The sequence below is a fragment of the Ptychodera flava genome, chromosome 5 (assembly GCF_041260155.1).
Source record: "Ptychodera flava strain L36383 chromosome 5, AS_Pfla_20210202, whole genome shotgun sequence".
NCBI lineage: Eukaryota > Metazoa > Hemichordata > Enteropneusta > Ptychoderidae > Ptychodera > Ptychodera flava.
Window position 1 is genome coordinate 40674750 of NC_091932.1, and position 217284 is coordinate 40892033.

General features: G+C 37.4%; 6 protein-coding genes and 2 long non-coding RNA genes across 13 annotated transcripts; 3 read left to right on the forward strand and 5 right to left on the reverse strand.

Moving 5' to 3' along the window:
• Positions 1 to 27586: 27586 nt before the first annotated feature.
• LOC139133947 (uncharacterized) lies at positions 27587 to 73470 on the reverse strand. Of its 2 annotated transcripts, XR_011552680.1 has the most exons (7): positions 73332 to 73460; positions 71851 to 72587; positions 70847 to 70917; positions 64107 to 65002; positions 31020 to 31958; positions 30113 to 30238; positions 27587 to 29011 (listed from the first exon to the last, which is right to left on the reverse strand). It is a non-coding gene; the product is annotated as an uncharacterized lncRNA (long non-coding RNA). The 2 variants fall into 2 exon arrangements; XR_011552681.1 differs by lacking the exon at positions 71851 to 72587 and having other exon boundaries at positions 73332 to 73470.
• Positions 40275 to 74841, forward strand: LOC139133946 (kinectin-like). Its single transcript, XM_070700766.1, has 9 exons — positions 40275 to 40424; positions 44786 to 46506; positions 46931 to 47404; positions 48859 to 48935; positions 50081 to 50372; positions 50851 to 51425; positions 58834 to 59198; positions 64134 to 64259; positions 73029 to 74841. Exons 2-7 carry the CDS (start codon positions 45912 to 45914, stop codon positions 58837 to 58839), a joined length of 2019 nt encoding a protein of 672 aa, XP_070556867.1. The 5' UTR covers positions 40275 to 40424; positions 44786 to 45911; the 3' UTR covers positions 58840 to 59198; positions 64134 to 64259; positions 73029 to 74841.
• A 4607-nt stretch (positions 74842 to 79448) lies between these two features.
• Positions 79449 to 84531, forward strand: LOC139133935 (uncharacterized). Its single transcript, XR_011552679.1, has 2 exons — positions 79449 to 80113; positions 82997 to 84531. It is a non-coding gene; the product is annotated as an uncharacterized lncRNA (long non-coding RNA).
• A 4159-nt stretch (positions 84532 to 88690) lies between these two features.
• LOC139133721 (uncharacterized) lies at positions 88691 to 92685 on the reverse strand. The gene is made up of 3 exons (XM_070700485.1): positions 91858 to 92685; positions 89549 to 91313; positions 88691 to 89049 (listed from the first exon to the last, which is right to left on the reverse strand). The coding sequence occupies exons 1-3, from the start codon at positions 92683 to 92685 to the stop codon at positions 88691 to 88693; spliced, it is 2952 nt and encodes a 983-aa protein (XP_070556586.1).
• Positions 92686 to 92888: 203 nt separating this feature from the next.
• LOC139133949 (interleukin 17-like protein) lies at positions 92889 to 161026 on the forward strand. 3 transcript variants are annotated; one of them, XM_070700771.1, is made up of 3 exons: positions 92889 to 94078; positions 158100 to 158252; positions 159632 to 161026. In XM_070700771.1, the coding sequence occupies exons 2-3, from the start codon at positions 158238 to 158240 to the stop codon at positions 160217 to 160219; spliced, it is 603 nt and encodes a 200-aa protein (XP_070556872.1). In that variant the 5' UTR covers positions 92889 to 94078; positions 158100 to 158237; the 3' UTR covers positions 160220 to 161026. The 3 variants fall into 3 exon arrangements, 1 of the variants encoding a protein (XP_070556872.1); XR_011552682.1 differs by lacking the exons at positions 158100 to 158252; positions 159632 to 161026 and adding an exon at positions 109247 to 109387; XR_011552683.1 differs by lacking the exons at positions 158100 to 158252; positions 159632 to 161026 and adding an exon at positions 103705 to 103843.
• Positions 98661 to 113561, reverse strand: LOC139133948 (PCNA-interacting partner-like). Of its 3 annotated transcripts, none has more exons than XM_070700770.1 (11): positions 113411 to 113561; positions 110382 to 110498; positions 109160 to 109353; positions 108255 to 108542; positions 107446 to 107640; positions 106707 to 106871; positions 106008 to 106162; positions 104993 to 105170; positions 103769 to 103941; positions 103072 to 103138; positions 98661 to 101675 (listed from the first exon to the last, which is right to left on the reverse strand). In XM_070700770.1, exons 2-11 carry the CDS (start codon positions 110491 to 110493, stop codon positions 101223 to 101225), a joined length of 1980 nt encoding a protein of 659 aa, XP_070556871.1. In that variant the 5' UTR covers positions 110494 to 110498; positions 113411 to 113561; the 3' UTR covers positions 98661 to 101222. The 3 variants fall into 3 exon arrangements, with proteins under 3 accessions (XP_070556871.1, XP_070556869.1, XP_070556870.1); XM_070700768.1 differs by having other exon boundaries at positions 103057 to 103138; XM_070700769.1 differs by lacking the exon at positions 113411 to 113561 and adding an exon at positions 112305 to 113179 and having other exon boundaries at positions 103057 to 103138.
• On the reverse strand, positions 114614 to 129030 carry LOC139133936 (apolipophorins-like). Its single transcript, XM_070700733.1, has 13 exons — positions 128859 to 129030; positions 126049 to 126076; positions 125291 to 125338; positions 124915 to 124950; positions 124523 to 124594; positions 123636 to 123719; positions 123027 to 123092; positions 121802 to 121882; positions 121322 to 121390; positions 119456 to 119512; positions 117780 to 118018; positions 116634 to 116911; positions 114614 to 114890 (listed from the first exon to the last, which is right to left on the reverse strand). Exons 1-13 carry the CDS (start codon positions 128919 to 128921, stop codon positions 114884 to 114886), a joined length of 1128 nt encoding a protein of 375 aa, XP_070556834.1. The 5' UTR covers positions 128922 to 129030; the 3' UTR covers positions 114614 to 114883.
• Positions 135731 to 139675, reverse strand: LOC139133937 (uncharacterized). The gene is made up of 2 exons (XM_070700734.1): positions 139569 to 139675; positions 135731 to 138640 (listed from the first exon to the last, which is right to left on the reverse strand). Exons 1-2 carry the CDS (start codon positions 139587 to 139589, stop codon positions 138050 to 138052), a joined length of 612 nt encoding a protein of 203 aa, XP_070556835.1. The 5' UTR covers positions 139590 to 139675; the 3' UTR covers positions 135731 to 138049.
• Positions 161027 to 217284: the final 56258 nt, after the last annotated feature.

Here is a 217284-nt window from a genome sequence, read left to right on the forward strand (position 1 = left end):
TGCTTGAATATAACCTAAATCTGCGATGCAAGTTTATTCATCTGAATTTCAAGGGAAACCCGGTAAATTGTGGCCAACTTGTGAACGTAATGCCCTACTAGTATTAAAGGCGAATAATTTTTTTAGGAGGGGTGCGAAAGAACGCCCTCATCAAAATATTACTAGTAGTCTTACCAAAACTACACGAGTGCAAAAATGTTGATAACCTTACTGGTCACCCAGGTCTCCAATCTTACGACTGCTCCAAACGTATGTTTCGCAAAGCGGAAGGTGCGCCCGATATAATTTCAATTATTTCAAAGTTTGGGAAACAAGTCAAATTATCCTTTCGTTTAAGAAACTTTTGCAACAAATCAGAACCCTGCATAACTTATAGCAAGGGTCATCTACATGTTTTTGCATATCGTCTATTGTATGCTTACAGACACCTTTCAAAACATTTCTCGGCTCTCCGCCAACGTAGCTTGAGCTATTTACTCGCGTCTAAAAGTGAGTAATTCGGCCCAAGATTTGATTAATAAAATGTTAATCGGAGCAATATACGTTGACAAAATCCGATCAAAAGTGCGCCCTCAAGTTGTAGAAATCCATCGACTTAGTTTTTTTTACTGCCTATACTTTAACATGAGGATGCTTCTTGTATATCAGACTAGTATTATTTGCAAAAAAACTCTGAGGCGAGGCGGTTTCTCTCATCAGACTCACTATCGTTGAAAGCAAGTCATGATTTTTCGTACTTGAACATGTGTGACCTTTGAGATTAAACGAGGCAAAAAGGTCGGCTGTCGGTCTCTGGCAGCACCACTTTTATTTGGCATTGTGATCATTGTCAGTGGCAAGTAATTTTCAGCTCAGAAAAGGTCCTATTTGTGATAAAAATGACAATGAAGCTGCTACCTGAAATTGCGCATATCGAGGTCAGATTACCTTTCGTCCGCTCTCGGGGATGTTATGGAAAGGTCGTAAGCCTTGAGTTTTTCACAGGGTTGGGTACCACACGACTTAAAGATATTTACCCATTTATATTATCAATTATTAGAGATTTCTGGTCAAAATATTACAGGTAGTCCCCGGTGGTAGTCTAATTATGAAACCAAATGAGTCCAAAAAGGTTGATGACCGTAAGTTACCCCGGATCATCAAACTTATGACTGCAAACCTGTACGGTTTCACATTATAACGAAAGGTGGACCCGACATCATTTTAATCATTTCAGAAACACTTCAATTATCTTTTTATTTACGAAAACTTTGATACAGATCAGAAGCCTGCATAAATATAGCAAGGGTCATCTACACATTTTTTGCATGTCGCCTTGGGTGAACCAAGCACTCCGCGTAACGGTGGACTAATATCCACAAAGGTTATAAGGATAGTGGAAAAGGTTTAGAAAGTCTAAGAAAATAAAACAACAAAACCAATTGTCTGCAATTTGGATTGACCTCGGGTCACTCAGGGTCATCAACCTCTCAAGTTCACCGAGTATAACTTTTTAAATATGTTGCAATTACTTTTCTTCTCTTAGAAAGAAGTACATCTTGAATTCAAGCAAATGCAAAGTGTCAATCCTGCATATAGAACCCATGTAAGCAATGATATTATCCAAAGGCGAAGTGTAACCCTGACATAAACCATTTTGGAATAGAAGTTATTGTATTATTTTAACGAAAAGAAAAAAAATTATGCACTATACACCAATCCTATGCTAATGTAATTTACGAATCTTTTTCCCGCCAAACTGTCATCGCTTTATTTACTGCCTTCATTCTCATCGACAAACACGTACACTTCCATCGTTGCTGTGTTACTCATCAGCATATTACACGTCGTCCTCTCATTCCAGCAACGAAGGTCGAAAAGAGTCTTCCTTTAATTGTTTACAGTGCATTTTACGAAAGAAATAAAATGCTTTTCAAATTATTTATCTATTCCGTAGATTAAAAAGAAAACCATGGCCACTGATGGTATCGTTACGCGCTACAATGCAAATGGAGAGGTGACTGCACGTGGTCTTGTTATAGAATATTTACTTTCCTTTGATGTCGTGATCTGTGAAAAGTAAAACGTACAGAATTAGTGCATTGTATACTACACTGACACATTTGAAATTGTCCGTTGAAGGTGTTAATTAATTCGGTGTTAGCTATGCAGTGTGTAAGTGTCTTAGCTAAATCTTGGACTAATTGGCCATGCAGATTTATGCAAAAGTCCAATGTTAATGTTGAACTTTGCAAAAGAAACTCGAGACCCAAACTTCCCGATTCTACATGACCACGAATATTTCTATGCGTTGTGCGTTCTTCCTGTCTACTTTCAATGCGTAGACAGAAGTTACATATCGCGAGAGACAATTTCTTCGGCGTACTATCGTCGGTTTAGTCCCTGATGCTAAAGAAACTGAAGATAGAGTTTAGCTATTCACATGGTGATTTTAATACAGATGAGTTACGTTGCTAGAAGTTGTGCGGTAGTCAGGCGTTTCCCAGGCGCGTCCTGACAGGTCTCGTGCTGGGGCTACCAGGCTTTGACCTGGAGATGGGGTTTGGCATTAGACTAGGAGCAGCCTTTCCCCTCCCTGCCGGCGGTAACACCCTCATGGGGTGCGAGATCTTCGGTATCCTATTCCGTTATCGCCGTTTTCTTATTCTTTACAAGAAAGGCACTAAGAAGATATATTTATTTTTAAACGTCTATAACGCTCTTAATTTATAGATTTTTCTGGACATAAAGGATCTCGAATAATTTATGCATTTTTTTCTTTCGAACGTCTATAAGGCACTTAATGTGTAGACTTCTATGGCCATAAAGATCTAAAATAATTTACAATTATTTATTCATATACATACGAAAGAGTATATAGATATCTAAAATTATTTTAATTCATAATACAGTTTAGATGCCCATCATTTTGCGTATTGTTGCTGATGCATTGTCACTAAAATGTCCAAAATTCCGGCATTACATTATCTGTTGAGATGACAACGAATGAAGTATAAACTGATGTGTACATGAATTCGACATTGCTAGACTTTTAGTAGTTATCTGAGCGTAAGCCATGGCATATTGATTAATCGATGTAATAACCTTACAGGGTAATGCCATCAGTTTATCTATTAAAATAAAGAAGAGAAGATGTTATTTTACTGCCGCTATGGGCAGAAAAATTCTACAAACTGATATGTAGATGTTTACAAACGTAAAATATTATATATCTTTAGTTTCTTCTTCTTTTACTATTTCAAATCAGTTTGTCTTTCCTTTGAAGGAAAAAAGTGTTTGACCACGGGCGATAAGGGAATTCATGTAACATGAAAGATATCGCACCCTATGAGGGTGTTACCACTGCCAGAGGGTGTTACCACTGCCAGAGGGTGTTACCACTGCCAGAGGGTGTTACCACTGCCAGAGGGTGTTACCAATGCCAGAGAAAGCGGTGGTATCACCCTTATAGGATGCGATATCTTCCATGTCATAATGGATTCCGTATGACGGCCCCTAAACCGTAATGTCAAATCCTATCTTCAGGGCAAAGTCTGGTAGCCTCGGTACAAGACTGTCAGAATGCGTCTGTAATACGCCTTATTATCACCAAGTTCATTCAAAGCCTCTCTGTGATTAATCACAGCAAAAACAGCAAATCTCTACCTGCAGTTTCGTTCAAGTTAATCACCTACGACAAAACACCAAAACAGACTGTATCTCGCGATTTAAGCAGTGTGGTCAGCCCGGGTCATCAAACTTACAAATGCGCCAAACGTATATATTGTTTCGCAAAGGGAAAGGCGGGCCTGACGTAATTCCAATTATTTCAAAGGTTGGGAGACAAATCAATTATCTTTTTATTTACGAAAATTTTGACACAAATCAGAGCGCTGCATAGGTTATAGCAAGGGTCATACACACTTTTTGCACATCGTCTATTTTATAGTTATAGAGACTTTCAGTACATTTCCCCACCTTCCGCTATCGTAGCCTTGAGCTATTTACTCGGCGCCTAAAAGTGAATACTTCGGCCCATAGACCACTGAGAAATGATTTTCTCGAGGGTCTTAGTTCGACCTACGATTTGATTGGTAAAATGTTAATCGTAGCGATTAGGATGGCCAATATACGTTGAGAAAATGAGATTAAAGTGCGCCCTCAAGTTGTAGAAATCCAGTTGACTAAGTTTTTGTTCTTGTATATTAGACGACTATAATTTGCAGAAAATCACTGAGGCGAAGCGGTTTCTCTCCTCAGACTCACTACTGATGAAAGCAAGTCATGATTTTTCCAGCTTGAACATGTTTGACCTTCGAGATTACGCAAACAGGGCGGCTGTTGGTCTCTGGCAGCACCACTTTTATTTCGCACTAACTATGCCAAGTTATTTTAAGCTTAGAAAGGTTACTAGTTGTGATATAAATGTGGATAAAGCCTCTACCTTAAATTGCGAATATTGAGGTCACATTGCCTGTCGGCGTTGGTGGTTCAGGGGGAAGGTTGGTAACCCCGAAGTTTTTCACAGGGTTGTGTACCACACGAGTTACAGACATTTGCCCATTTATATTACTATGATGATTTCTGATCAAAATATTACTGTATACAAAACCGAATCTGTCCAAAAACGGTTGATGACCTTAAATCAACCATGGTCATCAAACTTACGACTGCGCCAATTCGTTGTTTCGCAGAGCGAAAGGCGGGCCCTACGTAACTTCAAAAATTTGAATGGCTGTGAGACAAGTCAATTATGTTGCCACTCACACAAATTTTGATAAAATCGGAAGCCTGCACAAATTATAGCATTGTTCATCTACACTTTTTTCGGCATACCGTCTATAGTATGCGTATAACTATCTTCTTGGGTAAACAATGCACTCCGTTCCACAAAGGTTTCAAGGAAAGTGGAAAAAGTTTAGACAGGCTTCGAAAATAAGACAACGAAAAAATCACTGCAATTCGGATTGACCTCGGGTCACCCAGAGTAATCAACCTCTCAAGTTCAACGGAGTAAAATAGTTTTATGCTTGTCATACTTTGCTGTTTTTTGGTTTTGAATAATTTAGAGAAAAAAAAAATAGCCGATGCCCGATTGGGTCATAGTTTAATGTCGTCTAGAAGGAATACGCAAAGTTTTCTATTGCATTAAAGTTTGCTTAGGTGTGGAGGCTTTTCATCTAAAAAGTGACCTACTAGTCGTCTGTCTGATTGAAAAGGTCAATTATATGCTTGGATATAACCTAAATCTACAATGCAAGTTTTCTTCACTTAAATTCAAGGGAAATACCGGCAAAATGCGGTCAACTTGGGAACTTTATGCGCTCCGGCGGATTTGTGTTATGAGAGGTGACAAAGAACGCCCTCATACGACCGAGTACACGACCAGCTTCTTTGAGAGGGACCATATTTTCTGGCGCTAACTTCTCAACGATACATTGAGGACAACTATGAGGCGAGGTCGTCTCTCTTCTTAGACTCAATATCGATGAAAGCAGGCCATGATTTTTACAACTTGAACATGTTTGACCTTTCAGTTATTAAGTCATCAAGACTCATGACTCCGCCAAATCATGATGAATACTCTGAAAATCTTTTTAGCTAGCATCCTTTTTAGCTTATTTTGCAAAATCTTTAAATTCACTAATTTAAGATGCCACGAATTTATACTATTCCCCGTATTAATTGTGGTCAAAGAGATCTTTTCAGCTAAATTAACAAACCTAATGATTGCCATGAAAATTCAAAATTGCTAAAAAAAGCATGCAGCAAATTCAAAGAGTGGCATCTTTATTTACATTCATATCACAAATAGCACCTTTTCTAAGCTGAAAATATCTTGCCTTCGACGAAGATAGTGCGAAAGAAATTTAGTGCTGCCCGGCGCTGTTTGATTTGTTTAGGCGGTCTCTCTCCTCAGACTCAATATCAATGGAACCAGACCATGATTTTTCCAACTTAAAAATATTTACGTTTGATCTTAAACTCGTATCAGTCTTTTCGGCTATGGATAGTCAAGGAGTTAGCGCCAGAAAATATCGTCCCTCTCAAAGAAGCTGAGTCGAGTACTTGGCCGCGTGAGGGCGTTCTTGGTCAACCCTTACCCCAAAAAAGTCCGCCGGAGCGCACATAATTCCCAAATCATGGCATGTGGGCCGAATTCTCCCGTTTTCTTCTCCCGAAATTCAAATGAATAAACTTGCATTGCAGATTTTAAAATCGCTTATTCAACGTTTAATTTTCAACATACAACCGCCCACTAGGTAACTGTTTGGATGAGAAGCCTTACACCTAGGTAAACTTTAATCTAATGAAAAAACTGAGAGTATTACATTCTTTCTAGAAGACATTTAGCTTTGAAAACAATCGGGCATCGGCTCAATATTTTCCCCAGATCAATCGGAACCAACAACAACAACGCTTGCCATGCGTAACACTATTTACTCCGGTGAACTTGAGAGGTTTATGACCGTGAGTGACCCAAGGTCAATCCAAAGTACAGACAATTGTCTGTCTTGTTAGTTTAGTTATTGTACCTGCCTTTCTTAATTTTTTCAGATATCGATGGAACTTTGTGGAGATCAGTTCACTGTCACGCGGTGTGCTTTCAGGTTACCCATGAAAATAAGTTATAAGCATACTATTACAATAGACGATATGCGAAAAAGGTGAAGATGACCATTGCTATAGTTTATGCAGGCCTCGATTTGTATCCAAATTTTCGTAAATGAAAAAGTAATTGACTGTCTTCCAACCTTTGAAGTAATTGAAATTACATCGGGCCCGCCCGTCGCTCTGCGAAGCAATATACGTTTGGCGCAGTCGAACGTTTGATGAGCAGGGGTGACTCGAGGTCATCAACGTTTTTGGACTCATTTGGTTTCGTAAGACTACTTCTAATTTTTGATCAGAAATCCAGCTAATTATAATCGGCGAACTAGCGAAATGGCGAAATCAAGAAAATAGAGAAATTAATACATTGATAAATAAATAGAGAAACTGTAATAGATAGAAATAATTCTGACGAACAGCAAAACCGACGTTCGATTCGATGTATTACTCACGCCACTCACATTCTATACTTTGTCCAAAATATGGCGGGCGACAGGGGAAACTTTCCGATGGAAAACCTACGCGTCATGTACGAGTATAGTGCTGGAGGTTTGTGTGCTCTAAAGAAAACCCTATATGAGAAACAGAAATGTTAATCATGTGAAAGTATTACCGAAATACGTCCAGATAAAGCGCCGATCTCGGGCATGCATTTCATTTCCAGGGATTTCGTAAGTATGGTGACCTTGGATGACCCCTAGGTCATCAACCTTTTGATTTCATATCGTGTAGGTAGTTGAAGTGGTGAACAATGGATGCGTTTTGACGAGAATTTCCTGATGATTGGTGTTTCATTGTGGCATGCAAGGTAAGTTGCTTTTAATTTTTGCAGCAAAAATCCGGCCGCGATGGAAACATGTTGATTATCACCGCATCCAGCTTTTGTCTGAGCTTAAAACGCATAGAAAGTGATGACAAACCATTTCTACTCTTATCGATGTGCAGAGTGTGCTAATGAGAGAGCATCGTAGAATTTCGTTGCTCCTCCAGGGTTGAGAGCGAATCATTCAGCCGCGTGCGGGCGCTTTGCCCGGTTCATGACCGACAACGAATCTTCTTCTATCAGATGCAAAATAAATGAAGCAAATATACTTTCTCCTCGGCAGAAGCTTATATGAAGTCTCCACCTTTAGCCTTGATCCAAAATAAAGAGGCTTACGGGGTAAAATTATCGACAGAAAACTTCCACATATCGACTGACCTTTATTAATGAGGAGTTTAAGTGCTTTAAATAAAATATTCTGAAAAAAAAGAAACATATCAACTGAACTTTTCCCCCAAATCACCAAAACTAACCGACATTCCTTAGAATGCACGACACTCTTTATTTCTCCGAGTCAGAAACTTGTGTGGATGATGACTTAGAATGACCCCGGGGTCTCCGACCTTTCCGACTTTTGATTTGGTCAGGTGGAAACAGTCGGTATTGAATTATGGATGCGTTTTACGAGAAATTCCTGATAAGTGGTGATTTTTGTAGGATGCAATGGTAGTTTTCTTTCAACTTCAGCGACACAAAAGGCCATTGTAGAAATACTTTCAACCTAGCGTCGCACCTCGTATATTTTCTTCGATTCCACCTGGAAAACTGATGGTTCTGCTGTGTGGGCTGCATATGAAAGTCCGGCCCCATAGAATCAGAGCACACGTTTGGCAGTAAACCATTGTATCTTACGTCTCCACCTATGACCTGCAAATGGAAAAAGTCACAGTGACTTGCTTTTAGGGAGAACCTTATGTCAAATCATCTTCTCTACCTTATCCCAAATACAGAGGGCGACAAGCTTAAATTATAGTTTTAAACAAACAAAAAAAAACAAAAAAAAACCACACACACACACACACACACACACACACAAACGTACACACGTACGCCGAGCAACTTTTATCCGAGGGTTTTGTGTTCTTTAAAGAAAAGACTAGGAGCACTGAAAAGAATCATAAATCTCTTGGAAATTTTATGGACAAATGATCAAGACCAACTGCCAGCCGTGTTTATGCATAACACTATTGATTTCGCGGAAAGTAGTAAGGACGACAACCTGGGATGACCCTTTGGTCGCCTACCTATTCGACGTTTGGTTTCATAACGCGTACGTAGTTTGAAGAGGTGAACTATGGACGTGTTGTGACGAGGAATTCCTGATAATTTGTGGTTTTTACATGTAAGTATGCAATTCAACGTTATAGTTGTTTTCAACTTTAAGTATCACCCCTTCCAGTGTTTAAAATTGGCTTAGAGATCTGACAATATACATCAAATATTAAGATATGTTTTTTAGGCGTGTTTGTATTATTCCAATGTCGATTAGGCGTTTTTCGAGATTAATCGGTTATCGTTCGATTTGCTAGACTTGCTAAGAAGATGGTGAGTGTGGAAAGTATTATTTATGTTCAAGTTGTCAGACCTGCGGTTACTTTGCTTAGTTTGGGCTGAAAGCGTAAAAATTATCGATGTGCAAAGAGTGGTAATGAGAGAGTGTTGAAGATTGTATTCGCTTCTTCAGGCCGTCTGCGGGCGCTCTACACAGACCTGGTCCGATACCGCCGGAGCGCAAGTTCGACCGTAAACGGCTGTAAACTTTCAATTTTCTCCTGTGAGCTGCAATTAAATGAAGTGAATATGACTTTCTCCCTAGCAGAAGCCTATATTAAATTATCGTCTTTACCTTGTCGCAAAATAAAGTGGCCAACAGGGTAAAATTTTCGAAAGAAAACATCCAAACGTCGGCTGACCCAGGCGAATTGTGTGTTGGAAAGAAACACTAAGCTTATATATATCACAAAAACCACCTGGGATGTTTCCCGAAATTCGTCTAGACAACCCACTGAGCTTGGGAATGCACGGTGCTATTTGTTTCCAGAGAACTTGTTAGGTTGATGACATGAAAGTGGTGATGTATGGATGCGTTTTGACCAGAAATCCGTGATTAATCGTGATTATTTGTCGTGTGCAACTGTAGTTGTTTTCAAATTAAATTCTGTGACACAAAAGACCACTATGAAAATATTTTGCGTGTCAGTTTTTCAAGATAAGCGTTGTTTTTGACGATCTCGTACCTTTCCAATCTCGGATGAACGTTTCTTGGCATTTATTCACTGTCACCCCGTGTGCTTTTGAATATTTTTGTTATAAAAAGTAGTGACTGCAATTCGGATTGACCTCGGATAACCTAGAGTGATCAACCTCTCAAGTTCAACAGAGTAAAAGGCTTTTATACGTGTCATATTTGGTTTTTTTGGTTTTGAATAATTTAGAGAAAAAACTTAGCCGATGCTCTATCTATTATGTCATTGATTAATGTCGTCTAGAGGAATACTCAAAGTTTTTTATTGAATTAAAGTTTGCTTAGGTGTGGAGGCTTTTCATCTCAAAAGTGACCTACTACCCGTCTGTCTGATTGAAAAGGTCGATTATATGCTTGAATATAACCCAAATCTGCAATGCAAGTTTATTCATTTGAATTTCAAGGGAATCCCCGGACAAATTGTGGCCAACTTGTGAACGTAATGCCCTACTAGTATTAAAGGCGAATAATTTTTTTAGGAGGGGTGCGAAAGAACGCCCAAAACCAAGCGATTGCAAAAATGTTGATAACTTTACTGGTCACCCGGGTCTTCAATCTTACGACAACGCCAAACGATGTTTCGCAAAGCGGAAGGTGCGCCCGATATAATTTCAATTATTTCAAAGTTTGGGAAACAAGTCAAATTATCCTTTCGTTTAAGAAACTTTTGCAACAAATCAGAACCCTGCATAACTTATAGCAAGGGTCATCTACATGTTTTTGCATATCGTCTATTGTATGCTTACAGACACCTTTCAAACCATTTCTCGCTCTCCGCCAACGTAGCTTGAGCTATTTACTCGCGTCTAAAAGTGAGTAATTCGGCCCAAGATTTGATTAATAAAATGTTAATCGGAGCAATATACGTTGACAAAATCCGATTAAAAGTGCGCCCTCAAGTTGTAGAAATCCATCGACTTAGTTTTTTTTTACTGCCTATACTTTAACATGAGGGTGCTTCTTGTATATTAGACCAGTATTATTTGCAAAAACCTCTGAGGCGAGGCGGTTTCTCTCATCAGACTCACTATCGTTGAAAGCAAGTCATGATTTTTCCAACTTGAACATGTTTGACCTTTGAGATTAAACGAGGCAAAAAGGTCGGCTGTCGGTCTCTGGCAGCACCACTTTTATTTCGCATTGTGATCGTTGTCAGTGGCAAGTAATTTTCAGCTCAGAAAAGGTCCTATTTGTGATAAAAATGACAATGAAGCTGCTACCTTAAATTGCGCATATCGAGGTCATATTACCTTTCGTCCGCTCGCGGGGATGTTTTGGAAAGGTCGTAAGCCTTGAGTTTTTCACAGGGTTGGGTACCACACGACTTAAAGATATTTACCCATTTATATTATCAATTATTAGAGATTTCTGGTCAAAATATTACAGGTAGTCCCCGGTGGTAGTCTAATTATGAAACCAAATGAGTCCAAAAAGGTTGGTGACCTTTATTTACCCCGGATCATCAAACTTACGACTGCAAACCTGTACGGTTTCACATTATAACGAAAGGTGGACCCGACATCATTTTAATCATTTCAGAAACACTTCAATTATCTTTTTATTTACGAAAACTTTGATACAGATCAGAAGCCTGCATAAATATAGCAAGGGTCATCTACACTTTTTTTGCATGTCGTCAGAGTGTGCTTATAACTAGCTTCTTGGGTGAACCAAGCACTCCGCGTAACGGTGGACTAATATCCACAAAGGTTATAAGGATAGTGGAAAAGGTTTAGAAAGTCTGAGAAAATAAAACAATAAAACCAATTGTCTGCAATTTGGATTGACCTTGGATTGGGTCACTCAGGGTCATCAACCTTTCAAGTTCACTGAGTATAACTTTTTAAATATGTTGTAATTACTTTTCTTCTCTTAGAAAGAAGTACATCTTGAATTCAAGCAAATGCAAAGTGTCAATCCTGCATATAGAACCCATGTAACAATGATATTATCCAAAGGCGAAGTGTAACCCTGACATAAACCATTTTGGAATAGAAGTAATTGTATTATTTTAACGAAAAGAAAAAAACAATTATGCACTATACACCAATCCTATGCTAATGGAATTTACGAATCTTTTTCCCGCCAAACTGTCATCGCTTTATTTTCTGCCTTCATTCTCATCGACAAACACGTAAACTTCCATCGTTGCTGTGTTACTCATCAGCATATTACACGTCGTCCTCTCATCCCAGCAACGAAGATCGACAAGCATCTTCCTTCAATTGTTTACAGTGCATTTTACGAAAGAAATAAAATGCTTTTCAAATTATTTATCTATTTCGTAGATTAAAAATAAAACCATGGCCACTGATGGTATCATTTTGCGCTACAATGCAAATGGAGAGGTGACTGCACGTGGTCTTGTTATAGAATATTTACTTTCCTTTGATGTCGTGATAGTCGTGATCTGTGAAAAGAAAAACGTACAGAATTAGTGCACTGTGCACTACACTGACACATTTGAAATTGTCCGTTCAAGGTGTTAATTAATTCGGTGTTAGCTATGCAGTGTGTAAGTGTCTTAGCTAAATCTGGGACTAATTGGCCATGCAGATTTATGCAAAGGTCCAATGTTAATGTTGAACTTTGCAAAAGAAACTCGAGACCCAAACTTCCCGATTCTACATGACCACGAATATTTCTATGCGTTGTGCGTTCTTCCTGTCCACTTTCAATGCGTAGACAGAAGTTACATATCGCGAGAGACAATTTCTTCACCGAACTATCGTCGGTTTAGGCCCTGATACTGAAGAAACTGAAGATAGAGTTTAGCTATTCTCATGGTGATTTTAATACAGATGAGTTACGTTGCTAGAAGTTGTGCGGTAGTCAGGCGTTTCCCAGGCGCGTCCTGACAGGTCTCGTGCTGGGGCTACCAGGCTTTGACCTGGAGATGGGGTTTGGCATTAGACTAGGAGCAGCCTTTCCCCTCCCTGCCGGCGGTAACACCCTCATGGGGTGCGAGATCTTCGGTATCCTATTCCGTTATCGCCGTTTTCTTTTTCTTTACAAGAAAGGCACTAAGAAGATATATTTTTTTAAACGTCTATAACGCTCTTAATTTATAGATTTTTCTGGACATAAAGGATCTCGAATAATTTATGCATTTTTTTCATTCGAACGTCTATAAGGCACTTAATGTGTAGACTTCTATGGCCATAAAGATCTAAAATAATTTACAATTATTTATTCATATACATACGAAAGAGTATATAGATATCTAAAATTATTTTAATTCATAATACAGTTTAGATGCCCATCATTTTGCGTATTGTTGCTGATGCATTGTCACTAAAATGTCCAAAATTCCGGCATTACATTATCTGTTGAGATGACAACGAATGAAGTATAAACTGGTGTGTACATGAATTCGACATTGCTAGACTTTTAGTACTTATCTGAGCGTAAGCCATGGCATATTGATTAATCGATGTAATAACCTTACAGGGTAATGCCATCAGTTTATCTATTAAAATAAAGAAGAGAAGATGTTATTTTACTGCCGCTATGGGCAGAAAAATTCTACAAACTGATATGTAGATGTTTACAAACGTAAAATATTATATATCTTTAGTTTCTTCTTCTTTTACTATTTCAAATCAGTTTGTCTTTCCTTTGAAGGAACTTTCCTTTGAAGGAAAAAAGTGTTTGACCACGGGCGATAAGGGAATTCATGTAACATGAAAGATATCGCACCCTATGAGGGTGTTACCACTGCCAGAGGGTGTTATGCGCCAGTCAATGTAAACCCCCACCCCCCACCTCGGGGTTTAGTGGGGGATTTGGAAATTAGTCCTGTGAAATCTGCCAAATGCCCCACCCCCTGGGGCAAGACAATCCGGAAAATCCCCACCTAAACCAAGTAAATCCCCCACATACGGGGGTGGGGAATTTGTAAATTCCTACACACATGTCACTCTTTGGAATTTTCATGTCGTAAACAACCTGCATCAATATAAAAAGTTCATGTTCAACTTTAGAACAATTTTATCATTGAAAACAGAGTTTTGTGACATTTATGCTGTTCACAAATGTCTATCACAATCAACACAAATAGATCCAGGAAAATAACATACTTTTCGCATTTGTTTTTCAGCCACTTATACTGTGACCAGATAAAAGTGTTGAGGGTCACTGTCACGTCACCTATTTTGGAGCAAACATTTACAATATTTTTCAGTCTAGTTTGCTTGTATATTGTCAGGCATAAACATATTTCAGGCTAGAACAAATGATTTAATTAGATCAAAACACCAGATGTATCACACAAGACATGTCGCCTCAATAAACTAAATAAAGCTGATGAACAAGATACATGATGTCCAATCTCACAAGTGCAGCTTTTTTGTCTTCTCGCTCTCATGTTACAAGCACAATGACACATTCTACATCAGTCATGCACTGATTTAAAACAAGCAGAGGAATGAAAATTCACATGGTCCCTGTTTATTAATCACAAAACACGGCAGAAAGATACTGTGTAAAACTCAACAGAACAGATGATCAGAATGATCACACTGATGAAACAGAACTGTTTCCCTAGCTATATGGGTCATCATGAATAAATTTGATAATACATTTAGCGGACATAAAAAGGAATCCCGTCGTGACCGAACATGTTTTCCAAATACACAAGCAATTTAAAGGGACAAAGTCGGCCGTTTTTCATGAATTTTGTTTGATGTGAGATACTACTTATATTGTTTGACATGCCGAAAGATACCGAAAGAATGGCTGACCATGCTATATTCGACCCCGGTTTTAGACACGATACATGCAAACCATCGCGAAAATGAATTAATGGTCATGACCATCATCCGTTTTCGCGATGGTTTTACTAAATTTGTATAAACTGGTGTCGAATATATGTATGGTCACTCATTCATTCAGTATCTTTTAACATGTCAAACAAAATAAGTAGTATATCGCATCAAACAAAATTCATGAAAAATGGCTGACTTTGTCCCTTTAAGCTCTATCAAAATAGAGTTGACCCGGAGGTCTTTTTAGTGCTGGACCATGTCGATGACGCATCATGCATATGAACATCCGAAATGTCACGCTCACGTGGGAAAATGTGGGAAATTTTGCGTATGGTATGTTTAATTTTCCAAAAAATAAGAATACACGGCGGATGAAAATCATTTATTTAGTTATCGATATTTAAGCAATCAATCACAAATATACTGTCATACACACCTCTCAATATTGCTGCATCGCGTTCATCAATAGCCAGTTGAAAAGCTGCTTACCGGCCCAAATGGCCTTGACAGCCACCTTTCGCCATGCTACGGCTCTGAACAACAACATACCATTACCAGGACCTGAAAATTTCTGGTTTTCCCCACTGGTCCCAGGACCAGTGACCTGTTTTTTTTTCACTGGTCCAAAGGTAAAATCCACTGGTCCTCAAAAATTTGCATAACAATACAAGAATGATTCATTTCTCATACTCATGTTATATATGTATTTCTATCAGATTTGCTTGGGATTTACATACAGCATAAACTGCCAATCTTTTTAATACAGACACACTGCTTAAACATTTACTTGGTAGTTTTCTCAAGTTCTTGTACACACACTTGACATGTTTTTTACTATTGCGATAAAGTTCACTTCATTTTTGTAATTGCCAGCGGTTGATTCTTTTCCATTTAAATGGTAAAAAATAGGTTGAAAACACCAAATATCTGAGAGGGACTTCTTTTTCCTTTGATAGCAATAGCAAATTGCCATAACGCTGTTTTGACAAGCTAGGCGGTTCTTGTTAAGGTCAACTACAATCAAGCTAGGGGGTCTTGACTATATAAGGAATTCAGCATGGTGACCTTCTAAATTCAGAAGCTTGCTTGATACGGACGACCAGAAAGTTGTAATTAGACTCCTTCCAGAGAAATTTACTGCAAAATACTACTTTGATAGACAGAGATATAATATTTTCACACAATTTGGGGGTGCTCATATTTTTAGCTGAGGCTATGGTCTGGTTTTTACCACATTAAATTTTACATGTAAAATGAGTACGTGGCCCGTCATTTGATTTTTGCAGTGCAGTGGCTAGACGACGCACATCGCCTGGCTCATATCACGAATCGCAAACTGTAATAGAGTAACTGATTTTCCTTTAGAGTTTATGTTGTGATGAAAGAAATAGACTAAATTTTAAATGTTTGATTGACTTAAAGACGCGATAATTATTGTAATTTTTGTAGCTAAAAGACGTAGTCTCTCAATGGAATGGGTTTTGGTTTTAGTGTAACTGAACTGGCTTTAGTGCGTCTCTGCTACCTCCATGGTTCAGTAACTTCGGTATTTTGGGGACGAGTAGTTTCTAATTTTTCGTCAAAAGACACTAGAACACAATCTGGGAAAAGCACTAGACATTCCCTTGCAAAATAAATTGGCTCCTTTTTACCTCGCGTGCGCATGCGCGCAGCGAGGTTATGTCGCAGCGATGTCTGTCTGTCTGTCTGTCTGTCTGTCTGTCTGTTGGTCCATTTTTCTCAAAAACGGCTGAACGTATTTCAGTCAAATTTGGTAGACATCTTCAGAATTCAAATGGCTAGAACTGAAAAGGTTTTGGTGGGCGTGGCTTGGATATTAATGAAGTTATGAAAGTTTTAATTTTTCTGTTACGCCGCGTATGACAAGTGAAAACAATCGACTGTTTGAGGGCGCTGTGAAATGTGCTTGTCCAGGTTGGCTACAGCTGGATAGCTCTGGTTTCAACCACGGTCCCTCCGTGTTTCAACCTCGTATTGAACATTAAAAATATGATATTTTATTACTCATTCAACTCACTATTCAAGATAAAATATCGTTTAGCAAATTAGCTTCATCCTTGGTAATTGATTGTTTCCCTCGCTGCTCGATCGCCAGAAATGAGTACATACGTTCTTAGCCCTGCGTACGAAGCTGTGTGTTCCGCTACAGCTATTAATAGCCCCGCTCACCACAGCCCTGCAAAGACCCGTACGTAGAGTTGGTGACTTCAAATCCATTTTTGGACTTGACGTAAAAAAGCCAAATTACTGCCGAAATTCAGCGTTCTTGGGCCCAAGTCGTATCCCTGCCTACCGCAGCTACTCGATCGCTTCCAAAAATGCCAGTCTTTTATTCTTTTTTCGTAAATAACCGTCGATGTCGGCAACTCTCTCGCTAGCCCTGCGTACGTACGCAGTGTACGCTGTGCATTCCCTGTGTGCGTTCCTAACACACAGCGTACACTGCGTACGTAATACGTTCTCTACCTAGCCTCATGGCATGGAAGTGCTGATGAATAATAACTTTGGGTCAAAGGTATTGAAGTGTCCAATCAGGTTCGTGCACAGATCTCGTCCAAGGCCATGACCTACTTCATGTACTGCTGCACTGTTTTGATTTTGCTTCGCCAAGAAACGTATTCGTCATTGTCCATAGAAGTATGTTTGCTCTCCTTTGAGGTTGTTTGTGAAACAAATTCCGGGATAGGCCTTGGAATGCATACGATCGGCATCGCGGCAGTGCATGTAGCTAGCCGTACGAGTATGGCGAGAGTGTCCGGCTTTGGCTACGCCGCCTCCCACCTCCGGTAGGCGGCGTAGCCCCCGGCGTAGCCAAAGCCGGACACTGTCGCCATACTCGTAGGGCTATGCATGTAGCGTACCATGCTTGTGTAACTGCCGAGCTCAACGTGCATTCACGGTTGATACTCGTGTACAATCATGATGTGTTCAATTCTGATGAAGATTCATAAGTCTTAGTTTTGCAGTCTTTTTTCCGTACGATAATCCTGACAATACGTGTTACTGTTAGACGAGGTGGCCATTTTATGATAAGTTTCAATACTGCACAGCTACATAGCGTCACTATCGTGTGATCGAGGTACAGCGTTGTTGAACGGGATACAGAAACTCTGCAGAGGGAGAAACGATCGTTGACATGAACAGTCAATGTACTTCAGCACGTAGTCCGCAGATAGCGGATCGAGAAAATAAACGTGTCCCAGTAAATAACGGAATATTTATGTAAATAACGGAATATTTATGTACATTAACTCGATATTAATCAAATTTCCAGCTCATCGCAAAAAAATGTATTGCAAAGATTAATTTGTCACTGGCAAATACTGCACTGTATGGAAAAACAGTCTGTAGAATAGTTCAACTTCAACTGGTAGGCATAGTATTACCCGAGACAAACACTTGTGTTGTCAATTTTGATTTCATTTCATAAACTTCATACTTCATCGAGTATCGTGTATTTCAGCCTTTCCGGCGGTACGGTGGTAGGCCGACGCTTGTACCACACTGTCCACAGGACAGCACGTGGTAGAGGCCGTGTGCACAACCTGTACGCAGAGCTTCGAATACACTAGACAGAGTTCGTGTTTCCGTAAATTAGGCATTGAACTTGACAATATAGGCAATAACCAGAATCATCGACCATCGCCTGACAAGTGCACCATAGTCAGCTGTACATGAGTTGCGTGGCGTGGTGAGCAGGTTCCATGGGTATTTATTTTTTGAAACGCGTACTTCAAAGGTCACGAACTCATTTTGCTGCTACACGGCGCGGCACAGATGATTGTATCGTTTTTGGGCGCATTGAGATACTGTGAAGTAGGTCAACTCGTTCTACATGGCAATTATATGTGAAATATGCAGAATTTATACGCAAACGCGACCTCTGCCAGTTAAGAGCCTGCTCAGCCATTTGCACTTGCATCGACAGATATTGTTGGATCATAATTTTTCAAATGGTTTCTTTTCTTTTTTTTCATTGCGTAATACAGTGGGGATAATGTCAAATTTAGATAGATTGGATTAATTTCGGGAATAAAAACAATGTAATGTCATAAAAGCCAATACCTCAAGAAGTACTTTACAAAATGTGCACGCGAGGCAATTCAGTTCATATCTGGTTTGTATTGGTCTGCGGACTTTTTAGGGGTAATTAGTACTGGTTCGGGATAAAAAATCACTGGTCCGGGACCTCGGGTAATTTTCAGGCCCTGCATACGTGCGCATGCGTAGTTATTTACGAACATCTTCTGGGCCTGTCCGTCAAAGGAATAGGGGGATCAAAACGAGGCAATTGCCCCACCCCCTCGGGCACAGTTTCATGGCACACACGGTCTAATCCCCCACATTTTTCCCGTATCGCCCGAGGTGGGGGGGGGGGGTGGGGGTTTACATTGACTGGCGCATTAGGGGCCGTCATACGGAATCCATTATGACATGGAAGATATCGCATCCTACAAGGGTGATACCACCGCTTTCTCTGGCAGTGGTAACACCCTCTGGCGGTGGTAACACCCTCTGGCAGTGGTAACACCCTCTGGCAGTGGTAATGCGCCAGTCAATGTAAACCCCCACCCCCCCCCCACCTCGGGCGATACGGGAAAAATGTGGGGGATTAGACCGTGTGTGCCATGAAACTGTGCCCGAGGGGGTGGGGCAATTGCCTCGTTTTGATCCCCCTATTCCTTTGACGGACAGGCCCAGAAGATGTTCGTAAATAACTACGCATGCGCACGTATGCAGGGCCTGAAAATTACCCGAGGTCCCGGACCAGTGATTTTTTATCCCGAACCAGTACTAATTACCCCTAAAAAGTCCGCAGACCAATACAAAAAAGGAGCCAAGGGAATGTCTAGTGCTTTTCCCAGATTGTGTTCTAGAGTCTTTTGACGAAAAATCAGAAACTACGTCCCCCCAAAATACCGAAGTTACTGAAACCATGGAGGTAGCAGAGACGCACTAAAGCCAGTTCAGTTACACTAAAACCAAGACCCCATTCCATTGAGAGACTACGTCTTTTAGCTACAAAAATTACAATAATTATCGCGTCTTTAAGTCAATCAAACATTTAAAATTTAGTCTATTTCTTTCATCACAACATAAACTCTAAAGGAAAATCATTTACTCTATTACAGTTTGCGATTCATGATATGAGCCAGGCGATGTGCGTCGTCTAGCCACTGCACTGCAAAAATCAAATGACGGGCCACGTACTCATTTTACATGTAAAATTTAATGTGGTAAAAACCAGACCATAGCCTCAGCTAAAAATATGAGCAACCCCAAAATTGTGTGAAAATATTATATCTCTGTCTATCAAAGTAGTATTTTTCAGTAAAATTCTCTGGAAGGAGTCTCATTACAACTTTCCGATCGTCCGTATCAAGCAAGCTTCTGAATTTAGAAGGTCACCATGCTGAATTCCTTATATAGTCAAGACCCCCTAGCTTGATTGTAGTTGACCTTAACAATAACCGCCTAGCTTGTCAAAACAGCGTTATGGCAATTTGCTATTGCTATCAAAGGAAAAAGAAGTCCCTCTCAGATATTTGGTGTTTTCAACCTATTTTTTACAATTTAAATGGAAAAGAATCAACCGCTGGGCAATTACAAAAATGAAGTGAACTTTATCGCAATAGTAAAAAACATGTCAAGTGTGTGTACAAGAACTTGAGAAAACTACCAAGTAAATGTTTAAGTATTAAAAAGATTGGCAGTTTATGCTGTATGTAAATCCCAAGCAAATCTGATAGAAATACATATATAACATGAGTATGAGAAATGAATCATTCTTGTATTGTTATGCAAATTTTTGAGGACCAGTGGATTTTACCTTTGGACCAGTGAAAAAAAAACAGGTCACTGGTCCTGGGACCAGTGGGGAAAACCAGAAATTTTCAGGTCCTGGTAATGGTATGTTGTTGTTCAGAGCCGTAGCATGGCGAAAGGTGGCTGTCAAGGCCATGTGGGCCGGTAAGCAGCTTTTCAACTGGCTATTGATGAACGCGATGCAGCAATATTCAGAGGTGTGTATGACAGTATTTTGTGATTGATTGCTTAAATATCGATAACTAAATAAATGATTTTCATCCGCCGTGTATTCTTATTTTTTGGAAAATTAAACACACCATACGCAAAATTTCCCACATTTCCCACGTGAGCGTGACATTTCGGATGTTCATATGCATGATGCGTCATCGACATGGTCCAGCACTAAAAAGACCTCCGGGTCAACTCTATTTTGATAGAGCTTAAAGGGACAAAGTCAGCCATTTTTCATGAATTTTGTTTGATGCGATATACTACTTATTTTGTTTGACATGTTAAAAGATACTGAATGAATGAGTGACCATACATATATTCGACACCAGTTTTATACAAATTAAGTAAAACCATCGCGAAAACGGATGATGGTCATGACCATTAATTCATTTTCGCGATGGTTTGCATGTATCGTGTCTAAAACCGGGGTCGAATATAGCATGGTCAGCCATTCTTTCGGTATCTTTCGGCATGTCAAACAATATAAGTAGTATCTCACATCAAACAAAATTCATGAAAAACGGCCGACTTTGTCCCTTTAAATTGCTTGTGTATTTGGAAAACATGTTCGGTCACGACGGGATTCCTTTTTATGTCCGCTAAATGTATTATCAAATTTATTCATGATGACCCATATAGCTAGGGAAACAGTTCTGTTTTATCAGTGTGATCATTCTGATCATCTGTTCTGTTGAGTTTTACACAGTATCTTTCTGCCGTGTTTTGTGATTAATAAACAGGGACCATTGTGAATTTTCATTCCTCTGCTTGTTTTAAATCAGTGCATGACTGATGTAGAATGTGTCATTGTGCTTGTAACATGAGAGCGAGAAGACAAAAAAGCTGCACTTGTGAGATTGGACATCATGTATCTTGTTCATCAGCTTTAATTAGTTTATTGAGGCGACATGTCTTGTGTGATACATCTGGTGTTTTGATCTAATTAAATCATTTGTTCTAGCCTGAAATATGTTTATGCCTGACAATATACAAGCAAACTAGACTGAAAAATATTGTAAATGTTTGCTCCAAAATAGGTGACGTGACAGTGACACCTCAACACTTTTATCTGGTCACAGTATAAGTGGCTGAAAAACAAATGCGAAAAGTATGTTATTTTCCTGGATCTATTTGTGTTGATTGTGATAGACATTTGTGAACAGCATAAATGTCACAAAACTCTGTTTTCAATGATAAAATTGTTCTAAAGTTGAACATGAACTTTTTATATTGATGCAGGTTGTTTACGACATGAAAATTCCAAAGAGTGACATGTGTGTAGGAATTTACAAATTCCCCACCCCCGTATGTGGGGGATTTACTTGGTTTAGGTGGGGATTTTCCGGATTGTCTTGCCCCAGGGGGTGGGGCATTTGGCAGATTTCACAGGACTAATTTCCAAATCCCCCACTAAACCCCGAGGTGGGGGGGGGTGGGGGTTTACATTGACTGGCGCATAAACCGTAATGTCAAATCCTATCTTCAGGGCAAAGTCTGGTAGCCCCGGTACAAGACTGTCAGAACGTGTCTGTAATACGCCTTACTGTCGCCAAGTTCATTCAAAGCCTCTCTGTGATTAATCACAGCAAAAACCGCAAATCTCTACCTGCAGTTTCGTTCAAGTTAATCACCTACGACAAAACACCAAAACAGACTTATCTCGCGATTTAAGCAGTGTGGTCAGCCCGGGTCATCAAACTTACAAATAAGCCAAACGTATATATTGTTTCGCAAAGGGAAAGGCGGGCCTGACGTAATTCCAATTATTTCAAAGGTTGGGAGACAAATCAATTATCTTTTTATTTACGAAAATTTTGACACAAGTCAGAGCGCTGCATAAGTTATATCAAGGGTCATACACACTTTTTGCACATCGTCTATTTTATAGTTATAGAGACTTTTCAGTACATTTCTCCACCTTCCGCTATCGTAGCCTTGAGCTATTTACTCGGCGCCTAAAAGTGAATACTTCGGCCCATAGACCACTGAGAAAAGATTTTCTCGAGGGTCTATGTTCGACCTACGATTTGATTGGTAAAATGTTAATCGTAGCGATTAGGATGGCCAATATACGTTGAGAAAATGAGATTAAAAGTGCGCCCTCAAGTTGTAGAAATCCAGTTGACTAAGTTTTTGTTCTTGTATATTAGACGACTATAATTTGCAGAAATCACTGAGGCGAAGCGGTTTCTCTCCTCAGACTCACTACTGATGAAAGCAAGTCATGATTTTTCCAGCTTGAACATGTTTGACCTTCGAGATTACGCAAACAGGGCGGCTGTTGGTCTCTGGCAGCACCACTTTTATTTCGCACTAACTATGCCAAGTTATTTTAAGCTTAGAAAGGTTACTAGTTGTGATATAAATGTGGATAAAGCCTCTACCTTAAATTGCGAATATTGAGGTCACATTGCCTGTCGGCGTTGGTGGTTCAGGGGGAGGGTTGGGAACCCCGAAGGTTTTCACAGGGTTGTGAACCACACGAATTACAGACATTTGCCCATTTATATTACTATAGTGATTTCTGATCAAAATATTACAATACAAAACCGAATCTGTCCAAAAACGGTTGATGACCTTAAATAAACCATGGTCATCAAACTTACGACCGCGCCAATTCATTGTTTCGTAGAGCGAAAGGCGGGCCCTACGTAACTTCAATAATTTGAATGGCTGGGAGACAAGTCAATTATGTTGCCACTCACACAAATTTTGATAAAATCGGAAGCCTGCATAAATTATAGCATTGTTCATCTACACTTTTTTCGGCATACCGTCTATAGTATGCGTATAACTATCTTCTTGGGTAAACAATGCACTCCGCTCCACAAAGGTTTCAAGGATAGTGGAAAAAGTTTAGACAGGCTTCGAAAACAAGACAACGAAAAAAACCACTGCAATTCGGATTGACCTCGGGTCACCCAGAGTAATCAACCTCTCAAGTTCAACGGAGTAAAATAGTTTTATGCTTGTCATACTTTGCTGTTTTTTGGCTTTGAATAATTTAGAGAAAAAAAATAGCAGATGCCCTATTGTGTCATAGTTTAATGTCGTCTAGAAGGAATACGCGCAGTTTTCTATTGCATTAAAGTTAGCTTAGGTGTGGAGGCTTTTCATCTAAAAAGTGACCTACTAGTCGTCTGTCTGATTGAAAAGGTCAATTATATGCTTGGATATAACCTAAATCTACAATGCAAGTTTTCTTCACTTAAATTCAAGGGAAATACCGGCAAAATGCGGCCAACTTGGGAACTTTATGCGCTCCGGCGGATTTGTTTTATGAAGGGTGCCAAAGAACGCCCTCACACGACCGAGTACTCGACCAGCTTCTTTGAGAGGGACCATATTTTCTGGCGCTAACTTCTCAACCATACATTGAGGACAACTATGAGGCAAGGTCGTCTCTCTCCTTAGACTCAATATCGATGAAAGCAGGCCACGATTTTTACAACTTGAACATGTTTGACCTTTCAGTTATTAAGTCATCAAGACTCATGACTCCGCCAAATCATGATGAATACTCTGAAAATCTTTTTAGCTAGCATCCTTTTTAGCTTATTTTGCAAAATCTTTAAATTCACTAATTTAAGATGCCACGAATTTATACTATTCCCCGTATTAATTGTGGTCAAAGATATCTTTTCAGCTAAATTAAAAACCAAGTGATTGCAATGAAAATTCAAAATTGCTAAAAAAGCACGCAGCAAATTTGAAGTGTGTTCCTTTACATTGTTTCGCATAGCAATGGCAGCCCAACATAATTTCAATAATTTTAAAGATTGACAGATAAGTTAATTATCTCATCATTTACGAAAAATTTGATATAGATCAGAAGCCTGCATAAATTATAGCAAGGGCTATCTACACTTTTTTCTTATATCATCTATAATATGCTTATATTTATATTATTGGGTAAACAAAGTACACCGTGCGACAGTGGACTAATCTCCACAAAGGTTTGTTCGCATTCGTCTATATTGTATGCTTACAGAGCCCTTTCAGCATATTTCTCCGCTCTCCGTGATTTCGGCATCTAAAAGTGAGTAATTCGGCCCAAGATTTGATTAATAAAATGTTAATCGGAGCAACGCACGTTGAGAAAAATCAGATTAAACGTGCGCCCTCAAGTTGTATAAATCCATTGACTTAGTTTTTTTTTACTGTCTATACTTTAACATGAGGATGGCTCTTATGTAGACGACTATTATTTGTAGAAATCTCTGAGGTGAGGCGGTTTCTCTCCTCAGACTCACCATCGACGAACTTAAAGCAATTCATCATTTTTCCAACTTGAACATGTTTGACCTTTGAGCTTAAACTAGGCAAACAGGTTGGCTGTCGGTCTCTGGCAGCACTTCCCTTTTCGCACTCTAATCGTTTTCGCTCTGCAGTACAGTCGGTCGGGCCGCTGCCAAAATAATCAACCATAGAACCACGGTCGGCCGGCACCGTGTGAAGTTCTGTCTTGGATTGCGTTGCATTGCACAGCGCCGCCAACGAGCCAGCGCATGGTTGTTTACAAAAACAACTGCGCTAAACGCGCTTGTCACCCTACATAGGAGAGGTTGTGCAACCATTTTCAGGGGGCTACGAGTTCGCGTGGTGGAAGTACTTGAATTTGTGACTTTTCAAACAACAAACCCAAAGGGAATAACTTTCAAATGTGACCCATGGCGAAAAGACGAAGTAATCCTCGTTGGGGGCGTACTTTGGCGACTTTTACTCCCGGGACGATGGCTGTACCAGTGGTTCCCAAAGTAGCAGCCAATCAGCGGCGATTTATGAGATGACGCCCATCTCCCCACGTTGTTATTGGCTAAAAGTGATCGACCTCGCTTTGATCTGTGGTGAAAGAAGTGAACTTCCTCTTATACAATGGTTAGTATATCGGTCTTTTTAGGATAACCGTGGCCAACGGTTCATACAAATACACAAACTGCAATGCATTGTGTGTGCATCGTGAAAAGTTACAACATTCATATGAACAAGGCCCGTTGTTTACCTATTATTTTCTACGGACAATTACGACTGTGAACCCGATTTGACCTGAAAATCACCTGGGGTCTTCCCGATTTCTGTTAAAACCTGTCCCATCCAAAAACTGAGATTTTGCTTCAGACATTTCACTTTGGCTCGTCTCTTGCATGAATATTGTGAAAGTGATAAAGATTTTTGCTATTTCATGACATACTGGGATAAAAGACTTCGATACTAGAACATGAAAAGCATGATAAAAGTTACTGGTACTTGTATCACTTTCATAGCAGCGCATTTGAACTTATTTGAAAAATGATGGAAATTTATTTGATCTGGCTTGATCGCACCATCAAAATCTGATCTCAACAAAGAATTTCTATTGGAACAAAACACATTATTCATGTACCCTAAAGGCCCATGACCTGCATGCAACTTTTGACAATTTTTTCATGAAATTTATTGTCAATTATATTACCATGCCCTGTCCATTGTGTTTTAATTGGTCGAGCTGAACCACGTGACTGCCCACAAATACACAGTAATGGTTTGTTTTCATGACCGTGAATATGAATAATATCGTAAACATAGTAACTTAACGGCTAAAACGAAAATTGTGATTTGTACAAAGATCATAATCAACCACAAAATAAAATTGAGCATTTGTGGGCCAAGTTTAGATGCTTTTTTCCAAAAAATTTTTGCAGCGTGCGCACTACTCACTGACAGGTTCTGGGGCCCCGTTGTCGTTCGCAGGGGAAATTTTCGTAAATTTTGACGGTTTTCCGAGGTTCGTTGATAATATAATTGAAATAACAGACTCCGCGCTGACCATTAACGTTTATTTATGGGCGCGGGCGAGAGGAAAGCCAAATTAACGGGCTCGGCAAGCCTCGCCCGTTAATTTTTGGCTTTCCTCTCGCCCTTGCCCATAAATAAACGTTAATGGTCAGCGCGTCGTCCGTTATTTCTATAATGAACACAAGTCATCGTTGATGACACAGTCCCCACTTGTTAATGGGTACTTTGATTACAGGTCCTCAGAGAGGATAGAGTCCTCTTCATTAGGTCTGTGATAAAAATACTTTTGAATAAATTCGCTCGATACATGTGTGAGTTGTAGTTCAGGACATGGAAAAATCGTAATAAAATGGCCACACGGTGGCCATATCGGATCGTATCACAAAACAAATTAATGTGCATATGTATGACATTGGTCAATCTGCTTGTACCAACTTTGAATAAATTCACTTGATACATGTCTGAGTTATGGTTCTGGACATGAAAAAATGTAATAAAATGGCCACACGGCGGCCATATTGGATCGTATCACAAAACAAATCAATGTGCATGTGCATGACATAGGTCAATATCCTTGTACCAAGTTTGAATAGAATCTGTTGAAACATGCCTGAGTTATGGCTCTGTACATGAAAAAATCGTAACAAAATGGCCGCAGGGCGGCCATATTGGATCGTATCACAAAACAAATTGATGTGTGTAGCTATGACATTGGTCAATGTCCGTGTACCAACTTTGAATAAAATCTGTTGAAACATGCCTGAGTAATGGCTCTGTACATGAAAAAATCGTAACAAAATGGCTGCATGGCGGCCATATTGGATCGTATCACAAAAAAAATTGACGTGCATATCTATGACATTGGTCAATGTCCTTGTACCAACTTTGAATAAAATCAGTAGAAACATGCCTGAGTTATGGCTCTGTACATGAAAAAATCATAATAAAATGGCCGCCTGGCAGCCATATTGGATCGCATCACAAAACAAATCGACGTGCATCTGTATGACATATGAAGTAATCCTTGTACCAAGTTTGAATGAAATCGCTCCAGGCATCTCTGAGATATCTGCGTGAACGGACGGACGGACGGACGCACGCACGGACGGACGCACGCACGGACATGACCAAACCTATAAGTCCCCCGGACGGTGTCCGTGGGGACTAATAAGCCTTCGCAGATGACATCATTGTAGGGTATGTATACAAGTTTTACAAACCATTTACTATGATTTTATATGCAAGTTTTCACCAGATGAGTGATATAAAGTAGTATCGCACTCAAATATGGCCGCTGCATCCATGTGAATCAAAATGCAATGAAAATTGTGCATATACCTCACATTTATTAATCTTTATCGACAAAATATGATTACAGCCATTCAATTACATGGAACTGGATATACCCCACTGATACATTGCAGTTTCTATTTTCTTTGCAATAATTAATGTTTTCAAAAGTGATGGATAATTCAAATATAATATCTGATTAAAACCCACTAGCTGTATCTTTTCTGCAATTCGCTTGCCAATATATATCATCACTCTTTCGAAGATATGTATTGCATTCCTTGTCATAAAGTCAAATCACTTCTGAAATATTTTATCAGTCCATGGCAACAGATTGGATCTATCAAATTCAAGCACATACGTGTTCCCACTGCTGGCAGCCATATTTGGCTTGCAAGACAAAAATTATATTATTGTTAAAATCTACGTTGTATATTCTTCACCAATATTTGAAACTTTATGTGGCCATACTTTGGGGAGCAGTTTGGCTGGAGTAACCTTTGACTTGAAATCGTGACATAAAAATAATTCGAAGAGATACAGCTAATGCCTTTAATATATATGCTGTTTTTTTACAATCAAGTTTCCTCATAATATTCATTGAGGCAATCTCATTTAATGCACAGAATTAACAAAAACATCTGAGAATGTTAACGTCCTCTGAAACTTCATAAAATTTATTCATATTACAGCTCATCAGGCCTTAATATATTGTACGGTGATAGTCATACATTAATAATAAATTTAACCACTAACAATAAAACACACACACTGGAGTGAGTACGTTGGCTTCAAAGTATTTTCTTATTATTTCGGGTTACATCAAACATTTCCGACTGATGTAGGTTCCTCAATGTCGTTTATGATGCGTATGAAGCATATTGTCAATCAGTGTCATGCACAGCCAGGACATTTGGTAAAACTGTGTTGAAAGCATTTGAACCAACGATAGAGGTGCAGAAGATGATTAAAAGTTATAACATCTTTAATGTACAAAAATCTGTCAAAATGAGTTGGACCTCAAATTCCTTGTGACTTTGAGAATTTGAAGAGCGTCCTGTCTGCTAATCCGTATTATGCCATTCTTGTTAAATCAGAAAATTACATCAGATGTGCAACTGTCAGTGTAGTGTCTATAAACAGCAGTAGGCTCCTTAAAGAGGTAGAAATTTACAGTGACGGAAAAGTTAAACTTTTTGTAAGGATATTGAGATCAATCCAGGCAGTATAGGAGTTCAGTCCCAAATAAAGTTTAATGGTCAAGCTGTAAATGCTCCTTTTAGATGCATTTCGGCAGAGTACAGTGTGTATGGGCTTCAAAGTTGAGAAAGACTTCATGAATACCCTAGATGTCTGCAAGTGCCAGATGATAGGTGAATCCTGTCATTTCAGCTCAAGGTCTCCAACATGCCATGGCCTCCTGTAGTACACTGCTGTGATATCGACCGACTTCTGTCAAGCCTGCAAGAGACATAAAATATATTGTGAACGCAGTACCAATCAACATTCAGTTTGCTATTGCTGGTAACATTCCAAATGCGCGGTTGAATTTGCACGTGCAAAATCTTACCGTTCTGTTGTATTCTCTGGATTTTTGACTTCTGGCATTTTGAAAATGTTCAAAATCTTACAACTCTCTCAATTGTCAACCAATTGAGCCAATATTTGGAATATTTACTGAAGTCATAGATGAGAATATAGATAAGCATGCGTTTAAAGAAATTGCATACCATTTATGAGATATCGCCGTAAAACCCTTCAAAGTTTCACAAAATGACAAAGTGGATATTTGCCTGTTCAAAAATTGTGTGTACTGGAACAGATAACCGTATCCATGCTAGGGGCTCTGGGTGATTATATCATGTGTTAAAGTCTGAAATTTTGGAAAATTTGGTGCAAATTTGTTTGAGCTGAAATTTTTAAAAATAGAGCTGTGAACATTTACATATCATGTGTAACGTCACTGAAGAATCGCACAAAAACCTGTGTCTTTTGTAATTGTACGCTTAGAAACTGGCTTTCACCATGGCACTCCATTGGGAAAGACTGCTGCGGGTTTGATGTGAAGAAAAAGGCTTGAAAGACCAAGACTATGAAAACTCTCTGAGGAAACTCCATGAAAAAAGAGAATTATAAAAACATATGCTGTGTAATAAATTCACAATAAAGAGTTGATTTTGTTGAAATTTTTGGTTGAGTATTCTATAAGTGTTGGGCCCATTACAATTTACTAAGAAATGGCGGATTGAAATTCAAAATGGCCCATTCATTTTAGTTGGAATGGGGCATTTTCACATATTAGGTGGTTTCCGCCTTCTCAATCACTGTCCTTAGGTTGAAATTTCTTTACAAACCAATGCACTCACAGATTATTACGGTTCACGCACAGACAGAATGTCAAAATTCCAGTAAGTTTCCAATTTTTTTTTCAATTTTCCAGGAGTTGTTGATTTTTACTCAAAACTCAGATTTTTCGTCCTCAATATCAAAAGAAAGGAGAGGTGCACCAATTTCTTGAAATACGAAATGAAAGATGTTTAAGATGATTTGATTTGTACTTACGCTGTTCACAGCAATCACCAGTGAAACACTTTGCTCAAAGGCAGGTGTTTTCTGTGCAGGAGTTTGGAACTTTCACACATGTACCACAATTTAGACAGGCATCAGGAAGCTGGCAAGGATCCATCACTAAGAAAAGATACAGACTCTCAAAAATGAATTTCCAGACATATAATATTTTGGCAATGTTTCTATATTCCCAGAATAGTTTACATCAACAATCAGACTTGACAAAGTACAAAATTTGAAAGTTTGCAACTTTCAAAAAGTTCAAAGCTATTTTAGCAACAATTTTAAGTTTGTAAATCTCAAAAAGTTTAAAACCAAATCAGAGACAAAGCTGTAAAATGTGTGCCTTGAAGGGACAAAGTTGGCCATTTTTCATGAATTTTGTTTGACACGAGATACTACTTATTTTGTTTGACATGTTGAAAGATACTGAATGAATGGGTGACCATGCATATATTTGACCCCAGTTTTAGACACGATACATGAAACCATCGCGAAAATGAATTAATGGTCATGACCAATAATTCATTTTTGCGATCGTTTTATTTGTCTAAAACCGGGGTCGAATATATGTATGGTCACCCATTTATTCAGTATCTTTCAACATGTCAAACAATATAAGAAGTATCTTGCAACAAACAAAATTCATGAAAAATGGTGGACTTTGTCCCTTTAAAATTGTTTTTGTACATTTTCTCTTCAGAACAATGGTTTTTCATCATAGGAAAAATAATCAGTATGGTATTCAATGTAGATTTACATGTAACTGTCAAGTCTACTGAAACATAAAAGTAAACTGCTTTTCCGTCATGTGGTGCAATTTTGACTTCTATATTCCATATTCTAATGGTGTATGAGTTTTTACAAGATCTATGAAAATGTAGTTATTGTGAGCACAAACCTGTAGTATATGAGATTATATCCAAGGACAGATGGAACATGAAATGGCCAAGCAAACGGAGTACATCAATCTCTTCTAAGCAGCAAATGTCACTGAGAATTTCCTCCACACTAGCCTGACCCTCAGTGTCAGTCTGGATCTTTGCTGGTCAAATTTCCTCCACTCTAGCCTGACCCTCAGTGTCAGTCTAAATCTTTTGCCTGTGGTCCAATTTCCTCCATGCTATATGCTCTGAGTGTCAGTCTGGATCTTTGCTGGTCAAATTTCCTCCACACTAGATTGATCCTCTGAGTGTCAGTCTGGATCTTTTGCCTGTGGTCCAATTTCCTCCATGCTGAGTGTCAGTCTGGATCTTTGCTGGTCAAATTTCCTCCACTCTAGCCTGACCTTCAGTGTCAGTCTAAATCTTTTGCCTGTGGTCCAATTTCCTCCATTGCTATATGCTCTGAGTATCAGTCTGGATCTTTGCTGGTCAAATTTCCTCCACACTAGCTTGATCTCAGTGTCAGTCTAAATCTTTTGCCTGTGGTCCAATTTCCTCCATTGCTATATGCTCTGAGTATCAGTCTGGATCTTTGCTGGTCAAATTTCCTCCACACTAGCTTGATCCTCAGTGTCAGTCTAAATCTTTTGCCTGTGGTCCAATTTCCTCCATTGCTATATGCTCTGAGTGTCAGTCTGGATCTTTGCTGGTCAAATTTCCTCCACTCTAGCCTGACCCTCAGTGTCAGTCTAAATCTTTTGCCTGTGGTCCAATTTCCTCCATGCTATATGCTCTGAGTGTCAGTCTGGATCTTTGCTGGTCAAATTTCCTCCACACTAGATTGATCCTCTGAGTGTCAGTCTGGATCTTTTGCCTGTGACTAAATTTCCTCCAAGTTATATCCTCATTGTCAGTCTGGATCTTTGGCTTGTGGCTCTGAACCTGAGAATCCAGCTCTGCAAAGTGGACAGCAGCAAAGTTTTAGCACATCAGCTCTCAGTAGTGTACAATTGTGAACTATCAAAGCAAATGATGTTTTTACATTCTAAGCAAGACACCCAATCAAAAAAATTCTGTCAATGACATGGTGAGGCTCATAGTTTTTTACAGTACAGGTTGAATTACTATATCTGTACCTTGAAAACTTATTTTAGACAAAATCTTTGAAATCCAGATACTTCTCTATGACAAATGTACTTCAAAAGATGTAAACTATTTCTAAATTATGCTAAACTTTGTTTGATGTCAACTGACCTGTGCCAGCTAATGACTGCATATCAGCAAACATACAATTCAACTCTGTACTACTTTTCATGTAAAGCAATCAAATTTTTTCAAGATTTTCATCATTGGAGGCATTGTATGTATATTTACATTTAGTATATAAATGTAACATGAAGCAGACAAAGGTATCACCTTCACTGATAGCAAAGGATATCTACGCTACTGAGTCAAATGAAAATGAAAGCACTCTTCTCTGTGTGACCTTCAAGATTGAAGGGAAAAAAGTGACTATATTTTCATGAATTTTATTTTATATAAAGAGTTGTGCTGTTTGACAACTTGAAACATGCTGAAAAACTAATTATCTGTATTCAACCTCTATACTCTGCTTGCACTTGGATCTCTCCGCCAAGTTCAGTGTACAACTCTCACAATACTTGGCTGAATATACACTGTTACATAGTCTGTTTTCTGAAGGAGCATTACCTGAGCAAGATACATGCATACTGGTACCAATCTAAATAGGATCAATAAAGTTTTGAAACTGGAGTATTACCTGAGCGAGATATACTGGTACCAATCTAAATAGAATTAATAAAGTTTTGAAACTGGAGTATTACCTGAGCAAGATATACTGGTACCCATCTAAATAGAATTAATAAAGTTTTGAAACTGGAGTATTACCTGAGTAAGATATACTGGTACCAATCTAAATAGAATTAATAAAGTTTTGAAACTGGAGTATTACCTGAGCGAGATATACTGGTACCAATCTAAATAGAATTAATAAAGTTTTGAAACTGGAGTATTACCTGAGCAAGATATACTGGTACCCATCTAAATAGAATTAATAAAGTTTTGAAACTGGAGTATTACCTGAGTAAGATATACTGGTACCAATCTAAATAGAATTAATAAAGTTTTGAAACTGGAGTATTACCTGAGCGAGATATACTGGTACCAATCTAAATAGAATTAATAAAGTTTTGAAACTGGAGTATTACCTGAGCAAGATATACTGGTACCCATCTAAATAGAATTAATAAAGTTTTGAAACTGGAGTATTACCTGAGTAAGATATACTGGTACCAATCTAAATAGAATTAATAAAGTTTTGAAACTGGAGTATTACCTGAGCAAGATATACTGGTACCCATCTAAATAGGATTAATAAAGTTTTGAAACTGGAGTATTACCTGAGCAAGATATACTGGTACCCATCTAAATAGAATTAATAAAGTTTTGAAACTGGAGTATTACCTGAGTAAGATATACTGGTACCAATCTAAATAGAATTAATAAAGTTTTGAAACTGGAGTATTACCTGAGCGAGATATACTGGTACCAATCTAAATAGAATTAATAAAGTTTTGAAACTGGAGTATTACCTGAGCAAGATATACTGGTACCCATCTAAATAGAATTAATAAAGTTTTGAAACTGGAGTATTACCTGAGTAAGATATACTGGTACCAATCTAAATAGAATTAATAAAGTTTTGAAACTGGAGTATTACCTGAGCGAGATATACTGGTACCAATCTAAATAGAATTAATAAAGTTTTGAAACTGGAGTATTACCTGAGCAAGATATACTGGTACCCATCTAAATAGAATAATAAAGTTTTGAAACTGGAGTATTACCTGAGTAAGATATACTGGTACCAATCTAAATAGAATTAATAAAGTTTTGAAACTGGAGTATTACCTGAGCAAGATATACTGGTACCCATCTAAATAGGATTAATAAAGTTTTGAAACTGGAGTATTACCTGAGCAAGATATACTGGTACCCATCTAAATAGAATTAATAAAGTTTTGAAACTGGAGTATTACCTGAGTAAGATATACTGGTACCAATCTAAATAGAATTAATAAAGTTTTGAAACTGGAGTATTACCTGAGCGAGATATACTGGTACCAATCTAAATAGAATTAATAAAGTTTTGAAACTGGAGTATTACCTGAGCAAGATATACTGGTACCCATCTAAATAGAATTAATAAAGTTTTGAAACTGGAGTATTACCTGAGTAAGATATACTGGTACCAATCTAAATAGAATTAATAAAGTTTTGAAACTGGAGTATTTACCTGAGCAAGATATACTGGTACCCATCTAAATAGAATTAATAAAGTTTTGAAACTGGAGTATTACCTGAGCAAGACATACTGGTACCAATCTAAATAGAATTAATAAAGTTTTGAAACTGGAGTATTACCTGAGCAAGACATACTGGTACCAATCTAAATAGGATTAATAAAGTTTTGAAACTGGAGTATTACCTGAGCAAGATATACTGGTACCAATCTAAATAGAATTAATAAAGTTTTGAAACTGGAGTATTACCTGAGCAAGATATACTGGTACCAATCTAAATAGGATTAATAAAGTTTTGAAACTGGAGTATTACCTGAGCAAGATATACTGGTACCAATCTAAATAGGATCAATAAAGTTTTGAAACTGGAGTATTACCTGAGCAAGATATACTGGTACCAATCTAAATAGAATTAATAAAGTTTTGAAACTGGAGTATTACCTGAGTAAGATATACTGGTACCAATCTAAATAGGATTAATAAAGTTTTGAAACTGGAGCATTACCTGAGCAAGATATACTGGTACCAATCTAAATAGGATCAATAAAGTTTTGAAACTGGAGTATTACCTGAGCAAGATATACTGGTACCAATCTAAATAGGATCAATAAAGTTTTGAAACTGGAGTATTACCTGAGTAAGATATACTGGTACCAATCTAAATAGGATCAATAAAGTTTTGAAACTGGAGTATTACCTGAGCAAGATATACTGGTACCAATCTAAATAGGATCAATAAAGTTTTGAAACTGGAGTATTACCTGAGTAAGATATACTGGTACCAATCTAAATAGGATTAATAAAGTTTTGAAACTGGAGTATTACCTGAGTAAGATATACTGGTACCAATCTAAATAGGATTAATAAAGTTTTGAAACTGGAGCATTACCTGAGCAAGACATACTGGTACCAATCTAAATAGGATCAATAAAGTTTTGAAACTGGAGTATTACCTGAGCGAGACATACTGGTACCAATCTAAATAGGATTGATAAAGTTTTGAAACTGGAGTATTACCTGAGCGAGACATACTGGTACCAATCTAAATAGGATTAATAAAGTTTTGAAACTGGAGTATTACCTGAGCAAGATACTGGTACCAATCTAAATAGGATTAATAAAGTTTTGAAACTGGAGTATTACCTGAGCGAGATATTTACCCATATATGAAACAGACAAATGGTATCACCTTCACTGATAGCAAAGTATGGTACAGATTTAAATGAAAGTGATTATGCTCTTCTGTGTGTGACCTTCAGGATTGAAGGGAAAAAGTGATTCTTTTTTCATGAATTTGGTTTTATATGAAGAGTTGCGCTGTTCAACAACTTGAAAAATGCTGAAATACTGATGAACTGTATTCACCTTCTATACTCTGCTAGCACTCTGATCTTTCTGTAAAATCCAGTTCAGTGTACAATTCTCACCATGCTTGGCTGGAAATACACTATTCCATAAACTCTGGATCTCATTCAGGCTTTTCTGAGATCTTGGTTGGCAGCGCCTTTCACATAGATAAAGACAGCATTTTTCTCTCAAATTGTGGTAATTTTTACTTGTCATAGGAAAGTAATCGGAATGGGAGTACATGTAGTTCATTTTGTTCAGGGGTCACAAACACATGTCTGTCCACGTGTTCTCATAAAAAGGTAAAAAAGAGCGATTTGGTCCCTTAAGAATTGTTTGTGAGGGCTGTTTGTAAGAAATTTGATTATTTTAGGCAATAATGGACAGGCCTTTTTGAATTAGCTAAAATTTAAAATTAATTTAAAATTATTTAATCAACAGGATGTTGCCAAACATTTTTGCATCCTATCATAACACTGATAGATTATAGCCGGTACCATATTTTATAAAGTTTGATGCAGTGCTTCTGGACATTTACCCTTAAAACAAAAGTTCATCATGTAAACGCAAATTAGCAATTAATTTAAATTATTTACAACACTATGAGATCAACATCTGTACAAAGTTTCATCAAATTTGATGCAGTATTTCTTGACATATAAGCCTTACTTACGAAAATTCAATAATATTGACATGATACTGCTACATGTCGTGAAACAAATTGATGTGCATTTGTATGACATAGGTCAATGTCCTTGTACCAACTTTGAATGCCTATTAGTGGAAGTATGTCTGAGTTATGGCTCTGTACATGTAAAAAACATATTATACAAATTAGTCAGGTTTGCTGCAGTCATGCCATAAGTTGGAAATAGTGCATTATTTAACATGAAATCCCATATTCTTTCAGTCCACTCATATGTTATGATCTACGTCTATTGAAAATTATTAATTATATATGTGATTGTGAAATACATATTAGTGAAACACAGACATCTGAGATGTCATCGTTTACATATTTCTGTACCACAAAATAATTTCCTTTTTTTGTTTACAGGCAATCATGGTGAGAAAACTTAATATATTCATTTAATATGCAGTTACTGTGATAAAAACAATTCAAAATATTGTATATTTTTATTAAGTTATTATGATTTGAAAATTGAAGGCATATTTACATTGGCAATTACTACCATACATGAAACATTAGTAACCTTGTCTTACTGAAAGTTTTGTGTCCAGGCCATTTGCTTAAAATTTGTCCTGGAAGCTTACAACATTCCTAACTCAAATATATTACAAAACTAATAGTTTCATTTTGTACTGTTAATACAACCTTAGAAATCTATCAAGGCTATGTTGATTTGTGTTCATTTGATCTTCAAGGACAATTTCATAGATTTCTTGCATTTGAACACCATTTCATTGTCAGTTTCATATCTGATCAAAAATTACAGTTATTGGGTACATTTTGAAGTACATTTTAACATTTCAATGCTGGGGAAGCTCACAGGGTGTTAATTTACATGCCAATCAAAACCTGGCTACCAAACAAAATATCATAACATGAAACCAGTTTGCTATGATTGGTCCGCTCTTTCAAGCTAGCTTTCCTTACAATACAGGGGTGAAAAAATTTTGGTAGTCATGAGGAAAGGAGACTTAATTACAAAATATTTCGGGAGATTGGAAATTGAAATTATTAAAATTTGCAACTGTGGGTACTTGGGTGATAATACAAATGCTGTAACTTCACATCAGGCCCCCTCGTCAATATAAATGCACCATACATGTAAGTGTTACAGTACATGTACACAAATAATGTACCATAGTTGAATGAACATTTGTGGCGTATATATGCATAACCTGTCAAAAGGATTACATTTTTAGACAATATCAATTCCCCATGTTTGTCAAGTTCAATGTTTTCACGAACATCCCAAACAAACTGAAAAATGTTATGTGCTGCATTTCAGACTGAAAAACTATGGAATGAAAATTCTCCTGTTTCAGATAGCCAACAATTATGTTAGAAAAGTTAATGAGTTTAATCATGCTTGCAGACTGGTAATTTGTATAACACCTGTATTGGCAAGAGGAAAGGTCTGTATGAAAATAGAAAAAGAAATACACAAATTGACATTTTGAAACCATTAAGCTGTGTAACATGTTGAGAATACTTTCTCTGAAGGCTTTTACTAGGGGAAGTGAAGGTTGATAATTTTCATGTACTAGCATGTCTTTTATATTTCTACAGCTACAATAGGTCACAAAACCTTTGAGGCCATACAGGTTATTGTAAAAAGATTATTTTACCATTGTAAGATTTAATAGATCCATCCATATGTATATCAAAATGATACAAAGTATTTATATTTCAATTAAAATCAACTTTGTTACAACTTCAAAAATAGTGACAACATCACTATTCGCTCCAATATAGTTATCAAAACAAGTCAACAATTGTATGAAACATGGACATACATACAGACAGACTGACATACACAGACTGGCACAGAGTGATGACATTGACCCCAAGTGTGCCTCAATGGCCCATGGAGAGTGATAAAGATATAGCAAACAGCTGAATGTAATGATAAAATAATTAAGTATAGGCCTATACAGGCACTGAGAGTGAATATGTTACAGCATTTTGATTAGTTTCTTTTCCTTTTCTACTTCTGTGATAATATTTAAGACAATCAATCTGCAAGGCAGTTTATGTATTGACAAATATGTTATCTTTTACAAGCACACAGTAATCTGTTCTTGATTTTTTATGTACAATATTTGACATAGACTGAAATACATAACATGCAACAAATGTTTACACTTTGCCCATACACCAGATACATGGAGAAATTTCAACATACAATCATCAACTCAGAAACCCTACAGGAAAAAGTAAACATTGTTTTCTTCCAGAACAGCTGGTACATCCACATCTGGAACAACTTACAAACTTAACCAATTACACAAGGATGATGACACAAGAGATAAAGTTAAACTGTGGTGAACTTGACTATTCCTTTCAAATCCTTACCTAACTTGACATCTTAAACTAAAATACACTGCATGGTTAATTGTGCACAAAAATACATCGGGGTGGACCATTTGATAAGGGATGGTGTCTGGAAGATCGATGAGGTACATTATCTTTTTTATCCGATCCACTGTACATTCTTTTTTCCCCACTCTCCCACCTTTTCTTTTTGTCAAACCTTCTCTGGCTGAATTTTTTATTGGCATTTGTTTAGAATTTTTACAAAATCTGCCAAGATTTTTTTACCGCATTTCAACACCAAATACAGTTTACCATATCAAATGCTTACAAAGTCACCACATTATATACTCTTAGTTCCAGTAGGTATAAAATTACCAAAAAAAAATCTTAAAAATACAAAATGAAAGATATCCCAGTAAAACTGAAAGTTTCGCAAAGTTACCCCAAATATTCAAAATTCCGGATTTCAAGTTAATTTCAATATATCTTATTAACAAAAACCCTAAGGACCGGTCTACTAAATATCAAAGCAATTTGACTGGTAAATTTTGAGAAACAGATTTTTTGACCAAAAATGAGAAAAATTGCCTCCCAAAATACAAAGTTGCAGATTTCATCCTAATTTTAAATATATCTAATTAACATAAACCCTAGGAACCTGTACACTAGATATCAAAGCTACTAGATCAGAAGTTTTAGGAGAAAAACTTTTTGACCATAAAAGGCAAAAATTGCCCCAAAAATAAAAAACAAATTGCCAGTTTCAACATACCTTCAATTCAATATATTGAGATTAATCTTAGATACCTGTATACCAAATACATGTATCAAAGCTATCAAATCAGCAGTTTTTGGATTAAAAAATTTTTTATCAAAAATTGGGAAAATTGCCCTAAATTACAAATATGACAATATCAATACAATTTGTACAAGCATGACTGAGGTCATTCTGAGGAACATGAATATTAAGTTTCATAGCAATCAGACGAGCAATTTCTGAGAACAAGATTTTTTGACTAAAAACGGAAAAAATTCCCTAAAAATACACACATGCAAATTTCATCCCAATTTTTGCACACATAATTTACAATACCTAAAGAAATCTGCATACCAAGTTTCAACCAAATCTGACCAATGCTATACTGAGTTTTAGCCATTTGCAGGATTTTTCCTTTTTTCCCCCTCATTTGCATATTTTTGGCACTGACATGTTCATTTTAACAAATTCACATCTCCACCCCTAGTAATACTAAGACAGTAGGTGCTATGGTTTAGGAGTTTTTGATGTGGATGGACTAACAGACATACATACATACCTGCATACATACACACAGACGCCATTTTGCCACCTTATACGAATACCTCCCATTTGCATATATACATATGCATATATGGGAGCGTAAAAATTGAAACAAATTTAAAATAGTCGTCAAACAAACTTGATACAGGACAACACTTACAGGGACATTATTACTGTCAGTATACTTGGCTGAGTTATGCCGATTCGAAAAAGCCCATTTAAACACGTACACTCTAACAACTACCAGTATGGAAACTGAACTTTGACCTCATCATGTCAAGGGCTGCCAGTAGAATCACATGACATACAGTGTTGTGTTCATACAGGTACAACAATCAAGCACTACCAGTCTGACTTCCTTGTAGCTTTTACTAATTTTAGATCAATTTGTCAGCTGTGACTTTGAGGACCTGGTGGTAAAAGTACAGATAAGTATCCAGAGACTTAGGTATGTTACACTTGTTTGTTGTTGTTTCAAAATTTGTGCTCTAATTAACTATCATGATTGCTGGCTCAAAGCCAACAGGAATTGTGAATTCCTCTGGTCATTCAAACTTTCAATAGCAAACATTATGACTTTACTGGAACATTGTTGTCACTTACAATTATGATTTTGATTACACTGTCAGAGAACAGGATCAAAATTGAAATACGAAAGCAAATTATGATATGACAAATATCAGCAATTTTCTCTCAGAGTAATGGCAAAGCTTAGGTGCAAAGGTCAGTGTGACCTAAAATGACCTTTCTGAAACAACAAGAACAGAAGAGGGAAATGGAAGTTGAAGTGGAAACTGTCATAGATAATATTGTTGATCCTTTTTGTCAGATGATTGTATTTATCATAATTGAATTCATAATTATGTGATTGTCTTCTACACTCTGGTAGACATGTTTTGCAAAACTATGTGGATGGTCAATATGAAAGATATCTAGGATCATAAATCATTTACATTAAGTTACAAACTTTTCTTGCTTTGATTTTGATACAACATACCTTGCAAAAATATATATTTCAATGACACTTCCATTGAACAGAATACACCGCGCATGTTACTTGTAGTCTGGCCTGGTATTATGCTCAAAAAGATGTCTTTCAAAAAGCTTAAACTGACTAGACCCTACAAATTTGAATGTTCAATTTCATTATTCTTTAGAGAGGTTGGAATAGTGTAATCCCCAGGAATCTATCATCTAATCTCAAGTTGAAACCTACTGAATGAGTGGTTTTGTAAAAAATCAATGATTTGACCAGAAGGAAAATAAAAATCTCAGGGGTCATCCCCCAGGAACAAGCAAAATTTGAAGGCTACGCAGGCTTAATTTAAGTGCTTACAATGAAGCAGATTTTGAAAGAAAACTAGAGAACAAAAGAGAAAACGTTCTAAAAACTTACAGAAAGCAAATTTTATGTCCATTTGATTTCCTATGGATATGGTATACTAGCTATCTATTTGCCAAAATTAATATAGTTTAGCGATTTCATCAATAACAGCATCCCCATGAACACATCGCCATGATTTTAGGATGCTGTTTGTATATTTGAACTATAAATGTTAATAAATGCAGGAGTTGTGAAGTTTATAGTTGACAGATGCCAGGATCCATGGATGTTCCAATTAATTGCTGCTTTCTTAACAAATCAGACAGACTATAGAAGAAGTTTAATAAATGTACAACTCTTTGGGGCTGAAATAACATTAATCTACCCATATCATTCTAAACAATGTGGACTTAACTCAATTTAAGATCCCCATGAAATAAAAAATGCATGCTCTGTAGCAAAGCAAGTTTTTCCATGAAATTTTACATGTACCGGTAAGTAAAAGAACAAGAGCTATAAGGTGGATGATAGCAACCTGCAAGGCTCAGTTCACTTTTGTCAAATGTTAATATAAATTGACCAATGTTATATCATGAGATAATTCAATCATCTACTCCAGGGAAATGGGCAAGAAAACCTAAAAATTGCAGAGTTACCCATTTTCACTGGGCTAAAAAAATAGTTGTAACTTCCGAACTTCTGTAACTTATCCCATTGCCATACCTACCGTACTAGATATATTGTAGCTATCCAGCATACAGGTATCACTTATGAGTTGCATCAGGTGAATTTTTATTTGGTAAATTTTGTCAGTTTTAGATAGTTTCTTTTTAACCTATAAATTACTTCAATATACCACTGGAGAGCAGTGTCCTAAATTCAACAGAGCAAGTCATTGTTGATGACACAGTCCCCACTTGGCGCCTGATGCAGTGAGAACATACCTATGTATGGTGTAATACCTATGTATGGTGTGTATACCTGATGCAATAAAAAAATACCTATGTATGGTGTGCATATGGAATGGTGCAAGTCAAAGTGTTTGTTCTGTTAACTGAGCTGTGGCCCAGTGGTAGGATAGGCATTTTAGGTGGTTGAAATGGGACATGTTCAATAATATAACATTGTGGTAATAACGTCTTTGTAAACTTTTATCAAAAGCAATCTGAAATCAACATCTGTACCACACTTTGTTCATACAAAGTTTCATCAACTTTGCTTCAGTATTTCTTGCCACATTACCTTAATTACAAAAATTCATAAACTCTATGCAAATTAGCAATGAATTGGCACATGTATGTTTTGTGTACTATTAGACATCTGGTATATCAACATCTGCACCAAGTTTCATCACTTTTGACTCTGTATTTCTCGAGATATCACCTTAATTATGAAGGAGCAATAAATTGCTGTCAGATTGTCCCCATGCAATATCAACATCTGTACCCAGTTTCATCAACTTCCAGTCAGTACTTCTTGACATATTACCTTAATTATGAAAACTCATCTGCAAATGGGCCATATGCCTTTGTGCACCATTAGGCTTCTTTGTGACCAATATATGTACATCTCTCTGGAAACAGAACTCTTTTTTCAAAAATCATAAATTATGCAAATGAGCACTTATTATGCTCAAAATGATGCGTATGCATATATGTGTGTCATAGTGTATTATCCTTGTGCCATTAGTTTGAAAGGAATTGACTCAGGCATGTCTGAGATATCTGCGTGAATGGACGCACGCACACATTGACACATGGACATAAACCAAACCATAGACAGTAGAGAAACTACTGTCTGTGACATACCTATTAAAGTCCCCCTGGACAACATCCAAGGGGACTTAGAGAAGCAGAATAACTTTGTAGTGACTGAATAAAATGATTGGAATTTTATTCAGTAATACTTCTAAATTATGTCAGATGAAAAAAATTACCCAACATCTAATGTTGTCATAGTTGAATGTTGGGAATAAATTTCTTGAGTTCACTGTCAAGGAAACATCTTTTCCATACATTTGTTTTATGAGATTGCACGATTTATATGTCACAAGTTGCTTACACAAATCCAACTTGACTGACAAAATGATCTCTGATGAAATTGGCAATGATTAGCTTGAAATTAACACAGCATTCCACTACAGTTTCTGAATTGAGCTTTCCCATATAAAAGGATGACCTTGATGATCAGCAAACATAAAGAACACCATGAGTCTTTCATTTACAATGTCTGTTTGCAAGAGGAAGGCTTTGTAAATTATAGTAAATCATTATTGTGATTGTTGAAGTCAACTGATAACAAGATTGTGAGAAGTAATGCTAGCTGAATAACAATATTTTATGACAACACTATATTCTTTACACGGAATTTGACCTCAGCACTCAAAAGGTCACAGATAGTGCTATGTACCACATATATACATATCCTCAACATTTAAATACTGTCATGTTGTTTATACACGCCTTATCATACCAGAGGCTAAATGATTTGCTGAGCACTTGAAGTGAGCACAAAGTCCTCGCAGTGCAGGTTTCAGCCTAGCCTGGGGGTTCATGATCTGATCACAAGCTGTCTAATTAATTATTGACACATGACATGGTAATTACACTGTGAGAGATGCTTCTGGAAAACAATTTAAAATTAGCTGATGTCATCTGGTCTTCAATAATTTCATAGAACATTCTTAATGCTGGACATTGGAATTTATCACTCGGAGTAACATTTGTCATTTCAATTATGAAATAAACTGATCAGAGAAAAATAGACCAGAAAAACAAATGGCTTTCGTCTAGAAATGCAGGCATATTTGATCATCATATGCACTTCCTTGAAAGAAGTAATCTACACTTAACTAATATTTTATGAATGATTTTGTTATATCAGATAACCAATTTCAGATACGAATTTTTTGGAAAAAAATGAGAAATTATCCTCCAAAATATGTGCAAATAACCTAAGTAACATAAACCTAAGGTATCTGTAGTAAAGTCACATTTCAAACCTATCAGACAAGTATTACTCACTGTAGCCCACTGTGTTGACATGTTTCAGTTATTTTTTGTAAAATGTTGACCTTTTCTGTAAAGTGTTTACATTGTAAAATTTCAACCTTAGCAAAGTCAGGTGTGTAAAAATGCCTCCCTAGACCACCTATGCAATAATAACCGTATGACTTATGTCCTGTTGGTAATGTGTCAGCACATATAATATTAGTCTAAGATTGTATAATATTATGCTGAAATGTGTGATGTTTTACATTTGTTTACTATAAATTGAGGTGTAGAGAACAACTGGCTTTAAAATACAATCAAAACATTGTTCCTGAACTGTCAACTCTACAAAAAATGATGCCAACATATTTTCTAAAGATCTTTTACCTTGAACTTTGAAGCTTATTGGCCGACTGTTTAACAGAGAGTGACTTTGATGGAGATACTCAATACATTCTATTGTACAGCTCTTTGTCATTTTAAATATATTTTCAGGATTAGCTAACAACAGAATCTGGAATTTTACCAAGAGACAAAATGACAAGATCTGCAGCACTCTGTTTAACATCATGGAAGAACAATTCATATTGCCCAGCAAACTGGAAACTGATCACAGATATCTGTGAAAATACACTGAAGAAGAAGTCTAAGTTGTCAGCAATTTACTGTACTGTCCTTGATGTTGAACTGAGTGAAGAACAGAGGGAAGATGCAACACGATATGGAGTTACTTTGATTCCAGCTACACGGCCAAAATGGTCTAAGCCAGATGAAGATCTACCCACAATCACCTGGCTTCTCAATCACTACAATTACTATCCAGGACTAGCAAAGATAGAAAATATCACACATGTGGTTGGGTTGTATGCAAAGACACACAATGCTGCATCTGCAATACATGAAAGTCTCTTCCAACATAAAGCCAACCTTCATCTGGTGCCTTCTAAACCTGCAGCATTATTTGTTGGAGATTCCTGGAGTAAAGATGAGTTGGGTCTGACAGGATTTCACAGAACTCTTGTCCAGGATTTCTGTGAAGGAAGTCCAAGGCAGGAGAAGATCTGATAGCCTACTCTACTGTACTTGACGTCAAAATCAGTGATGACCAGAAGAAAGATGCTGAGAACTGTGGTGTTACCTTGATTCCAGCACAGAGGAAAGAGAAAGCTGATCACAGAGATGATCCTCCAAAGTTAGAATGGTTGCTGTATCATGAAATCTGCTATCCAGACCTGCAGAAATTAGAAAATGTCCAATATGTTGTTGGTTATGCTCCAAAGACAGGACGTGCTGCTGCTGATATCAGGAGAAAACTCTTTCCTGGCGCAAAGCTAGTTTTCATCAATCATGCTTGTCCAGAACGTAACTACCTGCAAGCTGAAGAGTACAGTCCGTCTGAATTTGAAGAAAAGATGCTGCAAATGGCAAGTGAGGCAGATATACTGTTCTCCATTGGATCTTACATCTTTGATTATTTTGAGAATGCATACCGGGCCGAATTTCAGGGAAGAGACTTGTCAAACATTCCACATGAGGAGATTCTTCCACGACAAGGTGTTTCTGGGTGAAAGATCCAAAGTTAAGGCCAGTCACACGACACCACATACTGACATATGGTCAGATGGATACACAGATGGCCATAGAAGGGTGCAAGTCTATTGCAGCTTCCATTGGTACTGTGGCCAATCATCGAAAAGCACATTATCGCAGCCAACCAGAGTGGAAGATACAAGGAGTCTCTGAAAAAGCTGGCAGGATTGAACAGAAGATTTTAGCTGATGCATCAGAAAGTCCGTATGTGTACCCAAATCTCCATCCAGGGCACTCAACAAAATCCCTACTAACTTCTCTACAACAGTCTCATCTCTGTCTGCCTTCAGCATACTATTGGGATTACAGCTTTCATGGTTTGGAAGCGATGGTATTTGGTTTGCCAACTTCAGTCGATGAGGATTCTCATCTAGGTCACTTTGTTATGAAATATTTAGATATGTGGGTTGATTACTGTGTTGTCAGAACAAGTGAGGGGAAACTGTCAGAGAAAATATCGCAACATCTAGAAGAGACACCTGTCGCTTTCAAGAAGGCAAAGGCTATGAAAACTGCTATGATGAAATGTGAAGCTGTTACTACAAGTTTTGCCACATTTGCATCATTATTAAAAGGGCGAGTTCATAAAGAAAATGAAAAAGACTTCAAAGACCTGGAGGGAAAAGGTAAATATGAGTTTGTATCCAACATAATATGTCATAAGAATTAGGAATTCTTTCTATAATATCTATTGTAATCGTTTGTTAATCAAAAAGTAAGTAGGGTATATGTAATTGATTAGCAGCCTGTTTGCAAAGATAAAATTATCAGACTTGACAAAATCATTTCACCTTTTGTGTCTGTAGTGTACAATGTCCTTTAGGACTGATCACAAATTAAATTAACTTCACTTGATATTTCTTTTACAACATTAACTCCACTCTATTTTTGTCTGTTAAGGAAAACAAGCTACTGCACTTTGAAAGTCAATAGTGCACATATGAGAATTTAAATTAAAGGAAAGAAAATATCAAACAAAGAAAGAACCTGTCATTAAGTGAATTTATATAATAGATATATTCACACCTTCTTTGTGATATCTTATTTCAGATTTCCAAGTTAAAGTAGCCTTGGATGAAGAGATGCTACAAAAACGTCTCAGGGAACTAGAAAAACAAACCCAAGCTGTTTCAGTAAAACTTCAAAGGCTGCAGCAAAGGAAAGAGAATGAGGTGAAGGCTGCATGGGGAGTATGTGAACAAGGACTGAAACGCAGAGTGCAAGATGTGCTTGCAGATGAAGACAGTTGCAATGACGTAAAGAAAGTCTGGGTGGAAAAAGTTGGTCTGGATCCAACAACTGTAACAGCAGAATCCCTGGGAATATTGCTGAAGATTTTAACACTTTATTATCTCTACAGAGTAAAGCAGACTTGTAGATCTAGAAGTCTGGCCAAAGCACTGGAACCACTGCTGATAACAGATGAAATGAGAAAGATTGCTGCAACAGTTGGAACAACACTGCAGTTGAAGGCTATGTATGACATGGCAAAGTTTGAAGAAATTGAACTTTTCTTCATTAATCGTAAGTTGAATTCTGCTCATAAAACATCACACACAGTGTTTGCTTGGCAACATGTGCCAGTTTATGTTATTGCTTTTTAGCCAAGTTATCACAGAAGTAAGGCGGTCTTGTCATTGATCACGGCTCACAACCCAGTGAAACTTTCAACCATTCTTTTGCCACAACAAGGATACAAATCAGGGCTTACCGTGCAAATTTTGGTACTTAAAAGTATCACAACTTACCTGACATTTATTGGTATTTGTAAATCAAAATGGGTAGCGCTGCTTTAAAAGTTTTAAGTCCATGGAGAATAATGCAATTTGTGATTTTGATAAACAAAGACTTTAAAAATTTCTTTCACCAAGAACTTAAAAGTGAGCCCCAAAAGTAGTAGGCCTGCAAAATATTAAAAAAACACAGAGAGGTCCTCAAGGTGTGTTCAACCTTCATGATAAAACATGTACTAGCATAGAAATAATGACACAGGATATATGGATATCTCAGAAAATGCAAGTATAAGACATTGATGAACATTATTGTTACTGTAACATTTATTGTAATGGGACACCTCGTACCTCATACCATAGAGCTGACACGACACATCAAACAGTGATTTGGCCATTTTTACAATAGATATGACATACTTCTGATTACTAAGAAATATACACAGGGTACAATGTATGTACAATAAAACTGCTAGCATTCCATAGGTTACTTTGATATTGCCATGGAACATCTGCAAGTGGTTCCTTGAATTTGGATTGCAACTATATGTGGGAAACAAAAAGTAAATAATGTTATTGTACACTCCATAAAGATTAATGCCCCACATGAAGCTCCTTATATGGTTTAACCAGATATGAAGAAGATATAAACAGATGTTTCAGTACATGCAGGGAGCAAAGTTGTCTGTGAATTAACTTTCATTTTCTTGGACAACATACCTAAATCTTTTTATGATCAGCACTGAAAAACCTAAAAATTTGGTGCAGCCATGCCTGGGACAAAAGCAAGATCTGAAAAGTGTTTCTCAAATATGCTCAGTGCCAGTCATTTCCCATGGAACTGCAGCATTTTGCTCGATCAAAACATAGTACTTTGATTACTAGAACAAATATATGTATCAAGTTTCATAAAATTTTGTGTGGTCACTATAACTTCACTTAAAGTGATAGCATGAAATATAGAAATTAGCCAAAGCTCACCAAAAATGCTGAATGTCACTTAATTGCTAGTGTTGTGTCTTTGCTTAGTTAATGTTTCATTAACTTTCTTAAAGTACTTTTCTTATTGAAGACTTTGTTAAATATGCAAATAAGCATAAAACTGCTATGACTTTGAAAACTGTCAAATGATTTAAAGTAATGAACAGGTAAGATCACATCCCCTTAGCACATGTAAAATGTTTTTGACAAAAAAACAAAACTTTTGCTCTTTCAATGCTAAAACAAATCATTTTTGTTTCCTTTCAGGAGATGGTGGGGGAGTACAGCCAGTTACATTTTACGGTGAGATAGAAGACGATGGTCATTGTAACTTGGATTTAAAGGTACAAGAAAATACACTATGAGTCTCAGAACTAAACAGGAACACAAAAATTAGCAAATACTTAAAGGTTTAACAATAGCAGTTGGTAAACTATGCCAAAGTCACTTGTTGGCTGAGAGAGTTTATTGGCAGTGCTTATTCTGGTCCCCTGACCCATTTCTACCACTCACTGTACTGCTAACGGAAATAGGGTCAGGTATGGGCTATTGTAAGCATGGCTTTCAATTGTCAATAGTACAAATGCAGTGATTGCATTGAATTTATTCCAACGTGGAGTTGTACCTTCAAATTTAGATTTTGTTTGTCCATACCTGCCTATATTTTGGACATAGCTTATGGAATACAGTGAGATTTTTATTGAAGCCAACCCATCAGTAATATCAGAATGAAATACAACAAGATTTGATTGAAGCCAACCCATCAGTAATATCAGAATGAAATACAACAAACTTCTGTTTCTTACATGCCTCGATGTGAGTGCAAATCAGTGAATTGATTTGAATAGGAACATCCGGGGAGTTAGCAGGCTGTGTCAATGATGTACAGACCAGTTTCTATAGTTACCCTGTCTGGTGAACCCCTTTGACATTTTTGACATCAAGGTAGATGCATGGATGTTAAATTTCCATGCATGCACTATTGTTTTGACTTTCATTAAAATCTGTTTCATGCTGGTCTATAATGGTAAAATGTTTGAGAATGCCCTGCATGTACGTAACTAAATGTCATAAACCATTAACTCTGTGAAGAGGCATGTAATATACATATATTCACCAGGTAAAAATATACAATACTGTATTTATGTAAATATACCGGTGTGTACATTATGATTCAGTAGAATGTAGACCTGGAAATGTTGTTAATGAATTGTGCTGTGCTGCATTATATCTTGACCCAAAGTGCTACTTACTATCACAGGATTTTAAGGTGTACATGTACTTTTGAATATTTTAAGACACCTCATTGTAGTACAGCAGTATATCATGGTCACTATACATTTCAATATGCTATCTGACAGACATGGCAAAAATTGTTAAGTACTTGATTCAAAGGAAATACAAAAGCCATGGCAAACTGCTGTTACATCAGTGTGGGAAAGATTTTTTGCATCAATATCTTTTCTGATACATGTGATTTGTGTGTTAGGGTGAAGAGCCTCCCTTGTCACAGCAAGCAAGTGATCAAGTTGTTGTCACAGCAAGTGATCAAGTTGTTGTCACAGCAAGTGATCAAGTTGTTGTCACGGCAAGTGATCAAGTTGTTGTCACAGCAAGTGATCAAGTTGTTGTCACAGCAAGTGATCAAGTTGTTGTCACAGCAAGTGATCAAGTTGTTGTCACAGCAAGTGATCAAGTTGTTGTCACAGCAAGTGATCAAGCCGTTGTCACAGCAAGTGAGCAAGGTGTTGAACAAATATCCCAGACCAAACTGGAACAAAGTGAGTATTCATTAGCTGCAGATAAAACCTTGACCTGGCTGAAAACTCAAATAGTCTTTACCAAATAATCTAAGCAGCTTATGTGACAAGTAGAGTATTTTGGGGTACCCATAGGAAACCTGGGGTTAGGTCTTTACTAATATTTAATCAAACATAATTCACGACAAAGTATAGCACGAAATATACCATGAATATTTCATCAATGGTAGGTTCTTAAGAAATACAGTAGGCATTTGCAAAACTTTAAATTAATGTTAAGTTTATTGCATTATAAAATTACCCTTAAAAACACTTAATTGTCATCATATAGCATGCTGTCTTTCTCACACAGGTTACATGTACATGTACCCTATATTGTTATGAACTTGAAACAAAACATTACAATTTACATCTAGGTTTTCTAAAATTGTTAGCAAATTAACCAAACACATATTTTACACTGCGCAACGGCAATTATTATGCAATTTTTTTGTTACAGAATTGGAGGAGGAACTCATCATTCAACATGATCAACCAACTCAGCCAATCACAGCAGCCCAAGAGTCACAGGCTAGAAGTTTACTGCCAATCAAACCAAGTAAACAACTCACAGATTCTGACATCAGATACTCGGCATTAGCTGAGTCTAAAGTTCAGTCTTTGCAAACTCAGCTTGACATATCAGAATCCAAAGTGGAGTCTTTACAAAGTCAACTTGAAAAAGCTTGCACAGAAAAGCAAATTCTGGAAACCCAATTGACTGAAGCACTAAAGGAAAAATCACAATTTGAAAAGCAGTGCCAGGAATACATGCAGCGCTGTCATAGCGCTGAAAAAGTAGTTTCTACACAACTAAGTGATATTCATGCACTTACAGATAAATTGGAAAAGTTAGATTCCAAAAATATTGAAAAATTACAAATTAAGCTCAAAGAACAAAACAAAGTTATAACTGAACTGAAGACAAAACTATCTCAGTTATCTGATGCACAATCTGATATTGAACTGCAGAAGATACTTGCAGAGAGTCCTCAGCTGGAGAACAAACTATCACTTCTGAAACCGTACACAAAGGTAAGTATTTATTTGTTTGTTTGTCTGTTTGTTTGTAAGAAATGCATTCATAAACATAACTTGGATGACCATTCAGGCTTATACTGTTTTCTTAAAACTAACTTGTACAGTACATCATCATACCATGTGTAATATGACAAGTGACCTAGCTGCAGATAGATGTCTGCTGCACAGGGCTTGAAAGCTCGAAAGCGAATGATCGAAAGCTAAATAAGGTCATCCCCAGGGACCTGTATACATGGACCAAATATTGAAGTAGTCTGACCAGCTAATGGGGCGAAGACGATTTTTGCCTAAAAATAACAAACTTAGCCTAAAAATACACATTTGCATATTTCACATTTTGAACAAATCTGATAAAGGTCATCTCTGGGGACCTGCACCACCAAATAATAATGGAATCAGACTGGCTGTATAGAAGAATCTTGGAATGTAAAAAGTTGATGGACGCTGTACGCTGGACACCACCATTTATCCACCTAATAAGCATACCTGTATAAGCTCCATGTTGCTGACAGCGGAGCTAAAAAGGGTCTACGTGGGCTTTGGTGACCAAACGTGCAAAACACCTAAGTATGCAAAGTCAGTCCCCAACAACAAACTACACAATAAGCGAAATGAAAAGCTGACGTAAAATATACAAAACTTTAAAGTAAAAAAAGCTATGGAAAAAATAAAAAAACATGTTTATGTACTGGTAGGTCTATGAAAGCAGCGGATTGTCGATATACAAGACTTAGTGTCTTGAGGATAAAATGAACTATGAAATTTTTTCAAATACAATTTTTTTATTACTCAGTTAAAAGCAGACATTGAATTGAAGGTTCATGATGCCCTGTGTAGATTATTCTATAAATTGTCTACGAGATTAAAAAGAGATGGTTACAGCGACCAGCAATAATTGGTTAGCTAAGAATCCAAGTGTTGCAGCCACCATAAAGCTTAATAGACATCCAATTCAAACATATAAAAACAGCCATTATGATTTTTTTCCTTTAAGTTACTGATGAAATCAAACTTGATGTTTTCAGTGAATTTTTCACATAACATTCTTGTAGTTTGTGAACTTTTACTTCATGTTGTAATTAATGCAAACACAATAGGAAACCCACATAACACTGTTGACAAAGAAGAAAATTATTACCTGCTGTCAAGACTGATCAAGCACAAAAACAATCATACCTTAAATTATGTACCCATGCTGCTCAGGGATTGAAATTAAAATTTTAGAGTTGTTGTCCGTGCAGACCATCAGCAGGTATGTAAGGGTGCCGGAAATCGACAAGTGCGGGGCCAAAGTGAGGGCCAGCACAATCAAAGTGCGAGCGAATGTGAGGGCTTGAAGTGAGGGCTCTCACAATCGAAGTGCGAGCAAATGTGAGGGCTTGAAGTGAGGGCTCTCACAATCAAAGTGAGAGCGTATTTGAGGGTTGAGACTTGCGAAAATCAGTACTAAATTCACCTTGATCGAATGAAGACTTGTGATCAAAGTCACTGCTAAAAGCGCGATACGATCTCCACTTGAGTGTAAACGGCGCAGCCCTGTGTATGAGCATGCATGGAGCTACAGCATCGATCGAAGCTTCACGATATGAGCGAACCGCTAATAGAGTACATGACGTCCCTGACGGAAAAAACTGTCAAACACCGTAAAAATATGAATGAGGCATTTTGTAATCTTTACATCGTTGAGTTTCTTTAAGAATATAATGTCTGGCTGATTTTTAAAATCGGCGACTGACTGATCGAGCAGGGATCGCACATTCAAAGTGCTTGTCAAAGTGAAATCAAACGCTATATGTGCGACAGGCAGAAATATTAAAACATCAGTCATCGCCATGATTAGGTTATACACTGTCAGGACTGATAAACACTTTCTTGTAAAGCTTTTAAACTTGAGATAAGCCCATCGGGGGATTATCGTTATTGAAATTAATGCCATGACAATAATGACACACGACTGATCACGTCGTTCAAAATCTCAAGTGTCTCTCGACACTCATGAAGGCGCGACTTTGCACAATTTTTAAATAACGGGTATTTATAATCTAGTATCGAAGTTTGACATATCGACAATTTTGGGACTATAGAATCGATACTAGAATCGAATGAACTGCGGTTGTCCCATGGGAAGCCGCGTCTGTGTAACCGCGATGTTCACCGGCGTTTTAGGGACTGTAATATCGATACTACACGATACCAGAATAAATTGCTTGGAGCCATGGCACGCCCGGTCTGTTAAATCGACGAATATGTACCCGATATTTATCGGCGATTTGGGGATTCTAATATCGATATTAGACGATACTTGAATGACTTGCCCTGTGCCTCGGCACGCCGGATCTGTGAAATCTCCGATATTTACCCTATATTTTTCGGCGATTTGGGGACTCTAATATTGTCGGGAATGGAAATCCGACAGAAATAATGCAAAACAGATAATATATTTCCCTTTTTATTATCCAGGGTTCTGTACACATACTAATGACGATTTCACAGCGTCAGTTTATGTATTAGTTTATTTGTTAGTTAAATGAAGCCATAACATGCAAATCTGACCTTTCCGTTGTTTTTTATTTTATGTCGACTTTAACATTTAACTTTGGTCGTAGACCCTCGAGAAAAACTGTGATCTTCATCGTTACCAGAACATTCACCATGACTGGTATCAAAAAACCCTCAAAATTCTGTGTGTCATTACTCGGAACGTGCCTTGCAAGAGCAAAGTGTACATATTCAGAACGTCAGTTTGATCGTTAATGAGATTCAGTGTTAAGTACGAAGTATTGTTGTCGGGGACCGCTTGGCAAATAAACGTAATATATTCCAAGATAGATCGCACAAAAAAAAAACAGCAGTTGCCTGTCCCGTTTTTCTCGAGGGTCTATGGTTTGGTGTATATAAGCTTAGAAGTTGAACCACGGATTAAAATGTGTGTTGTAGCAGAATTACAGAACACATCGTGTCTGCTTGTCTGTCCATCAGTCACACCAAGACGAATTTCCCTTCGCCACAAATATCGATACTAAACGATACTAGAATGACTTGCCCTGTGCCTTACAGTTCTGGCCAAACCCGACTTCAAAGGACTGACTCTAGCTTCGATACTAGACGATACTGGATTCTGTCAAATCACAAGTAAATATCCGAATGTATCAGAGATTTCACCACCTCACACTTCTTGCCAAACCCGACTTCCAAGGACTGACTCTAGCTTCGATACTAGATGATACTAGATTTTGTCAAATCGCAAGTAAATAGATATCGGAGATTTCATCACCTTACAGTTCTGGTCAAACCCGACTTCCAAGGACTGACTCTAGCTTCGATACTAGACGATACTAGACTTTGTCAAATCGCAAGTTAATATCCGATATATATCGGAGATTTCACCACCTTACAGGTTTGCGTCAGGGTAGCGTCAGGGTTCAGGTGTCCGAATTTAACGTGTTCATCGGGTCGATGGCATGTTCAAACCGAAAATACCGTGATGTAATATTTTTAGACTCATACTCTCGCCATTGCTGCATTGGTAAGGTTGAAAAAATACGCGGAGTCTTTGAGGTCGGCAGTAATGCTCTGTCTTATTTATTGTTGACAGTACAACCGAATGTCTGAAAATTTTCAACGGTGAGTTTTAGTTACACGTTCAGTATTTTACGCGTGCGCCCCTTTGGAAGCAAAAAACTTCCGACTTTTATACAAGCTGATAACTTGCTCCAGACCATGACAATAATTAATTAAGTGTCTAGTTATGACGTTTGACCAATTCAAGATTAAACTGCAATGATCATTTCGACCACACCCGATATTGACACAAGAGAGAGAGAGAGAGAGAGAGAGAGAGAGAGAGAGAGAGAGAGAGAGAGAGAGAGAGCGAATGTTGCGTATTTTACTGGGAAATAGCCACTGCGTTCAGTTGAAATATGTTTCAACACCACCTTTCTTACGATCGACTAAGTCTAGGTTGTTGTAAACGTAAATGCACAAAATGTCTTTGGCATCCTACATGTACATGCCTGTCACAGAGTTTATGTTTATCTCAAGGCTGATTCACGATGCATGCATAGGACGGTGATGCATATTCGTTTTACAGCAAGTGATTCGGTCGCGATGTGTTGCTCGCCGATAGATTGCTTGTTCTAATCATCAAGTCGTTGGCTTAAAAGTTTCAGAGCCAGACGGCACAATCATTTCCGCTACAGACAATCAACGTATGAATGTGATGCAATTCAGGTCGCAGAGCTTTCTGATTATATAGTATGAAACAAAGGAGACAGTCAAATTTCTATCTAATGACTGGTCAATCGCTGACTACACAGAGATAGCTATGATTTCTGTGACAATATAATTGACCATGGGATTGATTCAGTGAACAACATTCAAGGGCTCGTTGACCAAAATGGCATTCTTTATTGAGGTAAAATATCCATCATTGTTAACAAAATGTAAAGGTTACAAGCATTCATGACCCCTGATATTCTGATGAAATTGATCTTTTGAAATGATTATCAAACTTTGTGTACAGAGAAAATAAAAAGCATACTGTCAGTACAAACGTAAAAAAGAATTTGTCATTTGCTGTTGTCTGATTTCTCAGTTTTAGTAGCTATTGATCATAATTTTTTTTAGCTCCGCTGTCAGCGACGCGGAGCTTATCAAATAGGTTGATTTTCCGTCGTCGTCCGTCGTCGTCCGTCGTCGTCGTCGTCGTCCGTCAACAATTGCCTTCTCCTCTGAAACGCAAGTCCAATTGCTTTGAAATTTTAAATGTGGTTCACTTGGGGTGACCTCACTTAAGTTTGTTCAAATCGTGGTGAAATTTGCATATTTGTATTTTTGGGGCATTTTTTGGTGTTTTTGGTAAAAATATCTTCTTCTCTGAAACCGCTTGTCCGATTGCTTTGAAATTTAATATGCAGTTTACTTATGGTGACTTCAGTCAGATTTGTTCAAATCGTGGTGAAATTTGCATATTTGTATTTTTAGGCAATTTTTGTCATTTTTGGTAAAAAAATCTTTAAAAATCTTCTTCTTCGAAACTACCGGTCAGATAGCTTTGAAATTTGGTACATATGTCCCAAGGGATGATCTATTTCAGATTTGTTCAAATTGTGAAGAAATATGCAAATTTGCATTTTTAAGGCAATTTTTGCCATTTTTGGTCAAAAAATGTATTTCTCAAAAAGTACTGGTCTGATAGTTTTGAAATTTGGTATACAGGTTTCTATAGATGCACTGAGTAATATATATAGAATTTCTGGTGAAATCTGTAATTTTGTATTTTTGGGGCAATTTTTGCCATTTTTGGTCAAAAAATGTGTATTGCCAAAACTACTCATCTGATAGCTTTGCAATTTAGTATACAGGTTCCTACAGATCACCTTAATGATATTTGTAGAAATTATGATGAAATCTGCGATTTTGTAATTTTGGGGCAATTTTTGCCATTTTTGGTCAAAAATGTGTATTTCCAAAAGTACTCATCTGATAGCTTTGCAATTTAGTATACAGGTTCCTACAGATCACCTTAATGATATTTGTAGAAATTATGATGAAATCTGCGATTTGTAATTTTGGGGCAATTTTTGCAATTTTAGGTCAAAAAATGTGTATTTCAAAAACTGCTCATCTGATAGCTTTGAAATTTGGTATACAGGTTTCCATAGATGAACTAAATGATATGTATTGAAATAATGATGAAATCTGAAATTTTGAATTTTGGGGCAATTTTTCCCATTTTTGGTCAAAATATGTGTTTCTCAAAAAGTACTGGTCTAACAGCTTTGAAATTTGGTATACAGGTGTCTATAGATGAACTCAATTTGATCTTTTGAAATTATGATGAAATCTGCAATTTTTATTTTGGGGGGGCAATTGTTGCCATTTTTGGTCAGAAAATTTTATTCTCAAACACTACTCATCAGATAGCTTTGGTTGACATGTTCCTAGGGATGATCCGATGTGATATATTCAAAGTATGATGAAATCTTCAATTGTGTATTTTTGCAGCTTATTTTAGCCACTTTTTCTGGCCACTGCATTGAGCTATCAAAGATTTCCACCTTCTTCATCAACATGTGTCAAAAATAGTTATTCTCTACATAAACACAGCGGAGCTATATCGGCCGCTAGGTCGCTTGTTATACTCAAAAAATCAATCATAGAAAACCAGACAAGTCTCCAAAAATACATTTTCCCATGATCTTACTTTATCTGGTGAACAACAAGCCACTCTAAAATTTCTTCAAAAAAGTTTCCTCTTTCTTCGAAAATTCTCCGGCAAAAAACTCCGCATACGACGTCATGTCGGATCAGTATCAGAGTTCACGTGCCCAGGTCGTGAACTGGTTTAACTGAAGTCACATTTATCAGTCACGCTATAGTCGTGAGCTTACAATGGTACCAGAAGAAGTATCGCTCGCTTGAGTTGCATGTATTTATAATAAAAAGGATATCTGTGATATTTGAAATGCAATGACTAACAAACACGAAAAGGTTAACGAAAAAGACGGAAGTGATGTAATGGGTCATGATCTGTACGCAGGTCATTGTGTACTCGTTCTGTGCTCAGCCGTTCAACTGTTCACAGAGCTTGCCGCGCCGCGACCTTGTTCTGGAGATAGTAAGTTTTTATTCAACGTTGAAAACGACTTTGACTCTCATTTTTCGTATGTCTGAGCCCGAATTTGATCGGTTCAAGGCGCCCCTCACTTCAAGCCCTCACATTCGCTCGCACTTCGATTGTGAGAGCCCTCACTTCAAGCCCTCACATTTGCTCGCACTTCGATTGTGAGAGCCCTCACTTCAAGCCCTCACATTCGCTCGCACTTTGATTGTGCTGGCCCTCACTTTGGCCCCGCACTTGTCGATTTCCGGCACCCTTACATACCTCCCATGAGAAAATATTTTGGTGGCTGAAGTGAAAATGATGGTCACTACTAAATGAATGTTAGTGTCACAATTTGGTTAAAAGCCTTCCCTTCAAAACTTGTGAACATTGTAGTGTTTTTGAATTATTAGACACATTTGATAATATTGTTGTATTATGCTTTTTAAGCTTTCACTGTGAGGTTAATGTTTAACCAAAATGGCTTGAACAGATCATTAACTGGAAAAAAATTGCTTTCTGAGACCTCAAAATTAACATTTCTCTTGGTGACAAAAAGACTTTACTTCAAACAATTTGTAACAGTGTAACATTTTTTTCATGGTTTTAAAATTTCACAATTAGGGTAAACAATGGTGGTCCATAAGGGCATTGCATTTTCATTTGTTTGTCAAAAAATAAATTCAAAAGCTGGTGGTTTCTGGACTCATAAAGTCTATACATTTTGAACCCTGTACTCCTGTGTCATTAGTGTTGTTTCATTGAAAAGCTTACTGTAAATTTATCGTTCATATTTAGAAGTGATTGAGACTTCAGCAGATGATGGATATATTGAAACTAAAATTGCTGAGATGGAGGAAGACGAAAGACCACAACCTGAGATGACTGGCAGGGATGGAAGTGAGATGGAGACAGCCACACCAACACAACCTGAGATGACTGGCAGGGATAGAAGTGAGATAGAGACAGCCACATCAACACAACCTGAGATGACTGACAGGGAGGGAAGTGAGATGGAGACAGCCACACCATCACAACCTGAGATGTCTGTTAAGGAGGGAAGTGAGATGGAGACAGCCGCATCAACACAACCTGAGATGACTGGCATGGAGGGACATATATAAAGACAAAAATGGTCACCACAGCAACAAAGCATCTGACAGGTAACAAAAGTTTACCACTAATTTATATGATGTTTGCAATGTATAGATTGGCATATCAATGAGGATAACATACTAACTGACAGAGAAAATAATGTAGTCAACCTCCCATGATTATAAATAATGTTACAACCTGCAAGTTCAGTTTGACCATGATTTAGCAAATCACAAGGCAAACACTTGAATTTCCGGACTGATATATTTAGTCCTGTAGACTGTCTTTATGGCACATGGGAGGAAACAAGATTTCTGAGCATTTCAAAAGAATTCATTTTAACAGTAATTTTTGTATAGCATAATTGGAAGAAAGTAGATAAATTCATCATTCAGCCATATCATGGGAGTAGAAGGGACAAGGGTTTTTCATGGCAGAACACCAGAGAAAGCACAACAGTATATTGGATGGATGAATATTATGGGCATACTTTCACACAATGAGAGCTCAACGGTCATTACCTGTCCTAAGCCTGGGGACTGTTCACTTTCTTTGACTTCGGCTGGGTCGGATGGGGGGTGGGGATGGGGGGTTGGATATTTTGCTGATGTCATAAAGTGGCTAACGTTCCCCCCCCCCCCCCCAATATTCCAACTTTTGAAGACATGGTGACCCCTATTCTGTATTTTGGGCGACGAAAGTAAAACAAGAGGTGGAAATTAATCATTCAGTCACCTGTGTTTTTAATGAAATTTTTTCATGTCAGTTGTACCGGTAATATAGGAATTTCAAAGTGTTAATTTTAATTTTGAATACAGTATTTTGAATGAGCTGTGAATGTATTTCACACTTTCTATGTATAACCAGATGTCCTGAAGTGTTGAACATAATAGCAAAGAAGCAAAAACACCCTATATCGTGCATATATGTATTGGAATCTTCACAGAACCAACAGAGTAGTCCAATATAATGCATAGTGCTAAATGTTTTCCACTGGGACATCATATGCTTTGTTTTCTTTGTAATATTACCAGTTTTTAAAAATGGCGGGAAATCAAAATAACGGTTAAAATTTAAATTTACTTGTCCAATTTTTCAGTAGTAGAAGACTATATCCTTTAAATTTATAGAATTTAAAGAAAACCAGAGAAAATAGAAAGCCTTTTTCACATCAACAAATTTCAAGAGTTACAGCTACAGGGGCTTTAAAGTCACGGTCCAAAGGATGTAGTTATAACATGTCTGATCATTAAAGTTGCACTTCCAAGCATCAAAAATGCAACTGAATAATGAAATTTGTGGCTGGCACGATGCATTTTTGGCAATTATGATAATGAGCCCGTGTCGAAATTCAAAAACACACTAACCCCACCTATTGGGCATTTCAAAAATATGATGATCCCCTCCCCAATCACAAAAGTCAAAAACAGGGTGAAACCTCCCACCCTCAGACTGAAGAAACTGACCAGTCCATATATATGTCTTTGGCATGCATATTAACTGATGAGTAGGATGTCACAAACTTGTACCATATCAGAAACGGATGACTCACTTCAAAGTGAGCTGGTTTTGTTTATATTTCTTCACAAATGAAAAATATGTTGAAGTAGACCAACACACTAATGGTATTATGTTCTTAATTTGACTTATACTGTGTCATAAAAATAATTATTAGGCTGTGTTCACAAAGAAATGGAGAGGGGGCTGGAGGGGGCTGGAAAAATTTCAGTGGGGATTTGAAAATTCTGGGGGACACTAGTCTGCCTATAGGCGAGGGACCTGAAAATATTTTGGTTCCCAACATTTTGATGTCATCCAATGGTTTAATGTTAGTAATAATTAAGCAAAATATTGAACTGTTTTATAGCATTTAATGACTTTAATTTTGAACATACCGGTATCTACAGCATAAAATTTTCATCAAAACAACAAGTTGGCCTAGTAACGGTGTAAAGGCTGCAATTGTTGATAGCTTTTTCAATATTTCTATGCAATATATCAAATACAGTTTCTTAGTGTCTCTCTACAGCATGCTGAAACACACAATATTCAGTAACGTCAACAAAGCCTGTGGGTATATCTAAATATTGATGATAATTGAATTACTGGTAGAGTTCAGACTGAAAGTTATATCCGTCAATGATACGGTACAAACGCATGCTACACGTACACAGGCTGCAGTATGTATGTGTTAATTGGCAAGCTGAATACTGGACAGCTCAACATGCTATAGAGAGTAGAACAAGAACACACTACAGTCGTTCCAACTTAACAAAAATAATGTCAAAATACAATGTTAATACAGCTACTGCCCTGCTATTGCCTATGGGCAGTGTCAGTGTCACTGCATACCGGCAGTGACAGAAGTAGCTCTGAATGTAGCTGAAGAAGAGTTCAGGTCATATGACATTCATGACAGTGAAACATACTTGTACACAAGATCAAGCCAGAAAGCAACACATAATAATTAAATATTAGAGAAAAAAGATGCGCTTGATTTTCTACAAATGCACGTAAAAAAATCACAGTTTTTCTCAAAAATCATTTTTTTTACCGAATTTGCCATTATTACACCGAAAATTTCTGAGATTAAAATGTTTATTTGAATGGAATATTTTAAGCTTCAAGTACTGTCAATTTTGAAAAACATTTAAAAATGGCATCTAAGTCATATACCAGTATGTCTTGTACTTTTGAAAAAAAAATATTGTTTTCGGTATGGCACTGTGCCCAATTTTTAACAATTTGGCAAAATGTAGCCAGGAATTCACAATCTCTCATGATTGTCATTTTGTGTGCTCTTTGGCTGGTGTGTGTCACTGACCTGGCTAGAGTTGGATAAACTCAAGTCAGCCTAGACTGATAAATCCAACAAGTCATTGACAATGACATAGTCCCCACTTGTAATAGGAGTATTAGTCTTGATTGGGCAGGGAAATGTGGTCATTAAGAAGTATCACTGGAGTGTATATGTTGAGATCTATGGGCACATAGGTCTATGTCGTTGTTCCCAATTTGAAACACATGAGGCATGTCTAAGTTATGGTTCTAAATTGGGAAAAAAGATCAGACCTCTAGCTGTATTGGCCAGCCAAGAAATACATATGCGCATAATAATGAGGTACAAGATGTGACATCTTAAGGTCTAATATCCTATCAGAATTGGAGGGTATAGAACTTGTGGTTACTGAGTTATGCATATATATGTATAATCAAGGTCAAAGGTCATAAGGTCACGTGACATTTTGAAAAAAAAATTGTATTGCTAATTAATCCCTATATGCCAAAAATCAGACCTCTAGCTCTATTCCCTTGCCCAGAATTAGATGTGTGCATAATTAATGAGGTAAAGCGTGTGTTGTCATAAGGTCTCCCATCCTACTAAATAAAAAGGACATAGCACTTGTGGTTACGTATTTATCGACATAAACGTATATTTCAGGTCAAAGGTCATCGAGGTCACATGACATTTGGCAAAAAACTTTTTTCCTATAGTTATCCCTATATACCAAAAATCAGAAACCCAGCTCTATGGGTTTGCTCAGAATTAGAGATGCACATAATTAATGAGGTACAGTATGAAGCATCATAAGGTCTCCCATCATACCATACATTACCGGAAGGCTCCATTAACTAGGAATACCCTACTTCCCTAGAGGATCAATTTCACAGACCTGCCTTTCCTACAATGGCAGTACAATGGCACCAGCTGGATTAGATAAACATAACAATGGAACATTCACACCTTGAGGATTAAAAGTCTTCTGTTTGTCACCCGATTTGCTCAGGCAAGGACTCGGGTTTCAGGTACCATGCAAGTAAATGCAGTTTTCCCCTAATGATATGAAGGGTGTACCACTTGTGGTTACTGAGTTATGAACAAATATGTATATTGAGGTCAAAGGTCATCGAGGTCATGTGACATTTTGTCAAAATAATTGTATTGCTAAGTTATTGCTATATACCAAAAATCAGACCTCTACCTCTATTGACTCGCTCAAATTAGATATGCACATAATTAATGAGGTACAATATGTGGCGTCATAAGCTGTCCCATCATACCATATATGAAGGGTGTAGCACTTGTGGTTACTGAATTATGGACATATATATGAGGTCAAAGGTCACCAAGGTCACGTAACATTTTGTCAAAATATCTGAGATATCTGCGTGAACGGATGGACTCACGGATGGACATGACCCAATCTATAAGCCCTCTCGACTTCATCCGTGGGGACTAAAAACTGTGTCACTGCATCCTTTTTGCAATATGAATATGATGAGAAACTAAATTTTTTATTTTTTTGGCCTTATACTGGGAGTCTATGGAGACTGCCTTATACATGGGAGTCTATGGAGACTGCCTTATACAGGGAGTCTATGGAGGTGAAAACTAAAAGTCCTCAAAACAGGGCCAAATTTGATCGCATTCTGAAACAAATCGACGTGCATCTGTATGGGGTAGGGTACTATCCTTGTGCAAAGTTTGAAAGAAATTGACCTGGGCATGTCTGAGATATTTGCGTGAACGGACAGACGGACGCATGCACGCACGCACACACGGACGGACATGACCAAACCTATAAGTCACCGCACGGTGTCCGTGGGGACTAAAAAGTCAACTGATGCATTTAAAAATGAACCAATTTGAGAACTTGCCTTATGAATATTATGAACCTGCTGATAAAAGGTAGTGTTTAACATCTGCAAGCAGAAGTATGGTACACAATGTTACTTTGCACACATTCCTAATAAGTATTTGGCTATATGATAATTTTGGAGGGGGACTTGAAAAATTTTGATCATATAGACAGGAGTTGGGACTTGAAAATGAGAAATCTGATCCCAGGTGCTTGATGGGGGTGTGAGATTCTATTAATCTCAGCCCAGTGGGGTGTGGGATTCAAGCAGTCAAAGAACAATACAGCTGCATCAGTTCTGTATGTGTTAAAGTCAAACCAAAATAATTTACTCACCTCAGACATTTTTTTGTCCATCCATAGAGAAAAAAGATTCCAGTGGTATGTTGGGAAAGTTCTTCAAACGTCTTGTTGGTCGTAAGGAGAAAACTGATGGTAGTAAAGTGATGTCGAGTGGTAAAAAGGAACTGAGTGGTTCAGCTACTCCTGGTAAGTAAAAAGTTGGCTAGTGGTCCATGTGTCCTCTGTGATATCTAGTGGTATGGCACTGCCTGGTGGTAAAGAGTTTTCTAGTGGTCCAGTGTCCTCTTGGTGTCTGGTGGTAGCACTACTGGTAGTAAAGAGTTGTCTATTGATCCAGAGTCCTCTGTGATGTCTAGTGGTATGGCACCGCCTGGTGGTACAGAGTTTTCTAGTGGTCCAGTGTCCTCTGTGATGTCTGGTGGTAGCACTGCCTGGTAGTAAAGAGTTGTCTAGTGGTCCAGTGTCCTCTGTGATGTCTGGTGGTATAGCACTGCCTGGTAGTAAAGAGTTGTCTGGTGGTCCAGTGTCCTCTGTGATGTCTGGTGGTATAGCACTGCCTGGTAGTAAAGAGTTGTCTAGTGGTTCAGTGTCCTCTGTGATGTAGCACTGCCTGGTAGTAAAGAGTTGTCTAGTGGTCCAGTGTCCTCTGTGATGTCTGGTGGTATAGCACTGCCTGGTAGTAAAGAGTTGTCTAGTGGTCCAGTGTCATCTGTGTTGTCTGGTGGTATTGCACTGCCTGGTATTAAAGAGTTGTCTAGTAGTCCAGTGTCCTCAGTGGTGTCTGGTGGTAGAGCACTACCTACCTGGTAGTAAAGAGTTGTCTGGTGGTCCAGTGCCATCTGTGATGTCTGGTGGTATAGCACTGTCTGATAGTAAAGAGTTGTCTACTAGTCCAGAGTCCTCAGTGGTGTCTGGAGGTATAGTACTACCTGGTAGTAAAGAGGAACAAAGTGGAAGTGATTCAGAGTTCATAGAGGAGATTTTTGGTTATCGTCTAGAGCAATATTAGCTCCTAAAGACCTAGTTCAGTATACACCAAACAGTGTTACAATTATTATATGTCCACCATTGGCTTAAAAGGCAATACCTTGATCAGACCTGAAACAATATTTTTTCAGACCCTGAGATACAGATATCTTGTACACAGGATTTCCTGTACTTGCATAGATATTTCACTGATGTCTTGACACATGAGTCTCACAAAAAGGTTTCGGACATACACATCCTCAAACCAAGCCATAAATAAATACTTCAAGACAGCATGTCTTAGTTTTTCATCGATACCATGAAGCAAGTGGCATGATAGTGTGTTTTATAGGTTGTTTTAGTACATTACAAGTCAAAATTGCCTAGCAGTTTCTTGAATTCTACCAGACTGACACAGTACATGTACTGGTATAATCTTTAAATATTTACCTGTTTTATAAATTAATCATAAGCAGAGGTTGCTATATGATTTTTTAAAATCTCTTCATGATGCTTCTGAGAAAAAGTGTGTCAAACTCCTTTATCAAGGCATCCATTTTGATTTTGTCAAAAATGTAACAAAATACCATGGATTTAAAATAATATACCAGTCCCACCTCTGACAGCTGCCAGTATTCCTCATCAGGCACTGTGACTTCACTTCAGGTATGTAGGAGTATCTCAAACCATACACTCCGAGTTCAAAAACTTAGTCGGACTTATAAGTCCAAGTACTCGGACTTGCATACTCTGAGTAAAACTGCTTACTCGGACTTGTATACTCCGAGTACCGGTACATGGCCTACTCGGCCTTGACTTCGCCGAGTAAAACGTGTTCCTATAAATGCATATTTTGCCATGCTGGACAAGAAACGATCTGTCGAAAAAGGTATTTTATTATCACAGAGTTTCCAGCTGGCGCAGATCGATATGTCGAAAATCTGCTCTTTGAAAAAGAATTTCATTTTCACGATATTGTCCTGTAATCTGTTGCGCAATGTATATTTAACCACGGTCCCTCCACAAGGAGGGACTGTGATACCATGGTCCCTCTACAAGGAGGGACCGTGATTTTACCCTCAGAAGAAAGCTGCTGCCACAGCCAGCAGCGAAGTTTTTTGAAAGATGACTTAGAAGTAAGATTTCCAGTGAAACAAATAAACTTCAGGCAAGTCCAGTTATTCAGTTCGACATCACACAATCATTCCATTAATTAGCGAAATCAATACATGATATCACAGGTCAAGTCAGGTCATTATTTACGACCAAGTGGTCACTCGCACTCGGTTCATACCATACACGAGCGCACTGTGCTTATTTTATTTTGAAAAATTATTAGTTTAATTATTTTATCAAGACATAAATATGCCTAAAATGCTTGGGCAAGTCTATCATGGCCTCGCCACGCTAGCAAACCAAGGCCATGACGTCACAGGTCGACAGGTCATTCGATAATGGCGTCCGTAATCTAATAACTCGCCGTGTTCATCCCGGTGATCATGAAACGTTGTTTTGCCCAATTCAAATCAGGATCTGATCCGGTAATGAAACGAAAAGACAAGAAAAACTCATAATTTGCGTGACGGTAGCTACACTCGACAACTACAATGACGAGAACTGGCAGAGGGAGTGTACACAGATCAGAGATCAGACAGATAGCTCTTTTCTCTGAGCGACTGAAAGTACATGTACTGTATACGCTATTTGCAAATTTTTATCACAAGATCGAATATTTCCTGTGTTTTTCCAGCATTGTTTTTTCTATAAGCAAGTGTAACTCGGCGTATTCAACTCCGAGTAGGTCATGTACTCGGAGTATACAAGTCCGAGTAAGCAGTGTTACTCGGAGTATGCAAGTCCGAGTACTCGGACTTGTAAGTCCGACTCGGTTTTGGAACTCGGAGTATGCTTTTGAAGGCACTCTTACATACCTCTTCACTTTGACAATTTAAGTTATTCAGTGTATGGTGTAATGTAATAGTATTTGCTATTGTACTGAATCCTTTAAATAGCAAAGGTTGCCTTGCCATAACTTTGCAGAACTATCTGATAATTCCATATTTTTCTGAACATCTTGTCATCAAGGCCAGCAGCTTTGGGAATCCTACAACTAAAATTTACAAAGGAATCAAATTTGAGATCTTTAATTGTGCCAAGAATTCACTTACAGACACAGAAAGCTGGTCTTTCGAGTGACCTGACTAACCTTAGTTATAAAGTCTCTGATCCTAAACATTTTTCTCTCTTTGAAAGAGAATCCTATGAATTTCTAACGGTAAAATATTTGAAATTCAAACATAATTTGAATTGTGCGTTGTCCCACAATTCATGATGATTAAGGTGGCTGGAAAGGCTATTTTTGCACCAATTCTTTTCTCAGAGTTAATGTCAAGTTCCAAGTGTTAGAATCAAGATATTTAGTTCAAATTTTCAGGATAACTCCCTTAGTTAATACTTTCTCCAAAGTATATAAAAATTGTATATTTGCAGCCATGATTTTGAAATATGACACCAGTAAGTATTAAAGTTTAATTTTTCATATTTTTTTTACATATTTGAATTTAATAATAATTGGATAGTATTAATATTACCAAATTAGTTATAAATATGTTGACACTATTTATTGTAAGATTTGTACAGCAGGATTTGTAATTATTAAAAATTCTTTCAAATCTAAAAATGTGATATTTCTAAAAGTACTTCAAATACAGGAAAATTGTGCCATACAAATCTTATCTGTAACCTTGTTAATAGGCTGTAAAAATTCCATGTCCATATCTCATTTCAAAGGTTGGATTAAATTGGTATACAATTATGTAGGAAAACTGTTATTCTGTCAAAAATGTTGAAAACAAGCCATATTTGCACCCCTCTTTTGAAGTCACAGAGCAGTTTTTTTGGTTAATCTCACTTTTGACACCTCTTTGACACTCAAAGAATCTAAAAATGCATTTACAATGGCAGTCACTCACTCTGAATGCCAGCACCGCCTTGTCAAACTTTCCTGAAAAACAGCAAATAATGACTTTCTCTTTTCAAACATTTTATTAAAAGCTAGGGGACCTCTACCATAGTTAATACACTGAAGACTCCCCAACTTCTTCTTATTTGGTCAGTTTTTCAGAAGTTTCAACAGGCTATAACTCTGCAATGCCTTTGTGCCCAAATGTCTAGTTTTTTTATTCCACAGAGAATGTTGACTACTTTTATATTTTAAAAGTTTTATTGAAGTTTATAACTGACGCTCTAGCCTTTCAACCACCTAAATGCCACTTGCTGTACCACACTTGTGTTCTCTGTAACATGTCAAGAATGAATCATAATCCATGAAAACTACAAGTGTATGCATCAATACTGCATAGGCATGCATGGGAAGATGTGGAGAACTGTAAAGGTGTCAAGACAACTGAACTGTTCTCTCACATTATCGTTTGTCTTCTTGAATTCATGTAGTCCTGTATATGAGTTAATATGTAATGTGTAGGCTAGCATTGTTCAGGATATACGTGTAGCTGGGCATTCAGGAAAAGCATTTCTACTGTCTAGCAAAACACAACATTAGATTTTCAACCTAATATAAATGCAACCCCAGGAGGAATATGACCCCCTTCAAGGCACTCACTAACAGTGACATTCAAATGGTTGGGCAAAGATATGTAAGTAGCCCTTCTTGGCTGCTATAACTATCTGTAGTTGACTTCAAGGAATGCCACCAGGTTATGTTTCTCCATGTTCTGTCTTTACTTTCCAGTTTGAAAATCTATTGTATGGTACTGAACAGAAAGATATACCTGTACCATGTGGACATCATCCATCACTTGGCTTCTGAAACTTACATGGATCATGAAATTTTAAAATATTTTTTGTCTAAAAACAAAGGCATTCTCTTCACACAAATCTTACTTGTTTTTGCTAAGCAAAATTTCATTTGACAGGGTGTATGATGATAGAAAAACACTAAAAACTTAAATTTGTAACATAATTTGGTTTTGTCAAAAAAATTCACACAAGTGTGTTAACAACTTGACTGATGTCATGTAGAAAATAACACGTGATCCTTGCCCATTGCATCCTGAACAGTTAAAGGCAGCAGAATACAAAATATATATATATATATATATATATATATATATATATACCAGTATATATATATACCAGTATATATATCAGTATATATCAGTATATATATATATATATATATATATATATATATATATAAGAGCAGGACGTAGATTGATGTCTTCATCGGACTGGCAGAGTGCTCAATAGTTGAACTAGAGCCATAGGTAGATGAAAGTCCGGAGCTGGATTATTAGATTAAAACATTTATTCGCTACTCAGAGTTTCGTGCATCTTGCGATGTAGTCATCAGGCAACTGCCAAATACAAACCAATACATTCTAGAGTAATGAGAAAATAGAACAAAGGCATTCTGAATGGAACATATCGTGATGCGCGTATTTACGCGCGCGTATAAGTGTTTAATTTGTGTGGGATAGCAGAAATCTTTTAGAGTGCCTGCAGGCACTCTAAAAGATTTCTGCTATCCCACATAAATTAAATACGCGCATCACGATATGTTCCATTCAGAATGCCTTAAGCCTATTTTCTCATTACTCTAGAATGTATTGGTTAGTATTTGGCAGTTGCCTGATGACTGCATCACAAGATGCACGAAACTCTGAGTAGCGAATAAATGTTTTAATCTAATAATCCAGCTCCGGACTTTCATCTCTCTCTCTCTCTCTCTCTCTCTCTCTCTATATATATATATATATATATGTATATCCCCCTTATTCGAATGAGTGTGGCTGCGTGGCAGACGAGTGATTCCCAGTGTAGCGGCCATATCCCTCCGAGCCATTGGCAAGGGGGGATACGGCCGCTACACGGGGAATCACGAGTAAATCTTTGTACGAGGTAGACAACACAACATGCCGGTAACATTATAGCGTATTAAAATGTCAGTGGTGCCCTTACGTAGAAATCAAACATTTCAATAACAATTGCAAATCAATGACGAAGAAACAGAAATTTATAAAAATTCTAGTATCGACGGTATTTTGTGTTTTACACATATATTTTAATACTCCATATTTCCTTATGCTTCATTACCATCCCACTTTTGCATTTCAGGGATTTGAAAATAAGTTCTGAACAGCTGATTTTTTGTTTAGTTTTAAAAGTAGTCCGGGTCCAATATCCACCACATGTGGAATATGGATTCATCATAGTCATATGCCTATAGTGTGATGTCATACTATAGGGATAACTGGGTCAATGTATGTGATAAATATCTATAGGGGGATGGGGGCATATTGGAGCTAACAAGAACAGAATATCCATTGACTCAAATTATGGTTATAGTTATGAAGAGTGACAAGTAAAACATTGGTGAACCATAACTGTGATGACTGCCTATCTCAAATCAGAGAACACTGGAGTATGGTACAACATGATGACAACTATCGTTTACCTTATGAAACATACCGTATCACTTTCTTTTGAAACACTTGAGGATAATGTATCAATTATCAAAACAAAGATCAGAGTAAGTCTAAACTCTGACATACAGTTTCCCATATTGGCGTAACAATGATGAAAAAATCAGGTTTAAAAGAATATTAAGAAAATGATACCAATATTTGAAAACAGTAGGAAATATTGAAAAGAAATAAGTTCGCTGTGATCAATTCTGGTTTGAGAAGACACATATTTTAAGTGAATCACTAAACAAAATGGAAAACTCTTCTCCTGCATGCTATATATTCTTAATCTGTTGAAAATAAAATTTGCATTTTACTTACATAAAATGACAGCTATTCCACACAATACCCAGCTTCAAATACGCAGTCTGACACCATCATATTACTTGAAACTGTTGTGTAACAGGGAAAAAAGGAATCATTGGTGATAAAAAAGCTAATATTGAAATTGTGACAAAACAGTTATCTGTTGAAATAAATCATTTGAAGTGAATAATAATAAAAAAAGTTTATCAGTTTAAAGAATCGGAAACGACCAACTGTGAAATGAGTACACGATATATTGATATTGAAACAATGTTACTACTTTTAGGAGTAGTCTAAGGGGTTTTTGGATACTTGCATTACATAATCGCAAAAATGTATTTTTAATAACAGTTAACTGTATTTTGTTATTAAATGTAACCATTAATCAATTTGCTGAGTCACTCAGACTGAACCAATTCATAATATGAGAGTAAATGAGAATTTTTGAACCAATGTCGATAAAAGCACTCAAAATGGCAACCTAAAATTTTTCACCAGTTTAATCATGCAGATAAAAAAGTGCAGCGAATTGAAAACGTTATTTAAGAAAAACTGGTATCTACCTGTTGAATTACTTGTAAATTTAAAATTACGACATGATGTGACTTAAAGCTTAATAAAAGCAGAAATATTGTTTTTTCACCAAAATGGTATTTTACCATCATCTATCATTGGTAGAGTCAAGCAATGTGGCATGTTGAACAATAGCTTGGTATTATCCTAAAATTATTTTGAAAGTACTTTTGATGTAGCTGAGCAAATAGAGCAGATATACACAGATGAGAATTTTTGAACCAAAGTCTATAAATGTGTTGCTATGGCAACATGGCATTTACTAAATTCACCATATTATCTAAGGATTATACAGCGATACAACAATAGCAAGTGAAATCAATGACACACATTTACAAGCTGAGTTGTTTAAAACATTTGGAGAGCTATTTTCAACAAAAACTTGTATTTATTGTGTTGCCATGGTGAAAAAGGCATTAAAACTAAAAAACTATGATAATACTTACATCAAAAAGCTTGGCTGTGTAATTATCGTGACACTACAATTTAATCTGTGTCAATATTTGTTCAAAGTTCCAAGGTATTTGAATTACTGTACTGTCAGATTGTCAACACAGATCTGCTGGTTGTTCTGTTTATCTTGCTTTGACCTTTGACCTTTCTGGGCAAAACACAGAAGATCATTCAGGTGACATTTTTGAACCAAAATCTATCAAAAGTGTTGCTATGGCAGCATGCTGGTCATCAAATTAAGTACAATCATGACAAAGACCCCTTCATCACTATATGTTAATCAAAGACAATTATTTAAACTACATATTTACAGCTGTGTTGTTGGTTAAATTGGAAATGGCTACATTTGGCAGAACATTCACATATTGTGTTGCTATGGTAACATGGCTTTCATTAAATTAACCATATTGGGAAAGTAGTGTACCGCAACACAACAATAGTAAGTGTAATCAATAACACACTTAAAAGCTTGGATGTCTAAAACATTTGAAAGGTTAACTTATGACAAAAATGTGTATTCATCGTGTTGCCATGGTAAAGAGGCATTATAACTAAAAAACTATGATAATAGATACATCAAAAAGGATGGCTGTATATTCACCATAACATTGCAATTTAATTTGTGTCAATATTTGTTCAAAGATCCAAGGTATTTGAATTACTGTACAGTCAGATTGTCAACACAGATCTGTTGCTTGTTCTGTTTATCTTGCTTTGACCTTTGACCTTTCTGGGCAAAACACAGAAGATCAAGTGACATTTTTTGAACCAAAATCTATAAAAAGTGTTGCTATGGTAGCATGATGGTCATCAAATCAAGTACACCAGACAAAGTCCCCTTCATTACAATAATATGCTAATAATCAAATATGATCAATAAACTACACATTAAACGCTGCAAATTAGATTGTCATTGGAAATGACTTACAGTATCTTTGACAGAACATTTACTTGTTGTGTTGCCATGGTAAAATAATATAAACACTAATAAAATGGCGATAATAAATAAACTAAAAAGTGAGGGTGAATGATTGACTTGGTAATATAGTTTAATGTGAATCCATATCTGCTTTCAGCTTCAAGATATATCTATCAACTCTAGTGCAGCCTTGTTGTCACTGCATTTCTATTTCAGTTCCAACTTATCCTGTTTTGACCTTTGACCTTTCAGGACGTTGGTCAAGAAGAATTCTAAAGGGTCATCAAGGACAGAAGTTCAAAGGTGTGAAAGGTCTGGCATTCCACAATGATAAACTTTTGGTGTGTGACAGAGACAACAATATTGTACACATACTGAATCAAGATTACACATGTGAAAAGGAGTTGGGCAGTTTCAGTGGTCAGTTTGCCAAGCCATTCAAGCCACAGTCCATAGCTGTCTCTCAGGACAACCTCTACTTCATCCTTGATGTCAGTAATGTGCAAATAGTTATTTGTGATCAAAATAATAAAGTTATCAGAATAATTACCCTACCTACAGACTCAGATCCCTGGTGCATAGCTCTTGTGAAGGGGTTTATTATTGTTACAGATGTCAAAGGTCACCGCGTCCTGAAGTACAGCCAGACTGGACAGTACATTTCTGAGTTTGGTCGTCGAGGTAATCATGAGACACAATTTGACTGGCCTGGCTTTGTCACTGTCAACAGTAAGGATGTCATCATGGTGTCTGACAGTAACAATCACTGCATCAAGTGTTTTGACACTGACTTGAATTACTTGTACAAATACGGTCAGTTCGGTACCGGCGATAGTCAGCTGTACTACCCACACAGCATTGCCGTTGATGGCGCTGATCATGTTTATGTTTGTGATTCACTCAATGATAGGATTTCGATTTGGAGTCGAGATAGGACTTGGATTGGTCATCTTTTCCATGGTCAAGTGATCGACCCCTGGTACATGGCAGTGACCGCCGACGGTGATAGAATTGCTGTTGGAGGAGATCCCAGCGATGAAATCTATGTATTTTCTAAGTAGACAGAAACACCTAGATGATGTGTAAATGTCTAAATTTCATCAAAATATTGAAATTTGTTCAAAAGTTTTGACGCGCTAATTTTAATCGTCACTCAAGCGTGACGAAACGATCGGCCTGCACTGTTTACATCACTCTCCAAACTAATAATCGGTCATTTCTCGCATTTAGAACCGATATTTCGGGGGCAAAATATTCAAAGTTGTTGTCGCTACTTCTCTAGAGTTTGAACATGATGGAATTTAATAATTTCAGAAGCATTTTCAGTGAAAAAATCGAGGAACTTTGACAAGAAGTGTGTTACAATCGACGGTGATTTGTCAACATCACAACACATGAGTCATGTCAACAAATCAATATGGGGGTTATTTTCAGCATTTCCAAACAGAATTTTGAACTGAAATATTCAACATAGCTGTCACTTCATGTCTTCGATACAAATATGCCAAAAGTGAGTTGTTTACGATAATTTGTAATGAAATATTTGAGTCATTTTGTCAAGAGGTGTGTTCTGCAATGCAAGCTTACTGATTACAGAACCGATCCCATCACATCTCAACTCGTAGAGAATGGCGAATCAACAGTTGTGTGTGTGAAACAATATTTTAAAAAATTACCTGCATATCCTCTGTTATCTATGGTTTCAAGTTTTCCTATCGATGAACTAAAATTACGCCGACATAAGTCATTATATCCAATGCCCCTACAGACACGATGTTGACCCGACGCCATTGCGATGAACTGTGACAGTGGTTCTGGAGAGGGCGCTATCACACAGCTACATGCACCTGAGACATGACGAGTGTGTACGTACATGGAGAATGACCGGTTAGCTCTTCTACAGATACTGGGGGCAGTATTAGGACGTCAGCTTTCCATTGTTGTTTAATTATTCATATGTTGACATTTGTATCGTAACAAGGACATTTTTTTAGTATCATTTATCGTTTGGATGTTTCTAAATGTATCATGATAATAAACTCTGGTAGAGGGACCGTAAGTCAAATCAACTTTACTGTTCTCTGTGGCATGACGCCGAGAGGATCTGTCAAGATCTGCACTTCATATTTTTCCCCGACTGTTTTTTTGTGATTTCAAGAGGATGGTAAAATTTGGTAAATGTACACGGTAGTTCTAAAAGTTAACCCGTGACGAAATGTTCAGGGGTTAGGGTAGTTCAGAGTGCACCGGTGTTCAGAGTACACACATTTTACTATATTTAGCATTAAATTTAATTTTCCCCGTAGAATGTATAATTACTTTTGAGATAAAGAATTCAGTATCGAAGGCGTATAGTTTTCATTCGTGACGATTTATCAAAATCATTCTAATTTTATCTTAATCTCAAGTCTTTGTGTAACAGGCTTCGTGCACTGGAGTTAGGAGCATCATGAGAGTCCGCGTACAGAACGCTTTGCGTTTTCAGTTCTACAGTGATTAGAAGGAAATGCCCCGCAGCAGGGAACTCATTGCCCGAAGTTAAATCAATGTATGGATATTTTGTTTTACTAGTGGTTGTGTACTTCTGACCCAAAAAACCCCCGACGATTGAATAAATTAGCATCGAAATCGGCCACATCTTAGGGGCGACGTCAAAAGTTCAATGTAGGATAAAAAACTTAATTCCCTTAGTTTCCCCCCAAACCCCCCCACCCCCCCTAGAAACCTAATTGACTTATATTGAACCTGTTGCCAGGCTCTTTCTATATAAAGCAAAGCTAAGGATCAGTCAATTTAGAGGTGAAATAAAGTAATGCATTGCTAAAGCCCCACTAGCTGTACTCTTGAATTTGTTGACCTCAAATTATCTACCTATTCTCTCCTCTCTGAAATCTATCCTGTGAAGAGATGTGAGCTTCTACTGCATTAGGAAACCATTCCTTTCAGAAACATTTGACATGTTAATTAAAATTTTAACAGTCATTTTGATTTCCTGACATTTTAAAAAATTGGTAATATTACAAAGGAATCAGAACACACAGTGTCACGGCTGAAAACATTCAACCTTATGCATTACATTGGACTACTCTGTGCAGTTTAAATGAAGATTTCAGTGCAGGTATGCATAGTATCAAGGGTTTTAGCTTTTCTGCATTGGGCTGTGATTTAATGTTTGGGCAAACATTAAATCGCAGTGTAATCTTTATCTGGTTCAAAATTGCATATAGCCCCGGCAGGTAGTTAATAATAAGTGTGTACACAGACCTAAATGACTACATTGTCACCAACTTATTTTAGTTTGAAAGTAAAATCATAAAAATAATGCTAAAAGATACAGTTAGTGGGGCTTAAGATTGGGAACACACTTTGAGTTTCATCCAATGTAAGTAACATACTAGCAACAAACTTGAAGTTTATCAATGAATGAACAAGAACAACAACAATAAAGTCCAGGTTTCTCCTTCCAGAGGCATAAAAACTATCTCAACTGTCCTGGTGGTTGTAACAACTCAGTTCACACTGCTCCATTCAGGCGGACTACACGTGCACCAGAAATGTAGCAAAATAATTAAATTCCGAGTGCAACCATATAGACAGTAGAGAAACTACCGTCTATGGTGCAACAGAAGTCAACAGCCTGCATTGTTTACACTAACTAGGCCAGGTGCAGCTCTGCACCGTGTTAAAACAACTCCCTCCGCTGGCTTCAACACGAAAGTGTGGATTTCTGCTCTATTTTTTCAAAATATTCATTCCCCTGGCAATTTTTACCTTAAATTGATTTGTAGGATAGAAACTTTTTTAGGTCAAAACCCCCACCCCAAACTAAAAGAATTAAGTTTTTTATCCTTCATTGAACTTTTGACGTCGCCCCTTATATGCCAAAAGCTTCTATATTGTTGACGGACATATGCAGAACTTAATTCCTCAGTCTGGTGTTCAAACATTTCTTTGGTTCTTACATTGTTGTATTAAACTTTAGTAAATTGTCATAAGTGGCAGAAACACAGCTGCGATAGTTTTTACGTATTAAATTCAGTTCGAAGGGCGAAATATAGAGATACTTCGTTGATAGTCGACATGACCATGATGACTGGAGATGGAGCTGCCGGGCTCAGGTGTATAGCGCCACCAGCGTCGGATTCTTTCAACTACTTTCGTTCATACATTAAATTCGATATAAACTTCAGAGCTTGAGTTTCTGATTTAGTTTAAAGCTATGACACTAAGATAGGAGGACATTTTTTTCAGCATAAACCACAAACAAAGTGATAAAGAATGTAAAATTACATAAATAGGAAATTGTAATAATGATTTAACAACTGTATCTTGAAAATTTGACCATATGCATTGTATTTTTAAGCCATTTCTCTCATTCAGGTCTAGATTGATTTAACCCTTTGAGTGCTGTAATTTTTCACACCCAAATTTAACTGCAATATTTTACCAGTTTTTATGAATTTTTAAAATAATTTTGGACCAAATGGATATCACATTTCATTGGCTACAACTTTTTATCAAAATTTTGGCAAAAATCTGAAAAAAATTGACTGGGGTACATTTTATAAAGACAACAAAAATTGACTTTTGCAGTCAAAGAGTTAAATGTTCTGAACACTCACCAACAGGTATAGGGCTGTATCAGTGTACGGGCCCTCGCACGCTCGGGCCCTTCCGCCGTACGACCTCGGGCCGCAAAAGCCGTGTCAGGGCCGTAAAGGTTAAAATCACACCTATCGCTCGTGCATATATGAAGTGAACTTGTCAAAATCTCGTGGTATACCGTCGCTGGGTGTGCTTTATTGCTTAAACATTTTTATGCTGTAATTTCTTCGATTTTCGGCATAATTTGTACTTTTCTGTATTTTATACTCGATCGGACAAGCGCGTCAGTGACGCTCTTCCGTTTATTACCTGACACCATTTTCGAACGCATTTGTTACGTGACCCCCGGCGGTTACCCTATTAGTCTATATGCACTTCTGTGGTTTTACGATGACGAAGGAAAACAAAGAAAATGGTTTAAATTTCCAGATTTAAGTAGATTTAACTTCATAAATGTCCATAAATCGACTAATATTATCTGCATTTCGTATTTTATTCAGAATTAACGTCGGTTATACGATGAATCAACTAGAACACAGTCATACAATTTACGTGGTGGAGTGTACCCCCCTGGTTACTAGTGACAAAAATGACACATTTTAATGCACATTAAACACCTTGAACACTGTTAAAACTGATGGAAGACAAGCGACAAAAGCATGGGACAGATTGTAAAGTGTATATCAATTATCAACTGTCTATAAGTGCACAGATGTTTTGGGTTTTATGTTTTATATTGCCAAAATTTATCACAGTTCTCTCATAGACGACCATGTATAAGTGACTTCTCTCATAGACGACCGTGTATAGTGAATCAGCATTTTAGTGAAATTCCAAAATCAAATTTCTTGCACACAATCCTTTAATAAACAAATGGTAGATTCAAAGGTAATTTTCATAATCTTAAATTGAAGGCAATGAAAGCTCTTTTCAGCCTTCGTAAGGGCCTTCAGAATGGTTCACTTTCTGTAAAAGTTGCATTATCACTCTTTGATAGTTTAATTGTTCCTATTATGACATATGGCTGTGAAATATGGGGATATGAAATTAATGATGAAAATTGTTGACAGCTTTGAAAATTGCACTCACTGATCCACTTTTAGGCAATCCATGAAATCATACTTCCACTCGCATTTCAGGTTTTCACAAATGGTATAAATAACCAGATTTTCTTCGAGTCAAACTAAATTTGATCCAAATATTGCGGAAATGTCAGTTTTATATTAAGTTTTGGTGCTTCCTGAATTGATGAGTGGTTGTTCATCTAATTTGCATCTACAAGGCGAAATTACGAGATAACGTTACCTGAGGGAATTGGTGGCAGAATTGCATATATAGAGAGTATGGTAACTTGTTCATCAAGATACATTACACATGTTACTGCAGTAAAGCACCAAAATTTTCCAACAAAGCTAATTTACTATGAACGGGCATTGTTACAGTTGACATCTGAATTTTAGTCGAGACCTAACTTCAATTTTTGATACGAATGATGCTTGCACACAAGTAGCATTTCTATGGGGTATGTCATGCGGAGAGGAGTTCAATAGACTGCTGCAGTTAATACACACAAAACACAATACTGGAAGAATGGCCAAACATTAGAGATAGAGCTTTAATTATCATATTTTACACTTTATATTGATCTATTTCTACCTATTAGAATTATTTATTTAATTTATTCATTTTAATTGTTTATCGTAAATCACTTACCAGAAAATAGTTAACGCTTGCCCCCTCCCCAAATAAAGAATTGCTTCTTACGCCCCTGAGTTTAGAAGGCTACGAAAAGAAGACAACGAAACAAAACAATTGTCTGCAATTTGGATTGACCTCAGGTCACCCAGGTTAACCAACCTCCCAAGTTCAACCGAGTAATAGAGTTTTATGCATGTCATACTTTGCTGTTTTTCGGGTTTGAATAATTTAGGGAAAAAAGTTAGCCGATGCTCGATTGTGTCATAGCTTAATGTCTTCTGGCAGAAATAGTCAAAGTTTTTTGTTAGAGTAAAGTTTGCTTAGGTGTGGAGGCTTTTAATCTAAAAAGTGGCCTAGAAGTCATCTGTCTGATGAAAAAGGTCAATTATACGCTTGAATATAACCTAAATCTGCAAGTCAAGTTTATGCATTTGAATTTCAAGGGGAAAATGGGGAAATTCGGCCAATTTAGGAACTTTGTGCGCTCCTACGGACTTTTTTGTTGGGCACCAAAGAACGCCCTCACACGGCCGACTACTAGACTCAGCTTCATTGAAAGAGTGAATAATTATATGCGTTTCGAAGATTAGCATATAATTACTATCTATTCGTTACATAAGAGAATTCCTTTGATTGACGCTTGTGTCACCAGGTGTTGAATGCGTATATATTGGTGTAAAGGTCTTTTGTCTTCAGTCTCGGTCGAAACTCCACGATGTCCACACAACAGTCAACACTGCAGAGATACTAAGGAGCTAACTTCAACGCCACCTGGCGTAGCATCATTACTTGCAATTATTGCCCCATCTCGACAGTTGAAGCTACCTCGCACAATTCAAGAGGACGACCAGTTAGAACAATTCAGAAACCATTTTACGCTGCCAAGAAGGGTGTACTGACAGTTACGAAGTTCCTTAAACCATGCAACAGACAGCAGTTTGAGCACGAAGGGAGAGTATTTGATCACCTGGAAGTCTCTTTGTATGCAGTCTCCAAAGGGGCACACAAAAAAGCAAAGAAGTCCCTGAAGTAAGGTATTTGTCTCGTTACTTATCGCATGACATTATCTAAATTAGCAGACGAGCGAATTCGGCTTGGGGACCGTCTACGAATAGATTTCTGGCGAATTAGCGTATGAAACCGATGTCGAGAAATGAATGCAACGCTCCGGAGGAGAGGAGAACAGAAAATTAAGAAGATGAAACTAAGTCCCATTCCAATAGATTTTTCTCATGAGCAGCTTGTTTCAAAAACGTCAGATTCTGTGACTGTCAAAAAGTTTCTGGCAACCTTTACCGGGCAACCTGCGACCATATTTCGTCTAGTACTTCAGCTTCCACCTTTGGATCGACTCACGGTTTCGTTGCGGACGGTGGTATTTGCAGAACAGATAGACTTTTCCAATCTCTTCTAAGCAGGCAACGACCAGTGCATCAAACTTTCTGCCCAATCAACTCGCTACTCATCCATCTAATCCTGTGTAGTATCAAAACTTTTATCTTTGACTCTCGTCATTGTCCTAGTAGACCTGAGTGAAGCAGTTTTAAGGCATGTCTGTAGTGGGCACTTTGCGTTGGTCATTGAAATTTTAAAAAGCCAAAATTGTCTGCCATATGTTAAAGGTATTTGTCATTTAGCTTCAGCTTGCCTTTCATTCATTCTCCCATGCCATCTCCATTCTCCTCCACCTATTTCTTGAAGTAATTGCTTTTCATGCAGGAAGCATATGTTTTGTGAACAGGGGTATTTTGCAATATTGCTTGAAAACCGTTGCATATCCCAGCATTCGTCTCCTCCTTTCTGTATGGGCTCTATTGCAGAGGGGAAAAAAAAAAGGTAAGATTGGTTTAGCGGACCTCGGGGCATATCAATAAATATTCAGAAAAGAAAGATTTCCGTTGTGAAGATCACAGGACTAACTCAAATGTTGAGCGATAACTCTTCTTTGTTACATGTGATTGGGAGTTCCATTATCACCACGTTGACGTTTTTACAAGCATTGTAACTTTATGAGATTTTTACTGTAAATATTTGAGGGAATTTCTTGGGATTTGCATTGTAAAATTGTGGGATTTGCTCGGGATTTGTTGTGTATGAATTTGTAGGATTTGCTTGGGTTTTTGATGAATAAGCTTAGTACAATTATTTTATATTTAATTTATTCAGTTTGCTTTACTGTCAGCACAGCTTGTTATTGTTTCTCCGAAGTTGTAAGCATTGGTCAAACATTACGTTTGCGTCCACTGTCATGTTGTATGCTTAAATCGTCTGTTGAGACAGTCCACAATCTGTGTCTTAGATGATGGTTTTTCTGACCATGAATCCTTGGTTTCCGCTAACGTTGGCGTCTGATTCAACGGAATGATTTACTCCAAGCAGGTTGGTTGGTGAATGTTTATTAAGTTTCATTATGTTACGCCAAGCATGGTATTTTCTATTCCTCAAAGGAAATCGGCGTCATCAATTTCGTTTTCGCAGATCTTTTAACACTTGGTAGATGTTCGGTACGTGAACTTGCGCACAAATGTTGATTTTCTTTTTCATTGCCAGTTGCTCTGGGTAGAGTCACCAGTTTTGTTTTGTTTTGCTTTGCTTTTTCTCTGTATTTTTTTGCGTGTTCTCAGTTTTATGGGGTGTCAAGCAAAGTTCGACTTTTCGTAAATTATAAGCGCTGCCCTTTTTTAGGCTCCCTGCTCTCATTTCTGCATCACATTCTGGTACGTTGGTTTTTCGATAATCAGTTAAAATTGCTTCTCTGGAGCGTTGCTGTTAATATTTTCGTTATTTACTGTCGTACTTTATTTTTCGCTTGGTTTCGGCGTGTGGGAATCCTGGCGCAGAAGCCGTAGATGCTTAATGTCAAAATTGCACGAACGAAAACAACTTGTCATGTCCTCCGTTCAAGCCTGTATTGTCAGCTATCCATCATCTTAATTATCTCCGATAAGACCATGTTGTTTGTTCTGGAATGTCCGTTTGCAATTTTAAGCGGTTTGCAGATTTTGTGAAAGGTCTCTTTGCTACCCTAAGTGTCTTGTACATCACACAAAGAAGCACACAGCCAGTGCCCGACGATTTTTACGAACCATCACCTTCCATTTTAGATTGTCTTACTTTCAATATGCTGGTGACAGTGTCAACCTTTCGGTCGCTCCATGGTTAGAGGCTAGTTTTCTACAATGGTAATTTGGCTTTATAGTGTTGTAGAGTTGTAATTATCTTCCAGGCCACATCTTCTAGTCTGTTTTTTGATTGCTGACTTTCATGTTTTGATGTTTGCCATTTGTGCAGTGCTGTTGGAATATAATTTGATATTGCATTTACATTAATGTTATCTAGACTCTTTCGAGAGTGAATGACTTTTCTGTCATGCCCATTTTCATGGCCAGTTGTTTATGGTTTTCGCCAATTATGTCTTTCATTGAGACTATTCTGGAGTGAATGACTTTTCGTCGGTCATACCCATTTCCTGGGCCTGTCAATAATTGCTTTCGTCGATTATTTCAGATTTCAGATTTTATTTATTTCAATACAAGGCCTCGGCCCATCGTACATTTCAATTGAAAGTAATATGAGAAAGAGACTGTCAATATTACTTTCGCCGATTATGTCATCCATTGAGGCTATTCGTGATGAGTGAATGAATTTTCGGTCATGTTCTTTTTTCAGGGCTTGTTAATATCATATGTTATTATGGCTTTCGCCAGCGATCTCCTCCATTGAGGCAATTCATGACTTAATGATGCGAGGCAGCATACCTTGGTGACAGATTTCGGGATATTAGCTTGCAAACCTGGTGTGGTTTATTTGCAAAAATAGTTTTGTTCTTGCATGTAGTCTATTGACATCACATTCGTGACTTTTGCTGATGGATCTTCTAGTTTGCCGTTTTTTGCGTTATTATTTTTTTTTTCCAGATGGAGCAATGAAGAACAGAGTTCGATGGCCCAGCCTTATGTAATCTACATAAACCCTTCCAGATGTGATGTCAATATGGAAAGCAGGTTCACAGTATCAAAGTACAGAAATGGAGGGCTCCACTTGATAAATTGGTATTCAACGAGCATGACTAAGGATGCTGTATTCCCTGCCGAACCGATCTCCACATTGCAGTCCATCGCCAAGACTGGCAGTATCATTGAAAATGGTGGTCTATAACGACATCAGAGGGTTCCATACTTTATCCGGAACAGTCTATTGTACGGTACATCGTTTGGTTCATCCTCTTGAATCTACATTTGAGGGCTGCAGACGCATCTTGGCCAAGCCGACGTTTCTAAAAGACGCTTTCCAGGGCAAGGTGCAGCTGATAACAGTGTGAGAGACAGGTGCTTAGCCATATACGGCGGATGGATATCCACTAGCTCCAAGGACAGTTGCATGATATCGTCGACTTGCTCAACATGGAATTAATGAGAGTAAATGTCAGAATACAATAATTAATTTTTCTGCAGTTTATAGAAATGTCGAAAATTGTCTAGGTATGAGTCGTTGTCAGCCAATAGCTGCAAGATTAACAGATTTTCGGCGGTTCACATTTGTTTATAAATATTAATTTGTAGTTTTGCCATAAGTCCAGCAGTGCCACTAACTCTGTGCAATTCTGTTTATTTGAACCAGTTGTTTTTCACTTCGTTTCTGTATTTATTTTCAATCAGTTCTTGTTTGTTTCGATAATAAGAAATCCCGACCCATTGGCACATCTAGCATGCAATCGGGTTCAGGTTTCCAGAGGTTTTTTCCTATTTTCCATGTAGGTTTTATCTGTGGTTTTTCCTGAGCGGCTATGTGCATTTAGGCTTTTTCATACTTCCTGTTTTGAGTATGTTGCTTTGTATTTCACTCTCAGTATTTTTTCAACCTGTTTACAAGTCTTTAGCTGTTACAGTCTCCTCGTCTTCGGCCTCTATTTATTGCGTCATATTTTTTATTCATTGAGTCCAGATAGACGATTAGTAGTTCATCGATGGAGATATTTCGTACCCGTGCAATGCAGCATAACTACTAGCCTAGCTTTTTCACTCTCGTGGGGTGTGACGACCACCGCATACCGCATATTATCGCTTTTGTGTATCATTTAATTATCAATTCTCGAAGTTCAGTATAGATTGAATAATTATATGCGTTTCGAAGATTAGCATATAATTACTATCTATTCGTTACATAAGAGAATTCCTTTGATTGACGCTTGTGTCACCAGGTGTTGAATGCGTATATATTGGTGTAAAGGTCTTTTGTCTTCAGTCTCGGTCGAAACTCCACGATGTCCACACAAGTATGTTTTATGTGTACATGTATATTCTCTAAATCTTGTAAATGCAGTTTTACAGATCCTGTTTAGTCTGTTGCCTTTAGACAATGCGTTGTAAGGGGGAATTGTGTAAATAAAAGTGGTGAGTCTTTAGAGGGTACACAGTACGCTCGTGGGGTGTGACGACCACCGCATACCGCATATTATCGCTTTTGTGTATCATTTAATTATCAATTCTCGAAGTTCAGTATAGATACGACATTTTCTGGCGGTAAATCCTCAATTGTCCATTGCGGAAAACTTTGAGGCCAGCCTGAGGCGGTCACTCTTCTCACTCAATATCGACGAAAGCAGGCCATGATTTTCCCAACTTGAAAATGTTTGACCTTAGAGATTAAACTCCGCAAACAGGGTGACCGGTGGCTGTAGGTCTCTGGCAGCACTTTTCTTTCGCATTATCGTCGTCAATGAAAACTTGTTTTTCAGCTGAGAAAAGCTATTTGTGATACAAATGTGAATAAATTAAAGCCTCTACCTTAAATTGCGAATATCGAGGTCATATTGCCTTTCGTCGGTGGGAGGGGAGGGGGGTTGAGGGGGAGGGTCGGAAATCCCGAAGGTTTTACAGGGTAAGGTACCACAAGGAAGACACTTACGATTTATATTACCAATAATTAGGAATTTCTCATCAAAATATCACTAGTAGTCTTACCAAAAGCATGTGAGTGTAAAAATGTTGATAATCTTAGGTGACCCCGGGTCATCAAACTTACGACTGCGCCAAACGTACATTATTTCGCAGAGCGAAAGGCGCGCCAAACGTTGTTTCAGTTATTTCAAAGGTTGGGAGGCAAGTCAATTAATTATCCTTTTGTTTAAGAAAATTTTGAAACAAATCAGAACCGTGCAGAACTTATACCAAGGGACATCTACACGTTTTTTGCATATCGTCTATTGTATGCTGACAAAGACCTTTCAGCACATTTCTCCGCTCTCTGCGATAGTAGCGATGAACTATTTACTTGGCGCCTATAAGTGAGTAATTCAGCCTAAGATTTGCCTAATGTTAATCGGAGGAATATACGTCGATAAAATCTGATTAAAAGTGCGCCCTCAAGTTGTAGCAATCCAGTCGGCTTAGTTTTTTACTGTCTATGCTTATAATGAGGGTGGTTCTTGTATATTAACCAGTATTATTTGCAGAAATCTCTGACGCGAGGCCGTCTCAAAACCTGTTTATAAAACCTGTTTTCCACGAATGTTTCGTATCTTAAGGATGTACGATCGGTAAAATTAAAAGTAATGTCATTTCTCTAAATTGTCGATTCTTGGATTCTCCTTTGTAAGTATTATCAAAATGTGTGATAAAATATAGGGGTCTCCGCGCTCGTTTTTGAGATACATGACCATGAATTTTGCCATTCTGAGTCAGCATTTTTTCACCAATGCATTTTCTATGGACGAAATAATTCAATGCTGTTTATCTCAAAAGTTAGTGCGGTGACCATATCATTTTATTTGATCACTATTATTTGTTTCTCTAGACTGAGCTTTGTGCAAATTTTCATGAAAATGACAATAGTAGACATTGATTTTCCAGCAAATTTCAATTGTAATCCTATGGGAAGTGACAAATTCCACGCGCGCGTACCGCTCGTACATCCTTATTTTTGCTAAAGCTAAACAAGCAGTGCTGAAGATTGGGGTACTCCAACTGAAATACTGTTTTCCCCACGTACGGACTATCTTCGTGGTTAACGAAAGCACCTGGCATGACGGTAGACGAATCTCAAGAAAGGTTCCACTGACATTGGAATAAGTACGAAAAGGACAGACTGCAGTTGACTTCACATTGGGCTGACGTTTGGTCCACTCTGGCCATCAGCTTTACAATTTTGCTTGAACACTTTCAAGCATATCATGGCATGCTGGTTTTGCTCTCGACTGATTTCGGGAAAAGATGAGCTGATGTCCGGTTCATAAAAAGTGTAGCCCTGTTAGTTTTTCACCAAGATTAAATTCTACCAAAGTTCTAGACATTTTGCACGAACACGATTGGAACTAATTCAGGATAACTCGATGGTGAAGTAGTGTCGATTTAACCTGCAAATGTAACCTCATCCACTATTTTTTACACACTTGCTTTTATGAGTGAATTTTAATATTGCAACATTCAGCTATAGAGAACCATAGACTCTCGAGTTTCTCGAGAGTCTATGAGGGAACCTAACACTTTTGACAAATTTAAAAAATATGAAGATCCAATTATCCCAAATTCGTTATATACGCTCGCCCGTCGTCACCTCGCTTTACACTCCCTCCGGAGTATAAAACCTGTTTTCTCACAAATCTTTCACATCTCAAATTTAAAGTCAAGCTACACAAGCATGGTGCAGGTTGGAAAACTCGAACTGAAGTATTGCTATCTTCGTTGTTAACTGAAACACTCGGCAGGACAGGGAACAAATCTCCAGAAAGGTTCCCGATATCATTAATCACTTTAATCACTTTAATCACTTTATTGCATAACAATACACTTCGGAAAGTGCAGTATAGCAAGAACAAAACTAAACATTGCATAAAACATTGTTGTCTATGTCTTTACCTGCAGCTGCTGGGGGAAACATAGTGTTTGTAATATATTTCATGAGAGACAGCGTATCATCTGAAGTTAAAATGTACAAAAACTTATCTCTTTCATTTAAACTATCAAATATAGGATAATACAACTTCATTGCAGAAAAGAGAACTTCTCTATCACTATTATATTTTTGACACTTCATTAAATAGTGAAATTCATCCTCGACGGAAGACTTACAAAACTTACAAAATCTGGATTCAGGCGGAATTCTTGGTTTTGACCTTCTGCCCAACTCGATTTGTAAACAGTGATCAGAAATATAAAGTTTTGTGACCAATTTTCTACAGCGTAAGTTCTTAATATCCAGTAAGTAATTCTCTAAACCAAACTTAGTTTTAAATTCTCTGTACGTTCTGAGCTTATTATTTCCCTTCCCAAGAGACTTATTATCATTGAGTAAATCACTGTACCAAGAAACTTGATAATGCTTGCGTAAGTTATTCTGGACAATTTTAATAGTGGCGTTAATGTTACAAACAGCTGACCAAATATTACCCTCGCTATAAGTATCTAGTATGTTTTGAATGAACTCAAACCACTTTGAATGATATCTTGCAGAAAGATACGCTGAACGTAACAGAATGTCATCACTGAAAACTAACTTGTGCCAATATTTTAACATGCGTTTGACTATGGCAATTTTGATACGATATCAACCAAGTTCACCTATAATACCTGCCTGGGGAGCACGTTTTGAAAGTCCCAGTAAATATCTGTAGAAAGAAAAGCTAACATCATTTAAGAAATTACTCTTATCATTAATTTCATTCCCCCAAATTTCACAACCATAAGTAAGAATGGGAACAATCAAATGATCAAAAAAAAAAGATCTAAAGCAACTTTCACAGAAAAATTCCCATTATAAGAAATACCTTTACGAAGACTAAAAAGAGCTTTAGTAGCTTTCATCTTAAGATTGTGAAAATTTGCTTTAAATTTGCCATTGGGAGTTATAACAAAACCGAGATAACAATACTCTTTCACAACATCAAGGGCAAGTCCATTATAGGTAAGTAATGTACCTTTCAGTAAGTGATTACTTTTGTTAAATACCATGACTTTTGACTTCTTTGTACTAATAGAAAGCTTCCACTTCAAACAATAAGAGTGTAATTTATCAAGACAACTTTGCAAACCTACTTGAGTTTCTGAAATCAACAGCAGATCATCAGCATATGAAAGACAGTTGATGCGCAATGAATCTAATGTAATGGGGCTGTCCTCACTGGAGCCAAAAGTACCTGGAAGGTCATTTATGTAAATGTTAAATAACGTAGGGCTCAGATTACACCCCTGTTTAAGTCTTACTTTAGATTCAAACATATCAGTGAGGCTATTGTTAGATTTAACACAATAGTTAACATTTTCATACATAGACTTAATCACAGAAAAGAAATTATCGGAAAAAGTAGGAAAAGGACAAAAAGAACCAACTGAATCCACTTTGGGTTGACATTTGGTCAGCTCGGGTCATCAGCTTTACAATTTCGTTTATATAAAACAGTTTCACGCATGTTATGGCATGCTGGTTTTGGTCTCGACTAATTTCTGGGAAAGACTCACTTGATGCCCGATTTCTTCATGGCTAAGTGTTTTCTTCAAAGAGTGTAGCCCTATATCGGATTAAAAACTACCAACGTGTGGAGATTTTTCATTGATATTTTGACACGCAATGCCTCTGTATTGCGGTAAAAGTCAATAACATGATTGTGCGTAAGCTTAGTCAAGTTTATTTATTTGAATTATCGTGGAGAAGACGGGAAAATGCAACCGTTTAGGATCGCCCGTGCCCTCGAGCTCCGCCGGTAGTTTGAGGTCGATGGCTGAAGAGCGCCCGCACAGATCTAGGTCTTTGTTATTGCGTCTCAGGAACTTGGCTTCGCTGTACATCAGAAAACTCCGACCGAAGTACTGCTTTCCGATGGTGGACATCCCCCCAAGGTTCCACCTACACTGGACAAATACAGAAAGGCCCCTCCCTCGAACCCCAATCGCTTCCATGAAGGCTGACATGGGGTCAACCCACGTTATCAGCCGAAGTCTACCAACGTGTGGAGGTTCTTCATCGAAAAGTTGACCTGTAGGTGGCGGTATTGAAGGAATGTTCGATGAAATGATTTGCAGTGAGCTAGTCCTTGCGCAAGGCAAGTTGTTTATTTGAATTTCCTGGGATAACAGGAGGAAATTAATAATAATAATAATAATAATTTAATTCTTAGAAGAAATGCACTACACATACGTCTCAGTGCCTTTAACACAACAAACAAAACAAAAGACAAAAACAAAAATCCATTACAAGAGTCACAAGTGGAAAAAGTCCAAAAATCAAAAGTAAATGAAAAAAGTAAAAATTCAATAAAACGCATTAAAAAGCAGGCAAGCAAGCAAAATGAGCCGTACAAGACTCGTACGGCATTAAAAATTCACCATGTGGAAAAGGTCAGCACAAAATTTGTAAAAAATGCAAAAATGTTTAAAAAAAGTCGCAGAAACGAATAAAAAACAGTTCCAGATAAAAAATGACTGATCATCCCTAGCATGAATAATACTGGCTAAAAAGGTAAGCCTTTAAACTACGTTTAAAACAGTCAACAGATGTAGCATTGCGGATCTCGGCCGGCAGAGAATTCCACAGAGACGGTGCAGAAACAGAGAAAGCCTTCTGACCATAAGACTTATTAAATTTCCCATAAGGTGGCACTAATCGCAGAGAATCGGCAGATCTAAGATCTCTAGCAGGGGTGTAGAGCTCAATCAGGTCAATCAAATATAGTGGTGCAACACGATGAATAACTTTATAAACAGTCAGCATGATTTTAAACTTGATGCGTGCCTCAACAGGTAGCCAGTGTAGATCGATTAGTACAGGTGTGATATGGTCGAATTTACGGGTTCGAGAAATAAGGCGGGCAGCAGCATTTTGAAGTGATTGAAGGCGTTGAAGTTGAATCTTGTTGATGCCGTATAAAAGACCGTTGCAGTAATCTAGACGAGAGGTGATAAACGCGTGAACCATTTTTTCCGTTGTGGACTTGTCCAACAGCTGACGGATCTTGCCAATCCTAGACAGAGCATAAAAACCATTTCTGCAGATATGACTAATTTGGTCGCACATAGAGCCAGACTGATCAAGGGTAACGCCAAGATTACGAACGGTAGCAGATGGAGCAATATCAAACTCGCCAATCCTTAGGCTTGGCAGTTTCACTACATCAGATCTCAGACCGGACGAAAATTGAACAACCTCCGTCTTGTCATCATTAAGAATTAACATATTTGATTTCATCCAGGCGCGAATGTCATCAACACATACTTCAATAGACCCTTGGACTTCATCTGGTTTATTGCAAACAACATAAATTTGTGTATCATCTGCGTATAACATGTGGTTGAGACCATGCTGTACAATGATATCTTCGAGTGGTGCCGTATAGAGGGTGAAAAGAATGGGACCCAAAACAGAGCCCTGAGGAACGCCACTTTTCATATGTGTACTGGATGATGTTGCAGATCCAACTTTGACACACTGAGTGCGATTGTTGAGGTATGATCTGAACCACGATAGTGCTGTGCCGGTGATACCAAAACGAAATTGAAGTCTATGTAGAAGGACTTCATGGTCAACTGTGTCGAACGCAGCCGATAAGTCCAGCATAACAAGGACGACGTCTTTCTTGTCGTTAAGGGCGAGCATGATGTCGTTGTGTACACGCATAAGGGCCGTCTCTGTACTGTGATGGGCGCGATACGCGCTTTGGAACTTGGTAAACAGACAGTACTTTCTGAGATGAGTATTCAGCTGGGCAGCAACAATCCGCTCAAGTACTTTCGATAAGAAAGACAAATTTGATACGGGTCGATAGTTCTTAAGGATATTTGGGTTGAGGTCTGTTTTTTTCAGCAATGGTCGGATGATAGCGGACTTGAAGTGACTAGGGACGGAACCCGATGACAGTGACGAATTGAAAAGATGTGTCATGAATGGCAATAGAGCATCTGCAAATTTCTTGATATATTTTACAGGCAGTACATCCAGATCACAGGATTTCGAAGATGCTTGTAATATGATGTTATTCACCTGGTCTGTAGTCACCTGGTTGAAACATGGTAGGGTGTGTGATGGTAAGACGTTGTCATTATCAATGTGGGGACTTGGTAGGCCTTCTCGAAGTCGCAAAATCTTAGAGTTAAAGTAATCCAGGAATTCAGATGGAAGTGTCGCTGGTTTGAATTGGCTTGGTAGAACTTTTCTGATGATTGTCTTCGCGTCGGATAACTCGGCAATGATGTTAAAGAGTCCCTTGTCGTCTGCTTCTTGGATACGAATGCGATGGTAGTCGGCCTTGAGTTCATCACACCGACGAAAATATTCTTTTCGCTTTGTGAGAAAAATCTGACGATCGATCTCAAGATTGGTAGAACAATATTTTGTCTCCAGCCGTCGTACAATTTTCCTCATCATCAACAGCTCTTCACAGAACCATGGTGCCCTTACCTTGTCGGTAACGATTCTCGGCTTAATAGGCGCAATAGTGTCCAATACGTCTATTACTGCGGCATGGTAGAATGTTGACAGGTGTTCAGTGTTGCTATCTCGTGAATAGTTCGAAAGCTTGGCGGTGATTTTTTCTTGCAATTCATCAGGGTTTATAGTCCGGAGATTGCGACACGAAATCGTAATCTTCTTGTTTGCTGGGCGTCGTACATCCAAACCAAACTTTATGAAACTGTGATCAGAGTTCATCGAATTTGTGACATTAACGGAATGAAGAAATTGATCTGTCGTTCGGGTTATAAGCAGATCTAGGATATGACCCTTGTTGTGTGTCGACGTGAGAATGTGTTTGGTACAATCCCATCGAGTGCAAAAGATTGGTAAATCTTACTGTATCTGGTGCATCAGTGTCATCTAGGTGAAGGTTGAAGTCACCAGCAATGACAAGGCGGCAAGCTGATGGTACGACGGACTCAAGTAGCGTAGAGAACTCGGTGAGAAATTCGTTGAATGTCGAACCATTTTTCTGTGACTTAGGCGGACGGTAGATTGTGATGACACGCAGAGACTGACTAGAAACTTTCAACAGAACATCTAATGATTCAAAAGATCTGAATGAACCCGGTTGTTTCTCTTCAGCACGCAAATTTGACCGAGCGATCACAGCAACACCACCACCTCTACGTCCGGAGCGGGACTGATGATATACGTTATAGCCAGTGATTGACGAATGAAATTCAGCGAGTGTTGGATCAGATTGACTCTTCAGCCAAGTTTCTGTGACGACAAGAATGTCTAAATTATCTTCGATCAAGGATGCAATAATGGCACCTATTTTCCCGGAAATTGAACGTGCATTCCAAAGAGCAGCATTCAGTTGTAGTTTTTGGAAACATGAAGACAACATCGGAATTTTCAATGGCGCTGGTACTCGTTTCTCAACAGGTGGTTGAATCGTACGATGCGTAACAAGAGTATCGATAGATGTAGGCTCACCGTATGCAATATTTTGTCCGGAAATCTGCCGAAGTACTCTTGGTCTAGAAGTTATCCTTGGAGATCGTGGAGTTCGATCACTTGTAAGAATAGTTGGGATACGGTATCGTGGTCTAGGATGTTTCAGCCCGGCTTTTCTTCCACGGGGTTTCACTAGAAGCGATGCAGTGTTACGCAATGACGAACAAAGGCTTTTACGTAAAGGGAGAACGGAGACAGCCATGCTGAACCGCGATGAGAGATAACCAAAATATTACAGTCGTGGGTGAAGAAGAGACCGTCTTTCAAAAATAGTTCGATGCTAGCCGTGTAGGGCCCTATTTGACAAATGCATAAAATTATATTGATGTTTCGACAATGACTGTGATTATCTATTGGATACGTTCGTTAGTACCTGATAATTATTGCACATTAGTTAGCGTTTTACTAGTCCTGTTTCATAAGTCAGGTCCATGACATATGTACCAACATCAGTGATTGGTTCATCTGGTAATTTAAGGTCCATTTGCGTTACGCTGATTGGTGGGACCTCATGCGTTAGGTCTCATTACTATGTATTATTCACTTTACAGCTCCCTGATTGGTTAATGTGTAGGTCCGGTCCTCCAGTGTTCACTGCCTCATTATGCAATGTCCCACGTGCTTCCTGGCTACCGCTGAAGTAATACGTTATTCGTGATGTTCACGGATCGGCCGAAAGTTACAACGAAAAATGCCCGACAAACCTTCATACGTTAAATATCCATGTTTTTACTTATCTCTGTCCCTTTATGCATTAAGTAGACTCGGTTCAAGTCTGCGATTTGTTAATGTTTGAGAGGAGTGAATGCAACGATATGTATTTTGCTTTCGTGTGAAACGCGCGCGTGAGTGGAGTGGACGCGATGAGTCGGGTGAACGCTATCCAGGGGAGCTTCACCCGGAATCCGGCAGAAACTAACTCACTATACTGCGCAGACTCAAAGGTAGCGCATTCAATCGCTGGGAAAAACATGGCCTGGGCTACCAAATTCCGAATAGTTTTGTACGAAATTGGACAGACACAAGAGAAACTATTATAAATGATTTTATTTTTTTAAATTCATCGACTTGAACCAAATATAGCATTACAGGCATGTTGGCTCTTTGTTTTCCAATTGTTGGTTACGTACAAAGTACACGCTTTTCATTTTCATTTTGATTTGACGGGGGCATTGGCCGCATCGACAACAGTGAGGCCTGTGAATGACGAGAGGAAACAATAGAGCTTCAAGGCATTACGTAACAAAAATTACGTAACAGTTTCAGGCGTCAGTAGCTCATTTCAACCAACTCCTGCAGGGAAAAGGACAAAATTTCTCCTGACAATATTTAATTCATGTATAATTCACAGTATCACATAAAATGCCGTGAATAGTGAAGGAACTCTCGAACAAGGTCAAATCTAACTAGATATTTTGACAAATACTCGGCATGAGTACCTTTCTTCACATACTGGGATCGAGCTGCGACCAAGTGCAGGCATCATCCAAAAGTACATGGGACATTGCATATTGAGGCAGTGAACACTGGAGGACCGGAACTACACATTAACCAATCAGGAAGCTGTAAATTGAATAATACATAATAAGGCCAAAGTAAGTAAATTCTTTGTTTTGCGTCCGCGCGCGCCTAGGTTTATGGAGATTTTTCGGAAAAAAAACACAAACTTTCCTTTCAAAATTTTGCCTTTGGTGACGCCATTTTGTCGCAAAAACAAGTCGTGGCTTTTAACTTTGCGATGAAATACTCCTTTACGGCAGTCAGATTTCACTGATAGACGGTGCGGTGACGTAAAACAGTACTCTATACACATTTACCCCTGTCGATCCTCTCTGCCTCACGCCGGGGCCTCACGTTCTCGCTGTCTGTTGTGGCTTTGCCTGTTGTGGCTTTGCCATCACGATAAAAAATGGATGAAAGCATGGAAATAATCGAAGTTAAAAACAGGAAACCTTTGCACGGTAACTTGAAGGCATGGCCATTGCGAGCATTCGGGACTTGAACAGTAATAGAGAGTTTCAGTCGGCCGATTGGACTTGGGTACCACGACTCAGAGAATATGGCAGACGGAAAAATCGGAAAGTGTTGAAGCCTATCCTAGTTTATCGGTCTTTCAGGTTTGCCAAAAATTTGGTTCATTCGTCCATTTTAACTTGAAACAAAAAACAAACAAGTGATCAGTCCTGTAAACGAAAGGCCTATACGTACTTTTTTGTTCAGTTTGGGTAAGGGAAAGTATATTAGAATCCCTCTGTGAAAGTTCAAACTTGTAGCAGGCGGTCGTAGCTGCTCTTGAAGGAGGTCACACTTTCTGCATTAATGACATCGGCTGGTAATTTATTTCAAATGTTCACAACTCTTGCTGAAAAAAGAACTTCCTTGTGTTAAGTCGAACGGTCAGTTTATGAAGTTTGGGACAGTGTCCTTGAGTTCTCGAGTCGGCTGCTAACTCAAGTGAAAGGTTACAGTGGTCATGGCCTTTGATAACTTTCTAGAGTTGAATCATGTCGCCGCGAATTCTTCTTTGTTCAAGTTCAATTAAATCAAGCTGTTTAAGTCTATTTTGATAATTGTAGTGTTGGAGTTTAGGTATTATTTGCCGTGCTAAGATTTTTATGTCCTTTTGTAGCCATGGTGACCGAACTTGTACTGCATATTCAAGTGTGGTCTCACAAGTTGCTTGTAAAGACGAAGAATGACATTTATTTGATTTGATCGACAATGATCATTTGATGAGATCAAGCATTCTGTTTGCTTTATTGCAAACTTATCACATTTGCTTGAAGGTTTTAAGGTAGAATGAAGTAGGACGCCCAAGTCATTTTCTTCAGTTGTACACCCCAGTGAAATGTTGTTCATTGAGAATATATTGAAGGGGTTGTTGTCGCCAATATGCGTCCGCCAATGTTCACTCATTTTTTGTAGCTTGTCCAAACCAGCTTGTAGAATTTCAGGATCAATACAATTTTGCAAGGGGTGATATGTCTTGGTATTGTCGGTAAATTTTTGAGTTCAGAACTACTTTCACCGCCAGTATGATTGATGTAGATTAGAAAGAGTACTGGTCAAAGAACCGAACCCTGTGGGACACCACTTGTGACGTATTCTCCATTCAGATGATGCTCCATTTATGATTACTCGCTCTTTTGTATTTGTCAATCAAGCTTTGACCCACTGTAGAATATTTCCATTTATGCCATGATGATACTCCATCTTTTCAATCAATCTGGAGTGTGGTACTTTGAAAGTGCAAGGAATATAGATGTGAAGCTAGCGGCCACCTAAATTTTTGTGAAGACTGACAATTGCGAAATGATTTCTTTTATTTGATGGAAAGGAAAGGTGCTGGTTTTACGGATGGTCCCGAGGAAGCTACAGGGAATACTTTAGTCATTATATCACCAATGTCTTGTTCTCTCTGATGCCCCATCTTTCTAAAATTGAATGCAGAGGCTACAAGTTACCCAATCTGTTTGGTGTTTTCTTTCAAAACAGACACCCATCAGCATAAACATTACGAGAAACTTGAAAGAAACGTACAAGAACTTGAGGACAAAAGACTGCTACTGTATACTGTTATAGTGTACCCATTCCTCATACTGTCCATATTTAAGTAATTTGATGAGGCTGTCAAATTGCTGTGCGATGGTATTGACATGTGGACACTTTGAATGCACAAGAAAGAAATCTAAAACTAATAAAAGAAAAGCAAAAGTCAAAGAATGACTATTAATTTTGATCCATTTGTCATGAAAATGCATACAGTGATCATACAGTGTGTCACACTGTGACAGGAGTATTCATGTTGTTTGAGAAAAATTGTCCAATAAAGGCAAACAGATTTTGTGTTAAATTTTCTGTGTGTGTTTTTTAACCGCTTACCCGCGTACCTTTTAGGATTTTGAGTGGACGCAAAACAAAGAATTTACTTACTTTGGCCTAATGAGACCTAACACATGAGGTCCCTCCAATGACTACTCCGAAAGTGGACCTTGGAGAAGCGGATTAACCAATCAGAGCATGGAGTACATGTGTGTAGGACGTGTAATGTAGGTCATTTTGAAACAGGACAAATGCGTGCCCTAAACGAACTCACTGCAAATCAAAGTCCTACATCTGCAAGTAAATTGCATAGAAACATCCCATTTGTTATAGCCTTCAAAGAATGGTAAACTCCACATTTATTTGACGCGAACCTTTTTCAAGACTTTCTCGAAATGAAATACCAAAATTTAAAGCATAATAAAAAATTTAAAAATGACGATATGCTACTGCACAGAAGATCCCACACCCTTTACGGGGTACATTACGGCCGGTAAGGGAGGGGAGAGACGGTCCTGGTCCGGAGTCTCATTTTAGCAGGTGCAGCCAATGGAGTTTAATATTCATCGATAAAGCTATTCCGGGAGCAATTTTCTGAGGGCAAGAGAAATTTTAGTTTTGCAGAAGTCTGAGAAGGGCTGCAAATAAATGGGTTATGTATGAATCGTGCATGTCATTGGCAGATGAAGAACTAATTTACATGTTTTTGAAGAACAAGATATTGAAAATGGCTTGTATGTTGATGAGACCTGTGTCAAGTAAAGGTCAAATTCATTGTGAAACAATGCTGTACCCGAGATATTTCTATGATAGAGATGTATTGAATAATGCATGGACGTGAACTCAATTTCAGTTGCAACAATTTATTTTAAATATCAGTCAGTAAAGCGATTCAATTTCATGACTTGGGGACACTATCTGATGTATCTTTTCCGTCTTCTATTTGTTGCATCTTTTTGTTGTTGTTTGGTATGACAAAACGTTACTGACATCAAATTTTTCGAATAATAAAAACAACAAACACATTTTTCGGATTCAACATTTTCGTCTTACCGCAAAAACCTTGAAAAATTGGCTATCCTATAAGTTCGGTCTTGCAGCTTTCGATCATGATTGCCCATGCAAGTTGAGTTTTCCTTTTGTATTTTTTGCTGATCTGTTATTGGAAAATACATGACGTAAAAAAAGTAAATTCTCACAAAAATACCACTGACAGGATCTCAAAATTGAAGTGAACGCCGAGATAATATATCCAGTAACGTGGCGTCCTATGATGTTTCCATTTTGAATTTTTTGTCTTTCTTGGCTGCTTTAGAATATATTTCTTTGAAATATATTAAAAGTTAAATGGTCAGCTTGTCATTAAAATTAATACAGCCCTTTTCTTTCTGTTTCGCGTCAATTAGTTTCAGAGTATGAAATAAGAAGTTATACTTAAAGAAAATATTGCAAGAAAACAGCAAGAAATGGTACTTTCTCGCTTTGTGCATGCTGCGAAATTTCATTTTTTTCTCGCACTCAATGGGTGAGAATTGATTTTCTCACTATGATTCTGCCAGTATTATCTGTAGTAACTCCATGATGAAATAAATAATTCTGCCTTTCCCATACTACAACACTGCGTTTGCTAAACTAGGCCACAGGAGTAATTTTTATTTCATACCTGTAATTTTTATTTTATACCTGTAATTTTTATTTCATACCTGTAATTTTTTAAATTTTTGTGACCTTTAAACCTACAAGTATAGATCGCTGTCAGCCTGGGTCAAAAGTCTACTTTTCACCCCAAATTTATCATTCTTGAAACCAACAAGTATATCTAATGTGCTACTCAAACACACTCAGAATCGATTCATTTCATGCCAGAAATCTGAAATTTGCTGAAAAAACCCACATAGGACCTGTGGCAGCCATCACCCATTTGTGTAGCAAATTGCCAAAATCAACAGTTTTTGACGTGAAGTGAATAAAATACTGTTGATTCTGAGGGCAGTTGAGTAGTGCACGTTGGATTCAAGAATGACAAATTTGGGGCGAAAAAATAGCCCTTTGGCAAAGGCTGACAGCGATCTGTACTTGTAGGTTCAAAGGTCACAAAACTTACAAAATTACAGGTATGAAATAAAAATTACGGGAATGAAATAAAAATACAGGTACGAAAATAAAACTTTAAGCATGAAATGAAAATTACAGATACAAAATGATAATTAAAGGTATAAAATGAAACAATTACAGGTATGAAATAAAAATTATTCCTGTGGCCTCTGTGAGCCTCTTTGAGACACAGTACAACCCCCATAAAAAAGAGTTGCCTAAGATGTTTGCCATTTTTTAAGAAAAGTTTATTAACAAAAATTCCAATATTTTGAATGGCTTTATTTATTTTATCAATGTTTACATGGTTACAATACAGTATTGGTACTTTTTACAATATGTACAAGATTTCAAAATAAAAAAATACCGTCAATGACGCTGTACCTTCTCTAATGTGTGGCCAGGTCAGGTAATTGGTTGTTGGCATGGAGTTGTTGGTAAATAGTTGATGATGTAGGGGCATGAGGTGGGATATGGACCCAAAGAACCCAAAAGATGATTAAATACATCAATCAAAAAAATTCTAAGCTACAGTATAAACTGCCTAAAGATAGTTTAATGTGGGAAAAAGTTAAATAATTCAGAAATAAGAATTCACAGTCCAAAATAGTAATGACGCACTTCCTTACTGACCTGAGTGCATGTGAAATACACAACCTGGCATCTGTAAATTAAATGTATACCAAGTGATCATTTTAAGTCACTTTTAACTGTTTTTAATGGATTTTCCAAAGAGTCCTGTGAAAATGATGAAAAACGCTTATCTGGTCTTGTGTTTGTATAACCTCATGGCTGATAATTGTCATAGTATTGAAAAAAAATTGAAAGTGAAGAAATTACTGTTTTTAATAGGCATATTTTCCTTGAAATACATGACCGTGTAAAGAATATGTGCTAAAAGTGTTTAAGAGTAAATTTCTTTTTAAAAAATAATTTAATCTGTGACCAAAGGATTTTTATTCTTTGAGTTTACAAATTCAAACATTGCAATTTGTTCAATCATCTTGTGCAGTGCAAAATTTATAAAATGACTGAAAAACAAAAAAAATTGGCAGAATTACAGTCTTTGTGATGTAAAATTATGGGTTGACATCACGATAACTGTTAACTGTTTGAAGTACTAATATACTATAATTTAAAAAGAAAAGTTCATGCAGAAACGGTAAAATATATTGTCAGCAATGTAGTGTTAATTTTGACTTTACATCAAAATATGCCTTTGCTGGATACCAAATATATAGGCGAAATATTAAAATCAGCCATGTTCAGCAAAATCCACACAACAGCATTGATCCTTTTCTAATTTGATTTGATTTGCTCATGTTATCCTTGTATGACAGTCAGTACAATATGGAACTTGAACACAACACAGTGAATAAGTATGCTGTAAATGAAATGGTGTGGCTGCATCCACATGCAGCAATAGGAGTGCCTTTGTCTCTCACCCCTCATTTCCAACCTGTCCCATCCCTGAAAAAATAGTTTGGTCTTATATTTATAATGTTAATAATTTCTGTATTTGTTAAAATGTGCGCATCTCAAAACCTTTTGATCATAAACATTTTCATTGTTTTTTTATGCTGACCAGTCAGTTAACCTGTTTATATTGAATATTTGCACATTTTTCCGCAGTATTTGACATTTTCTGAATACCTTCTTATTCAGTTTGTCATTTTCTAAAAGTTTAAATGCTCCATTGTGTGGTCAAGCTTTCTACAAGCATCAAATGTGGACTTCATATAGGAGGGTCTGCCTCTAGAGGGCGGGCATCATGAATAGTGTTTGTTGGTTAATTCCTCCACGTAAACTTCTGATTGTACTGTAAACATTGAACATGGCCGACGTCCGATTTTCCTGTCTAAAACTTTCACTCATTTTCGTTCATATGACTCTGAAACTCCAGGAAACGATTGGGAAGAAAGGGTTATCTTGAAATATTGAGGTACTCGCCGATATTTTGCAAAATTAAATGAGAAAAAATGCAAGGAAAATGCCAACAGGCTTACACGATGATAGTTTTCAGACTCGGAGGCATATGATCATCTCTGCAGTTTATGCAACAGGCCAAGATCACGTGAGGCCATGAGGGGATATCCACGCAACTCAGTACCAAACACTAGCGCTCACAGAGTGAGCAAACACAAAGTGAGTACCCCTAACGTCAGCTCAGTAGTCTGTAATAGATTGTAGTCAACTAAGAAACCTTGGAGAAAGGCTTAACACTGTGGCTATGCCGCTAAGTCCCTTTTGATATTTGTCATAGCTCAAAATCGTTCTCCCACACCTCAACCTGAGCCATGAACACCCCCACCAGTTTATGATATGACCCATCACAATGGCATGACGTCAACGGATCTTGACAGACGGAAGTCTTGACAGACGGAAGTACTTGACACCAGCATACTGGTTTTCAACTCTAATACCTTCTCTGTCTATAAATAGACACGAGAAGGTAAAAAACCATCATTACCTTATCTCAGGCAGAAACTTTGAGAATTGTAAAACATCATTACAGTCCTGGTCAAATCTACAAAACTTTTACAAATTCATCAGGGTTGCATGTTAAAATTTAAAATACACAAATTTTGACAAAAATTGCGTTTAATAATTTAAAAGAAGGTTTACACATAAATAGTTATGATATGGAGAACCATTACTGTCAAACATAACACAAAATACAACAGAAGATGCACATTTAAATTTTAAAAATAAAATGAACGAAATACAATGATAGTATTCATTTTAGCACCAGTAAGAAAATCAATGCACATACAAAATGAAAAATACCCAGAATGCAATGCTGTCCCTGACTAGTAACAAATTCTACATTCTGAAAAAATCTGTCAGTTGTTTCTGTCCTTTCTGTAATGATAAAACTTGCTTTTTTGTGCGACAAGCAGCTTGTTTTGGCACTGCTGTTTTTGTTTTATTTTCTTTTGCTTTTTTAACTTTTTTATCTTTGCTGTCATCTTTTTTCTTTCTCTTTGCCTTATTCTCATTTTTCTGTACATCATCTTTTTCATCACAGTCTGAGATTTCATCATCACCGATTTCTTCCAATATTCTCTTTTTCAATTCTTTTCTCTTCTCAGCCCTGTCAGTATTAGTTTGATTGACAGCTGTCATGCTGTGATTGACAGATGGGGTGATGTTATGACTGACAGGTGAAAAACTTTCTTGATAAACCTTGAAATCTCTCTTCTCTTTTAGCAGTTCTTCATCTGCCCATGACATGCACGATTTATAACTCACAAATTTACAGCTCTTCTCAGACTTCTGCAAAAGAGTAAAAAAAACCTTTGTGTCAGAAGATGAAATTTCCAGGTTGCATAAATACTTCTACATCATCATTTACAACAATTACAAACACTGTATGAATATATTGTTCTATTCTACCATCTATTACTCCATGTCGCCACTCCTCCGACCTAACATTTACGTTGGTGTCAGCAATCTAAACGCTTGGTGTTCTGATCTAGCATAGGACAAACTTTGTCCGGATCAGGAGGGAGTCTATAACACAAAATCCAAGTTGGCCCAGATTCCCTGTGTGGACACATACTTGATCATCAAGTTTACATTTACCAGAAGTTTTCAATCCAGTCCTTGTCATCCCATACAGTGGGAATAACATGATTTTCCCATCTGAACAAGTTTCACCCTTCAAATGAGACCATTTTGTCTGATTCACAGTGCTTGTAAAACTGAGAGGAGCACATCATGTCAACAATATCGTTAAAAACACCATGTACTGAATATTTCTCCACCACCAAGGTTTGCAATATCAGTCCGTACATTCGGTAAAGATATGCTGAAGTTGTCCCCAGTGGTTAAAATAGTCAGTGGCAGTAGCCCTTCTGTGTAAAATTCATACAAAAAGCATGAACAGTACAAATATTGTGCTGTTATCCAAACCCACAATTTTGAACTTTGAAAGGTCAGAGGTCACACAAAGCTCAAGTTAGGTCAGTGTATATTTTCTTCGTGATTGTGTCTGAAGGGACACTACATTTCATCCTCTGTCCGGTGCTATTGTCTGTGTGAACCAGGTTTATAGAATTCAGTTTATAGTATACATCAAAGAACCTGGTAATTCTGTTTTTATTCATGGGATTTGTGTCAGTGGGGCAATGTTTGTATTTGCAATAGATTTACACAATATTCGAATACCAGAGGTCAATATTTGACCTTGCCATTATGCATTCATCACGCAAAATTGATAAAAAAGTTGAAGTGTTGTCTTTGAAGATAACTTTGGCAGCCTAGTGAATTTTATAAAAGTTTGAAAACAAACTTTGGTCACTAGCAGTGGCCCTCTTGCAAATTGTGTTTGGGAGTTTGAACACAAGTCCAAAAGCATAAGACAATGTGGCAAGACAATTGTAGCAGTAACACAGAAAACAAAGGCAGTCAGTATACATTTAAAATTATCAATATTTAATTTTAAAACATGGAATTAGCTAATTTTTATAGGCATTATCAGTGACCATGTCAAACTGGTAAAACCCATCCATGGTTGGAAAAGTTTTGACATCAGTGATAAGGGTTTCACTTTTACCACCTCTTCATCTTTCAAAGTTCAACATTTCAAAACAAAAATGCGAACAAAATGTATTTGTTGTGACAGGTAACTCAACATAGTTTTACTTGTTCTTACCTTCTTTGCACTTACATTTTCTATAATTCTCTCTTTCAAAGATTTATTTTCTGGTTCATCACTAATGGTTACGTCAGGTGATCTACAAAATTGAACATAAAGTAGCTTGTAAGGCAAGAAAAATATAACCATATTCTATAATTATTCAATGGTTCTGGTATACATAGGCAGTCAGCTCACTGATATGCCTGAATTGGTAGCCATTTCATTCACGTTTCCCCAGGCGTACATGTATCCAGCATTACTATGTAGTTCAGAAAGGTGACTGGATATATTATCAATAGTTGCTTACTTATACAAGCACAATTTTTTAAAATTGTTCTGTAGCTGGCAAATGTAACAGCTACGGTATGTTTCCAAGTCATCTTATTTATCCAGGTTACAAGGTATGCATGGTTACAAGGTATGCACCATTTTACCCACATTCCCCTTGGTACATCAAAGCAGTGCAGACTATGAAATAACCAGACTGCAGCATCGTTTTTTTGAAGTTCACGCTTTGGCTTGTGCATTACAATCAGAATTAGGAGAGCTCAACTTCATCATTTTTTGGTAAATTTTGGCCATTTATTATTAAATTTTGAACATAATTTTTAAAGTTAGGTTACCCTAGTAGAAAAAATTGTAAATTTTTTTTTAATTTTACAGGATTCTGGAATATCATGGAATACATATGATTAAATGTTAACCAGTTACATTCAATGACATTTACCTGAATTGTGACAGCAGGGATGGAAACTTGAGTGGCGTCTTTTGACTGGAATAAGAATCAGTCAAAATGTCCACAGAACTGCAACTGATCCTTTGACAAGATTCTCTATCCAGCAGTGATCTCAGTGTCTTCACAGTCACACGTCCAGCAATGCTTCCTCCATTGGCAACAGACTACAAAACGTCAGAAATAATTCCAGTTTGTCACACTTTGAGAGAATTTACCTCAAGAACTCTTTTGTGCTGAGAGCCATTTTATATTAACCCTTTCAGGCCTAAACCCCTACATGTATATTTAGCGGTAGCTCTGGTAAGTAGCCAGAAATTCAGGCCTTAAAGGATTAAACTGCAGCTAAAAATATTATAAAAATGTTTTGATCTATTAAATGCAAAATTTTGACATTTTAGAACCAGATTTGAGCAACACTTTCGAAGTTTTTATTTACGAAAACAGGTATAGTGCATGTTCAAGTGGAAGATTGTTTCTATATTACTGCAGTAACAAAAGTTCAGACAGCCTAATACAACGAGTATATTCAGCACCCTGCAACAAAAATGGTTGCTACTAAAGGCTAGCAGCACGAGGATTGAAGTGTTTTTTTGGCTTTGGAAGACGATGACAAAGTACAAGCCAGGTTTTAACTATTTATTCTTCCTTTGGAATGGTTAATAGTCTCATTAGGAAAAGTTTGAGCAAAAGTCTGTCTTTCCATTTCATGGCGCTTGAAATCCAAACTTTTGCTCAATTTTTCCTTAAAGAAACTATAAACCATTTCAAAGGGAGAATAAAAAATTTGGAGTTAACGTGTAAAGGTCGGTAATAAGGAAATAAATTACCTAACATTAATACCAATATTAGAAATGCAAAATGGCCACTGTCCCTGTTATTTTTTTCATTTTCGCAATAAACTATGATAGTGAAAACTTTACTTACACCAAAAGCTTCAAAATGAGCACCCACAAGGGGAAGACCAAAAACAAAACGTAAACGTTTTTGAGTCAGAATATCTGTCCCCTAGGCACATTCTACTTTACATACTGGTATTTTAGGAGAAACAAGAAGAAGGAAATCAAATGTATTTATTTTCTACTACAAAATAATGGAAGTATTATAAAAAGTAACAGCTATTCTCCCTTCAATTGTTTGACAAGTAACATTCATCAGATATAAATCTTTGTAAAAATTAGAATTTCATCTAAACAGCTTTCCACAGGTTATACTTACAAGAGCAGGACTGTTACTTGTACTGATAGATGGTCCAGTGTTTGTACCGGTAAATAGCTCATCAACCTCTGGATGTAACTTTTCCATGACAGCATCTACACTTGATTTTCTCAACTTCTGATCATTGGATTTATACAACACAGCTTTAATTACTTTCAGTATTCTCCTCATTGCAGACCTGTTGAGAAAAATACATGTACAGGTCATGAAAGTGAGATTTTCAAAGAATTTCTTCACAGCACTTCATGACAAATATCAGTGAAATGTTTTGTATTCACAGAAACCTATCAAAATGTTAATGTAGCTTGACAGTGTAACATGAAATGTCAGTCATCTGATGTACAGAAGAATGGCAATTTTTGATGTACAAAATATTGAAAAGTGGAAAATAAAATTGTTTCATTTTGAAAAGAATTCCTGTCCTGATGTGTATCATCAACATGATATCACTCTAACATGTGTAAAATTCAAGACTGAAGCTCTGTTTGACTTATTATTTGCATGAACTTTAAAGGGACATACATGTAAGCTGTAACTTGTGGCAAGTTTTTCAGTATTCTGCTTCTGTATATCAACTACTGTTTCTGACCTAATCTGTTTGCCATACTGAAATTTCGAGTATTCTTTTTGTCAACACAGCTTGTATATTGTGTGTAGTGATCATTGTTTATTGTTTACAAATGAAATTCTAGTCCAGACTTGAATACAATTTTCCCCAATAACCGTGCAGATTACACTCATATCGGTTGTGTTAATATGCAAAATACTTGGCATTAAATTACAGAGTAGGGATTCAATGCAGAAAGTGTAGGGACACCACAAAACAAAAGTTCTGAAAAAATAGCCAAAAGATACAGCTTATGGAACTTTAACATTCTTATAACAGGAAGATTTGTAAATACCATAAGACACTTCATGTTTATTCATGAGATTACGCATTGTAAATTACCAATTTACAGTTTTAGAAATCAATGTAAGTAACAGTCGATGTTGTTCAGACCATATCACAGCTTACCTGGCATTGGGATCCTCTTCAATGATGGTCTGCAGTTTTTGAATCACATCAACAAATTCACCGAGTCCTTTGATGTACGGTGCTAGGGGGTTATCTTCATTTGGTTTATAACTGTGTCCGCCAAGACGTACTCTCATGACAAAGGACACTGCTGTCTGTGTTAAAAAGAAAGATTTGAAGTTCATTTCAATGGAATCAAAAAGGAAAAGATTTAAACCCATACATGGAACCTCAATGAAATATGTGTTTCTGGTAGCTAGCTTTATCTACCCAACTTAAAATCCTCAAATCCAACTTTCTTGGCATGTTCAAAAATCACGCATGATTTGCCAAATTTGCTGCTTTTTTGATGGGTCGCATCATTTTAAAATAAAAAATAAAAGTTCCTGACCGACCTAATCTGTTTCCTGAATGCTTGTTATTGGGCACAAACATATGTTTTTTTTGAAATTTAAGTGTAATGGTAGCTGATTACTGTCATATGATTGCTACAGATTAATGCTACAATTTGAATTGCATTTTTCCTTGTGAACCCCTAGAATACAAAATATAGATGACATAAACCCAGTATCTATGGCAACACACCAATCAACAGCAATGAATATCTCCATAGCAAACATCATCTTTTTGGATAAGCATTTTATTTCAAACGTCCAGTCAAATGTTAGTTTGTTGATTCATTCCTCCTCTAAATCTTACCTGACACACTGGCATATTTTTTTCCCTGGCCATTCTTTTCAACGCTGTGAATGCTTGATGATTCAATTCCCTGTCCGGTGTGTTCAAACACCTTGCCAATGCGATTTCATTCCGGGAATTGATCACTAGCCCCAAATATGCAAATACCACTCTTCTAATATGCAGCTGTAAGAGAACCATGAACATCAGATTTATATGTGGATAACATCAATCACATGACTGATCAAATCACACTGTCATTGACCTTTGACCTGCTGAACAAAGGTATGCAACTAGAAGGCTGAGTTGCTCATGCTTTTCCACATCAGTATTGCCATGCAAGACAATTTGATGAAAGGTTGCAATATGTGTGGTTTAAGCTATTTAAATTTGAGGGAAGATTGGAGAATGGTTCTAACTCAAACATTTCTGTCACAATGTGTAAACAATTGGAACACTGTTCAAATGAGTTGAAAACCCCTCCAAAACATCTACCATGTAGTGCCTCAACAAAAGCATACACTACAGTCCCCATCGTAAAGTTTTAGTCATATGCTTTCCTGACACTGATAAATTATGCAATGTACGATACTAGTATTGATCATGTAAGTTTTAATTTGTGTTGCCTATGCATTGATAATTAGGACAGAATTAATTATCATTTTATGAGCAATACTCAAGTAACTTTACCACCTCCATAGAGAATTGACCTTTCAATTTTGTAACAGCACACATTTTCAATCTAAGTCCTCTACCTTACCTCAGTAATTGATATATTTGTTGTTTCTTGTTGAGGTGAAAGGTCGCAGTGTTCCCTTTGATGTATTGCACTCCAGAGCTGCTCTTCAGTTGAAAATTCCACGTCAGTATCTTTGTCAAGACTCATATCAAGGGGTGATTCAAAAGTCACTACAGACAGCTTCTGATTTGAAAACAGTAATTTCAGAAGATTTTGCTGCAAAAACAATGAGAAATACTCAAATTTAATCCTACAATATGCGGCAAAAATCAGTCAAAATCCTCCATGAGATTACGTTTCACAACTGCCAGGTCAAATCTCCCCTGAAGTTGTGCTCATTTGACATTTTTGATGAACTCGTAGTATAATTACACATCTCTTACAAGTTTGATTTTGATATGTCGTCTATTCAATGCCAATCAACAGTCTGAAAATGAATGTTTGTTTTTGAAATATCAAAAATTACAGTTCCTTCTTTTCAACTTAAATTTGGCAATGTCATGGCTAGAGTAATGAAATTCACCATGGTAACAAGAAGATTTACCAAACCCTTCAGATAGGGTAATCACTTCCATTACTTTCAGAAATGTTTTCCATCGAAGGTCCAGTGTCCGTTACTGTTGATAAATTTTTCGATGTTTTTTATTGTAAGGTCAGCTATAGTTTTTTGTTCTATGCCCTAAATTAAAATTTGAAAGACAGCAACTGACTGAGTAGGTACAAAGTGTATGCCTTGCCAACTCCTGTACAATATCATACATTAATTACTATTCATTAAAAATATTTGAGAAATTGATTTTCAAGTAATTCACAATCACATAAACACTTACCTCATACTCCTTGATTTGGTCTCCGATTATTACAAATCTACAATTTTCTTCAAAACTTGTTGACTCATCATCAGCATTTTCAAGGTAGATCTTGATACGCTGGTATACATCTCCAAAATCAACACTGTTACACTTTTTCAGAAACTCGTTGTAATTTGTGAAAATTTGGTTCATCTTCTCAGCATCACAATCCATGTCAAAGGGCGGCGTCTGTCCTTGTTTCTTGCGCATCACAAACTTGGCTGTTTGTAAGACTTCACTTGTTTCCACATCAAAATCTCCACATTCCTGGTAAAAGACAAACATCTAAGGTGGTTAGTTTGTCATTACTCTTCTCCACATACCGGTAGCACCGGTATGTGAATAACTGTATTTAGGCAAAAGAGTTGCATGCTTGCTTCACATCCCACAAATGTAGGTATCATAAAATAAACTGATGCAGAAACACATTTTTTTGTATTATTGTGTTTTAATTGACCTGTAGCTGTAACATTTGATGAATTTTTCACCAATTTTGTCCTGGGTGTCAGTGACAAGTTCTTGTTCTACTCCCCAAAGCATTTAGAATTTAGCTTGCTAACACAGCATTTACATGTATACATCATAAAAAGCACTGTTATGCCTATATTTGAATTCTAGTCGAGATTAGAATTCACTAGTCAATAATAACAATGCAGTCTACACATGTACAGGCTGAGTTGACAAGCTGAATACTGTGTATATCAATATGCTTTGGGAAGTAGAACAAGAAACTGTGGTTGACATAAAAAAAAATAATGAAAACAAAATCAAAATCTTTAGTTGTTATCAATGGTGATTGTGGACCAGTTTACAGAGAATGGGGTGAACAGGTTTAAACTTATTGTTCCATTAAGAAGAACAACTATTGTAAGGGAACATCTTACTTGTTTGTAAAATTCTGCCAATGTAAGCTGTATTGTGATGAGATAATCTTCATAACTGAGTACTGTCTCTCTCTCATTATTGCCCAGCTTCCATCGTCGATACAATTCAATGATGTAGGAAAGAGAACAGAAGACCTTGAAACCATGGCAACTGTCAGAAATCACTGAAGAACTGGAATTGAGGATAATCACATCTAAAGGGATAGAGAGAGAGAATATAAAATTGAAAGAATTGAAAAAATAGAAAGAATGTAAAATTGAGAGAATATAAAATTGGTCATGGATGGACAAATCCCGTAGTCTGGGTTAGTTACATGTAGTGTACCTGTGTACAGACAACCAAAAACTGTTTGCCTACTAAGATCAGTGAATTTAATTTTAATTTCTTTCCTCTGATCCAAGAGATAAGTGTATACACTACACTGTGCATACTGCACGCACACTGAACACCAGGCTGGACTGGCCCAAAGTCTGTGGGAATGTAAATACATGTATCAAAACAGATTAAATTGAAAGCAAATTGAAGCAATATACACTCTCAGGCTGTTGCGTAGATCATGAGGTACATGAATGTGAAGGCCCAGCCCGTAACTGCTACCAAAAAAGTCAAGAAACTTTGGGCAAGTCTACACCAGGCCTGTGACAATGATAAACAATGTATGCTGGACTTAAAAACAAAAAGTAGGACAACTGACAGGACTTTTGGACCTCTGCTTTGGTGATCATCAAATACTGACTGCATTTGTACATATGCTTGGCATTTAATTCCAGTCAAAGTTTTTTAAGATTTAAATGTTCCAGTATCAGTAACCAAGTCTTTCTAGCATCATCCATTGAGTCTTTTGTATCCATACATGTATGTACTACAGGTATTTTTGTTGCTTGCCTAGCAGAATAGCAATTAAATCCTGCCAGGTTCATATGTCACCACAACATGTCCCGTATGATGCATTTCAATAAGAAATTGAACATTTGAAGGCCCTTGAAATCATAGATACCGTAAACATTTCTATGGGCTGAAGCTGCGATAACACACCAAGCCAAGTGGGTGAAAATACATACGGTTTTGGCTCAATACCACTTTTTACTGACTTGGCAGATGGGGAAGTGATACTGTCTGGCAGGAAAACAGTTAATAGGTTGATCTCAAGGGTCTTTCAATTCACCATAGGATTCATTCTAAAGTACAACAACAGTTATGAATACCATCAAAAAGCCTCACCATCACTATTAGTCTTGTTATTGTCAAGTTGGAGTACTCTGCACACAGTTTTAATAATGTCGCAGTCCTCTACATTTGGAATGTAATACACTGCAGATCCCAATGACTTCATTTGGTCTGTAAATGAAAAAGCCAGAAATATCAGAGAACATTCACAAATCAATGTATGCAACAACATCAAGAAACAGCTTGGTTTTCATAACTTTTAGTGTTTTCTCTCTGCTGTGCAATATTGCACAAATAGCATGTTTCAAGCCTGCCTTTGTAGAATGGGCCTAGGGGGACAGATATTTGGACCTTTAAACTTTTACAATTCTCTTCTGATCTACCACTTGTGGGGGCTTGGTGAGAGAAAAATTTTCACCATCTTAGTTTTTCGAAAATCGCAGGGATGGCCACCATTGTGAATTTCAAATATCTGTAAATCTTGGGTACTTTGTTTCTCTACTAACAAACTTTGCACAGTGACCACTGAGTTTTGTTCTTGATTTTGAAAGAGGATGTTGAAAGATTCACTGAGGAAAGTTTGAGCAAAAGTTCAAATCTCACTCTCAAGGCACATACCACCTTAATGGTGTTTAATTGTCCATGAAAAATTCTCAAGAGCTTTAGTTGGGGTTGACATTGACTGCCGCATAATGAAATCATGGTACAGTTAAAAATAACCCCAAAATCTTATTGATACAACTATGAAACCAAACACTACAGTTTTCACAGTAACTTTGTTATTCTAAGCATAGATCATGAAGTTATCCAGGGTCTATGCTTTGAACTATGTTAGTTGTTAGCCTGGCCAACTAGTTGGTATATTAATCAGCCAACACACTTGGGTCAAGTCCAGTCAGTTGTATGACATTGACTTTGGAATTTTCTGAGCAGAGGCCGGAAGGTGAAATCAGTTCATATCTTGTGAAGAAAAATTAAAATTTTTATAATTGCATTGTCTTGGACATTTAATTACATCGTTATATATCCTGAGCTCATTGTAGAGTAGTGGATAGAGGCAGTGGTGACCCAATTATACAGGATAGCATACAGGTATGTAACTATTACAGGTGTTGTATGCATGTGCACCACAATCAAGATTTCTGCCAGTCAAATTTCTTGAGGATGAGGTAAATCTCATGATCAGACAAAATTGTCTGGAACCTTTCTGCAGTTTTGGTATGATATTCTACTAAAAATTTAAGTTTTGAATGGAATTATTCCAAAGCTGTACAGAGGTTTTAGACAAATAACGACAATAATTCACGCTTCTATCTCAATGGTCAGTAACAGCAAGGAGGCCTTTTCTAGCACCTTGGTGACAGCATAGAGCCTTCATGGTGACAGACCCTTGACCGTGTACCAATATGTTATTGTGAAATTGGTATGGAGGAATATATCTTGACTGACGTGAAAAGTACACTGTGGACTCTGTACAAACTAGTAGTACTAGTGGGAAATGTCAAGGCAGTTGAATATGGAGGTAGTGGGAAGTTAAAAGTTGACTATGGCCGATGCTGACCTGAAGTGCAGGCACTGGGCCGGGATTGAGGTTCACATAACTTAATACTTAGCTGCTGTACAGTAGCTTGATGTTTTGCCTTGGTATTTAGGTCTGGTTTTGCTGTCCGACCCAAATACCTGGGCAAAAACTCAAGCTACTGTACTGCAGCAACACATAACTGTGCGTACATTGTACGTCCCTTTGCCTTTGGTTCCCTTGCTGCGGATCCGTAGCCCTACCACTCCCTTTGCTGGTTGTGTTGGGTTGTGTTATAGCATGGAGGTAGAAGGATCCTTCTACCTCCATGGTTATAGCGAGAGAGTCTTTCTCCCCCAACACAACCAGCAAAGGGACCCCATCACTGGAGTGACTCAAAGCAAGACCATTGTACTGGAGTGTACTACACTGTACTGTACATAAATTATATGTATTACATGTAGGGTTTCACTGGTACTCCATGCATCAGGCTGTGGTACATGTACAGTGTACAATACTGAGTGTCGCGATCTTTAGTCCTTGTCCTTCTTCTCCGTTGAGTGTGTTGTGTTCTACATTGAAACACAACAACGCGATCAAATTGTAAGGAGTAGAGCAAGTATACCCGGATCTATACCGTAGTCCGATTTGTCCACAGGTGTCCGGAGTTGCCGGTGTACATGCATAGAGAGAGATGGGAAGGTTTGACACGATTTTGCCCTCCGGAATGAAAATCCAATAAAATACGGGGTTTACAGTCAAATAAAAGGTCTACACCGATATCGAAATACCTCTTGCCTTTAACGCTCAAGTTTCAAGAGGGCAAACCAGCATTTAGTCTCAATATCGGCCCAAAACTCTCTGGTAACCCCGTACATCAGGCTGTTACGTACGGCAGCCATTTAGATAACTACTTTTTTCCCCATAGTGCAGTGCGGGTTCATTTGCATTCCACATGAACCCGTGACCCGCAACCGCTAAATTTAAATCTACTATCAAACAGGCTACTTGATTGGTGCACACAACGTCCAGCCTTGCGTTTTGCACAAACTCAAGTCATGGGAAAGTTTACCATTGTTACGTCTGTTTTGATCATGCAAAGGTCACGAGTTCATCACTTATGCGAGCTGAACCATGGGTAATTTGTCCCGTTCAAAATGGCTGACGTACGTAACACCCTGAGGATGTACGTAACCAGGAATTTTGGGCCAAAGGAGAGACTAAATAACGATTAACACGTCTCAGGGTTGGACATTAAACGTCAAAGGTATTTATCTGTCGGAGGAAGGTAGTTTTTTGACTGCATGCGTTGATATACGTGGATTTTTATTGTCTACAGGATTCCGGAGGGCAAAATCGTGTCAAACCTTCCCATCTCTCTCTATGTATACTCCACGGCAACTCCACGGACCTGTGGATTTGTCGTGATCCGTACATGGAATGATGGATAGTAACGCTGACGTTGTCAACATGGCTCATTGACTGCACACCTATCGGGGATCGCTTGTAGGCCTGGAGGATGGGATCAAACGTAAATATCGTACTGCCGGCGGAATTGACTTACCTTGGTTATTTCGTCACTTCAGTCTGCAAACTTAAGTGTCTTGGTAACAAACCCTGATTCCCGCAACAAAGAGGATGGAGAACACCAGTCAAATTTACCACTTTAAATTTTAAAACCAATCCACCAATGGGAGCGCGTCATAAAGTGCTGACCCTGCCGTTGGTGGCGCTCTTTCGATCGCTTTCTCTGTATCGTTATACCGCCGCATCGTTATGATGTCACTGAATGCCAAGCTGTGGGTCCCGTATACCCTTCCTTCCATTTGCTTTCATGTGGGGGCGGGGGATTCGAAAATTCTGGAGGTAGTAAAGGGAAAGGGACTTGAAAGTTTTCCTCTGCCTATAAAAGGGGGCCTGAAAATATTTTGGTTCCCAACATTTTAATGTCATCCAATGGTTCTAAGCTTAAGCTAATGCTTGTGATAATTAAACAAAACCTAGAACCAGTTTGTCGCATTTCATTACTTTTATCTCAAAAAAATCTAAAAATGTATGAATGCCAGTAAATTGAAAACCAAAGCCCTACAAACTGCTGATAACAGGTAGTGTCGAACATCTGCGAGCAGAACTGCGCAATACATGTTTATTCTTCCTGTGCGTACATCCCTGATAAATCTGGGACTATATGATAACATGGGGGAGGGGGACTTGAAAAATGCTGATCATATAGACGGGGGAGAGTTGAAAAGTTTTTGAGGGTATTGAGGGGGGGGGGTCTGAAAAAAATAAGACTTCAATTGCGATTCCTCAAGCCCTTTCACCATTTTTGTGAAGTCAACTCAGCCTTATAAATCACACTTTCAAAACTCTAAGACTTCCACTTCCAGTCAGGAAATCGGAGTATTTAACCCTTCACATTGCCTCAAGCGACGGATCTTCTAGGCAAGAATCTTCTCGAGATAAGTTCTATAACAACCTACGAAACAATCTCCACCAATTAAATTATGAATTTGCCTCCTGTTTCGCGTATTTGATTCCGCAAAAGTAGGTGCAAATGCATATACGGCTGTATATGTATTTCAATGTGTCAACAGTCACCGAATACATATCGAGTCGTTTCGCTCCTTGATGAACACTTGTATGAATACTAATTGTAAACAATAATTAGAAATAGTTCTGTCAAACGTTCTTTTAGTCACTTGTGGCCAGACATGGAACACCCCGTTCGCTGCCTGTGTTAATAATGAACAGACGACAACGATGATATGATTGAGAAGTTTTGCATGTTTTTATTTACAGTCCATCTACTGCTGCCACTTTGTAGATTTACATGCGTAGAGAGTCGTGAATACTTGACTCCCTCGCTATAAGAATTTCATAAGCTGCATCTCCATTGTTACTCGGGCCTAACTGAAGCCTCAGTCTAGACTATTCCGCGATATTGCACAGGATTTTCCGGAAGAAAGTCTGTTCATGTACGATAGCCTGTCAAGTGGTCACGTTGTATTGTGGGCCAACGTTGATGGTTCGGCGTTTAGCATCTGCAAATATGAAGAGAAAAGTGCGATTACTTAGAGATCGTTGAATCATCCAGGAAGGTCGATCTCTGAGCTTATCGAGATAAATGTATGATAAGACTCCAAAAGAAAGGAATCTTTATGCGACACTTCCCGATGAAACGATACGATCTATCTTATAGTCTGCGTATTTCCTCCTTGGTCCGTCAAATCAATTTAGTTACAAGCGTAAATGGTAAAATTTCCGTCTCTTTCTATTCAGTCACTGACCGACCGTTCACAAACCAAGTTCAGTCACCAACACAGCGTTCCATTTGTCATTAACCCTTTGAGTGCACTAATATTTCCCACCAAATTTTCAGCGCAACATTTTACCAATTTTTATGAATTTTTCTGTATTTTTGTTTGATAATTTTGGATCTAATGGACATCACATTTCATTGGCAACAGTATTTCACCAAAATTTTGGCAAAAATCTGAAAAAAATGCCTGGGGCACATTTAATAAAGGTGACAAAAATTGAGTTTGGCGCTCAAAGGGTTAAACAAATTCTTTATCGTAACGCATTCAATTTTAGGTCACGTGTTCACACACGTGGGCAAATGTCGAAGCGATGTCTGTCTCTCGAGCTGTATGTCTGTCTGTCTGTCTGTCTTTCTGTGTGTCTGAGTGTCTATCTGTCTGTGGGCCCGATATCTCAAAAACGGCTATTCAGATCAGAGTCAAATCTGGTACATAGATTTAGTTTGCAAATGGCAAGAACTGATTAGTTTTTGGTGGGTGTGGTTTGCTTACTTTTTGCTCATTTGCATAATTAATAATTTTAGAAAAAAACGGATATACATTGAGAACGACTGCACACAATTTGATGAGATTTACTACAAATATTGATCACACCAAGATATATCAGCCATGAAAGGTATCAAGGGGTGACATGAAAAATAATTGCTAATTTGCATATTTAATGAACTTTCCCAATTAAGGATATCTTGATTGACTTGACCAAAGTTGGTGAAACTTGCTATGTACATTGAAGATACTTCGATACAACATATTCAAAGTCATCAAGCATTTTTATTTAAGCCAATTCCTAATTTGCATATTTAATGAACTTTCCTATTTAGGGATAAATAGTTGGATTTACTTGATCACAGTTGGCAAAACATGCTATGTACATCGATAATACCAGGTTTATACAATATTGAAAGTCATTTCGCATTTCCATGTCAGATAATTGATAATTTGCAGATCTAATGAGCCTTCATAGTTTGACATATTTAGCTTGAAAGACCCGATCAGAGGCAATTACACTTGCTATATAAAGTGGTGATGCAATGACAGCAGTCAAAGAAATTATTTTTGTTTCAGCTAATTACATATTTGTATAAATACTGACCTTTATAATTTATCTGTGGTGAATATTGTTCATAGTGTTCGACATAACACTTTCATGAAGTTGTAAACATGTGGCAAAAGTTTAAATTTACACAAAACTGCAATATATAATGAAACACGTGAGCATTTTCAGTTCATATCTGGTATATTGTTGGAACCACTGCCGTTTGTGGTTACGCTAGGAAGGGCCGACAGCCCCTGTAACACATAAAAATGTGTCACAAGGTCTGTCCGCAGTGTACCGAACCACAAGAGACTGCGATCGTATTTTACGTCATTGAAGATACTTTCCCATTCTCATCAAAGTTTCTACATCATTGATCATATTGATAAGAATGAACACTCATTACCATCAGAAACTAACACACTTACGTCATCGAGGCTACTCTCCAACTCTCACCAAACTCATCGGCACTGTCAGTGATAGTTCCATCGGGTTTCTTGAAGTCGTTTTCAGGGATACCATCGGCGTTGCCAAGGAGACCGCATACTTGTCCTTCAAAACCGACCAAGCTGACCGTGAAGGTGTGATGTGGCCCAGACCATTTGGCAACCAAACCAGTGTCGAGGGTCACTGTAATGACGTCTCCATCTACACCAACATGCATATTCTTCAGGTTTTCTGAGCTGTTCATTAGTTGCTCGTTTATCTAAACAATTAATCACCAACAAAGAAGTTGATTTCGCGAGAATGTACAACTCTTTTCACTATAGTAGCGGTGATAGTAAAAATAATGATAATCATAATAATTTTTTAGCTCTACCACCCCTCTTGCAAAGATGGGAAATACATCACTTGAAAAAATACACAGTTTAAGGTGGTACGCGTCCTGGGGACAAATATTTGGACTCTCAAACTTTTACAATTCTTTTAAGACATACCACTTGTGGGATTCATTTCAAAGCTTTAGGTGTAAGAAATTTTAACAGGCTTAGTTTTCCGAAATTCGAAAATTTTATTTGTCTCCATAGAGTTAACATAGGGATAGCGGCCATTTTGAATTTTAAATATCGGTAAATCATGGGTTATTTGTTTCTCTAATACCAAAATTTGCCAAAACAGAGACTGATCAAACTTGGACATCATACGTTTGGCGGATTTGGAGAGATTTGAAATTTCGGGGAAATTCCCACTCTTTAATAGCTTCTCTAACTTTATAGTGTTTGGATATTTTTATAGTAATAACTCTTCACGTATTGGTTTCTCATCTTTCAGAGCTGAGCGTACCACAAAACATTTCGCAACGTATTTCGCAAGTGTAGGCCAAATTACAAGAGGTATCGTTTTAGTGACGATTGGAAATAGGAGGCTTATGGTTTCCACAGCGGAATTTGGTTAGACTAATTATATCATACAGAGATAGTTTTCAAGAATACATTCGTTATTTTATAAAAACAGTCGATTAATCATATTTGGATGGGGAATACATCGATTGAAATATTTCATGAATACTGTTAGAATATTTTAACATTAAAGAACAGATACGGCTTCGTAAATGTACGCTACTGTAAACTTACAAAGATGCTGTTGTCTTCCTTCAGTGTCAACGTCTCCTTGCCAGCGGTTACCATGACTTCGACAGTCCTAGTCTTGACTTCGGGATCGACGAACCGTTCATCAAAGCGAGCTTTTAGATCGAACTTAGGAAAGGCACTGATGCAGTCTTTGACCAAAGTGTGCCAGCAGAGACCTTGGTAGTTGTAGAAACGTCCATCGAAAGTTGTGATGTGTGGGTCTCCTCGTACGCCAGGTTTCTCTGAAAAAAAAATTGTAAAATGGTCACAGGAAAAATGACGAGGATTGTAACAAGTCTTACAGAAATATTGTTCTCGTATGGTGTTTTCCTAAGCCATAAAATAACTTCTCAATATCAACAATGAACTCAACGTTAACCATTCATGATAGTATCAAATCACTGATGTATTTTTTGTCCATAATCTATTCATCATTACAGTCTCCAAAACTTACGAAATGGCGCATTGATTCGAGACAGAGGCATTTTAGCTTGTCCGCATGTTGTTCTGGTAGATACAAAAATATGGCATCAATCATTTTTCATCTATTCTGTATGTACGGCAGGATTCACCACAGAGACAGATATTCGGACTCACAAAATAATGTTTATAAAACTTTTTGGTTCATTTTGAATTTGTGGAGTAAATAAAGTTTCGCCGTCTTCGTTCTTTTGAAAATCTAAAAAAAATTTGTCTTACAGGCATGGCGGCCATTTTGAATCAAAATGGCCGGTAAGTAATTTGTTTATCTAGTCCCAAAATTTGTAAGGTAACCTTTGTTTTTTATTCTTGGTTTTGAAGGAGAATGGTTTCAAATTTTAATGAGGAGAGTTTGAGCAAAACTTGAAGTCTCTCACTTTCGAGGCGCATGCTACCTTAGGCTATGTTGGAAAATATGTTTTGCCGATCTCTCTCCCAAGACGCTGTAAGGAAACTAATGCAATATATTTCGCAATAACTATAAAACCGATAAAATCAATGCCCATTGTACATTTACGCTTTTCCATCATTTGCCTTTGGAAACTTTCAGTCGTTCTCAAACACATTTAAAAGATTGCAAATATCCATATTCAAAATGGATGCTAAGAAATCTCCATTTTAATACCACAAAACACAGGACGGTGAATACAGCATTTTGTTCTTTTTCTACTTTTAAAGAATTATGCAGATGCATGCAGAAGCAAATAAAATGTCTCAAATAAAATGTTTTATTTCCGAAATATTGCCACCAGGTGTATTTAACTTGCTGCAACAAAGTCAAACTCCTTTGAAGTTAAAGATTCCATTTCGTCAGTTTTTTAAACATCGTGACATCAAACTTGTCATCTTGACGGTTGGTTTATGACCTTGTGTTCTTGTCTGCTTTTTTTGTTTCTTTCTTTGTCTTATTTCTGAATGTTTGAAAACTGACAATGATTCATATGCACTTTACATTTACAGATTGTAACTTTCTAGTAACGATGAAACAGCTTATTTTTACTGTAACAGAGTCATGTGATATCCTTCAGCCGCAGTCATTGACTTTCTATAGCTCTTATTTCGATCGAAAAAAAAGTGAAAAAATAAAACACGGGTTCAATGTTTAACACATTAAAGCCTTTAGATATATTGCTTACAGTCCATATTGCATAACGAATATTTCATAAGATTAATTTTGAATTTTTAGTATAAAGTCTTACTTTTGTCTGGATGAACTCTTCCTCGCATTTTTCCATACTCTCCCAGTTCATCCTTAACTGTTAAAATAGAGGAAGACAGTTAGTGATTATATGTTTGGTTCTCCAGTCAAAGTAACAAACGAGATTTCTTCTGATTCAACCCCAGGGAAAAAAACTATGACCAGGTACAATTCCTCGGTCAAAATGCAAAATTATGATTTATTTGACAAAACAAATGATAGAGAGACATCATCAGTGACATGCCATTTCTCAGGAGTTCTTGCAATATGAATATTGTCTATCTCTTATAACTACTTCATCCTCAATCTATATACTCTTGTGATAGTTAGTGATATCTTCGCTTAATCTACAACCATGGAGGTAGGACTCGGAAGAGATCTTCCTACCTCCATGGTATAACCATGCTAGCGCCGCCTGATCATTTGCCAATGCCCGCATGATCATTGCTTCATTTTGGCTTCTTTCTATGGGAACGCCTGTAGAACACCGGGCTGCATCCTCCATATTGTGGAAAACGGTCATTTTCTGAGGTAAACTGTACTTTTGAACAAAAGAAAACGCTGAGATCCACCAGTAAAGTCTGAGTATAAACCATTGGGGGTAGAAACATGCCTCGACGACAATATCAAATTGTATAAATTGTATTACAACTCTGGGTAGGCCCAGCATTCCTCAGTCGAATCATGTTTCATTGTGTCTATTTTCTTTCTAATATCCACAATATTTGCTGGGTTCAGAGCAGTGTTCGCGCGCTTTTTCTTTCCAGTGAACCAAAACTAAGGCACGAGGAAGAAAATTAACACTTCATGACGACGCTTATTAGCAGCTCTGAGCAAGGGCGCAGTCTATTGATGGACAACGGATTCACAATGTACAATCGATTCAATCTCAGACAATTACCACAAAGGTATTCTGTCATTCTGTCTGAGATTGAAAAATGCCAGGATATAGGGGCAAGTTCAATAGCCATGCATTTTGTCTGTCAGTAATTTTTGTCTTTCAGTAAATAGTATCTGTTGTCACCTTATTTGGAGTGAAAAGGTGACGCGATCGATATTGAGCAGTAAAATTATAAGGTGTATGATGTGGGGCACGACATCACAGCCAACGATAAAAGAACGCTATAAGACATACATTGTTCTCCTGATGATGTCAGTCGAACATTATCAGAAATGAAAGTCTATCGAAAAGAAAAACTAATGAAAGGAAAATGACTATGATCACACTACGTTTAGTTGCACCATTGACGACACAAAATAACAAAAACATTCTAACGGTCTGTCTTTCAAAAGGTGAAACACGCGTTAAACACTTTCAGTCTCACTGGAAAGCTTAAATTTAATGACCGTATAGGGGTAATGCAAATGGTCAGTCGTCTTCACTTCCACAACATACTGTAGACTATAGCCCCAGTCTCCTGGCTTTTCTCAGCAGTAGTTACAAGCTGGCCAAGGCGTTCACCCCACGATATACGCAACAGCCTACCTCTTAGCGCGACAGTTTCTTCCTTCAATTTATTCTGTTTTGATATTTATATGCCCACAGACTTGGAGAAACTCTAAATATAACAGTCCATGTCAATCTTAAGGCTAAGACAGCGCCCCCCACCCCTTACACACCCTCTCCACCAAAATAGACAAATCATCGGATACTCGGGCAAGTCGGGGCTTGGTTTCCGTTAGACTGGAAGATTCGTCGCTCGAGGGCGCTCTCTACGAGGGGAGCGAAGGGAGCTTCCTCCAGCAACGGATCTTTCGGTCTGAGTTTCCGTCCGACTCGAGAGAGATGTATTGCAAAAATTGATAGTTATCCGTGTGTACAGATGCAATTCAAGTTAGTTTGCCATGTGATGTCATGAAAACTCACCCCTTTCCAGTCTGTCCACAATCTCTGGCATGAACTTGATTTGTGGTAGAACATCAACATCGTGCTTGACTGTCAGAAATAACGACACAAGGCATCAAACAGAACACAAAATATGATTATTAGTGAGATTCTATTCGTTGACATTAAAACTTTCTGTCAATAACAATTATCAAACATCGAGCTATCTCGAAAACCCTGAGGTGAATGCATTTTATCTTAGCGACATTTTATCTCGGCGACGTAGTCCCCGCGTGAATCAGGTCATGACAGTTCGACATTTTTCTCTCCATCACTCTCTTCCTAAATGCTGTACGCTTTGTTTCTGAAACTACACATTGGAGGAGCATGATACAGAACTGAAAACACAGCTCAGTCGGTTGTCGTTGAGTACACGGCTGGCAACCCTTGCGACGCATATCTCTTACAAGTGACTGTCAAACACAGTGGGAGCTTTGTGAGCTTTAACAGTAACAATCTTACTTTTCTGCAATTGCTTGACTAGATCTGGTTTCCCATATGTCTCTTCATCGTTCCTACTTATAGCGTCGATCACGTGTTCAACTATTGAGAATTAAAACAATGATTTTTTGTTAAATAATGATTCAGAGAGAGAGAGAGAGAGAGAGAGAGAGAGAGAGAGAGAGAGACAGAGAGAAAGAGTCTATGGTGGAAAAGTTTGATGAAAAAGATCGTAAGAGTCATTTACCATTATTCTTGCGATAGATGAGTCATTAAATGTCGACAGACTTATCTTAAAGGGCCAGTAACTCTAACTTTTGATGATTGTATCATCATATTTATTTTGCGTATCAATTTCGAATTCTTGTTCTACTCTTAAACTTGACACCATGTTAAAACATCCACTATTCAACTTGCAAATATAGCGTGTACACGTGTCAAATGCATTGTTACTCTCTCTACATTTGAATTCTAGTCCGCACCAGAATTGTCAATCATAACAATGCAGTTTGCATATGTACATTGGTTGACAAGCTAAATACCGTATATCTCAACATGCTTCAGGAAGTAGAACAAGATTGGTTGACAATAAAAACAATAATAGTGAAAACATCACCGAAATTTGGAGTCACTGGTCCTTTAATAGTAACACATCAACACAAATTTCACCTGTCTTGTATGCATTTCAATGGTTGTAGATGGAATTAACAAGCGTTAGAGTCTATTTCTAGTGGTAACATATTTCCGTGAAAATGTGGCACAAGAAAAAAGTGTTTCCCAGAAAGACTTGCAATTTAAATAATACAGAAGACAATCAAATGAAACTTGCAAAAAATAGCAGCCAAGAAAGACTTAAAATATCGAGATTGTGTCATATAATGGCCTTAATTCGTAGCCATTGCGATTTTTTATTGATATTTATTGCACGTTTACGTATACGAATACTGTATGTTTAACCAAGCAAGAGCTGAGCCCTGTACTGCATTCTAAGGAGACAACTCAACAAATGCCGGGGATTAACAAAATCATTAAAAGTACATGCTATATATCGCCAAGTATTTGTTGCAGAATCAATCTATACGAAAGAGAACATGCAGTGAAGCGTTCCGAAAAGTGTCGCTCTTGCAGTGACAAGTTCCCCATTCCACCACATTAATCCAATCAAGTGCAATTATTGTTCAAAGAAAGCTATGAACAATTTCGACCTTGTACATGTTTGAAAATGAATTTAACTTGTACGACTTACTTCTATCCAACTTTTCTTCAATATATGGTTTGTCCACTCTTTCAATATCTTTGATAACACTTTCAACTGCGAAGACACGATAACAACACAAACACAATAATCTATTTGTAAATATAAAATTGAATCTACCAATTAATCTAAAACGTAATCATATGTGCTAAATTAAACTTCATGCATAAAATCATTGTGACCAGTAAAATGAGAGGAAATACATACATTATGGATCGGATAGAAGTCCAGCAAATTATGTTTGGTATAGTGTTTACCATTAAGGTAGAACGCGCCTCAAGGACTGACATTCGGATTCTCAAAATTTTACAATTCTTTCTTGACCTACCACTTGTCGGGCTCATTTTCAAACTCTTAGGTGAGAAAAATTGTATTCTCTTAGATTTTCGGAAAGCATTTTGAATTTCAAACGTCGGTAAATGTTAGGTAATTTGTTTCTCTGGAACTAGACTTTACACGCTGATCCCTGATTTTTATTCCTGATTAGGTAAGAGAAGGTTGAAAGTTTGTTTGAGGAAAGTTTGAGCAAAAAATTCAGTCTTTCACTTTGAAATTTCGTCTTTGCCAGAGTGAAAAATAAAATTGTAATCAGACTCTTACTCTCGTCCATATCTTTCTCTACAGTATCCTCCTTTTTTACCGTCTCTTCTTTCACAGCTTGGACAGGCTTTATCATCGGAGGAACTAACGATGGGAAAATAGAGAACATGATTAGCAACGACAAACACAAAGTACTAGTGATGTTTCATCGAAATTCCATCATTTTATTTCATCTCATGATACGAAAGATTCGAAAACTCAAAAAGGTCAAGTGAAGAAGTTATTGCGATATAGAGTTGGCGACATAAACATATGCCATAACCGAATAGTGCATTGTGGGTACATCATGGCGTTACAAAACTGTTTGTCGTCATGAAAGTGTATTCGTACTAACATTTACTTTTGTTTTTGCAAGACAATTTGCTGTAAATTAGTTAGATCACACAATTTCTTTGCTCATTTCATGATTTTTCACTATAATTATACGTTCTAGAGCTAGTGGGAAGAATATAGGGATTTGATGTAAATTATAGTGCTTTTATCGTAAGATTATAATGACAAACAAACAAATAGAAAATAAATTAAAAATAACAATAATAACGATGACGAGAGCAATGCCAATATTTATAAATACTTAAAGATATACTGTCACATTTTCCAGTTTAGCCACAGTTACCATGAAAAGAGAAAATCTAACCAATCACAGATTTTAAGCGTGTGGCCGCTTTTTCAAAAAAGAGCCCTCACATGGGCATTTTGAATACCAAGGAACGCCCCTTTGACCATATATGATTGGGCATATTTAGATTACAGGTGACTGTATACCTTTAACGTATAAGTTAGAAAGGAACTAGTTAGTACTAAATACTCATTATATACTGAAATACTATTGCTATTACTACTAATAATTGTAGTAATAAACAATGCTGAATTGCATTGCCGCTTACGTTTGACAGCGGGTTTGATAGGATGGGGGCGTCCAATTCCCTTCCCCGGAAGAACGGGAAATTTAGGCAAAGCTTATGAAATAGAAAAACAAATCGAAAACATGAATAACAAGTTACAGAACAATGAAGGAAAAGGCAATTTTTAATCATTTTTTCTCATATCTCAAGTCAAGATTGGTCATATTTGAAATAGCAGCACAAGATTAATCACTCACACATCAAAATGCATGTAATAATAACGGTGACTTGACTTCTTGAAATCAAATAAATGCTAACAAAGCATTGAGAAATCATTCAACAGATTATTTGAAACGCTTGTCTACAACAACAAATCGAAGATAAATATTGATTGATCGTTGTTGGAAGCAGAGCTGAGATCTACTTGATCTTACCTGGTTTTGCAAAGGGAGGCCTCCCCAAACTCGGAACTACAATAAAACAAGTAGAAGAAAACAGAATGACGTCATCACATTGTCATATCGTTCTTGACAGACTCGAAGTTAGATGATTTTTTTTAAGTATGGATTATGTTTTTATTATTCGCTCTAAAGAAGATGAACGGTCGTCCATCATATAAATATTACACTGTAACAAAAAATGCTGATGTGTAGTCGAAATGTGACGTAATTTCAAGTCGATTATATACTCTTTGTCTCGTGTAGCGTCGTTGTATTTTTACTGTGCACATTGTGGATCATTATTACTGATAATTATTTTGCAATTATTCAGGGTCTTTTGAAATGGAGACTCTAAGCGACTAATTCTTACGCTTTGGCAGCCTTCCTTTGGCAGAGATTAGCTTTGGTTTAAAGCCACCTGTAATCAGAAAACAGATAAGATTTAACGAAAGGCACTGCTTCAGGAATGTCACTCATGAGTGAAAACAAAATAGGAAAGAAATTTGTATCATGCGCACAAACAGTGACAAATATTAACTTGCATTCTTGTCAGTGTTCTGTCATAGTTGTTTCAGAAGATGAAGAGTTGCTCTACATCGTTCACTAAATTATGAAAAGTGATCGCCTTTACGGGATAAATATTTGACTGAATACTTTCTGACTTGTAGAAAATGACGTCAACAGACAAATTTGATGATGTCAACAATTTTGATGATGTCAGTTAATGTTCAGCAATTTGTTTCTGTAATCAGTGTAGTACCAAAAAACTCGATTCTTCCCTCGATATGAATGAGAGCGGTTGAAAATTTTCTCCGGGAAAGTTTGAGTAAAAGTTTAAGCCTTTCAGTTTCAAGGTGCATACAATCTCCAATGTTTTATTTAACTCTTTGCTCTCTATGATTGACTACAGTAGTTGTTGACAAAGGAACAGTGGATTACATTATGCACGTAGGAATGACTAGCAAATCTTCTGATTCAATATTTTTCTCCAAAAAGAATTTAACAAATGGCACCTAAAATGTAAAATGTACACAAATGAGAGGTCAACGTGTATGATGTGGTCATAGGTATTCGATGAAGTTGGCACGATTAAGTACATATGAATGATTGTTTTTAACAAAGGGTTACCTCCTGGTATTCTAAAAGCCTCGGCGACCTGAGAGAGAGAGAGAGAGAGAGAGAGAGAGAGAGAGAGAGAGAGAGAGAGAGAGAGAGAGAGAGAGAGAGAGAGAGAGAGAGAGAGAGAGAGAGAGATCATATATATATATGTTTTTTCTTTCTGTGTAATGCACATGTTATCTCTCAAAACCGTTTTTGATTAGCTCTAGCTCTAGGGTAGCGAACATAAGAAATACAGCACTCTAAGCTAAAACTATGTTTCTAATTCTATGACAATAAACAAAACGGCAATACTGTTCTTCGAAATCATGGGAGAAAACCTGTGATGGTTGACTTTTATATCAGCTATGCTATAGGAAGGCTATTTCTTGCAAAACGTGGACAAAATTCAACATATTACTGATCGGAGGAAATAGTTGCCTGAACGAGTTAATTGTTTGCATATGTTCTGGAGTAACACGACGTTGTGTAAACATTGCGTCATTTCAAAATATGCGATCATTCTGAGACTATTTTGAACTGGGTATAAGAAAAGTTGTATTTCATAGCAGCGATACTAATAAGCATTAATTTGTATCAAATGTGCCATGGAGTGTAAATTGTAAAGATGGAAAATTGAAGCAAAAAATCAGAAAGTTGGAATTGTAGCGTCGTGGCGTAAGTTAAGCATGAAGGGGTCGTTTCTAAAACAGTCCATGGAGAGATTCTACTTTTCTCAAACAATCGTATACTATATACTTTTCGGAATTTGAAATAGATCACAATGTGTATACACGTGTCTCAGTGTTGTTGTAATTATTTGATGTGATGTCGATTAACAAAGATTTGTAGCGTCATTGATGTCAACACACGGCAGAAAGATGATTGTAAATTGTAAGTCAAGTCCTCGGTTTGTGGACTACCAAGAAGTGACTAAATCCAAACGGCTTTATGATTTGGAAAATCTGCCCCTTGTTGAGATAAAGAATGAAACGCACACGAGTCATGAAATTGAGGTGTTGCGATGCAAGAGGCATGCTATGAAGAGTCACAGGCGTTATGTGGACTGGGTGGTTGTAGTGTAAAGTTGGGCTACGTTCCGACGTTCTGATACTTAGACTATCCACATATATTACAGTACAATAAATTACTCACAATTCTGTTTGATTTGTACCAACGACGTTAGTTTTCTTGTAACTTTTTCAGTTCTGCATGAAAGATATATTCTTGATTGAGTATATCTGTTAAAAGTACGTGTAAATTCAGTATAAATTTCAAAGAAACCGTTAAATAACCATAACAGTCACATTCTGCAGGTACGACAAAATTTTGTGAAGCAAGTTATGACAAACTGAAGGGTCATTCTCTAAGAAAACTCAGCATGTAAATGTCTTTTGTCTTTTCTATTTGGTAAAAATCAATGTCCTTTTGTTTCATAAAACAGGTGCAACTAGTCTCCTTGCTTTCCATCACATTATTCTGTATGGCTGAAGACTCAATCAGTGGAAAGTTTTACAAAAATGCTATCTGCTCTATCAATGAAGCATACTTTTCTAAATCATTTAAAATGGTAATTTAGAAGAATCGTGTCCTTAAAAGTACGTTTTCAGAATTTTACAACTTGTCCAGGATTTTGTCTTCACATGGGAGACATTGAAGACATCACGGAGAAATGGATACAAAATAATGATGAATTATGGGAAATCCCTAGTACTGTGGCATAATCTACGTGTCAGAACGTCGGAGTGTAGCCTTACTCTACACTAAAAAAACTCGGTCCACATAACGCCTGTGGGAAGAGTGATAATTGGTTTCCTGGTAGAAAATTCACCAGGGAAACGCAAAGATTTACACTATTAAGAACAATATAATTCAGCGATTTCATTTTAACAACAATGCATGCAGAAGAATCAGATCACAGTGATAACTTGTTTAAAATGTTTTGAAGAAGAAAAAATGTGTTAAAAACTACCAATTAAAGGTAAGAAAGGTAATACACTGGTTATGCTGCGTCGTTTTAGGAACCTTGACTCGATTACACATGAAATTTCTAGTATTGAGATTAAGTCCTCGACGTTTGTAACAAACATTTAAGAACAAGTCGAGAATAAAATTAATACCTTTTTAATCTTTAAATACCCTTCAAACCAAAATTTCCTTTAAAATGTGACCATGCTGCACCTAATTAAATGACTCATTCTCTACTTTTGATATAAAGCCTGAAAAGTTGATATGATAAAAAGCTGGGAAGTTTGAAGATGCGTCCCTGTCATGTCAATCGTCAATTATTTCGAAAACAGACTTTTCCTTTTGTAGTCATTATGGCCAATCTTTTTCAATGAAGATGTAAGGTAGACGACTGTGTGAATACTCGTTCAATACTTAATGCAGTCAGAAAGAGAAATATCAATCAGGTACCAACTTAAAGCTTAGTCAACCATCTTTCGTTAGATAAGAAAGTGAGAGAGTGGGGCGTTAAAGTTATGAAATAGATTTTGAAAGTTCTGTCTGGTAGTGAACTATTAGAACGAAAGCTAAATTTTACAGAGGAAAAGGAAATGATTTTTCTTTGCAGATCGTTGCTTTACTTCAAATGTTTTACTTTCTCTACTGAGACAACCTATCAGCTGTGTTTTAAAAACGTTGTTTCAAGAACATATTCGACAAAGTTCTTCACAAATAACTCTCTAAATTTATAAAATCGGACAGTGTGGAATTGTGGGATCGTTTTTAAATACTTTGCAAGATATCTGTTCGCTATTCTGTCAATTTCGCAGGATGTCTCTCACACTAGGTGTACTCATATAAAGCATAATAACTGTTTTTTTAACACTACTTACATTGATGACGACGAAAAAGAGCACAATGAATCCACTCAGCTTCATCCAGCCCGTCTGCGACATCGTTCTTGCGGCGTCTGGATCTCACTAGCAGGTAGAGTTGCAAAGCCAGGCAGATTGCGTCCAAGTCCCGATGTTGAGATCTGGTGTGGTGACCAGTCCCAGAGCTGGAATATAAAGCCTAGGACGATGTGAAGGGATAGGTGTAAGATGTCACGTGACCCTGGAAAGATGTATCCATGTCAATAAGCCCTGTCGGAAAAGATTTGTATTTCCATGGACAGCTTTTCAGTAATCTGGGAGGATCATTGCAAACATTGATTGCTCAATAGCAGTTACAATGGTCATATTGACATGTGAAACCACAAAGCAGATAATACTTTAATCGATATTAGTATATGTGTTTGAATGATGAGACTAGTGATCATACTCTGTGACTGAAACCTTAGATGCACTGTATCTGTTTTTTGAAAGGGGACACTTATCTTCTTAGTCATTTTACGGCATTGTTTCAACTGACGTTAAACAGCTGTGTGGACTTAATTTAATTTAAGCCTCACGAAACAAAACTATCCAGGCATCTATTTTGCTTGCAGACTCCAACAACGATGTGAATAAAAATAGCAAACTCTAGTTTTTTAGATTCTGTTTTGCCATTTTACACTGAGAAATCGACATTCGCCCACTTTAATTTTGAACTCTAATCTCATGTCGATCGTTGAAAATCACAACCGTTGAAGGTTTTAACGTCTCATCCAATCTTATAATGAATTTTGATAAAATAAACAACATGATTTGTGTCATGTACATTAAATGGAAGTGTTCCCTTCAGTAAGTAAAAATCTGGAAAGATCCAAAAGGCACAGTGTCATAATATTGATCACATTCAATGTATGATGTCTAAACGTTAAATTTCTATCGCAGAATGTCAAACTGTGTAGTGAACGGTTCATTAGTGTGCGATTATTCCACACAAATAAGTTCACACCGATTAACCCTTTGAGCGCCAAAGTCAATGTTTATTGTCTATAAAATGTAACCTAGTATTTTTTCAGATTTTTGCCAAAATTTTAATAAAAAGTTGTAGCTATAAAATGTGACAATCATCTGGTCCAAATTTCTTCAAAAGATTACAGAAAAATTTTAAAAAAATGGTAAAACGTTACACTTAAATTTTGATGGGAAAAATTACAGTACACAAAGGGTTGACACTTTGCTTTGGGTCTTCTATGGCAATCAATCTTATCCAGGAGAAAATCCCGAGACAACAGATAATTAGTATTGTAACGTCAGTTTTCTTACTCGCAGCATTGACGAGCCAAAATATACCACTCATTGACATTTTTTTCTCGCGAGCATTTTTTTTAATTTTTTTTTAATTATCCATTTCCGTCCAAGTATCTTTTATTCAAAACTTTAAACATTTACTTGTGGTGTTACTAATTATCTAATTATTTGATCGAGTACTATCAGGAAACAATGTGTTTTTTGAGGCCTGGAAGTAACATGTACGGGTCTCCATAGACAATTTTTTTTTGGAAAATTGGTCATAAGTGATATATTTTGATACAGTGATACAAACATTGAAATCGAAACCTTTGTCAAAACGAAGCACTTTAGACCGGAAGACAATGATATTTTAGTCCAAGGGACGTATTGATTTGAAAATTACAAAGGAAAACAGAGTTAAGAAGAAATAATAACACTTACTCCATACAATCTTGTAATCTGTCAATAAAACCACTCGAATCGAGGGGGATTGGGTTTCTTATTGGTTTTTTATCATATCCTTCTCATATTTCAAATCACTAGACAGATCGTTTGAGAGATTTATGTCACAGATGGCAAGGATCAATCGTTCGCCGATCCCTCACAGAATTTCCGACAACAATGTTCCGTATTTCTCTTAATTTAGGTCATACAACGTCATCAAAGATAGTCAAGTAAATCTTAGATGCAAGGTCAAAAGTTCATTTAATTAAAACATTATCGACATGGTCTTGATATTTACTTGTTGTCTTGGATACTAGGTCAGTTCATTATTTCAACATAAACACAAGTGGTTGACGATTGTAGCTGAGTCATCAAAAAATTTCCAACCGGAACTCAACAGGCAGTGTCCAATGCTCTTTATGATGTATCGGCATCGACCAACAGGAAATACAAGTAACGTACTTTATTGTATTTTGGCGTCTTTGAAACAGTCATAATCCACATTAAGAAGATAGACATTACGCATATGGCAGCGCACACATACATACATACATACATACATACATACATACATACATACATACATACATACATACATACATACATGCATACATACATACAGTAAATACATACATACATACATACATACACACATACACACACACATACATACATACATACATACATACATACATACATACATACATACATACATACATACATACATACATACATACATACATACATACATACATACATAACATACATACATACATACATACATACATACATACATACATGCTTATAACATGACAAATGTAAAAAATATGTTACAATAGACGATGGTTGGAAAACTTCCATGACTTTAAGGTCAGAAAACATGCTCCTGTTCTGGCTCACGGGGCTCTCCGCTGTGTATACTTCCGTGTTCCTCTACTTTCTTTCCTCTATTTTCTTTGCACAGTACAAAGCTTTTCGAAAGAAATTAAATGAAATTTCACTTTATACCAATGAAATAAGTCTTATAACTTTTGATGTGTGTGACTCCCCCAAGGCACGGTCATTGGGTAGATATGAACCGTGCCTAGGGGCTCGTGATGACGTGTCATCTTGTGACGCAGGTCTTTTCAGATGATAAAGTTTGTAGATTCAGGATACAGTTTCGTTATGTGTGGAGGGACTTTGTTCTAACATAGGTAAATATATTTTTTCAGTCTGCTGCAATCGTAACATTTCAAATGTTGTTCAAGTCAGGAAACAGTCACGTTGATTAGTTTCAATGAGAAGTCAAACTTTTCTTGGGAATAAATAATCATATATGATCTTTGCTATATGTTCAAACCCTTTTTGCAATCGACAAATTACACTGTAAATACGTTGTCAAGTTCACTTGCACTTTTTGATATCTAAACAAAGCGCAAATACATAACACTCAGAACTTTTTCCACTTTTAATGAAAGGTTTCTTGACTATTTCTATTCCATTCGACTCACATCTAATTTCAAGATGGTTTGCGAGAGATTCTTCAGCGACGCACACAGTACAGGGAAATGTGACTGTGTTCACCAACTTGTTCTTTTATGTCTTATTTTCATAATATGTAAGTTAGAATATTTGTCACTTCCAAGACAGACAAGCATGTGAAAGCTGTACAAAACGTCATATGCTAAAAAACCCTAATACCAAATAAGGAAACAAGACGAGTTATGTCCAGTGAATTAGTTTGTTTGTCTGAACTATCATCCATGAGACACGGTTTATTCAGCTGACGTACAATTGTGATTTTTTACGATGATTAGAAAGCAGAGAGAATGAGACATTTCAGTAAAAGTCAGCAAATACAGTCAAAAAAAGACTATTTTGATGAATTTACAAACGTTAGCCCCTCCAATATCTCCAACTTTATAAAAATTTCAGGTCAGAGTCCATAAAATAATCGGAAAAACTGCTATTTCATTATGCTATAGCAGGGTTTATAGTATGGAGTCGTGTTAATGCTTCTGTATTATGTTTTCAATGTTCCATCAGGACTTTCTACTTTCTGGCGCTATTTTTTAATCTGAAATAAATATTGACATTTTGTGCCGACAATGTTTTCAATGATGCTACAAAGTGATATGGGCAATATGCCGCAAAGGCTGCATAGGTTTGGCAGCAGCTGACAGACACCAACTGTCGCAAGCCTTGAATCGATGAAATTTAATATCGACAATAAGTTAAAACAAATCTCTATAGAGTTGTTCCTGATAATTTAAACTGACCTAGGGCGTACGATATGTCTTCCCTACTGCTTTGCTGAGATGTTTGGTAAGTGCAGCTGGTAAGTACAGCTGCTCATAGGCTAGGTTCAGAAGTCATTTCGACTGACGATAATTGTCCAAATAGTTTCAATTTATTGAAGATTTAATTGATAGAATTGGAACAACTTTAATAAAGGCTTTCCGTTTGAAAACAGTTTTATTGACTAGTATATAGCAACCTTTTCATTCTGTGTATAACAGTGATCGTCTGTCACATTCTAGTTTGCTGACGTCAATTGCTTCTGACTTGCTTCTTTCTATCCGCCAAATCCACTTATTGAAAGATTCGGTCGTGTGAGGGCGCTCTATGGAGCAGCTGCTTTCGACCGAATTTTTCAGTGGCAATTCTATATACAGTCTACATACAAATGACACTGAGTCTTTTCTGCCGTTATTAAGCTGCATCAGCGTCCTACAGTGTATAAAATTAGCATATTTTGCGGCAAGGAAGAAATAAGTGCGACAACTAAATGTGAAAACAATGTGTAACTGCATGCTTTTATATTTTCCAAATCTTGGATGAACGAAAAACATTCCAGGATCTGACATGAAACATCAACAATCGTGAATCAAAATTTTGTTATTTTTTCAAAATTTGCTATACTCCTATATGTAGTTTACATGCATGATAATAACTTCCAAGGGACTAAACTGAAGTCGTGTGAACTGTCATACTCTTAAAGTCGATGACATCATACGGTGACATACAATTTCTTTCTCGGGTTTTACCGATTGTAGACCTGATCCTATTTCTATAATTTCACTCTATACAATTTACATATATGTCCCTTTCATCTTTCATTTCTCTCTAGAAAGTTTACAAACTGTTTTGACAAGAAATTAGAAGTCCTTATTGCGTTATTACATGGCAACAACAAAAATATTATGCGTGTCTTGGATGACCCTGATGACCTTGGATGAATTTTTCCATATTCCCTTGCGATGTCTACCTCGTCAAACTTTTGAAAAGCACGAAGCTATATTCAGTTCATTTTCGCTCTTATAAAGGCTGAACAACGTTGTTCGTCATGCATTTGGTATTTTGTGACTTTAAATACATGTATTGGTATCGAGAAACAGCTCGTTGTCCATTTTATTGGTAGAGACAAGCACGATAATTGAAGTGCTTGAGTCATAATCACAACACCTCGACGTTACCAGGGATATGATAATTACAAGAAAACTACACATGTAAGTATTTAATGAAGAATTAAAGAGAATGAAAACTCTCTATTACGATTAGCGCCTCGAAAGTGAAAGATTTAAACTTTTGCTCAAACTTTCAACCATACTCATTCGAAATCAAGGAGAAAAATCGGGGGTCTCCGTGCAAATTTTGGTACTAGAAAACAAATTACCCAAGATTTAAAATTCAAAATGGCCGCCATCCCTGTGTTAAATCTATGCAGAAAAATTAAATTTTCGAATTTTGAAAAACTAACACGGTGAAAAGTTCTCTTACACTAAGGGCTTTAAAATGAGCCCCTACAAGTGGTAGATCAGAAAATAATTGTAAAAGTTTGAGAGTCTGAATATCTATCCCTGAGGTGCGTTCTACATATGTCATTCCAGGATGGCGGCAATTATGAATTCCAAATGTCTGCCAATTAGAAGAATTTCGTTTCTCTGGTACCAGATTTTGCACGGTGATCTCTGATTTGTAATTTGTATTTCGAAAGTAAATGGTTCAAAACTTCTTTGAAGAAAGTTTTAGCAAAACTTTAAGTCTCAAGGCATGTATAACCTTAACAGACGTTTAAGGTCAAGGACTTCAACACTGTTTTAGTGAATAAATCTCCCGTAAAAATGCTATTTTGTCGTAAACATTTCATTAAAAAACGAGAGTAAGACATCTAGGAAGTGGCGACTTCAAGTACTCAGCTTTTTAAGGGCAAAAAATACCGAACCCCGACACATTTTCTCGATTTTTTTAAAGATAGACGGACTGAATTCTGTGAGATGATGACAGTTCATCGGGGAGATCGCTGGACTTTGGATAAAAGACATACACAAGAAAGAATAATTAGAGTTGCACGACAGACAGACAGAAATCTTCTTTAAATTGGTAGCTACGGTCTACTTACATGTAACACGGAACGGGATTAAAGTCTGGCCTACTTTGATTTACAAAGAGGATTTAATATATTAGATATTAAACGTCTATGTCATGTCAGAAAGTGACAACCGTTCAGAACGTGATGGCACTGTCTCATTACTGTTGCATGTTTGTAAAAAATCCGTCAATTTTGCATGCCTACGCTACAATAGTGTTTCTGATCAGTAAGATTACGGAATGGAGGACCAGAAGAACTACATGACATTGAAACGTTTTGATCGCGTTTGTTTACAGATTATCAGATATTGAACTTAAATTGACAGACTTAGAAGTGTGAGAAGCGTGTAGAGGTGTAGAGAGTCTATATCGACTATCAATAAGAGTCCTCTTAGTTTTGAGATAGATAACGATGTGAATAGTACGGGCCTGTTGTCGACAGTTGGAGGGGGGATTTGGGACTTATTGGTCTTGTTGCCAAGAGCGTCGCTTAAAGCCGGATTAGGAAATATTTTAGAGCTGTATAGTAGGAAACGCCGTGTTACAGCTGTCACCGCTGCGTGGTCGCAAAGAAGAGAGGAAAGAAACACTCGAACCTGTTGAGTCTCACACATGTTTACCTTTATTTATCATATGATTTTACCATTATTACTGTTTAAATTATGTTGAATATTATTAAAACACAGTTGTACCAACACCACTATTTAAATCATGTAACATTTTATCTAAAACACCATTTGACCAACATTTCTATTTTATTTATGAAACATATTGCACACTCAGAAATATAAAACAAACTCCATGAACAATTTTTAAAGGCTTTGATTTTATTGTAATAGATAAACAATATTCGTGACTATAGTAAATACCTGCGTCTGTGATTCAAGACATCGGCATTAGACCTTTCCGATTGAGATTAAAAAGCAAATACAAGCTGGATCAAAACTTCTCTGCAAAGTTCTAGTCTCGCTGTTTTTGTGAAAAAAATATATTAATCACCTGACTTGACCATCTGAACCGTTTGGAACTCGTTTTTCCTAGTACTGTGAAAAATATGTCAAACTTTTGAAGACGAAAAATAATTATTATGTTCTCTGTCTAACTGCTCAGATCTTAAGGTACACCCCTTAGCATCTTGTCACATGAACGTCAGCCGTCCCTCTAAATGATTTCATGATTCCATGAGCTTGTTTGGCGTCAGTTTAATTAAGGACGAATTCCATCGGCTTCTCTGAAGGTCAAGTCACGTGAAAAGTTGCTGGCTAAATATCAACGAAAGTGTCAAATACCGTTAAACTATGTACTCTAAACTTGAAAAGTCACAAAACTGTTGTATTAAGATCATTGGCGTAAGGCACCCATGTTGCTGAGGCGACGGTGCGTTCAGTCGCCGTTCGTTCAATGTAAATAAGTCATCATGCTAGGTGTAATGTGGCAGTGTATAGAAATAGGTATGACTATTGGCTATTGATGTCAAGTTCAAACTACTAAACATTGCAAGTAGAATGTTCCGATTAAAATGCTCATAAAATAATGGCATCACTTTTGAGTAAATGCTGTCTTGAAAAATAGTCTGAGATGATAACCCTGTTGCACCGGAACCTCTGATACGTTCTTTAGTATTTGTACAACAGCAATCAGCCAAACGTTCATGACTCGGTCATTAAAGCCCCATAAACTGTATCTTTTTTACATTTTTTATGACATGGAACTCAAATATAGTCGCAGCATATATACTCGTGTTGAGCAAATGGATTTAATCAACAACATCAATCACAAAGGATTGACATTGTGATATTTTCAAGGACAATATGACCTAATAACAGGAATTCAAAACATTTCCCCGAAGATTGAGTGGTACAATTTGGTATTAGTAAGCAAACTGCAAAAAGATACTGCTAATGGGGTTTTAAACGATCTAAATGTAATTCCAGGATGTGTGCTGATGGCATTAACGTTAAACAAACTTTGGATTTGTTATCATTTGACAGTCAGCTATGTTTTCAATATACACATTGTATTACTAAAAGTTAGAGCTTGTACCCCATTTATGTAAATCAATAAAGTCGTACTCATATCATTGCTACATTATTTAGCGTCACTGGGATTCGCTGTATTTTACATTTTAAGGTGTTTTTGTAACGTAAATGCGAAAAACCTTGACATGATTTCAAGTTCTGTCGCAACGAGTCCTTAAAGGTGTGGCATGTCTAATTCTAATGCAAAGTCTAACTTGCAAGTAAAACAGAGAATATTAAACACAGATAACTCATATTCAATCTCACTAGGTTTTCACTGATAACTAAACATTATGAGGTTACGACGAAAATACGGCAAAGTTTGCAGGAAAGAATGGACGAGCGAATGGCGGAGCTCGTATCAAAGTGCTTTCTTTTGCGGTATTTTCGTAGTAATACACGTATGTGGCACAACGATGCGCCCCAATCCAATATAAACCGTCAGTATGACGTTTTCCATATGGTGCTTTCAACGTAAGGCAAAATACCATCGTTTTCGACGGCAGACATATAATAATATGCAAAACGTTTTTGTTTAAATGTTAACAGAAACAATTACACCCTACAAGTATTCGAGCTAATATCGATGAGATTAATTCGAATCACTTATCGCGGCACTACACAAACTTTTATGACGTCATACAATGACTGACACAAGTATACCACGTGGTATACAGGATTATTCTTAAAACGCCTGTATGGCAACGTTACGAATTTCTCCGATGCGAAGAGACATGGTGGAAAAGATTTCCTCCTGAGGTTGAAGGTCAGATGTCAATAATTGTTAGCTTAGGATTCATGCTCCCGGCCTGTGAATTTTGAGCGGTTGCCAAGTCTTTCGACTTTTCTGCAAATATGTGTAAAATTTCTCTTCTGAAAGCTTAAGTCGGTCAATATTTTCTTTGTTGTTTCTCGTTCTCGCTAGCGACCGTTGCTAAGCAGTTTGAACCCTTCGGTATCGCGATAAAGGGACCTAACATAACTTTTTTATGAATTGTATGAAGTGATCACCACATGCAAGGAAGAAAATCTATCCTTATCTGATGAAAAAAATATACTAACACAACTTATGCTAACAGGTTTCCTTCCAGGTAATGACTTTGCTCTCTAACCAATCAAACCATCGGGTATTGACTGCTTTCCTTGGATCTCGCGAATGTGTTCGTTGACGAATCTTTCTCGTGGACGAAGACATGCACATGCTACGGGTACATCAATCATTTCCAACCGATAGTTTTCTAATCCATCGATGGAGAATTCCTCCGAGTTCTTCTTCAAAACGGGAACAGGATGCGTGATTTCTTGACAGGTATTCAGGGGATGAAAGCTGCCATTATCGCCGATACAATTATTGCAAGAACACCTAACCTGGGTGATAGTCCTTGGAATTCTGTCCGCTTCGGTTTGGTAGACGTAATAGTACGGGCACGTGCTCCTTTCCTGGAATGGGGCGTTGCTTGGATCCTTAATGTGCGTCGTGCACTGGAGAGGCAAAACTGATGGCTGGCTCCCGACGGGGAGTAGCTTTTGAAATGATAGAATAGCAAAAACGTTGGTGAAAGGGTAAAGCTGGTTCCTGTACGCCTCGGAGACAGCTTTGATGCAGGTAGACGGATCTTGGCACGGTTGCTGGTTATCGGTGACGTCACGTTTCACCGGGTTAGCGTGACCCAATGCGGATATGAGAGCAAGAATTGCCTGCCGAATAAAAAAACGGGAAATGAAGGGTGGTCTATTTTTATGAACTTACGTGAGGTAATGGAGGTCATTTGTCACGTCAAAGTACGGGACCAAAGTGATTTCAGTTCGATGAACGCATGCGTATGACAAGCTACAAGGTCACGTGATTTAAAAAAAGCTTCAAGGAACAAGGAAACCGCAAAGTAGGTACTTAACACGAATGATAGCGTTGAATTGGAATTGCGAAACGCATTAAGCAATAAAGAAATTCAATGGGTTAAGTACCAGCATGACGTGCAATATTTTGTCACGAACGTCGACTATTCCGGGCGACTCTGAAGAACATACGGCCCAACCTCCCCTACCAAAACAATGTTGTTTTCTAAGGGTTCAAATAGTTGATGAAAATAAATCCCCTGGGATTACAACGATTGATATATTTTTTCAGAGTGGAGTAAGTCTGTGGCCTAGTTCCTCTTTCACTGTACATGCGGTGACTGCCAGTGTAACTAAACAAGGGCGCCCTCATTGAGTTCAGGAACATCCGCGTTCAACTTGCAATCAACAGGTGTTTGAATACCTGGCAGAGATACGCTGTCACTTGACAGTGTAATTTTCACTCATTATGCCATGTTACATAGTCAGAGGGTTTGAAATATTTTAGTCAGTGTAACATTGTCTTCAATGAACATGGTAATGCACCCTAGGACTTGAAATTGACCTACTCGTGTATCTAACCTTGCACGACGCTAGGCCTTGGCAATATGCTGTCGACACAGAGCACAAAAATCTACTATCGCATGTAAAAAGTGAGGCAAATTATCAACCTAACCTATAAAAGCTGGTCAAACGGACAATCGACGAAGAAAATGCAAAATGAATGACTTTTGACCTATGGATTTTGGACGCTTAGAGGGTACATCGTGATTGTTCTGTGCATACTCACCGTTGCTGTGATTATCTTCATGATATTGGTTCGTATAACCTGTAACGTACAACTACAATGTTCACTTGTCTCAGCAAATGTGTAAATCTAAAATGCCGATATTGGCGATATATTCTCTGTTATATAGAATTGAACTGAAAGCTTAATGTTAATTATAGCGTAGGAAAACGCTGGGTTTATTAATAAATGAAATGAGTCATATAGCGCGACTCTGATCTGGCAAACGCTCAAGCAGTAGACGGGGCCATGTTGGTTCTACGTTGTCATACGGGACTCCCCGGTACTTATAGGAAACGATCTTCACTGTTATTGTTATGAGCACATGACTGGTCCTCCAAATCAGGTGACGAGTGACGTCATCATATAGGAGGGAATAACATTGTTTATGTATTGATATTCCTTCAATACTTTAAAAATAAAATTTTTCATTCCAGCCTTCTTGGATCTACACTTTTAGTTTCGCTGAAATTGTTAAACCGACATACAGTTGTATTTGGTAACGTCGCTTTGAGCGAGTCTAGCAACGCTAAAGTAAATAGCATTATCTGCCGCGCGCACTGACACAATCTTTGTCAAAAAGTGGTGCCCGATCTGTTCATTTTGGAATTTGAATAGAAACTTTCGGATGATGCACCATCTGGTTGGTCTCCATGGATACTATTGATGATGCTGGTGACGATGAGGTCTAGGAGGGCGACAGCAGCGGCGATGACTTCATCGTTCCGGCTATCAGAAGTGGAAAATATCATGATGACGTACAATGTGAGGAAAGTAAAAGGTATCTCCCTGTGTCGGTCGTATGACGCAATACAATCGACTTAAAACAATAAATTGGGTTTTTTAAATGCACATGACAACCACGAGATAATGACAACGCGAGTCAACTATGTGAATTCATTTTGATTTGTTTCGATATGAAACGGCCAACTTTTTCCAGTGTAAAGTATTGCGACGGGTTTATCTGTTCATTCCCTCCATTGTAATTAATTTTCCCCACACAACACGTGTCTACAAATATTAACCTCCATCTTCTCATTTCTCTCTTCATCTAGAATTTCAACCTTTAAACAACTTTCCTCTTTCCTGCAATTTCCATGTTTTGTCGTCAAACCATCACATCATTCTGATCAAGTTAGGGATTTCATCCGTTCCTGCCATGAAAGAGAAAGTGACGTACCTCCTTCAAACTACTCTCAGTCCATGCTTCGTCATCCAAACACGTTTTGCATCCAATAACCCACAGCCCCTCAGTGGGTGAAAGGGCAGTGAGCATTAAAATTCCATGCAGCCTCCTCGGTATTTCAAGAATCTATGGTTTGTATTCTATCCACGCTTTCCAACAATTAACCGAGTCCGTGTCGGCAGTTGTCTTTTGCGAGGGACTATTTGAATAATTTACTTAACAGACCGTGCGTCATGAGGTACTAAGTCTGTGACAATCGCCTTTGGCATATAAATTATTACAATTAGTTATTACAATCGATTGACACATCACTGTGTATTATTGTGAGATACTGAAATTCCTTAACAACCATAACTTCACGTATTGAATCCACTTGTGTGTTTGATGTCAGGAATTAATATATATTCTGTAAAGCATTTTCATCTTACGCAAATATTTTGTAGTTTGTATACTCTTTTTTATCAACTCATTGCTATGTTTTTCATTAAAAAGTCATGTCACGTATGGTATCAAAAAAACCTTACAAAATTAGTCCGTGTTTTCGTGACTCGCGCCCCATCCTAATCGCAATATGCGTCTTAATTCGGATTTGACAAACTTCAGACATTTGGCCCTGGTTTAGCAAAACTAACAGTCCAAAATTTTACGACATTGCCGACAACCCGCCCCTTCTTTTCTGTCTTTTGTATACATGTGAGGCTGATTGTTACATCTAAATTTACAATCTAACATTCCATACTCCTAACACGCAACGCAAGTGCTCAGGTACAAGGCAAGTGCGCAGGCATAACGCGAGTGTTTACAAACTTCGAAATAGTCAAACACAGAGACGTGGCCAAATAAAATACCGATGACACATCCCCTGGGTCTATATATACATCTACACTTATTATACAATTCAACATTCTCGCTACAGACCTGAATCCACTGCTTCAACGTTTTAATTCAAATCTTAACAAGCATACTTAAAATGAATTTTCTTTTACCCTATCTACTACCATAAGATGACGTCATTCGCCTAACCGTATAATTGATAATAATTTTTAAATCACCAAATCTTTCATATAGGTCGGTCTTCCAATCCTGAAGTCTACTATTTCTACAATCAAAAGTATGTAATTTCCATATTTCTCCGAATAGAAATTTAAGTAGGATTTCTAAGATAATTTCATGGCAAAATATGAGATTATTTAAATTAAATCTATTTAGATGCTTGATCGATGAGTCTTCTTGGTAGCGTTGCTTGCCGATCTACTTCTCAATGAAAACTCAAATCACTGAACGGGTGTGTCACTGACTTCCATAGGCACTTTGTAAAGTGGTGATCCCTAGATTACATTGATGTAGTAAGAGAAAACTAGATGTGAACTGAATGTGCTCACGTGGTTTACAACATGTTCATATAGTAGTACGCTTCACTGAACAATCAAATACCTGTCAGATCATTATATATAGCAGGTTTCATCAAGTTTCGCAGAATACTCTCGGAGTTATATCACTAATTACAAAACTTCATTTAATATGCAAATGGATTATTTATCAACTTGACACTGCTCAATGCTTCTCAGTACAATTAGATATCTATCAGATCAATATTTGCAGCAAGTATCATCAAATTTGGTGTAGGAATTTCGGAATTATATCACTAATTACAAAAGTTCATTAAACATGCAAATGGGCAGATAATTGACGTGACATTCACAGTGTCATCATAATGTTATGAGATTGTCATCTGCGAAAAGTTTCATAAAATTTTGTGCAGTAGTTCTTGATATATGTCGACACTGTCATTACTGTCTCCATAGGAAAGCATTACGTGTATGTAAAAAAATGACTGTCCATAACTTCATTAATATGCAAGCCACGTGCACACTAACCAAAATCTTATCAGTTCTTGTCATTAGCATGTGATAGCTGTCTACCAAATCTGACTTGAATTCGTTTATGCGTTCTTGAGTTATCGCGTAAATCGACAGACAGACACACAGAACACACACACACACACATACACCCACAGACATCGCTACGACATTAGGTCACGTGTGTAACACGTGAGCTTAAAATGCTGATCACAAACAACTTTGAAAAATTTCCTTCAACTCTAAAATAGCTACAGCTTAATTAAATTTATTTCCTTGATCGTAGAACGACAAAGTATTTTGTTGGATATTAGAGTACTTAGCTATGAAGGTTTGATATATCTATATGGCAGGTACGGAGGCAAATAAACAGCCGGTTGGGAAATAGTAGGCAAAATGTTTAAGTAAACAGCTATTTGACTAAAGAAACATCTAGTCTGTCAGAGATAAACCATCTAGTTTTCTACAAACATCGCCTATCCAGAGAAGACGTTGGTCACATGGAATGGGACATGTTATTTAGACCAGACAGTCTGCCAGAAGACATTTCGATAGCTAATGGAGAGATTAGAAAATATAAGTAACGTTGAAGTTGCCCGCAGACTAGATAATTACGAAATCAACTTCGTGTAATTCTCAACGAAACTTTTGAGTAGCTCTTGTTTAAGGAACAAAAGGGTAGGAATAAAAACGCTTGTTGACCTTTGAACCCACAGCAACGTGAGGTAAACTGAGAGAAGTTCAGTTAAAATATTACTGGCGATGCATCACGACTTTGAGCGCACAGTCAAGATCAACGATAAAGTTTACAGACTATGAGGGGGGGGGGACTATGAGGGGGGAGTTACAGCTATTCCCTCGGTCTGTCCGAAGTGGGAATAATCCAAGTCATCATGATGTCCAATTTTTAGGAAGGTATAAGGGACATCCCTGCATTGGTCTTATGACGTAATGCAAACTATTGAAAAACAAATATGTTTATTTAGACCAAACAAAAAATACGTGTTTCCAGTAATTCGATTTGCCCTGGAAAAAGCGGCTGACCCTTGATACTTTTTCCAAATTTCGAAATTTTTTTACAGTAGTTAATAGGTCTTAGCCGACAAAAATAAAAATAGAAATAAATTTCGTCCGACCTGCCTACGTACCCTAATTTTCGGAGACATGTTTACGGAAAAGCACACTGTTTTGATTTGGCCTTAGTGTTCAAAATGCACGTGACAACCACGAGATATATGCAATGATGACGTAAGTAAACTACGCAATGTCTTTTGAAATGTTTCGATATCACTGTTATCAAACGGCTAACTTTTTCCAGTGTAATGCGACGGGGTTATCTCTTCATTACCCCCATTTAATTCATTGCTGTCAACACAATTCATGGCTTATTATCCTCCATCTTTTCATTTCTCTCTTCATCTAGAATTTTAACATTTAGACACCTTCCCTTCTTCCTGCAATTTCCATGTTTTGTCGTCAAACCATCACAACATTCTGATCAAGTTAGGGATTTCATCCGTTCCTGTCATAAAACAGAAAGTGACGTACCTCCTTGAAACTACACTCTGTCCATGCTTGGTCATCCAAACATGTTTTTCATCCAATAACCCACAGCCCCTCCGTGGGTGAAGGAACAGTTAAACCGCGCCATTCTAATCGCAATACGCGTCTTATTTCGAATTTGATGATCCTAAGATGTTTGTCCCTGGATTAGCAAAACTACCAGTGCAAAATTTCACGATACTGCCGACAACCCACCCCATCTTGTTTATATGAAGCTAACAATTACATCCAAACGTAGATTAAAAAATGATGCAGTCATGCAAATTTCTTTTTTATCTATTTTTTTAAAAAAAAATAGCCAACCCCCTTTTGGAGGAATTCAAACATGTCTGCCATAAAGTAAATGGCTGCCATTGAAAGAAACTAACCTGAGGAACATTTCAGAATATTTATTGCACATATCAACTGATCGATAGTATGAATTCACATGAAGATGTTATGTTGTATTCGGCGCTCGTTTTTATTTTTATTATTTCATGATTTTTCCTTTTTCAAATCAGAAAAAGTCGTGACGTGCATGTTTTCACACGACACGCGCGATGACGGGAAACAAAACACTTTTTTGCCTTACAATCTAAATGTCCACATCTCTTACACACAACGCAAGTGCTCAGGCACAACGCAAGTGCTCACAAACAACGAAATAGTCAAACACTGAGACATGGCCAAACAAAATACCGATGACACAGCTCCTAGTTCCTGGCATACCGTTACACTAATTATACAATTCAATATTCTCACTACGGACCTGAATCGACTGCTTCAACGTTTATTCAAATCTTAACAACCACACTTAATGATGACTTTTCTTTTACCGTATCTATTTCCATAAGATGACGTCATTTGCCTAACCATATAATTGATAATTTTTAAATCACAAGAATTAGTCATATAAGTCGGCCTTCCGATCCTGAGGTTACCATTTTTACAATGAAATGGTTGAGAAATAGTATGCAAGATGTTTCAGTAAACAGCTATTTGACTAAAAGGAACACCACTAGTCTGTTAGAGATAACTATCTAGTTGTCTACAAACATGCCTTTCCAGAGAAGACGTTGATAGAGATAAATGGACGCGTTATTTAACGTTACACGGTATACACTTTATTCAGACCAGACAGTCTGCCAGAAGACATTTCGATCGCTAATGGAGAGATTATAAGTAACGTTGAAGTTGCCTGTAGACTACATAATTACCAGACAAAGTTCGTTTAATTCTCGACGAAACTGTGAGCAGCTCTTGTTTAAGGAACAAAAGGGTAGGAATAAAACACTTGTTGACCTTTGAACCCACAGCAACGTGAGGTAAGCTGACGGAAGTTCAGTTAAAATATTACTGACAGCACATCACGACTTTGACCGCACAGTCAAGATCAACGATAAAGTGTACAGACTTTGAGGAGGGAGGAGGGGGGCTTTACAGCCATTAGCTCAGTCTGTCGAAGTCAGTGTTGTCCTTATATTTAAAAGTAGCCGGGTAATTAAGAAAGTAGACGGGTGGACTGCGAGGAAGCGAAGCGGCCGAGCAGCGAGTGAGCGTAGCGAACGAGGGGGGAAGAGCGCGAGAGGGGGGTGTCCCCCCTCTCGCAAGGCGAAAAATGAAATTTTGGAGTGGAAATGGTGTTCTCTGGTGGCATCTGAGGTGACATTTACCTGAGACTGAAACAGTACTTTTGTTTTGTGTCTTAGACGTGGCTCACATACAACAAAACAAACAAACATGATTTTGTTTTGTTTGTATGACACACTTATGGTTTTATTTGCAGTGAAGATGTAACATTTAATCTTAAATTACCCGCTGTCTGCTCATTTCATTGCTCATTTCCCATTCTTCATTACCACATAGTAGTTTCCCCAAAACCATCAAACTCATTCTATTCTAATCAAAACAAATTCGCTTTTGTTATGAAAAACATCGGTAAGATAATTCACTGTTACAGTGTTCGCATTTACGAAAAAAATGTGTACATGTATATAGAAAACTCATAACAAAGAAAAATGCGTAGAGTCGATCAATACGTAATAATATTACGCATTGGATTGAGTCTCTACCCATTTTTTCATTGTTATGAGTTTTCTATACGCAAACGATAATAGTAAAATGTTTGCGAAAGGACTCTCCGCGACTGAGCTTAGGCGACAACCAGACGAGACGAGTACGTGAGATGAGTGAGATGAGTGAGTGTTGCAACATTTCTGTCAATCATTCATTTTGTGTGGAAAGTTTCGGATTCTCTGAGTGTAGTCTGAAAAATCGGCATCGTCGAGTCCGAGGTACGTTACCATGTCAGTTGTGCCTATGAACTTACTACGTTGCTAATTTTCAGGCTAGCGATAGTTTCTGAAACTTCTGACACAAAGTGAGTGATTGACAGAAATGTAGCAACAAATTAAATGCAAACCGCGCACGATCAACGCGTCTCGCTGTCCCCAGCTTTGATCAAAGCAGATATGCAGCATGTCGTCGGAAGGAAACAACTCTATTTTCTTTCAAATTTGCTCCACGAGTCCGTGAAAAAAATGATTCAGAGGGTCCATCGAAATACACTATCGGGCAACCCAACACGGACAACATGGAGAGGCGCAGTCGGAAATTGAAGCCAGGGGATCAGCGCCACGGTGAAGCCGTGAGCCGTACGCGTGACGATGATGCGCCGGTCGGCAACGTTCAGCAACACACATGCCTGTGACCGTGGTTTCCTAGTACGTAAAAATAATCAATGAAAAAATACCCATTCAAATAAACAGTTGCTTCTAAAAAAATCAGTTTTAGCTCATTTTGTTTTAAATCTAGAAAATGTCGGTATTGCTCTGAGAATAACTTGACTTGTTAAGAAGATCATACTCGTAGTGACCTTGACGTTTGCAGCCAGCGCGGCGGCGGAGAACTAGCTACAGTCTCATGAACTTCGAATCGTCGATCAAAATCACATCTTTTCGGCGCTTTTTTCTCACAAATTCAGCGAAATTGAAGTTTTTCATACATAAACTAAATATATTTTTGGAATTAAGTATACCTTTCGAACGGGCTTTCTTCGGGAAAAAATTTTCCATCGGCAAGATGCCAGTGGTCGACACCACATTTCTTTTTGACGTCATTGCTAAAAATCATGACCTAAAAGATGACCTTCATACTAATCAAACCAATTACACTGCTCGTAACAAAGACAACACCATAGGCGCGTCCATCAGCCAATCACACTATTTAACAAATAAAAGATCGGGCTCAAAAAGCCACAAACGGGTATTTAGAAACTGTTTTATGTTTGTGCAGTTCCATGCGGGGAAAGGGGTCGCGAAACTGCTGATCGTACGTGTACGTGTGCCGTCTAACAGCTGGCAGTGCAATCCCGAAATTACAGGTCTATAATAGAGTCTATAAAAATAATCTAATGACGTTAAAAGTAGCCGGGAAAAAATGCAAAACAGCCGGGTTATTTACCCGGTACCCGGCTTCTAAGGACAACACTGACTTCGCCGAAGTAGGAATAATCATCATTATGACGTAAAAGGGATATCCCTGCATTGGTCATGCGACGCAATGCCATCTATTGAAAAACAAATATATTTATTTAGGCCAAATAAAAAAAAAAATACGTGTGTTTCCGGGAATCCGATCTGTCCTAGAAAACGCGGCCGAACCTAGACACTTTTTTCACATTTCAAAATAAAAAAATGAGTAAATTGTCTGAGTTTTAGTGTTTTGAATGGATCTCATTCGACAAAAACAAAAATAAAAATATATTTCGTTCGACCTACCTACCCACCCTAATTTTCGGAGGCACGTTTCCGGAAACACATTTTTTATTTTCTGTTCGCCTTAGTTTGCAAAATGCAGATGACAACCGAGAGATATAATTCAATGACAACGCGAGTGAACTATGCGATTTTCTTTTGAAATGTTTCGATACAACTGTTATCAAACGGCCAACATTTTCCAGTGGAAAGTATTGCGATGGGCTCATTTGTTCAGACAATTTGTTTTATTCTGTGTGTTCAACACAAGACATGTCCGCACGCATAACCTCCATTTTCTCACTTCTCTATTTATCTGGAAATTCATCCTTTAGCAGCTTTGCCCCTTCCTGTAATTCCATGTTTTGTCGTCATACCACACAGCCTTCTGATCAAGTCAAGGATTTCGTCCATCATTCCTTTCATGAAAGAAATAGTGACATACCTTCGTCCAACTTCTCCAAACACGTTTGGCATCAGATAAGCCGATCTTCATACATTACCCTCGGTATTTCAAGAATCCACTGCCTTGCATCCTTATCGTGCTTTTCAAAAATTAAGTTGATTCCATGTCCACAGTTTTTCTGTTTACAGAATCATTAGAATTATTTACAAAACAGGCACAAAATGAAGTGTTAAGTCGGTCAAAATCTCATCTTGCTTACAACTGATTTCGTTTGAGGCAGTATTCGCCTCAAAAGTGAAAGACTTAAACTTTTGTTCAAACTTTCCTGAATGAAACTTTCAACCATTTCCTTAGCAAATTAACAACAAAAATCTGGGTCATTTTGAAAAGTTTGGAACCAGCGAAACAAATAACCCAACATTTTGCGATATTTGGAATTCAAAGTGGCCGCCATTCCTGTGTTAACTCTATGAGACAAAATTAAATTTTGGATTTTCGGAAAACTAAGACGGTTAAAGTTTTTTCTTTATCCAAAAGTTTTAAAATTAGCCCCCACAAGCGGTAGATTAGAAAAGAATTGTAGAAATTTGACAGTCCGACTATCTGTCCCCAAGGCGTTCTACCTTATTAGTAATTATATCCATCTAGCCATCTATAGGCAAAAGGCGGTGTATTTTATTACGACTGGTCCGTGATAACTGTTTCTTCACACACTGCTTCCTGTTAATTTTGTGATATTAGAAAAACGTATCCTATAAAGCCATTTTCATCTGGCATTTTGTTTTTTCATTTATACTCATCAAATCAAAGTACCGATATGAATTTCTTTAATATAGTGATGTTACTCGCTACTTTCAGCCGTTTACAGTTTACGACGAAATTAGGCAGTGTTTTCCACTGCTGGCGGGCCAAATCACAATGTGCGACCACAAATCAAATTTGACGAGAACAATTGTCCCTGGATCAAAATTCACAATATTGTGGACAATCTTTCCTCTTTATTCAATTTATCCATAGCTAACGACTGCATCTAGCTTGAAGGTTTAATTTTATGTATGACCCACACACGAAACAAGAGCTCACATGCAACACATGTCTATTATATTGTTCACAAACCTGGAAAGTGCTCACCCACAACAAACTAGTCCAAAGTAGACCAGTTGCCAAACATACAACAGTGACGCTTCTCCTGGTTCCCCTATAATACTATACACATATCCCACAATGCAATATTCTAGCAAGCGCAAAGGGCCTGAGTCCGTTAGTTTAACAATTGTTATGCTAATCTTCACAACTATACGTGATGAAGAATTTTGTTTTCTCCGATCTACTTTGACAAGATAATACAATTCGAGAAAAAATTAATTGATAATAATGCGTTTTAAATAAAATTCTTTGTTTGCTGTCCGCGTGCTTATAGGTTTTCAGAGAACAATGTTAACACTATTACAAATAAAAATATTATTTTTCCAAAAGATACTACATAAAAAATGAGCTTATGTTAATACACTTGTGTTTTCTGCCTGTGTTTTTTCCCTGGCTGGCTGGTAGGTTTTCAAAAATCCAACGTACGGCAATCAAAGAATTTTCTTTAAATGTCCTAATGTCAAGATCACGGAATGGTTCACATAAGTCAGCCGCGGCCATATCGAAGTCTTCCAAATTTACGCCAAAACGAATGAAATTTCTATATTACTCCAAGCAATGATTAACATAGGGTTTCTAAAGTGATTTTACGGAAAATATGTCAAGATATTTCAGTCAGATTTATTGAAATGTTTGATAAATGAATTTACTCGTACTGATGTGAGTGTTTCCTTCATGAAAGCTCAAATCACTAAACGGATGTGTTTGCTGTCTTACTGATTTCCATAGCCTCTTTGGTACGCAATGATCCGGTGGTGTAGTACATATAACAGAAAAAACTGAGCTCAAGCAATTCGAATTTCCACTCAGTTTTAAATAGCAAGTCGAATTTCCACTCAGCTTTAAATAGTTACCATTTCCTTTAAATCTATTTCCTTGATAGATGAATGACGAGTTATCGTATAGCTAGCACCTTATCCAGGTACGATAGACAGGTAAAAGACAAATAAATGACCGGTCCGGGAAAATACGTTCGACGTGGTTCAGAAACCAGTCACTTAACCAATTGGTCACAGACTGCTCGGCTACATTTCTGTGTAGCCAGGGACGAGAGATAGCAAGTCTACAGGTAAATATTTCGACATTAGAGATAAAGAAGATCCTTCTAACGTTGCTTTGCCCGCAGACTAGATAATTACGAGACTAAGTTCGTGTAATTCGTGACGAAACTGTGAGTTTCTCTTGTTTAAGGAACAAAAGGGTAGGAATAAAACGCTTGTTGACCTTTGAACCCACAGCAACGTGGGGTAAACTTGGGGAAGTCGTTAAAACATTACTGACGACACCTCACGACATCGAGCGCACAGTCAAGACCAACGACAAACTTTGTAAACTTTTAGGGGATCTTTCTGTTGGTCTCGAGTGTACTGTAAAATAGTGATATGTGTCATACTTATCTACTGAGAAAGTCTACCATTCTTCTGCCGACGATCACTTGTGAACATGTATGAAATCCAAACAGGGTCGGTCCTCAATTTTTCGAAGATACAATTACTTCCAAGAATTGTAGCTCTGTGAGCCGGAGCACATCTCCAGTAACATTCACGCGTAACTATTCTCTTTGCACTCGTACATATACCTGTTCCGCCTATACCGAGCAAAGTTCACCGAAATATTGCTGTGCTCATGCGCGAACAGCCATGTTTATTACCATTGATGTAAATCATATTTATGAGGTGCTTCCATGTCTTATCTTAAGTACCTTTTCCCTCTAAGTCAACTTGACTTGTTGGAATTGAAAAGAACGTAAAATCGTGAGAAATCTGTGTAGATCGGAACCCGGTACTGAGGAGGAAAGGAATACTTTGTAAAAACCCAAACGAATATATGAAAGATATGCACGCACACTATTTTCAGGATTATTGCCAGCAAAATTTGCAAATCGTTTGACACGTTTTTTATGACTATGATTTTCCGTCTTCATCAACATTATCTCCACGAGTTCTACTTTTGGCCATATTACGCATCGGAACGAAGAGGACGGGGGTCAAAGGATTGTAAAATATCCTTATCATGGCAAAACTTTCAATGTTGAAAATAAGCTATCAGGCTTCTAAAACAATATTTTTGGAAAATTGCTATACGTGAGTGTGCTATAACCCTTATTTTATTTGTACCTTGATTTCTGCCTTCACTCTGCAATACTGAAAAAGCACAAATTATTCACGCAGATCTAATTTCGAGGTAGTAATTAAGTGGCGTCGCCGATGATATTTTAGCATGATTGAGATCTCATTCAATCAGAAGCATGCATAGACGCAATTTACAATCAAACAGCGGCCTTTCCGAAACGTTACAGGGTTGTCAAACCTTTGGTGGTGTACAAAACTCCGCCATGTTACATGTCAGTGTTAGCTTTCATCGTGTTGTATGTAACAAAAATACTGAAAAATTGAAGATATTTTGAAGACATAACACGCGATGACAAGCGTGAATATGCCAGGGATGACGACTATTTGACCTATTTTCGACAGTTGGAAAAACAAAAACATTAGCGATGGTGTATGCAACTCCATGTCATTGTCAGCAATGGTACTGTAATGTTACCAGTTCAACACGTGACCCAATATTTCAACTCACGAAAACTTTAGTTCAGAAGTTTATACATTTAATGACATGGACGAAAAGCTTCTCGGAAGTTTTTTCCGTGATTGATTAAAGATCACAAATCATCAATATATATGACTAAAATATAAACAATCAACCCAAAAAAGCTTACAAACAAACAAGTAGTAAGGTATATAGCGAGAAAGTCAAGTTCAAATGGAAAAAATAAACATCAGGTTGCATTATTGTAATCCTTTGATGTGATCGCTCGCAGATTACGAGATTGAAAAAACCAACGTGTAAGAAAAGGACTCAAGTACAGAAGACAGTGAAATGCAATAAACGTCATCGTACATATTCATGATCAGATTTTTGCACATTCACGCAATATGAACATTCTTGTCTCGTCACTTAAATTAATGCTACATTTCATCACTGAATTGCAGCGGCTAGCTTGGAGCACGTTTTCATCGTAAACATGGAGGTAGCTATGATTTTTTATGTACTACTAAAACCTTCCACATATTGCGCATGCGCCATGGTGATACAATGCGGAATTGCGATTCACTGCTCTGCTATACAGTGTGTAGACCGACGTTTCAAAGACCTCCTTAAAACCCCTTACCCGAAATCACTTTAACTAGAGCGCGTTTCTTAGCGGAAGCACAAAAATTCAACCTGTCAGGGTCTGGGGTTGGGGTTATGCTAGCTTTAGGATTAGACTCGATAAAAAAATAGTATGGACTACCAAAAAAGGACAAGGAGCTATAAGGAAGTATTTTGCCATTTGTTTTTATTGCAATGTAGAGTCGTAACTTTATACTACTGTGGTAGTCTCATACACCGTGGGGCTTGGATATTGGTGAAGCTACATTCCCTCCTTCATCGTGGTGGAGGGACGGTGGTGTAACGCTATATTTTACCACTGTTGTGATGAAGTGGAATTTTAATTGGAGGGTATGAGCCGACGATTTTTCTTTTGGAACTTTGGCAAAAGGTACTTGGTAACACAAATTATGCGGTACGATAGTTTGGCACTGTGGTGTGGGTGCTATTGCTTGTCACTGAGATGTAAAATATTTAGAATGCTTGTACGGCGCACTACGCTAATATGCCAAAAGTCTCTTCCATCAAGGATAAAACTCGGAGTCCATCGTGCAACATTTTGGATTTGAGAAACGAATTACGTGAAATTTACCGGTGTTTTATCCAAATTGTCCCTGTAACCTATGCCTACCCTAATTTTTCGACTTTCACAACCCCAAAACGAGACAGTGAAAACGTTATTACTATACAGTCTATAAAATAGTCCACAGAAGCAGAAGGGCGGGAAAGTCTTTATAGTTTGGCTGTTCGAAAAACTGTTCAAAGGGTACCTCCACAGTTTGGAGCGTCGCATCTTTCGTTCGTTGTAACAGTATGAGTGTGATATTTCAGACTAAGCTGTGACGAAACTCCTCAAAATTGGCAGGTATGAAATCAATGTAGCTTTTTTCTTGGACCTTTGGGCAGATATTCGGATTTTTAATGTTTACAATACTTTTACGATATGCCATTTGTGTGAACTTATTTTGAAACCCGAGGAGTAATGAAATTTGATCATCTTCTTTTTTTTATGAAAATAGAAACTTTAATTTTCCCAACGGAGATAACACATGAATGGCGGGCACTTTGAATTTCCGTCATCGGCAAATTTAGGGTAATTTGTTTCAATAGAACCCAAACTTGCACTTTGACCCCTGATTTTCATTCTTGGCATTGGATGAGAATGGTTTAAAGTTTACTTGAGGAGAGTTTGAACAGAATTTAAATCTTTCAGTTTTGAGGCGCCGTAATACCTGAAATATACTGACGAGACAGGACTGTGAACGAAGACACGATCAATGTTTCGTTGCCATTTGTTTTCAGCAATATGTCATCATGCGTTCTCTTTTCGTGTTCGCAGTTCTACATGCTCATAGGTATATGACCAATTATCACTTCATTGTGATAGGAAATTATACAATTTGCAAAAATTCATTTATTCGTTCCCATATCAAGTAACAAATCGCCGATGGTATTCGATAGATATTGATGATAGTTTGAGAAACTTTCGACCGAGCGTTGTAAACTAGCTAATAATGCTTATTCCCACAAAGTTGAAGTTTCTGGTACATACCAAACGTTCCATTCGTCCCTGCCTTGATTCACTTCAGAAGGTAACATAAACAGATAAACACGGCGAAGTTTTAAAGTCAAACTGTGGCACCTTGTCTACACCGTGTGTTTGCGTCTTCTGAACGGGAAGTTGTGCAACTTCAGAGTATATATATCAACTACCTACCATAAACAAGTGACAATAAATGCATCAGCGGCAAAACAAAGTCAAGACTTCTTTCAAAATTCCCTGAGTAAAAGCGTTTTCATTTGCCAGGAAACACTTCAGCAGTTTCCTTATTTGTGCTTGCCGTAAATGCTTTAGCTGTTTATTCATAAACCTGGATTGTTTACCTGAAAAAGATAAAACTTCCAATGTCCAGGAAGGAGTCTTCAGAAGAATGGCTTAAGGCGGAAATTTTTAAACAGACGTCTTAAAAACAACCTTTTCTATTTCTGTAGCAGTTTTTGCCTACATATTTGTCGGTGTCTGTTGTAAGTTTTCATCCCCAAATTTTCCAGGTTACACCTCAAGGATGTGAAGGAGCTTATCGTTTAGGTGAAGCACAGATTTATCAATAAATCTCCGAGGACTTTAACAGAAAGTTGGACACAAATAGGCATTGTAAAACTGTCAAAATGACTCATTCTTAAATAAAACATATACTTCAGCGGCAGATATTGCATCCTGCACACTTATCATGATTTATCAAACAATTTTTTCGGCAGACTACAGCATCGTCAGAATTCGCTAAGTTTTTCCCGCGCCTTTATTCCACAGAAAGTGCCTTCGTACTATTCTTTCCAAAATGTTCTACGAAGAGTGTCTTCGTTCTGTACTTAATAATATCTTAACGTAAACGTTCAGCTTTCTGACATAGACTACAGTAAAATGATCTGCGTTTTTTTTCTGTTTGTATTATAAATTTAAATCCGGACTTATATTTATTTTAGCAACGAGTTGGTTAATTCAGCTTTTACTATTTGGACTATTTGGAATTACCGGTACAAATAATTACGACTTTGTCGAAGAGAGTGACACACTTCCTTAAAACACGTGCGACTTGAGATTTTCAAGTGACAGTCTATTCTGAATCTTCCTGCCCCAAAATCTTCTTGGACTTTCCCGATAGATTTTTATGATTTTGAAGTTTCACAGCGATTGCCCATTTCAAAGATTAGTTTTGGCCTCGAGAGGTGTCGCAAGACAAAATTCTCCCTGCCTGTATATGTGAAAAGTCTGTTCTACAAAGTGAATGTACGCGTTGTATCTTCGACGCAATTGCCGAGGGCGACACTAAGACACATTCAAAACATGTACTGTGTCTTGCGGTGCTGGGCCTATGGGTTTAGACCTCTGTTCTGAAAGATATGTCCGTGATTAGCTATCGCTGATTTACGAACCATTAACTAAAACAGACTTTTACCATTTTGTGTTGAAAAATTCACTATCCCCCATACTTTGATGCGAGGGTGAAGATAAAATTAACACAGTTTATAAATTAATGTAGTTAATAACTTGATTTGTATTTCATGATCATTTACTTTTATTCATCATGTGGAAATGAATGTCAAGTAAAGATCAACCGCTTTTTATCGTCATTTCACGAAGTTTATGAGCAAATATTTCATTATGAAGTCGACCAGCAACATGTTATTCTAGCTTGTTTAGGAGCTTGAGTAAACCATTACATATTTCTAGTAAAGTTTACGATTTCAGTAGGTCCTTAAAGAGATAAAACTAAAGAGAAACAATATCAGATGATGTCACAGGCCGGTAAAATAATTTCAATACGTAAAGAAATTAGGGCAACAAAAAGATACGCTTATTAGATTATTTTAAGACATTTTGTTTGTATCTTCCAAACAAACTGCTGCAATAAGTTCAACATTACTGGATATAGGTTTTGTGATATTGTATTTTCTGAATTGAAGAAGAAATATTTACCATAAAACACGATTATTTGGAACTAATTTGGGAAAATTGGATCTTTTGATTGTTCAAATTTATCAAAAGTTTTAACCATAAAACAGGTAGATTACAAAAAAGAAAAGCAGATGAGCTTACATTTGCAGATTAAATCAACATTACTACACTGTCGAATTATCCCAAATCATTTTCAACCGTGTTATAATTTGTTATGATGGACCACCCCTAATAGTAACATCCGTAAACTACGAGCGCCTAGCCACACAAATACATTGGGTTTCAAAAATGGACATGTTCTGACCGGAAACAGCGAGTATTTTATACTACCACAACGAGCAGGGAGATTTTTGTCGGGAAGCAGGAAAATCTTCTACCGACAACTTGAATGTCTTCCATTGTCGCCGACCGTTCCATTCAGAAAAGATTAATATCCCATACACATGGCCATACAAAGTGTTTTTCTCTTTTAATGTAGTATTGCACGTGACGAAAATCGAATCAAAAGGCGTTTGTAGTCAGAGTTTCCGTATGGCGAAATTCAAAGCCCCTGTAAAGAATAAACTCACTAGGAATGGGATGATAAGTGTGATATTTTCAAGAAAAGGGGTGTAGACTATAGGTGCGGTCAAGACGCATTATTGTTTGTTGTCGGAACGCGTACGCGCACGTCCGCATCCTTGTTCCTGTTGATAACACACACCTTCGTTTAATGGTTTTTATATTGAACGGGTTAATATTTAGTAGTTATGTCTGAAACATGCAATTTGAAATTATCTGTCATTACTCTTGCGAATTAATTATAGATGTTTCATAAAATTGGCTGTATAGAGCCCAAATGGTATTATTATTTCGAGGTGAAACCTCGTATGCAATTTTACCTACCCTTCTTCGTATTCCGATTTGAATTCATGTTGTAATTCTGTCAAAAGAACTAACGTATTTTGTTCAACGGGTTTTGTAGAGTGATAGAGCGTTATTTTACTTTATTTTTACGAGTTTAGACAGACTTTAATATCAAGCTCGACGTTTTTTACATTCCGATGCACTGTTTAATACCATTGAACGTATTGACCATAGATGACGCACTAGAATGCTCTCTCTCTCTCTCTCTCTCTCTCTCTCTCTCTCTCTCTCTCTCTCTCTCTCTCTCTCTCTCTCTCTCTCTCACTCTCTCTCTCTCACAAACTCTCTCTCAACTCTCTCAAACTCTCTCTCAAACTCTATCTCAAACTCACTCTCTCTCAAACTCTCTCTCTCTCTCAACTCTCTCCTCTCTCAAACTCTCAAACTCTCTCAAACTCTCTCTCTCTCACACTCTCTCTCAAACTCTCAAACTCTCTTAGACTCTCAAACTCTCTCAACTCTAAAACTTCCTCTCTCGCAGACACACACACACAGACACACACAGAAACACACAAAAACACACATTATTTTCATTTTATAAGATCAAAGGAGCAAATCGTCAAGTTGTCTCTCTTTGGCAAATACTTTTTGCATCTGAGAAGAGCCTTGTGGGCTCTCTTTGGCAAATACTTTTTGCATCTGAGAAGAGCCTTGTGGAAGTCCAATTCGAAGACACGATCATTTGCCATTTTATTCGGTATCACAACTATAAAAAGCTACAAAAGATTTCCCTAGTTTGAAGACTAATCACCATTACACATTTAGCATTTATAAGCGTGTTTTTATTAGTTTAGATCTTTTTTTTGTTTTTGCATATTCTTCCCCACCTTTCTAAAAATTCTTTGAGACATATTCCTGTTTCTATTTAAATATTTCATTCTGATATTAGGAGGACGTGCAAAACTGTGAGGTCTAAACTCCCAAGTTATTGGGCGTTTATATGATCATGTGACATTCATCTCATTACCTATAATACGATAAGAAGGATATTGATGACGTGGAGAGATGATCCCCGGGTTGCCAGATTTGGGGGATTTTCCTGTGCCGTGTTGAAAAGAGTGGGGATAGCTTCTCGAGTGACTCATCAGTCGACGTTCTTCTTCGAATTTCCATTTATTTTTGAGGTGCCTCGATTATACCATTGGAAAACTATTTAGAAACGCCCTCCGAAGATCTGTATAAATATGAGTGCAAGAAGCTGGACTTTCATCGAACCCTCTCCAACCTTCAGAGCAACTTGACGAGAATCACTTGCAAGGCTAATGAAGATGTCTTTCGTAAGTATTTTAACCAATACTCTATACCTTTGAGTGCTGTAATTTTTTTCATCAAAATTTTGATGCAACATTTCACCAATTTTTATGATTTTTTCTGTAATTTTATTTGATAATTTTTGACCACTTTTCATGGGATACTGTCTTTCATTAACATTTTAGGAAAGATCGGTAAAAATTGTCTGGATCTGAAAAAAAAAATGGCAGGCTTATATTCTATAAAGGAGACAACACTGACTTTGGCATTTCAAAGGGTTAAACATATTTTTGTACAGAATTGAGAGACCGTTGTGGCATACATATATTTTCAAGAGATTGTAGCTTAGCCTCTCAGATTTTATAGCAAAGAATACTATTCGCTGATTGATAGCATACGGACGTGAAATTTGAAAGGGCAGGAGTTACACTCCCTCATAGAGGTGTGTCTGTGTCGATACTCAGGAATGCAGTCTACATTTTAATGAAATCGCCCTGCTCAAAAGACTCGATGGACTCATTCACGCCTAAATGTTTACATGTCTTTAAAATTGTGTTGTCGAGTAGAAAATCATTGTTCGGTAGTTTTACACTTCCTTGAGCTCTGAGGAAAGCCAGCTACAGCGTCTGTGAGTTCCCTGATCTATAAATATGAGGTGATCACGTGAATGATCCGATACAAAAGACAAGTTTCAATACCTGTATATGTAAACGTTGACTTAGTTACATGGTAGTATTACAACTGAGATTTTGACGTCTTTTCTGAACTTCCTTCTACTTGTTTTCCAAAAGTAGGGAACTTGATGTTCAAGATTGGAGAATGACATCATTCTCCGATCTCCATTTTTTCAGAATTACCATCAGAATTACTGCCATTTCCTGTCATCGTACAGTCCAATTACTGCCATCGAATAGATTTTGATACTTTATTGAATTGGCTGACAACACAAATTTGTTCAGCCTTCCTCTAAACGTGATTTGTGGGTTTAGTATGACGTCAAAGTCACATGTCTAGAAACTTAATAAGTCCACTTGTTCCCAAGCCTACCAGTTATGAAGATCGGTGTTTCAACAACAGACAATTCAGAACGTCTTAACGGATTAATTATGCCAAATAAACTGACGTGTGTTTCCTTTAACCCGACCTACCCTATTTTAAATCCTCCAAACTTTAAATTTTTGTTCGCAATTTCAATATTTACGCATAATTTTGCCAAATTTGACTATTTTTATGGGTCACATCCTATTAAAAATGAAAATATAAAAAATGAATTCTCGACCGACCAACCTTATTTCCTCAGGGTATGTCAACGGAAACATTCACTGTTTTATGCCTAAAGATAATGACACATATTTAAAATAGTTGTGACTTTAATGGAATCTTCTCCCTAAATTTTAATTCACAGGTAACTATCGCCGTCGCCCTTCTACTGGCATTCGTAGGATTGGTTCACGCCAGTCCCATCAAACGTGACGTCACCAGTAACACTTGCACAGATTCGTATATCGAACAAATATCCGAAGCCAACAAGCTGTCGATGTACCCCCACACAAATGTGTTCGGAATGCTTCCATTTGATAATAACACATTACCAGTAGGGGGTCAGACACCGACCCCTCCCCCTGTATGCACAACAGAAATTGCAGATCCAGGCCATGCCCCCGCCGAGAATAGAAGTACCTGCCCTTACTACTACTCGTACCAAACGGAAGAGGACAGAATACCCCGTACTCTGACCATTGTCAACTGCGTCTGTGAATACTGCATCGCAGACGACAACAGCTTCCATCTGTTGAATACCTGTCAACAAATCACTCAGGCTATACCGGTATTGAGGAGGAAAGGCTGTATGGATGGTTTGTACAAATACGAATTGGAAATGGTTGATGTACCAGTGGCCTGTGCATGTCTACGCCCACTTGAAAGATCCGTCGATGATGATCTCCCCACTGCCCCTCAAGCCCCGGAACTTCCACCAGGCATAATCGGTTAACAAGCACGCTATGGAAGATATGTTATCATGTTGGTGATAGGACATATCTAGGCTAAATTAGAGCTATACTAGCTGTATTAAGAAAGATACGTTATCGTGTTAATGATGGGATATATCTAGGCTGAATTAGAGCTTAAAGGTTGTATTAGGGACCAAACTGGTTCAAGTTATTTAGCGTTCATTTTTCAGAATGCATATTATAGGTTAGTGTTATACCATGTTCTTCGCATCGAAGGTTTACAAAGAATTCACTAGTTGCCATGGTAATTGATATGGCCAATGTTAATACACCACATTATGGTGTACACAAAGTTGTCATCGTATGACGTATAACGTTAGTGATATTGCAACACTGCTAGCACAAAAGGAAACACCTTTATACGACTTTGTATTCCGCTCTTCTTAACTTTATACTCGCTGTAAATGTTCCTGTATTACAACATTGCCATCTATTTTGACACAGTCAGCAAATCTGTCTCAAAAAGGAACTGGAGAGACAAAAACGACACGCGACACTTAAAATTAAACTAACATACGCAGCGTGTTTTATTTTTGTTATCATTACTCATACCTGATTTTCCACATAATCAACAAACATGCAAGCAGTCTAAGTTTCTCATGCGACGTGTTAATAACAAAAGTTTCACTCGTAGCAGAAGCTTTTTCCTTGTTTGCAATGTCAAAGAGATTCTATTAATCGTATGTGATCTTCACCTATATTTGCTCTTTTACTCGAGAACTTATCCTTTTTAAAAAAGTTTACTGTCTTTTTTCTATAAAGCAATAACGTGTATTCTGTTCACCTGTTTATAGAGTCGCAATTAAATTGACGAGCATGAAACAATTTTTGTCTTCATTCCTATTCTATTAAGACTGCCCCTCCCTTTTTTGTTTCCCCAATTCAATTGACCGCACACCTTACACATTGATGTTATTCCGTGTAGCCGCCATTCAAAATACGACACCGCTCAGAAGCATTATTCAGGTAGAGTGTACGTTTCACTCAAAGAGTACATTAGTTCCTGTTTCGGTAGCAGTCACATCCGATGTTTTGACCCAGGAATCAAACGAACTAGATCAGTAGCTGAACCCGGATGTAGGTAGCTTAGATCATTGTGCATGTTGTGACCCTGTTACGCAGACAGTGCAATCGTAAACGCTTTACTATAGTAAATGTAACGGTACGCTGTGAAAGTGATCACTGTCTAAGTAGTCCGAGTCGTTGAGTCCATGTGAACATTTTAAAGTATTAGAGTGATGTTCGAATGGAAGCAAATTGAAGATTTGGACACTCACATATGTGACAATGATTCGAGTCAAATCAGTGACCGTTGAAATAGCATGAAACGGAAAAACTATTGCGACGATGACCTTAAGGCGCTATGGTAATACATTGAACGCCTTGCAGCATTTCACGTAAAGCACTTCTAAAGACAATTTGCAATTTTGATTGGAAAACGTCGCTGTTTGTTTACTTTTACACAACGAGAAGTGCATTGTTTAAATCTGGTCACGTTCAACTCCACACAACGTCTATATAATACATTTTAATGTCGAAATACGGAACGTCTTGATAAACTACCATATTTTAAAGTACAGTTCATGCTTAAATGATATTGAATTGCGATGGATTTCACGAATTGTAAATTTAAAGAGCTTTGCATTCGTGATGATATCAATTACTGCAGTGGTTTGCGCAATGTTGCGCTTGTAAACGTTGGCATATCTCTACAACTACAATGAGGACTGATCGGGGATTTCCCTGAATTCTCCCCACTGTTCCCCGATACTATCACCCCCAACGAAAATTGGCAAGTTTCCAAGTATGCACGTATAGCGTTCCCTTATCCTTCGTGCAAAACCGCGAGTACCAGTAGGTGAGCAATATGACAGTGTGAAAAATGAAATTCCACCTTTGCCAAACAGGAATACTGGTGTAGTATTAATGTTATATATTATTAAACGACCAATGACTTATTTCTTTTCAAAAGTCATTTCCCGCCTGTCGCAGTTCAGAAAGCATCGAAATCTAAACAGTTACGTCGTATCTGGCTAGCATCACACTTTACATGGGCCAAATTTGGTCTCGTTTTGATAACACATGGCTCGTGCTATCGAATCGAGATTACCTTTGGAGACAGCAAGGGGAGTTATTTTGTAATCTTTGACCTTAATAAGGGTCACCTTGCAGCCGAAGATAAAAATAACGCGCCTTTGACCGTTGGTGGCGCTATTTTAGTGAGTACTGTACCCATGCACCTGGCCCTGTAGAGAAATCAATTCAATTCAATTCAATTACTTTATTGTCCACAAATTCATGTAGAAATTTGCCTTCAGGCTCATCATATACAAATTAAAATAGTACAATAATAGTAAAACAAGAGTAGTTTACAAAAAGAGACGCTATTATACAGTGAAAAGGTCAAAAACACACAAAATAGCGAGTATGAATTTAAAATTGAAACTGCTGATGGAAGAAATGGCTTTTTGAAGGGGTTTTTCGATGCAGGAGGGACTCGATAACGTCTCCCTGACGGGACTTTCTGGAAGTAACCATGAAGAGGGTGATCAGAATCATTGACAATGTTGTGCGCTTTCTTTTCCACTGGAATTATTAGAATAACAATACCATGTAAAGGGTGATTAACGTAGACATGAGCTATGTGCGAGCAGTTACCTTTCATCTCAGCTTGAAAGTAAAAGATATTTTTGAAATTCACATGTGCCGAGATGAGAGTGATTGGTTTCTAACCGAATGCTACAGGGAAGAGAGCTAGACAAATGAGGCAGAAAAAAACATTATTAATCAATGCTACAGGGAAGAGAGCTAGACAAATGAGGCAGAAAAAACATTATTAATCTTCTACAGCCTCCACGGAGTTCAGGGCAGGCCTAGATTCGATCGATGCTCCAATTCTCGAGTAACCGAGTGGGGGCGTTGTTATTGGGATTACCTTCAGAGATAGCAAGGGAAGAGAGGAGTCATTTCGTTTCAAATTTTAAGGTAACCGCGGGGAGGAGCGGTTAGCTTAAATGTGAAAACTGCAAAGGGGAGGGGTCATGTATTTTTTAAACAGCCCGGGGGGGGGGGGCTTACTTCATTTTCATAAGTTTCCATCCCCATCAAAAAGCATTCCCAGTGTTCAGAAATATTCTAGAAAATAAAATTGATTCGCTGCATGATTTCATTCTCTGAAGTCGTTTAACTGTAAATCTTAATAAAAGTATACTTATCTGTCACATGAACATCTTGCTTTGGCAACTCTGAGGCTTGTCTTCTTGTTGATCGAACTCGCTGAGGGCAATGAACAATTCCTATCACTTACATATTAGAGATATAGCAAGCTTTGTCAGGGAAAATATTAATAGTTTACCTGGAGACTACCATGAGAAGTGAAATAATATTTATAGGTGAAATTCCAATTTCATAATTGTTATCCATTTCCAATTCCAAAATCATTTTTTATTCACATACGAGTTGTAACCACCCTACGTCTATAAATGCAGATATTGCTAGTTTATATTGAAAAAGTATTATTCTTAGTTTTCTCATGGACTACTATGTATAGTGAATCAACATTATTGATGAATTCCAAATATCAATTTTTTTTGCTCACATGCACTTTTTACCTGTCACTTCAAGCAAAGTATTATATTGACGTGAATTATCAAACAGATATAGCTTGCTTTTTATGGGAAAATGTTAATAGTTTGCGCAATAGACTCCCATGTATGATGATTTGATATTTTAGAAACACAAGAAACAGGGGAATCATTAAGTTGGGGAAATTAAATTTGAGGGAAATTTTATGAAACTTTGCCATTATTAAGCCTTTAGAGTGAAAACGGAATTATGAATACGTACGTGCTTTTTATGCGAAATATGACATTACAATGTTACGAGCATGGCAAAAGTTGCAACGGTAACACCAAACCGCAAAATCAAACATTCCTGTCTCTTTTAAAAGTCCCCCCCCCCATATTGTAAACTAAGTCAATCTTGTGTTTTTACCGATGAATTGTCTCAATTGCTCGTCGAATCAAAGTTGCAAATGCTCGTCTCTAAAACTATTGTGGAGACGATACTGTAAATGTTTATATTATCAAACTTTAAACACCATGTTCAACGAAACGGAGCGAATTCTTCATGCGAAAAATCGCTGTTGAGATTTCATCGAGCCATGCCAAACCATAGGGCTTCATTTATCGGATAAAAATGTTGTGTGCAGACTTCATGTCTTCAATCGATTTAAGGACCGTCGGTCATACCAACTTAAGGCATGCAAAGCGAAGCTATTCCATTTAAATGTTCAGGGCAAGATATCGGGCAGTGAGTCGTTCTTTGTGCGTCGAAATCGTAGTAAATAAACTTCGCAATACAGAATTTTCCTTTTAAGGCGAGGAAAGAGTCCGGTTCGGTTCGGTACCATTACAAATGAACTTTATTTGACACTCGTCATTCATATAAACAGCTCTTTCTATGATTTTTGGAACCAACGTCGAGGCGAGTTATGCGTAGCACCGATAAGTTGAATCCAAAATTACAATAACCGAGGGAGTTGTGATTTCACCTTCAGTAACAATAATTGTGTACAGTTGTTTATGTCTTTCAGGTATAAACTCAATCATCCAGAGAAGTTTCTGAAGGATAATATTGATGAAAACAAGGGGATGGGATGAGGGTTTCTGGGTATCCAGTGTTAGTAGATAGAATGTCGAAAAACTAATGGAGTAATGTGGTTTGTTTGTTTTTTTGAGACAACCTGTCAATATAGTAGGGCACAGACTCAAAAGAAATGCATTGAAATGACTAACTAGCATAATTAAAAGCAATAGCTTCCAGTCAATAGTTCCTGGGCAATAGTTATTTTGTTCCATTAAACAAACTGGTTTTCCGATTCGTTTCTCTGAAGTGTGTTGAAACATAAAACATCAGCCTCGCAAATACAGTATAAGCTTACACATTGCGTACAATATGCAATGGTGTTGTTTACCAAGAAATTCTGGTCCCTCGTTAACGTGAGACATTGCACATATAGTGGCTATGTTGACAGTGTGAACCTTTTACATTTCAAAATGCATGAGCCAAAAAACTGTCACAGATTAGCAAGTTCAAAAAACACAACGAGAAAAGGAAGACAGAGTAAATAAGGAACGTTGAAATTACATATAATTCAGTTATATATATATATATATATATATATATATATATATATATATATATATATATATATATATATATATATAATACCATAAATTGCTTCAAGTACAAAGTAATAATATATGTTACTTAAGTTTCATGTATCTTGCAGTCTTCAGACAGAAGTGAAAAGGTTCTTAGCTCTACACTCTCATTTATATGTTTGGGATGTACCATTCTATTTCTAGATGGTAGGTCCCAACCATAAGCTTATATATGAGAGTGTAGAGCTAAGAATCCTTTCACTTCTGTCTGAAGATTGCAGGATGCATGAAACTTGAGTAACAGATATTATTACATTGTACTTGAAGTAATTTGTGTTGTTATTTATAACGCACTGCTTTTCGCATCGAACACTGTAATTTCCCACTAGGACATTTGTATTTTTCGAGATATATATATATATATATATATATATATATATATATATATATATATATATATATATATATATATATATATATATATATATATATATATATATATGCAAACGTCACAGTATTTTGCTGACAAAATCGGATATGGAAAATTTAAGTTGACAGAAAAGAAATATCCTGATGCGATTTCTGATAAGTGCAATGGCAGGTTATATCTAAGGTTCACCGATCGCTGCCGAAAAATAAAGTCCAAACCAATCGAAAGGCTGAATAAACCTTAGGATCATGTCGGCAGTACCATCACTTGGAAATCCACTACTAAAACTCTACATGGAGGTGATTGTACTTTCCGTAGTGGCGTCTAATCGTCTTGAGGAGAAGCGAACCGGACGAGTTACGAAAGCAACAAAAGTATTGATTACACTCTGGTCGATGAAAAACAGTCACTTCAAACAACCGACAGCATTGCTATTTATCGGGATTCAGATCCTGCAATCATCTCGCATTTTTTCAGCCGACGTGGAGAAAAATTACTTTCTACTCGAAGAACGGAACCATGCAGTAGATCTGTTATCACTGTAGACAATAAACTTTATCAGAAGTTGATAATATCCAGGAAAAGAGCTGACAAGAGTAAACTTGTTATTAAGGAGAAATGTGTTTCATTTTGTCTTAACGTGACTTCGTTGTGTCAGTTCAGTATTCTTCGCCTAAATACTTGACCTTTTATCATGACCTTTGACTTATAACCCTGTACACAACTGTAAGTGCTCCAAGTGAATCTGATTGCAAGCAATGCAGAAATCCCAGAGGTCCCGAGCTCTGCTGACTAGTTGATGCTCTGAGTGCCATTCGAGATTTGAAGACATGATTTACGCCCCGAGATGTATCGTCACATTTACATATTATCACATCTCTATCATTATTCCATGATTAATTATATGTGTGTCATCGAAATTAAATTTAGTATCACCGTCTCAACGAGTGATAGTTTTTTAAATAATCAGTTAAGGTGAGGGAAAACATACCAGTACATATTATCCGCGCCAGTCTGTGAAAAGGTTATTTGAAAATTTACCGTGCTTTCATGAATGAAATTTACCCATATATCGGACTCGCTGCTTGCATTTGTTACCAGTTTCCTATGTTGGTGCGCCCTCAAAAGTCTGGCCGCTGCCGAATTACCTGCAGCTCACGCCGTGCCGTACTGAAAGAGAAGTACCTAAAAATGTAAAGAGGAAGAAAGTCCGTCCAAACGCACACCAAAGAGCGCAAGGTGGGTTGGACGTGATAAAGGCACATTGTTTAACGCATATGAAGACGCCCTCTCCGGCGTCAGATAGAACTTTGATTAATATACACAAGACAATTGGAACTAATTTGGGATAATTAGATGGTGAAGTAATGTCGATTTAATCTGCAAATGTTATCTTATCTTTTTTCTTTTTATATTACACACTTGCTTTTATTAGTAATTTACGATATTGCAACATTCAACGATGAGGCACCTAACAGTTTTGAGAAATTTGCAAAATATGAAAATCCAATTTTCCAAAATTAGTTCCAATCGTGTTACACCTTAAAATGCAGTTGTAACGTCAAATATGGCCGCGGTATTGCATAGCGAGTAAGCTTTTACTAATTAATCAACGATGAATTAAATTTTACTTATTCGTAATCTTTCCTTTACGAATTTTTAAAGGTTGTCTTTCGATCAAGTACAAGGTTATTTGATGAGTGGACCAACACCATTGCAATGTCAAAGTTTTTCTACCATACATCTTTTAAGCCAGATACACCGAATAATATCCTTCAGTTATGTTTACGTCTTATAAACGTCTTGGTTTGACGAATTAAGTCATAACAATAAATGACATCAAATTAATATAAACTGCTGGCTCTTCAAGCACGGACACCCACACACACCTACGATTCTTATTAACCATAACTCACACATTCGCCAATCAACAATCAACGGCAACTCAACTAACTGACTGTCTGAGGTTAATTTATAAGCCTATGCTGTCTTTGAAATCTTATATCGTCTGGTACAGTGGTATTTGCCCCTACATGTAAGTGAACGGCGTTGTGTCCCTCGCTCACGTGACCGATGACTAGAAATGATTGACAACTTGCCCATAGCGTATTGATATTATTCCAAAAGTAGTTCAAAAATTTAAACGCAGAATCGACAAGGAAAACTTCTTTTATTTTTGCAAAAAATAACGAATGTGTTAAGTATATTATTCACTAGTATCTTTCTTCTGTCAGATCGGAAAATACTCGTGACGTCATGACTGTGTCACCATTTTTCTTCGACTTGTGGTGACACGGTTGAACGGAGACAATTATTAGGAAATAATATCTAAATACATACAATACAATACAATACAATACAATACAATACAATACAATACAATACAATACAATACAATACAATATAATGTAATACAATACAATAAGGATATATGTATAGGATAAAATAAACTCTCTATATACTTCCTGGCTTATGACCTTGCATAGAAACGTTGTTTTGAAATGAACTGACCCCTGTTACACCTACACTCAATAAGGTATTATACCATATAATATTATTTACAAATGTATTGATACAGTTGTGAAAACGATAAAAATTATATCTTTCAGTGGTGGTAAATTTTTCGTTTAACCAAATTAGTTATAGGTTTTATCTTGAATAGCTTTAGCGATAAGATTTATCAAGAAGCTTGTTTTTCATGCAACTTAAATTAGTACCAATGGCGATTGCACTGAGTGCTACATCATATAGCGATGCTGGCATATAACATGGTAAGTCATGAGTTATTAAAATAATGACTATACAAAAATTGTGTAGAAAATTAACTTGCGGTCGTGATCGACAGTCAAATCTGTCTGAACCAAAAGTCTGAACGAATATTAGAAAAATAGTACAATTGTTAGAACTGTACATTAAGTCTGATAAAGCGTGATCCTGCGACATTTAACCCATCGGAAATTTGAGAAACAAATAATGCACACTTCTGTCTCAGTGGCTTTTTTTCTCTGTTAGAAAATCTGTCACTGGTAAGCAGTACTTGAAACAACGTGGACACACTGGCAAGCACGGAATAGAATCATCAACAGCAAAGTGTGAATCATTAGTAAGGTAAAAGTATTTCCGTGTCGTCAAATTTACCCTTTTATTCCTGTGTCAGCTTGCAATGCCAGAGACACAGCTATTAAAAGACTGATTGTGGATGCCCTATGGTAAATCATTTTTTAAATTTAATTGCGACGTTTATGGAAGACCGGTCACGACATGCGACATGCGACCTGCGACTTCAAAACTGCGACCTGCGTCCTGCGAGTTTGAAACATACGACCTGCGACTTCGGCATTTAGACCAAGGTGTAGGCCTAACCTGCGACTTCACAACAGCGACCTGCGTCCTGCGTGTTTGTCAAACTGCGATATCAGTCTTGATTTGTTCGCACCATTGCTCTGAACACGAGCCTGAAAAACACGAGGGACACCATTGCACTATATTAAAACAGCCGGTTTACCGCATTCTCGCGACCAGAGCATTATTTTCGCACCGCTGGCCTACGCAAAAATCGGCCAGCGAAAGAATTCAACCAGCGATAGAAGTGCATGAAGCTGTGACGGTAGAGAATTCCACAAACGAAGAGCACAAATTTATTTTCCTTCTTACGAAAGGCAAACCGATCTGAAATAATGCAATAGCAATAGGGTTTTAAACGTCTACATCAGTGTTTAATAGTTTCTGGAACTTTTCTGCCTACATGATCTAAAATATTATATACACACAAAAATAATATGTACATATTATAGTATGTACATATTAGGCTTAAAGACTGAAATAGGATTGTAGGAGGGTTTAATTATGTCCTGTTTTACAGTTTTAACTCGCGTTATCTATAATGAACTTGAGTCGGTCTCTGGCTATTCATGGTTAGCAAATATGTTGCACTTCTGTCAATATCAGTATTATTTTAACTGCTTTACTTTGCATATGTTATTTGTGTAGACAAATGTAGTCCGAAGTTAACCAGTAAGAATATTTTTATTTTTCCAATTTACTGAACAAAAGTTGGATCAATTCGATTTTTTGACGAAAAGTAAAAATGAAATTAGACGAAAAGATGGCAACATCCGATGATCAATCACTAGAGAATTGGAACAAAATTGGAAATGTTAGAAAATGAACGACAATAACTGAAAATTCGAATGTTTGCAATGACACTGACGCAGTTATGATACAGGGGGGACAACTGATGAATTAAACAGACAGCTAGATGGTTATACCATAGTGAAATGAGGATAAATACCAGAGATTTCTAAAAATCAAAAAGTTTGTCGATAACATAAGGAAAGAAGCGAGGTAAGGCAGACGAAGAATATCTAAAATAATTTGAAATTATAATATAAACATATAAATGCCTATCACGTAGCATATTATTTTCCATGCATTAACACGGACTGTCAACATTTCCGTCATAAAATTATCTCTCCAGATGAAAATGAGTGAACTGGTGTGTACATGAATTGAGTTTTGCCAGACTTGGTGAACGATTTACCAAAGCGAAAGCAATGGCTTATTAATTGATCGATGTTGAACGTTAAATCTCCTTTCCACGTTTTACCCTTTGAGCGCTGTAATTTTCTACCACCAAAATTTTAGTGCAAAATTTTACCAATTGTATGATTTTTCTGTAATTTTTTGATAATTTTGGACCAAATCGACATCACATTTCATTGGCTACAGGTTTTTCCCAATTTTTTGCAAAAATTGGAGAAAAATTGACAGGGGTTTATTATATAAAGGGGACAAAAATAGACTTTGGCGCTCAAAGGATTAAAGTTCACGCAAGACGCCTCCAATCTAATACTGAGGAAAACACCATGAAACGTTACGTGTTGTTGTCACATGTCGCAGTTGTGAAGTCGCAGGTCGCAGTTTGACAAACACGCAGGTCGCTGTTGTGAAGTCGCAGGTTACACGTAGGTCTAAATGCCGAAGTCGCAGGTCGCATGTTTCAACTCGCGGGACGCAGGTCGCAGTTTTGAAGTCGCAGGTCGCATGTCGCATGTCGTGACCGGTCTTCCATACGACGTAAATTGTTGCAAAGTTTCACACGGCCCTACCTGCAATACAATCCCCATCGTGTGACTAGCAGCTCAGTCCGCCATGACATCACTTCACAGTTTTGTCGCTAAACTTCCAAGCAATTAATGACAACATTGGAATGTACAGCTATGCATGTGTCCTGTGACAGCAAGTAGGGTAGCATAGAATGATAAATACCAGTTTAATGGATCAACATACCGACATCAAGTGCGGTTACTGTATGCTTGCCAACTTGAAGTGCGGTCACTGATCCACTTCCGTGTTACACGAGATCTGCTCGTAAAATCAGGTTTTCAAACAGTTTACACAATTCAAAGCCATTCAGTTCATTTCGCCTCATTGAATCTGGTGACTTGGACAGACTAAGTTCAACAAATCCGTCCGTAATACTAACTTGACCTTGGATTAGGCATAAATGTGTGTGAAGTTAAACGTATTAAAACTATACGTGCGGTGCTCGCAAGTTAATCCTCTTTCTACCAGGCTCCATAGACAAACCATAGAAATAAATACAACTTGGGAGAAAGAAGATTAAAGGGACATAAGCTGTAACTTGTGGCAAGTTTTTTCAGTATTCTGCTTCTGTATATCATGGTCAGCTACCGTGTCTGACCCTAATCCGTTTGTCATGCTGAAATTTCGAGTATTCTTTTTGTCAACACAGCTTGCTATGTGTGTAGTGATCATTGTTTATTGTTTACAAATGAATTCTAGTCCGGACTTGAATACAATTTTCAACAATAACAATGTAGATTATACTCATATAGGTTGTGTTGATATGCTAAACATTTGGCATTAAATTACAGTTTAGGGATTCAATGCAGAAAGTGTAGGGAAACCACAAAACAAAAGTTTAAAAAAACAGCCAAAAGATACAGCTTATGGAGCTTTAATTAAAACCTTGCTTAAATTTGGCTTTTGTAAACAGTTGTATTTGCCTAGCATTGCAGTCTTTTGAAACTTCACAGAAGAGACGTTCCAAAAATTTGTTGTTTTAAACCATATACCACGTACAATGTTATAACTATCAATGATCAATGATGACATAGATAAAAAACGACACTCTGTTACAAGTTTTATCCCGCTCAGTGTGAAAAAGAAGTGGCGGGAGAGACATTCCAAACATTATCGATCCTCCCGCATACACGAACCTTTGTGCACTGATCTGACCTTTGTCATACAGCTATGGAAGCCTTGAAATTCGAAGACAAACTTTTGCTCAAATTTTTCTAAAAGGAAACTTTGTATTGTTCCCTTTCGAATCAATGATAAAATTCCAAGGGTCACCATGCAACCTTTGGTAGAGAAATGTCTCAGTTCATATTTACCCACGTTTGAAATTCAAAATGGCCGCCTTCCCTGAGTTCACTCTGTGGGGAAAATTCAATTTTCGATTTTCACAAAAATAAACCGGTGAAAACTTTATCTACTCCATGATCTTCAAAATTATACAAATGTGAGAGTCTGAATATCCAAGCCCGGTATGCATTATAAATTTTGTAATCCATCAATAGAATAGTCACTCTATACAATAATTTGTTTCCTTCCTTTCTATAAAATCAAATAATTGGTATGAGGGTGTTTAGAAGTGGTATTCCGAAAGTCATAACACGGTGTTCTCCATCAGCGATGATCATATTTCGCATTGTCAGCCTGAAGAATATTACACGTATTCCATTACAAAGACGTTCAGCCGAGAGCCACGGGACAGAACCCTTTATTATTTTCTTCACACATGGAACGTTTTCTTTTAGGGAGCCTTCAGTAATTACACGGGGTGGGCCGGGGGAATTTTCCGCACACCTGTACCTTAAAATGTGACCCTCTCCCCTATTCTCCTGTCTAAAATGTGACCCTCCCCCTTGTCCGACATTCTAAAACTTGACCCTCCCCCCAACCACTTCGGTATTCTCCCCAGGAATAACTAAAACAGTATCAGCTAATTTACATAACAATTGGTTCAATTGTTTATATTAGGGACAGATTACAAAGGGTAGGGCTCCCCCCAAGATAGGTTTATTAAAAGTGGCCCTCCCCCTTGAACTGTTTTCTAAAAAGTGACCCTCCCCCATTCCCCCGGCCCGTCCCTCCTGTAATTACTGAAAGCTCCCTTATGATTTTCCAATGTCACTGGTGAAGTTAATGCCAGGGATTTCTAAATGGAGGCATTGACGCTAGACTCGCCTTCCTTGAGGAAAAACACGAACAAGATTGGAACTAATTTGGGATAGTTGGATAGCGAAGTAATGTCGATGTGGGTGTGCAACAATGGAAGGGGGTTCGTTTCACAGCAATGAGTGGTGACGATACAAGACAATGACGCCTGCTGCTGAACTGTTACTGGAACGCACGTTTATTGACTACTGTTACATGACTTACATGTGTGTGCGCTGGGCACTGGAAGTACACGCTCTCTCTGCCCAAAAATACATGGCATGCGTGCTTATATAAGCTCGGTAGGACAAAACAATTTTAGCGGGCTGCGTTGTTATTGGCTAGAACTTGAATGACCAATTCCATCAAGGTTGTGTTAGTTTCCCACAGGAACATGTGTAATAACAGAATACAACTGGTTTGAACGTGCAATGACTGGATAACAATGTAAACAACAATAATACATTGCAATAAAATATGAATCAACAACGTAATTCACGACAGTCGATTTAATCTACAAATGTAATCTTAGCTGCTTTTCTTTTAACGTTACAAACTTATTTTTATGAGTAATTTGCAATATTGCAACATTCAGCTATATGGCACCTAACACTTTTGAGAAATTTGAAAAATACGAAAATCCAATTATTCCAAATTAGTTCCAATCGTGTTCACGTCACGACTAATCACCTTGTGCACCGGTATTATTTGTAGTCACGATTGTCTACTTTGTATTCGGTACCGCAGTAACTTGACTTCACGTACCGCGAGATTATGTCGATGCAGAGTGTAGTTAAATATTATTACGGTAGTCCTGAGTTAATAAGCAAAAATCCGAATTCCATAAACCTCAGTTATTCGCGAGTAGATTTTAATCTTTATATCGACGACGGGGAAAATTAGTAGGCCGAGGTCATATCGTTGGATTTCTATTCAAGACGAACTATTATGTAAGATTATTAAATTGCAACTCTGAGGCTGTCCTATTCTTACAGTCACTGAATTGCCAATGTGCTATGTCATTTCAAAAAAAGTCAAATGTCAGCCGATGACGGTCCAATGCTAACCGTCAACAAAATGCCATTCAGTGACTATCCCATGCTAGCTGTCATTAAATCGGCAGTCAGTTGACTATCCTATGCCAATCGTCACCAGACTTCCAGTCAATGACCTTAAATTACTTAATCAACTACAAGTCAGTGACTGCCCTCATAGCCGTAGCCTGCGGGGCGGGGTGGGGACAGAGGGGGCAGCTGCCCCCATCCCCCCTGGAATATTTGGGAAAATGCAAATTTTTTCGAACACACAGAGATGCTGATAAAATCGCTAATATTTCCGGGACGATTCCCATCACGCGTGATTTGAATTGATGCTTTACTAATGTCAAGTGTCTCTGTACTTTCACTGACTCTTCGCTATTGTTTATATTGTTGCTATGGTTTATGGTTGACTGAATGAAGTGTTACTTTTTGCAGTGCGCTGGATAAAATGTAGCTCTTTTGCGGTTTAAACGAACAATGAAACGTCTTTGTGCGGGAAAATGCAAAAAGAAGCGTGCGCACACGTGGACTGTGCATTTAGTCAAGTACTAAATACAGTTACAGTTGTCGCTTTCATTTGAACGCTCTCGGCTATCGCAATTTGCCAAAAATGTCAGATAGTGAAAGTCAGCAGAAACTACGTCGCGTCAAGCAGTCTATTTTGACATTCGTCAGGAAGCAGGCAGGGTGGGTATACAATTTTGTAGCAGGTCGCACAAATGCATCGCCGTGACTACATCTTTCAAAGGTAGTACGCACCTCGAAATTGAAAGAATTAAACTTTTGCTCAAACTTTCATAAGTGACACTTTCAACCATTCTGTTACCAAAATAACAATAAAAACCAGGGGTTACCGTGCAAAGTTTGGAAATAGCGAAACAAACATTTACATTGGCTACAGGTAGAGGCCCGCATCAGATTTAACATTCTCTTGCTAACATTCAAAATTATCCATGGAAATACACCTATTTATCTGAGAGATTTATTAGATTTATATGTACCAGTTAGAGACCTGTGATCGAGTGACAAATTATGTTTAACCCAGCCCCGTGGCAACTTTAAACAAGACATATGGACAGAGAGCGTTTTAAGTATGTGCACCCGTACTATGGAATGATTTGCCATTTGAAATTAAGACCGTCAGAAGTGTTGCTAGTTTTAAGCGCAATTTGAAAACCTACCTTTTTATTCAATTTTATGTGTAGTTTTATATGTAATTTCTGTTTTAATTTTTTTGTGTGGTCGTACTTTTTAAGTGATTTTTTCCACCTATGTACAATGCGCTGAGACGTATGTGTTGTGCATTTTAAAAAAATTTTAGTAATAACAATAATAAAAACAAATCACCTAACGTTTTGCGATATTTAAAATTCAAAATAGCGTCCATCCCTGTGAAACTATATGAGGGAAAATTATTTTTTTTATTTTTGAAAAACTAGCACGGTGAAGGCTTTCCTTTCTCCAAGATCTTCAAAATGAGGCCCCACAAGTAGTAGATCAGAAAAGAAATGTAGAAATTTGAGAGTCTGAATATCTGTCTTCGAGGCGTGTTCTAGGCAGGTAAATTTCTTTTTGGAATATTTTGTGGCGCTGAAAAAAGCCGTTTGGATCGATATGATCGCCGTGAATCAGAGCTTGGAGCCTCTTCAAAGTGTTGCATTTTCGAAGTAGGCGTCTACTTATGCAGCAAAAGTACCCGAAACATCTTCAAATATGTCCCTAAACTCCATGTTTAACTGGAGGCGAAATAGCTTATCATGAAGCTCACTCAGAATTCTTGTGTTCCCATAGGGAACCAAGTAATCCGGTTGTTGTTGTTGTTGTCGTTTGTATTGTTATTTATGTTGATATTAGTCATGTTGTTGTTGACAATAAAATTCAACGAACATAACTACTGTGTTGTTGTTTTAAACGTATGTAGATGTCCTAATAAACACTGCAAGGATGCTATCATTATGTGACACGATGCAACTCTTCTCCCAACGTACAGTCTACCAATGTTGGGAAAGAAATTTGAAATTCACTTGTCATAAATCCTAATCAGAATTAAAATGAAATAAACAAAAATCATAATGAATATGCTTATAATCATGATAGCCATAGAGGACAGATGCCAGATGGAAGTCGTTGAAGTCTGATTTTTATAAACTTTGGCCGAAAATATTGAACTCGATGTTTTGTTTTGTTTTTCATTTGTTATTAGGCGTTTACTTTATATCATTGTTATAGGTTAGTTTTCACAATGACCAGGACGTATATCGAGCGGATGCGTAGACATAATAATTGCTACATTCAGTGTTGTTTACTAATTAAATGCAAAATGTGTAAATTTATGTAAATTACGCAAATCCTAGCTAAGCTAGGATCTGTCCCCTTGTCAATTTGGTCAGGCTACGGCCATGGTCCAGTCAGTGATAGTTGTATGCTAATGTCATCAAACTGCAAGTCCGTGAGTGAGTGTTCTATGCCAATCCGATCGTCATCAAGCTGCCATTCTTCAACAAACATATTTCATTATCTGACATTGTCGGGTCTCCTGCGTCTGCGTCGATTTAAATTCTCTTTTCAAGAACAAGTTCCCTTTGATTTAGTTCTGATCTGTTTCCTAAAATATGTTAGTCACGTGACTTGGACATCACGTTGAGCGAATTTCTGAATTTCTGAATATTTTTTCCTATTTGAAAAAAATATTCTTAGAAAAGACTCGAAAACTTTGAACTCACACCAAGATGACTTACTTTAGACAGCAACCGATATCTAATGCATTTTCAAGTTTCTTCAGACAGGACACTTTACACGTAAGCTTACCTGTTCATAAAAATGTCCTTGTTAAATTTTTGTTAAAAGAACATTTAAAATGTTGTTTGATGTCTTGAAATTGCCATGTTTATGTTCATCACATGTATAATTAAGCAATAACCCCCGCCGTAGGAGGGTATACACGAGATTTGGTACAATGCGCGACATATAGCACAAGCCAATCGGCAAGTGCTATATGAAGCGAATTGTACCAAAATCGAGTGTATACCCGACTGCGACGGGGGTTATTGCTATTGTATTACATCAACTTGGGTGTCTTTGTTGTCTTACTTGGGTATTTTCATCACTTTTAAGCTCCAAATGCAGAAAACGGACGTCTGACAGATCGAACGTCGGAAATTCAGCGCTCAAGACCAAGCATTTGTATAAGTTGGGTTTACGTTGACAACACATGCACATATATCCTTTGATAACATACGCATTACGTTCATCAACATTACATTTTATTCACATACAACGCGAACATTATGCACTGGTTAAAAACTGCCTGCTGTAGACATACATAACCGGTCAAGAATTGAAATCAAAAGAAAAAGTAACAATTTTTTCGTAAATTTACATAAGGGAGCGTTCAGTTATTACGGCCGGGGGTGGGCCGGCAAAATCCGGGGGGTCACCTTAAATTTGAAAACTGCAAAGGAGGGGTCATGTATTTTTCAAACAGCTCAGAGGGGGGTCACTTAATTTTCATAAGTATCCGTCCCGACAAAAAGCAGTTTCAGGGTTCAGAAATATTCTGGGAGATAAAAATGATTCGCTGCATGATTTCATTCTCTGAAGTCATTTAACTAAATCTGAACAAAAGTATAATTATCTGTCACATGAACATCTTAACTTAGCAGTTCTGAGGCTTGACCTATTCTAAATCAAGCTCACTGAGGGCAACGAACAATTCCTATACGTACATGTTAGAGATATAGCAAGTTTTGTCAGGGACATTATTTAACAGTTAGATGTAGACTTCTAGTACCATGAAAAGTAAAATTATGCTTTTAGGTGAAATTCCAATATCATACTTTTTGTGAACATCTGAACTTTCAAATACCCTATTTGAATCAAGTACATTTGTATCAATTATCAAACACCTATAAAAGCACAATTTAATTTAGTTTAGCATTGTAAAATATTATTCATTGTTTTTTCATAGACTCCAATGTATACTGAATCAACATTTCGGTGAAATTCCAAAATCAAGTTTCTTGTACACATATCAATCTTTAACCATCCTAGTCCAACTAAGTACTTTAAAATGAATTATCAAATGTCTATAAATACACAGATTTAGATAGTTTTGTATTGGAAAAAAAATTATTCATAGTTTCCTCATAGACTACCATGCATAGTGAATCAACATTTAGGTGAAATTCTAACATAATTTCTTACACGTATCTATTTGTAACCACCCTAGTCTAATCAAGTACATTAATATTAATAATTGAGAGTACATAAATACACAGATTTACCTATTTTTGTATTGGAAAAAAATTATTCATAGTTTCCTCATAGACTCCCATGTATAGTGGATGGAAATTTTCAGTGAAATTCCAAAATCAGATTTCTTGTACATATAATATGCACCTTTAACCATCATATTCTAATCAATATGCACAAGTATAGCAAATTTTTCAATGGAAAAAAAATATTCACAATTTCATCATAGACTCCCATGTATAGTGGATGAACATTGTTGGTGAAATTCTAAAGTCAAATTTTTGTCCACATACCAGTTGTAACAACCCTATTCCAATTAAGTACATTTATATCAATTATACCAAATATCGATAAATACATAGATAGAGATTTGTATTGAAAAAGTATTACATAGTTTTCTCATAGACTACCTTGTATAGTGTGAATCAACATTGTCAACAGCTGAGTATCAATTAAATCCAAACATCAAAATTTTGTACACGTGTGCTTGTGAAAAAGTATTGTGATCCACCTGTAATTTCTGTTCAATCCCTTTGAGGGGTAATTTCAGAATTATAGCAAGTCAGAAGGGGAAATTTGAACATTAACACCTTGTGAGTTTGTAAGGAGGGTCATTTGAAAAAATCTGAGAATTTTTTTTTATTCTATCGTGCCCCCCCCCCTCCAGAGGTGTTTGTGTGTGCAGCTTTACTCAAGCAATGTGGGGGGGGGGGGGGTCCATGAAATTTTTGTCATCTTAAAGGGGGGTCATCAATTTTTTGGTGCAATGGGTGGGGGGTTCACTTATTTTGACTGATGCGCAGGAAGAATTTGCCGGCCCACCCCTGCCATAATAACTGAACGCTCCCTAAGAACAATAGTCCTGCTTTTTTTGGCATACTAAAAATAGATTTGTCTCGTTCTGTACCGTCTGCTTCGACCGGCGCAACATTCAGAGGCCGTACGGTGAGGTTACAGGGTTTATTTTTGATGGATAATTTGGACGTTAATTGTACCAGAAAACGTGCAGTTTTGAAATAATCCAGACGTGGGATGACTAGACTGCAACTAACTTTTGTCTATATTTTCTACCGAATGATGGCTAAAGGACAAAAACCTGCCGGAGGTCAACGTTCCAAATCATAAAGTGTATCAAGATTTCCTTGTACAGCACTACAGTATAGTAGTTTAGAGCAGCGCTCTGTGGTGCGATGGTGTATCGATCGCGCTCGGGCCAGGGGTCATCTTCAAAGGAACCACTTTGAGACACCCCAGAGGATTTTTCGGTCGGTTTTTTTCACACCGACTGACTTTCTACAACTCATCTTCTATTCCTGCTGACTAACTCGACAGTTACAACATTGATTTTCATTTATTCTGTGCTACATTGAAAAAAAATTGCAATGGACTGTCAAGCTGCCAACCCTATCATCTATTTTGACAAAATGTGATGTCTTGCTTTACAAAGATCCACGGACAAGGCAAACTTCAACTTGCAATGTACTTTTTTGTAGATAAGCCCAACAAAGATACACAACGAACACATCAGGCCTCCAATTACTGCAAAGATGATCTCTAACTTTCGATTATTCACTATACATGAAAATGCCCACTTTCTCCTACACTAATTAAATCCGATCACAATCTGCCGATTACGATGAAAGTTTTGGCGAGATCTTCGTTTTGTAGATTAGGCCTACCAAAACTACGAAACTGCGAAACGAACCATACATTTGGCGTTTGAGGAATAAACTAAACAGGAGTGAGATCTCACTTTGCTTTTTTCACAAGATGGGCATGAGTCAAGCGTTTACTTTTGCCCTTGCTTTGTTGGTTAAACCAGAAATGCATCTGTGTGTTGTAAGTCCTTGGTTTGTTCGTTAAACACTATAGGGACCTTGCGAAGTTTTTAATCTTGTAATTCTTTTTGTTTTGTATTTCATTTTAGGTCCTTAAAGAATAGCCTTTGCCGTCCTTGGATGGATATTTGAAAAACCTACCTGCCAGCCAGCAAAAAAAAAACACTAAAAAAAAACACAACACAGATCAACGCATAAACTTTCAACTTTCTCATCGGTTTATGGGCCATAAGTATGAAAAATCATCTGTTACATTTACAATGCAGTGTTTCTGGTGCTTGTATAAGTACAACAAGCATACTTAGAGTTAGGTGACAGAGTCTGAACAAAAATTCCATAATTATACCAGTACATAATGGACCACACAGTGGTGATAGTAATCAACTGGTTGTGTTATGAAGATAGTTTCTTTGTAGGTTTATGCACTAGGTGATCATAGGCACCAGCAAAATTATTCATTAAAATAACAAGATCTCAATTATGAATACAAAGCATATTTGCGACAAATGCAAAAAAGACGCAAATTACATATTACGAGGATGTTTACGAAGTTTTGAGGAAAACAAGAATGTATGAAAGTATGGTAGTCAACACTTAATGAAGGAAAGTGAAAATTTCACGTAATGGGTTCAATTTTGCAGCGTGTCTCAGTGACATTTGTATGTTAATTGTGAAATGTAAATTTAAGATCGAGACCTGTACTGATGTTTACGATTGAACGTATAATTTTATCTTTAATTCATATCTATCGTATGATCACAGCCAATCCTTAAAGATAACGTTTAAAATCCCATTCTAAAATAATACGGGAAAAGGAATTCAAAGGACAAGAGAGAAAAATACAACAGACAGGGCAGGAGGACAGCACGAGCAAAGATTGTCTACCGAGAAATAAAGTCTATGTCGTACCAACGAACTCTGAGCATCTCGTGTAGTCAATTGAAGATTACCAGTACCCTCTCAGCAAGCCAAGACGAGCCCATATATAAAAACAGACCAGACGAGGTAACAAGATAAACAATACGAGAAAAAACTAAAATTCATGGTTGTTATGACAACTTGTACACTATGAATTTCAAAATGTTGGAGTAGAACAAAAAGGTGTGCTTTCAAAACCTGAAAATTCCAAATATTAAACTCCAAAGTTACTGAGTGTACAACAAAGTATGTGGTTGTCTCTCTTTCATACAATTAGAATTTTTGTACTAAGAAGAGTGTGTGGCTGAAAAAAATCATAACAGCTTTGAGTACAATCGTCGCTTTTAGTGTCAAAGAATACGAGTCCTGAATACTGTTCCTGTTGAGTTAAATGCTCCATTAGCTGTAACTTTAGAGGCTATTTACTCTAAATTCTGAGTATCAACTACTTTTTTAGTCGACTTCCATAGCGCTGATCTCTATGTCAGGTTTATTACTAATAACGCACGCGCAACATCGCACACCGCTGTCTGAAATTCGGACAACTTTTGTCGTTGCATGCGCGGTCATTGTTGCAGTTTTGTAGTCTGAGCATAAATTATATGAATAAGTGTGACTTTTTGTATGCATTACAAGCGGTTCCTTCATTAAACACCTTGAACAGTTCAAACTGATGAAAAACAAAAGACAAAAATATATGGGGCAGATGGCAAAGTGTATATCAATTATCAAATATCTATAAATGCACAGATATTGTTAGTTTTATGTTTATATTGCAAAAAAATTGATCATAGTTTTCTCATAGACTAACATGTATAGTGAATCAACATTCCGGTGAAATTCCAAATCTAATATTTTGCTCACACATCCATTTGCAATATTTATCAAGTACATTAATATATTTAATCAAGCATACATAAATACACAGATTACCTATTTTTGTTGAAAAAAATTATTCATTCGACTACCATCAGTATTATGTGAATCAACATTTCGGTGAAATTCCAAAATCCAATTTCTTAAACAGACATGCATTGGTAATCACCCTAGTATAATCGAATACAGTGATATGATTAATCAAGCATACATAAATACACAGATATACCTATTTTTTATTAGAAAAAAATATTCATTCGACTACCATGTGAATCAACATTTCGGTGAAATTCCAAAATCCAATTTCTTTCACACACAATCATTTGTAGCCATCCTAGCATAATCAAGATTATTAATATGAATAATCAATCATATACAAATACACAGATTTACCTATTTTTGTATCGGACAATATTGTACTGTTGCGGTGACCCCCGAGTGTGTTCGATAGACGCCACTAGCACCGCTGCGGTATCACAGCAGGTAGCTACGGGCTGTCTGGAACTCGCATAAAAAAACTGCAGAAGGGTACACAAAGCGAGGTCAACGTTCCAAATCGTACTATGTATCAAGATCTCCTTGGTGGAGGTACCTTGCTTTGCAATTGTTCAGCGCAACTTTGTATCCTTTTTGTTACCAAAATCAGACAGCGATCGATAAAACCAAGAGCATTAGGGACGGACCATTAGATCTTGGGAGGGGGGGTGGTCAAAAACAGAAAAAAAAAATTTTCAGAGCAGAAAGTTAGGAAAAAAAAAAATCTTCAAACTAGTTTGCAAAATAAAAAAAAAATAAATAAGAAGACAAAGGCGTAAAAAAAAAATCTGCAAAAGTCTTTAAAATTTTGAATTTTTTTTAGATTTTACCGACAGTAAGCAACTTTCTGTATTTTTAATACATCCTCCCGGCACATTTTTAATTTTAATTTATACATTTAGAGTGACTGTATCCCTTATACTGGAAGTTGTGATTATCTTATCTTTTCAGGACTTTTGTATTCTGATCACTTGAAAATTATGAAATTATAGAGCCTGTTTTCTACTTGTTTCCTGCGTACAAACCAAGCAGGTACACTAGGTAAAACATTGAAACTATGGTATGGTTGTCAAGACAGAAAGTTGTATTTGCCTTTTAAGATCAAGGTAAACAGATGCAGGCCACATCAGTTTCATTTTTTTCACAGCATTTTATTACAATGATGAATGCAAGAATGAGTGAACAAGTAGAAACACGTCAATAATGATAAAACAACATATCAAGTCATTATGTATTATATTTCTTTCAAAAAGGCATTTTCAATTCTTTTTTTCTCAAAAAACAGCCTCAAATAACAACAGCAACACATGTTTTAACATTCAACAATACACTACGTAGAATGCCATCTATCCAACAAATCCCAACACAAAAACACATAAAAGGGTTGAACTTTGAAAGTTTCTCGATAGCAAATACTGAATAAATCTGCATGGTTAATCGTTTTTGTGTAGCAAATTTCAAAGAAATTGGACAAGCCCTTTCAGAGAATACAGATTTTTTGACCATGAATGGCATAAATTGCCCAAAAAGACAAATATTGAAATTTCAACACATCTATACACATCCAATCAATTTGGACATGCTGCTACAGAGAAATAGATGTTTTGATCAAAAAAGGGCAACAATTGCTCTAAAACACAAATATGCAAATTTCACTATATTATTTAGCTTATTGTAGCTTCTCAGCTTGTCAAAATCAATTGTAAATCATGAGATCTGCATGATGTTTGGTGAGGTGAATGTAGGCATTTCACCACGCAGTAGAAAGGGAAGCCAGGAAACCAAAATAGTCAATTTTCAAAACTATACGAAGCTACTGAGGAGCAAGAAGATCATGTTTCAGAGGAAGATGTGTAATCCGAAAAAATGCTCCCAAAGTGCCACCAAATAACACCATGTTTATCTCTATTTTCAAAAGCTCCAACAGCAGGAGGGGGACACCCCCCCTCCTGACCTCCCCCCGCAAAAATACTCCCCAAGTGCCACCAAATAACACCATTTTAATCTCTATTTTTCAAAAGCTCCAACAGCAGCAGGGGGACACCCCTCTCCTGACCCCCCCCCCCCGTGACCGCTTGCTTGGCCGCTTGGCACATGTTTGCCCTCTTTATCTTCAGACAGCGACGAACTAAAAAAAAATTATAAATCTGAAAATTTACTCTGAAAAAAAAAATTTGCACAGGTAATCTCAATTGGAAAAAAAAAATTTCAGAAATTTATAATAATAAAAAAAAAATTTTCACAATTTCATTGTGACCACCCCCCCCCTCCCAAGGTCTAATGGTCCATCCTAACATCGAGTCTGTGGCGAAGCGAGCGTAAAAATCGCTCTCGGAAAGGGTGTACTTGAAAAGTGGCCGTTTCACGTAGAAAGCGACTGCCAAACGACAAGAGAACGTGTGACTTCATCAGAACCATCATAAGAGCGCGAAGAAAGTGGTGACGTATCCGTTCATATCCAGACATATTAAATTACTCACATCATATCTATCCTGATCAGTGTGCGAAACTCATGCAAATCTCTACTGACCAAGCGGGCCAGCAACTTTAAAAATTGGCCATGAATTAAATAAACTGGTCCGATCCTCTGGTCAAATCCAAATATAATTCAGATTTTTTTACCCGCGCTCAGTATAGGGGCTAAGAACATTTGATAGTAAAAATAACAAGACAACACTTAAACATCCTAGCATCAAACTGTTTTTGTACCTTTTAATCATGTAAAGGAAATCCGAAATGAAGATGACTATCAAAACCAAAAGTTTGGGCAACTGGTCTCAGTGCCAAAAAGATATGAACTCAGCTAAAGGTTAAAAACAAACACATAAAACGTCTTATCACATGCACAAGCCAAGTTTGTCGTCTCCAAACAAAAAATACGGGATTTATTCTCTGGTCGTTCTACGTCACGACAACCCGCGTCTATGTCATCAATTTTGGTGCGTCGGGTCTTTTTTTTGTCGATCTTCGGTGTGCTAGTAAATGTAACAAAGAAATGGCGGCCGATATTTCTCCCACGATCAAAATGTGCCTGACGTGAAAATATCGCAAACATTAGTCATGATTATTAGAGTCTGACAATACATCAACTAGGCAAATTTTTGAGACCTCGTGTTTTAGTTTTGTCGCCGATATGCATGGGGGTTCGTATTCGTATGGACCCCGCCGACGCCTGAACTTTCGACGCACTGTGTAGTCCACGGTAGACATACGGTTTCCACTGCAACAAGGGGGTCAAGTGCGGTGTCCATGCCTCCAAAAGTCATGTAATGAAATCGATATTTTCACAGACTACGACATTAATAATCCGAACAATGTAAATACCGCCTGTATATTCCGAAGGAATTACGAGAATAATTTGCGGAAACAACGAACTCGAAGCTGGCCGCGTTACCATAAGCATGATTGCAAACAGGGTCAGGCGCGACGTTTAAAGTGTTCGCGCTGTCGAGATTCAGTGGATATTTGTTCCGAAAAATAGCGTATCTTCGTCTGTGATAAATTTCTAGGCCTATGCTCTCTTTGAAGTAGAGTATAACTTTGCGGAAGGTACGTGTAGACCGAGAGGTCCTCTGGCATTTGCTCCATACACGAACGAAAGCGTGTTCCTCGCTCACGCACGCGACGGACTACTGGAAATAATTGACTTAACTTGCGCGCGGCGTACTGATATTATTCCTAAAGTAGTTAAAAGTTTAAACGCGGAATCGTCATGCAAACTTTTTTTTTTTTTGCAAAAAATAACGAATTCTTGCTTGTGCATGTGATAAGTATATTATTCCCTAATATTTTTCTTCGTTCAGCGAAGGAAATACGAGTGACGTAATGACCGTGTCACCACTCGTCGAATATCTAATTATTTCTTAAAACAACCTTTCACAACAAATATTCCTAACGTTGAAAAAACGAGCACAAGATTAGGTTTCAAATATGTGCAAACACGGAAAGCTTAGACTTGCTACAAGTCTGTGGACATATTAAATATCAAACCAGAATAAATTGAAGAACTAAACCCCTTCAGATAGCTGTGATATCGCAGCGGTGCAGTGCTAGTGGCGGCTATCAAACGCGCTCGGGTCACCGCTGCGATATCACAGCTAAGCTTCAGCCGACTGTCGCACTAACTGGTAGGCTGTTGCGCAGATATTTTGGGTGAACGCCTTGGCTCACAGTAACTCAGCTGCAGAGAAACGCTAGGTGACTTCAGTGCCAGTCGAGGAAAAACTATGCGTCCACAAATCCGATCAGGGATGGGTATATACGTAAGTTTTTTTGCATCACAAACACTGGTCACACGCAGATGGAGTCATTACAGTTGACTCTTTCTAAAACGATCCTGGCTTCTCCTCTTTGAGGGAAGATGGCCACCATCAAATCCAAAGAAGGAAATACAAAAAAAATAGAGCAACCGATATAGAGAAAAGTGCTGAAGTGTCGAAACCAACGTTAAAAGACGAATCACAATCTGTAATCTTTACAGATGACCAAAGCAAAGCAATCATGTCAAATCACTATAGAGGCGCGACTTTGCACAATATTTACATATCGCGGACATTACATTCTAGTATCGAACTTTGACGTCCAACATATTTCTGTTATACATAACAATCTATATATCGGGTCTAATATCGACACTAGACGACACCAGAATGACTTGCCTCGCGTCTCAACACGCCGATATTTGTCGGCGATTTTTGGACATCGATACTAGTATGACTTGTTACTCATTATCAGAGCAAAATTCTTTAGACAGTGCGACTGTGTGAGTCGGATGTGTGAGTCGGCACATCTTAATCCAGACTTGCTTCAAGCATAGACCCTGGAGCGAGAAAGTCAATGGGCATATAAAAATCAAAACAGAGCAAATTGAAGGAATAGACTTCAGTAGACTGTCGCGTTTGTGGTAGGCTGTTACGTAGATCGTTAGGTGAACGCGGTGACACACGGACATGTGACGGCCAGCCAGTTACTGCTGCCGACAAAAACCACAGGCGTCGGGACCAGTCTAGTATTAATCGGAATCTGTGCAAAGCGTTACTTGTACGGAACGCGTAGCCACTCTACGTTGCGTTCTCGCTACGGATGCAATCTTCATCAGGTCAACGGGTCTGAGCGCCGATACAACTTTCCCTTCATAAATAAACAGGGACACAGGGTCTTGTAGAGCGGGCTTACTAGTCCAGGCATAAATGAGATCCAAAAAGTGATTTCTTGGAATGCGTTCTTTTTCTCTCTTTCGTACATGTCGTGCTGTCAAGGTCCCCGGCTGACAGATTGTTTATTAATTAATTGATTTATTTATTTATTTAACTTTTTTCAACCAGATTCCATACAAGTACAGACACGTTGAATTCTTACAATAAAAAAAAGACGCAGCGTCAGCAGCAATGCGCGATTTACACACACGCTGTTTCGAAAGTTCTTTGACCTTACAGCCGAAGGGAAAACTACCCGCGCAAAAGTCGCAGAGAGGGTATTTCTTCTCTACCTCATGTTCGCTTCACGGGAGTATAATAATTTTGGACCAGTATAAGCGGCTGATAATGTGAGGCGACAGTGTGCAACCCGCGAACTTTTTATTATAATGTAGTAATTATATTACATCATGCTACCATGCGCCATTCTGATTGGACGAGAGCTTACTCTAGCCGATGCTAAAATACTGTTTTAGCGAATCCATGAATGTTAAAGCTGTTGATTCCACCCACACTCTCACAATGGGCTGCAGGCCAATGGAATACTCTGTCAAGGACACTGATGTTCAGTGAAGGTGAACTGGCAGATGGAAATGATGTAAAATGACAACGGTGTCTTTTTGTTCTATCTAAATGTACCACAATGATCTTTGCTATGGAAACGCCTTTCCCGGAACGATTTCCTCGCCAGCTATAATATAGCGAGATGTTTCGTCATACTGTTAAGACTCGCTTGAGACGTCAATCACACCATCAAATCCCGGCTCAAAGTCTTTCTAACAATGCAAGGAACTGAGATTGACAGATATCTAATGGGTTCTTTGTTTCCGATAACTAATGCCATTTGTACTAGGATATTGGAAAAAATGACAGATAAGATACGAAGGATTTTCTTAACCGTGCATTGGGAAAGTTGAGATGAACGTAAAATACCATCTGACTGAAAGGTAATGGCTGGTGTGTCTTTATTGTAGATGTGTTTTATGACGATAATCCACAGGAGGTTAGGAGAGTAGAGCGTTTAGAACCCAGTGTACTGTGAGGCAAACTTTGAGATTGAGATTGCCGGGGAGTCAACTAAAGTCTAACAAAGTGTACCCGGGAGGCATTTTTTCACTGCCTGACATATCCCATGCAATCAATTTCATATCATGGAATTTCTCTCGACATAGTTTCATTGCAAGGTCACGCCAGGTCACGCCAGATCTGAATGTTATCTCGTGACAAAAACTACCTTACTGGTAGTGCCAGGTTTTCATTTGAAATGAATAAAAGAGTAGGTCATTCATTGCAGACAGATGTTTTTTATTTTAATCAGAAGAAAAATTGTTCGAGAACACAAAAATGGAACTGTTGGATACATCTGGATGTCAAAGCGACAAAAGGCGATATGTTTGTACCAAATGTCACATAAAACGTGACTACATATAAATGCATTACCGCATCGATTGTTGATAAAGGGTACCTCAGATAAACCTGGAATAAACTGATATAGTACAACAAACAGAATATCGAAGCTTACGAATCTAATACTTCTTCATCGAGCGTCTTGCTCCGAACTTTTTCGGTGTAATTTTTTGTCTATTTTCGTACATTTGTGCTACGAATATTGGCAATAAATACTTCTTGAAAAATATTTACTTTCTTCAAACTTTAAGAGACTAGTATTATAATTAGAATGGATTATGAAAACGATTCATTAGCATTGATATTAATTACTAATTTGCCATCGCATTATTGAAGTATAAATAAACCAACATTGCAATCACATGGTCATTTTCCGTGCTGTACGAGATTTTACGAGATTTTGCTGGACGGTGATATGGTACAGAATCACCAAGCTCAGTAAAAACGCCGCCATTAGGCAAGGTTTGACCGGTCTCATGTGACTAGAAACCAGCTGGAACACTGAATATCAAAATCTCGCAAAATCCCTTCGGGTACGGAAAATTAATATAATTCCAGATCACGTATGTGAATTTCCTCCTTCGCAGTCAACGTTGACTGGTATAAAGTGAAGCATTTTAAAGTTAGTAATACGAAGATTTCAATGGACTATTATAGTCCGACATAAGTATTTTTCGATGAGTAACATCGCCACGTTGCAGACGAAAACCCACGAATTCAAACTTTGTTAACAAAATTATTGATTCCTAAAAAGAATAATAATATTAAAAAGCACTGTGATCTTTAAATCCGTAGAAGTAGGAATTCAAAAGAGACAAAGGTAACTTGAAATTCACGGTAACATTGCGTTGATGAACAGAGCGCTTTCACCTTATTTCAGGACATACATGTTGTGGAAATGTTCATCGGAAATTGAATTTGTAATTGTTTATAAACTTGAATGCTAAGACAATAACTACATCGACCAACGAAGTTTTTCAATTTTACAGAAACTAAAAACTAATTCTCTGGAAAATAACGACAGATATATGGTGGAAACCGTACGGTTTTCCAAATATTTAAGCAATAACATCAGCAAAATTGTTATCGAAGACGAAAGATATTCAACAATTGTTCTGTAGGAAAATATGAACGTTCGATGTTCACGAAAAGGAGATGGTGAAATAAACTTCTCCGGTTAATACAAGACATAGCAAACAGACTGAAGAACGGTACAATTTTCAGGAAATTCCCTTTTTCATAAAATCTGTCCCGAGGCACATTTTGCCTGGACACAAAACACGTGCAGACGAACACAGGAGAAAGCGATTTTGAAATAATGGTGGAAGAAATTGTTGGAGAAGCACAATTTGATGTAATTGGTCGTCGTTCATGTTTCCAGGCCGTTGTTTTTCTTAATTAGGTTTCAGCCAGCCTTAAATGAACTAGATTTTTGTTTTCCGTACGCAGGTACAAGACACGGGGACGTCTTCTATTTCTTCTTCATACTGCTGTACACGGTTTGAACAACCAACATTTCGTAAGACGCGCATTGGAAAGTACACCTCCTGGCACGTCATAAGTGGGTCTTCCTCACCTTCATCGTCAAGGCAACGTGAGCATGCGCACTGAGCGTAGTTTATGATAGCTGGAATACGCTTTCTGTCAATACTAAGCGTATAGAACCACGGACAAGTTGAGCGGTGTTCGATTGGCGAATCAGTCGTCAAATCAGTGGTTGGATCGTAAGGTGACTGATATTGATCAAAATCATCATCAATCATGTCATCCAAGCTATTGTTATCGTGTCTAAATGGCAACACCGCCAAAGTTCTGTTAGAACGGATGCCCTTGAGCAGTCGGTGGAAATGTCGGCTTGTTGGTTTGCCGCATGTCGCGTCTCGTTTTGACACTCTTTTCCCCGTATCTCTCTGCGATGATCTTGATCGACATGACACGCAGCATGCGCACAGCAACACAGATATCTGAAAATGATGGACAGGGCGCTTTAACACATACATCCATTGTGGACAGTTATTGCCACATGAAGGAATTAATGATTAATCTATCTGATGCAACATATGAAACTATCTTTCTTTAAACCTAATGACGGGCAATCTAATGGATAGAATGTCCTTCACAGATCGCATTTCTGATATGTTACATTTTATACATAAAGAAAACAGAAAACGAGAGAGCGAAATCAGTCATGGGTATCATATATTGACGATCAGTTATATTGAATCCAAGGTCATTGAACAAAGTGACAATTTGACAATGGCATCCCATTTCCTTCGACAGAGGCCAAGCCGTGCCACAGAATACAATAGGGTTCAACCACGCATTTATGATGAGTGGGTTGTCAAAGATAGCGCAACGGCAACAATATAAACTTACCGTAACGAGAATGCATATTAACCGACCCATCGTAAAGATCAAACAAGTTAACACAAACTCTTGGAGGTTCAATCCCTTGCTCTAATAGACAAGACAATACTATTGTGATTGTCTTCTCCTATTTTCGTCTTCTATTTTATACAGTTGGTTGTCGGGCGATAATTAAGCTGCTATCACCAAAACAAGTCTTCAAACAGTTTTCCAAATTAGTCATCGAGTGCAAAAATAGTCATAGTTTTGACATTTTATTTTCCTCTATACAATTCCTGCACACTCTTATTGTGCATTTGTGTTGAAGTGTTGGTAGATATACTTATGGTGTCAAGTGGTTGCGCAAACAGGATGAGAACACCACGTGATTTACCTGTGGACGGGGAAATACCGTCATCTTACAATTGCCACCTGGCTATTCTTGGGTTATAGGGACGCATGCATGTTTATAGTGCTCCAAGCACACGAAGGTCAAAGTTGAGAGACTGTGACACAATTCCTTTTGGGACAGAAGAATGCAAAAATTACGAAACACAAGAGTTAGTTACAAGAAGACCTTACTCAATTCGAGAGCGAAACGTTGAATAAATATTTAAGCTAGATCATAAATCAAGCTTTTAGTTGTGTGTCAACAGCCATGTTTACGTTAACCTTTGTCCTTTCATTTTCGATTCTTTGGAAATGCACTGCCACTTCAATACAGGTCAGTTTTACGAACCCACTTCGAAGATAACCCGCTTTAGTTATTTATCATCGAGTTTAAGTTGGCAAGAGTTTGTTTTTAAAACAAAAATAATAATCTGCTTGCGAAGGTACTCGCTGATTTGCTACGCATAAAAATATTTTAATAAATTTGCAGTAAATGAATTCAGATATTAAACTAGACCTACTGGGGATATTACTTGTGGAAGCTACAAAAACAGAAAGAGAAATTTAATATAGCAACATAAATGTATTATAAAATGCTCCAATCCAATGGTGCATCACTGATATTCACAGTAAATCATGTGATGACAAAGGACTTCAAAAATGACGTGGGGTTTGGAGATATTGTGATATGCGAGTGAAAAAATGCCCTGCATTGAAATTCTTGGAAAAAGGTCGGTTTTACCGCGAAGTGACGTACTTACTAGGTCACCATGTGTCACTCAAGACCTAGTCATGAAGTAATAAAATACAAAGACAGCACTGATTCCACATTGCAGGCAGTAAAGTCCGACACGACGTAGTCAGTTTCTAAATCAAGCATAGACCGCACTTCAAAAGTACAGGTTAAGTACATCATACGCTTTTTTTGCAAGTCATCATAGTGCGCAAGCGTGTCATAATTGCTATGATTATTAAACGTCGATGTAAGTGGAGCAATCATTCATAACAGTAACACAATCTTAGTTTTGATTTTCTGTTCTGTATTTAATTGCTAATCAGTCCAGCAGGGATAATACGTCAGTGAGTAGATGTTTTTGAGGACAAGTAGATTTATGGAAGTTCAACTTAACCGCCTGATGTTTAAGACAATAAGTTTGAAAACGTTTCGCTTACATCCATCTGATTAAATTGATAGAACGAGCAAAACACCCATATGAATAATGTAGGCCTACCTAAAACCTCGATCGGCTGGAACTTCCACGTATTTTGAAGTATTTTTGTTGTGCTGATTACTTTCAGTCACTTGTTCAACTCTCAAAATCATATCCCATCATGCCCAGTACTCAGCTTGTCAACACGGACTGTGTGTGCGTAATGTATAATGGTATTGTTAGCGTCTGAATTTCTATTTTGATCAGGATTCATTTGTCAAAAAGAACTATGCAAATCGTATGTATTGTGTTGGCAAGACTTATACTTTATGTATTGATCCTTTAAGGTATAGTTCACACGTCGAAACCCAAAGACCTAAACTGTTGCTCAGCAATGACGTACTACTTACCACGGTCTCTCCTCGTGGATAGACCGTGCATGTACCTACACTTGAAATTTGAAATGGCCGCCATCCCTGTGTTAACTCTATGGGGATTAACCTTTAGATTTTCACGAAACTAAGCCGGTGAAGACTTTATTTTAATTCCATTTATTTATTTATTTATTTATTTATTTCCATGGGCTTCAAAACGAAACCCTATAAGTGGTAGACCGAAAAGTATTGTAAAAGCTGGAGCCTCAAAGTATCCGTCCCCAAGGGGCATTCTACCTTAATACCTTGATACATATCAAATACATTACTGTACAGCGTGCACCAGGTAATGTGGCTGCGCATGCGCCGTAACTTTTTGTGAAGTATATTATGCTTCCGGGATATAGTGCTTGAATGATATGTAGGTCAGTAGTGCAGTATAGGGTGTCGCAGTGTGCAAACCATTTCGAAGATTATTTCAACAACCGATTCATATTCAACAATTGTTTACAAAGTCACATGACAATTATACAGGGTACCATGCCCCGGCGAAAACCCACATATTGCCAAAATGTTGATGACGTCATATCAAGAGCAGTGGAATCAGAGTCAAAGGCAAACAGTTCAAATCTTTCAATATTTGGATTTGACTTAATCTTAAAAGTCACTTCTACTTTGAAAAAAGAAGTGCTTTGTGTTCAGTAAAGCTCTTCAAGAAAGACTATTTTTAACTTTAACTTTGAGTGCGACATGAAGGAAGAAAGGTCACGTTGTAAATACAATGACGTATTTCCGAAATGAAATCATAAGGGCCTACTGATGAAGATCGATTTGATACAAATGGTGAATGGCTTCAAAGGTGAGTTTTACAAAATACGGTTATAATGAAGTGACGCAAGGGACTCGGGTAAAGAATTGCTGTAGAGAAATATGTGAAAAAATGTTTTGCCGTCAATTTCCGCAGCCCCACTCACTTCTTTTCTGCGCCTACGAAGTCCTTCTGCAGTTCTATTCAAGCAATAAGCCTCCAAGCGACAGGTATACTGTGAGATTTTTACAGGTTCGCCGTATACGTGCACGAGCGACAGTAAGTATGGAATGAACCGGTCAAATCCACAGGCGCTTGGAGTTGCCAATGTGGTATGCACAGAACTACACAGAACTCTGTACACGCCTAGGGTCAAAATCGAGTATTGGTGTACTTGTGGCCGAGGTAATTCATTGCTATAAGTTATAGCATGTTGAAATTTTACAGTGAAATGTTCAAAACGGGATTTTCTCGTACCAGCCCAACAGAGAGCTCGCGCGTGATCCAATCGATCTACAATGGGAATATACCACTGTCATTATCGCGTCTCCCGAATCAGATCGCTGTCTTTGCGCCATCAGTTTTCTGGTATGAGGTGATGCAGAATCTGCACAATTGGATTAAAGTTTTCGAATCATGTGTCATATAAGCGAATTTTCAGTGTCAATATTTCAGTTACAAACAATAGAAATAAACAAAATGTACACCCCATGGTCTTCTTCGCGACACAGGCATGCGCGCGCATAAACCAATAATGTGATGACAAGCAAACAAATTTAAGGAAATACATGACTATAGCGATAAACGACTTCTCATTTCTATCGCGACTTAAAACTACTTCTTCTTAATATCCGAACCACTAAGTGATTTGGTCGAATATTAATCGAAGGCGACTGTGATACAATCTGTATCTTAGCGACGTCAATCGTTTGTGTTCTCGATTATACGAGACACTGAGCGATTATTTCATTGAGCATGTGTAATTGATTCGATCATGATCCCAGTCCTTCGCACAGTGAGTGACCCTTGGACTTCGCAGACTACGTGACCTTGGGACTTCGTGGAGCACGAAGATTGTGCTCCCTTCGACGAATTTGATTTCTCCAAGCGCAGTAAGTTACAGCGGTCATTGCCAGTCCAATGTTTTCTTATCTTCATATCCGTGTGATTGTGTAAACAAAAAAGTGATACATTTCGTAATGGTGGTATATTTTTTTTCTGTCACTGATAGGCAAACATATATCTAGACAAAGAGAAAAACAACAATCTTATGCAAGATTTGATATTCCACAAACCCAAACAGCATGACGAAGTCAACAGGGCAGAAGTAAAAATTAGATCACTGACGTCAGAGATGGAGGCAGGAGCAAGTTTTGGATTAAAGATTTCATGGAGAAATTGGCGCGATCTCTTATATGTTCAGAAGGGGGACACATATAATTTGGTAGAGATATGTAAAAAGGGACAGAATCAATGTTTTGATGTCGTTTCAGTATCATAGATGAGCTGCTAAAATCAGCCATGAAATGCTATCTGGGTTAATTGTGAATCTTATGTGATGTGCGTCACAAGATAGTTTGTACGGACGTGCCGTAGCGTATACACACTGCGATGCGGTGTACACAACACGACTGAAGGAATTATCATAGTTAACCAACACAAATCTCTGGCAGACTAGTACATTTTGTGCTTGGCGTTTGCCTTCGATACAACAAAAATCAAGAACTGAACGACTTGTTAACTTCTCTGTGTGAACAGTTTAATTTCTTTCGCTGTGCGTTAAATTTTATTTTGTATTTTGCTATGGCGTACCCGTAATTTGGGATTAATGCCTCGCGAGGCGATCACTTCCGACACGACACGACCACAAACTTGGAGCGCGTATGTATCTCCAATAGAAACTTGAAATCATGTCATCCCTTTCTCCATCAGTTTTTAGTCGGAAAGATTTTCTTTGTCGATTATCTTCCTAGGCGTGTATCCGTGTTTCGACAAAAATAATCGACTTGTCCAGGATTATGAAATCTAAAGCTAGAATCCTCGAAGATGATGACGTCATCGATTTGTTTAGAAGAGACAATTCCCAACATCTTGTATCTTGACCACTTCTTTCCAGGATGACGCAATCTTTGTAGCTAAGTTTAAATTTTAAAAATGACGCAGAATTCATCCTGTTCGCCCATTTCCCCATACAAACAGGTTGACAACTAGCGTTAGTAACAATGGATTATAGGGCTAAGCCATTGTTGTGAAAGACCATACCATGTTCAGGGCATTGTGGGAAATTTTAATTTTGCACAACGTAATGTAGCCCGGCTTTTTAATTCCAGATTTTTCTGAATGTGGCATTTATCTATGATTAGTGTATACACAGAAAACGAGTGTTATCAATAATACTTTCCTATTTTACTTTATAACTAACTTGCGCACACATTGCAAAACCACTTTCACAAACTACAGACACGGTAAGCTTACAATATACTGAACACAATCAGGGATCGAAATTAACTTTTTTCCCTGGTAGTCAACATGGGCTACCATTTTTCTGAAGTTGGTAGCCCCATGGCAATGGTTGGTAGCCCACACATTTTGTAGTTTAGGGATATTTTTACCTTACCAAGCAAGAAAAGACCGATTTTTCAAGATTCTGCCCATGAAGTGAATTTTCTATTCACTCGATGTGAATACTTGCAAACCTTTAATATCCAAAGGACAGTTGATGAGACAGTAATTTCTGTGTATCTGCGATGTGCCTGTCAACCAAGTACATCAGTTCAGATATTGAAACTTTGTTGCAAAATTCCGCTGCACTGTCGTCTTTGCAATTTGCATAACAAGTTATAGTTTGGCCTACTAGTCTAGTCGGAAGGTAGGGTTCGCATGCAGCCCATGGATGTATTTTTTTAACCTACATTTTTGTAATCCTTAGGGTCTATATTTAATGAATTTTGATGTTCCCAAAATCAAATAGTGTCCCATGGGGTTCATTTGGCGCCATCCTTGCCGCCATCTTGCCGCCATCTTGGATTTCAACAATGGGGTAGGGGTCACGTATTTACCGCTCGACGGAAACAGAAAAAAAAAAATACTATAAACGTTACATTTTTAGAACGCCAAGATCATGGCCTTTCATTGATATATACCTTAATAGGGATTAATTAATATTCGAACGTCGATTAGACTTTATATCGGCCATTGACCGTAAATCGTAAAATTTGCTAAATTTCACACCCAATAATTAAGTTCCCGTTCCTCCAAACAATTTTTCATAAGGTATTTATATATATTTTTTGGAAGAACTCAGTGCAATAAACAAGAAAAACAACATTAAAAGTATGTGTCTTGAGATTTAGTGGGTGCATGAGCTTGTTTTCTTATTACGCGGTATGCCATATATCCGTGTGTAACATAAGGGGTAGGGGTAATGTTTCCCTTTCTGTTTCGAATCATGAATGATGAAACCATAAAAATGTTACATTTTTTGAAAGTGCTGCATCAGACCTTTCTAAAAATATATAGATTTATGGGGAAAAGCTGCATATTAAAAAGTTACAAAGCTTAAACCTTTCGGTTTTAGTCGATTTTAAGTGATATTTTAAGAACGAAATTACAACATATGGGGTAGGGGTAATGTTTCCCTTTCTGCCTCGAATCATGAATTATGAAACCATATAAATGTTATACTGTTTGAAAGCTCTGAAAAGGGTATTTCCAAACATGTATAGTTTTATTGCGAAAAGTCGCATATTTTAAAGTTACAAAGCTTATGCCTTTCAGTTTGTGTCAATTTTAAGTGATTTTTTAAACAAAATTATAATATAAGGGTAGGGGTAATGTTTCCCGTTCTGCCTTGAACCATGAATTATGAAACCATATAAATGTTATACTGTTTGAAAGCTCTGAAATAGGCCTTTCCAAACATGTATAGTTTTATCGGGAAAAGTTGCATATTTGAAAGTTACAAAGCTTAAGCCTTTCAGTTTGTGTCAATTTTAAGTGATTTTTTGAACAATATGCACAAAACAGTCCGTTGGCCAGGTATCGAAATCATCCCCTCTAAGGCATTTTACCCACTATGATTTTCTGTTAGCTAGTATTCTCAGCTGTCATAATCTGCTTATTTTCCATTTAACTGATGGTGTGTGAGAGTGTAACGACTTGTTTGTGAAGGGCTGTCACGCCCTCAGTAGTAAAATAGGAATGGGTTAGGGGTAACATATTTACCGCTAGTCGGAAACAAAAACAAAAAAGTACCATAAACAATACATTCTTAGAAAGCCAAGATAATCCCCTTACCATTGGTATACAACTTAATGGGGATAAATCAATATTCAAACATCGATTAGATTTTATATCGGACATGAAATGTAAATTGTAAAATTTGCTTAATTTCAAACCCAATAATTAAGTTCTTGTTCCTCCAAACAATTTTACAAGGTATTTATATATTGTTTTAAAAAACTTAATGCAATAAAGAAGAAAAACAATGTTGAAAGTGTGTATCTTGGGATTTAGGAGCATGCAGAATATGTAGTATGTCACATACCTCTCTGTAATAGACTTATGGTTTGCTATGCGTTGAGGAAGAGAATCCTAACAAGAGTAAACCGTAGCTTCTAGCTAATTTTGTGTCTTGTGCTTCGTGTGTTGTTTGTGGAGTCCCTGTGGACTTGTGTTTGAATTTATTTTTCTGAGTTTTTTCGTCGTATTATGTATCGGAGTCTCATTCTCAGTATGAATTCATTTGTGTCTCCTAGGAGATTGATTCTTTTTGGACCTTTTGATGTTGGAATTAATTTCAAGCCTTTGCAAAGAGCGTTCATTTGATTTGTGTGAGAAAGATTCTTAGTAAATCCATTTTTTTTTGTTGGTCACTGTGTTTCGTTTATGTTTGGTATGTTGTAATATTGTGTTTGAGATATTTTGTTTGTCATTTTGTGCATTTATTTTTGCTTTTTTAGTTTTATCACGCTTTCTGTTTCTGAGTTTTTAACACAATTTCGTGTGTGATCATGTTTTGCCATTGTGTTTCGGTAGTGCTATTTAAACCGGTGTGTGGGGTATAAAAGGCCCCAACTCATTGAAAATTCATAATGACGCTTGAGTGACAACTGGCAATAGCTAGGTAGACCGCTCCCTTAAAATCAGCGTAAACGATTAATTCTCAAACAAAAATTATTAGCAAACACCTAGGCCATACAGGTATCCGCAAAGTTTCACAAAGTTTTTTAAAACTACGACGACTTGGGGAGAAATCGCTTCTGAACAAAGGGAATGGCCCTCAAAAGGCAGTTGTTCCATGATTCAAACAATTGTCAATCATTCGGTGACGCGCAGAGGTGTAAACTGGTCAAACATTTGCTGTGCGCAGCATACGAGAACAATTACGATGTAAACAAACCATAAGTATGCTTAGAGTTATATCAGCGGGCAAAGGATGAAAACTTTGTGTAAATTGTCATAAACTCTTTTGCTAGCATTTATGGTGCAATGACATCACGAAAGTGAACCATTTTCAGACGTGACTTAGCAAGAGGACTATACTGGTAGTACGATGTATTCTTGCGAAAAGCGCGTAAACTTTTAAAAAAACTGTAGCAGAGTCTATAGTTTGCACCGAGAATGACATCAAAAACAACCTTCAAATCATGATGGTAGCCTCCATGATCAATTTAATTATAGTCAGTCGAAGAGATCCACGTATTTAACAACTTCCAAATCTACAGTCGAACTTGACGGAACCGAACAGTTGGTTTGGATGTATATGCTGGCCACGAAAACGGTCGTTTTTACACGTGGAAGTGACATGTCGTGTTCGGATAGCTGGTAAGGTTTGACATACCAATTGCTACGAAAATAAACATAACTTGTGATGAGTTGTCGATGTCACCCGCCAAGCAACCGAGCAGCCGACCGTTATTGCTATTACAGGTATCGTAATACACGAGATTCAAGGAAGTAAGTACGTAATGTTGTGAACTTCCTTTATTTTCTGATTTAATAGCGATCGGTCATGACGTCGCCGTTTACTTATTTCCTACCATTTTCCTGACATGTTCCTCCTTCCATGCTCAGGTGGATACAGTTTAGTCAACATTCATCGGTAATTCACCATACGAAATTGCCAATTTTGGGTTATTTGTAATTTTTCTATAAGCTTTTTACTTTTTTGATAATTATTCGACTTTAGACGGCGCCAATATTCCGTATGTACATGGCAGTCAGTAGCCGAATCATTCACATAATGAACGTTGATATGGCCTGAAACTTCGGTAAATTCATTCAAGCAAAACTCTTGTTTGATTGAGTTGATAGTTTTCCTTTCTTTTTTATTTCGAGTATTTTGCCATGGCATGACTGAAACGAACCTGGAAACGAAGGCTGTACGTATCTATATTAGTCCGAGTCTGAGCGTGATGTGAGAACAAACAGATCCGCAGATAATGCGAACGATCGCAACCGTTACCAACAGACTTATTATGCAGAGCCATGCCCCAAAACACCCAACCAAACTTGGCACTAATCATGATCCCAGTCAATTTCGAGCCGGGCTTTAAGGGAAGTGCGGTGGCCTTTGAAAGACCCTTTGATTTGGTTTTGTACCGTAGTATAAGAAGAAAACCCGACCTATCGTCGTTGCTGTGAATGTTTGTGTTATTTTTAGCCTCTTTTTTGCCTATTTGAAGAATCGTCTTTGCAGCCTTCCATCCTGCGTTCTGTGTAGCGAGTGTCATCGATCGCTCTCTTAAGCTTGTGATGTACAACTGTCTTGAGTCCCGGTGCTTTATTGGGTGTAGAGGTAAATAGTTAGAGATCAGGGTCATCAATTGGTTGCCGCAGTGTCTTTCCAGGTGTTGCCACTTTGAAGGCCAACACTCGGTATTTTGGCCTGGTAATATTCTTTAAGGTGTACCTGTAGGCTACGTGGTACTGAATAGGGGCCATTAGGTTTCAACACTTTCGATACTCTTGGCTTTCGCTTATACCCCGTTGTATGAGTAACTGGGATCGGAAATGGGAAAGGCTTAATTAATATCCATCTTTGCTAATATTAATTCTCGTTTGGCTTACAGATGGCCACCTCTACTTGTTTCGGTGAAAATTTGACTTTCAATTGGACAAAACATTGAGTATGACTTTCTTCTGTGTGTTATTTAGGCCTATGAAAAATATGAAAATTGCATACATGTTGTTGTCAAATATCTCAAATCTTAGATTGTAAGAGATAGGCTTAGGCTTCCCTGTAATCATACAAATGAGTTAAATGGGAATTTATTGGAGTAGATTACAGTAATCGAAGAGAATGGTTGACACTATAGAAAGACTTATCTCGGACTGCGGGGACCTAACTATAAAAGAACAGCACAGAATACTTGCCGGATGTATTGACTGTTCATGTATAGTACAGGCAGTACTGTACAACATGGAATGTAAAACATACAAATCAAAGAAGTGGCAAATTTTCTCAACTTTTCACAAAGTTTATATTCCATCATTACTATCAGGATTAGGATTTTCCCAATCTATAAATAAGCTATTACTTGATTACACCTTGATTCAGCATGACTAATATTTTGCATTTGCCACGCAACCTGCCATGCCCGTCCCTGGGATCGCGAACAATGCCTTTAACGAAGCTTTTGAACGCTTTTGTGAATTGTGTAAGAATGTCCTCTCTGTTGAGTATAGTATGTGAAGCCGTTGTCTAGCTCGCTTGACTCTGATGATTATGTTGACTTATTTTTTCTCAGCTGCTGGTGGCTGATCTAGCTCGAAAGTTAGATCAATCTAGTCTCTCTGATTCGATCATGCTGGTGGGAATGGTATCTTCAAGCATTGACCCTAAAACGTCCGTTTGTAGGGTCTTTGCTTCAAAGACGTCAGGGTCTAACATCGGTTAAATGTCATCCATGATAAGAAACTAATGATAGATTCACTCACAAGGCATTTTAAACATTGAGGTGTCAATGGGAATATGAGCCTTTTTAGTCATTATCTGAGGTTTGTCTCGCTTTTTTATTGCTTGGTGTAGAGAGTGTTTGTTCGCCTTCTGTTTACTATTAGTTGCGTAACTTGAATGCGTTATGTGACATTTGGCTTTTCGGGTTTTAGTTCCAGAATTATTCTGCTATTGAATTTTAGTGCCCAGTCAAAATGTAATCCTCATTGGGAGTATATAGTGTTCTGCGTTGTAAAATAATTTCGAAAAATTGGTTATGATCTCTTGTTTTTGGTAAGGAACGTAAAGTGTTGTCGATCCATCTTATCTTAGTATGGAGAAGCTATATTGTGGATTAATGGTGATTGGTTTGAGTGATAAAAGATTCTCTCGTGTTCCCGTGTGGTATTAAAAGTAACACTATTAAGAGTGAGCTCTGATTTGCCCAGACGGTCACGTGACTGTACATATATTTACGATATACTGTAAAGTTGGCCATTCCTATTTCCAAAGTGGGTTTCTTTCACATTGTTTTTATTTTCATCACAAGTTTCAATATACTGATATAATATAGCGATAAACAACCCCTATAAGTTGGGTACACCACTCGAGCTCGGTTTTGACGTCCATTTCACTCCTTATACACACGACTGAAGTTCGTGAGTATATGTTGTTTACCGGTCGAAACCGTGTGGTATCCTTTCCAAGTGGTGCTTTATTGCTTATATATCTCTCGCGATACAATTAAATAAAAGGGATTGATTGTTGCTGCTGTCATATCAACTTAACATGACGACTATGACATCCAATTTAGTGTTTGTGGGTTTGAAATATATAATTTTTGACATATTATAGCTGTTAACTTTCTTTCCCTAATTTGAGTTATTGAAATGAGTAAAACGTCTTTTATTTACCACCATTTTAACTTTTTAGTGCTATTTAATGCCCTATAGAGTATTTTTCTATGTTCCTTTTAACAAGTAAATGTCAGTAAAGTAACACAAACTTTTGAGTTTAGGCATTGTCACTGCATAATTTTTGAGTTTACCCCATCAAGCCATATCTTGTTGGAAAAACAACTGCGTTAGTGTTTCAGAGATATGATATTTATGTGGCTTCCTTATTCGCTGCGTTTGGTAGGAGAGGAAACATTACCCTCTATTGCATTAAGTTCTTTCAAATGATATATAAATACCTTGTAAAAATTGTTTGGAGGAACATGAACTTAATTATTGGGTTTGAAATTAAGCAAATTTTACAATTTACATTTCATGTCCGATATAAAATCTAATCGATGTTTGAATATCGATTTATCCCCATTTAGTTGTATACCAATGGTAAGGGGATTATCTGGGCTTTCTAAGAATGTATTGTTTATGGTACTTTTTTGTTTTTGTTTCCGACTAGCGGTAAATATGTTACCCCTAACCCATTCCCATTTTACTACTTAGGGCGTGACAGCTCTTCACAAACAAGTCGTTACACTCTCACACACCATCAGTTAAATGGAAAATAAGCAGATTATGACAGCTGAGAATACTAGCTAACAGAAAATCACAGTGGGTAAAATGCCTTAGAGGGGATGATTTCGATACCTGGCATACGGACTAACTGTTTTGAGCATATTGTTCAAAAATCACTTAAAATTGACACAAACTGAAAGGCTTAAGCTTTGTAACTTTCAAATATGCAACTTTTCCCAATAAAACTATACATGTTTGAAAAGGCCTATTTCAGAGCTTTCAAACAGTATAACATTTACATGGTTTCATAATTCATGGTTCAAGACAGAACGGGAACATTACCCCTACCCCTTATATTATAATTTTGTTTGAAAAAATCACTTAAAATTGACATAAACTGAAAGGCATAAGCTTTGTAACTTTAAAATATGGACTTTTGCCAATAAAACTATACATGTTTGGAAATGACCTACCAACCCCTTATGTTACACACGGATATATGGCATACCGCGTAATAAGAAAACAAGCCCATGCACCCACTAAATCTCAAGACACATACTTTTAATGTTGTTTTTCTTGTTTATTGCACTGAGTTCTTTCAAAAAATATATAAATACCTTATGAAAAATTGTTTGGAGGAACGGGAACTTAATTATTGGGTGTGAAATTTAGCAAATTTTACGATTTACGGTCAATGGCCGATATGAAGTCTAATCGACGTTCGAATATTAATTTATCCCTATTAAGTTATATATCAATGAAAAGGCCATGATCTTGGCTTTCTAAAAATGTAACGTTTATAGTATTTTATTGTTTCTGTTTCCGTCGAGCGGTAAATACGTGACCCCTACCCCATTGTTGAAATCCAAGATGGCGGCCAAGATGGCGGCCAAGATGGCGCCAAATGAACCCCATGGGACACTATTTGATTTTGGGAACATCAAAATTCATTAAATATAGACCCTAAGGATTACAAAAATGTAGGTTAAAAAAATACATCCATGGGGTGCATGGGAACCCTACCTTCCGACCCGACTATTTCTCTGTCCAGTTAGCTAGCTGGGTTTGACTGAATTCAGCTCTTTCCAAAGCGACGAACATCGCATGCCAAGTTCTAGTTCTAACTGAATTTCATGTCCCAGGCTTTGGTAGTCCGTGAGGACTACCACTTCATGGATTTTGGTAGCCCCAGGAAAAAGTTGGTAGTCTGTGGATGCGGGACTACCGTTAATTTCGAGCCCTGACAATATATACTGTAAACCAGATATGAACTGAAGTTGCTCACGTGTTTCATTATATATTGCAGTTATGTGTAAATTTGAACCTTTGCCACATGTTTGCAACTTCATTTAAAGTGTTATGATCAACATAATGAACAATATTTACCACAGATTAATTCTAAAGGTCATTAAGTATTCAAATATGCAATTAGCTGAAATAAAAATAGTTAATTTCTTTGACTGTTGTCATTGTATTACCACTTTATAGCAAGTGTAATTGCCTTCGGTCAAGTCCTTCAAGCTATATATGCCATACTGTAAAAGTTCATTAGATATGCAAATTATAAATTAGCTGACACGAAAATGCGAAATGACTTCAATATTGGTATAACCTGGTATAATCATCAATGTACATAGCATGTTTCAACAACTTTGATCAAATAAATCCAAGCATATATCCCTAATTAGGAAAGTTCATTATACATGCAAATTAGGAATTGGCTGAAATGTTAAATGACCAATAACATCGTATCATAGTATCTTTAATGTACATAGCAAGTTTCGTCAAATTTGGTCTAGTCAATACGTATAAATATATCCCTAATTAGGAAAGTTCATTAAATATGGAAATGAGGAGTTGGCTGAAGTAAAAATGTTTAATGACTTTCAACAGTGTTATATCATAGTATCTTTAATGTACATAGCAAGCTTCATCACATTTGGTCAAGTTAATTCAAATATAAATCCCTAATTAAAAAGTTCATTAAATATGCAAATTAGGAGTTTGATGAAGTAAAAATGCTTAATGACTTTCAATTATGTTAAATCATAGTATCTTCAATATACATACCAAGTTTCGTCAATTTTGATCAAATCAATTCAGATATATATTCCTAATTAGGAAAGTTCATTAAATATGCAAATTAGAGATTATCTTTCATGTCACACCTTAATATCTTTCACAGCTGATATATCTTGGTGTGATCAACATTTGTAGCAAATCTCATCAAATTGTGTGCAGTCATTCTCAATGTATATGTTTTTTCTAAAATCATTAATTATGCAAATGAGCAAAAAGTAAGCAAGCCACACCCAACAAAAACTAATCAGTTCTTGCCATTTGCAAACTGAATCTATGTACCAGATTTGATTCTGATCTGAAGAGCCGTTTTTGAGATCTCGGGCACACAGACTGACAGACACAGACAAACAGACAGACAGACATCGCTGCGACATTAGCTCACGTGTGTGAACACGTGAGCTAAAAATGCACACATCAGAATTCAATTCAATTCAAATTACTTTACTGTCCATTAATGAAACACGCACAAATGGAAAATTTTCTTTAGGCACCACAAAGATCCTGACTTACAATAAAACACACACATATACACAATCTTGGTGAAAAAATTGATAAATTACGTATAAAATTCCAAGTTTAAAACTGCCACAGCTAAAGGTATAAAAGACTTTTTGTACAAGTTTTTACGCGCAAAAGGTACCTTAAGTCGTCGACCTGACGGGAGGATTTTGAATTCTGTGCTGAGTGGATGTGTTTGATCCTGATGGATCTGAATGGCTTTCCTCTTCAAAGATTGGTAATATATTACTGAAAAATGCCGTTGTTTCAAGTTATACCACCACTCCTTCCTGCAAAATTGACGACCTGTGTTAATCTCATTTTGTCCTTAACTGAGAGGTTCCCGTACCAGGATACAATATTAAACGTTAAGATGCTCTCAACAAGCGAACGATACACAGTTACTAAAATATTCTTGCTGACATTAAAGCCTCTCAGTTTCCTGAGGAGGAATAAGCGCTGCTGTGTTTTTTTACAAATAAATTCAATGTTGTCTGTAAAACGACATTTCGAATCTAAAATTGTGCTAAGATATTTAAAAATTGACACTCTTTAATTTTTTTTCCATCTATAGTTATCGGTCGAAGTAATGAGTCCGGAACTTGCTTCTGTGCTCCTATGAGATACAAAGTTCTTTGGTTTTACCGACATTTAATTCAAGAAAGCTTTGGTCAAACCAAGACTTCAAATGAATAGAAAATAACGACTAAGAGAGTATGAAATGTTTATACATTAGAAATGGCACAGCCTCTCTACTTCGTTAAAACATTCGTGATATCAATATTTAAATATCAAAAATACTACCACCTGACGGACTAACATATTTTCTATGTAGGTTGTTTGTGCCCCGGCCCCGGTCACATTAAAACCGACTGTGTGAAAGGAGGTATTGTAATTTGTCATTAAGTGAATGTGACGTGTCGCCTGGAATCGATCATCAGCAAACCTTGTCTACGAATAGCCTGGTTGTAAAATTCTAGTGTAAGGTTAGCTCCCAGAAGTTTACTTGCTGTGTTGACAATTTTCACCGGTCTTGTTTTATCCATAGCCAATCCACGAAACATTAAATCAGAGAAGACTCTCGATACAGCATCGATATACTGATACTAGTGTGCTGATGTAGAAGCGCTGAAGTTTTCTGAGTATAAATAGCATTAATTTGATGATGTTTTTTACATTTGATATCTACATCCCGTTTAAAAAATTAGTTTCATTAATTGACGCTTACTGTTTTATTTGTTGGTTGTCTGTGACGACAACATTTTCGAGTTGTCACATGTCATCCTGTACATTCATAAAACATATCCTGAAAGTAATACTTTTACTTTAGGGTAAACATGGTCCTGCATATCCATGGACTGCATTTGGTGTGGAAAGTTGGTGTTCAGAAGTGCCTGCTTTAGAAGAATATGAAAATCATCAGTATTCTTATCAGTAAATTCCAATTAAACTCGAACAAATACTTCCTTTAAAGATTTAAAAAGTGAACCACCACTCTGCTCACAATTCCTGATCTGAAGAAAAGACTACCAAACTTGGTTCCTACTACAAAAAACAAGATTAACAAAACTGTAAAACTTTGTACTGAGCAATAATACCCATTTAACCTGAAAGCAGTCCGAACGTACTTTTCGGATTAGATGAGGATGAAACAAAACAAAATTACGGTTCATAACGAAGATTTTGTTTATACTGTATTCTTTTTGTATAAGAGAGAGAGAGAGAGAGAGAGAGAGAGAGAGAGAGAGAGAGAGAGAGAGAGAGACAGAGACAGAGAGACAGAGAGAGAGAGAGACAGAGACAGAGACAGAGAGACAGAGACAGACAGACAGACAGACAGACAGGCAGACAGACAGACAGACAGACAGACAGACAGACAGAGCATAATTAATCTAGACGGTTGCTCGTCATGTTGACATCACGTATTCAGCCAACTAAGCCTGTACTTGTGTAGACTGCATCGTCGTCTGTTGACAAGTGAATGTTTGTCCTAACAAGAATTCAAATATATGCATGCTACTCGACCTGTAGACGTGGTGCTGGCAAGCTAATATTAGGTGCTTTAACATGCTTTGGGGATTCACTTGTACTATAGGGGGCTGCACTAAATGTCCGTCCCCAGGGGCAGGGACGAGGGTAGAGTTGTCTTGGGCTAGGCACAGGGTTATTGTTGCTATGGTTTATTTTATTTTAATACGTTTGACTATGATATGTATCGCCAATAAAGAATACTGCCAACCTTTGGTGTCTTGGTCTTATGTTAGCACTGGTTTTATAACAATTTCTTTCTCTCCTTCGCCGTGTCACGTATTTGTCCTTTGACAATCTTACGCGAAGTTTTGTCTCTGTGTTGCGTCTATTATCTGATACGTTTGAATGCCTAATTCGCCAAAGTAAGCAAGGGTAAATTACTAATCTGTGGACGCTGTCACCAGATTATCACCGGATTTACTTTGACAAAGTTAACGACGAACCTGTTATACCTTGCTGGCGCATTCGTTGTTGACGCGCTTTGGCGCGCTAGGCGATCAAACTCTTCAGATAATAGATGCAGCATGGTGATAAAACGTTTACAGAAGATTGCCAAGAGAAGTGCTAGGTTAAAACCAAAACACCAAAGCTTGGTAGAATAAACCTGTATTAGCAATACAATAAAACACCTACCCAACCCTAGGGCCGCACTATAGGAAAGAAAGTGCAAACCCAGAGAGCTGACTGCCGTTCAATGTCTTTTCCATGACAGGACAAAACACCGGCAGAGACGCGGTGCAACAAAACTCTTGAGAATGAAAGTACCGGAGTGCTTAAACAGTGAAAACACAAGCAGGAAAAAGAGATTAAAGACATTCTTAAGAGAACAAGATCCACATTGAATTTAAAAATGAACAGGAAAGACTCAAGGTAAGGCGGAGAAGAGAAGAAGATTAGGCCTGACAAAGGAAGATGGTATGACGTACTTTATCAGGAAGATCAAATGAAGAGTAATAATAAGCCAATCAAATTGAATAGTTTCAAATACTGAAGGACAGTGCGATTATACAAAATAAAACCTAGCCGAACAACAATCAAGACACGGTTTGCAACTGTAGAGATATAGGGGTGTCCAGATGCAGCTGGATAATACAGTCTACCTGACAAACATAATAATTCCAACTACTTTCCAGGAACAGGCAATCGGCAATTTTTACGCGAAGAGAGCAGTTGATTGACATGTTACTAATTACGTAGATAATGCAAAGCAGAAGGTGATCATTTAGATGATTCAAAAGTCGCAACATGGAATGGTAATGATACACTATCCTTGTGTAAAAAGGATAATGATTTATCGACGCGCTAATTTTCTGATTATGAGCAATTTTATACAAGGATACCCGGAAAAGCATTTCCTAAACGAAAAGTAAACATAATCTTGTGGGTGAACGCCATTCACTCCAGCTGAGCACATCTCATCTTGTCAAGTCCTGTCATGTGATGACTGTTATATTCACATCCTGGCAACGGTTTCGAGTGGCGCCCTACTCATGTGAAAATTATCTACCAAACACAAAACAGACACCCAGAATATCACTACTTCTGTCCTAATACCTGTTTACAAAGTTCAGAGATTTTTACCCGCACAGCTGTTACCTTCCCCTGGTTTTCGCTCACAGCAAGACATCATCAGGTGTAATTTCAGATTAATCATCTTTTCTCCCAAGTGGTATTCATTCTATGATTTGTCTATGGAGCCTGGTAGAAAGAGGATTAATTAGTTGCCGAGACGTGACTTTCAGAATAAGGCAAGGTCTAAGAAGGGTGAAATCTGAGAACGAAGTAAACAATTTATATTGTCCCAGGCAGGAAGTGAGGCCATGTACACTTTATTGACCTTCTTACTTGAAACGTGAAAGGTGTCTATGGAGGTTTATTCTTGGCAATAAGACAGTCAAAGTAAGATGAATGCTGGCAAGAACCGAGAAAATCTAGGACAGAAAAAAAAATACAAATTGGCAGTGTTTTCCCCACAATTTCCAACCGAAAACAAAAAATATTGAGCTAACTGCATATTATTGTCCAAATAGAGAGATAAAGTGACTGGTTTTGGCTAAGTCTCTTAAGAAACCTCCGGAAATACTTCACTTTTCGAATAAACGATACAAGTTTCCACAACACTAACTTTTTGTGTTTTTAAAAATGAGAGGTTCGTTTAGCAAATGACGGTAGCATTGATCTGAAGGCCCCAGTAGCAGAGATTTGAATCAGGCTGAAAATTCATTTCACAGAATTGATGTTGTGGTTGCGAGTCCCCTTTGCAGTTGACGTCGGCTTGAAAACGTCCACTCACAATAACATCACCATAGCGTTGAGTAACAGTACTCAGGCCGAAAAAAAAGTTGTGCTGTTCCGATAACACAACCTACCCTATTTTTTTACCTGCCGACCCTAAACTTGTTAGAGCTACGTAAACACGGAAGTAAAAAAAGAAAGAAAAAAACCGTAAAATGACGCGTTCGTTACTTGGCATTTGATTTTTGCTTGAACGAGGATATCTTTCATGTTTTTTTTCCTTTTATATGTATGATATATTTTTCTGGAAATGTTGTGGGCAGTGTTTGACCGCCCTGAAAAAATGCATATTTAAAATCTAACATATTTTGAAAAATAATTCCTGCCGACCTACCTACCCTATTTTTGAAACCATGTTATCGGAACAGCACAATTTATATTTTTGGCCTTAGGATACTTCAGAGGGAGACTCTCCCTGGACATAGGTCGCTCATAAATCAATCTGAACTTACAGCGTAAATGTACAGCGTCTAGAAAGATTATATGTGTATTTGTACAGTTCATTATTTACAATCAATCAATCAATCAATCAATCAATCAATGGATTTCTATAGCGCCAAACTCCAAATCAAGTGGTGTTCAGTGGCACTTTACAGAGTCAGAGTTGTTCATGCCCTGCTAAACAGAAAAGTGTTGATGTTCTTCTTAAAAGTATCAAGAGTGGGTGACTGGCGCACTCCTAATGGGACATTATTCCAGGTGAGAAGTGCAGCGCGTGAGAAGGCACGATTGTCATAGGTTTGATGGTTGCCCCGTGGTACATAAAGCAGAATCTTGTCATTAGATCGAAGAACTCTAAGCGAATCTTTGAAACGGATCAGGTCTGATATGTAGGCAAGAGTATTGTTGTTCAGAGCTTTCTAGTTGATGAGGAGGATTTTATACTGGATTCTGTCGTGTACCGGTTACCAGTGTAATTCCTTGAGAACGGGAGTGATGTGGTCTGACTTCTTGTCGCGAGACACAGTGGCTGCAGAATTCTGAGCAGAATTCTGGGCAGGCTGAAGTTGAAGAATTGGAGCTGATACTAAACCACACAGGAGTGAATTACAGTAACCTAGTAACTTACAGAATCTGAAACTAAGGATATTGAGTAGCTGATTGGTTCATGGTTCGATGATGATAAGGTCAGGATCTAAGAAATCAGACCATATTACACCTGTCAACAAGAAACTTTACCGGGTTCCTGTACCTCATCGCATTGTATAAAAACTTTTGCTCATCACTTACAAGGTCCTCATTGAACTCTTTCCACAATATCCCAGAAGCTTAATTACACCGCGTTCCTCATCACTAACTCTTCGTTCAACCACAGTTACTCCATATGCCCATATGAAATCTGACTTTCTACGGTCGCCGCCCATTCTTCTCAGAGGCTCCTATCTTCGGACCTATCTACCCTTGGACATAAAAAGCTCTCCCAATGTTAACACTTTCAAAAGATGCTTGAAAACTTACATCTTTCAGACAGCATTTTCACGCTCCATATCACTCAAAGTACTGCTCAGTATTATTAAGGTTGTACATCAGGCGCTATATAAATGACAGAGAGACAGACTGACCGACAGCCAGCTAGATAGATAGATAGATAGATAGATAGATAGATAGATAGATAGATAGATAGATAGATAGATAGATAGATAGATAGATAGATAGATAGATAGATAGATAGATAGATAGATAGATAGATAGATAGGTAGATAGATAGATAGATAGAGAGATAGAGAGATAGATATAGATATAGATAGATAGATAGGTAGACTATCCAACAAACGACTCTTCAAAGTTCCGTAAAGGAATCAGACTTGGCAGAAATCAGACAGGGTGGAGTTGAGCATAAGCTCAATACGGGAGCGGTGTGAAAACTTTCAAATGTATAGACAAACGAGAGGATCTGACCACTTTTACACCAACTTAATGGTCGACAACTGCAATGTGACGGTCTTTTGGAGCCTCTTGTAAAGTAGAAATTTACATGATAAATGCTCACACACCTGGTCTGCTTTATTTCCGATGGACGCGAGGGCCGGGACGATGGGCATCACAAACTGTGCTGGGGTAACAAGATATGTTTTGACAGCCTAGCCTATACCTTGTGTATACACAATAGAACAAGCACTACATCGGGATTGTACTGTGATGAAACATTGGTACAAGGCTACATTCCTCACTTTGCGTGCTGAGTGTTTCGAGCATTCAGTGAGACAACAACAACAACAACAACAACAGCAAAAACATAATAGTTATAGTAAAACAGCAACAACAACACAATGATGATGATTATCATTATTATTCCTCATAAATAAAAACAAAAAGTATCGAACATGTCGTATGTCTTGATGTGTCAAGGTCTGTCGTCTGCCAGTCTTTGCTCAATGAGTGAGAATTTCGTTTCAGTACATTAGACGACACGGAAATCACTTCCAAAGTAATTGTAGCGAAAATGAAGAAAATTAACACGTCAAAAAATGTAGATGCGACTTCTCAGTGTAAAGAACCATCGATGACCTTTATATGCATTGAACTTGACTACTTCACGACATGAAAGGTCATTTAAGCTATTACAACTGTTTACAACGAGGTCTTCAGGGAATTAATTTACGCTAACAGAAGCCACGAAATGTTCTTGAAGTGGCCATTACTCAAATCATTGCACTCGACTATTAATGCGTTAAACAATAAATGCAGACACTGAAGTCGTCTTCAAGTACACAAAGTATGCTTTCTAAGAAAGACCCTGCACATAGAGTAAACTCGATGATGACCAACATCGGGTAACGGATCTGTATGACCGAAAGCAATAACCCTGGATAGCGTTTTCTTTATTTTTTGTTCTCAAAACCAGTAACATTTCCTTCTTCTCTCTGTGGTATATTGAAATATCAAGTTCTAACTGAGCAACGACAATACATTGTGTCCACAGCACATGTGTGGGAAACGCCCAATGTTATCCTTGTCAACTTACAAATCCGAACGACAATTCTGTTGTCAGCAGTAACATTATTACATGCAGCATATATCGAACGTCGCCGGAACTATTTTCAAGTTGACAACTTCGAGATTTAAAAATGACCGAATTAATAGGAAATCCGGTTCATCTAAATTTATGCACTAACAATCGATAAACCGCATATATCAGTGCGCCGTTCGATGATGAAACTCATTCCATTTATTGCCGGATTTTCGTCTATCATGGAAATAAAGCATATTCTTGTCATTTGTAAATAAACCCAAAAATTTAGAGTGAAAACTGTGTACGAAAGGTATGTAATAAAAACATTTTAGCCTCTAGAGACAGGGGACTATGTACACTCGAGGCAGGAGACCATTCTCAACCTGACGTCGGGCAAACGGTAACTTTCCGTCGGGCTTACGGCCCTTTAATATATAACATTACACACATACGAGATGTGCCAAGAAGTATAGTTCTATGCATATAACATGCTTTTGGGAGTAGCAGAAGAAACTATTTTAAAACATTAATGACGAAAGATACGTCAAAATTTACAGATAATCGAACTTTTGCATAGTCAGCTGAAACCTATAACATCACTTTACGTCTTTGCGAGAGACTAAGAAAATCTAGAAAAAGAGCAACATGTGTTGAAATCGCTTCAAAATTATCGTCCACGGACACTTGTCATTGTTGAACTCACAAACAAGGGATTCGTGCATGCAGAGATGGCTTTTGCAGTTTGCGTGGTCGATATTATGAACAGACGTTGTGGAGATATCCTTGAAAATGCCTCTAGCATCCAGAGATTTTTTTTAATGAAAATAATGTTTGACATAAGGAGGAGATTCAAAACTTCTTATCGTTTTCACGCTGATACGAATGTTCATTTTGAAGACTCGCTGAAGTAGTTTGGTGTTTTTCTGGACACAAAAGGGACACAGCAGTTGACGAGTTGTACGCCAGTAAACTTCCGCTCGATAAGTGCTTTTCAGTTCAGACAGATCGATAAAAGTTTGGTGTGATCAAATGTTAGCCTATACGTATTCGTCGTCAGACATTCAATAAATGCACTTTACCATATGTTGATCCCTGCTCAACCATAAGGTGCGTGTCCTACTTGAAACAAAAAACAGACACTGTTCCGGTTACTGAATCAGACCATACTTGTAAGTAGGCAAGAAGGCTTTGGTGAACACAGCGGTTATTGTGGACATGTCAATGAAGCAAATACGTTTAATTATTATGAAACAACTGATAAAAACATTTACCACACTGAAGTAGTGTCGCCGTTTGGTGGATTTCCCATGATTCCTTGCTTGACTATTGGAGCTCACATTAGAATAATGTGACAGAAAAAACAGTTAAACACAAATTTCAGTCGTCAGCGTCATTCATATGCCATGCTGGTGACAAGATATTCGATCTCGAGACAAATAATATGAAGGTTTTTAATGAAAATCGCACTATTGATGGTGTCAGTATCTATTTAAAATCCGCCATTTGTAGTTTTTTTTCATAATTTTTACAGTCAAGAAGCGCAGATATTCAGATATTGACGTTTGCTACATCTTCTGTACATACGAAGAATCTATAAGTTGATTCATTTGAAAACGTATTTTGCTGATGTATTCCAAGTATTTCAAAATAACTTTGAAATCACATGTACGATATCGTTGATTTGTCGAAATTTGTCAAAATACACTGACTGAATACATCTTTCTGCCGCCCCGTCGACGACAGCTGGGACACAAGATTTACTAATAAAGGTTGTCATGATGGATCGTTTATACACAGCTCGTACCCTTCCTTGACAACACTGTCTGAACAAAGTACGTTTAGGTTACAGGGGATAATCGTTCTTTTCGAATAGTTATTAATGTTACAAAAAACTAAAGAATAAAACTAAAAATAGACCATAGGTAGGAACCCTGCTGTTTTGAAAGCTGCCTTTTAACTTTTAACACGATTGGAACTAATTTGGGATAATTGGATCTTCATATTTTTCAAATTTCTCAAAAGCGTTAGGTGCCATATAGCTGAATGTTGCAATGTTACAAATTACTCATAAAAACAAGTGTGTAACTTAAAAAGAAAAGCAGATGAGTTTACATTTGCAAGTGAAAACGATCTTACTTCACTATCCAATTATCCCAAATTAGTTCCAATCGTGTTAATTTAAACCAGCTACTGCTAAGGCCATATTAATGGACTTGTTTCTTGTTATCGCCAGGGTTACTTCCAGATCTATGCGTCACGTAATGTTTACCATCATGGCTTTTGTAAAGAAAACTTTTACCTTCAGTTGTTTTCTCCAACAAAACTTGTTGTGGCAATAGCCTCACGCCAAGGTAGTTTAGTTATAAAAGGCAACCTTTAAAGAAAATCGTGTCGTCACATGTCACCTTTGATAAATGTCATGGTGTCAACTCTCAAAAACAAATAAATTATTTTGCCTAAGCTCATTAGCGAGTGTTTCAGATATAAACAGGAAATGACGTCACGGATTTACTTATCTCTTCTATCCCTCAGCAGGGTTGAATTATTGACCATTTTTGCAGCTCCAACCTTTTTTTCAAGATGTCAGACAAAACACATACGATTCCTAAATGAGAGAGGAATTATAAAAATGATGGCCAGAGACTTCGACGCTGCATTCGTGACAATGCCATGAATAGGCTGAAGACAGATTATTGCTGCGGCAAAATTGACCACAGGAGATCATAAACCTTTCAGGTCTGTAAAATATTCACCTTGAGCAGAATTTGATCTCCTGGTCATTTCAATGGAAGGCATAGAATATGAAATAGTTAACAGAACAAGGCATATCAACGTTGACAGGGGAAAATATCACTTTTCAGGGACAGACATCTTTATGGCGCTTTTTAAGTGTAAGAAGTGTAAGCCGATAATGCTATTAAATATTTAGGTCTCTCCAATGGTACTTCACAGATTTCCTTGTTATTTGTTGAACGCATACATTATTGAATTTTAAAAGTAGAAAGTTTCTTTTGTCGAATGGAGAGATCTTCTCTAGGTGCTAGATATTAGGTACATGATTTAAGAACTAGTCCGGAGTTGAGTGGCGTCTTTTCGTCAGTGTCGTTTGTAGACTGCCTGTATTATCTATGGGAACTAGACTGGCTATTAAACAGGGTTAAATAAATATTTATAATAAATAAATATTTATCGCATTCTAATTATAGTTCTTAAGTTCTAAATTTCCTGAAGTTAAGAGTAATTCTCCCGCTGTGAAAATTCTTTACCAAGGATACACGGAATATTAGCAATAATTAATCGCTTTTTAATTATCGTTCTAAATTTCTAGAGTAGCTGAACTTTAAAGCCTTCTCCCGAATTTAATTTTTAGCTCATATTTGGTATGTATATAAATACCAAAAAGAGCTTATATGGTAAGTCGGTGGCGTCTGTCTGTATGTCTGTATGTATGTATGTCTGTATGTATGTATGTATGTATGTATGTATGTATCTATGTATGTATCTATGTATGTATCTATGTATCTATGTATCTATGTGCGGATGTATGTCCGTCACACGCAAAAGCTCCCAAACCGCCGCACCTACCATCACAGTACTTGTGTACAGGTAGACCCAGGGGTTGAGATGTGATGTTGTTCAAATGAACATGTCAGTGTCAAAAATATGCAAATGAGGTAAGAAAAAGGGGAAATCCTGCAAATGTGCGGGAGTGGTGGCATTAACTAACTGAAACAGCCCACACATCTGAGTTGGAGATGTATGCAGTGTACCTATTATGTGTAGGAGTGATGGCAGTGACTGTAACAGGCTACTCCACTGACCTTGAGTCATTTCCTGTCATTGTCCATGAACTGATACATATTGGCAGACCTGCTGAAACCATGAAAGACTGTGTTGAAACATTCCTCTGCTATGCATGTTGCTAAAAAAAAGTTTACCTCCAGTACCTACAGTTTCAGCCTTTATTTACTTTTGTCATTCCTGTTTTTCTGGTTTAAATATTTCTTGATGGACAAATTCAAACCAAATATGAGCACACTGTCCTTGACGGTATTTTTTTACAAAGGATGTATGGGATTAAATTATCGACTATCGATGATAATCGATTAACAAACATTTCTAAATTGATGAAAAAGTAAAATTTGGAACATTCTTCCCCAGGTTAGTTTCAACATGTATAGGTTGGATATTTTTCGATATAATTATCGTTTTGTCATTGCCGTTCAAAATTTACAAATTAGCCTAAGTTTAGAACATTCTTCGACGGGTTCAAACTCGTTTGTCAAGGATGATATGTATGGAATAATTACGATAA

Excerpts from the sequence above, each read along its gene's own strand:
- LOC139133948 (XM_070700768.1), bottom strand. The coding sequence starts at position 110,493 with ATGAAGTCATTGGGATCTGCAGTGTATTACATTCCAAATGTAGAGGAC. Across the intron at positions 108,543-109,159 it reads TGGCAGAATTTTACAAACAA|GAATGTGGAGATTTTGATGT; the intron begins GTAAGATGTTCC and ends GTCTTTTACCAG. Across the intron at positions 101,676-103,056 it reads AAAATGTAAGTGCAAAGAAG|AAGTCTGAGAAGAGCTGTAA; the intron begins GTAAGAACAAGT and ends ACTCTTTTGCAG.
- LOC139133946 (XM_070700766.1), top strand. The coding sequence starts at position 45,912 with ATGGATACACAGATGGCCATAGAAGGGTGCAAGTCTATTGCAGCTTCC. Across the intron at positions 47,405-48,858 it reads TGAACTTTTCTTCATTAATC|GAGATGGTGGGGGAGTACAG; the intron begins GTAAGTTGAATT and ends GTTTCCTTTCAG. Across the intron at positions 50,373-50,850 it reads CCAGACCAAACTGGAACAAA|AATTGGAGGAGGAACTCATC; the intron begins GTGAGTATTCAT and ends TTTTTGTTACAG.
- LOC139133937 (XM_070700734.1), bottom strand. The coding sequence starts at position 139,589 with ATGAAGATAATCACAGCAACG. Across the intron at positions 138,641-139,568 it reads TGAAGATAATCACAGCAACG|GCAATTCTTGCTCTCATATC; the intron begins GTGAGTATGCAC and ends TTTATTCGGCAG.
- LOC139133936 (XM_070700733.1), bottom strand. The coding sequence starts at position 128,921 with ATGTCGCAGACGGGCTGGATGAAGCTGAGTGGATTCATTGTGCTCTTT. Across the intron at positions 124,595-124,914 it reads GCCTCCCTTTGCAAAACCAG|CTTTGCCTAAATTTCCCGTT; the intron begins GTAAGATCAAGT and ends CTATTTCATAAG. Across the intron at positions 123,720-124,522 it reads TATCAAACCCGCTGTCAAAC|TTCCTCCGATGATAAAGCCT; the intron begins GTAAGCGGCAAT and ends TCCCATCGTTAG.
- LOC139133721 (XM_070700485.1), bottom strand. The coding sequence starts at position 92,685 with ATGGCTGTCTCCGTTCTCCCTTTACGTAAAAGCCTTTGTTCGTCATTG. Across the intron at positions 91,314-91,857 it reads ACACTGATGCACCAGATACA|GCCGACTACCATCGCATTCG; the intron begins GTAAGATTTACC and ends GATGAACTCAAG. Across the intron at positions 89,050-89,548 it reads ATCTGTTGACTGTTTTAAAC|GTCAACTTTTCGATGAAGAA; the intron begins GTAGTTTAAAGG and ends CGCCACCTACAG.